General features: G+C 36.7%; 1 protein-coding gene across 6 annotated transcripts; it reads left to right on the forward strand.

The window, feature by feature from the left end:
• The first annotated feature begins 45343 nt into the window (after positions 1–45343).
• NOX4 (NADPH oxidase 4) lies at positions 45344–212305 on the forward strand. Of its 6 annotated transcripts, none has more exons than XM_058687522.1 (18): positions 45344–45429; positions 46630–46725; positions 68595–68705; positions 70547–70631; positions 73988–74085; positions 77941–77968; positions 84946–85018; positions 89379–89459; positions 108265–108481; positions 110820–110984; positions 111117–111179; positions 135947–136007; positions 160481–160562; positions 186893–187012; positions 189237–189345; positions 197522–197590; positions 199021–199121; positions 211376–212305. In XM_058687522.1, the coding sequence occupies exons 2-18, from the start codon at positions 46717–46719 to the stop codon at positions 211494–211496; spliced, it is 1593 nt and encodes a 530-aa protein (XP_058543505.1). In that variant the 5' UTR covers positions 45344–45429; positions 46630–46716; the 3' UTR covers positions 211497–212305. The 6 variants fall into 6 exon arrangements, with proteins under 6 accessions (XP_058543505.1, XP_058543506.1, XP_058543503.1 ...); XM_058687523.1 differs by having other exon boundaries at positions 68599–68705; XM_058687520.1 differs by lacking the exon at positions 45344–45429 and adding an exon at positions 45809–45973.
• The last annotated feature ends 31524 nt before the right edge of the window (positions 212306–243829 follow it).

Genomic DNA, 243829 nt, shown 5'->3' on the forward strand with positions numbered 1-243829 from the left:
GAATTGTTTTACTTCTGGAATGTGTGTGTGTGTTTGTATTTGCTGAGGGGCAAGGGATATATGTTTTGGAATAAAATTCCTAAATATTTTGTTTTGGTGTAGTCGCGTACTGAAATGTTATTGAATACCGGACACTTAGGGAAACCATTAGTGTGTTTCTTTTAAAACCAGTAAATATTTATCAAGCAGTGACATGACAGTATGTACTTTCACATGTAGCAAGGGGGAAAATAAGGGTTTTTACCCATTTTTTTTTCTCAGCTCCTCAAAGCAGTAACAGTAGTGGATAACCTTTTCGTTTCCCAGAATCACTAACCCATATGAGAACTACTTTTCCTCACTCCTTCCCAGTTTTAAAGGGACCATCAGGCTAGATGGGTGATGGGTACTAAGGAGGAAACTTGTAGTGATGAGCACTGGGTGTTGTATGTAAGTGATGAATCACTGAATTCTACTCCTGAAACCAATATTGCACTGTATGCTAACTAAAATTTAAATTAAAAAAATAAATACACAAAGGGACCATCAGTCACAGCACACTGTCTGCTCTCTGGCCACAAGGTTACAGACATGCCTGGCCAAGCATTGTAACCCATTTTATACTTCATGTTGATTAGTTTACGTAATGAACAAAGAAATGGTAGAAGCCTTCAGTATATTTTATATATGAATGGTAAAAGACAAAGAGAAATGATTTTGTAGCCGCATTGCTAAGGCTTAAAGATGTTAGCTTAGGGGTGCTTATAGGAAAAAAAAGAATCAGGTCACCATGCATAGAAGATCAGAGAAAATGAGAGTCAAGAGAAGAGAGTGAGAAAGCCTTTGGTGATACCATTTATCTCTGAATATAAATGTTATTTAAAAGATACACTTGAACCCCCATATTTGTAAGCTTTGGTAATCCTATTTCCTACTTCCATAGGATTTGATAAGTGACATTGTTGGCCACTCCTTGGTTCTGGAAATTTGGCTTAATAAATCTCTTCTTTCTGGAATGCTTCCTCTTGTCTTTTTAATACCAGTAGACATGTCACAATTTTCTTGAAGATGTCCTTGACTTCTTTAATTGGAGGAAATTTCTGCTTCTTTTATTTAAAAAAAAAATAATTTTATTTATTTATTTTGACAGATACAGAGACAGGAAGAGAGAATCCCAAGCATGCTCTGCACTGTCAGCACAGAACCTGAGGTGGGGCTTGAACTCACAAAACCGCAAGATGGTGACCTGAACCAAAACCGAGAGTCAGATGCTTAACCGACTGAGTCACTCAGACGCCCCTCTGCTTCTTTTAAAATGATGAAAATTTGTATAGGTAACTTTTTTGTTGCTTTATACTTTTTATCCAATACCTTATTTACCTTCATTTTACTTTCTGTTCAAAACTGCAATCACTTTGAAACTAGGGGTTGTTCAGTGGCATCTATAAATCTATGTATTACATAGCACAATTTCATATAGAAAATATCATCTACCTTGAAATGCTTTCCCTAACTTCCTGAAAACCAGGTGAAGTAATTTTGGTGTGCTTTCAGAATACTTTGCATCTATTCAAATCATAGCACTTCTCACATGGTTCAGAATTTTTCTGTTGTCCTGTCTCCCTTATTTCTTTATAACTTACTTGAGGCCTTGAAGTGTGTTGGTTACCATTTTATATCCATAACCTAACATAGCAGCTAGGAACATAACAAACACTTACTAAGTATTTATCGAATTAATGAATAAATGCAATGCAATGAAATCATCCTACATAAGGACTGCAAGCTACTATTTACCATCTGATAATTTGTAAAATTAATCCCAATACTTATCTTTTCAGTAAAGCCTTACATCCTGACCACAGAGCGATCTTGAAGTGGAAAATTATTTGAACGACAAATTATTAAATTATTTTTTTTTTAAGTAGAATATATCTTAGACGCCCTCTTGTTGAGTCTCCTTGCTCAGCTAATGAGAGCACTGATGTCTTACAGTTTAGTGAAACAGTCCAGGTCACACAGTTCATTAAGGACAGATCTTCTCATTTCCTTTCATATTGCCCCCTCTATTATACTGTACAGCTTTTCATTTAGTATCAGATTATCCAATGTGGCAAAAGCGCAGAGAAGTGATTTCTGATTTTTTCTTTTATTCAGTGAAGGGAGAGTTGACAGACATATCTCTCTCCATTATCAGAGTATCAAAAGGATAGAGTTAACCCAGACCAAAATGCCTTGACCTATTCTTTTTTTTTTTTTTTAATATGAAATTTATTGTCAAATCGGTTTCCATACAACACCCAGTGCTCATCCCAACAGGTGCCCTCCTCAATGCCCATCACCCACTTTCCCCTCCCTCCCACCCCCCCCCCCCCCATCAACCCTCAGTTTATTCTCAGTTCTTAAGAGTCTCTTATGGTTTGGCTCCTTCCCTAACTTTTTTTTTCCCCTTCCCCTCCCCCATGGTCTTCTGTTAAGTTTCTCAGGATCCACATAAGAGTGAAAACATATGGTATCTGTCTTTCTCTGTATGACTTATTTCACTTAGCATAACACTCCATCCACATTGCTACGAAAGGCCATATTTCATTCTTTCTCATTGCCATGGAGTATTCCATTATGTATATAAACCACAGTTTCTTTATCCATTTATCAGTTGATGGACATTTAGGCTCTTTCCATAATTTGACTATTGTTGAGAGTGCTGCTACAAACGTTGGGGTACAAGTGCCCCTATGCATCAGTACTCCTGTATCCCTTGGGTAGATTCCTAGCAGTTCTATTGCTGGGTCATAGGGTAGATCTATTTTTAATTTTTTGAGGAACCTCCACACTGTTTTCCAGAGTGGCTGCACCAGTTTGCATTCCCACCAACAGTGCAAGAGGGTTCCCGTTTCTCCACATTCTCGCCAACATCTGTAGTCTCCTGATTTGTTCATTTTAGCCACTCTGACTGGCATGAGGTGGTATTTCAGTGTGGTTTTGATTTGTATTTCCCTGATGAGGAGTGATGTTGAGCATCTTTTCATGTGCTTGTTGGCCATCTGGATGTCTTCTTTAGAGAAGTGTCTATTCATGTTTTCTGCCCACTTCTTCACTGGATTATTTGTTTCTTTTGGGTGTGGAGTTTGGTGAGTTCTTTATAGATTTTAGATACTAGCCCTTTGTCCTATATGTCATTTGCAAATATCTTTTCCCATTCTGTCAGTTGCCTTTTAGTTTTGTTGATTGTTTCCTCTGCAGTGCAGAAGCTTTTTATCTTGATGAGGTCCCAATTAAATAGTTTTGCTTTTAATTCCCTTGCCTTTGGGGATGTGTCAAGTAAGAAATTGCTGCGGCTGAGGTCAGAGAGGTTTTGCCTGCTTTCTCCTCTAGGGTTTTGATGGTTTCCTGTCTCACATTCAGGTCCTTTATCCATTTTGAGTTTATTTTTGTGAATGGTGTAAGAAAGTAGTCTAGTTTCATTCTTCTGCATGTTGCTGTCCAGTTCTTCCAGCACCATTTGTTAGACTGTCTTTTTTCCATTGGACATTCTTTCCTGCTTTGTTAAAGATTAGTTGGCTATACTTTTGTGGGTCCAATTCTGGAGTCTATTCTATTCCATTGGTCTATGTGTCTGTTTTTGTGCCAATACCATGCTGTCTTGATGATTACAGCTTTGTAGTAGAGGCTAAAGTCTGGGATTGTGATGCCTCCTGCTTTGGGCCTTGACTTATTCTTGTAAGGAACACCAAGATTGCTGCTGCATATAAATTATATCTGTATATGCATATGTATATGTATATGTATATGTATACGTATATCTATATCTATATCTATATCTATATCTAAAGATAGAATCACAGAATCATCATATAATTTTAGTTTGTGTAGCTACTAGTTCTGATTATGTTTTCCTCTGGTTTTATTGTTTTAATCATAAGCAAGTAGCACTTTTGCCCTCCACACTTACCCCACCATTATAAGAACATTGATAACTGAATTCTTGTGATCATTTTCCATAGCTGTCCAGAAAACATTTCCAAATTTTACTGGTATGAATGTGACCTGTTTTTGTTAAAGCACAAGAAGTATGTTCTTATTAAATGTTTGTCCTCCCACAAACATTTTATTTTATCTTCTTATTTCCATCCTTTACTTATTCCTAAGTGCAAATTCCTAAGTATGTCTCAACTTCTGTGGGTTTTTTTTTTTTCAAAGTTAAAAAAGAAAAAATCCTGACTGTATTTAGCCAGTTCATTTAGTCTTTATTCTTGTGGGATTTTGTTTGTGTGTTTAATTTCCAGTGCGACTTAAGGTCAGAAGTTTTTATACCATTGATGTTTGTTGGAATTGCTTCATTGGGACTAGAGATCATTTTAGTTTTGAGTTTTATAAATAGTTCACCAGAGATTTTATTTTTTTCACTCAGTCAATGTGCATTAAACACCCATTATGTTCTAAGCACTGTGCTGTGTGCTGGCCATACAGTGTTACATGAGACACACTTAATGCTTATTCTTTGGTGCTTATATCCTCATGAAAACAATATATGTTGAAGTAGCTATAAGGGAGATACGCTTAAAAAGGGGGTACAGATTTTTTGAAGCACATAAAAGAAGCATGGAAAGATTACTTGGTCAAGTAATGTTTAACCAGACACCAGTATATTGGTAATGGTCAACCAGATAACATGAAAACTCGATGACTACCTGGAGTTATACTTAATAACTTATATGAACCTATATGAAGTTTACAAACTGGACAAATATAAAAATAATTACTTAAATTCCCAGAAGACATTGCAAAAATGGAAGCCACTGGAATTTACTTTAAAAAAAACTGTAGCCAAAAAGTTAAGAGTTACACTTTTTTGACAGAGGGTACTCCCAAACACCCAAGGGCAACAGGAAATTGCAGCTTACTAGCTCAAGGCTTCAGGGAATAGTACTTATACCTAGAATAACAGGTGTTGATAACCTGACAGTCACAGATTTCACCAGTAACCCCCCCAAATTTTGGCTCTAAGTTGCCCAAATACCAGGTTGATAGCTAGACTTCACATGCAAGGGAGATCCTAGGGGGACTGGAAAAAATGCAGCCAGAGATCAGAGAAGAATCTACACCTAAAAGATTTGGCTAAAGTTCGGGTAAAACCTATGTTTGCTATTTTTTAAACTGAGTCCATTCTCAACCCTTTGTAGATCAGAAAGATGGAGTGTTGTTTTCTGAGGTATGAGACGGAAAGCCTAAAAGGTTGGCAGAGCAGCTGAAAATTAAAGCGAGGAAAATTAGAAGCAAGAAAACTACAATTTGACTATGGTATAGCCAGGAGAGTTTTCTTTGCGTTCACCATGTTTAGAGTTTGTTGAGCATCTTGCATTTGCAGTTCCTAATAATCTGTCTTCAATTTCGCTGATTCTTTCCTCTTAATTTCTTTAAAAGTCTATGGTTATTTAAAGCCAAAATTATAACATTATATTCTGGGGTTTATAATATATATAGATATAATACATATAACAACAGGTACTAGGGATGAGGGAGTGAGTGGAAATGGACTCTTAAAGGTCCTGCTATTTTTTTTTTCATGCTCAAGAGAAAAGATAACATGTGGCACCTCAGATTTAAAGAAATTAATAAAGAGCAGCAGATATGTAAATATAAAATATATAGTAAACAGAAAGCAAATATCAATAGAAGAATGAAAACAAAACAAAGAGACAATGTAAACTCTTGATAAAACTATAAGTTTACTATGTGAGCTCAACAGTAAAATAGAGATAGCAGAAGATATAATTGGTGTAAGAAATGTTTTTCGAGATATTTGGGATATATTCAGCTAATTTTTCTGCAACAGAATAGTAAATCTAAGAAATTACACTTGTATACATGGTCAATTGATTTTCAACAAATAATGTGTTTTAAGCAAGGGATGCTAGAACAGCAGATTCCATATGTAAGAAAACAAACGTGTACCATCATCTCCTGCCATACCTAGATGGCATACCAAAATTATAGACCTAGATGTAAACGCTAGATAATAGATGTAATAGATGTAATGCATAGATAATAGACCTAGATGTTAATGCCAACATTATAAAATTTCTAGAACAAAACATAGAATAAAAATTTGGAGACATAGAATAGGCAAAAGTTTCTTAAGCAGAATGTAAAAATCATAAAGTTTAAATATATTAATTAATTGAACTCTATAATAATTAAAGCATTTGATTTATGAAGACATTAGCAAAATGAATCTGCATCAGGGGCAGAATGGGAAAAATATTTATTGTACATATATGTGAAAAATGACTTGAATCCAAAGAAAAAAATAAAAAAAGAGGAAATACGACTTGAACACTTTGGAAAAGAAGATATGTGAGTGACATGGGTAATAAACACATGGAAAGGTTTTCAACATTGTATACATCCATTAAGAATGCTAAAAAAAAGACTGATAATAAAAAGTGTTGGCAACGTTGTAGAACAACTGAACTTTCATATACTGCTGGTGAAGATTTAAAATGGTATTGACAACATTGGAATAAAATTTATCAGTTTCTTGTTGAGGTAAACTTCCATATACCATATGACCAGAAATTGCACTCCTAAGTATTTATCCAAGGTAATTGAAGATGAATATTTACACAGAGACTTGTACACAAATATTTATAGCAGTTTCATTAATTCTAGCCAAAACTTAAAGGCAAACCAAATAGCCATTAACAGGTAATGGGTGAAAAATATCATGTTCTACCCATATCACAGAACACTATTAGCAATAAAAACAAATGAACTACTGTTATATGAAAGAGCATTGATGAATCTCAAGAATATTATGCTGGTCTGAAGAACAGGAACTTATTAAATGATTAAATGTATATGACACTGGCAAACCAACACATAGATTTATCCAAGAAATGCAAGTTTGGTTGATTATACAAAAATCAATCAAATGTAATACATCATATTAATAGGATAAAAATCAAAATCTACATGACGCATCACAATAGACACAAAAAGCATTTGACAAAATCTAGCACTTTGTCATTATGAAATACAGCACAAAGCAAAAAATGAAAAACAATCCATCGACTGTTTAGCAATAAAGGGAACAGTCGTAACCTAATTAAAGGCATCTACAACAAACCCACAACTAAAATCATATGAAAGACAAAATGTTCTCTTCCTAAGATCAGAACCATGACAAAGTTGTCCTGTCCTACTTTTAATAAACATTATGCCAGAGGTTCTAGTCAGAGAAAATAAGAAAGAAAATGAAATAAAAGGCATACAAATTTTCAAGGAAGAAGAAAATTATCTCTTTTTTCAGATACATGATCAGGTACATAAAAAATCCAAGGAATCCACATAAAAAACTATTAGGGCTAATAAATGAGTTCAGGAAATTTGTAGGATAAAATATCACTTTACAAATATCAACTAAAATTCCATACACTAACAATGAACAATCTGAAAATTAAATGAAGAAAAAATTTCATTTACAACAATAGCATTATAAAAACAAAGTACTTAGAAATAAATTTCACAAGGAAGTGTAACACTCATATGCATTGGAAATCATAAAATGTTATGGAAAGAAATTAAAGAAAATCTAAATAAATGGGAAGACATCCCATGCTCATGCATCAAAAGACAATATTGTCAAGATGACAATACTCTCCAAATTGATTTACAAACTTAATGTGATATCTACAAAATCTTAACTGGTTTTTTTTGTGTTGTTTATTTTTTTTTTTTTGCAAAAGATTGACAAGCTGAGTATAAAATTCATATAGCAACTCAAGGGTCATAGGATAGATAGACCAGACAATTTTGTAAAATAACAAAATTGGGGTACTCACATTTCCTGAATTCAAATCAAAATAGTGTGGGCTGTCATACGGATAGACATAAATAGACAAGAACCAATAGTCCCGAAAAAAATTTATGAGCAACTGATTTTCAACAAGAGTGTCAAGAACATTTAATAAAAAGAGAGTATTCTTTTTGACAAATGGCGTGAATAAAACTGAATAGTCATATGCAAAAGAATCAAGTTGGTTCTCTTGCTTACACCACACTCAAAATTTAACTTGAATGGACCACAGACATAATTCTAATAGTCAAGGTTATAAACCTGTTAGAAAACAGGAGTAAATCTCTTTTACCTTAAATGAGACAACGGTTTCATTGGCATGACACCAAAAGCATAACTTGAAAAAATACACAAGCACATATATACATAAACATACATATGTACATAAATTGGACGACATCAAAATGTTTTAAATGTGCCAAAAATAATCCCATCAAGAACATGTAAAGACAGCCCACAGAAAATGTTAGTTAAGTCGTATCTCTGATATCATACATCTGATAAGGGACTGTTATCCAGAAAATAGAAAAATAGTTTACAACTTAATAAGAAGACAACTAACCCAGTTAAAAATGGGCAAAGGATTTGAATAGATAGATACTTTTCCAAAGAAGATCTATAAATGACCAAGAATCACATGCAAAGACACCCTACATTATTATGCATTAAAGAAAGCATATGAGAAATCACTTCACATTCACTGTGAGTTGGTCTTTCAGTGAGCTTGTGCTCCCTGCTATGACTTTCACAAGTGCTTCTCAGTCCCCCTCACCTTTATTTGAGACTAGAAGGCTATAAAGGACTAGAGCTGGGCATTTGCCTTCCTCATAGGAAGGCTGTAACAGGTTGCAATTGGGTATTTCCCTTCCATATTCCTCCCAGGATTGTTTGGTTCTGGTATAATCCCAGTTGGTTAGGCTCTGGTAAAGTTTCTTTTAAGAACGGTTCTTGTTAAGACAGAATTCTCTGGAGTATTTATTTAGAAAAGGCTGCTTTGCTCCTCCCCTTGCTGGAAGTCTGAGAGTAGTTTTCCATGGTCTTCATTATGAGAACCAGGCAGGATTCTGAAGGTCAAGTTTACAAAAGTGTGAGGACCTTCAAGACTAGCCCCTCCTGGGGGCACCTGGGTGGCTCAGTTGGTTAAGCAGCTGACTTAGGCTCATGTCATGATCTTACGGTTTGCAAGTTCAAGCCCTGCATCCGGCTCTGCACTGGCAGCTCAGAGCCTGGAGCCTGCTTCAGATTCTGTTTCCTTTCTTTCTGCCTCTCCCCCACTCACCCTCTCTGTCTCTCAAAACTGAATAAACGTTAAAAAACAACAACAACAACAACAACAAAAAGACTAGGTTCTCTTGGCGTTTTTAACTTTCAAACTTGCCCACACTGAGACTCTAGCAATTCATCAATTACAGTTTGGGTTTACCCACTCTGGTACCAGTTCCCAGAGACTTCAGTTCATGCGTGTCTGCTTCACTAATTGTGATTCTCTGTTATCTGCCTGTCTGTCTCTCCAATTTTGGAGGCAGTGGTCTGCCCTGTGACCTCCATTCTACAATGCATCCAAGAAGAGTTGTTGATTTTTGTTTTGTTCAGTTTTTTCCTGTTGTGTGGATGGAAGTGATGACTTCCAAACTCCTTACCTGATGGACAGGAAACTGGAAGTCCTATTCCAAGTACATACCTAAGAGAAACAAAAACATTTCTACACAAAAATATATAGCAGCATTATTCATAATAGTTTATGAATAATAGTTTATAGCAGCATTATTCATAATAGTCAAAAAGTGGAAACAACTCCAATGTCCAAGAAATAATGAATGGATGAATAAGGTGTGGTACATCTACACAGTGGAATATTTGGTAATCAAAAGAAGTGGAATACTGATACATGCTGCAACATGGATGAATTTTCACTTATGTTAAGTGAAAGAAGCCTATCTCCCCCCAAAACATATATGGTATGATTCCACTTATGTGAAATGTGCAGACAAGGCAAAAAGTAAACTAGTGTTTATTGAGGGCTTGGGATGGGAACGCTAGGGAGAAAAGGTGGAGTTGGCAGTAACTGCTAATGGGTAAGGGGTTTCTTTTTGAAATGATGAAAATGTCCTAAAATTAAAATATGGTAATAGTGGCACAACTCTTTGAACATGCTAAAGACATTGAATCGAACTCTTTTAACAGCTGAATTTTATACTGTGTGACTTATAGTCAATAAAGATGTAAAAGTGTAAAAGATGTAAAAAATGTAAAAAGTGAAAATAAAAATGTAATGATTTCCTGGAGTAGAGACAGGACTGAGTACAAAGACAGGGAGGAAACTTATGAGGATGCTATAAATATCCTAGAACTACGACCTGGGAAATATCTCAATTGTGGTGGCTGTTCCACGGGTGTATACATTTATCAAAAACTCACTTAATCATACCATTAGAATGGATGCATTTTATTGAACATTATATTAGGATATATATATATATATATATATATATATATATATATATATCCCAATAAATTTAATCTTTATTTGTTATTTTTTTAATGTTTATTTTTGAGAGAGAGAGACAAAAGAAACAGACAGAGCATGAGTGAGGGAGGAGCAGAGAGACAGGGAGACACAGAATCCAAAGCAGGCTCCAGGCTCTGAACTGTCAGCTCAGAGCCCCACGTGGGGCTCGAACCCATGAATTGAGAGATCATGACCTGAGCTGAAGTTGGACACTTAACTGACTGAGCCACCCAGGCGCTCCTAAATTCAATCTTTAAAGAGTCATGAGTAGCAGGAAGAAAGCTGAATAGTTGACAGGAACATGGATTTATAACATGGTATAGTTATTCAGTGTTCTTAGGCAAATTACTTACCCACACTAGACTTGTTTTCTTCCCTGTAAAATGGGGATAAGAGTATATACATCACAGATTTGTTTTGATGATTAAATAAATAGAATTTCAAAAGTGCCTTATTTACCTTATGTCAAATTGGAGGGACTTATAAATTGTATTTTCCACCCTAAGAATGTCAATTTTTATTTCGGGACAATTTTACTGATTGATTGATTGATTGATTGATTATTTGGTTTTTTGTTTTCATTTTTATTTAAATTCCAGTTATTTAACATGCAGTGTAATATTAGATTCAGGTGTACAATTTAGTGATTCAACACTTACATACAACACCCAGTGTTCATCATAAGTGCCCTCCTTAATCTCTATCACTTATTGACACATTCCCCCACCCACCTTCCCTGTGGTGAACAGGACAATTCATTTTAAACCAGTGTCCGAGTAATTGCAAAAATTAAGATCTTTAATCAGAGGTTCTATGTACAGTGATAGACATTAACTAGATTTATTGCAGTGATCATTTCACAATATACACAAATGTTGAATCATTACCTTATACATCTGAAACTAATAAAATATGTCAACTCTATCTCAATAAAAAAAATCAGAGGTTCTAACTTGTAATGAACTGCTTTAATGACTGAATATAGGGGATTTCCCTCACTACCATCATAAACCCCATACTCTTCAAAAAATACATAACTGGTGGGGCACCTGGGTGGTTCAGTAGGTTATGTGTCTGACTTCAGCCCATGTCATGATCTCATGATCTGTGGGTTCGAGCCCCACATCTGGCTCTGGGCTGACAGCTCAGATGCTGGAGCTTGCTTTGGATTCTGTGTCTTTCTCTGTGTCACTCCTCCATTCACAGTCTGTCTCTTTCCCAAAATAAATAAATTTTAAAAAACATTTAAAATTTTTGAATAAAATGAAATAAAAATACAGAATTGAATTACTGAAGTCTTAAACATGATTTCACAGTGATATTCTTACCAAGAAGTTTTTCTATTTCCCTATGTGCAATGACTAATGAATTTCTTTGTGAAAACAATTGTACTGACACTTTACAGCCTAGTTTGAATAGCGCTAATAAGAATCATCATACTGAGGGATTTATGAAGCTTTCAGCTTCTTGGATAATGAGAAATGCCCTGTCTGGTGTCTTTACAGGTGATAAATACGTGGTGCTGCCAGTACCTTATGTATCACCGAAATGCCAGCCTATAGTTGCAGCCAGTCATTTGTGTGCACTGCAGGGAATACTGGAAGGTCCTAGCGTCTCTCAAACTAACCCTCTGAAGATTGTAGTTTCTGAGATCCACATGACCTGTGACTAACCAATATCACCTAAGTAATATTACTTGCCATGAGGATTCTTAGACTTTACTGAACTTAACTGAAAAGTTCTTACCTTGTTTTAGTTAGAAGCTGAGATAGGGAAACTATGGGTTCTCTCTCTAGGCAAAGTACTTAGACATACTTGAAATATTTTCTCATAATTTCAGGAGGTTTATGGACTTTATGAAGCTAATCTATGCCCCGCCAAGTTAAAAAATTCTCAGGATACAGGTGTGCTGTTTTGAAGGACACATGCACCCCCATGTTTATAGCAGCACTATCAACAATAGCCCAAGTATGGAAAGAGCCCAAATGTCCATCGGTGGATGAATGGATAAAGAAGATGTGGCATATATATACAATGGAGTATTACTCGGCAATCAAAAAGAATGAAATCTTGCCATTTACAACTACGTGGATGGAACTGGAGGGTATTATGCTAAATGAAACTAGTCAGTCAGAGAAAGACAAAAATCATATGACTTCACTCATATGGGGACTTTAAGAGACAAAACAGATGAACATGAGGGAAGGGAAACAAAAATAATATAAAAACAGGGAGGGGGACAAAACAGAAGAGACTCATAAATATGGAGAACAAACTGAGGGTTATGGGAGTGGTTGTGGGAGGGGGAATGGGCTAAATGGGTAAGGGGCACTAAGGAATCTACCCCTGAAATCATTGTTGCACTATATGCTAACTAATTTGTATGTAAATTTTAAAAAATAAAAAATTAAATTAAAAAAAATCCTCTTATAAAACAATTTGAAGATCATTTCCTCTAAAGATAGCCCTTACTTGGGCAAAATTTCTAATCTGCATTCTTAAATCAAATGGTACATTAATATGTAATAATCCAGAAAATAAACATTTTTCCCCCATTCTCCTTGAATTTTAAGCACTTAAAAACAATTTTTTAATAATTTTTTAAAAATATTTATTTATTTTTGAGAGAGACAGAGACAGAGTGTGAGTGAGGGAGGGGCAGAAAGAGGAGACACAGAATCTGAAGCAGACTCCAGGCTTTGAGCTGTCAGCACAGAGCCAGACATGGGGCTAGAACTCATGGACAGCGAGATCATGACCTGAGCTGAAGTCGGACATTTAACCAACTGAGCCACCCAGGTGCTCCTTAAAAACTATTATTTAATAATATCCCCTAGAATTTTTTCTGGGATCTCTACTCAATGCATAGATTAATAATTCACAGAATACATCCTTTATGTATATGAAGATCATATTTTTCCCAACTCTAAACTTTTGCCATGTCTCTTATTCCCCAAAATTCCTTAAGGACAATTGACACTTATTTAACAAATTCCTCTGCTGGTTGTCTCTACTTTCCCCAATAAAATTTATCCAGTTTGGGGGACTTCAATTTATTTAAAGCAGGTACTCTCTTAAATTCTTCTCATTTATGCTTAAACCTGTAGGGAAGTAAGTTTACAGACCATCTGGAGGATATTTTCCCTAAACAGGGATTTTTAATGACTAAAAAAAAAAAACAAAAAAAAAACACCTGCATTTCTTTTGCAGGTGAACTTATTTTTTTGAATAGAGCTGACTGCATCGCAAAAATAGTTTTGCTAATGTTTGAAAAATTGTATTATAAACAGATCCCTTAATGTGTGTGGCCTGTGGTCACATGATTTATAAAGTCTCACTGGCTAGCGAGTTTCCCATTGTTTTGAATTTCTGTTTTGTGTTTGCTTTTCAATGAGATTTAAAGTCAAGGTTTTCATGGGGCCCAGTGAGTTAAGACACAGCTTGGTTGGAATTCTTTCTATAAGTGTAGTAATATTATAACAAAGAGTTTAAAGAGTCTCACAAATATTCCTCCAAAGATTTCAATTAAATAATTCATTTATTCGACATATTTTCAGTGTTGAGTATGTTCTCAGCACTCTGCTAGAGTGGTCTTTAAGGACATGCAGTGGTATTTAAGGACAGAACCGTACTCCGATGTGACTTGCATAGCATCAAGTGTGGTGGTATATGCAGACCAGTAACTATAAGTGTGATGAAGGGGATAATTTGAAACATATGGCAGATTCGGGCTGATCAAGGGGTGTTTAACCTGAGATTAAGATGAATATATTGATTTAAACAAGAGGAAAAAATGCAATATCTAAGGCAACTCTTATAATGAATCAATTAAAACATTTTTTTAAAGTGCTCTATTGAACTCAGCGTCAAGCTTAGCAGTACAAGTACCTACAAATTACATTTATAATATTCAGACAGAGAAGATTGGTGATCTTGGCGAGAAGATGTTCCCTTAGTATGTTTGTGAATTCAGTAAATTGTGATGATTTTAAGAGGAGTAGGGTCTGTTTGAAAACAAGTCTGGGGTGTTACAGAGGCCAAGGAAAATCTAGACAGTGGTTCTTCTCTTTAGAAATCTTTACTTTGCCCAGATAAATGCAAGCCTTGAAGAACATGAATCTTGGAAAATGGTGGTTCTAAATCCTTAAATGTGCTCCAATGAATCAATTTTAGGGAGCCAGCTTTAAAAATTGATCCAATTCGGTATTATTTGAAAGAAGACTTAGGCTGTCTTCTGATACATAGTATTTGTGAACAGGATCTTACCTTTGTCATCAGGATATCTGTTTGCAATTAGATAACCCAAAAAGGGCTAACCTTAAACAATAACCCTACTTAGGAAAATTATATCAGAAAAATCTTCCCTAATAGTCTATATCAAAAAGGTATAGGAACTTCAGGCATGCCTGGGTGGCTCAGTCAGTTAAGTAGGGAACCGGTTAAGTAGTCTTATTCTGTTAAACTCAGTGAGGCAAAATGTGACCTCAGAAATATGGAAAAACCTTTTGACTTCATATTTTTGCCTAGAGTGAGTTTACCCTCCTTCAGCTTAGGCAAATAGAAGCTATGCCCTGGAACAGTTTTTATCTCTAAATAGCAAACATAGGCTTCTTTGTTCTGCATGGTTTATGACGAACTTGCTTTCTTCCTAACAAGTAGTTCAAATGGTAACTCTGTGTAAAATCTGAAGGAGGATACCTCCTAGAATAAGCCTGAGGGTGTGATCGCTTTGGCAAGCCTGGCCATCCCTGTCCTGGCTAGAGGCCCCAAAGGTACAATGCACGTGCCTTTTCCACACCTTCTGATTAAACCAGGATCTAATCTCTTTATAAGTACCCACAGGTTCCTAGGAGGAAAGCAGGAATCTATTTACTGTCCTGTGGGTTCTAATTATCTTCATTACAGGAGGTTGTGCCTATTTCTACTACCAACTGCCCCCAGGTCATCTCATTGACTTGTGGAACTTAGCGGTTGCCTGGCTTCAAGGAGGTAGAGAAGTGTGTTGATGGGATACATCTTTACACAAAGTGACCATGGGTTTTAGGTGGTTAAAATCCGGAGACACAGACACACTTGTGGCTTAGTTCTGCCTCCAACCTTCAATGACCATGTGCCCTTGGGCAGGTTACTGAACTTGGCTAAATCCAACATGGTTCACTTCCTGTGGTTCCTTTCTCTATGCCTTGAAGGCTGACTCTGGCTGATATGTTGTTTCTTCAGATACCTTGTGAAGTTTAGTTTAAGCTCAGTAACAAAATTCTGGAGGTCATGATGGCTCCTTCAGGTAGGTGGTTTTGCACAGTTCCTTCCTGAATGATTATGCATTTGTTTTACAATTGCTACTCATGTCCCTAGGGTGTACTTCTCTATGCCCCGCCCCCAACTTCTATCTCCATCTAATGCAAGTTGGGTCTCCTAGATGGACAGAGCCAGCACTAGACAGGATTCATCTGCTTTGTAATTCCAGACAATTGCTGCCCTTACAAGTACCATGACAAATGGCAGTTGGGGGCGGGGCAAGACAGGAAGCCTGGAATGGCCCCTGACAGCATATGATATTGCCCTTTTGTTTCTGTGAAGTTCATTTTTATTCCAGATTGAAACTATTTTCAATTAATTGTGCTAGTTAATGTCTAAGAGACACTATCTGTTATATTAGTAATCAAGATATATTGTGTCTTTTGTACTTCCATTATCTTTTGGCCATGTAATTCCGCTGGAAGAAAGAAAGTAATTAGGTTTGCTCAGAGTGATTTATTCCTTACGAATATATCCTACTTATTGTTTCTGATTCTATTATTTCTTTTTTTTTTTTTGAGGAAAAGAATCACGGCATTCATAACTAAAAAAAAAATAAAAGCAGTATAAGACATATTTTCTTAAAGTCCTCCATGACATGATCTGAATTTGGATCTGAATTATGCTTCCTGAATGATATGAAAACACTTAGTTTTTCCCTGTGCTGGATCTTTCTGCCTGGGAGGCTATGTAGTGCAGTGGAAATCCTATATAGTCCTTCAACCCTGAGTTTAAATAACAACTGTTACTTTGTTGCTTTGTGAATTTGGCTTAACATTTCATAGCCTCAGTTTTTCAGTCTGTAAAATGGGCTTCATAATAGCTACCTTACAGAATATTGTGAGGATTATATAATACAATATGTATAACATGCCTGGGGTAGTGCCTGGTAGATTGTTGATATTAGTTTCCTGAACTATCTCTGTAACTTCACCCTCATAAATCTTCCCAAAGAAATGTCTCCCCATGAGCAATCCCTGGTCAATTCTGAGAGTAAGGGAATAAATGTCATTTGTCAAGTGATTAGTTCTTATTTCAGTGGTTAGAAACTGACACTTCCTGGATATATTACAAACATGATAAAATAGGGTTTGTTTTTTTTCAGAATACAACTGCTTCTAATGTCCCAACATGAGTAATCTTAACCAAAGAAAAAACGGTTTTGAGATAATCGTGATTATCTGGCAAGCTCTAAACAAAGAGTGGACCTGGGCTGTCTGTCCCCGGGCCAGCCAGAGAACTGCACTTTTTAGAGGGTCAGCACTCATTTATAGGACATATCACATCTATAGAACAGACATACTAACTCTGAGACTTTAGGTGAAGTCGTTTTTGAGCCTCAGTTTTTTCCACATAATGGTTTGGATCGGTGGCCCATATAACTGTGTGGTATTAAGATTTTTATGTCTGAAGAATCCTGGGGATTAGAGGAATGTTAATTAGTACACCAATAGTTACTGCATTATGCCTTTTAAAAAAGTATGTTTGATATTCCTAGTGTTATGTATTCTAAACCAATGGGTGCTTAGTATAAAAATAAATTTTGTTCTGTATAAACTATGAAGGCAGATACAAGGTTTCCATTGGTTGAAGTGAAAGAGAATGCTTAACTGTTTGGGTTTTATTTCCAAATTTTTTAGGTTCTTTGACTTTTGAATTAAACTGATTTTTATAAGAGATCTTTTTTTTGGGGGGGGGCACCTGGGTGGCTCAGTCAGGTGAGTGTCTGATTTGGGCTGAGGTTATGATTTCAGGGTTCATGAGTTCAAGCCCCACACTGGGCTCACTACTGTCGGTGCAGAGCCCTCTTGGGGTCCTCTGTCCTCCTCTCTCTCTGCTCCTCCCCCACTTGCACTCTCTCTCTCTCAAAAAATAATAAAACAAAACATTAAAAAAAAGCAAATCATTTTTTTTCAAATTTTTATTTAAATTCTAGTCAGACTGTGTAATATTGGTTTGTGTAATATTGGTTTCCGGAGTAGAATTCAGCGATTCATCATTTACATACAACACCTTGTGCTCAACACAAGTGCCCATCGCCCATTTAGCCCATCCCCAACCCTCGGTCATTTTTGTTTGTAAAGTCCCATCACTGATAACCTTGGAGGGAAAATAATTCCATCTAGAAGATTACTTCTACTAAAGTCACCCATGACCTAGCTATAGTTTGCCATCTGGAAAGTACTAAGCTGGGCACTGCAGAAAACAAGAGAAGAGTAGAGGAAAATAAGTACAATAAAGCAGAATATTACAAGAGACATCTAAAGTGAGGTAATCCCATACATTTAAGATACTGAATTGCAGCAAGGGATAGATTTAAGAATGGCTTTCAACAGAAAGTTACTTATATGTCTACACACCAGTCACTTAATCTTCTTGCAATATATATTTAATACATGTATATATACATCCTTGTATCATTTATTATATGTTATTATATATTATACATAATATTATTGTGTATTATTACATATTTCATATGTATTATATACAGGTCTTCCTTGTTACCCAAAAGTAGAACGTTTCTATGAAAACTTCTGTAAGCCAAAATGGTGTAGAGCAAACAAATACACAATGGTGTGCAATTTTATATGGCAAAATTTTTGAGCATTCCTACACTCAAAAAATAACCTCTCTTAGGCTTTTCTGATACCTTAGGATACATCTTGCTAATGAAGGCACAGAATAAATGGAGATAAAGCACAGTTCAAAGCCATGGCAGCTCAATGCTGAGACACTGAGATGCTGAGCATAGCTCCCTGGGCAGGAGCTTGGCGGGTCCCCTCTCCTTCCTCCTGTTGGGCGCTGCCTCTATGTCTCCCTGCAAAACAAGTGCTGAATGCTATTTTTGCTGTTCCCCTTTTTTCATAAAAGTGAAAGTCCTTTTCAGATTACTTCCATTTAACAGAAACAGGTACTAGTGTGGGTCTTCTGTAACATGACATTTTGCAAAATGGGGGATACCTGTATATACATACACATGCACGGATGCATATATCTTTATTGAGGTATCACTGATATAAATTAAGCCACACAAAATGCAGTAATTTAAAGGGTACAATTTTATAAATTTTGACATATGAATACATCCATAATACCATTACAACTAGGATAATGAATATATCCATCGCTGTCAGAAGATCCCTCAATGTCCTCCCTCCTAGATACAATCCCTTGTTGTAATTACTCTTAGGCACCCCTCCCTAGTCCATCCTACTCCATCCACAGGATATCACTGACCTGCTTTCTATCAATATAGAGTAGTTTGTATTTCCTAGATGTTTGTAAAAATCAAATCATGCAGTGAAAACCCTTTTATGTCTGGCTTCCACTCAGAATAATTATTTTGAGATTCATATACATAGTATATATGAAGAGTTCATTCCTTTTTATTGGTGAATAGTACTGCATTGTATGGGTATTTCAAAGTTTCCCCTAAATTATTTATTGCTTAGTATCATTGATAGTTTTTTTTTTATTCTTAGATATTCTGATAGGTATGCAGTGATATCTCATTATAGTTTTAATTTACTTTTCCTTTTATAAAAAATGTCTATTTATGATTTTGAGAGAGGGAGAGCAGGGGAGGGTGTAGAAGAGAGAGGGAGAGAGAGAATCCCAAGTAGGCTCTGCATTGTCAGCGCACAGCACAGCCTGATGCCAGGCTCAAACTCAAGAACCCCAACACAGGGCTTGAACTCACGAACTATGACATCATGACCTGATCTGAAAACAAGAGTTGGACACCTAATTGACTGAGTTACCTAGGCATCCCTTAATTTTACTTTTTCTTACTGATTAATGGTGTTTCACATCTTTTCCTATGCTTATTTGCTAACCATATAACTTTAGTTAAGTATCTCTATATTTTTCATTGAACTATTTTTTTTTCTTTATCATTAAGTTTTGAAAGTCTTTTATATATTCCAGATACATGTGCTTTTCAGATATATAGGTTGCACATATTTTCTCCAAGTCTATAGCTTATGATTTCATTCTCTTAACACTATCTTTTGATGAGCAGAAGCTTTTTTTATTTTGATGGAGTCTAATTTATCACTTTTTCTTATAAATCTTTCTTTTAGTGTTGTATTTAAGAAATTTTTGCCTAACCCAAGGTTACACCATCTATTTTCCTATATTTACTTCTAGAAGTTTGGTTATTGTTGGTTTTAAATTTAGGTCTATAATATATTTTACATTAATATCTGCATAATAATGGAAAATAGAAATAGAACTCTCTCTTCCTCATCTTGCCTTTCTCTTTCTCTTTTCTTGCTTCTTTCCTTTCTTTCCCTTCCTTCCTTCTTTCTTTCCTTCCTTTCTCACTTTTCCTTCCTTTTTTTTCTTCCTTCCTTCCTTTATTCCTTCCTTCCTTCCTTCCTTCCTTCCTTCCTTCCTTCCTTCCTTCCTCTTCTTCTTTCCTTTTCATATAGAAGTATCCCAGTATTTCAACACCATTTTTAAAAAGAATACATTTTCTCTACTGAATAGTCATTGAAATTTGGTCATGAATCAGTTTTCTGTACATGTGTAGATCTATTTTTGTGTTGTCTATTCAGTCCCATTGCTCTGTCTACATTTATTCTAATACCATACTGCCTTGACAACTATCATTTTATAAGTCTTAAAATCAGGGTAGTGCTAGTTCTCAACTTTTTTCTTTATTTGAAAAGTTGTTCTGGCTATTCTTGGTCATTTTTATTTCCATGAAAGTTTTAGAATCAACCAATTTCTACCAAAAATTTTTCATTGAGATTGCATTGAATCTACATATAAATTTGGAAAGAATTTACATTCTAACAATATTGAGTCTTCCAATCCATGAACATGGTATATTGGTCCATATGATTAGATATTCTTTAAAATCTCTCAGAAATTTTATTTTAGTTTTTTTTATTATTAAGATTTTATATTTTAAGATATATATAAGATTTTATATTTTATATTTTAAGATTTTAAGATATTTTATATTTAAAACTTTTAAATAGAAGGGGAGGTACAGAAATTTCCCATATACCTCCTGCCCTCACACATGCACAACCTCTTCCATTATCAACACCTCCCACAAGAGTGGTATATTTGTTACAATTGATGAACCCAAACTGACACATCATAAACACCCAAACTCCATAGTTTACATTATGATTTACATTACATTACATTACAACGTTACATTTAGTGTTGTATATTCTATGGATTTGAATAAATATATAATCATATATATCCATCATTATGGCATTATAGAGTATTTTCACTGCTCTAAAAATTCTCTATGCTCTGCGAATTTATCCATCCCCACCCCCAACCACTGGCAACCATGATCCTTTTATTCTCTCCATAGTTTTTCTTTTTCAGAATGTCATATTGTCAGAATCATATACTATATAGCCTTTTCAGATTTGATCTTTCATTTAGTAATATGTATTTAAAGTTCATGTCTTTTCATGGCTAATTAGTACATTTATTTTTAGTGCTGAATAATATTCCATTATTTGGATGTACCATTTTATCCATTTACCTTCTGAAGGACATCTTGGTTGCTTCCAAGTTTTGATAACCATGAGTAAAGCTAATGTAAACATCAACATTTAGGTTCTTGTGTGGAAATAAATTTTCAACTCCTTTGGGTTAAATACCAAGGAGTACATTTGATGGACTGCATGGTAAGAGTATGTTTAGTTTCATAAGAAATTGCCTAACTGTCTTCCAAAGTGGCTGCACCATTTTGCATTCTTACCAGCAATGAATGAGAGTTCCTGTTGTTCCACATCCTCACCAGCCTTTGATGTCAGTGTTCTGGATTTGACCATTCTAATAGGTGTGTAGTGATATCTCATTTTAATTTGCTTTTTCTTGATGACTTAAGTTGTGGAACATTTGTTCACGTGCTTATTTATCATCTGTATGTCTTCTTTGGTGAAGTGTCAGTTAAAGGTTTTTGGCTCTTGTTTTATTTATTTATTCTTTCTTATTGTTGAGTTTTGAGAGTTCTTTGTGTATTTCATATAATGATCCTTTATTTCAGATGTGTCTTTTACAGATATTTTCTCTCTGTGAGAGATTTGTCTTCTCATTCTCTTATTATTGTCTCTTACAGGTCAGTCGTTTTAAATTTTAATGAACTTCAACTGTCAGTTATTTCTTTCATTGATTATACCTTTGGTGTTGAATTTAAAATATCCAAGATCATCTAGGTTTTCTCCTAAGATGTTTATAGTTTGAGTCATTTTTAAGTCTTGTGATCCATTTTGAATTAATTTTTGTGAAGGGTGTAGGGCCTGTGTCTAGATTCACTTTTTTGCATGTGGATGACTGTTGTTCCAGAACTATTTGTTGCAAAGACTATCTTTGTTCCATTGTATTGTCTTACCCCCTTGCCAAATATCAGTTGACTATATTATATAGATCTATTTCTGGATTCTCCATTTTGTTTCATTGATCTAGATGTCTGTACTATCACAAATACTATACTTTCTGATTACTATAGCTTTATTGCTAGTCTTGAAATCAGGTAGTGATAGCCTTCTAAGTTTGATATTGTCCTTCAATATTGTGTCACCTACAATATCCAATATTGGATCTTCTACCTCTCCATATAAACTTTAGAAGAAGTTTGTAGATATCCACAAAATAATTTGCTGGGATTTTGATTGAGATTGCATTGAATCTATAGATCAATTTGGGAAGAACAGTCTTTTAAGCAATATTGAGTCTTCTTATCCATGAACTTGCAATATCTCTCCATTTATTTAGCTATTGGATTTCTTTAATCAGGTTCATAATTTTCCTAATGGATGTTTTGTAGTTTTTCACTAACACATTTGGATAGATTTAGCAGGTTTTTTTTTTTAATTTTATTGATGTTATTGTAGAAGGTATTACATTCTAATACCAATTTATCTTTTTTTCAAGTTTATTTATTTATTTTGAGAAAGAGAGTGAATGAGAGAGCAGAGAGAGAGGGAGAGAGGGAACTCCAAGCAGGCTCCATGCTGTCAGTGCAGAGCCCAACACAGGGCCCATTCCCATGAAACAAACTGCCACAAGATCATGACCTGAGCGGAAACCAAGAGTCAAACCTTTAATCCACTGAGCCACCCAGGTGCCCCACTCATGTCAATTTCTGATTCTTCACTGCTAGCACATAATACAATTGATTTTTTCCCCTTGATCTTTCCTCCTGCAAATTTGACTAACTTCCTTATGAATTGTACAAGTTTTTTCCCTGCGCACCTGGGCATCAGTTGGTTAAGCATCTGACTTCTGCTTAGGTCCTGATCTTAGAGTTTGCAAGTCTGAGTCCCCCATCAGGTGAGCTCAAGCCCGTCTTTGGGTGACCATGAGCCCTGCTTCAGGTGAGCATGAGCCCCGCTTTGGGTGAGCCCTGCTTCTCTCTCTCTCTGCCCCTCGTTCACTTGTGCCCCCCAAAAAAGAAAAAGTTCTTTTCCCCCTTAGATTCCAATTGAATATTCAGCTTAGATGAACATGTCACTTGTGAGTTAATATTATTTTATTTCTCTCTTTCCCATCTGGTCACATTTTTTCCTCCTTATTATATTGGCTAGAACCTCTTGAACGATGTAATGTTGAGTTGAAATGGTAAGAGGGGATGCCAACTTCTTGTTCCTGATCTTGGGATAAAAGTAGGCTTTCATCATCAAATATGAGGTTTGTTGTAAGCTTTTTGTAGATGCTCTTTACCCAGTTGAGGAAGTTACTTTCAGTTCCTAGTTTTTATAGAGTTTTTATCAGATATGTAATTATGATTTTATTAAATGCATTTTCTGCATTTGATATTGAGATTATCAATATTGATTGATACTTGTTATTGAGATTATATTTTCCCTGTTCTAGTTTTTTATGGTCAGTGTATTTATATTTATTTGTTTATTTTTATTTTTATTTTTTTGAGAGAGAGAGAGCGAGTGAGATCAGGGGAGGGGCAGAGAAAGAGGGAGAGAAAGAAACTCAAGCAGTCTCCACACCCAACACCCACACCCAACACAGGGCTTGATCTCCCAATTATGAGATCGTGACCTGAACTGAAATCAAGAGTTGGACCCTTAACCAACTAAGCCACCCAGGTGCCCCTATATTTATTTTTAAATATTAACAAACTTTGCATTACAAGGATAAAAGGGACCATTTAATAACGATTAAGAGGTTACTTCATCAAGAAAACATAAAAATCCTAAACATTTTACTCCTAATAACAGAGCTTTAAAATACATGAAGAAAAACTGACACAACAAAAGAACAAAAAGATAAATCCTCACTTACAGTCAGAGATTTAAATACCTCTCTCTCAATAACTGGTAGAACATGTAGACAAAAAAATGAAATTTGAAGATGTGGAATATTTAACCAACATTATCAGCCAATTTGACCTGACATGTGCTGAAGACTCCACCAAAAAAAAGAATATATATTCTTTTCAATTTAATAAAATGTATCAGATTTTTGGCCAGAAAACAATTAATAATATGTTTAAAAGGATTCAAGTCATACAGTTTTTTTCTCTAACCACAAAGGAATTAAATTGGAAACTGAAAACAAAAAGCCTCTGAGCAAATCCCCAAATATTAGAAACCAAGTGATAAACTTCAAAATAACCCTGGCAATATGTTTTACTATGAAATCTATTTTGTCCCATCTGAAATAGCCACCCATCTTTCTATTTTTAGAAGCTAGAATAATATATCTTTGTATATATTTTTTTAAAGATCTTATTTTCAACTTACTTATGTCTTTGTACTTAAAGTGTGTGTTTTCAAGTGGTTTGTATAGTTGCTTCTTGCTTTTTGGGGGACAGTTGTTTTATGCAGTTGGACAATTCCAGATTATTAATTGGTATAGTTAGATCATCTTAATTTAATGTGATTAATTTTGTTTTGTATTTGTCACATCTCTGCTTTGTCCAATTTTTACCCCTTTTGTGCATTATTTTGGATACATTGAACACTTTTAATGATTTAATTTTATCTCCTTTGTTAGTCTGTTAGTTAACAACCTTTTGTTTTGTTATTTTAGTGATTACTCAGGGTTAACAATATACATCTCTCACTTTTCACAATTTATATTCAAGAGATTTTATACCACTAAACATTTTGTGTAAGAATCCTACAGTGGAGAGTTCTTTTTCTCCCCATCTCCAAACTTCAGCTACTGTTGTCATATATTTTACTTTTACATATGTGTTAAAGTCCATATTGCATTTTTGATAGTTTTGTTCTATTGATTTTTTAACATTTAAATACTATGAAAGGGGCGCCTGTGTGGCTCAGTCAGTTAAACGTCCGACTTTGGCTCAGGTCATGATCCTGCGGTTCTTGAGCTCGAGCCCCACGTCAGGCTCTGTGCTGACAATTCAGAGCCTGGAGCCTGCTTCAGATTCTGTGTCTCCCTTTTCCTCTGCCCCTCCCCCACTTACACTCTGTCTCTCTCAAAAAGAAACATTAAAAAAATTTTTTTAAATCATATGAAAAAATCTTATACACTTACCATTTTAGTCTTCCTTTGCAATGATTGTTATTCTTTTGTATAGATTTATATTTCCATATGGTACCGTTTTTCTTTTGCCTGAAGGATTTCATTAACATTTATTATAGTGTGTGTCTGCTAGTGATAAATCCTTTTAGCTTTTGTGTATATGAGAAAATATTTATTTCATCTTTATTTGTGAAAGATGTATTTACTAGGTATAGGTTTGCAAGCCTGGGTATTTTATATTAGATAGTAGACATTGAATTTTACTTTATTTGGTGTTGGATAGTTTTGTATTTCTGTAGATATTCTTGAGGATTTTTTCTGGGTCTCAGTTAAGTTACATAAAAACAGTGATTCTGTTGCATATTGATTTTAAGTTTTGTTTTGTGGATCAAGACAACATTTAATCTAAGGCAAATTTTTCTCCACAACTGACATAAGAGCCTCCTGAGTGCACTTCCTGATATCCTGTGAATTGCATCATTTCCAGGCTGAATGATGTGAAGGGGCACTCTTCCTGGCCCTGTTTGGCCACTTTGTGTTGTTCCCTCTTAACTTTTGGATAGTCTTTCTCCATTTTCAGGTAGTTTCTTCACATGCATTTACTGACAAATACTCAAGGGAGACCTCTGAAGATCTCTGTAATTCTCTTGCTGTGCATTTTCTCTTCTATGCGAAACCCCTTGGTCTTCCAGACTCTCAGCAGCATCCTGCCAATTCAGGAAGGCCATTGGGTTCCACCTTGTCCCCATTCCCCACACCTCAACCTAAAAACTCGTAATACAGTACCTGCAGCAATTGTAGGACTCACCTTCTATTGTTTCCCATTTCTAGAGTTCATTATGCTTCATCATCTCATGTCCGATGTCTTGAAAGCCATTGTTTCATATATTTTGTCTGGTGGTTTAGTTGATTCAGAAGGAAGACTAACTCCTACTCCCTGTTTTACCATTCTGGTTGGAAGCAGACATCCAAATAATTGTATTGGAATGTTTTTATGCTGATAAATAGTATCACAATTTATAGTTAATTTTAGAGTTTCAAGATCTCTGTGTTTCCTTAACATTACACTTCCATCGAATAACACAGCATGCTTACTCTTTGGTAAATTCTTCCCCCAGTTATCTCCTTACTAGGTCGAGTCTGCCTGTATTAGCACGCTAAGCCTCATGGACTTCTACACTGATATTCTTCCTGGAATATCCTGAACCCAAATTTTCACCTAACTGAATTCGACTCCTCTGAGTTTCACCTTAAATATCAGCTTCTCAGAAAGGCCTTTCCTGACCCTCACTTTTCCGTTATTCCCATTTATTCTCCATCCAGTGCTTTTTTTTTTTTTTAAGATTTATGCCACTTCTGAATTTATATTGTTTACTCATTTAACAATTATCTGTCTCATTCAAATTTAATCTCTCTATACTTATTTTGTCTTTCCCCCTTGTGGACCGAATTCACTTAATGTACTTTGTGTCTAGCAGTTGAGACAGACAATAACAATGTCTAACTTAAAAAGTGCCATGAAGAAAAAAAAAAAAAAAACTAAGGTGATACAGGAGTTTATAATGAGGAGAACTAATCGTCCGGTGTCAGGCTTTTCTGAGACCAAAGTGGTCATTAATCTGAGACCTGCCAAATAGATGAGTAACAGCTAACAAAGAGCGATGGGTAAAGAAGAAATTCCTGTACTTAGCCTGGGGAAAAGAGGGTTGCTGTGGAAGCTAGACAGAGGTAGAAGGAAAGGTGATAAGTGGCATAGCTACCTTGGCATGTTTGAACTGTGCCTTGTCAAAGAGGAATTAATCATAACCTCTATCACTTTGGTGTTCAGAGGTGAGATAAGAGAATTAAGGTGGTAATTAAAGTCAGGACATTTTGACACAGTATCAGGAAGATCTCTCTCACATCTGGAACTGTCCAAAAACCAATTATCTTTAAAATGCAGTAAATTCTCTGAAATTGGAGGTGCTCAAAGATTGTCTGATCACAGCTTAAAGGAATAAATGTGTACATTTCCACATTCATTCAAAATGTAATATTCTATTCACAAGGACTCTGAAATATAATTTACACTGGGACTTAGACTAGCAATTAAATTTATCCATTCATTTATTCAACAATTACGCAGTGGATACCTACTATATATCAAATTATTATTATAGGTACTAAGTGAATAGAGGTCTTTAAGATGGCCCCAGTTCCTGTCCTTGAGCTTGAAATCTAGCAAGTATCAGTCCAGATACAGCAGTGAGACTTTACATGCAATACTCCTCCTTTGAGAACTTTTTTGAAACATCTTTGTGTCCTCAACGTGGCTAGTGCAGACCTTTCCTTGAATGAAAGCAACAATTTAAGAATGAATTGATTTACATATCTCTACATGCTTGTTTTTTGTTGTTTTTTTTGTTTGTTTGTTTTTTGTCTAGAACTTTTCCTAACACCTCTTCTTTTGTCTTGCTAACTAGTACTTACACATAAGACTCAGCTCAGCAGTCACGTCCTTCAGAAAGTCTTCCCTGAACAACTATCAGTACTTAAGAGTACTTAGTGAGTACTTTGCAGCACTTACTCTTCCCTCCTAGCAGCTGGTTTGCTGTTCCCTCCTCCTCAGTTCGTGCTGACCCTCGACAAATGGTCATTCTGGGCAGGATGTTTTGGCATCGCTTCGAAATAAATTCTTCAAATGTTGTTAAGTGTTTTTTTAATGATTAGAGAAACTGAGGCGAGGGTAGAGACAGAAGACTCTTGTCATGTCCAGCGACATGCTTCTCTCCTTCATTGCCGCCAGCGCTTACTTTGGACGCATACTGGGCATTTACACTACTCAGACTTGCTCCAGTTAAAAAAAAAGCTCTCATTTTGAAATCCTCAGACCAAACCTCCTTTGTTTTGGAGATCCGCTTCCAAATTATTTACATGAGACCTCTTCTACCATTCAGAATTATGGCATCCAGTTCGTTGTCCCTTCTATTTTCTCTCTATTCATCAGCCTCCTCTCCCTCAAGTCCTGTACGTCTAGCATATATTTTTTAGTCTGCTGCCACAAGCATTTTTGTCATCTTTCCATTTCCTTGCCCCTTTGTCCAGCCAAGCATCACAGGTGACTAAATACAAGGTTCTCTCTGGATTTCTGACTCCGTGCTCATGAAATTCACTTAAAGACAATGGCCCAGTGAAGCCGGGAAGTTGTTCTCTGACTCATGATTGCCTCTTTTAACTGTCTCAACCAGGTCTGGCAGTATTCCTGTGTTTTGCAGGTTAGCTATTTTTCCTACTTTCTAAAACTACTATTTTAAACTTTCTCCATTCTCTTCAAACTTCTGATCTCTTACCCCACTTCCACCAATTTCAGCAGGTAAAACTTCTTCTATTTTTCAGAGAAAAATGGAAGTCATCATGAGGAGAGCACTTCAACTTCCTGTTTCCAAATTTATAAATCTTCCTGTATCTTTACTATCTTTTTTCTCCTTCCTTCCTGTTAAAGGATAAAGTCTACCTGTGATATGGATCTCATTCTCTTCTACCTATTTAGGAACATTTCCTAACAGCTAGTCCCCTTCTTCTTCTTCTTCTTCTTCTTCTTCTTCTTCTTCTTCTTCTTCTTCTTCCTCTTATTCTTATCCCTATTATTATTCTTTCTTCTCCTCCTCCTCCTTTTTCTCCTTCTCCTCCCTCCTCCTCCCCATCCTTCCCTCATTCTCCCTCCACCTTCTACCTTCCTCCTCCTGTCCTTCCTCTTTCTTCTTTCGCCATTATCTACTTCTTTATTGGATCCTTTACATCAATATTTAAACACATTCTCCCATCATTAAAAAAAAAAATCCCTGGATTTTTTCACCCTGAACTTTCAGCTAGTGTCCAATTTTTCTTCACCCGTTCATGGCCAAACGGTTGCAAAAGTACCCATCTCCATTACTTATCTCCTATTAATTTCTTAGTCCACTTACCATTCGTCAGTCAAAACCACTTCTGCTAAGCTCTCTAATGACTCCTGTCCCAATTATATTAGTAGCTTCTTTAAGTCCTCACTTTATTTGACTTTTAAGCAGCTTTCTGTATAGTCAGTCATACTCTATTTCTAGGAGTACCATCTTATTTTGACTTCTTAACACTAAGTGTTCTGGCAGCCTCCACTGCTGCCAACCTCTGCTACTTTTCTGATCACTTATCAGTTTTCTTGGGTTTTCTTCCTCTTTGATGTGAGTGTTAGATGTTGAATATCCTCAATGCTCTGTCCTGGGCCTTTTCCCATTTCCTTTTCTGCTCTCTTTTTCTGTGCTTCTCTCCTTTTCTGCTCTTTTCTTTCTATACTTTTCTACCTTGACAGCTCAATCCACTCTCATTATTTTATTTTATTATTTTTTTAACGTTTAATTACATTTGAAGGAGAGAGAGACAGAGCGTGAGTGGGGAAGGGGCAGAGACAGAGGGAGACACAGAATCCGAAACGTGCTCCAGGCTCCGAGCTGTCAGCACAGAGCCCAACACGGGGCTCGAACCCATGAACCACATGATCATGACCTGAGCTGAAGTCAGTCGCTTAACCAACTGAGCCACCCAAGTGCCCCCACTCTCATCATTTTAAATACCATATACATGGTAACAGCTCCTGTCCTCATTATATATTATATATATCAATATATATAATGTATATAATTAATATATATAATATATATTAAATATATACATTATATATACACATATATATAATGTATATATAATATACATTATAGATCCCAAACATCTATGAAAATTTAGACCTGTATATCCAAATGCTACTCAATGTTTTCCTTGGGTGTCACATAGGCAGCACAATTCATTATTTCAGGTTGCAATCTTTATTCTCTCTTCTTCACAAGGGGATGTAATACAGGTTGGTATATGTCATCTGCATCTACTAGCTGCTGAAGCCTGAGAATATGGAATGACCTTTGAAATCTCACCCTTCTTCAACACTAATATCCAAATTAATCACAATTTTGGTAGTCCTAGCTTCTAATATATCAAAAATCTATCCATTTATTTCCATTTTAACTATAAGAACCCTGTTAAAATCACTGTCATCTCTCATCTATCTGCTACATTAACCTCTGATCTGGTTTCCTCATATCTGCAATTGCTACCTACAGTACTCCTCAGGAAGAGATAATGTTTTAAAGGCAAAACCACATTGCATCCTTACTTAAAACCCTCCTATCTCTTCCCGTATACCTTTGTACAGAGTCCAAAATACATACATTTGTGTTTAAAGCTCCAAAAGAACTGACCTTGCTTGCTTGTCCTGTTTCACTTTGCACCACTTTCTCCCTCATTCTGTGTTCTCCAGCAAGACTAGCTTGATTTCAGCAACTTAATTGGGCTAAGAACTCTCTTCCATCACAGGGAATTTGCTCAGCCTTTTCCTTTACACGGATTTCCCCTATGCTTTAGGTGTCAGCTTAAACATTGTTTTTTTAATTTATTTTTTATTTTTAAGTTTATTTATTTACTTTGAGAGAGAGAGAGCAAGAGATAGCAGGGGAGGGGGAGAGAGAGAGGGAGCGAGAATCCCAAGCAGGCTCTGCGCTGTCAGCACAGAGCCCAAAGCAGGGCTCTTTCTCAAAAACTGTGAGATCATGACCTGAGCCAAAATCAAGAGCCGGATGCTTAACTGACTGAGCCACCCAAGAACTCCTCAGCTTAAACATTTCTTAATCAGAGAAGATTCCCTAGCACTCTAGACTAAAACAGCTTTGTTTGCTTTATATATTATATCATTGTCTACCTTCCTTGGTAGAATTTCTCCAAAATGCTGTTAATTATTTAGTGTTATAATTATTATTATGTTCCTTGTGTTTCCACTTGACTGTAAATTCCAGAGGGGCAGAGATCATGTCCATCTTGGTCATTTACCTTCAACTTTGATCTAACATCGTGCCTAACACAAAGTGCATTGTTCAACTAACATAAGTTAGATGAGTTTTTAATGTTACAGGATGGATTGGGAAATGTGTAGAATCATAAAACTCTACAACCAGAAAACACCTTAGTAATCATCTGGCCCATCCTACTCATCTCATAAGTTAAGACTTCAAAGTTTAGAAAGGTTAAATTACTTTTCCAAAGTAAAAGAAAACAATTCAGTGGCAGAGCCAGGATTCAGTGCACTCAGGTCTTTGAACTCCAAATTCATTTCTCTGTCCGATAGATCCGAATGCCTCCCTAACACAGCATTTGCAATTTCATAACTGACATTTCACTTATGAGGAAAACAATACCATATCCAGTATTAATGAGCTTAAAGGAGGAAATGAAATTTGATAATCAACAGGAAAATGAGTGGTAGTTTTTCCTTCCATTGTGTTAAATACTGTGGCCCAGTTATATTATTCCTGTGCTCTCCACACATATTCTTTATTTATTCTGTTAGCGACCATATTAATGAGTATTGCCACCCAAGTAATTATCACAATGAGAACTGGATGCTTTTCCTATTTAAATTGGGTTTGCGTGGAAGAGGTTATTTGAGGACTTATTTCTGTGTGACCTCATAATATTTTGGAATACTGTAGTATGGAATTTGCCACTGAAAATTTGGCTGTGAGACTATAAAAAATATGAAAAGGAAGTTTTAAATCTTCTGCTAACAAGCACATCTCCACACTTACTTACTAAATACTTTGTCTTCTGCTGTTCTGTTGCTGTAAAAGTAAATGATTAGAATTTTTTAGGACAAATAAGTCAGGATAAAGGACATTTTTCATTCAGATAGGACAGATATGATGAGTAGTAAGTAATTCAATTCAAAACTTGATGAGAAGGCACAAGGCTAGACATTAGGGCAACAACTATAATTAATAGATAAAGGAGGCAGATTAATGTTCATTTAAAAAGGTATTTGAATCACACAGCCATTCTTATACTTTGCTATTGTCATTATGTGAATTACTTGATTAATTAATGAGAGAAATATGCATTGATTACCATGTCAGACAATAGAATAAATGCTAGGAATATGAAGATAAAGATACAGTCCCTTACTTATCAATAACTTAAGATGTACTGAAAACATTTAGAATGTTAATATTGTTGTGTTTCTAAATATCAAAAATAGTTCTTCATGATCAATCTATATTTTTATAATCTAATTATAATACATAGGGTTTAGACTAAGCTACTGTAAGATTAAAAGCACCAAAGACACAGTGAATTCATCAAGGTGGTACATTTTTCTCTCTCTAATATAGGAGTTTGTTCAATCTTGACTAGCAGGGATTTTGCTCCAAGGGGATCATTCAGGGAAACAATTTCTCCTACTGTGTTGTGCAACTTTCCTCCAGAGTGTGGTCCTCTTGATAAAAAAACAGTTCGCTGACCCATCTTTGTTCCAGTGCTATAAAAGGGGAAACAGAGAGGAAGTGAAATGTAAGCGATTCCTATGTAATGGATGTGACTAGAAGGTTTAACACATTACTTCTGCTAACATCCAGTTGTCCAGAACTTAGTCACCTCTCTCTTACCTTAAAGGTAGGTCAGGAAATGCAGTTTCTTACTGGAGGTTCTATGCTTAGAGAAACTCTGGGGGTTCTATTATTAGTAGACTAGGGCAGAATGAATATACATGGACACTTAGCAATTTCTGTCATACTTTTCCCTTTTAGCTACCTATGTATGTATCCTCATCTTTCCTCAAAAATACAGTCAAACTTTCTACAAGGGAGCTGCCTAAAATCCTTTCTAGTAATCCTATCTAATGCAGTTGAAAATCCAGGATCATAGCATAATAGTCTTCACTATTCAGTCTGAAAGTAGTCTTATGGTCTGGTAACCCATCAACTAAACACAAGTTGTAAGTCTTTCCCAATTCCAATATACAATGGTAGAGTAGGAAAAGGGCTTCCCCCCAGTTGTGTTATCCTGAGAAGGACACATTGCCTATGGAAAGTTCGAGTCACGAATATATACAATGGAATATTAATCAACCATAAAAAGGAACAAAATTCTGACATTATGCAATAACATGGATGAATATTGAAGACATTATGCTGAGTGAAATAAGCCAGACACAAAAAAGGGGACAAATACTGTAATATTCTACTTATATGAAGCACCTAGAAGAGTCAAATTCACAGAGAAAGAAAGAAAGCAGAATAGTGGTTATGAGGGGACAGGGTGGGATGGGAAGTTGTTGTTTCATTGGTACAGAATTTCAGTTTGGGAAGGTGAAAAAATTCTGGAGATGGATGGTTGGTGATGGTAGCACAATAATGTGAATGTCATGAATGCCTCTGAACCGCATACTTAAAAAATGGTTAAAATGGTAAATTTTATGTTATCTATATTTACCACAATTGTTTTTTTAATTCAAGAAAGAAATTTAAAAAAACACCCTTTGAGAAATGTAAGGAATGTAAATCTCAGTACTTTTCAGCTAAATTCAAATGTGAAATTCTTCCAGGCAGGAACTGTGAAAGCTTACTGCTGGTGGAGGAAGTTTCTTGGTCACCCTGCCCTAAAGTATCTCCCTTGTTCATTATTCTCTTAGGCTTTTGTTATGAGTGTTTGGGAGGTTTCTCCTGTCCACCATCCATATCAGTGAAGGCAAGAAAGAGTGCTCTCCTTGAGGCAGCTTCAGGAAACTACGCATTGGGTTAGAGATTTAATAATCATAGGCTCTTGAACACTAGACTTGTGATTTCTTGGGTAACAAATTTCCTCAATACCTTAGTAGTATTCTTGTCTTTTTGCTTCTAGTCAGTTCCACGTGCAATAGCCACATTCAAAGACCTCTTTTGGATAAATTTCCACAGAGCCTTTAGTCACTCATCTTTAATTTATTCTCTCCACTGCTCATCTCTCTTCCCCTTAACTTACTATTGGCTACCTTACTGCCATCTGAAACTGAAGTCTTGGGAAGCTGGCTGGGAAGCCGGTAATCTTTAACTGATCTTTGCCCCTCAGCTGGCTCTGACCATAATGTTGTATCATGCTCTTTGGGGAATGGAAGCACTTGACTTTCCCAACCTTCTAGGGCTTCAAGTCAATGGCATTTTAATCCATTAAATTGCATTCACAGACAGATAGGCTCCACATTCGCAGAGCTATATTCCTTTCCATCTCTATATGCGAATGGGTCATTTTTGTCTAACTTTACCTCATGCCTCTTCTAGCACTTGGCTAAAAATTCCAAGTAGAGCCAGTTCTCAAAGTTGTTTTTTTTACCTGATTCTCCAAAGCTACAGGCTTGGTAGCAATGTGGTCTGTTTCCAAGTTAGCATATATTTTCAAGCAGCAAACACCTTTCTAGCCTGACTATGGTCCTCTCTACCTGCAACACAACTTGCTAAATGAATGTCACATATTTTGATTTTTATGATGACGGTATTTCATTTCCAGGAGCCAGTTTCTATAATAATAGAGTACAAGCTCAACAGATATAACCTAAAATATAGCCCCTGAAATAAAGCAGAATTTTTATTTCTTTCCCTTACAACAATCAAGAAGTGAGCTTTTTAGAGGGGAAGTTATAACTCACCTGCAAAGTTACCTAGGTTCTTAGTATCTTATTTCTTCATTACCATTCATTGTCCTTACCTTCATGTTCGAAGCATATTTCCAGGCTGCATGACAGGCAAAAAAGAAAGTGGAATGCAAACAAATTCCTTTGTAGTAGGGATGTACACATCCCTTCTGCTCACTTGGCATTTGTAGAAACATAGTCAGTGCCTACTCCTGACTGCCAGAGAGGCTAGGGCATGTAACAGCCAGCTGGACAGCTATGATTCAGCTGAACCTCTGGGTGATTTATTACTAAAATGAAGAAGAGGTATATAATAGGGCAAGATTTGCAAACTCTGCCGCTCCAATGAAATCCCACTGATATGGAAACAAATATGGGTAGCAAATAATTACATCACAGTGTAACGTCTGAGCTTATCTAAGTTTGAACTAAAGAATTTGAAAGATTAGAGGAGGCACAGTGCTTCCTTTGGTAGGAATCTGATTCAAAAGGGGCTCCAACTAAAGAATTGAGGAAACTTTGAAGAAAAGGGGAAGAGGAATCAAGAATGCAAAGCTTTTCTCCAAAAGTTTCAATTGTAGAATATGAAGCTGGAACTCTAAGTTGTAAGATCATTCCAGTTTCTTTTAAACCTTTGATCCCATACAGTATATTTTTTCAAGATCAGTTAGGCTACCCATACATTTAAGTTGCTCTGTTGGTCTAAGTGAGTCAATATGAGAGCATGAGAATAAAAACAATACTTCGAAATCTCCAGTCTCAACTTTTTGGAGAGTGGAAAAAAAAAAAAAAAAAGTTTTACCTGAAGGTTAAATTCCATGAAAATGGAGGAGGAGATAGATAAGGAAAAGTGAATTTCTTTTCTTTTATGTTCTTGAACTTATTTCCCATCAATTCTAATGTTAAACCTTTGGCACATTCTGGGAAATTAGAATAAGATTGGTGAGTGCTGATTTCTTATTTTGAAAATATCCTTAACTGTTCTTGTGTGCTAGGCTTTCATTCGTTCACTCATTCATGCAATATTTTGTGAGTAACTAGTATGTGCCAGGTTTTAAATAATGAAGAAGATTTTTCTGTTCTCAAAGTGCTCACATCTAGTTGAAAAAACGACAACCTAGGAAATGCATCAGTAAATGCATCTTGATAACTGCTTGGAGAGAGGGCTGCACACAGGGTGAGCCTGTGTTTCTGATCCAGCTGGGAAGAATCCATGTGGGCCCTAAGAGGGAAGCATACTTGTTGTGAGTTTGGAGACTAACTGAGTACCACTAGGTAGGGTGTGCCAGGAAGCAAAAATAACATGCACACATGGATGCAGATGGGGGAAAACAGGATAATATATTTGGGGAAGCTAAATAATTAAAGAAGTTCAGAATACCATGTCCGTGTAGAAAAGGAAAAGTCAGTGTGTAAATATTATGGTAAGAGAAGCTGGGAAATCTATTCTCCTCCTGGCATTCATCTCTTTAACCCAAAATAATCACTGGGCACTTAGTCATGTTCTAGGCCCTGGGAAATGAGAATGAACAAAAACATTACCTTTGGGGAGTTCACATTTCATAACAGAGATGGACATGAATCAAGTAAACTCATGAATGAATATATAAATGCAAGCTTTCAGGTTGTGCAAAGGCTCAGTGGTATTGAGGGATGTTGGTGAATTTTAAGAGCAGAGAGAAGGGTTTCAGCTTCCTCTCTATAAGTGGAAGTTATGATGTTCTCTAAAGCTTTTTCTTATTCAGATGTTTTTGTGACTCTAACATGCATATCATTTAACATAGATTCTAACAGCTATGACTTCAGATTTTTATGATATGTTCAGAAAGTGATGCGATTCTGGGAAAGAAGTCCAATCTTACTTCCTTAATAGTTCAAAGCTATTTGAGGATGTGAGCAGAAATATGGAAGCAGGTGTTAAGAATATCTTTTGGCACCCTGGGACACTTCTATTTAAAACTTTAAAAACAATAAAATAACACAAACATCCAGGAATTATTCTGTTAATGGCTATGTTTAGGGAATGCCATGCAATAAAAAGGCCAAATAATATCATAAACAATAGATGAGACAGTCTTTTGAGAATGTGCACCATCTGGGGAGTATAAAAGCCCACTGGTAAATCCCTGTACACCTCAGATGACTGGGTGACTTGCCAATCATAGCTCCACTTGGAGTCTGAAATATTAGCTCAGAACTCATGGAAACCCTAGTCCATGGTGTCCAGGAAGGAACAGGGTATCGGCTTCTGGAATCTACTCCTTAATGTCTTGGTGATTGTGATATTGTGATTTATGATATGAAATGTATATTTGGTCTTTGTTCCCATTTCTGGCACAGAGCTTCTAAAACCTTTGGAATGTCCAAAGAGAGGGATAAAAGATATAAAAGTATCTTTTGTTATATTAAGGAGGTGAATTTTGGAAAGTACCTAAGGATGAGGGCTGGTTGCCTAAGGAGCCAACCATGTGATTAGAAGGTGGGAATTTTCAGTCCCAACCTCCTTCCATCCCCCTACCCCAACCCTGAAAGGTAGGGGAGAGGAAGTGGAAGTTGAATGGGTCACCAATGGCCAATCGTGGTGATTGGGTTAATCAGTCATGTGTATGTGACGAGGCCTTCAAAAAACTCAAAAGGACAAAGTGTAGAGTTTCTGGCTTGGTAAACATGGGGTGCTAGGAAAGTGGCACCCCTGGAGAGAGCATGGAGGCTCTACACTCTTCCACATTCCTTTCCTTATGGATCTCTTCCATCTGGCTGTTCCTGAGTTATATCATTTTATGATAAACCAGTGATCCAGTTAGTAAAATGTTTCTCTGAGTTCTGTGAGCTGCTCTAGCTAAATAATTGAACCTGAGAAGGGGGTGGTGGGAACCTCTGGTCAGAAGTACAGGTAACAACCTGGGCATGAGACTGCCATCTGAAGTAGGGTACAGAGTAGGGACAGTCTTTTAAGACTGTGTCCTTAACCTGTGTAATCTGATGCTATGTCTACATACATAGTGTCAGAATTGCGTTGAATTGCAGGACACGCAGCTGGTGTCTGGAGAATTGCTTGTTGGTATGAGGAAACTCCCCTCCTTCTCACTCTCCACACATTGGAACTGGGTCCAGAAACAAAAGAGTGACCTTGGGCAAGCTAGTTACTGTTCATGTGCCTCAGTTCCCTCATGTATAAAATGAGGGTGAAGATAAGAATGTCTCTACCCATCTTATAGAAAAGATTTGAGGCTCAAGTAATGAAAAATAATCCGAGGAGAGAGGAGGAGAAGGAAAGAGAGAGAAAGGGAGGGAGAGAGAGAGAGAGAGAGAGAGAGAGACAGAGAGAATATAATGAGTTTCTGTGGAAGCTAAAGGTATTCAAAATTTCTTACAATTTTTATTTATTTTTGGTAGAAATGAATTTTCTTTAATAAATATGGAAGTGCATGATATTCTTTTTTTAAAAAAATTTTTTTTAATGTTTACTTATTTTGGAGACAGAGAGAGATAGCGCATGAGTGGGGGAGGGACAGAGAGAGAGAGGGAGACACAGAATCAGAAGCAGGCTCTACGCTGAGCTGTCAGCACAGAGCCCGATGTGGGGCTCGAACTCACAAACTGTGAGGTCATGACCTGAGCCCAAGTCAGTCACTCAACCGACTGAGCCACCCAGGCACCCCAGGAAGTGCATGATGTTCTTGTTTATTTTTCATTTTAGAAGTTATCCTTTGCAGCAAAATTTGGATGGTCTGTGTTGGTTTCATTTTTTTTTTTTTTTTTTTTTTTTTTTTTTTTTTTTTTTCTGTTGGAAATTTTGTCGGTCTATGAAATCTGGAAGTTTAGAAAACTGTTCTATATAGGGCAATTCCAAACAAAAATTTATTATTATTCAGTTGTATTCAATGAAACTATGTCTCTGAGACCCTTGGCAAGAAAGAGCCCCTCAGGAAACCAGTGAGAAATTCACAAGTCTGGGGACAAGTTCCAGACAGTGACTCATTGTCATTTCTATACAAAAACAAGTGTAAACCATCATCTGATTCAGTTATTTTGGAATGTCTACCGTGCACTCACACAGCTAGGTCAGTTCTTTGAGAAATACTGAAGAAGCTAAAGAGGTTCTTACTCCCTCAAAGATACTTTGTTGGAAAATAAGGCTTACAAAGTAGTTTGCTTTCTCTTTAATGTCAGTTACTCCCACCTCTGGGATTCTCTGTCCACTCTGTCAGTAACGCTGGCATCCTAAGACAGATTTCCTATTTTCCTCTTTCTGTTCATAAGAAAAGCACACAGGCTCTTTTCATCTTGAGTTTAATGCTTATCACTCCTGATAATCAGATATGGGTTAACAAAAATAGTAAATCCAATCAAGTCAGGAAGGGGCATGGTTCCTGACTTCTTGATTTCTTGCTAACTAGTAGGAGTCTCAAATTTTACTTCTTTCTTAAAACTTTTTTTTCATGTTTATTTAGAGACACAGAGCATGAGCAGGAGAGGAGCAGAGAGAGAGGGAGACAGAATCCAAAGCAGGCTCCAGCCTCTGAGCTGTCAGCACGAGCCCGATGCAGGGCTAGAACACACAAACCATGAAATCATGACCTGAGCTGAAATTGGGTTCTTAACCTACCGCCACCTAGGCACCCCTCAACTTTTATTTCTTAAGGTGAATTTCCTACTACAAGCCTGACATATCTACTAGGGAAATAAAATTAACACATGTTAATTTTGGTGTTATAGCAGGGTGAAAAATGACCACCAAAATATATCAGATTCTAATCCCAGAAACCTGTAAACCTGTAAATGGTACTTTAGAAGGAAAAGGGGAAAAATGGTTTTACAGATGTGATTAAGTTAAGGATCTTGAAATGGGGAGATTACTTCAGAGGGGGGCCAGACCCTAAATCCCTAAATATAATCAGGCATCCCTAGAAGAGAGAGGCAGGAGTGATTTGACACATACACAGAAGGCCAGTGCCCGTGGAGGTGGAGAGTGGAGTGGTACGGCCAGAAGGCAAGGTATGCCAGCTGTCACCAGACTGGGGAAGAGGCAAGGAACACATTCTCCCTTAGACTCTCAGGAAGGAGTGTGGCCCTGTCAACACCTTGATTTTGAACTAATAGTCTGATTTCAGACTTCTGGCTCCCAGACTTGTGGGAGAATACATTCCTGTTGTTTTAAACCATTGATTTTTTTTTTTTTAATAAAGCTTATTTATTTATTTTGAGAGATACAGAAACAGCACCAGCAGGGTAGGGGCAGAGAAAGGGAGAGAGAGAATCCCGAGCAGGCTCTACACTGTCAGTGCAGAGCCCAATAGGGGGATCACACTCATGAACCGTGAGATCGTGACCTGAGCCAAAACCAAGACTTGGGAGATTAACAGACTGAGCCACCCAGGCACCCCTAAGCCACTGAACTTTGATAATTTGTTACTGCAGCCCCAAGAAACAAATCAAGTGCCAGCTTGTCTCGATTGCATATCTTATGGTTTGTGGTTTAGGTGACACCTATATTAAGGGGCTCTTGATCTATTGTTTGTCCTTACTGGTAATTAACTACCAAGCAGAGCAGAGACTTTTCTTCCATTACCAGAAAGTGACACTGGAGACACTGGAGTTTGAGACAGGCACAGAAAGAAGGAGAATATACTTAACTACTATTCACTCTGTAAGGTCCTGCTGTGTTTTTTGTTTTTGTTTTTTTAATGTTTATTTATTTTTGAGAGAGAGAGAGCAAGCCAGTGAATCAGCAGGGGGAGGGCACAGATCAAGGGAGACAAGAACCTGAAATAGACTCCAGGCTCTGAGCTGTCAGCACAGACCCTGATGTAGGGGCTCAAACCTGGGAACAGCAAGATCATGACCTGAGCCAAAGTTGGACACTTAACTGAATGAGCCACCCAGGCACCGCTAGAATTAAATGAATATGTGGAAAATGCAGTAGTGATTATGGGAACGGAGTATATGAGTGCACAGGAGTGGGGGGCAGTGGCTAGGAAAAGTTTCCTGGCAAAGACATGCTTCTGAGCTGACACATAAAGGAGTGAACAAAGAAAGCAGGCCAGAGGGGTAAACTCTGATCAATTTTTTTCCCCATGGATTTCATACTCTGAAGGACACTGTCTACCTTAGCCAGTATTTATTAAGTAATAAATAATAGATCAAAAACATCTCTAACTGCCAAACAGAGATTATAATCAGCATAGGATGGTCACTACTTTTTTACTATTATTTAAGCCAAAAATAAAGGTATTTGTCATTTGATTTTTTTCCTGTGAAGTCTTTTCCTGGCAAAAATGTGATTTGTTTTTTCTTCCTTCCTTCCTTCCTTCCTTCCTTCCTTCCTTCCTTCCTTCCTTCCCTCCCTCCCTCCCTCTTTCCTTCCTTCCTTCCTTCCTTCCTTCCTTCCTTCCTTCCTTCCTTCCTTCCTCCCTCCCTCCCTCCCTCTCTCTCTTTCCCTTTCTTTCTTTCTTTCTTTCTTTCTTTCTTTCTTTCTTTCACTATGATTTTTGGAATGCTGATATAGCAACAGAATTCCTCATTACTTTCAAGGACAGGCTTTCCTATCTTGGTAAAGACAGTAACTACTTCACTAAACAATCTGGCCTAGGGAAAATGATATTGAAAAGAATTGCATTAATGAGAGTTCCTGCATGACAGAGTAATAGCTCTGTCCCCTGAGGATAGCTTGCAGTATTGTTTCCCTGTAAGGCGACACACCCAGTCAGAACCTGGGCCCCTTCTACAGAGCTCATGCGAGATAATAGTGATCAATGTAATAATCAACACTTGTATGGCATTCTGTCGTTTTACAGAAGGATTTCACAAACGGGTCTGGTTATGGGTTGTTAGAACTGGAAACAAATCCTGTTTTCCCATCTCAAATCCTGTTTTGCTATTCTGCTTTTTGATTTTTCTATCTTTATTTTAATGTTCTTATTCTTTCGGTTAACATAATATTTTTCCAGATTTATTGAGATATAATTGACATAGAACATTATATAAGCTTAAAGTGTTCATTATGTTCGTTTGGTATTAAAATGTTGATTTGATACTTATGGGTTGTGAAATGATTACCATTGTAGCTTAGCTAACACCTCCATCACCTCATATAGTTCTTTCTCTCTCTCTTTTTCTTTCTTTCTCTTTCTTTCTTTCTTTCTTTCTTTCTTTCTTTCTTTCTTTCTTTCTTTCTTTCTTTCTTTCTTTCTTTCTTTCTTTCTTTCTTTCTAGAGAAAGAGAAAGGCAGAAGGAGAGAGAGAATCTTAAGCAGGCTCCACGCTCAACACAGAGCTGAACACAAGGCTCAATCTCACTATTGTGAGATCATGATCTGAACTGAAATCAAGACCTGGACATTTGGGGCGCCTGGGTGGCGCAGTCGGTTAAGCGTCCGACTTCAGCCAGGTCACGATCTCCCGGTCCGTGAGTTCGAGCCCCGCGTCAGGCTCTGGGCTGATGGCTCGGAGCCTGGAGCCTGTTTCCGATTCTGTGTCTCCCTCTCTCTCTGCCCCTCCCCCGTTCATGCTCTGTCTCTCTCTGTCCCAAAAATAATAAATAAAAAAACGTTGAAAAGACCTGGACATTTAACTGACTGAGCCACCCAGGCACCCCTCTCATATCTTTTTTGTGGTGAGAACATTTAAGATCTACTCTCTTAGACACTTTCAAGTATATATTACAATATTGTTACCTATAATCATTGTGCTATATATTACACCTCCAGAACTTATTCATTATATAAGTGGAAGTTTATACTCTTTAACTAACATCTGCCTATTTCTCCCACCCTCTCAGGCAAGGGTAATCTCTTTAAGTTTCAGCTTCTTTATCTTTAAAGTAGGGGCACTGACATCCACTTGGAGAACTATGGAGTGAATTAAGTGAGATTTTGAATATGAAGTACCAAGGACAGTGGCTGACAAGTAGTAGGTACATAGCAAGACCTGGGTCCATTATTTTTGTTTGTTTTTTCCCCCCTAGAAGTAGCTGATCTGTAAAAAAAAAAAAAAAAAAAAAAAAAAAAAAAATGGTCTTTGACCATCAACAAGGTGAAAAGACAACCTATGGAATCAGAACAAATGTTTGCAAAACATATATCCGATAAGTGGTTAATATCCAATATATATAAAGAACCATACAACTCGATAGCAAAACCAAAAGCAAAAACAAAGCAAACAGAAAACCTAAACAATTAAAAAATAGGCAAAGGTCCTGAAAAGACCTTTCTCCAAAGAAGATATATGAAAGATCACAGGTATATGCAAAGATGCTCAACATCACTAGTTTTTGGGGAAATGCAAATTAAAATCACAATGACATATCATCCCCTACTTATTAGAATGGCCATCATCAAAAAGACAAGGCATAGATGTGGAGAAAAGGGAACCCTTGTGCGCTGTTGGTGGATGATAAATTGGTATAGCAACTATGGAAAGGGTACAGAGGATCTTCCAAAAAATTAAAGATAGGACTGCTATACGATCCAGCAATGCCACCTTTGGAAATATATCCAGAGAAAATGAAAACACTAACTGGAAAAGGTATCTGCACCCTGGTGTCATGGCAACATTATTTACAGTAGCCAACACATGGAAATGACCTAAGTGTGAATGGATGGATGAATGGACAAAGAAGTTGTCTTTATTTTAATGTTCTTATTCTTTCAGTTAACATAATAATATGTACAACAATATAGTTGTACATCTATATACAATGGAATATTATTCAGATATTAAAAAAGAGGAAACCCTGCCATTTGTGACAACATGGATGGACCTTGAGGACACTATGCTACATGAAATAAGGCAGAGAAAGACAAATACTATATGATCTCACTTATCTTTTTAAAAAAATTTTTAATGTTTATTTATTTTCTGAAAAAGAGAGAGAGGGACAGAGCACAAGTAGGGGAGCACCAGAGAGAGAGACATGCACAGAATCCGAAGCAGGCTCCAGGCTCTGAGCTGTTAGCTTAGAGCCTGACACGGGGCTCAAATTCACAGACCTCGAGATCATGACCTGAGCCGAAGTCGGACACTCAACCGATTGAGCCACCCAGATGCCCCATATGATCTCACTTATAAGGGGAATTAGAGAAAAAACAACAACAACAACAACTCAGAAAACTAGATCAGACTTGTGGTTACCAGAAGCAGAGGGTCAGAGGAGAGGGGATTAGAGGAAGGTGGTCAAAAGTACAAACTTCCAGTGATGAGATAAATAAATATTAGAGACATAACATACAACATGATGACCATAGCTGACACTGTTATAGGATATATAGGAGTTAAGAGAGTAAATCCTAGGAGTTCTCATCACAAGAAAAATCCCCCCCCCCTTCCTTTTTCTTTCTTTTCATTTTATTTTATTCGTATTATTCTTTATTTTCATTTTATTTTATTCATATATTTCTATATGACATGATGGATGTTAGCTGATCCTATTATTGTAATCATTTCACAATATGTAAATCAAACCATCTTATTGTATGCCTTAAACTTCTACAGTGATGTGTGTCAATTTCTCAATAAAATGGGGGAAAAAAAGAACTAGATCAATTAAGTCAAGAAAAATTGCCTTTTATTTTACTATTCTTCAATTGCTTCATTCTTCTCCACTCATGGCAAGAACCAAAACGGTTTTCTGGACCTTCTATACCTCGCATCCATTGAACTTATGGCTCTGGGATGGTTACTTAGGGTGTAATTTGAGGAGTACCAGTGTGTCCCAGAATTTGACTTTCTCCAGTGGTGACTCTCCTTGGGTTCTTTGTGTGGTATTTTTTGGGTCCTTTAGATATTACATGGTCAATATGAGTTTATAAACATGGGTTTATTCAATAATAAATTCAATAAGTAATAAATAATAAATTCAATATGAAATTATAAATAACATGCTTCTTATCCCCAGAAAGATTTAAAGCAGTTTTCAGGATTTGATATTGCATGAAACAGGAAAGTCCTTTACCAATGGAAAATGACAGACTATTAGAAAGTTCTTTGCAAGAAATGTAACCCACACTTGATAGGGATTAATTCAAATTCTGAACTGAGGGTTGCAGTCATTAATCAGTTCATGAAATTAGTGAGGGAAGTACATTGCTGTAGTAAGAGAAGAAATTTCAGTTTCAATTACATATTAAGGCATGTGTTTTAAAATGAATTTTGTTTTTTAAAAAAAGCTTAAAAGACATGAAATTAGGCTACTAGTGGTTTACCTTTTCTACCACTTGTTAGTTGTTAAAGTTTGGAAAGTCCTGATTTCATAAACTTTTGTTGAACACTTACTGTGTATCCGACATTCTTCTATGTGAATGATTTTTTTTTTTCTTTCCTAATATTGATAATTTGCGGTGTGCGAAAGGTAGGTAGCCTGTGTCAATGTCATACTCTCCCTACCCTTCACCAGGCCTCTGGCACAACTTTGAGAGGATTCCTATTACTAAACAGACTCTGATACTAGGTAATAAGACGCACATTTCTAAACAGAGTGAATCGGAGCTTCCCTAAAGCCCCTGAGAATGACGTCATCTTTAACCATTAAACCGCCGGGCTCTTTTTTATTCAAAATTTTCTTAAAAGCTTCCCAAGAATGTGGGTTGGGGTAGGGGTGAGGGACTGCGAAGAGGGAGGCAGAGGGAAGCTTTAGGTGAAGGTTGTGAAGGGGCCTTCGTTGGGGTTGGGATGCGTTCCTGAGGTTGGGCGGGAGAAGGGGGATGTTAGTACACAAAAGGCTATTTCCGGCTCAAATTTCGTTCCCGAGCGTCTTTGAGTGGAACTTTTTTGGGGAAAACGACCCGTGCCTATGAGCTAGGTGCGTGCGAGCGTACGAAGGGGCGGCGGGGTGCCCAGGGTACGGCTATCACTCCCCACACCGTGGTCGGTCTCCGCGAGCCTGCGGGGGGCGCCTCCCAGTCCCCAGCCGGGACATCCTGAACAGCGGCAGCCACAACAACAGGCTCGCCCGCAGACAAAGGGACCGGCGCGGCGGTGCAGACTCGCGCAGCCGGGCGGTGGGGCCGGGGAGCGCGCGCTCCGAGAGCGGGGCCGGGGCCGCCGAGTGCGCAGCGCAGACCCCGCGCGGGCCGCAGCCGCGGCGCCCGGAAGACCCGGCCCCGGGGCGCAGACCCCGCCCGGGCTGGCTCGGCGCCGGCCTCCGCTTCCACTCAGTCTTTGACCCTCCGTCCCCACCCGGCTCCCCCCCCCCCCCCGCAGGCCGCACAACTGTAACCGCTGTCCCGGCCGCCGCCGCTCCTTCGCGGGCCGGCGGCCGGAGAGCGCAGCGCAGCGGGGCCGGCGGCATGGCTGTGTCCTGGAGGAGCTGGCTGGCCAACGAAGGGGTTAAACACCTCTGCCTGGTAGGATGGCGGGCAAGGCTCTCTCCCTGCGTTTTGTCTGTCGTGCAGCAACTTTGATTCATTCTCTGAGCGTGCGCGGGTGGGAAGTTGGAAGTTTTGCCTCTAATTCCAACATTCTGAGCTAACAAAACTTTTCGCTGTTAATACCTGGAGATAATAACGACACCCTCCCCTCACCCCTACTCCAAGTGCATGGGAACTTTCCTGCACACTGTTGGGAGAGCAGATGTGGAGGAAGAGAGATCACTTTTAGTGAACACAAGTTTTTCTTAACCCTTTAAACTTCTTTCCCCCTTTGCTCTTTTCCCGGATTGTTTCTGTTTGGTGTTGCATTTTAACAACATGCCATGCTCGGGACTGGGTGATGTCACTAATTTTAGTCTCGTTTTGTGCTGCAGGGGATATTTGCAGATGGTTTAGGAGACCTGCTTGCAACCCAGAATACTTAATCTCAGGTGCAGGGACTGAGTGAGGTCAGATTTGTTTTCCTCTGAGTGGTCTTCAGCTTGCTGGTTAATTAAGAATGCTTTCTGCAATTACTAATCCAGCTTCCACTGAAAGTATTGTGTCCAACGAATGCACGTGAGGTTTACACTTATCAGGTAACGTTTATTTTTAATTTTTTTTTTTTCTCTCTCTTTCTTTGTGTGATCTAGTTTGTCTGGCTCTCCCTGAATGTTTTGCTTTTCTGGAAAACCTTCCTGCTGTATAACCAAGGGCAAGAGTATCACTACCTCCACCAGATGTTAGGGGTAAGTGGGACTTGGGTGACCTGGTAGAATGTGTTTAAGGCGGGAAGACATTGCTACAAGGCTTGGTCAATTTTTCCATCTATTAAAGAAACATTGGTTGTTCACTTCAGAAAGGTTTGTCATTCTCTAAAGCGGTCAGGTTTTCCTGATGCATTATTTACACTCGTCTATGTTAAAATGATCAACTCTTTTAAGAACCAAAAGATAACTATCTGCTGAAGTCAAAGGAATGAACCTGCAATACCAGGCTAGTAGTACCTGAGAGAAGTTGCTACATCTTGCCAGCTGCCAAGTGCCTTGAAGGATCTGCTTCACCATCAGGACCAGCCAATGACGGGCTTGTAGTTTTTACCAGTCAAGCCTTCAACCTGCCCATAAGCTTATCCGGAGGATTTCTGCACTGTTTCCTTTTACTGCCAGTTCTCACAAAGTCTGTGTCCAATGCAGTTATTCATTTCTGGGCATTTCTCAACGTCTTACCCTAGGTTTCTGGTTGATTATGGTTGCAGGGTTCTGGTCTAATATGAGAATGATTTTGTGCAGAACTTCACTCTGATTTATCTCATGTTGATATTCTTTTCTCTATTCCATGACATTTCTGATCTCATTATTTCCACTCCCTTTCTCCTTGACTCCTTAACAAAAGACAGAGGCACTGAGGACTTCTTACTTTGTATTAGGAGATAGCATTTTCTAAGCAACAAACAAAAAGTATAAAATGTATTGAAAAATTTTGGGATGTCTGAAAAGGTAGATTTTGTCTTTCCTTTTCATTGGGCAAGAGAACCCATTGTGAGTAATAGATCCATGGTTTTCTTTTCCATAGTTTAATGATTATTTAAAATTGCTATCAGCTCACATGAATTTGGTGGAAGCAGCTTTCCAACTCCTGCTTTACATTTACAGATCTTATTTATCTTTAAGCCACAGCTCTGAGAGTAGTGTGCTTGGTACGTGCTAAGACTGCAATAAATTGCGGCTGAATTAGCGGGTATTTTTATATAACAGAATACTATTTTTCATTATCTATTGATCACACAATGGATATTTTTAAGTTTAACACCTATTTTTTTAAGAGGTTTTTTTTTTGTTTTTTGTTTTTTTTTTTTTTTTTTTTTTAGAGCTGTTTAAGGTTCACAGTAAAACTGAGAGTAAGGTACAGAGATTTCCCATATGCTCCCTTACCCCCACGCATGCATAGCCTCCCCCATTATCAGCATCCCCAACCAGGGCGATAACATGTTATAATTGATGAACCTAACCGACATGTCATAATCATTGCTCAACTCTGATTTTAACTAATGGGTTAAGAATAATAGTCTCAAAGATTAAACTCATTGGTAACTCTTAAATCTGAAATTTTCTTTCATTTTTCATCCAACCAACCTTCCATTTAACCAGCAAACTGTTGTGAAACCTGCACTTTTCAAATGGGTACATACAGAGTAAGACCTTGCCCCTGGCCTCAAGTTGCTTAACCTAATGGAAAATCAAACAAGTAAATACTTATATTTGAAGAAACAGCTTAAGAAAAATTTTCTCTAATAGACATGAAGGTCTGCTGACTTATCTTTTTAATTTTTTTTTTCCCCCTAGAAAGTCCCCCTTAGGTGTGAATTAGTGAACACGAGATTTTTCAGTAGGAGATAGCTGGCCTATTATGTAACTATATGAATAACTTGGAGAAAACTCTAAAGAGTTATGATGGTAAATTTTGCTATCAAAAGTGGTACATTTTCACCAGGAGATATTTGTATTAAAATAAAATCTAAGAATAGACAAGTTGGAAGCCACAACTGAGTATTGGATCTCACTCTATGACATTTGTATAAGCTAAAATAATAACTTACTTACAAATTATGTTGGAAACCGAGTTAATTTTTCTGAGCTTGATGCGGTGTGATAACCTCAAATTTATTTTTGTTGACAAGTCAGATATGGTGAAGAATATACACATACACACACATATAACCCAACTAATAAAAAAAAAACCAAAAACAATGCTATGTGTGTTTTGCCTCTCTCTACTTCCATCTTACATTAGTGCTTTTGTTTGAATAATATGACAGGCTAATGAGGTACAATGGTGAGGCCTGCAGACCAGCTGGCACACAGGAAAGGCTCAATAAATATTCATCGGATGAATAAAGAAAAAAATGATAAAAGGACTAAATGGAAAACTATGAGTGAAAAATACAAGAAACAGATTAAAGAAGAGAGAGGTCGTTGTAAATTAGTTTTTTTTTTAATTTTTAATTTTTTAAAATATTTTTTAAAATGTTTACTTATTTTTGAGAGAGAGACAGAGCATGATCAGGGGAGGGGCAGAAAGAGAGGGAGACACAGAATCTGAAGCAGGCTCCAGGCTCTGAGCTGTCAGCACAGAACCCAATGCTGGGCTTGAACCCTTGAACCCTAGAACCAAGAGGTCATGACCTGAGCCAAAGTAGGACGCTTAACCGACTGAGCTACTCAGGTGCCCTGTAAACTAGGTTTTATGAAAACATAAGAATGATTGTATCATAGTGAGCTGACCCTTAAGCCATCTTGTCAGGAGTCAACATTGTATGAAAAGTCACCATGGGGAAGGATGGTTTTTCTTCTTGGCATCCTGCTGAAATCTGAAAGATGACTTCCAAACTTCTCACTTTTCAGTAATCACCTATTGAGTTTTCCAGGCATTAATTTATCTAAATCATTTTGGAATATTTTCAGTCTATATTACTCTACTTTTTAGTGAAAAGGGAACTCTATAATTTAACTATTTGCTTTATGAAGGAGGATTTAATTTTATTTGTCCTAAGCTTATCTTTCCTAATCTTTTGATTATTATGGTATTACTTCATAGTATAAGAATTTGCAGGCATTTTTCAAATCGCAAAGAAAATAGAGTATAACAATAAGATATAATTAATTTTTAAATAAATATTTCTGGCTCCCATATTTTACATGTTTAATAACTATGCTTCATTATTATTAACTTAAGGTCACAGATAGAGTGTCTTTGGGCCTACTAAACACTCATAAGAACAAGGTCCCACTGTGATGAATTTTAGAAAGCCTGAAAAGAACATAATAAGTATTCCGATATTATTAAGTGTCTTTAAGGTGAATCCTAGGTTCATAGAAATCATGATGGTATTCCTGGAAATGAATTTGCTTCCACTAGAAGACACAAATGGAAAAAGTACCTCCAGTTGTTGAATATTTTGATAATAACATTGAGTATAAAGGTTGCTGTTACTCATCTTTAAAAGTAAGGTAATAATAAAGTTGCGCTAGTATTAGGGGAAGGAAGGGTCCACAGAATATAGCCCATTTGCAAGAAGGCATAGATATTGAGAAGTAGTTAATTCTTAGTAGGTTGAGATCTCTGCTTTCTACTGAAAAAGAACTATTCAACTGTTTCTTTATTACTATGATATAGCAGGCACTTTACAAATGTTTTTGTTTATGCGAGGAAACTATTCTTCCCATTTTACACATAGGAAAATGTAGGCTGAGGAAGCTGGCGACTTGTTCAGTGTCAGAGCTAGGATGTGAATACAGTCCTGCCTGGCCTTTTTTGCTTTTTGCTCATGCTACGCAGATTTTCTAAATCACTTCACTGGCTCATCTCTGATACTTATGCCACTGGTTACTGTTAATCACCATCATTGCTGCCCAGTAGAAATGTAGTATGAGTCATATGCAATTAAAAATTTTCTATAGCCCACTAGAAAAGTAAAAAGCAGTGGCATTAAATTTAATAATTTATTTTATTTTAAATAATAATAATATCCAAAGTATTGTAATAGATTGAAGTATTCAACATGTAGTAAGTATTTTTTTTTTTAATTTTTTTTTTCAACTTTTTAAAAATTTATTTTTGGGACAGAGAGAGACAGAGCATGAACGGGGGAGGGGCAGAGAGAGAGGGAGACACAGAATCGGAAACAGGCTCCAGGCTCCGAGCCATCAGCCCAGAGCCTGACACGGGGCTCGAACTCACGGACCGCGAGATCGTGACCTGGCTGAAGTCGGACGCTTAACCGACTGCGCCACCCAGGTGCCCCTGTAGTCAGTATTTTTAAAAATATTCATGAGAGGGGCGTCCGACTTCGGCTCAGGTCATGATCTCACGGTCCGTGAGTTCGAGCCCCGCGTCGGGCTCTGTGCTGACGGCTCAGAGCCTGGAGCCTGTTTCAGATTCTGTGTCTCCCTCTCTCTCTGCTCCTCCCCTGTTCATGCTCTGTCTCTCTCTGTCTCAAAAATAAATAAACGTTAAAAAAAATTAAAAAAAAATTTTCATGAGATATTCTATATGCTGTTGCCTACTCTTTGAAATATAGTATGTATTTTACACTTGTGCACATGAAAATTCAGTCACCAAATTTTCCTCAGAAATACTTGACCTGTGTTTAGATTTTGTAAAATTCTACAATCAAAAAGTGAATGAATCCACATACCCACGTTGTTCCAAACTTATTTAAACATTTTCTGATAACACAAAGGAGTGTCAGCTATTAATTAATTAATTAATTAATGTGTACAGTTTATTTATTTTGAAAGAGAGAGAGAGAGAGAGAGAAAGAGAGCCTACCGTGGGTGGGGGAGGAACAGAGAGAGAGAATCCTAACCTGGCTCCACGCTGTCAGCCCAGAGGTGAGGCCGACGCGGGGCTGGAACTCATGGACCATGAGATCATGACCTGAGCCAAAGTCAAGAGTTGGATGCTTAACGAACTGAGCCACCCAGGCTCCCCTCAGCTTTAAGTTTAAATTAAAAAAAAAATTAATAAACCTAAAAACTGTTTCTTGGTAGGTGGGCCTACATACACTTCAAATGCTCAGTAACTCCCTGCAGTGAGTGGCTCCATCTTGGACAGTGTGAGTGTAGACTGTGGGGGAAAATATTCCTACTTTCATGGTCATATGCATGTATCATTTTGTTTTACAGCAAACAGCTGGCCACTAACCAGCCCAATAAAAAGACATTGGGATGTGGGTAGTTTTCTTGCTCTCTGTCTCCAAAACAGGAGTTGATATTGGATGGGAAGTTGTGGGCCCTAGTTATTGGTGTGTAACTATAAACAGATCTCTTACTTCTCTCTAAATATCAGAACTTTTTGGTGGTGGGAACCTTTGAGAATGAAGGTAAAATCATTTAATTCTCAGAACCAGTGTACCTATTTTTTTATTTTTTTATTTTTAAAAAGTTGGGTGATTGTTCAGACCAGAATTAACGATTAAAACAATTGCATAAGAATTGATAGAAAAAAGAAGATCTAAACTGATGGAAGATAAAATAACATTGAGGTTAATGTATCTTAAGGAGTTTTCATCATGACTGTTCTTTCCCAGGCTGGTCTGACCCAGACCTGGAGGCAGCATGGTCACGGCTGGTTTATGCCTGAGTTAATGTGCTAATCAGACTGTGTACTTCTTAGGAGATGTTTAATTATGACATGCTGTGAGTTTTGGAATCTTAAAATTAAGCTATGAAGAAATGAAAGTCTTTTGAGGGAAGCAAAACAAACAACACACACACATACATACGCACAAACTCACACACAACCAAACAATAACCCCCTCCTACTTCCCATAACAACCTTTTGAATAAAGGAGTACTTTGATTTTTTAAGATGACATCTATTTTTGATTTATTTATTTTCAAGGAATGGAAAATGTGATTGCTTGTACTTTACTAGAAAGTCCTAATGTGTTGTGACTGACTCAGAACTTTAGTTTCCTAGATTTTTTGAAATGTTGGAGTTCAACTCAAAATATTACCCATAGAAGCCTTCATACTCAAGTTCACCTGTTTCTGAGTTATATTTCTGACATTTAATAATTAACAGATATAATTTAAATGATAAGAACATGTTAATTTGAAAAGAGAATGTGTTTTATGGTACCAGATTCAATGTGTCTTCATTTTATATCTTTTTCCTCCTAAACTAACATTTGTTTAATGACTGTTTAATTTCATCTCAGTTATTCTCATGGTGCCATAATGAGAAATTTAATTTTGTTGCTTTGTCACACAGTTATTATTTTATTTTTTTAAAGTATTTTATTTTTAAGTAATCTCTACACACAGCATGGAGCTTGAACTTACAACCCTGAGATCAAGAGTTGGAGCCAACCAGGTGCCCCTCACAATTATTATTTTAGATCTGCTGCATGGTCATGAAGATCTTCTCTTTTTTTTTTAAACTCCCCCCCCCCCCCCCAAATGTTTATGTATTTAATTTGAAAGAGAGAGAGAGAGGGGCAGAGCACAAGCCGGGGAGGGGCAGAGACAGAGGGAGGCAGAGAATCCCAAGCAAGCTCTAGGCTATCAGCACAGAGCCCAAAGTGGGGCTCGATCTCACAAACAGTGAGGTCATGACCTGAGCCAAAATCAAGAGTTGGACGCTTAAGTGACTGAGCCAGGTGCCCCTCATTTTTTAAACTTTGATTGAGATATGTATGTTAATTGGAAGAGAGCTGTGAGCACTGAGATTTTTTTCTAGTCTTGGTGATGATCTTTCTTTGGTCAATCATTATCGTCTCAAAAGTCCTAGAAGTTCTATCATAATTAACTATTTTCTGAGACAGAAATCTGATGCCATGTGAATTTGTTAAGGTCAAAGATTAGAGTCTCTGTACAAATGGACCCAGGATTTTAAGTTGGTATTGGTTTCATAGCTGGCCCAGGTGGCTTTAGTTCTGTTGAGAAGGAGTATATACCATCTATTATTTTCTAGAAAAGGCTTGATCATTAATTCTTTCTATTTATTGCACAAAATATAAAAGTTACTACCTAGATTTGCCCAGGTATGCATTGTGGTTTCAATCCAGGAGATATTTTTAACTGAATGGTTGTTTGTGTTTTTTGTTTGTTTCTAGCACTCTATTATTTGAAAATGATTTACTTCCTCTTTATAAACAGGTGAAGTGACTTACATTTCATTGATGCGATCATATTCTTAAACTGTTTATGGTAGATAGAGACTTGTAGAATTTTAGAATTGGAAGTAAGGTTTGGTATCTTAGATTTCTTCCTCATTTTCTCAATCAGAAAAAAGCAGTTAAAGTGATTTGCTCATCATCACCCACTGAATGAGTGGCTTGGTCACTTTTCTGGTCCATTAATCCTCTCGGTCCAATATTCAGTCCGTTAAGTTGACAATACATATGGACAAGTTAAACACCACACTGTATAGACCACTAGCTTCCATCTTAAGTGAACTGATATTTAGATGTTTAGCAATTTAAGAAGTCAAGGAAAATTACTGATTTACCCTCAAGATAACATTATTTTCAGCATTATAGTTGTTTTAGATTTGTCTCAGACAAATAATTAAGGTATTATGAAACTTATTTTTATTTCAATTATTTCTGTTTTTGTAATATTCATAAGACTTTTAGCAATGTTTAACTTCCTTATTATATACATCTGAATGCCCTGTGTATAATTTTCTTTTATCAATACTATACAAAACAGTATAGAATTGGGAGGTGGAATTAATTTCAGAGATTTTCAAATCTTTCTTCATTTTGTTATTAATAATATTAGTAACATTAATAGCAGATTACATTCATTGAAGACTGTCTTGATAGCAGGTTTTAGTCTAATAGCTTTGTATGGACTAATTTGTTTAATCTTTCTATACATCCTGTGGATATACTTTTTTTAAATGTTTATTTATTTTGAGAGAGAGAACAAGAGAGCATGAGCAGGGGTGGGGAAGAGAGAGAGGGAGAGAGAAACCCAAGTAGGCCCCACACTGCCACTGCAGAATCCAGCATGAGGCTCAAACTCATGAACAAACCATGAGATCATGACTTGAGCTGAAATCAGGAGTCGGACACTTAACTGACTGAGCCACCCAGGCACCCTAAAGAGTAGATATTTTTAATTTTTCAGCTGAGAAACTGAATTAGGGAAATTCTGTAACTTGTTACTGAGTGACAGAGGTGGGACTTCAACCCAAACATCCTGGTTCCAGAACTTATATTACTATTTTTTTTTAACGTTCACTTATTTATTTTTGAGAGAGAGAGAAAGAGAAAGAGCAAGCGAGGAAGGAGCAGAAAGAAAGGGAGAGAGAGAATCCCAAGTGGGCTCTGCACTGCCAGCCCAGAGCGCGTTGTGGGGCTTGATCTCATGAACCCTAAGACCATGACCTGAGCTGAAATCAGGAGTCGGAAGCTTAACTGACTGAGCCACGCAGGCGCCCCAGTATCCACAATTTAATGGAACTGTGTGATGTGACTGTAATCGAGCAATGTGGTAAAAGACCTTGTGAGAAGTAGTTTCTTTAGTGTTTTGGCAGAGTGGGACTAGAGAAAAAGTAGATTAAGGAGGAGATGGACTTTGCATGAGCAGTAGAATGTTTACGATTTTAAAAATTGGAAACTTGAATTTGACATTGATGCCTATCTATGGATAAATGAATCAAACACAAGTTCTATGGGGAACTTGCTTTAAATAACATGCTTTAATGGTTTTCATGAATTAGGAAATTGTTAAAGGTCTCCAGACGCATACCAAGGATATCAGAGTTAAAGGCAAGAAGAGATGAGTGATGTACACAAAGTGAAAGTATTTTATAACCTGAAATTAAAAAAAAAACAAGTAGACACTTCAGCGCTAAGATAAATCTAAGAAATGATTTGTGGTGAATGCCTTTCTGACTATATTCCTTTTTCCTATGAAAGGATTATCAAATAGCTGATTTCAAAGTGCAAGTAATTTCATTTCATGTGATCTTCAAAAGTTCAGGTGCATAGGAAGGGTATGAAATGGTAGTGATCCAAACAAGTTTCTTTTTTCTCCATGCTACACTTTTGATTCTCTTTGCTAACTTCCTCCCCCACGCCCCAAATGCTCTGCCTTGTGCCTTCTAATTAGCATCTTACCTGAGTAACTGGCTGTCACCTTACCTTGAATGAGGACATTGGTTTCCAGGCTGGTGAGGGTGCCCCAAGAGAGTTGTGGAACAAGAAAAGAAGAACCACCTCTTGAGAATATGTTGAAACAGGGTGATAAGAGTACTTTTACCTCTCACTGATTTCCCTTGGCCAAGTTGCTTTTGAGAAGTTACTTTGGGCCTTTAAGCTTTGTTAATTCTCTTAGTCTGAAAAGCATGGACCCAAAAACACATTTGTAAAGTGCTTTGAGTCACACAAACAAAGGTGAAGAATACTTTTTTCTTTCTCTCTCTCCCCCCCGCCCCACCCGCCCTTATAGCTCAGACTATCGAAAGGCAAAACTAACAAAGTTTCATCAGTGGTCTATATTAATGGATTCCAGTTGGAAAAAGAAATGACTCATATTAAGCCACAAGAATGCAGAGCTTCAATATGAATGTTCTTCTTCACTTGAGAACTAGCCTTTGCTGTTGGGCATTGTCTGTATCCCATTTGTTACCTCCCATGGAATTTTTCTGTAGGGCTGGGGCTTGGCTTGGACTGTGTAGAACCCATCACTGAATTATTCATTTTGATCTTGCACATTTTATAAAATGTAAGAGAGGAGGAATGAGTCAAATGAACATCTTAGAAGAGCTTATACTTACAATGGGTCTATAAGTTTACTTAATTTTGCTTTGCCTGAAGAAAACTAGTCTTGTACTTGTTTTAAAGCTTGAACATGTCATTCTTTTTTTTTTTTTTTTTTTTTTTAATGTTTAGTTTTGAGAGAGAGAGCAAATAAGCAGGGGAGGGGAAGAGAGAGAAGGAGACACAGAATCCGAAGCAGCCTCCAGGCTCTGAGCTGTCAACACAGAGCCCAATGTGGGGCTTGAACTCATGAACTATGAGATCATGACCTGAGTCGAAGTCAGATGCTCAACCAACTGAGCCACCCAGATGCCCCTTGAACATGTTCTTAAAGAAGACAATATATCTTGTTAAACCCACAGATTTTAGATATATGAAATTTAATTTGTTAAAGTCTTATATGACATGTGTTCTAATTCTTGTTAAAACCAAGTGTCTGTGATCACCTTTTCCTCAGCATGGACTATTAGTTTAAATTTCAAATATAGTAATACCTGTGAAGATTCCAAAATACCAATGGAAACAATATAATGTAATGAAAAGAACATGGATTTTGTAGACAAACTGACCAAGTTTGTCATGACTTTGCCTTTTAAGAAATGTGTTTTTAAGTAATATATTGAAATAGTTTCAAACATAAGAAAAGCTTATGTTTCCTCAATTTTAAATTGAGAATTATAATATTAAGTTGAACTACATAAAAATTCCAGTATTAAAATGTTCTGTCTTACAAAAATGGCAGTTTAACATAGTTTAACCTAATACCTCTTGTAGGGTTTTGTTTTGTGTTTTGTGGAGAGGATTGAGTAGGATGAGGAAGAAATGAGTATGAGGCCTTCAAAAAGCATGACTCCCCGGAGCTCCTGAGTGGCTTAGTCAGTTAAGTGTCCACCTTTGGATCAGGTCATGATGTCACAGTTTGTGGGTTCGAGCCCCCATCAGGCTGTCTGCTGTCAGTATGGAGCCTGCTTGAGATCTCTGTCCCCATCTCTCTTTGCTCCTCCCCCACTGGTTCTTTCTCTCTCTCTCTCTGTCTCTCAAAAATAAATAAATAAACTTAGAAAAAGGAGTATGACTTCCCTTTCTGGGAAGTTGTAGTAGACAATGCTGGAATCATTTCTTTCAGGCTACATTTTGAAGTTAAAAATGTTTTGATGTTGAAATCTGTTTATAAATGGTTGCTAATGACTAAAAATTTCCAGCACTGAAGAGAAATTAACTCATTTCATACAATGTATACCTTCTGAATTATTTAAAGAGATTTTGCAGGTGGCAGTATGTTTTTCTTTCTGTTTATTTATTTTGAGAGGTGGGGGATCATGGGCAGGGGAGGGTCAGAGAGGGAGAGAGAGAATCCCAAGGAGGCTCCGCAGTGAAGAGTCCCATAAGGGGCTTGAACTGATGAACCATGAGATCATGACCTGAGCCAAAATCAAGAGTTATATGCTTAACTGACTGAGCCACCCAGGTGCCCTGTTTATCTTTTCTATAATTCATTCCACTCAATCCACCTATCTTTTACATGTTCTCTCCTAGATTAATTCATTTCCTATTCTTCTAAGTCTGATGTTGTATGTGTTATCATTGTTTCTTTTCCCGTAACTGTTTTTTTAATACAACTGTTTTTTATTTTAATTTTTTTTAATGTTTACTTATTTTTGAGAGAGACAGAGACAGAATGTGAGTGGGTTGGGGGCAGAGAGAGAGGGAGACACAGAATCTGAAGCAGGCTCCAGGCTCTGAGCTATCAGCACAGAGCCCGACATGGGGCTCGAACTCACGAGCTGTGAGATCACGACCTGAGCCGAAGTCGGTCACTCAACCGACTGAGCCACCCAGGAGCCCCTTACCATAACTGTTTATATGACTTTTTGTTTGTTTGTTTGTTTGTTTAAATGGTTAATATTATGGGCAACACAGAAGAAAAAAGCCATGGGAATACAGAAATTAAATAATACTTAAAATATTTGCTGCTTTCATCCCTTTAGTCATCCAGTAACCTTTAGATTTCTCACTGCAAACCAGTAAATACAACTGAGTGTCCATTTTTAGAAGTGCTCCATGTTTGACATCACCTCTACCTTCATCTTAATCTCACTAAAAACCATATTAACAAGTATATAGAAAGACCCTACGGTGTGTTACAATTTGAACAGGTTAGTTGTCCTTCAGTTTTGTGATATTTAATGTTGAGACCCATTTAAGTTGTAGTAGTGGTAAAGAATCAGTAACTGTTCTCACGCCCTCCCATGATCCCAGTAGTTCTTCTGTTCATTAACTGGAACCCCCCATCCCTTGCCAGCTGTAATGTCACTCATAACTTGCCCTCTTTCCTGTTCCTGCCTGGTTCTGTCCCATCCTGTTCTGTCCTATCTCATCCTGTCCTGTTCTGTCTTGTCCTGTCCCGCCCTGTCCTGCTGCATCCTATTTTGTCTTCTACTGTCCTTTCCTATCCTATATCGTCCTGTTGATCCTGAACTTTACATAAATATTTTCTCATTTATCAAAAGTCTGGAAAAAGAGGCCAGTAGCTTAATGTTCTTCTGAAAGCTATCACCTTAAGCCATGGAAATATTTGCAACATAATTTATAAAGGTTTGTCATGTATTTTATGAAAATAATGCATATGATTAAGGGGAAAAATGGAAAAATGAACAAAAGTTGAAACAAAAGGAAAGCGGCCTTTCATATTTTCATTATTTAAAGATAATATTACTCCTCAAACATTACTTTTAAGACTTTTCCCATTCCATTTTCTTTGGAAAACAATCTTTCTGGTGACTTTCAAATTTATTAAATCTTTTTCATATTTACTATAGAAAATGAGAGAAAACGCGAAATAAGTCATTTATATCTCAGCACCCACACATAACCACTGTGAACATTTTGGTGTATTTCCTAAATACAAGTTTTTGTTTTTGTTTTTTTTAATAATATGATCGTTCATGGAGCACCTGGCTGACACAGTCAGTAGAGCATGTGACTCTTTTTTTTAATATTAAAAAAAATTTTTAATCTTTATTTATTTTTGAGAGACAAAGAAAGAGAGCACGAAGTGGGGAGGGGCAGAGAGAGAGGGAGACAAAAAATCCGAAGCAGGCTCCATGCTGTCAGCACTAGCCTGATGCCTGATGCGGGGCTGGAACTCAGGAACCACAAGATCATGACCTGAGCCAAAGTCGAATGCTTAACCCACTGAGCCATCCAGGTGCCCCAAGCATGTGACTCTTGATCTCAGGGTCCTGAGTTCCATTTTGGGCATGGAGCCTACTTAAAAAACAAACAAAAACAAAAACACACAATACTATGATCATTTAGAATAAACAATTTTGTATTTTCCTTTTAACATTTAGTGTTAAATATTACATTAGATTTAGTTCTATTGTTATAGATTATGAAGCTTACATTATTAAACATACATTTTTTATTTTTAATATTTCACTGAATAAATACAAATACACCTATCTTAAACATTCCCAAATTTGTGCCTGGGTGGCTCAGTCGGTTAAGCGTCCGACTTCGGCTCAGGTCATGATCTCACGGTCCGTGGGTTTGAGCCCCGCGTCGGGCTCTGTGCTGACAGCTCAGCCTGGAGTCTGCTTTGGATTCTGTGTCTCCCTCTCTCTCTGTTCCTCCCCTTCTCATACTCTGTCTCTCTCTGTCTCAAAAATAAATAAAAACATGAAAGAAAAAATTAAAAAAAAATTCCCAAATTTTTAGACATCGAGTTGGCTTCTGTTCACTATTCCAGAAAATGCTGTGAAAAACATTGTGGGGAGCCCAGGTGGGTCAGTTGGTTAAGTGTCTGACTCTTGATTTTGACTCAGCTCATGATCTCATGGTTTGGGAGTTTGAGTCCCATGTCGGGCTTCGTGCTGACAGTATGGAGCCTGCCTGGGATTCTCTCTCTCTCCCTCTCTCTCTCTGCTCCTCCCCTGTTCATGCTGCATGCTCTCTCAAAATAAATAAATAAACTTGAAAAAAAAATCATTGTACAGAATACCCCCCTCTGTTTTTATAATTATTTCCTTTGGCTATGTTATTAGAATTTCAAAGTATAATAACTCATTTAATTATACTTACTGTGAATTTCTTATTGTAATCTATCTGTTTAGTTCTTGGTACTTAATTGTTAAAATTAAAGTACATTTCAAAAGAAATACATACTTCTGTACCTTGAATACTGGTGTCACAATAGAAAAAAAATTAGAAACTCCCCTTTACATCTAACAGGTAACTAATGACTTCTGTATAATCTATAAACATAGAATCTATATAATCTATGTTAATCTAGTCTGCATCTATCTCTCTCTATATATGCCTATATATACAAATACACATATATGCACCTGCATATTAATTTAGCAATATATTATGGATATTGTTATTTAATTTCCATTATACAAGTTTGACTTATTTCCAATGGCTAAATACTATCCCATAATGTGTAGTTAATTTGTTGTATATTTCTCCACTGTTAGTCATTTTAGTTGTATTTGTTTTGTTTTTATATCACACACCATACTGCAGTGAGAATCCTTGTAGAAGTTTACATGCACACTTGGACAAGTATGTCTGTGTGCTGCTTTTTTTTTTTTTTTTTTAAGAAATTCCAACATGAGTTATTTTGGACCTATTAAGTGTTAGCTTTTTAGGGAAAAAATATTATTTTTGATTTATACTTCCTCTCCTATACCGATTTATCATCTTACATTTGATGGAATGTGTTGTTCTACACTGTAATTTGACCAGTTAAACTCTGAAGAATTTGTTGGAAGAGTCTAATGTGTAAATATGTATGCATCAGGAAGTTTAGACAGATAGTCTGTACCAAACAATCCATTCATTCAGTCCATTTTACTGAGCACCTACTCTCTCAGGCATTTTGGCCGTTTTGATGCATCCAGAATTCTTTTTCTTAGAATTGACAGCTTCTTCTTGGAGACAGTTTTTCATTTTGTTTTGTTTTGATTTTCCTCTAAAGAAAGACTAGAAGAAATTCACCTGGATTCAAAGTTGAAAGCTAGGGTTAAAAGACAAGCTGAGTTAGCTAACTAGATTGCTAGTGTTTTGAGGGCAAAGATAGCACTTAAAGATAGCTTTATAGATTCAATGAAGAAGAGTTATTAACAAATAGGATTGAGTTCAGGAGGAGTAAAATAGAAATGCTTAATTGACACTCGTGTGAGAAAAATCTTAATATTGAAATCCTATATTCAGTCCATGAGTTTTAATATATGTCATTATGGATAGTCTGATTGCAGTCTTAACCAAGTGAGAGCGTACCATTGCTATGACTGTTGTTTCCTTTCAAAAATTATTCCATGCATTCAAGCCACTAGTATATCTGTTTTGGCTTCTAAATCTTAGGAGGAATGTTGAGAAATTAAAAATGGTTTAAAGATGAGGAAGAATGATGCAAGGGTTTGGAATGATTGTTTCTGATGAAGAGTAGCTGAGGGTGACTAAATAAATATTCAGTAATTGTGATCAGATGTGCTGGATCTGTGATGGAGGAGAAACAGGGCCTGTCTCAGCTTTCCAGCCACCCATGCTCTACAAAATACATGCCATTCCTTGGTGCGTTTCCCTGTGCATGAATAATTCCTGCAGGAGGAAGAAATGTAGCAATGACATGAAAGCAAATGCACTGTAATTCTTGAGATCCTTGTTCGTGTGCTGCAGATAGGAGCAGAAGATAAGAGAGAGATAAGCAGTGAACATCCACAGGAATGTAAAGGGTGAATTAAAAAAAAATCCATTTTGTCAGCTAAAAAGGTCAAACCATTTTTATTTGATATATTTTTACCTTTTAGAATAGGTCTATGAGAGAAAGTGGAGGAGGTTTTTATTATTGTTTTGTTAAGTTCTGCAATTCTACATTTTAGAGACAATGCCCTTGGTAGAGGTCACAGGTATTAGCTGTGATAAAAATGCCATACCTCTTAATCTGGTGACCTGTTCAGTAGACAGCATTGCCTGTAGAAAACCAGGAATGTGTTCAATGCAATTCTGGATCCCATTTATGTTGAACTTTAACTTTTGTAGACAGACACATGGTCTAGAAGTGAATCTCTTCTGTTCTCTGGGCTTTTGGCACAGGAAAAACAAGGTGGACAAAATCCGGACAGAAATACCATGTTACAATCCTTTCTTCTCTCTATGTAAGAGCTACATTTCTTTCTGAGTTATAATAGACTTCTAAGGAAAGACTACATTCCTACTGTAGTCCTACTGAAAATGAAATAAAGTTTATTTCTAGAAAGGGTAGAATGGAGGGTGATGACATATAAAAGAAAGATTTGAGTTAAGCATAAGGAAATATGGATGTAAAGTCAGGATGACTTCTATTCTTTTAGTGGTCCCTTTAATTATATGGAAATAATTTTTTTTCCTCCAGCTTCTTTCTTTAGAGACAGTGTTAAAAAAAAAAAAAAGGATTATAGATTGGAAGAGAGGTCAACTTGAGTCAAAAATTACATCATAGTTAAAAGTTTCCAGGGCAGTTAGTTGACAGAAACCAGCTAGGATCATTTGGCATGAATTATAGCTTATAATGGAATAAGGGACATTCATGAGCTTTTGGATATACCCCAAGACCACTGAATTGGTAGTTTATTGTAGAAATTTTTTAAAGAAATAATTACTCCAATTATTATTAACTGCTTTCTGATAGCTCATGGCATTTTATCCATTATTTTCATATGAAACTGTGTCAAAATAGGTAGTCAACTTTTGAAGTAACCTTTCATTGAAATATCATTTTTTTAATCCTTAAGTACAATCTTGTCTGCATGAAATAGCTATCATATTCTAAATTTATATCTCTTTTATAATATATTAATGGTACAAAGTGAAATTTAAACTAGGACCAAAAGTTTGATTTAGAGGTATAGGAAAACTAAATTGTTCTGGTTGTCTGTCATGGTTACTATAAAGACAATAAAAAATACCATTCCTTTGGAAAATTCTGTAGACTACTTTATGGGGTTTTCTCTCTTCATGTAACTGTCTCATGGTTACTTTTCTTTGGCTTTCATTGCTAAAAGCATATTTTCCTCAAGGAGTACTTTTTCAAGACAATTTTCACTATTAACAAGCATGAGTTTTTGAGGTCCCCAACAACAAGAGGCAGTTTGGGCATTGCCATTTTGCAGTGCTGCCACTCTCTAACTTTGGGGGGGTGGCACAAGGAGATAAACAGGTAAAATATTACAATATAATGTGTAAAGTTCTGTAGAGGAAATGTGGAGGTTGGAAGAGGTGGAATGCTATCACAAACAGAAGGAATGGCAATGCATGAGCCATGGATGGGAATGGAGATACGGGGTGAAACTTGGAATGACTAGTCTGGGTAATGCATCCAGGAGCAGCATTAAATATAAAAGTATAGCAGTTGGCCCTATGAGGAGAGAGAGAGGGAGTGAGAGAGGGAGAGAGAGAGAGAATCCCAAGCAGGCTCTGTGCTGTCAGCACATAGCCCAAAGTGGGACTCGATCCCATGAATCATGAAATCATGACCTGAGCTGAAACTTCCCATTTGAGAGCAAAATGTTCATTTGAAAGTTAATTTACCAGAAAAGTTTTTTTCTTTTGTTTTGTTTTGTTTTTTTTGCAAGTCAACTATTTCCACGGGATTTTGTTACACTTTAATAGGTCTGTCAAACACTTGGATGGAGAGGTGGAAAACATGAATGTAAAGTTTTCATGTTTAGTTTACATGAATGTAAAGTTTCATGTTTGCTTCTAAAGCAAAATTGAGAAGAAAAAATATCAGAATATTGTATCTATACCCAATATGATAGAATAGTCTAAAACCATATCATTCTTGCATATATATATGCTCTCTCTCACCTTAATTTTTTTTTTTTTCCACTGTAGGATAGGGGTCATTGCTTTGTAGTAACTCATGGGAGAAATCTCTTATGTTGTAAACTCAAGATGAGCCATTATGTAACATAGTTGCCCTATGATATAGCACAGTCTTAGAATTAGCAGAGATCAATCATGTGCTTTGTGAGGGAGATGAGGCTCTTCAGTACTGCCTGCTACTATTAGTCTATGTTGAGGATGTACTGAATTCTGGTGAACTGTGAAAAGTCACTGAGGTGAGAGGGAGTCCTAAAATTTTTTCAAGAATTTCAGAGACAACTAATTGTGTTTAGCATGAAGAAAACAAGATTGGACTAAGAAATCATTCTTTTATCTTCAGGTTAGGAATATTATTATCTAGAGGTGCCTGGTGGGTGGAAGTTACAGAGGCATGGACTTCATGTAAATGTAAGAAAGCAAAAGAGGTTTTTGACAGTGGAATGGCTGCTGTCTCTGGAACAATTCAACAGAAGCGTAGATTACCTTTGGTCAGGGCAATCATAGAAGGAGTGAGACTCTGGGGGACAATGGGGTGTGGGGTTGGCTCTTTTAGTACTCCAGTTTTAGAGGTACATGTTTCAGTAAAGTATTTAGCCAAATAAATTCACTTATGCGTACCATATTTAGTCAAAACTGGATCCTTTCTATATGCAAGACTGGGTCATGTAATTCTTGTCTCAAAATTTTTGTGATGATTAGCCGCACAAAGAAATGTGATGGCCCAAATTACTTTCTTCCAATTTGCTCTGCATACTTCCTTCAGACTAATCATTAGCACATTCTCACCTCTTTATACCGCCGTCCTACTTAAAACACATTCACTCTGCACTGATATTGGGATAAAGACACACATTCTTAATGTGACCTACACAAGCCAGCCAGGTCTATTCCTTCTCCAGTTTTATGTTGTGGCACCCTCAATTTCCAATCCTTGGATTGAAATCCTGACCTGCTATTAAATTCTCATATATACACCATATTCCCATTTGCTGTGCATTGGTTTTCACGCTGGTTTTCTCTGCGTGGATGTCTTTCTCCTTTTTTTTTTTTTATTTTTTTTTTTTATTTTTATTTTTATTTATTTTTGGGACAGAGAGAGAGACAGAGCATGAACGGGGGAGGGGCAGAGAGAGAGGGAGACACAGAATCGGAAACAGGCTCCAGGCTCCGAGCCATCAGCCCAGAGCCTGACGCGGGGCTCGAACTCACGGACCGCGAGATCGTGACCTGGCTGAAGTCGGACGCTTAACCGACTGCGCCACCCAGGCGCCCCTGTCTTTCTCCTTTTTGAATGACTTGTACTATCACCCTCAAGATCTCAGTTCACTTTTCAAGTAATTGGGGAAGCCTTCCTGACCTTCTTATTTAGCTTTCATTTCCTGTTATACGTGCTCATACTCTGTATTTCTCATTCACAGAATTGATCATTGTTAGAATTTACATTTGATTATATAGCTATTTGATTAGTGTCTGTTTCCCCTACTAAAATGCAAACATCTTAAGGAATAGGCATTCTCTGTTTTAGAACTCCTGGTGCCTTGGGATATGTACATATCACACAAAATATGTATTGAATGAATGATATAAATGGAACAGATAACATTTACAGTAGAAGCATAGAAGAGAAAATTTAGAGAAAAGATGCGATATAGTGACACTAAGGCAATAAATTAATTTTATATAGTGCTTGCATATTTTAGACTGATTTTTTTAGTTTTCACAAAAGTTCTAAGAGCTAGGATTATTGTATCATAGCATATTACATTCATTTTACAGATAAGAAAAATTATCCCTCTTAATTTTGCAGAAAAGGACAGTTAACTAGCTCAAGATGAATATTAAATAGCAGATTTAAGATAAGAAACCATGTGTTTGAGATTTTTAGAAAAATAACCATATACTTGTTATATCCAGATGTTATATTCTTTTATAACTTGCTTCAAATGGCATATTTTCTTATGATTTTTCTATAGGATTACATTTGGTCAGTCTGCTATAACAAAATACTATAGATTAGGTGGCTTAACGAATGTTTACTTCAGTTCTGGAGGCTGGGAAGTCTAAGATCAAGGTGCCAGCAGAATTGGTCTGGTGAGATCCCTTTCCTGGTTTGCAGAGAGCCACCTTGCTCTGTCCTCACAGAGAGTCTACAGAGAGCTGTGGCCTTTTCTTCTTCTTATAAAAGCACTAATTGCATAATGGGGGCCCTACCCTCAAAAACTTAATCTAAACCTAGTAAACTCTCCCAAGCTCCACCTCCAAATACTATGACATTAGATTTCATCATATGAACTTGGGGGGAACAGACATCCAGTCCATAACAAGGAGGAAGCTATGTTTTGTTTGTATTTGCTCATCTAAAATATATTCATAGTTTTAAAATTACATATGGATTTCTCAGTTAGTTATGTTTTAGAGACCTTGACAGGTAGAATTTGAAACATGAAAGTAACACTGCCACCTAGTGACAACTAACTTGAATGAAGTTGGAAAAGCAAAGCAGCAATTAAGTTCTCTCAGAATGGTGACACAAGTCGTTCAGGTAGAGTGGGCAGGGCACCAGACTTGGGCGGTCATTTCTTTTTAGTGAATATTTGAGATAGTTGATTCTTTCAATGATCATGCATTAATAATGACAAAACAAAACAAATTCCCTTAGCTGTAGAATATTACCCATGTAGTAAATGGATAAAATGAATTCCTGGGAAATCATTGACTGGGATCTGTCTCCATTTTCCTCACTCTTTCCATTGCTTCAGAATGAGGGAGGTTTGTACTCTGATAACCTAATAAAAAGAAGTTTTCATCTTAGTTTAGAGAACTAAGGATATTCAGGAACAAACATGTAGGTAGAAATGAGTCCTTGATAAAATTTCCGGTTAGATTTTACAGCATTGTAAGGAAGAGGTGGAATGCCAAAGATAAACTCCCATCTATCTTAAGGGGACACTTAAAGCCACTTTGAATTAAATTACTATGTGATTTAATGTAAGCACAACAATAAAACAGTTCCAGACATGCAGTAAATGGTTAGAAAATGAGGAATATAAGAATTTTCTTTAAATCATTGAACCACAAAGGAAAATTGAATAATTTATTTGTATCTTTTAAGTCCTACACTTATATGATAGATTTCAGCTGAAAAAATTTAAGTGAATTATTGTCCTGGTACATTAAGATTGCAGATAAAATTATCATCTAAAATCCCTTGAGCTAAAATTTTCTTATCGTGTGCAGATGCCAGATCAAAAGAGATAACAATTATTCTATTTCTCTGGAGGCCTAAATAACAAAAACCCATCACTCTGAAATGGTAATAATTTTGCTGATTGAGAAAAGAATGTTAGATTTAACTTTTTTTTTTTTTTTTTTTTTAGATAGTCTGGAGGGGATTATTTCTATTTGTCTACTTAATGGTATATTCATTGCAATATATCTCTAAGGTGTTCTAACTCATGGTGTAAAAATAGCCTAACTGGAAATATTAATTACTTTTTATATAAGTCAGTGAAAATTATTGTTTTCCTGACATGACTTATTACCCTCTCTCCCCTTCCGGAACAATATTTCATGTGCTAACAATAAACATTTTGTAACGGAGATGCTATTTGCCAAGAGTTAAGTTGGAAATCTCACGAGCATGAAGAATTTTAAGATAAGAAAAGCATCTGACTTACACACATTTCTCAGTCAATATCCTTAAAACAAATACTTTTATGTTTATTTTAGGAGGAGAGTACAGATTTGACCCCATCTCTTGCTTTCATGTGCTACATTATTTATATGAAGAATGTAGATAAGTACCAGACAAGAGCAGATGACAATCTAGCAAGATAGTTGCCATGAAGTATTGCCTGGATACCAAGGGTTCCGATTCTTTGAAAAAAAAAAAAAAAAAAGATTGCACAATGTGGTTTTGATAATCTTCGTATGGGACACAGCTGATCTGGATCCCTCCTAGCTTTGGGTCACTGAAGAACTCTAGAGGTGTAGTTCTTAAGGTGAAACCAGAAAGATGGGTAGAGTCAGTAAGGTTAAGAGCTGAAAGGCAGTGATTTGGAAGGGGGTTGTGTAGTCAGAGCTTTGAATTTTTTGGTACCTTATCCATAAAAAAAGGATTCAACTACACCAGTGTGGAGGTGCATAAAATACTGGGGCTCTCTAGGGTTCTTAATACCCAGAACAGTATAGTGGGGGCGGAATAAGAAATTGACTTCACACCAGAAAAATGTACTTGGGTGATTCTAACACTAGTAGAAAGAGGGGAGACTAAGTTTCATGGCAGTATAGAGGAGAAAGAGACCAGTTTCTTTTAGGGGTTTCTGGTGAGAGGTGAGTTGTTCAAGATTCTTGAAGGAGTTGGTGTTTTTGCCATGATCCTCGAAGGAGGAACAGGGTGAGGCCTGTAGTAAGTTTGTAGTCTGTTTTTGTCTTGGCCGTGTTTTGACCCTTGCCTTATTTGTTCAGCTAGGATTGTGTCTAAGCAGAGCCTCCGCATCTGTTCTTAACCTCAACTGCAGCCTTATCCTTCTACCCATGTGCCGGACACTCCTGGCCTACCTTCGAGGATCCCAGAAGGTAAGCATGAATAATCCTAGTCACAGATTCCAGCACAGAAATCAAGTGTAACAGTGGCATGTTAGTAGCACTTAGTTTTCATGGTCTGATTTTCTACTAGATTGATTTCTCTTACTGGTTGTCATTTACTAGATGAGAGTAAAGACCTCATCATCTGTCAGGATGATCCGTGAGCTACTCTGCAACGCTAGATAAAGGCAGTGGATGGGTAGAAATGGTTATTAATAGGGGCGCCTGGGTGGCTCAGTCAGTTAAGCGTCCGATTTTGGCCTAGGTCACGATCTCACCATTCCTGAGTTCTAGCCCTGCGTCAGGCTCTGTACTGACAGCTCAGAGCCTGAAACCTATTTCAGATTCTGCGGCTTCCTCTCTGTCTCTGCCCCTTCCCTGCTCATGCTCTGTCTCTCCCTCTCAAAAATAAATAAATGTTAAAAAAATTAAAAAAAAAAGAAATGGTTATTAACAGTGGTATCAGGCACTGTGCGAAGCATTCCACACATGTAGCTAGGAATCCTCACAGTGATTCTGCAGGGATTGCTGATGAAGAACCTGAGGCATAGAGACATTAAGTAACTGGACCAACATCATGAGACTAGTGAAATGGCAGAGCTAAGATCAGTCCCAGTTCTGAGCTTTTTCCAGAATACAATGCCTCATTGAGACCTTGTGTTTTCATTTAGTTAAGTGCAGGTGAGCAAGCAAGAGCCCTGTGGACTTTGGGCAATATATAGAGTGACTGCTGGTGTTGGTGATGATTTACCTCCTTTTCAAACACAGACATGTTTTAAACTATGTAGTAGGATTGGAGAAGATGTCTTGATTAAGATGTGATGTCGTGTGTGATATTTAGTGTTGTAAAATGAAGGTTGTAAGAAAACAGAAAAACGTTTTGGAAATTGAAACTCAATTGAAATTATTTTTTGTCTTCGGTTATCCTGGTGTGTGGTGTATGTGTGTGTGTGTGTGTGTGTGGTTTCTTCATTGAGATAGTAAGGCATTGCTGGATCAATACTGATACTTTAAAAGAAGTTGTTAATATGAGGTCACTTTGATGTTCTGTGAAGTTTATATAAGCGGATTTACTGCAGTAAAACTTCTCAACCTTTTCATGTAATTATATTTAGAAACTCTTTACTTTTAATACAGTAATTTGTGGAAATAACTCTTTCTGTAGGTTGCCTGCCATTGTAAAATGCTAGGTTTTGATGCCTATGGATGGCTATTGGCTTGGTGAGAAGAAAGAGAAGATAAACAGCAGGAAATGAAACGTGCCCACCTAAGTCTCTCAGTATTTAATAAGTCTTAAAGAACTGTCCCCTGATGTGAAACTAGGTACTCAAAGATGCTTGACATTTTATTTTTTATAAGATTATGAAGACATTTAAAACCATAGATGAAAATGCTTCATTTAAAAATAATCTTATTTTCTTGACTACAAAAGGAAGTAATATATATTGTACAACTCAAACATTACAGAAATCATGATCAGGGAAGGTTTCTCCTAATATTACTGATTACAGTTTGGGGTAAATGCCTTCAGATTGGCATATACTGCCATTGACTTTAAACAATATGGGATCATAGTATAGTTTACATGTTATAATTGCTTTACCTAGCTGTTGTCTCACACATCTTTCCACATCAGTAATAAGCCTTCTTACATTCTCTGTAATGTTTGGGTGTTCCACTGATTAGATATATCATAATTCACCTCACCAGCTTTTACTTCCTAGGTTTCTGCTGTATTTCCAAAACTTTGACATCATAAACAATGCTTTAATGAAAAACTCTACAGGTATCTTATTTGCTGCATGATTTTCACCATGCCAAATTTTATTTAGGTTCCAAGCAGGAGAACCAGAAGACTGTTGGATAAAAGCAGAACATTCCATATAACCTGTGGTGTTACTATCTGCATTTTTTCAGGTGAGAAAACCAAAAGATATTAACATATTGTGTTAGAAGAACACATTTTATGAATGGTATTTTTATTGTTCCATAAATTATTTGCTGTCCAACTTGTGGTTTTCTTACTACATACCTTAATTTTTCTTTACTGTGTATTTAAAGAGAGTTGCCTAATGGTGTTACAGAAAATGAACATATCTTATACATTAAATATATATATATATATATATATATATATATATATATATATATATATGTGTGTGTGTGTGTGTGTGTGTGTTTCACATTATAATGTATGAAAGTTGGCCCTCAAGCTGCTAATAATTGTTTCCCAAAAGTAAATAATTTCATTCAGAAAGATGAAAAGAAATAGAATAAAAGTTTTTAAGGTTTAAAAGTGAGGATATGATAGGACTTTAAATGCATACAAATTAGAATGTGAACTGTACCTTCATACAACGTGAGTCTATTCAAAATTATATTTGATAAATGTTTCTTTGATATTAATACTTGGGTTGAAGAGTAAATGTCAAAAAGCTTGTGGAAATGTATCCTGTTCAATTCCAAGTTAAAGTATCAAGTGAGAATCTTTTGGTTTTTAAAAGAGTCCTTTTAAAATAAATTTTTATCTTGAGAATTTATATGATACTTTTCAAATTTTTGGAACAGAAAATAATAAACATATTTATTAACTACATGGACTCTGGAGATGAATTGTGTACGCTCTATCCCCAACGCCCTCCTGCCTTACTGTGTGTCATAAGTTCTCTGATCTTTGATTTGTTGTTGTTTTAATCATAAAATGGATTCACAATAGCACCTGCCTCATGGTTTTAAGACTAAAATGAGATCACCCATATGAAGTTTTTAGGATAGAATTAGTTATGGTTTGTAATCTCAGGGGTTAATTATCTCAGTGGCGTAGCAACTGACATTTCTGTCTGGCCATTATTTGATAGGACATAGCTGTTTTGATACCAGGGACATTGGTCTGGATATGTATGTATGGCTATTTTGAATCAGACGTGTTTTGATGCAGCTATTATCAAGAGATCATTAAGCTTTCAGCTTTTAAAAAGTTGCCAAGTATTGTCGAAATAGGCATCTGCACCGTTTTATCCCTGGACATCCTCGTATTGGTGGTTTCCACCTCTGGAGGCGAGAGACAGGGAGAGGCTCAGGGGTGGGATCAGGAATCCATCCAGCCCAAAAGTCTGGGTATGGAGTAAGAATCCAGGATGAGATGAGGACCAAGGGTGTGGTAAGGGTTAGGGCTGGATTAGGACACAGAGAGTGAAAGGTCAGAAAAGGAGGAGCATCAGGGAATGTTGACATATTTGTAACTTGATTTGTTCTAAACTGTAGCTGTGTCCAAATATTCTGGTTCAGCTGGCGAACAACCAGACTGCGACCCGGTAGAGTCTTGCCATGAATAAACATTCCAGAGGGTTTGCTTTCTGCCACTCACTAGTTGTCTGACCTTAGCTACGTTGCCTCTTTTAACCTTAGTTTTTTTTTCCTTCTTCTTTTTTTAATGTTTACTTATTTATTTTGAGAGAGGGAGAGAGAGAATGCACACGTGTGTGCAGGTGGGGGAGGGGCAGAGGGAGAAGGAGACAGAGAATCCCAAGATGACAGTATGGAGCCCCGCGCTGTGATCCCACAAACTGTGAGATCATGATTAGAGTGGAAATCAGGAGTTGGACACTTAACTTAACCGACTGTGCACTCATGTGCCCCAAACCTTAGTTTTCTTATCTGTAGGATAGGGATGCTTCTACCCACCTAATTGTTTTGCTGTGAGAATTAAATGGGAAAATCTATTCAAAATGTCTGGCCTGGCTTTCTCCCTGCTCCCTAAAATTAGAAGCCCTGAATGCTTTTGACGTAAAAGATCTTTAAAGAAGGTGAATGTATCCCTTAAGGGTATATCTCATACAGCTGTTACCTAGGGCTTTTTTTCAGGAGAATTCAGAAAGAATGACCCATAATCTATGTATGTAGTTAAGATATAAACCTTTAATTTAAAATGAAGGGATTTTTTTAAAGCTTATATATTTCAGACATGATAAAGCTATAGGACACACAATTTTGCTTAAATTACGCTTTATGCCTATGCCATAGTTGAGTCTCACCTGGGCACCCTTTTAAAAATTTCCTTAACTCTGTACTTGCTTGTTAGTTAACCCACTTCTAACTTCCTGTCTGCTTTTTATGGGACCTTTTCCCTTTTTGATTCTGGCAGGAGCTTATCAATCAGTTAGCTAACTTTTTATTTAGCATTCTAGTCTTTCTCTTACTTCTGTGTGCTTTCTGAGTACTTTAGAACTTTTGGCATATCTACATCTCGTATGCCAGGTTGGAGGGGACCACAGAGTTTTCCAGTTTCCATACCATGTTTTCTGTCGAATAACTACACTCCGTATATTTGTATAGACTAATGGTTCACAAACCAGTTTCAGGTTACTTATCTCATTAAATCTCCTATTTCCTTGTCATTTTACAGAGAACTAATCTGAGGCATTGGTAGGTAAACAGTGTGGCCAAGAAAACTGGATTTCCAACTATTATCTGTTGTTCTTTCACCTCCCTTATTTCACCTACAAGAAAAGATTGGGAAGGGGGGGATGTGGTATCATTCAATGCACAAGTTTGTTTTCTGCTTCCTTTCCAGCCTCTTCAAGATAATTTTCCTTTTCCCTGGCCATGCCAAAATGAATTTGTCTTCAACTCTGTAGTAACTTCCTAACACGTGCATCTTTTGCAAGAGCTCTGAGTCAGTTGAGCTCTCTGTCTACTGTGCCACTGTAGATTGTTAAATGGTAATTATTACTTTCCCGAGTTTTTAATACCAACGAAGTGATTGCCAACACTTTTGCTGTTGGGTTTAGGATGCTATGATTTGAATTTATGGGTTTTGAGAAATTTTGACTAGTTAAAAGCCTTCCAGGGGGTCTATATTTTAGGTTGAGTGGCAGTGGAAAATCACAAGATATATGCAACAGATTTAGAGGTAGAGGAGAGATGAAAAATGTAGAACAACTCAAATATCCAGGAGCTGTTAAATAAGTAAATGCACACTCATATCCTCATACATTTACGTGTGTAAGTGTGTATGTATTTCCTAACCCTCACTTGCTAGGGTTATTTTATTCTAGCTTTTGAAAATTCAGTTTCTTTACATGATTTCTAATACTAAACTGTCAGTAATCAAGATTTTTGTGTCTTTAAAATTTGCCCTTTCAATTTAATATTTTATTGCTCAGATCAGCTGTCAAAGTTTGACCCTGTGTTTACTGAGGGAGAGGAAATGAGCCCTCTTTGTGGAGCGTATAGAAAAGCCCCACTGATTTGGGCCTCATGTGATTCCGTAGGTGTGCACGTGGCTGCCCATCTGGTGAACGCCCTCAATTTCTCAGTGAACTACAGTGAAGATTTCGTGGAACTGAATGCTGCAAGATACCGAGATGAGGTGGGTGGTCTCCCTCTTCTCATTTTCCTTTCACTTGTGGTGAGGTGACTGATGAAGGTCTGTGATTTTCACGGAAAATTTGTACCTTGCTGCTCCCTTTGAGTGCTTTTAAAATGCAGTTGTCAAGTTGAGTTTTGTTCCTTTTCAGTAGAAAATATAGGTAATTACTATTTCACAGTCTCTCCTGCTGCAAATGGGAGGTGGAGAGTGTCTACTTTTTATATTTCGCCGTGTTCCGACGGCTGCCACTCAGGCCTGCCTTCTGCCTCCCAACAGCGTTGTCTGGTTCCTATCCAGCAGAGACGGCCAGTGGTGTCTTTACAGGGCAAAAGTTCTTTTTTTTTTTTTTTAAGAACTTGGGCAAGAAAGGGCAGAGACCCAGGTTGACTATTTGAGGATCCTGAGTAATCAGTTTATTTGACTTAAAAAAATATTATTGAGTTCTAGTGGTTACTCGGTTTTGTTTTAATCCTTGAAATAGGTGACCTGGAGCTGAATTCTGGTGCGGGCATTATTATTTAGGGCTGCTTTTCTCCATGTGAAGCCACGCATGAGGTGAAATTGTATGTGCCGGGTGGCGGGCCAGAGCCTGATGAACACATGTATAACCCTGGTTAGCTCTCTATTGCTCAGTACTTTCATCCTGACTTTTCCTCAGTCTTCCTTTGCTTCATGGCAAGACTGCATCAAAATCAAACTACTGGGCATCGAATTTGATCACACCCCCACCCTGTTCTGCTAAGTCTGGTAGTGACTTTGTAGGATTGTTCCCTCTCTTCCCCAGCTCCATTTTCTCTTCCACGTATCACCTGAGTTATCTAGACGAATACTGCTATGGTTATGTGCTTGATCTCTTTTTCAAAACAAAGGGAACACCAACAACAAACACAGAAACAAGTCACAAAACCAAAATAGCAAGCAGCCTTTGCTAAGTTCTTTGACCAGACACTAGTATTCTTAAAGCCAAAATGGTTTAACTGGTGTGCATTGGGGTCAAGCATTGATAATTGCACTGAGCACCCAGCATTAAGAACCACTGACAAATCCAGCTTCGTTGCATGCCAGTGGAAGCTCTTCACGTGTAATGATTTCAGAATGGAGCCACCACTTTTTCCATCTCCTGCTACCTACTCCTATTCCTGTATCCTCCTCTGCCCATAGCACACGGATTTCCTGGTTTCCTGCCTCTGCCACACAGAGACGTCCTGCCATGCCAAGGACGTTGCCAGGACCGAAGCAACTCCAGTCTTTATCTTTCCTTCTTTGCTTCTCTCTTTTGTTTTGGTAATCTTAAGTCTTTAATAACTATAATGGTTCTATCATTTTTTTAAAAAAATGTTTATTTATTTTTGAGATGGACACAGAGAGAGAGAGAGAGAGAGAGAGAGCAGGGGAGGGGCAGAGAATGAGGGAGAGAGAGAAGCTGAAGCAGGCTCTGTACGCTGTCAGTGCGGAGTCCCATGTGGGGCTTGATCTCACGAAACCGTGAGATCATGATCTGAGCTGAGATCAAGAGTCAGGCGCTTAGCCAACTGAGCCACCCAAGTGCCCCTAAAGGTTCTATCATTTAAATGTCATATGCTTTTGCTTAATATTTTAATATTTTTAGTCATATTGGGGTCTGTAGTTATTAACTTTATTTAACTTTATGCAGCTTACATGCTCAAAAGAAAATATTTTAAAACTCTCAAGAAAATGAAGTTTAAAAAATGAAACCCTTTTCTCCAAAAGTAGCCACAGTTAATAACTTTCTGTTCTCTTATAAGATACTTTGAGTGGTATTTTATGAAACATACTCATCAACAATTTTCTTATTTCCATAATTACATGTGCGGTAGCTTGCTGTATCAAAGAGTATAGATCTATCATTCTCTTTGTACTAATGTGTGATAGTTTATTTTAGACTTTTCCGTATTCACAGATGTTTAGGTTGTTTTTGAGTCTTTGTTATGAACCACTCTCCAATAAATTGATTTTTTTATATGCTTCCACTAGACAGATCCCTAGAAGTAGAATTTTGTTTCAAGGGTGTTCACATTTTTAGTTTTTTTTTTTTTTTTAATTTTTTTAAAGTTTATTTTTATTTTGAGAGAGAGAGAGAGCAAGAGAGAGCAGGGGAGGGGCAGAATCCCAAGCAGGCTCTGTGCTGTCAGCGAGGAGCTGGATGCAGGGCTTAAAGTTGCAAACAGCAAGATCATGACCTAAGCAGAGATCAAGCGTTGGCTGCTTAACCGACTGAGCCACCCACATATTTAATTTTTGCGCCCTGCACATTTTTAATTTTGATGGACATTGCCAAATTGCCTTCCAAAAAGGCTTCACCAGTGGACATACTTCTACCAAGTTTGTCAGAATGCTTATAGCTACACCTGCCTTGTTTTTTGTTTTTCTTTAATTTCTGCCAGTCTGATGGATGAAAATGGTAACTCATTGTTTTAATTTATATTTCTTTGTTTCCTTCCTTACTTCTTTCTCTTTTTTCTCCTTTCTTCTTTATTTTTGAGCAACTTGGAGGTATCAGACAATGTGCTAGATGAAGGTGAAAACACAAGCACACACACACACGCCCACACACACGCACATGCACACACACACGCGCACACACACACTGCACGCATAAACAGAGTCTTCTGTGAGTTGTCTTTGAGAAAGAAGGATTTGTGACAAGCAACCTTTGTCCATGCTTTGTGGACTCTGTCTGTCTTCTCCAGATTTCTAGTGACCCACCCTCGGGCTACTGGGTGGCACACTCTTGATGGCCTACCCGAATCTGCCTCATCCTGTCATGTGTGAAACTGTCTCCTGCTCTCTCACATTCCATCCTCATTCCCTGGCAGTAGTAATTGTTCCATCCTCTGAGTTCCCACAGCTATTGGTTCAGATTTTTGGTGTTACCTCTTTGTTCAGCTGGTCTTGTATTTTCACTAGCTGTTTATATATTAGGTTGCTCTAGGTTACCCTTTAGCTATGTTCCTAATGTCAGAGATAGAAGTCATCTGGCCCCGGCAGGATGAAGTTATGCTCTTGCTGGGCAAGTGACCCTTATTCAGGGCTTCTGCAATTATTTCATATAAATGGCTTCCCATTTTGTATATAGGTTGGGCTGACTCCAGCTTCAATGGAGGCATAGGAAAGAATTTCAAAAGTTGTGCAATATTAAGCACCATAAGGATGAAAAACAAATCCACAAATCTACTGGGGATTGATCTCAGAAGATACAAAGGGAGTTGCCTAAGGTCCATTACACCACAAGAGATGTAGTTTAAAGGAAAGATTACACTAACAAGATTAATTTTTATATTTCTGAGTAACAGGAACCCATCCTCTTTATTTGAATATCGTCACTACTTTTCACAGTATTTGAAATAAATATTGTAAGTATCCCATTAGTATTCTTTGCACTGAATTTACAGTGTACAGCCCTCCCTATATATTTTATTACTTTTGTCACTGTCTTGACATCTTAAAGGTGCAATTTGACAATTATGGTGGACAAAGTATGTATGAATGTTTCCACATTATAGCCAAAGATATTGAGTCTCTAAATGGTCATAGTGTGGGCTTCAGGTCACTGCTACTAATTTGTAATTAGCCATGAAGTTGAAAGTCTACACTTTCTGACTCTTCATCCCGTGCTCTTTCTTTCTCAGAAGGATAGTCTTCTCTGTGTGATTTTGTACTTGTTATGATCTCCTCTAGTGTCATGAAAACATCATGAAACTTAATTGAATTTCTCATTTCCATTGGGAGAATGCATCTGAAATGCCTAATGGATCTGATACCCAGCAGATTCCTTGTAGAATTTTACATTATCAACGTTCTATTTTTCAGTCATTTTTTTTCCCTTTTTCTCAGGATCCTAGAAAACTTCTCTTCACAACTGGTAAGTTGTTATTCATTGCTCTTTCTGCAGATTCAGGGAAATCTTTGAAAATAAGCATCATCAAACTACATAGCAATTAAATATATGTTAAGATATAACATGGAAAATTTGCAATCAGAACCAATGTTAGGAGTTTAAGCGTAAGTTGCAACGAAAGCAGGGGACAAGGCAAACAGTGGGGTTCAGATGAACTAAGAGTAAAAATAAGTAAATGCATTTGCCTTCCATATGTTCTTCCAATAACAACAACGTGATGCCATAGGCTTTGTGCCCACGGCTGTGATAGTCCTGTTGGAGATGATACATATAGAATAGTCCCTTGCCCTCAAGGTACTGGAAAGAAACACCAAGCATTCTGAATATCAATGTGGCTCTTATAACTCAGTAATTTAGTAGGATATTTTGTCATCTTTATAACCTATGTAAAAAGGGGAGAAACAGTCATTAAAATCCATTAGTTTTCTTGCAATGGGACTCCTTTTTCATTTGTCATTTACTTTTCCTTTCCGAGCATGTTGTCCATGAAATCTCAGTCTAGACTATTAATTTGTTAAAGCGCATTTAAGCATCTCAAAATTTGTCCTGTTGTTAGTATAATTCTTACTAAAATTCTTCTCTTTCTCAACCTTACACGATGAAAGGAGAAAACTGCATTTGGGGGATTTTTAGCACATATTTCAGTTGTAAGGACAATTAGGTAGTTGAGACGGTCTATCATAAAGGCTTGGCTATCACAAACACCCTATTAAGGATCAAAATTGCATCGGAGACTGAGGTGCATGGCTCTGTCAAACGCATTGTTTTTCTTTTCAATCAATAGTATGATGAAAATAATAATAATTCTGATGTTTTTTCCCCTTCAATGTCACAAGTGAGGATGCAATGATATATTTTGATTTATAAAATATATATTTTTTTCTGTCTGTGTATGCAAAGTATTCCACAGTTTTCTCTGTAGGAACACAATTTAGTTTTGTTTACAACTTTGCTCATTGAAAATATGTTTTTCATTTAAGCCTTAAGAATTGGATGAGAAATAAGAGGCAGAAAAAGCAGAAAAACAGAACCTTATGTGTGAATCAATGTATTTTTTGGTTCATATGAATTAATTTTACAGAAATATCCAAGAACTTTGTTTTAATATTATTTTGTACAGCACAAAGTATGGGTGAAACATGGAGACATTTAAAATGTTTGGGAAAGTTTAGTTCACAGACATATAAAAAGATTGGTCTTATATGACCAAGATACTACATTCAGAGTCTTAGTGTAATGAATACTTATATATAAGCAGGTGATCTCTCCATCTAGCATGAAACCCCACCATCCCATGTTTTTTCCCAGAAGTTTCCATGAGTGATGTTGGACTAAGTAGAGATGATACTTAAAAATACGAATTTCCAGATTCCATTCTAGAGAACCTCTCTCTGTAGTGTGACCTGACCATGAATGTTATTAACCTTCCCAGGTATCTCAGGAGCTTCTGTTTCACCCTTACTGAACATCTCATCATACTGTTGTAATTCCCTTCTCACAACACCTAACTTTTGTCTACTCTCTTACCCTATTCTCTCTCTCTCTCTTTTGTTTAACCTGCTCAGCTTCTGCTCAGCCTCCAGCCTCAGCTGACACACCCCATCATGCACAAATTCCTCCTTGGAGGCAGAGCTGCTCTCTTCTTTGGCATGGGTTCCTAAAGACACATAGTAAAATACTATGCTGGAGAATACTTTATTTCCCGTACATGCATGGTCTTTTCCACCTGAATGTGAGCTTTTCCAGTGTAAGGCAGGGCTTCCCCTAGGGCATGCAGAGCCTCAGGTACATTTTTTTGTGTTGTTTTGTTTTGTGGAGTTTCTGTCACTACAAACAATTTGAAAAACAAACCAGTATATCACTATCCTTTTAGTGTTCCAGTCTACACCATTTCATGAAAGAAATTCAGTGCTGGCCAGAAGGTGCCAGGTTCTCAGGTTGTCAGCTTGGAACACAGCCCAGAAGCCCTATGTATGAGTCTGGAGCTTCTAGAGCATCTGATTGACCCTACTGAGTAGTAGGTGAGAGAACAAAGCAGAATCAAAGGATGGCAATGGGAGAAGGGATGGTTTTCTACAAATAGACTTAGTCTAGCTTTGTATTACTAGTAAGTCTATGATTAAAATACTGTTTCATAGCTATGAATGTTGTTAGGTACAGTGCCGAGGAAAAATCAAGTTTCTTTTTTTTTTTTTAATTTTTTAATGTTTATTTATTTCTGAGAGAGACAGAGTGTAAGCAGGGGAGGAACAGAGAGAGAGGGAGACACAGAATCCGAAGCAGACTCCAGGCTCTGAGCTGTCAGCACAGAGCCTGATGAGGGGCTCGAACTCACAGACTGCAAGATCATGACCTGAGCTAAAGTTGGACACCCAACTGACTGAGCCACCCTAGTGCCCCAAAAATCAAGTTTCTGATGGAGGAATGCATGCATGTTTTTAGATGTTCTAGTGATAAAGTCTACCTTTTATTGGTTAATATATTTCTTAGATTTTAGGTTGTTTAATGTTACATAGAGTCTTCTCTCTGTCTTTAAATATTTTTCGATGTAATCTACAACTGAGAAATTAAGATGGTTTTATAGAAAATAAAGTCTGTGGCAGTTCAAGTGACATGAAATATGGTAGTTAGATCACTCAGTAAGAAATGTTAAAAACATTAAGAATTTATAAAATAAAACAAGTTTAAAAGATTGTATTACTCAAACATGGATTTCAAAATATTTAGTATGTCATTTCCAAATTTGGTAGTACCTTGTATGATGAGAATAAAATGCATACTGTCCAGTTTCAATTAGAAGAGCCTTCAAAAACAAATAGAATTGTGTTTCCAGTTATGTTGGAAAAAAACAGGATAATGAGTGCAAGATGGTATATTTCTGACCACATCTGGATGTGGATGAAAACGTTCTGTCAGTTTCTTCTAGACTTGGGAGTATACTGCAGTCCTTTTAAAGGCAACTAATTAATGAAATCTAATATGCATAGATAAAAAGTAATAAGAATAAACATACAAGCATGTCATTTCCTAAGGAAACAAGTGTAGGTTTTGCTTTATAATTTGAAGGATTCAGAGAGTTCATAATGTACTTTCTGGCAGGTATGATGACCCAGTAGGCTTTGACTAGCTCCATAATTTCCAACCTGTGCTTCCTGACTTTTGGAATGTGTGTAGTAATAGAAACTAATGTATTGGGTCTTAGATGAGCTGTCATCGAAAGCTAGGTTAGGGCACCCCTTGATGTACCCTGAAAACATTCAATGCTTAGCTCTCTTTCAGCACTTAATGCCCTTTGTTGCATTTGTCTGCTTATCTTGTCTCCCATACTGGACTAGAATTTCTTTTAGAGCAGGATTCATTTTTGCTATCACCTAATAGTACATTACAGATACCTAGAAAAAATACACTGAAGATAAAAGCCATTTGTGTAACTCTACTACTTGTTACATAGATCTTTACAACATCTAGATAATCAGTTAGCTAACCTTTGTTTAATTCCAGTGTCAGAAATTGTAACTTCTTAAGGTACTCCCCTTTTTTTGACCATTGTAATTATAATAATTTTTCCTTTTCATTGTTAATTATAAGTAACTTTTTCTTCTTCACTGAGCTGGCCTATTACTTTATAAATTACAGGGGCGCCTGGGTGGCGCAGTCGGTTAAGCGTCCGACTTCAGCCAGGTCACGATCTCGCGGTCCGTGAGTTCGAGCCCCGCATCAGGCTCTGGGCTGACGGCTCGGAGCCTGGAGCTTGCTTCCGATTCTGTGTCTCCCTCTCTCTCTGCCCCTCCCCCGTTCATGCTCTGTCTCTCTCTGTCCCAAAAATAAATAAAAAAAAAAAAAAAAAAAAAAAAAAAAAAAAAAAAAAAAAAAAAAAAAAAAAAAAAAAACTTTATAAATTACAAAGTCTGATCTTTTTATATTTCTGGGAGACAGAAAGGAAACATGAATCCTTTAGATAAAAAAGATAACTTCATAAATCTGAAAGAACATTAAAAAGTGTTGAATTGATTCTCCTCCAGTGAGATTGGAGTTTGGCCTAAGGGACAGTAATAGGAGCATTAATCCCAGGATGTGCATCCCATCGGCCAAGGTGTCTACTTCATCTTCAAGTGACTGATGTCAACTATTTCACCTCCTCTGAATCTTTCCAGTATGTTTTCCGTGTTCTGTTCTAAAAGGTGTTCACTGGTTATATGTTTGAGGAAAGATCTGTTTCTGGTTTCTTAGTGCTAGTACTTCCCAGAGACTTTAATATACTAATGTGTTCTGTGACTCTGTAAGGAATTATTATTATACTTTTGAGAAATAGAAATTAATATCTCAAAGAATTACTGTTCAAATAGTATACTTTGGAAATTATGCCTCTACACTAAACATACTTAGTTTTTTCAGGTGTCCTGATGAAGTGATTTGTAGACATTCCATAGCTAATCCTGGCATATTTAGAACCACATGGGAAGCTTTGTATGCAGACACAGTAGACCTTAATAAAGTCCCAAGAAAATTATTGGAAAGGCCTCTGCAACCACAAATTTTACATCATGGAGCCATCTGGGATTCTATCATTTATTTATTCATTTGGTCAAATAAGTTTTTTTTTTTTTTAATTACTTGAAGCCAGAGAGAAAGACCGCCTCTTTTTTTTTTCTTTTTCAAATTTATTGACTTATAATTGGAGCCCAGTAGATAATGCATATGTAAATTATGCTATTTGATTGATTTTTGACATATATATACACTTGTGAAGCCAAGACCAAAATCAAGATAACAAATATATTTATCATTCCACAAAGCTTTTTGTGCTTTTATAATGCATCCTGAGACTGATCTGCTTTCTATCACTGGAGAATGGTTTGGGTTTTATATAATATTATGTAAAAAGAATCACAGAGTTTGTACTCTTGGGATTTTTTAAGTGGAAGAATGTCTGGCTGTTTTCACTCAGTCTAATAATTTTGTGATTCATGTATGTTGTTACATATAGCACTTGGTGGTTTTTTTAAATTGCTGATTAGTGTTTCAGGTAGAGATAATACCACAATTATTTACCCATTCATCTGTTGATGGAGATTTCAATTGTTCATAGGCCTTAACTGTTAAAAAAATAAAGTGGCTATGAATATTTTTGAACAAGTCTTTGTGTAGATGTGTATTTGAGATTCTTTGGGGGAAATACTTGGGGGTGGAAAGGCTGGGCCATTTTGTAGGCATGCTGTTTTTTGTAAATACCATTTTTCTGTACTGTTAGTCCTTAAGTGTGAACTAGTTATATATAGTTGTCTTGTTCTTCTCTTACCCCTAGGAAGTTAGTATTCACCTGGGGCAATGGCAAAGAGGAAGGGGAGGGAGGGCCCTGGAAAAGAAGTGTAGAGAAGAGATGATTTGGATTAGGCATATCAGGAAAGGCAAGTCTTGTTAGGCTTCCAAATCTGTATATTGGGAAGACCAAGGAGGAGAGAGTGTTCAAGTGTTAAGCATACAAAAACTAGCTCCTTAATTTCTCATGTGGCCCTTTATAAGTAGAAACTTGTTTCTACTGTACTGAGATTTCTAGCGTTTTCCAGTGGTTCCAAACTGTTGGAATCCTAATGATGCACACCTGTATTGCTCCTATATTGTTCCCAGCTTGTCTGCTTCTGCTAGAGGCTTACAGTTCATGATGGCCCTTCTATGTTCTGGGTGGTTCCCTGGCAAGGAGAGAAGTTGGGGAATGCCTATACTTTTGGAGACACAATTGTTTCAATAGCTTTCCATAAAGATTTAAGATGGAATCTCTCAGGTTATTTAGGGCTTACTGTTGCTTGCATGATTGTAAGAGCAAATAACAGTAGCTTATAGACAGGATATTTTATTTGGTATTAATAAGATAAATTCAAATGCAACTATTGTGATTTTAGTTGTTTTTGATCCAGCATATCAACTATTCATTTTGGATATGCTGTACCGACTAACATTGGATTTAGCCATCTATCACATCAGTATTAAGTTTGCAAAGCATTGCACATTTTTTTCTTTGTTAAAAAATGATTATTATATCAGAAACGCTGATTAACAGCCTGTTTTTCCATACTAAGGTGATAGGCCTGCAAGTGTTCTTAAAACAGCAGCACTGTAATTCTTTTTTCTTGAACTCTACCATTTTTTGTTCTACAGTTGAAGTTGTGGTTTTTAGAAAGCTTTAGGTTTTGTTTATTTTTTCTTTAAAATTACTCCGGATAGTGAAGCCCAAAAGAAATTATTTGAATTGAGACTAGAGGAGCTATTAGTTCCATAAAAGGAGGGCTGAGGGAGTCAAGGAGTTTTCATACTGTGGTGGAAAAACCAAAATGGTAAAAGGTGTTGGGTATCAACTCAGTCCCAATGCGTATTTTTTCCTCCCTTAAAACAGCTTTATTCATGTAGAATTAGGATACAATTAATTGCATCTTTTTAATACACACTCATGTTTTATAAGTTTTAACACTTGGTATGTTTACAAAACCATCATCACTATCAATATAAGGAATAGATCTTAACACTCACCCTTTAAAATTTTTTTGTGCCTTTAGAAGTCTTTCCCTCCTGCTCCTCTTTGCCTCCCCATTAAACATGTTTACTTTTTCTCTGTTGTTTTCATTATTGACATTTGATATCTTGTGTGCATTTGGGATAGCATGTCCCCGCAGAAGTGTACACATCCAGCATTCTGAGTGGGATACGTGAAAATACTAAGGTGGACCCTTCTTTTAAAGGTAGAAAAGATTGCTTTGTTTTAAGTACCTTGAATCTGTGCTAATTTTAAAAGGGCTTTTTTTGAGAAGGAACATACAAAGAGATATGTGATTTGAATTGGGCTTCCCACAGAGCACCGTAGCCCTTTGGATTTTAAGGTAATAATTTTTTGTACTTTTTTTCTCAGTATGGTTTAAGTTAAATGTACTTATATACCTTTTTTATAGTTCCTGGCCTGACAGGGGTCTGCATGGTGCTGGTGCTCTTCCTGATGATTACAGCTTCTACATACGCAATACGGTGAGTGTCAGACCCATTATATCAATGTTTACTGGCCCGAGTATTTAAGTTTTCCTCAGATTATCTTTGTTTTCATATGCAGAAAAAGTGTTGATTAACTGGAATGCTTAGCAAGTGCAGCCAGTATTTTGGTTAATGGACTATTCTGGAAAACTAAGAGTGAAGTAGAGACATTTTCATATATCATTTCCTGCTTTTGAAAAATCTTTTTGTTTAGTCAAATGTTCTGTGTTGATAAGGAAACATGTGGAGACTTTTTGATGACTGAGGAAATTTGAGTTCTTCAGGGTCATCCTTCTGAAGGATAGTGTATCTCTACAAGACATGAGATTGAAATCAACATGTATGCAAAGGAATATAACATAATTATTTTATAACTCATTTCCTGTTGCAGTTTATTATAGTATTTTAAATGAAGCTTTGGGAACATGGTTAGTTGACATCTGCTAAAATAATCAAAAATATCTGTATGCATATTTATTCTTCTGGTTACGAGATTTTGAGCAATTGCAGGCATACATTTTCATGAACACTTTCACATGTCCTTTCTGATAGATACATTCTGTATGTCATAATATTTTACAGCATCTTGTGTTTCTAGGTCCAGCTTTTTGGTTCAGAAAGCAGAAAGAAGAAATAATACATAGTATACAAAATCCCCAATTATTGTACTTGAGATGGGAAATTTAATGGAAAAACATGCATACACATTTTGAAAATAATTACCTAATAGAATATTAAAATGATTCTATCTTTGCACTTCTGAGAACATCTCTGCACACATTCACACACCCCAAAATGTCGCAAGTAAACTCACCAGAGTTTAGCACCATAAACTTTCTGGTTTGACGTTTATAAGCTTAATCTTTCTTGCCTTTACTCACTCAGTCCTCACCTCCTACCTCCACCATCACTCTCTTTTTCCCCCTTTCACACTACTGATCTCTCTCTTCATATGTCTATGTATGTCACTAATACAAAATCATGTTATAGATGTTATTTTAAATCTGCTTTTTATTTAAATATGTTAGGAACATTTTTGTACATTAATAAATATCTCTCTGTCATCCTCTTTACTGTTAGAACAGCATATCATCCTATATACATAACTTTCCCAATTCCCCTATTGTTGGATATTTTAGGTTGATTCCATTTTTTATAGTATTTCAGTTCTGAAGCAAACACCCCCATCCATATGTCTTTGCATACTTTTGCACTTACGTCCTGAGGAAAACTATCTGGATGTAGAATGGCTTGGCAAAACAGTAAGCACACTTTTAAGACTTCTCATAAGAATTAAAACTCACCTTACAGAAAGGCAAATCAAATCTCTAACATTAGTGTTTAAGAGTGCCAATTTTGTGGGGAGAAATTTTATTTTAGTTAGGTAAGGCATATTAAAGAACATACATTTTTCAGTTTTCAGTGCTCTTAAAGGAAAATGAGGGCATCGGACATATTTATTTGCAAGATCGAAGATCTATGAATGTTCTACATCGATTAAAAATCCTTAAATGAGAGATAGTTTTATAAAATGGAGTATAAAGATCAGCTTCTATTTTCAACCGAGCCATTATATTTGTACTCATAATAATTCAGTGAATGTTCATCAATCTTCAGTTTTTCATGTCTTTAAAAGAGACTAAAACCAACTCTGCTTTTCTCCAAGCTTTATTGTGAGAATCATGGAATTCTTAAATGGATCACGGAGATAATCTTCTTCCTCTTCTCTTTACCAGTGAGGAAATAAAGCATTAGAGAAATTAAGAGAATAAATGGCTCCAATGTTCGATTTCTTTTTTTCTTCTAATGTTTGATCTCTTTTTAAAAAAAAAAATTTTTTTTAAACATTTATTCATTTTTGAGAGTGAGAGAGACAGAGCATGAGCAGGGGAGGGGCAGAGAGAGAGGGAGACACAGAATCAGAAGCAGGCTCCAGGCTCCGAGCTGTCAGCACAGGGCCTGACGCGGGGCTCGAACTCACGGACTGCAAGATCAAGACCTGAGCCGAAGTCGGACGCTCAACCGACTGAGCCACCCAGGCGCTCGTAATGTTTGATTTCTAACAGTTGAATGTAGTCTAGTAATCCACCAATGGTTCAGTATGGGTCAATCTATTAAAATAAGTAAATATTTTAATAGCAGGTGACAGGAATACAAACATATTTTTATCTCAATAGATTTTTAAATGGTGGTTATTAAATCTTAGCCCTAGTTATGAATTAAAATAAGTAAACTAGGAATTAATTTCCTTTATAGAATTAAAAAAATAGAAAAGCCAGAACTAAACTCATAAAAGAAACATGAGATACATTCCTAAGAAAATTATGCCAAAAGTGATATTTTTAATTCTACCATTATTATATATGATAAGAAATGAAACATTTAGAATTAGTAGAAAGAATGCAACAATAAATCATCATTATTTCCAGAAAGGTATATGTAATTGTTCTGCCAGACAATCCAAGAGAATTATGGAAAAAAAAAAACATTAGTGTTATACCAAAGAAAAGAATTGTAATAGGTAAATGAATACAAAACAAATATTAAAAATAGCTTTTATATAATTGCTATTATCAGTGTGAAATTGAATAAAACTGAATAATAAAAACATGGAATATCTAGAAATAAACTTAATAAGAAACTAGTTAAAATCTATATAGAAAAACACAGAACTGCATTGAGGGAAATAAGTAGATATTTTAATAAAGATTGCATACTGCAAAAATGGAGTTCTTCCTGAGTCATTTTGTAGACTTGTTGCAATTCCCATCAAAATCAAAGATAGATTATTTTGTTTTTTGAATTCAGCAAAAACAGTTCTAAAGTTCACCTGAGGGAATATCCAAGTACATGTTCCAAAGAGAAGTAAAAGGGAATGTGGCTTACCAAACATTACCACAATTAAGCTTCAGTAACTTCAAACAGAATAGCACTTAATTGCAAAAATTACCAAGGAATTGAACCTAATGATAGAGTTGATAGAAAGCCCTGTAGGAGGCTTTGATATATATAAAAAGCTGCTAAATAATAAAGATGCCATTACAAACTTATGAAGAAAGCAAGGCTTAAGTGAATGAAATTTGAGATAAATTAGAGGTAACTGTAAAAAAATTATGCCATTAAAATTTAAAAGAAACTTTGCCCAATAATAAATTCTTACAATCTTATGGAACATGCTTAAATTATATGGAACATGCTTAAAATTTAAACAGTTTACACACAACGATTAAGAAAAATATACTGTAGAAATGGATAATTATCATGAATAGATAAATCACAGAAGAATTTAAGGTGAGTAACACAGAAAGGAAATCATATCTAATTCCACTTACATAAAATAATGAAAATGTATAAAGTGGAGTTGGGGTTTGTGGAAACAGGCTCTCCTACTGTACAGTTGGGTTTATAATTGATAAACATTTTCAGAGAGCAATTGCCAGTGTGTATGAAAAACAAAATGAGTGTCCTTCAATGTAGTAATTCCACTTCTAGGAATTTAGGTTCAAAAAGAATCAGCTATGTGCAAAAAGGCATATGATCCAAGGATATGAATGATCTTGCTTATAATAACAAAAGCTGTAGATGAAGTAAATGTCAAACCAGTTGGATATTGCTTATCTCAGGGGTTCTGAAAGTTCTAGGGGTTGTATCAGAATCCTCTAAGAAGCTTTTACTAATATCTGCCTTCCACCTCCAAGATTCTAATATTTGAATATCTACCCAGACATATGAAATAAAATATGTTAGTCTTTTTACTTTTCTCAAAAGTTCCATAAATTGTGCTCACCATACCACTTCTTTTGAGGCTCTTTGTTTCCCCCAGGGCAGTAACACCAAGGTTGTTTTTTTTTTTTTTTTTTTTTTTTTTTTTTTTTTTTTTTTTTTTTTTTTTTTTTTTTTTTTTTTTAACATGTAGGCTGTTCAGGAAAAGAATATAAAACTTTAATGAGCATCTATTTAGTTTCTCTCAATTTTACTTTCCTTTGGACTACTCTCACACTATGTATTAGGATAGGAGGATTATTTGTTTTAGGTATCATCTGAAAATTGAGAATATTGATCAAAAGGACAGTGAAAGTACATATTATCAGCCTATTACCTACTCCTCAAACTCATAATTACTTTAAACATTTCATTTTAATTCTTTCCATGTACCTTTATTTGAAATACAAAGAATCTTCAAAATTGTGAAGTGTTAGTTATAATTTTGTCAGTTCTCTCTGCATGATATGTTAATACTTTTGTCTTAATAGATAAATCTCAGATGAACTCCTATTTTAACTTTCTTCAATTTTGACATATGTTTGAAATGATGGAATGTAAAGTGGCATTGAAATTAAGTTATTTGTTTTTTCAGAGTTTCTAATTATGACATCTTCTGGTATACTCATAATCTCTTCTTTGTCTTCTACATGCTGCTGATGTTGCATGTTTCAGGGTAAGTTTAAAAAATATTTAAAATATTTTTAAAATCATGTATACCTAAAAATAGGGTAATGATAGATAAATCTAGAGAATTTTTTATAGAAAGTGGTAAAATTATTTGGTTATATGGAATTGAGGGTAGTGTCAAGAATGAAGAAATAGTTATGTTTTTATCATAGCATATATATTTTTTAAAGTTTTATTTATTTGAGAGGGAGAGAGAGAGAACGTACACACATAAGTCATGAGCAGGAGGGACTGGGCAGAGAGAGAGGGAGAGAGAATCCCAAGCAGGCTCCGTGGTGTCAGCCCAGAGTCCGGCACAGGCTCGATCTCACAAAATGTGAAATTCTGACAGGAGCTGAAACCAAGAGTTGGACACTTAACTGACTGAGCAACCCAGGCATCCCTATCATAGGATATTTTAATGAATCTAGTATAAAAGTATATTAAAATTGAAAGACAGTTACTTCTTTTACAATGTTGCAGTTTTTAAAGTCCATGTAGTTACATCGTGATAACCTCTAAGAGAAAGTTAGTAAGAAATAAAGAACTTCAAGAAGGTATTTTAATGTTTCCTAAAAGTTTAGGAATTCCTAATGTCTTGCTGCTGTGGAATTTGTAACAATAGAGTTACCAGGTTTTAGTTTAAAAAAGCCTAGCAGCCTGTAGCAATATTTTTCTAGATATGTCTTCTGAGGCAAGGAAATAAAAGCAAAAAATAAATTATTAGGACTACATCAAAATAAAAAGCTTCTGCACAGCAAAAGAAAAAACAAAATTAAAAGACAACGTACTGAATGGGAAATGATATTTGCAAATGACATATCTGATAAAGGGTTAGTATACAAAATATATAAAGAACTTAACACAACTCAGCACCAAAAAAACAAATAATCCTATTGAAAAACAGACTCTTTTCCAAAGAAGATATCCAGATAGCCAGCAGACACATGGAAACATGCTCAGCATCACTAATCATCAGGGAAATGCAAATCAAAACCACACTGAGATATCACCTCACACCTGTCAGAATGGCTAAAATCAAATACACAAGCAACAACAAGTGTTGGCAAGAATGTAGAGAAATAGAACTCTCCCCTTGTATTGTTGGTGGGAATGCAAAGTGGTGTAGCCACTGTGGGAACATTATGGGGGTTACTCTAAAGTTAAAAATAGAACTGTAGGGCACCTGGGTGTCTCAGTAGGTTAAGCATCTGACATTGGCTCGGTCACTCTTTCATGGTTCATGGGTTCAAGCCCCATGTTAGCCTTTGTGCTAACAGCTCAGAGCCTGGAGCATGCTTCAGGTTCTTTGTCTCCCTATCTTTCTCCCCCTCCCCAGCTCATGCTCTGTCTCTGTCTCAAAAATAAATAAACATTAAAAAAATTAAAAAAAAATAGGACTATAGAACTACCCTATGATCTAGTGATGACACTATTGGGTATTTACCCAAAGAATACAAAAACGCTAATTCAAAGGGATACACATATCACTAGCAGCATTATTTACAATAGCTAAATGATGGAAACAGCCCATGTCCATAAATTGATGAATGGATAAAGAAGATGTAGTATATACACACAATGAAATATTATTCAGCCATAAAAAGAATGAAATCTTGCCATTGGCAACAATATGGATGCGCTTAGAGAGTATAATGCTAAGTGAAATCAGTCGGTCAGAGAAGGACAAATACCATATGATTTCACTCATGTGGAATTTAAGAAACAATACAAACGAGTAAAGGGACAAAAAAGGAGAGAAGCACAAACCAAGCAACAACTCTTAACTCTAGGGAACAAACTGATGGTTACCAGAGGGAGGTGAGTGGGGGGATGGCTGAGGTAGGTGAAAGGGCTTAAAGAGTATACTTATTATGATGAGCAATGACTAATGTATAGAGTTGTTGAATCACTATATTGTACACAAGAAACTAATATAACACTGTATGTTAACTATACTGGAATTAAGGTACAAAACTTAATATAAATAAATAAAATTAAAAATTAAGAATTAAAAAAAACAAAAAAAAAACCAGGGACGCCTGGATGGCTCAGTCGGTTAAGCATCCGACTTAGACTCAGGTCATGATCTTGCTGTCTGTGAGTTCAAGTCACGCATCGGGCTCTGTGCTGACAGCTCAGAGCCTGGAGCCTGTTTCAGATTCTGTGTCTCCCTCTCTCTCTCTGACCCTCCCCCGTTCATGCTATGTCTGTCTCTGTCTCAAAAATAAATAAATGTTAAAACAAAAACAAAAACAAAAACAAAAACCAAAATAACAAAGTGAAAAGGCCTACCCACAGTAGTAGTTGCAGAGAAAGCCTACATTGGTTTATAATGATCTGAGAGAAGGATCTGTCAACATCAGATCACAAAGGGAAAAAGAAAGTATCCTAAGCTTGTTACAAAGAATATACACCAATTATTCTGAAAACATGTGTCAACCCAAGCAGTGTACTCAAAGGTATAGTGCTTAAAATAATCTATTTGGTTAGAGGGAGGAAATAATACATTTTTGTGTATGCATGTGTCTGCATGATCACTAGAGTGGACTATGGTTTTGTCTTGAGACTCATACTAATATGACACAATAGGCCATTGTTTGGCGTCAGGTTCACTTGATTGAGTAAATGATACAGGATAGAAATATAGAAAGTCAATAGGATAATGTCAGGTCGTTCTTCTGTGATGGTCTCTCTTGTTCTCCCACCTCCTCTCCCTTACCTCCCATGTAGTAGCTCAGTTTTGAGATTAATAAATAATAATTAATAAATAATTCCAAGGCATAGACTACCTTGCTTTGGGTAAGACTCATGCTCCATAGGAACCAGTTTCTTGGTAGCGGCCCAGGTCTCTTCAAGGGATACCCTCAGTTACAAGAATACACTGCACACAGGAAACTGAGGTCTGTGAGTCCTACATAGTTCATTCATAGTCTTCCTGGTGCAAATGCATTCCACCATTAATAAACAATGTTGCCTGGAAACACAGCTGGCATTCCCTGTTTATCGTAGCCCAAAATGTTTCCAGGGAGACAGTGTTTGGAGAAAGCTTCAGATTTGCTGTTAATCTTTTTCTCAGAATGTTTTATAATGTACTTTGTCAGTACAGTAGGTCATATACATACATTATGTATTTATTTCAGGGTGCATGTTCAAAATGTTTTTTTTTTTTTTCTCTGATTTTGGAGGCCACTGGTTTAAATAGCAGTTTTATATGAGTCTCTCTTCCATGTCTTGGCTCAATTTGTTCTATACTGGGTTCTAGAACATACAGTTGTAGAGCATCAGAAGCATGGCCACATATTATAATCATGGCTTCCAGTTAGTCATTCCTGCCACACAGGGAAGAGGGCCATGGTCTGTGGAAGCTCTGGATTCTATTCTTTTCCCTTTTTTTTTTTTTTTTGGATAATATGTTCTATGGACTATTAGGACACCAAGAAATCTCTCTGTACAGAAAATTTGTTTGCCTGTCAGAGCTATTATCATAAAATGGACTATGAGTAAGCAGATGTTACTGATGATAACAGTAATTGAAAACAATTACATAATGCTTACTATATGCCAAGGATAAATTCAAAATAATTGAGATACTTTATGTCTCCAAGGATCACAGTTTTATGAAGATAAACAATACTGTCACAACCCCTTAACAGGTCAGAAAACTGAAGTATAGAGAGAGTAAGTAACTTCTGAAAGTTTACCTAACTGATGGATCCTGGATACAAATTCAGGCATTCTTACTCAAAACCTCCTTTTTTTTTTTTTTTTTTTTTTTTACTGCTAAGTTCTGTATTTTTAGAGAGTTCTGTACTTAGAATTTAGTGTTAAGATTTTTTTTTAAAGGTTAATATCTTGATTTACCTGGGATTGTGATCTCTTTCATACATCTATCTGTAACAGAGAGAAAAATGCAATCATTTCTTAGTATAATTAATTATGCATTCTTTTGCCTTTATGTTGTATTAAGTTAAAACTGAAAATGTCTGTTTCTTTGTAATTCAAAATAGAGTCAATTTTTTTTTTTTTTTTTTTTTTTTTTTTTTTTTTAAGATGTTCAACATCATCAGTCTTTTTTTTTTTTAATGTTTATTTATTTTTGAGACAGAGAGAGGCAGAGCATGAACGGGGGAGGGTCAGAGAGAGGGAGACACAGAATCTGAAACAGGCTCCAGGCTCTGAGCTGTCAGCACAGAGCCCGACGCGGGGCTCGAACTCACAGAGCGTGAGATCTTGACCTGAGCCGAAGTCGGCCGCTTAACCGACTGAGCCACCCAGGCGCCCCTAGAGTCAATTTTTTTAAAGGTTCAGGAGTTCAAACAGATTTCTTAAGCTTAAAGAGGATTGTATTGAGAGTTCTTCATTTTTTGGACATAAAAGAAGGCCTTCTTAAATTTTGATTTTACTTTTGTAGAACAAGGGTCACAAACAGAAAGTGACTTTCATTTTTGCAAAGAAATAACAAAGGCATCTGCGGGATGAATTACATATAATCAATTTCTTATACCAATTTAATAGTTATATATTATTAGTAAAAAACAATTATTCTAATATTGAAATCAGTGTCATACAACAAATACATAATCCTATAAGCATTGTATAGTGCACAATTTTATGAAATTAAATTTTTATTTAAGTATAATTGACAAAATAATATATTTATACTATATTGCAAATTATATATCATTTAAGTTTTTTTTTTTTTACAATGTGATGATAAACATGTATGTTGTGAAATGATTACAACCAACCAAGTGAATTAACACATTCATATCACTTCAGTTACCTTTTTTTATTTTCTGCTGGTAAGAACGCTTAAGATCTACTGTCTTAGGAAATCTCAAGTATACAATACTGTATTATTAACTGTAGACATCATGCTGTACATTAGATCCTCAAAACTTATTCTTCTTATAGCTAAAAGTTTTTAACCCAATGACGTTAAATTTTGAATACAGTCACACAGATTATGCTTCTGGTGTGGGAAAACTTACTAGTGGTAAATCTTGTTTTTTTTTTTTAATTTTTTTTAATGTTTATTTATTTTTGAGACAGAGAGAGACAGAGCATGAACGGGGGAGGGCCAGAGAGAGAGGGAGACACAGAATGTGAAGCAGGCTCCAGGCTCTGAGCTGTCAGCACAGAGCCCGACATGGGGCTCGAACTCACGGACCGTGAGATCATGACCTGAGCGGAAGTCGGACGCTTAACCGACTGAGCCACCCAGGCACCCCTACTAGTGGTAAATCTTACAGCTTTTTCAAAATGAAACATTTCTCAAAAAAGTCTTTTTATTCCTAAAGGATCTGTCTATAAGTAAATCTGTTGAAATTATTATCATTTGTGCCAATATTGAGAACTTAGACGTATCTTTGCTTATGAAATATCTTGATAATTTCATTCTATAACTTTTGGTTATATGAGTAAGGTGCAGTTATTCAAAGTAAGTTTCTTGGATATATACTGAGATTTCTGTTAAAGAGCATACTTTAGATTGGAACAGGAAATCAGTATTTTCTGGGCATCTCTCCATCAGTGTGCTAACTACTCTAATGAAGTATAGAAGAACAATATATGATCTTTAGTCTTCCAGCGTTGGTAATTAGTTTGCAATTAAAAACGTCAGTTGAAAGAGCTGGAGAGGGGTGCCTGGGTGGCATAGTTGGTTAAGTGTCTGAGTCTTGATTTTGGCTCAGTCTCAGGGCATGACCTCATGGTTCATGAGATCAAGCCCTGTGTCAGGCCCTGGGCTGATAGCATGGAGCCTGCTTGGGATTCTTTACCTCCTTTGCTCCATGCCCCTCCCCCATGTGCACGTGCTCTCTCACTCTCTTAAAATAAATACATAAACTTAAAAAAGAACTAGAGAGAATTTTAGACTGCATATTTTCCAGCCATAAACATATTTTATTTTCAAGAATTCTAGTAGTTCAAAGAACAGAAGAATCAATGTAGGCTAGAAACTTTAGAAAATTTTAGGCTTCAAGGATGAAGCCATGAGAAATTGTTGACTAGTTTCTCTATCTAAGCAGACTTTTGCAAAGGAAGACCAGTTGCTTCTGATGGTTTTCAAAGGTCCATTTTACTTTTGTAGAATCTCCAGTTTTGAAGGAAGCTTAAACGATATCTTGAGAAAGATGATTTTTGTCTCCCATGCAATCTAAGTAAATATCTAGTATTGAAAAGCCCATTCTGTCTTTGGGAAGCTCCAGTTTTCACAAAGTTCTTTTTCTTTTGAGCCAGAGTTTATTTTACTTTAATTTAATCCAATGACTTCAATGTCTATGACTCTGTAGGCCATCAAAATTCAGTCCCTCTCTTTTAAATTATGTTCATGTGTTCCTTGCTTTATGATATTTCAAGTCTCATCATTATTCAAAATTAAAAAAAAACATATTCATAGTTAATATTCATTGAGTACTTATCTTGTACCTTACTAATGTTTGATCTCATTTAATCCTCCCAACAACCCTGGTAAAATATGCTGTTGTTATCATTATTATTATTATTTTATATTATTATCATTATTGCTATTATATCTTGTCCAGGTGATAGAACAGGGACAGCAAGAGGTGAATGAACTTGTTAAAAGTCGTACATAATAAGTAGAAGAGTTTGGGTTTGAACCCAGGGATCATCAGATTCCTGAGGCCACATTCCTAATCACTAAATTAGGCTGGCTGCAGTTTGGTATGGCTTCCTTTGTATCCCCCCCCTTTTTTTCTAAAGTTTTTTTTTGAAGTTTTATTTATTTTTGAGAGAGAGCACGGGCATGCAGGTGCACAGGCACCTGAGTTGGGGAAGGGCGGAGAGAGAGGGAGACACAGAATCTGAAGCAGGCTCCAGGGCTCTGAGCCCTATGTGGGGCTCCAACTCCCCAGCCATGAGATCATGACCTGAGCCGAAGTCGGATACTTAGCCAACTGAGCCACCAGGTTCCCCCACCCCCCTTTTTTAAAAGTTTTTTTACTGATTTATTTATTTTTGAGAGAGAGAACTTTGTATCCCTTTTAAAGCTGGAAACCAAACTAAATGTAGTGCTCTGGTGTATGTAATATGACATTGGCAACATAGAAAGTTTATCTTTCTTGCTGCAAATATTACGGTCATTATTTAGGACCTGATTGTGTTGTTCCATGATTATCCATGCACTTAGCTTAACTTAATTTTTATACTTGTTACCTATGTTTTGGAATTTTTAAATTCTTTCTCAGCAAATCTATTTATTGCATGACATCCTTAAAAGAACACATTTCATAGAAACCAAATCAGATGTTTCTTTTCGGTGGTCAAATGTATCTAAAATATGCTAATTTTCCTTTTCAAGAGATCAGTAGAGCATGGCAATTAAGAGCTATACCATTAATAGCTCTATGACCTTGCCAGATAATTTGTCCTCTTTCTTAACTATTAGATGGGATTAATAAAGTCACCTACATTATAAGGTTGTCTCAGGTTTAAACAAGTGAATGTAGCAATATAGACATAATAGAGACATACTCAAGTATTAGAAAAAAAATATACTTATACCAATACTAATAGCTGTATTAGGATGAAACTCTACATTTAACTGTTTGAAGAATCTTTTTTGTATAAATACACAGCACTTTTGAAGAGCCCATATTTTCCTATCTGTAATCTGATAAATGTATAATGAAAACAGCTTAGCAGATCAAAAGAATATTCCTTGAAAGGGCAACATTTTTTATGACATTGTTAGGTCTCAAAAATTCAATTGGTGTTAACAATAAAGGTTTATTTTGGGATTTGCAAGACAAGCATCCTCCTGGGGAATTTTTTTCTTTTAATTTTTAATACACTTTTCTAGGAGGTTTGCTATTTGTGTGCTATATTATGGATATTTCAATTTGGAAGACATTTGGGGAAAAAAAAAAGCCAAAAATGTTTCCTCTTTTCAGACATGAATGTAACCGGACGCTTCTTTATTTTCATTTCAAAAACTCATCAGGAGGAGATATATACTGCCGTTCTCACTTACTGATAAAAGGGATATTGGAGTGAAAAGCAATTATGAGTGTCACAGAGCCTCAGCGGAGAGACTAACCCTACTCCTTTGACAGGCATGTGGAGAGAACATATTGTAAATGAGATCTGGCACCCTTGCCTCTCAGTCTTACCACAGTCACCACCCACTGGCTTTAGCTTGTATGTTGGGTGGATAATAATTGTATTTTGTTTTTTTATTTACATGAGAGAGGAATTATAATGTGACAATTCTTAAAAAGAGAGGGGGAAGGGCCTTCTCAAAAGCACATGTGGCAATGAGAGCCAGTTAATTGTATAAATAATTTTTTTGTGCTAGCTCTGCTGGGCCTCTCAGACCTCATTTTATTATATAAATTAATACATATTATTTATATATTACGTAATACTTATTCTTTTAGACAGAGCTCTTTGCCATTTGGGACTATTTGCTGGCAAGAGTTCATTGTAGAGTGTGATTTATATTCTGTTTGAATCATGTTTTCTAGGGGGATTTAAAAGAATGGATTTCCATGTGCATGTTTCTAAAATCATCTGTTCTTTAAACCAGGGGGACACAGTGGGCAGCCTTTGTCAACAATGACATTAATGAACGAGAGGCACTGTTGGCTTCATAGGAGTTTAGGCTCAAGAAGTTAACCAGGGTTAGACAAATATTTATGAGGTTAGGCTTATTGCACTGGCTTATCCTCCTTCTACTATGCCCTTAGGAGAAGGAAATTAAGAACATTCTGTTGGGGGATGGAGGTATTTATGCAGTATAGACAAGTGCTGAAAGTTGCTGATTCCAAATATCTTCTCTTCTAGAAGCCACTTGCACTGAGTGCTCTTTTCACCCACACTGGCTTGTATGATCTTCCTACTAGAGAGAGGCATTTGCACTTAAAATGTCAATGGGAATTTGGTGAAGCCCAGGGAAAGGAAGGCCCAGAGGTTTTATGTTAAGCCAATTCTATTCTAGCACTGGGAGAGAAAAATTTATTTCCCTACACTTTCTTTTCAATTTTCCTTTCATTGCCTCTAGATTTGAATTGGCTATATAATTTATTGTTCAAACTAGACACAGAGAATGAAATGGGATACTGTGGATAATTAAGCAGTGACTTGTGGCTGAACCAGGACATATGGTTATTCTACCTATTCCCAGGCATAGGGGAAAGTTCTAGAGAGACTGAATCACAAAAGGAAACCTTACCTCAAATAGGGGCTCTACATGGGTATGTGGGAGCCTAGAACCTTCAAATAATAAACACAGTAGATTTGCCTAGCTTTGTCCCACTTTAGAGATCATAACTGGATGTGCTCTACCATGTTAGGTAGAAGGTTGAGGAGTTGCACGTTCATGGGAATTGCTCAATCTTTTGTATACTACGTGTCACCCTTACAAGTGACCTGTTCTGAATAGTTTCTAGATGCTTAATTTCTACTAGGTGTGCATAATTATTTTAACGTTGATGCCCTTTATTTCTACTTCAAAATCCTACTTCTTTTTTAATAGAGTAGGAGTTCTCTACTTGGATTCACAATCTCTAGGAATCACTGAATGGGTGCCGGGGATCCATGAATTCCTGGAATACACCCACCCACCACCCCCACAGTAGCTTGCATTAGATTCCCAAAGCTATTTGTGTCCCAAAGGAAGTTAAAAATAATTGAATGGGGGCGCCTGGGTGGCGCAGTCGGTTGAGCGTCCGACTTCAGCCAGGTCACGATCTCGCGGTCCGTGAGTTCGAGCCCCGCGTCAGGCTCTGGGCTGATGGCTCGGAGCCTGGAGCCTGTTTCCGATTCTGTGTCTCCCTCTCTCTCTGCCCCTCCCCCGTTCATGCTCTGTCTCTCTCTGTCCCAAAAATAAAAAATAAAAAAAAAAAAAACGTTGAAAAAAAAAAAGAAAAGAAAAAAAAAATAATTGAATGAAGCCTAAGCTAGGTTTTTACTAGAGAGCTATAATATTACACTGATACATCTTATATCTTCACTTGTTTTATCCAAAGTTAGAAACAATAGATTGTGGGGAAAATTAGAAACACTGGGACAATTTTCTTCTCACATGAAGGTTGCTGTAAGGAGAACTTACTGATAAATATGGTTATGCATCATCATTTTATTTTATTTTAAATGTTTGTTTATTTTGAGAGAGAGAGATAAAGAGAGAGAGAGAGAGAGAGAGAGAGAGAGTATGTGTGTGTGCATGTGTGCAAGCAGGGGAAGGGCAGAGAGGGAAAGAATCCCAAGCAGGGTCTGTGCGTCAGCTCAGAGCCTGATGGTGGGGATCGATCTCACAAACCATGAGGTGATGACCTGAGCCGAAATCGAGTTGGACGCTTAACAGAGTGAACCACCCAGGTGCCCCTACATTATCATTTTAGAGGATAATAATGATACTATTGCTAATAATTTCCAAGCTTTATGTAATAGTCAATATGTTACAGGTACTGTTCTTAGCATTTTATGCCACATACATATATACATATATAACCTCTCACATGCACACATTATGGAGTTTTTTGTTTTTGTTTTGTTTTTTTAATCTCATAGCACTATGAGGTCATTTTACAGATGGGAAAATGAGGCACAGAAGGTTAAATTAAATGATTATTTAAAGGCACCTGGCTAGTGCCTGATAGGGCTGGGGATTGACCCACATTCTGACCCCAAAATTTATACATTTAATTTCTAAACTTTTCTTGAATTAATGAATTATTTATTCATGGTTTGGAGGGTACTTTGCTTTTGAATGAAATATATTCATGTCACATGAAAATCTGGGATAATTTTCTAATTTATCTATAAAAGTTGGTGAGTGTGTATGTGTGTGTTCTGTGTATTTTGAGTAAGAAGTTCAGTTTTCTTACAAGCTACATAGATTTCAAGGTTTTGAAATATAGTCCTCCCAGAAAACTGTAAGAAAATGGAACTTTTTTTGTGTTGCTTTATAAATGTTTCTTAAAATGTACAACTTTGTTAAGGCATATAGTAAGTATAACTCTACAATAATTATAATAATAAAATTATATCTATATAGTATTTTAACCTCCAAAATTATTCCACATAACTTGAAAATAGCAATGATTAAAGCTAGGATCTATACTAGAGCTAATAAAAATACAGTAGAAGAGATACTCTCACCAGTATTCTTGTTACACACCGTGGGTTTGTGGCTCTTCATCCAGTGAACAGGTGGTCCACATCTTTTTTTTTAATATTTATTTATTTTTGAGAGAGAGAGACAGAGTGTGAGCAGGGGAGGGCAGAGAGAGAGGGAGACACAGAATCTGAAATAGGCTCCAGGCACAGGGCTCGAACTCACAAACCAAGAGATCATGACCTGAGCCAAAGTCAGACACTTAACCAGCTGAGCCACCCAGGTGCCCTACATCTTTTAAAGTCTGTTACCAAGCCTCAGAATGGTGCCTGTCATTGCTACAATATAGATTAAGGAGAATGGGAATTGCACAGAGGAAAAAAAAAAAAAAAAGAACCTACAGATACACTCCTTGAAAATATCCAGGGGAGAGAGGAATTTCACATAACCACCAAAAATCCTAAAGTACAGAAAAGTATACACTGTGTAAATCCTTATGTAAAAGGGAGAATGTTGGGCTATAGCTGAAGTCAAAGTTGAATAGTAGAAAATTCCAGAGTTGTTTTCTGCCTACCCCATTATGTGTCTGTGAGTTCCAATATAAAAGAGAAAAGGCAACACAGCAGTGATATATCGTAGGTAAACTATGGTGTTTTTGAGGGTCAGAAGGTTTCTTACCCATTTTTATCAAGGGAATCCCTTTCACAAACCATTACTCAGTTTGTGTTGGATTAAGGGGAATTATATTAATTGGCTTTTTGCTAGGAATTTGTTGTCCTTCTAAGCTCTTCCAAATTTCCTCAATTATCAAAGCACTCTCGGTAACAATAAAAAATAATCTGTGTATTTGTTTAAACGTAACTTGGATTCCCATTTTGGGACTCTCGTTTATATTTGTTGTTGTCTGGGTAATAAGTTCTTACACTGACTAGAATATCAATTCCTATGCCAGAGGAATTAACTTTTAGGTCTTAACTGTTTTGGTTGTTTTGTAGATTGGCAAATTTTTGTTGGGGATTTTTATGTAATTCTGTGGCTAAAAATTCTTTGGATCACAGAAGAAAAAAAATTCATCTCTTTGTTTTCTTTTACTTTTTGGCCTTTGAATTTTTCATCCAAGTATATAGGGTGAATAAAATTCCTGGAGAATGAAGTCTTTCTTATATGAGATTCAAATCTCCCTCATATAATATTTACATATTTCCCATATGTTAATAATATCATGTTCTATACAAATATGGTCTTTAAGAAGTGTCTTTTTCCCCCCACTTCTAAGTTCCTATTCGTAGGACTGTTTTTCATTTTTGTGTAAAAATGATTCCTCTATATTATCCAATCTGGACTAAGGTCTTATGATTTATTTACTTTTGCTGATATTTTATACTGGAAAAAAGTAGGGGTAAGTATTGAGGTCATGTGGTATTTTCTCCCATAAGGATGCCATATGTATAGGTAGATATAGTATATACAGAGAATTTTCATGTACATAAATTTATTTGTGCTATAAGCTACTTTTGTTCATGAATTTTTAGTCTAAACTGAGTGTACTTCTCCCCCACTTAGAGGATAGAAATAGTGAGTTTCAGACCAAATACTTTCTCACGTAATTTTAATCTCAGTTTTCCTCCTGGGACCTTATGCATAATAACAAGTGGTCCTGGCTGGAGGTACAGGGTAAGAAAGTTGAGGGAAGGAGAAGGAACAAGGGCTACATCTAAGAAACATTTTAGTACATTCATGTTTTTCTGAAATGTGAAGTAATCCTTTTATTCCCACTGCCAGTTTTTTAAAGCCTGAAGGCAGAGGATATACTAAGATATGTTGGATACTTACATATTTTTTTCTTCCCAAGAGATCAAAGTCCTTTCCTTTATATTGTGATTTAGACAGTAGCATGTACTATCTCACTTTTCAGCCAAGGGAAATGAGAAAAAAAAAAAAAAAAGAGTAAAATGGCCTATTTCACTTCACACACTTAGGAAACATTCTGGTCTTGATCCTGTGTTCTTAGGCTCTAATGGTTAGTTTTGCCAGCTGCATAGTGTCTGTGGCTGGCAACTTCATTTGCAGGGCCCACTGCAAAATTAAACTGTGAGGCTCTTTGATAAAACATTACTAAGTATTTCAAGATGGTGACAACAGAACATTGAACCAGCCACGGGACCTTTCTAAGAGAAGGTTCCTTGAGACTGCAAAAGTCACACACCTGTGATGCTGGCCCTGTGTTGCGTAGTCTCATGTCTTGGACAACGCCATCAGCAAGAACAAGACAAAGTATGTGCTATAGTCAAGTTGCAGGATGCGAATACACTCAGGCGTCAGTTGCAAGTGCCCAGGAGAGAATGCAGAGGCAAGAACCTGGCTAGACCAGACCAAGTAGGGATGGGAATAAAAGCTCTGGTTTGATACATACTCAGGTGCTTGGGCTTTCCCTGATGTGTGCTGGAAGTGGAGGCAAGCACTCTACTTCTACATGCTGCTACTAAGTAGGTTGATAACTTGACTCTCTTGATAATTTGTCTGCTTAGATAAGACTTGGCTTAGGGTAAGGACAGGGCTGAAATCTTGGGTCAAACTTAGCAGTACTCAAGGGTAAAGAGGGATGATGTAAGTTGCAGACTGATTTCATGCTATTTCTTGTATACATGGTTTACTTTATTTACTAAATATCATTTCCTAACATCTAGGCATCTTTTTCGAAGTTGGATTATGAGTTCAAATTCCCTTCTGTGTTTGTTAGAACCAGATGATGACTCAATCATGTGTTTCAACAACAACCAAAACAAAAAGTTGTTTGTACACTTCTGGTCATTCAGTAATTCATTCCATGAATAGATATTGAATGCTTGCTATAGATTGTATACACTGTTCTAGTCACCAGCAATGCAGCTGAGGTACAGGACACATCCTTGACCTTAAGTAGTGTGCATTCTAGTGGATTCCACACAATCCAGTGAATTCCAGTGGGTTTTGAAATGATGAATTTGGGTGTATTTTCTTAAGCTCTTTTTTTTTTTTTTTGTACTTGAAGCAGAGTAAAAAGAACAGTCTGAAACAGGTTGTTCTATTTTTTCTGTAAAGACAAGAAACATTTTGTGTTATAGAATACTAGGAAAAAAGTAGGTTCCTCATGGGACAAGGATTTTTTTTTCTCTACAGTAAAAAAGGTTTAAAATCACAAACATAAAGGTTACGTAAGTGACACTGCATTTGTTAGACATTTTTAACTTGCAGTTAAAGTAGGAATGATTTTGTGTTTCTCCTTTCTGCAGTGTGGCATTTTGTAATATTTAATTTTTGCCATAAAATATTTTTATGATTTCTATGTTGTAACCTAGTGGGATTTATTCTGTGTATTGTATTATTTTCTGTGACTTTGTCATGTAAAAAATGGTAGTATGTCTATAATGCCTCTTAAGGAAAAAAGGACAAAAAGAAAGAAACCTATTTTTTGAAACTCTGTTGAGTTTTGAAAGCACATCTTGAAATCCTTATGAGTACAAAAATAATAGCATCCACAACCACGTATTTGATACACCGTAAAATCCATGATTTCTCATGATAGAAGAACACTAGACATTCCAAAGATATTTCAAAATCTCTCCTTTGGAACATAATAAAACTAAAAAAAAATGAGTAATAAGTATTCCTGTTCCTACATGGTCTGTGTGCTTCCTCCCCTTACCGCCTGCTCTGTCACTGCCTTAAGTTGGCAAGACTCTTTGTTTACCATTCATGGACATCTTTTTCCCTTCCCGGTTTTTCCCTTCAAATTATTTATCATTTAATATGAAAGATACAATAAAACATACAAGAATATTTTCTTTTTATTTTAACTTCTATGCACTTGTTATATTCAAACAAATTATGGGATTATTTGCTCTTAAAATCAATTCACTAGAAATTCATTGAACATTTACTGTCTGCCAGAAACTTGCTAGAGAGAGGACAGGGTTTGGCAGTGAGTATGGACATATGGGTGGATATGTAAATGCATAAGACATGATCCCCTCTACTAATCTGGGAGCAAACCATGTGCATTTGTTCATACTATCCCTCTTACTGGAATGCCATTCTCCTGTTGTTAAACCATTAACATCTTCACATTTTTCAGTTGCTTCCTTCATGAATCCCTTTCCAAATTTCATAATCAAAGTTCACCATCCCTATATACTCTCAAGGGTCACCCTACTAATCTCCAATATGTGCTCACTTTGCTTTTTTGTTGTTACTGCTTTCATGTCTGATCATAGCTACTCAATTTAAGTTAATTAAAATGAAATAATGTGACAAATTCAGGTCTTTGCCTGCACCAGTAAATTTTTGTTCAATATATACATTGGTCTTTAATTTCATAGGTCTTTGTTCATAGGAAGAATGGAAGGGTGAGAGGGTTGGCCTTGTACAGGGGAGGGAGCATGGCCTTTGTTTGGACTTGGCCCCTGGCTGACAGTGTGGTCTTAGGCAGATAACAGCTCAAAATGTTTTCACTTATTCTAAGATGGGGCAACTGATCTTTACCACATAAATTTGTTATAAAAAAATAGGCAGTGAGGCATGAAGCACCTGTCTGGTATGCCTGGCACTTACCCTGTAAATACGGAGTTCGGAATGTGCCAGTATCCTTCCATATGAACCCATCAGTATCTTTTACTACCTTATTTAGCCAAATCTAACCTGAGATTCTGTGCTTGTGAGTTTTTTTTAAATGAATGATGTTTTTTGTTATCGTTGTCTCTCTATAGATCTTTTCTCTCTTATCCATGACTATTTGTTAGCAACAATTACAAACCGAGACAAAGAAAACAATTTAATGGGGTTTTAAGACAGAGGTAACCTATGCCATTTAGCTTGAGTGTAGCTTAAAAGTAACATACAGCTTTCAAAGTAAAAAGGGATTTTAGCATATTACATAGCCCTTGAAATACCAGGAATGGCAGTGTTTTGTTTGACTGAGCTGGCCCAAAGATTTGTACTGCATAGTAATGTTTGTCATTCTAAGGACCTCAGCACATGGGTCTTGCCCACCTGAACACTGTTAAGACTTAGGAGGAGTAAATAATGTTCCTTTTCCTGGTGTGTTAAACAGCCCATCCAATACACACACACACACACACACACACACACACACACACACACACACGATCCAACTTTATTTCCAGGCGTTTGTTCATTTTGAACCTTCTTCCTTGATGTCTACTTATTTAATCAACTGATTTGCTTTATATGATATAGGTTTGTAGAAGGAAGGAGATGATGTTTCTGAGTCCCATGCTTAGACTGCCATTTGGTTAATTTCTTACCCAAACAAAGCCTTAAGTTTCTCATCTGTGTAATGGGAAATCAAAACACTTATGCTGGGGGCGCCTGGGTGGCGCAGTCGTTTAAGCGTCCGACTTCAGCCAGCTCACGATCTCGCGGTCCGTGAGTTCGAGCCCCGCGTCGGGCTCTGGGCTGATGGCTGGCTCGGAGCCTGGAGCCTGTTTCCGATTCTGTGTCTCCCCCTCTCTGCCCCTCCCCCGTTCATGCTCTGTCTCTCTCTGTCCCAAAAATAAATTAAAAAACGTTGAAAAAAAATTTTTTTAAACACTTATGCTGTATGATTATTTTGTTTTCAAGTTTAAGTGAGAAATAGATGTTTAAAAAATTCTTGACATACTTTCTTAATAAATATTAATCTTCCTCTTCCTTACCTTTTTCACAGGTATGTTATAAGGATCCAATGAATTAACATTCTGTATAGTGACAGGTGGAGAGTTTAGAATTTCAGTCAGAAATGGGTTCAGATATTGGCACTGCCCCTTACCAGCTATGGGACCCTGGGGTGTATTTAATATATATGAAAATAGTTTCTTAATTTGTAAATGGGAATAATAATTACTTGCAGTTGTTGCGTATATATGTGAAATGTATATGAATTGCTATGTTTGGGGCCTGATGTCTACCAAACATTACTAAGGTGTATTAAAATACTTTATTCCAGTTATTCGTGGTCTCAATTCCATTCAGCTTCTCCCAAGATGTCTTCTAACTAGATTTTATTTGTTTAGAGGTTCAGGGGCCAGATTTGACTCCTTACTGAACTTTGTAGAACCACCTAGAATAGTACCAAGTGCATTATGCCAATGTTTGTTCAATTTGAGGCTAGTAGAATAAATGTCTGAGATTTTTGACCTACCTACCTGATAACCACCACCCTTGGGATGGTCAGTAGGAGCAACAGGTTTGGGTAATGGCCGCTGAATCAAATTCATAGGTTTTCTAACTATAATGCCACAATGATTATTTTATATGACTAGAATTCTATGAAGGGTTCTGTATTTGGTTCACATTTCTGTAATAATAATTAATTCTTCTGTACCTAGGCCATATCTACTGCATTACTTTAAAAGATGGGTGTGTGGCCTGCCATTGATGTTACATAATACATCTTGCTCCTTAATGATATACTATAACATATACTATATGCTCTTTAATGACTTCATTATGATTAGTTATAAGGAATAAAGTATTATAAAAAGAAGGGATGAAAGGAATGAACATGAGCAAAAGGAAAACGATCAGGTTGAGTAGATGTTGAATTCCATAAAAGACTGCCTTGGCCCTTTCTAACTTTCATATATTGGATCTATTTAGTCTTATTATTCGTGTTATAGTTTTTGTTGTTCCAAAATATTATCTTTGTAAAATCACTTATAAAATCACTATAGCTGTGATGTTTTTAAAATATACATTTTTTAAAAAATGTATTAATTATTTGGTAACTTAAAGAGTAATTTAAAAATATATTCTTGGCTAACCAGGAAAAATAATTTTGGACACCAAAATTTTAATGGCCTTAAAATAGAGATAAAACACACTGACAAATTTCCAGTGCTTTTCAAAATCTTAATTTTTTCCTTCAAGATTTGCTTATGCAGTAGTGATCTTTTTTGATGTTTTATATAATCTATCCATTGATGCACTATTCCCATGAAGTAGGTCTTGACTTTTTATTAAAATTTATTAAAAAATTATTTAAAAAATTTTTATTATGTTTTTATACAAACATAGAAAGTTGAATGGTTTGTCTTAGAATGTCAGAAAATATACAACAATCAGAATTGATTTTAGGGGTTAGGCCCTCCTTCCTGATTAATTATTTTGAGTCTTTTATATGGTCTTCTTTATGGAGAAATTTTGAAAAGTAAACATGGGTAGGGTCTAATTGCTGTATATTAATTTGCAGACCAAATGAGATGCCAACTTCTAGTTCTTGTTACTGTGTTTGTTTAATATTTCTCTGTAAATCACCAAGGCCTGATTTATCCAGTCTCAGCCAAATCAAATATGATCCCTACACTTTCCCATTTGTGTTTGAAGATATAGCAAAAGTACTCATTATTATAGTATTTATTGAAGTGAAAACTTGTATATGGTTGTACGAATGCCTAATAGAGTTGAAATAAAGGCTGTGAAATTCAAGAGTAGTTGGAAATATTGATGTATTCTTCCCAACCATGTATTTGTGGCCTTTGTTTAAGGCTAAAAATCTTGGTTTAGTCCCATAGTAAAGAATTAATTAAAAGTTTTAGGATTTCTCAATTGCTCCTAAGTAAGATATATGAAAAGCACTTTCCAGATAAATGCTATGGAAAGTTAACAAGAAAAAGAGGCTATTTTCTCATACTATGTCCCCTGATTTCCATTTCATTTTCACCTTCTTTTTTTTTTAATTTAATTTCAGAGGACTGCTGAAGTATCAAACTAATTTAGATACCCACCCTCCTGGCTGCATCAATCTTAATGGAACCCACTACCAGAATATTCATTTACAAGATTATCTCTCAGAACATTTTCGTGAATCTTTTCCTGAAGGATTTGCAAAGCCAGATGAACTTACCCAAAACAGATTTGTGAAGATTTGTATGGAAGAGCCCAGGTTCCAAGCTAATTTTCCACAGGTCAGATTGATTTTGTATCTTTGATGGTCTCTGCAAAGTCCATATTTCCATAATTATTGACCAACAGTACATTTAAACATGTTTTTGGAGGTATATAAAACAATCGTTCTTGTAGAAAAGAAAATTCTAGGATGTTTCAACAGCAAGAGAGCACCTGTTTTTCCATTATAGGTAGCTGGTGTTCAAGGAGAAAGCCCTATGATATTACAGACTATGGAAAATTCCTGCTTAACTGACCATGTAATCTTTGCATATTGTGGCACTGGTGCTTGCCCTATCCGTTGAGAAAAATAGGTTGAATAATAAAAACAATAGTGAAAGAAGTAACACTAATAGTAATTATTATTATGGTATAGAATAATGTTACAGTACGATATTATGTATAATACTATAAATAATAAATTGTAAAGCCAATTTGTTGAATGCTTAGTCTCATCTGTTATGTATTGTGCTAAAATGTACTGTATGCATAATTTCTTTTAATGTTCACAATAGCTCTTTGAAGCCATTACTATCATCCTTAATTTTCTGATGATAAAATTGTGGCTTAAATACATAAAATACCTTCAGCAAACTCTGCAACCTACTACATGACAGAAGTAGAGTAGAAAACCAGGTCTTTGACTAAAATGTTTACTCTTAGAAAATATTCTTACCCAAATACCCAGTGAGTAGTTCAGCAAGGGCCTTGATCTTCCCATGTGGCTATGGGAGCTGTCCACATGGGGATTAACACCCTGTACTCTTTGCCTATAGCAGGTGGAAGTATGGCACAGTATGTCAAATGTCTGTTTTCAGAAGAGAAAAAGGAGTCGAAAAGTAGAGTGAATTTGTAGATGACTTTGGAATAAGTATATTAATCTTGTGTTTATTGTCAGTAACAATCCTCTAGATTTCTAATAGACTTTGGAGTTTTCAGAATTTTCCGGGCTTCACACAGTGCTATATGTTAGGCAGGGCAGGTATTGTGACTCCCATTTTACTTACATGACACTTGATGCTCAAAGGGTAAGTGACCATCTCAGAGTTGCCAGCCTGCTGCATTGCAGAGCTTGTCTTGTGATGTCTGCTACTCACACAGTAGCAAACAAAATATTAGGAAGAGGCATGATCTGTCTGCAAGGAAGGAGGAAGGTCTGAAATAGCTATGTAAGTAAGGTTTAAAAAAGTAACCATTAAAATAAGTTTGGATCAGAGGTCTCCAAGTGATGAGGGGAATAAAGTGTGCAGTTCTAGAGGAAGGGTTGACCACACAGGCTTCCGTACTTCTGAGAGCATGCAGCTAGTTATCCTGGGATCTGGGATATCTATACAGCACACATGTGAAATTGTCACACTGCCCAAATTCTATATGTTATCTTCTGCTCCTATTACTTTTATTATGTAAAAGTTGTAAGCAGTGTGCGTAGTATGTCCTATATTTTAAAATCTGTGCATAAACATATTTTGCATTGTATAAACGTGGAACAGATAGTAGCTGTACTTATCGTGAACATAGTATAATGTGTAAACTTGCCATATCACTAAGTTGTATACCTGAAACTAATGTAACATTGTGTGTCAACTACACTCAAATAAAAAATAAATAGATAAAAGTATTTAAAAAATACTCTAAATAAACTTACCTGACATTCTGAAGAATTCCAATTACTCCTGCAAACTAAAACATTTTAGTACCTTAAAAATAGAAAGAAAAATACATATATATCCAGGATTTTCTTTTTTTTAACAGATATTGGAGTGGTACAATTTTTTCTGAAATCATCTTCAAATTGATTTGAGCACTTAATTTCCCTTCTCTCTTTAGATAAAATACTGTATATGCATGCATTATGTGTTTATGGTATACATAGAGGGACATATGAAACAATGTATGCATACCTGTTAATATGGCACATCGGTTCCCCTTTTATTTTTCATTATTTATTTATTTTTAAAGTTTATTTATTTTTGAGAGAGAGAGAGGGAGAGAGTGGATGAGGGGAAGAGAAAGGGAGAGAGAGAGGATACCAAGTAGGCTTCGCACTGTCAGCATGGAGCCCACTGTGGCACTTGAATTCACGAACTGTGAGATCATGACTTGAGCTGAAATCAAGAGTCAGATGTGTAATTGACCGAGTCACCCAGGTGCTCCTCCCTTTTGATTTCATACTTTAGTCTTGTGTGAATAAGTTGCAGTGAGCATCTTATTTTTCATTCATTTTTCTTTACATTTTATTATTCAAAATATAGATTAAAATTTCATTACTGTAATGTATGACATAAACAATTGAGCAGGAGATAAGGATTCCTACAATACAAGTATTTCTTAAAGTATATTTCAAAAATTCTCCACTAGACTTGGCTTTGGATTTCTGGACCTTTGTGCCTGTATTGTGCTGAAAGACTTTACAGGTGTATCCGGAGCAATAAGCCAGTCACCATCATCTCAGTCATACGTCATCCCTCAGATGTCATGGAAATCCGAATGGTCAAAGAAAATTTTAAAGCGAGACCTGGCCAGGTGAGTCAGTGTTTAGTAACTTTTAAATTCCCTTTATCTTTATATAAGTTTTGAAAATCAGCATTCATGCCATCATTGGAATGCTTGAACTTCTCTTTTGGTCACTTAGAAACTATGTTTGTTGTTTTTTAGTATATTATTCTACATTGTCCCAGTGTGTCTGCGTTAGAAAACCATCCATTTACCCTCACAATGGTAAGAAACTTGTTTTTGATTTTAAGAATTTTTTTAGAGTGAAATGTGTGTTTCTTTTGTGCGTGTATATTCCACGTCATTCTAAAAATCATGCAAGGCTATCACAATATCCTACATGTCTAAGTAAGCCTTTTTTTTTATCCAAAAAATATTATCTGTTCAGAAACTTTGTAGCTATTTATTATTTTCTGAGAGTTTACAATCCAGGAAGCAATACATTTAAATGTATTAAAGCTTATTGATTCAAAATACAGAAAATTTCCTGGCTATTTACATTTTTCCCATTATGAACTGTGTATCCAAATATAATATGTATGGTTTTCTTTAGAGAGGTTGAATTTAATGATAAAGAGGGTACTCCGAGTTGAGTGGAAGCCTAAGAAAATCCAAGCAGTGTTTAGAAAAGAAAAAGTCCAGTGTAATTGGAGCCCAGGCTGTGTGCTGGGAGGGAAAGGAAAATCAAGTTAGAGAAATAAAATGGAATAAATAATGGGTAGGGGGAAGATCTGGCTAAGTAATGACTTCATCAGATATTTTTAGCCTGTCAGCACATTGTTTAACATTCTTTTCTGCATTATAAATATAACATGAGTCTATTATCAAAAAGTAAACAATTCACAAATAGATGAGATAAAATGGGAACTTTTCCTCATTCCCCCCACTTTTCAATCCTTTCTTCCAGAATTTGGCATATATTCTTACAGACATTTTCCTGTAGAGTTAGGCATATATAGATGTTTGATATCTGTTTGCTAGATCATTTGTTTTATAATTTGCTCTTTTCACTCAGCAATATAACATGGCTGGAGAGCCTGGGTGGCTCAGTTTGTTAAGTGTCCAAGTATTGATTTCAGATCAGGTTATGATCTTACAGTTTATGGGATCTAGCCCCCCCACTGGGCTCTGTGCTGACAGTGCAGAGCCTGCTTGGGATTCTCTCTCTCTCTCTCTCTCTCTCTGCCCCTCTCTCTCTTTTTCTCAAAATAAATAAACACAACAAAAGAAAACACAATATATCATAGACAGCTTTCCATGTTACTATATTTGTGTATGTCGCATTGTTTTTAATGACTGCATAATATTTCACAGTAGGAAAGTACTGTAATTAATTTAATATTTCCAATTGATGATGGAAATTGAGATTTTTTTTTCAATTTCTAGCAAAAGTAACTAAGAGCAGGACCCACATGTTTAAATATATGCTTAACATATGCAAATAAAATTGAACAGATGTGGGGGGGTGGGCAGCAAATCACTGGTGCCTAAGTGCTGGGACGCAGGGGTAGGGTTGTACTGGGAATGGCAACCACTTTCAAATTTGATGTGTTATTTAAAAAAAATTTTTTTTTTAATTTTTTAATGTTCATTTATTTTGGAGAAAGAGACAGAGCCCGACAGAGCAGGGGAGGGTCAGAGAGAGAGGGAGATACAGAATCGGAAGCAGGCTCCAGGCTCCAAGCTGACAGCACAGAACCCAACGTGGGGCTCGAACTCATGAACTGTGAGATCATGACCTGAGCCAAAGTCAGATGCCCAACCGACTGAGCCACCCAGGGGCCCCTAAAATTTTTTTTTAACGTATATTTGTTTATTTTGAGAGAGAGAGAGAGAAAGAGAGAGAGCAGAGGAGGGGCAGAGGGAAAGGGAGAGAAAGAGAGAATCCCAAGCAGGCTTCCTACTGTCAGCGCAGAGCCCCATACGGGATTCAGACTCACTAGCCATGAGATCATGATCTAAGCTGAAATCAAGAGTCTGACGCTTAACTGACTGAACCACCTAGGCACCCCTCAAATTTGATGTGTTATGTTGAAAACTTGAAACCTTGGCCAAGTTATTCATTTTTCTGTGCATTTATTCCACCAGAGTAATATTGCCATATAAACACATTGTCTATTCCTAGGTATGTTGTGTGTTTAAATGATCTCCTACAAGTAAAGTATGTAGAACAAAGCCTGGAACATGGAAAGTGTCAGGTACATGTAAACGTATGCTAGCAATTATTATGATTTGTATTTTCATTGTGAGTTTGTCCCTTGAGAACATATCCTTGTAAAGACAGCTAGGCCAGAAAAATCTATATTTAAAGGATAAAGGAAGCAGAAAGGAAGTGTCAAATGGTTAGAGAAAACACAGACATTTGCTCAATAGTATTTAATTGCTTCAAATTTCTCATTCTGTTTGTACATAGCAAACTTATTTATTAATGATTAAGGAAAGGTAGCTTGGGATCTAGTCCAGTGATTGACAATATCCCGTTTTATCAAGAAAGATGGGAATGCTGGCCTACTTTGTGGCAGACATTAATTTACAGTTGTTTATTCAGTCTGATGACACCCTTTCATCTGGTGCCATGTGGGCAGCTGGATAGAGTGAGAAGGGAAATATGTTGTTATGAAGACCAGTGCAAACTTAGTTGTCCTCATGGGATTCAAAACCAGGACCACAGAGTCTAGGACCCAGCTGTTACCAGGAGCCACGGAGCCATGTCATGGTCTTCGCTCCTTTAGGATATGTATACCCTACAATGGGGTTAAATATTGCCCTTGTTCCATGAGGCAGTAGGATACTTGGCTAGTAAACGTGATGAAAAGACCTTCCTGTATGATGGTTTGGCTGAATCATGAAGCCATTTTCACACAATTGCATCCACCACACCGTGTTTAGTTCTGATAGTTGTACGATGCATTTCCATGTCTCTGATTTCATACATCCCATAAACATGAAATTGGTAACAGTAATGAGAAAGGGAAGAATGGAAAAGGGAGAAAGTGCACACGTATGTTTGTCTCTATGTAAGTAGTTTAAAAAGTTTGGTCTACTCTTGGGGTCATACAAAATTTACTTCCGAAGTTAATCTTGTGTTTGACTCTTTTTTTTCCCAGCTTTATTGATGTGTAATTGAAAAATGAGAAATTGTGTATATTTAAGGTATACAACATGAGGCTTTATTTTGAAAATAGTTTCTTCACCATAGCATTAAATAGAGAATATGGAATGAGAAAGGAAGATGGTTGCTGAATGTTAAATACAGAGAAGAGGGGTTTTTTACTTTTTTTTTTTTTTTTTTTTTTTTCAACGCTTTTTATTTATTTTTGGGACAGAGAGAGACAGAGCATGAACGGGGGAGGGGCAGAGAGAGAGGGAGACACAGAATCGGAAACAGGCTCCAGGCTCCGAGCCATCAGCCCAGAGCCTGACGCGGGGCTCGAACTCACGGACCGTGAGATCGTGACCTGGCTGAAGTCGGACGCTTAACCGACTGCGCCACCCAGGCGCCCCGGTTTTTTACTTTTTTACAAAAATATTTCCCAACATACATAAAAGTAGAGAGAATGGTATAATAGACCTCCATGTTCTCATCATCCAGCTTCAATTAAAAACAGAAAAGATAGTTTACATTGTATCACTGAAAATGTTTATGCTCTCTCAAAACCGAAAAGCCAAGAATTTTTCTCCTATGCTACATGCCTAGTAGAAGCTTCCAGATCTACTCTCTTTTGGTTGTCCTAGGACCATTTCACAGGGCAAAAGGAGAAATTCAAGAGTGGCATGTAGGACATAAGGGCTTTTGGCAAGTGCCTCCAGTGGCCTAATCTGTTTCCCAAACAAGTAATGGGGGAAAAACTGTGATAGCCGTGGAGCTGGCTGCAGGCACGGGTAGTGATAGGAAAAATCTGTTATAAGATGGCCGACAGAACTGATAGAGAAATTCCAGTCCCGCCCGAAGACTCCCCTCCAGGTTCTTCTGCCTACCCCGCTTGCGCTTGCCACGTGTGCCAAGTTACTACTAATGTGGAATGCGGAAGTAACAGACGGTAAATGGTTCCCTCTGCTTACGCTCTGGGCTCAGACCTCTGGAGAGTGATCTCTGAGCCTGCAGGTGTGAAATAAACCTCCCGCCTTCCAAGATCTCCGAGTGCCAGAGTGCCACTTGGTTCTTCCTCCGGGTAATCCAGACCAGGTTCTGTAACAGTAGGAGGGAAGGAAGAGGGGCCAGGCGAAAGACAGAAGAACTGAAAGTAGGAGAGAGAGTTGAGAAAGGGATTATATGTGATGTGAAAGGGTAGTGGGTATTCACACAAAGAACATGAAGTTGATGATTCAACCCCAGCTCTGTTGCTTATGAGTTCTGTGCCGGGAGTGTATCTCTGATGGGGGTCAGTACTTGGTAACTATACTACTATTTTTTTTCATAATCTCAAAATGTTTCCTTTTAATTTGGATTATTGCCTTCACTTTTGCAATTATGGTATATTGTTTTTTCTTTTTGTTGTTTTTGAGGAGCAGGGATAGGACATCAACATGTGGTTTTTCAATCTGAAAATGAGAAATTTGGGGGATATGACAGTAGTCTCAGCATTTGAAAATCTGTCATGTAGATGAAGAATTAGATGTTTTTCCTCTGGGATCCTAAGGTGTACAAATAGCTAAAAAGTTTTAGAGAAATAAATTTTGATTCAATATGATAAAAACATTTCTAACAGTGAGACACCAGTCCAGAACCTTAGAAAGCTGTCTCCCCAGGATGTTTAGAAGGATGTTTGTGATAGATCAGGACTTTTCAACCTCAGCATTATTGACATTTTGGGTTAGATAATTCTTTGATGTGGCATGTTGTCCTGCACATTATAAGATGTTTACCAACATCCTTAGCCTCTGCCAACTAGAATGTACTTATGGCAAAGGTGCTTGGAGGAGATACACTAAAGGCAAAGGGAAACAACCCATGGAAAACATCTGGTCAGAAACAATAAGTCCTTTTTCACCTCGCATCCCCCACTCCCTGGGCTCACAGTGGAAAAATTCCTTGTTCCTAATTTCTGTGCTTATCTGACAAATCCTATCAGTATTTCTCAGGTTTGACTAGCAACCCATACATTGAAATAGGTCTTTGTTTTGCAAGTTTAGGTTTTGTATTCAAATCTGTTCTTATTTTAAGTATATATATATATATATATATATATATATATATATATATCTCATAGTTTAAATTGTAACAATGGTTGGCTTCCAAAAAAAATTAAGGCAAAGGAAATTCTTTTCATCGGACCATCTGTGTATCGTGTACTTGTGTAAACTTAGGAAATGGTTTGTAGCCTTCCCAGATTTCGGGGGGTTACTGGCGGACTCAACTCCTACTATCCCCCAAGGGAGTTTCTATTTTCATAAGAGGGAAAAGAGGCAAATCTTGCTTTTGCCTAGAAATGAATTTGAGTAAAACAAACATTTCTAAGCTAAATTTTATGTCATGCCATTATGTTAATTTATTGTCTTTTCCTGCCATTTCTTTGTTTTTGTCCAATTACTTCTACTTGGCACTACATGTAAAATGCATGCTTCTCAAACATTTTCACTGGGTGTTTCCCTTAAGGGTTCCTTTAAAATAAAGCAAAACAAAGCAATTTCCCACTTGCTGATTCCCACTAAAAAGTATGTAAATTAAGGTTAATACTCCCTACTAATTAAGTGCCTCAAAGTTCTTTCATAAGCTTTGGAAATATTATATTTTATTTATTTTTAAAATTTTTTTGATGTTTATTTTTTTTGTGGGGGGGAGTGTGAGTGAGTGGGGGAGGGACAGAGTGGGAGACACAGAATCTGAAGCAGGCTCCAGGCTCTGAGCTGTCAGCCCAGAGCCCGATGTAGGGGCTCGAACCCATGAACTGCGAGTTCATGATCTGAGCTGAAGTCGAACACTTAACCGACTGAGCCACCAGGCTCCCTGAAAATAGTATATTTTTAATTTTTATTATATTCCTATGAAACATGTATTGTTCATCTTGTATGTGCCTCGGATTAAATAACATATCCAAAGTCATACAGCTCTTTTGTGGCACAGATGAGATTCAAACACAGACCTGCCTGGCAGAAAATCATGTTGCCAGCTAAGCTATTCTATACTCTCTCCTGACTCATCATCCATCGATGTTCAGGGCATTCATAGTTCTGAAACTCCTATTGCTTGTGGAAATCCTTGTTGCTGGAGAAAAGAGAACTGCCATTAAGAGAAAAATTTACTGAGACTATAAAAATGTTAGATAAATATGCAATTGAAAGTTTTGGATTGTGCATACTACTAAGTTCTTCTGTGTAGTGCAGAGTTGAAGTTCAGATTCCTCTACTAGAAAAGAATCTAATGCCTATTTTCCTATACTGTGCCAATGCACAGAAAAATAAAAACTATAAAATATACAACTATAAATTCAATAGTTTGACTTTTATCTCATTTTTTAAAAATGAAGACAAAACTTTTAAAACTGAAAATACAAAAACTGAGTACAAAAGATAATGTACAGAAGCACTATGTTACGTTTCACAATTTCAAAGTAAAACTAAATTTTGAGTACTGATTTAATTAGGCATGCAAAGGTTGGAGTTTTAATTCTTTAAAGTGCTTCAGCATTTCTTACACTTGACATTGACTTTCTTACACAAGGAACATGTGTTAATCTGGTGGTTGTTCCCAGGAAGTCGTGATTATTTTCTTCTAATGCACCTGCATTCTCTCCAGCAGAACCACCAGGCATGTGTTTGCTGACAAGATTGATGGCAATCAGAGGCCATCCTGTAGTGTTAGACCGTGGAGTTTGGAATCCTACAGCTTGGATTAGAGGCCTAGATTCCCCCACTTGGTCCTATGACTACTGACATAGTTTGGTTCACTTCTTTATTAAATGTGGCTAGGTTTCGAAGGCTCTCGAGGGAAGATGGCGGCGTAGGAGGACACTGGGCTCACCTACTCCTACTGATCACTTAGATTCCACCCACATCTGCCTAAATAACCCAGAAAACTGCCAGAAGAATAGCAGAATGGACTCTCTGGAACCAAGTGTAGACAAGAGTTCCACGGAAGAGGGTAGGAAGGGTGGAGAGGTGGTGCCTGCTACATGGACTGGCGGGAGGGACCTGGGGTGGTGGAGGGGCAGCCTGCCGGGCAAGGTAGAGCCCCCAAAGTCTGGCTTGCAAAAGCGGAGGGGCCGGACTCTGTGAGTTCTGACAGCCAGTGGGACCTAACATCTGAAATTTTAAAAGTCAACAGCTCTGCTCTCAGAGAACGGGGAGGGCGAGAGGACACCAGGAAGGAGAGTTGCTGAGCCCCGGAAGACAGGGCTCAGTTTGGTGGGGAACAAAGGCACTGGGAAGCGCCATCTCCCTCTCCCATCCGCAGCCGAAATTCCAAAGGGAACCAGCTCCTGTCACCGAACTTGCTTGCACCTTGCAAACACCCAATGCTGTGCTTCTGTGGATCCATCCCTCTGAAGGGTCTGCCTCCCTCCTGGTGCTGCAGGGCCCCTCCCGCAGGGGACCACCGACAGCAAAGCAAGCTAAGCCTGCCCCTCCTGCCCCTGTGCACCTTGTGGATCCGTCCCGGCTAATATGCCAGATCCCATCAGAGCAGCACCACAAGCCCGGCAGTGTGCAAGTAGCCCAGACAGGACCACACCACTCCACAGTGAGTCCTGCCTTTGGGAGAGGGGAATATAAGATACATACCAGTCTGATTGTGGCCCCAGAGGTGGGCTGGGGGCAGACATTGGGTCTGACTGCAGCCTTGCCCATGAACACAGGTTTCTCCGGACAGCACAGGGGAAGTGCCCTGCAGTTTGGAGCTACCGCAGGGTCTACCCAAAATGACAAAACAGGAGAATTCTCCTCAAAAGAAACTCCAGGATAGCGACAGCTAATGAATTGACAAAAAACGTTTTAAGCAATAATGGATCAAGAATTTAGGATAATAGTCACAAAATTAATCGCTTGAAAAAAGCATAGAGGACAGCAGAGAATCTATTGCTACAGAGATCAAGGGACTAAGAAATAGTCATGAGGAGTTAAAAAATGCTATAAATGAGGTGCAAAATAAAATGGAGGTGGCCACAGCTCGGATTGAAGAGGCAGAGGAGAGAATAGGTGAATTAGAAGACAAAATTATGGAAAAAGAGGAAGGTAAGAAAAAGAGAGTTAAAAAAATCCAGGGGTATGAAGGGAGAATTAGAGAACTAAGTGATGCAATCAAATGGAACAATATCTATACCATAGGAATTCCAGAAGAGGAAGAGAGAGAGAAAGGGGCTGAAGGTGTACTTGAACAAATCATAGCTGAGAACTTCCCTGATCTGGGGAAGGAAAAAGGCATTGAAATCCAAGAGGCATAGAGAACTTCCTTCAGACATAACTTGAATTGATCTTCTGCACGACATATCATAGTGAAACTGGCAAAATACAACGGTAAAGAGAAAATTCTGAAAGCAGCTGGGGATAAACAGGCTCTAACTTAGAAAGGGAGACCAATAAGACTAGTGATGGATTCATCTACTGAAACTTGGCAGTCCAGAAAGGAATGGCAGGAAATCTTCAGTGTGATGAACAGAAAAAAAGTATGCAGCCAAGAATCCTTTATCCAGCAAGTCTGTCATTCAGAATAGAAGGACAGATAAAGGTCTTCCCAAAAAAACAAAAACTGAAGGAATTCATCACCACTAAACCAGCCCTACAAGAGATCCTAAGGGGGATTCTGTGAGTGAAATGTTGCAACGACCACAAAGTACCAGAGACATCACTACAAGCATGAAACCTTGCTTGTAGTCATCACAATGACTCTAACCCCATATCTTGCTTGTAGTCATCACAATGACTCTAAACCCATATCTTTCTATAATAACACTGAAGGTAAATGCACTAAATGTTACAACCAAAAGACCTAGGATATCAGAATGGATAAAAAAGCAAGACTCATCTATTTGCTGTCTACAAGAGACTCATTTTAGACCTGAGGACACGTTAAGTTGGAAAGTGAGGGGATAGAGAACTATCTATCATGCTACTGGAAGTCAAAAGAAAGCTGGAGTAGCCATACTTATATCAGACAAACTAGACTTTAAACTAAAGGCTATAACAAGAGATAAAGAAAGGCATTATATAATAATTACAGGGTCTATCCATCAGGAAGAGCTAACAATTATAAATGTCTATGCACCGAATACAGAAGCCCTGAAATACATAAAACAATGAATCACAAACATAAGCAACCTTATTGATAAGAATGTGGTAATTGCAGGGGACTTTAATATCCCACTTACAACAATGGATAGATCATCTAGACACAGAATCAGTAAAGAAACAAGGGCCCTGAATGATATATTGGATTAGATGGACTTGACAGATGTATTTAGAACTCTGCATACCAAAGCAACAGAATATACTTTGTTCTTGAGTGCACATGAAACATTCTCCAAGATAAATCACATACTGGGTCACAAAACAGCCCTTCATAAGTATAAAGAATTGAGATCATACCATGTACAGTTTCAGACCACAATGCTATGAAATTTGAAATCAACCACAGGAAAAAGTCTGGAAAACCTCCAAAAGCATGGAGGTTAAAGAACACCCTACTAAAAAATGAATGGGTCAACCAGGCAGTTAGAGAAGAAATTAAACAATATATGGAAACAAATGAAAATGAAAACACAACAATCCAAATGCTTTGGGATGCAGTGAAGGCAGTCCTGAGAGGAAAATACATTGTAATCCAGGCCTGTCTCAAGAAACAAGAAAAATCCCAAATAAAAAATCTAACAGCACACCTAAAGGAACTAGAAGCATAACAGCAAAGACACCTCAATCCCAGCAGAAGAGAAATAATAAAGATCAGAGCAGAAATAAACAATATAGAATCTAAAAAAAACCTGTAGAACAGATCAATGAAACCAAGAATTTGTTTTTTGAAAAAATAAACAAAATTGATAAACCGGTAGCCAGGCTTCTCAAAAAGAAAAGGGAGATGACCCAAATAGATAAAATTGTGAATGAAAATAGAATTATTACAACCAATCCCTCAGAAATACAAGCAATTATCAGGGAATACTATGAAAAATTATATGCCAACAAACTGAACAACCTGGAAGAAATGGACAAATTCCTAAGTACCCACATACTTCCAAAACTCAAACAGGAAGAAATAGAAAACTTGAACAGACCCATAACCAGCGAAGAAATTGAATCAGTTATCAAAAATCTCCCAACAAATAAGAGTCCAGGACCAGATGGCTTCCCTGGGGAATTCTACCAGACATTTAAAGCAGAGATAATACCTATCCTTCTCAAGCTGTTCCAAAATATTGAAAGGGAAGGAAAACTTCCAGACTCATTCTATGAAGTCAGCATTACTTTGATTTCTAAACCAGACAGAGACCCAGCAAAAAAAGAGAACTACAGGCCAATATCTCTGATGAATATGGATGCAAAAATTCTCAATAAGATACTAGCAAGTCAAATTCAACAACATATAAAAAGAATTATTCACCATGATCAAGTGGGATTCATTCCTGGGATGCAGGGCTGGTTCAACATTTGCAAATCAATCAGTGTGATACATCACATTAATAAAACAAAAGTAAAGAACCATATGATCCTGTCAATTGATGCAGACAAAGCATTTGACAAAATTCAGCACCCTTTCTTAATAAAAACCCTTGAGAAAGTCGGGATAGAAGGAACATACTTAAACATCATAAAAGCCATTTATGAAAAGCCCACAGCTAATATCATCCTCAATGGGGAAAAACTGAGAACTTTCCCCCTGAGATCAGGAATACGACAGGGATGTCCACTCTCACCGCTGTTGTTTAACATAGTGTTGGAAGTTCTAGAGTCAGCAAACAGACAACAAAAGGAAATGAAAGACATCAAAACTGGCAAAGATGAAGTCAAGCTTTCACTTTTTGCAGATGACATGATATTGTACATGGGAAACCCTATAGACTCCACCAGAAGTCTGCTAGAACTGATACATGAATTCGGCAGTCACAGAATACAAAATCAATGTACAGAAATCAGTTGCATTCTTATACACTAATAATGAAGCAACAGGAAGACAAAGAAACTGATCCCATTCACAATTGCACCAAGAAGCATAAAATACCTAGGAATAAATCTAACCAAAGATGTAAAAGATCTGTGTGCTGAAAACTATAGAAAGCTTATGAAGGAGATTGAAGAAAATATAAAGAAATTCAAAAACATTCCATGCTCATGGATTGGAAGAATAAATATTGTTAAAATGTCACTACTACCCAAAGCTATCTACACATTCAATGCAATCCCAATCAAAATTGCACCAGCATTCTTCTCGAAGCGAGAACAAGCAATCCTAAAATTTGTATGGAACCACAAAAGACCCCGAATAGCCAAAGTAATTTTGAAGAAGAAGACCAAAGTGGGAGGCATCACAATCCCAGACTTTAGCCTCTACTACAAAGCTGTAATCATGAAGACAGCATGGTATTGGCACAAAAACAGACACATAGACCAATGGAGTAGAATAGAGACTCCAGAATTGGATCCACAAAAGTATGGCCAACTAATCTTTGACAAAGCAGGAAAGAATATCCAATGGAAAAAAGACAGTCTCTTTAGCAGATGGTGCTGGGAGAACTGGACAGCAACGTGCAGAAGAATGAAACTAGACCACTGTCTTATACCATTCACAAAAATAAACTCAAAATGGATAAAGAACCTGAATGTGAGACAGGAAACCATCAAAACCCTAGAGGAGAAAGCAGGCAAAAACCTCTCTGACCTCAGCCGCAGCAATTTCTTACTTGACACCTTTTCAAAGGCAAGGGAAAATGAACTAAAAATCCAAAAATAAAAGCACAAATGAACTATTGGGACCTCATGAAGATAAAAAGCTTCTGCACTGCAAAGGAAACGATTAAACAAAACTAAAAGGCAACCAACAGAATGGGAAAAGATATTTGCAAATGACATATAGGACAAAGGGCTAGTATCCAAAATCTATAAAGAACTCACCAAACTCCACACCCGAAAAACAAATAATCTAGTGAAGAAATGGGCAGAAAACATGAATAGACACTTCTCTAAAGAAGACATCCAGATGGCCAACAGGCACATGAAAAGATGCTCAACATCACTTCTCATCAGGGAAATATAAATCAAAACCACACTCAGATACCATCTCATGACAGTCAGAGTGGCTAAAATGAACAAATCAGGAGACTATAGATGCTGGCGAGGATGTGAAGAAATGGGAACCCTCTTGCACTCTTGGTGGGAATGCAAACTGGTACAGTCGCTCTGGAAAACAGTGTGGAGGTTCCTCAAAAAATTAAAAATAGATCTACCCTATGACTCAGCAATAGCACTGCTAGGAATTACCCAAGGGATACAGGAGTGCTGATGCATAGGGTCACTTGTACCCCAATGTTTATAGCAGCACGTTCAACAATAGCCAAATTATGGAAAGAGCCTAAATGTCCATCAACTGATGAATGGATAAAGAAATTGTGGTTATAGACACAATGGAATATTACGTGGCAATGAGAAAGAATGAAATATGGCCTTTCGTAGCAACGTGGATGGAACTGGAGATTGTTATGCTAAGTGATGTAAGCCATACAGAGAAAGACAGGTACCATATGTTTTCACTTTTATGTGGATCCCGAGAAACTTAATAGAAGACCATGGGGTAGGGGAAGGGGAAAAAAAAAAGTTAGAGAGGGAGGGAGCCAAACCATAAGAGACTCTTAAGAACTGAGAATAAACTGAGGGTTGATGGGGGGTGGGAGGGAGGGTGATGGGTATTGAGTAGGGCAGCTTTTGGGATGAGCACTGGGTGTTGTATGGAAACCAATTTGACAATAAATTTCGTATTAAAAAAATAAATGTGGCTAATACTAGTAAGTTCTCTAATGCAGTTACTCTGAATCTTAATTACAAAGATATCATCAAGTGCTAAGCCTGGTACTTGGTATACAGTAAGTTCTCAGTAAGTTAGAAGCTGTTATGGTTGTAATTTCAGAGAATGACTGGAGAGCCACGATGCGATTAAATGGAATGGAATTGTTTGTTTCATTTTGTTTGCCTCATTCTGCAGCATGCAGTGACTAAGTTCTGGCCCCAGATTGGTTTAGAAACAGTCATTTGGAGCAATGGAAATTTTGCCTCCTGTGGTTTACTAGCCTGTAGGATAAATGTTTTAAGTTGAGTTTCCTGGGAAACAGACTGAGAGGTAGAGATTTTCCTGAAGGAAGTTTGTGGAGAGCGCACTCAAGACAGCACCTGAGAACACAAGACAGGAGTTGAAATGCTGGGTAAAGGCTCAACAGAGGCCTCAGCAGCTCTGACAGCCACTACACATAAATGGTAGTTCAGGTTGTCCTGTATTGAGGTCAGGAAGCTACATCTTTGTGCTCTGTAATTGGCCAGTCACTAGAGGTGAGATATCTCCAGGAAAAGACACTTAGAGATGGGCATGCAAGCTTCCTTCTGTGGCTAGCAGTTTCTGGGGAGGGGCCTCAGGAATGAGCTCTACAGGAAACAGTGGGGAGGTTGAGGAATTTTCAGCAGTGGGGGAGGTTGAGGAATTCGTGTTTTGAACCTGAAAATTGGGAAGTGGGGGGAGGAAGAAGATGTGAGCAGTGCACCACCATTTCCACTACAAATGACATTTAAATGTATGTATTTAAATTATATATTTACATTCACTTATGTATTTATAAATACATTAAAAAGTATATGAAATATATATTTTGTGAAAAAATCTTACTTTTTTAAAACTTGAAATTATATATGAGACACATAAAAAATTTTAGTTTATCTAAATTCATTGAACTTAAAAATATTGTAGTCCAAGGAGGATTAAGAGGCACAAACTTCCAACTATAAAATGAATCAGGGGTGCCTGCGTGGTTCAGTTGGTTAAGCGTCTGACTCGACTTTGGTTCAGGTCATGATCTCATGGTTCGTGGGTTCAAGCCCCACATCAGGCCGTCTGTTGGCAGCGTGGAGCCTGCTTGGGAGTCTTTCTCTGCCCTTCCCCCACTTGTGCTTGCTCTGTGCCCTTTCTCAAAATAAATAAATAAACTTTAAAATAAAATAAAAGTCACAGGAATAAAAACAGCATAAGGAGTATTGTCAATAAGATTATAATAACTTTGTATGGTGATGGGTGGTGGCTACTCTTGCTATGGTGAGCATTTTATAAAGTACATAATTGTTGAATTAGTGTTGTATACCTGAAACTAATATATCATATGTCAACTATACATCAATTAAAAAACAGTTTGTAGTCCAAGCACCAGATTTATTTGTTTGCTTATTGTTGGGGAGAGGGGATATCTAAAGCATAGATTCTTTAAGTGATCAAAGCAAGTAACACCATTGATGACAAAGTTAGATCCAGAATTAATGTTTTCAGGTTCTTCTCCCTCTTTGGGCCTTCATTGGCTTAAAGTCCAGGTAGAGTTTTACATGTTGTTCTTCAACTGTGTAATGGATCTTTAACAGTGTTTTCCTGTCATGCTCTATAATTGCCAAAGTTTGGATTTTCTACCCAAATGAATCTATTCTATTCTGGTTTTTTCTTTATTCTGTTCTTTAATCTATTCTTTTAAAGTATGCTTTCACATAATTTATATATGTGAATCGGAGATGATTTTAAGAAGCCCAGGCTGGGGTGCTTGGGTGGCTCAGTTGGTTGGGCATAAGGCACTCAGTTCAGGTCTTGATCTTAGGGTTGTGAGTTCAAGCCCTGCATTGAGCTCCATGTTGGGCATGGAGCCTACTTAGAAAATGAATGAATGAATGAATACCAAAACTTAAAGTATGAAAACTACTGCTTACAATGAAATATAGCATCTGTTAATATTTAACTGAGATAGACATTAATTATGTTCAATAATATTTTTCATGGATTCTCAACTAAAGAAATAATGCAGAATCTGCTTTTTTATGGAATTGAAGTTTGCATGAATACCTCTATATCCTTCCGTTATTATTTTTAATCAGAAGTACACATGTGCTTTCCTGACATCTGTATTCTAAGTTGTGTGATTCATTATTTTTAAGCTGGGATAACCTGATTTCACATATTTTTCCATGAGTCAGAGGCAAGTCTAGCTGTTGGTTTGTTATTGTCTGTGCTTTTACATAGCAAGCCTGTACTTGCCATCATTTTTCTGCTTTGTAGTTTTAATCTCTTAACCAGTCATTTTGGGAATAGTCTTTCCAGTTTTCAATGAAAACCAGACAAGAATGGTCATGGATCCCTTAAAGATTGGCAAATTTTTTGTTATTATTATTTATTTAATGTCTTGGGTTTAAATACAACCAGGAAGTCTGCATCAGCTGTTTTGCTCTTGGGTCTTGCTTTCATTTGTGTAATTCTTAAAAAAAAATTGTTTTTCTCTAGCGTTTCACAAATCTTTTGCTTGGGCAGCTAGAAACTCAGCTGGGATAGATGATAGATTAGCAAAGCAACAAGGTACCTTAACCATAGACCAGACATGGTTGAAATTGCCCCAAAAAGGTCACTAATGTTCATGAAACATAACAGGACATCTGAATTCCCTGAAAATTAAACATCTTCTAACTGCTGTAGTTTCATTTTTTTTTCCAGGGGTAAAGAAAATATTCCTTCAGTGCCTAATGAGAACCTGCATGATAAATGTGAACCTAAATAGGTCAATGTATTCAGAGAAAACCAGCTGTTTAATATTAAATTTGATTTACCCTATTGGTATTTTTAGATGCCTCCTTTTACCTAGGTACAAAAGAGAAAATTGTGAATAAAAGCTCCTTTCTTGACTCACATCTCCTTCCAGGTACATTTCCACTCATTTTCTCTTAAATCCACCAACTTTTTGCCCACAGCACCCTACAAAAACATTTTCAAGGTCAGCAGTGACCATGTTACTGCTGCGTCCAGTGGTCATTTCTGAGTCCTTGATGGAATTCACCTTTTAGCAGCATTTAGCACAGCTGATCACTTGCTTTATTGAAACACTTTTTTCATTTTGCTTCCAGGACATCCAATTCACCTGGTTTTTCTTCTCATTTTCTGGCCACTTTTACTCAGTGTCTTTTTGCTGTTTCTTGCCAATCCTACAAATTCTAAATATCAGAACAGTTCAGTGCCCATTCCTTGAACCCCCTGTCTTCTCTAGCTAAACTCATTTCTCTCGTGATCTCATGCAGTCTTACTGATGCATCTGTGTGCTGTCATCTCCCAAAGGTATATTTCCAGCCCCACCTCCCAACTCTAAAATTCAAGCTCATGTATCCAGCTATTTTCCAGAAACTTCCATCTGGATGTCTAAAGGATATCTTAACATGTCTAAAACTGAACTCATAATCTTCAACCTCCTAAATCTGTTTCACCCACAATCTTTCCCACCTCAGTTAATTCCAGCTCCATTGTTCAGGTTGCCCATGCTGAAAACCTGGGTATTGCTCTTTATATATATATATATATATATATATATATATATATATATATAGTTAGTAATCTGTCCACTCATGTTCTTAGTTCTGTCTTCAAAACATGTCCACCATTTCTGCCATGGCCCCCTGGTCCAGTCTACTACCGTCTGGATAGCCTGCTAACTGATCTCCCTCTGCCTGCCCTTGCTCACCTGCCATTTAATCTAAAGCAGCCGGAGTGACTATTTTAAAATGCAGATCAGATCATGTCATTTCTCTGCTCAAAATCAGCCAGTTTTCACCATGAGTTATACTTAATGCCTGTTGACTTGTAAGTGTATATATGTGTGTGCCCAAGTGTGTGCATGGAAGAGGGGAGGTCAGTGTGGCTAGGACACACTAAGAAAAAGGAAGGATGGTAGGAGATAATATCAGAGAAGTCACGAGGAGTCAGTTTATGTAGGGTTTATAGGACATTGTAAAGATTCTGGACTTAGAGTGAGGAAGGGCCATTGGAGGCTTCTGAGTAGTGGAAGAGCATGATGAGACTTTTTCATAGGATTACTCTTGCTGCTGTGCTAAGAGTAGATGAAGGGAAATGAACAGAAGTGGGAAGACCAGTTAAGAGGCTGTTGTGGACATCTGGTTGAGGTATGATGATTGTTTGGATGAGGGTGGTGACAGTGGAAGTAGTGAGAAGTGGTCATATTCTGAGTATATTTCAAGTTAGAGCTAACTGGATTTCTTTTTTTTTTTTTTTATGTTTGTTTATTTTTGAGAGTCAGAGACAGAGTACGAGTCAGGGAGGGACAGGGAGAGAAAGGGAGACATAGAATCTGAAGCAGGCTCCAGTTTCTGAGCTGTTATTAGCACAGAGCCCAACTCAGGGCTTGAACCCACAAACTGTGAGATCATGACCTGGGCCGAAGTCGGATGCTTAACTGATCCACCCAGGCACCCCTATCTAACAGGATTTCCTGATAGATTGGGTATGGAATGTGCAATAGAAGAGTCAAGGTTGTCTTCACAGTGTTTGGTCTGAGCCGCTGGGGCTGCATTGAGATAGGGAAGACCATGGAGAGAGCAAATCCTGATGAGCATTTGTAGAGCTTAGTTTTGGAATGTAAATTTGAGATGGCATTTAGTGTGCATTCATTAAATATTTGCTGAGCTATATAAGTAAATATAAATATAAATATTCATTAAATATTTGCTTTTGCTATAAAAGTAGCAAATACCAGCCCTACTTTCCACTGTGTGGGTTATTCCTGCATCTAGAGCCCCTTTTGTCCCACCTCCGATTGTCTTCGGGTTTGTGGAGGGGTAAGATAATTGTAGGGGTCAGATTATTTCACATACAGATAAGAACAGTTTCTCTTTCTCTTGTTTTTAATCATAAGCTGAGGTCTTCCGTGAGCAAAAGGTGGGCTGCTTCTTTTGCTCTGAGGTCTATTGCTCTGAGGTCTTCTGTGAGCAAAAGGTGGGCTTACTTCTCAAGGTGACCCCACTTATGAAGGTAGTGGGGTTTCAGTTTCATCTGTTTCTTTCAGTCTGTTCCCCAGCCACCATGTCATCCACATTTCTCCATTACAGATTTTGTTGATACCTCTCCATTGTTGTTATCACACCCCATCTTATCTTTGCTGTTTTAGTTTGTGTTTTTATATCCCTCAACCGTCATGTTAGTGTTTTGTTTTTATGAAAGAGTTGAGATAAATACACACATTCCATCACAGTTCATAAACATTTCATGTACATACTTTTCCAGGATCTGTCTGTTTTAAGATTGAGTATATTTTTTCATGCAAGTATGCAAGTAAACACTAATTTTTTTCTTCAAGTTAACAAAGAGACATTAGGACGTTGTATTTGTCAAAATGTTTGGAGTCACATGTTGCATTAATTGTAATGAGTTCTGTGCTCCTGGCTCGTTATCTCTTCTCTCACTTTTAGACAATCCTTATTTGTGAAATTGCGTGAGCTCCTAGTATAGTCTCTGGAACACTTTGGACTCATTTGTTGAATGTATGAATAAATTATAGAAGAATTGCCCATTATTGAAGTCCTTATTCATTCTCAGGTTAATTCTCCAATATTTCACTGAATTGATATTTGAATGTATACCCACTATGGATAATATGCTATGGATATACAGTAATGACTTAGAAATAGGCCTTGATTTCACGACATTGCAAATGTATACTCATACAGAGAAAAAAATTACATACAGTTAAAGAGATGGACCATAATAAAGGGCACAGAAGTCAAATAATTTAGCGGGGGTCAGGGAAGTGAGGAATTTTCATGGCAGGGAAAATTAGGATTTCTTCATGAAAGTGGTAGCGTTTCAGATGGGTCTTAACGAATTGCTAGTGTTCAATATGAGAAGTGGGAATGGAGGCTAGTAAGTGGGAAAGTGACGGGCAGGGAAATATATTAGCTGATCCATGTTGTCTTTGCTGGATTAGAGTGGTCAAAGAGGAACTTGCAATATAAAGTTGGAAAGAATTTGGAGCAGATGTGGTTGGCTATAGACTCTAGGAAAGAAAGAATGTGGGTGTTTTTCCTTAGGAGGACACAAAAGGTTAATCAATAGGAGATTGCTATAATTGTATAATTGTATAATTATCATACATTTTCCTTGCTAAGATTATTGTAAAGGACTTAAAAATTGATTGAATGTTGGCAGGAAGAGATACGCATGATATTCCTCTGATATTTGAGCCCCTATTCTGATAAGGGCATGGGTTGTATGTTTGGACATAAAGGAATCAGAAAAGAGGGCAATATGGGAAGATACTGGGGTTTTTACATGTATTACATTTAGAGTGAATTTCAGGTGGGAATGTCTAACGGGGTAGAAACTAGAGCTTTGGAAGAAGGGACTAAAAATAAGATCTGACACATTCTGTTCTGTGATCGTTTTTCTGTGGTTTAACAAATTTGTTACATTGAAAATTTAGTTCTTAATATAGTAACATCCACTTTAGAATCATTTTTATTTTTTATTGCAAGGCTCTTGATTTAAAAACAAACACATTGTGGCTTTTAAATTTCTTTTCCATGTTGAATAAATCATTGTGCAGTGACATCATTTTTACATTTAGTTCTTAAAAGTAAGATGATTACATAATATCTGTTTATATTTTTGTGGGGCTGTTATAAAATTATTAGTCATTTGAGTACTTTTAAAACTCAATGCCATAATGTACAAATAATTTGAAGGAAAACATTTTTACTCAAGGATATCAAAATAGAAACTCCTCCAGATCTGTTCTTACAAATTCTGTCACTTTATTTTCTTACCCTTAAAGTACGTGTTGTGTATTCTGGTGTATATATTATAGTCAACATAAGCCATACTCTTTGTTTTCATCTAGGAAACTTAAATGAGACTAAGTTGAGGGGCACCTGGGTGGCTCAGTCAGTTAAGCGTCTGACTTCAGCTCAGGTCATAATCTCACAGCTTGTGGGTTTGAGCCCCACATCAGGCTCTGCACTGACAGCACGGAGCCTGCTTTGGATTCTCTCTCTCCCTCTCTCTCTGCTGCTCCCCCACTCCTACATGTGTGCTCTCTCTCTTAAAATAAGGAAACTTAAAAAAAAAAAAGATGATTTAAGTCTGAACTTTGAAGACAATGCCCCTTTTATCATCAAGCTTGGAATGGGTGGTAGTAGCCAAATGTGATACCAATCTGAATTCTTTTTATTTCTTCGGAAGCAACTTGTTTATGTTTTGCATTCTGAAAGCTTACATAATTTCCCTTCACATTCAGAAATTTTTCCAAAATATTTCTAGGTTTATATCTTTTTATCCCATTATATTTGATGGTTAGCAAATGCTTTAATATAAAAAAATGGCTTAAGATTATTGAAATTTATAGTCCTGGAGATGTTTATCACATTCACTCTATCCACCTCTTAGGTTTGATTACTTATATAGAATTAATATAACTGGATGGGGTGCCTGGGTGGCTTAGTCAGTTAAGCGTCCAACTTTGGCTCAGGTCATGATCTCATGGTTCATGAGTTCGAGCCCTGCATCGGGCTCTATGCTGACAGCACAGAGCCTGGGGCCTGCTTCGGATTCTGTGTCTCCCTCTCTCTCTGCCCCTCCCAGCTCACACTCTGTCTCTCTCTCTCAAAAAATAAATAAATATTAAAAAAAATTAAATGAGACTAAGTTGAGACTCAGTAATGTATTATTGCTTACATTTTAAACTTTTAAAATATTTAAAATTATAAACATTATAAAGGCTAATAATCTTAAAAGGAAGATATGTATGAAATGAATTCTCTTTTCTGTCTTCAGTTTTACTTCCCAGAAGTTAGTATTCCTAATGCCATGTTATGTATTCTCTTCAACTTATTTCTATATATATAAAAAAATTCATATCTTTTTTTATATTAATAATGTGAACTTAAGTATGTATATTATCCTGTAACTTTTTAAACCGAAAACTTGTCATAAGTATATTTCCTTATTAAGCTTCTAGGAAAGTCAGAGAGCCATGGATATCTGTACTTTACTATTTCATCCTGTTGAGAAGTTTTCTAAACGCTATTAAAAAGATAGTGAAGAGGCTTATCTAGGAAGAAGTTGCCATGGCCGTTGTCAAAGAGGTTACCCTCTGTGTTCTTCTCTACAATTTTTATGCTTTCAGGTCTTACATTCAGATCTTTAATCCATTCTGAATTTATTTTTGTTTAAGGTGTAAGAACGTGGTCCAGTTTCATTCTTTTGCATGTTGCTCTCCAGTTTGTTATATATGCACAATGGAATATTACTCAGCCATAAAAAATTACGAAATCTTGCCATTTGCAATGACATGGATGGAGCTAAAGAGTATAATGCTAAATGAAATGAGTCAGAAAAAGACAAATAACATACTTCACACATATGTGGAATTTAAGAAACAAAACAAACAAACAAAGGGGGAAAAAAAAGAGAGAGACAAACCAAGAAATAGACTCTTAACTATAGAGAACAAACATTGTGGGATGGGTTAAATAGGTGATGGGGATTAAGAAGTGCACCTGTTGTGATGAGCACTGGGTGTTGTATGGAAGTGTTCAATCAGTGCATTGTACACCTGAAGCTAATATTATTCTAACTGGAATTTGAATAAAAACATAAAAAAATAAAAAAGATAGTGAGAAGACATTAAAGAATCACTACACTATGTTTTTAGCTATATTAGTGAATCTGAACATTATTTGTGCAAAGCTGCTAGAATGTGATTCTAAGATCTCCAGTCATTGTTTCAAACCACACATGCTGAAGTCATTCTGTGTGTTAATCTGTGCAGGCCTCCTTCAAATGTGAGGCGATATGATTGGACAAAGACAATGTTAAATCCTGTATTCTTATACCTAGCTAGTTTGAGAAAGTATCAGTAACATAAAGGCATCTTTCCCAGACTTTGAAAGAAACCATACTATGTTTTATCTGTTTGAAATCAGATCAACCTTAAAACCTATACTGATGCATTTGGCTGGCATCACATGAGGGAGGTTAATAGGCTCCTACAGGACCTGAGGGGGTGTTAAACACCACATGCAATTATCTTTTGCAATGTTTACACTGAAAAATGGAATAGAGATATGAATATTTGGCAAGTTATATGTTTTCCTTTAGAGAATGAGATTAAATCAAATGCACACTCAGACTTACCAAAACTAACCTTTTTTGCTCTCTATTCTGATGCCTCCTTGACTTAGATCTTTTTTTAACCTAAGATGTAGTTCACAATGAGGGAATCATCAAGTGACATGTGGACAGATTGGTAGCTTGGGTTTTTGCTTTCTGGGAGCTACAACTTTTACTGCATTGAGGCTCTGGCCAGCCTTAAGTAGCAGGAAGTGAAAACAATGGCGGTGCCTGGGTGGCTCAGTTGGTTGACTTCAGCTCAGGTCATGATCTCCTGGTTTGTAAGTTTGAGCCCCATATCAGGCTCACTGCTGTCAGTGCAGAGCCTGCTCTGGATCCTTTGTCCTCTGCTCTCTTTGCTCCTCCCCCACTCATGCTCTCTCTCTCTCTCAAAAATGAATAAACATTACAAAAATTATGGGCAGTTTTTACAGATCACATCATCTTACTAAAGGTATGATCATTAAGATTTACTAGTTATAAAACTGATCTCAGAATTATTAAAAATAATTTTAATTTATAATAATTTTAATAGTATAATTTTAATAGTATAAATAAATATTATAATTTTAATAGTATAAATTTTATTTTATACTATATAAATTTATAATTATAAATTTTAATAGTATAAATAAATTTTTATAATTTTATTTATAATTTTATAATTTTAATTATAATTTTAATAGTATAAATAGTACAATTTTATAATTTTATAATTTTAATTATAATTTTAATAGTATAAATAGTACAATTTTATAATTTTATAATTTTAATTATAATTTTAATAGTATAAATAGTACAATTTTATAATTTTATAATTTTAATTATAATTTTATAGTATAAATAATTTTAATAATTATAATTTTAATAGTATATATTATAATTTTAATAGTATAAATAAATATTTTATAAGTGTTTCTTTTTTAATTTTTATAGTGCTAACAATAATGATTCCATTAAAAACACTGATTGCAGATTCAGTGTCTCCCTCTCTCTCTGCCCCTCTTCCGTTAGCACTCTGTATCTCTCTGTCTCTCGAAAATGAATAAAAACATTAAGAAAAATTTAAAAAAAAACCACTGATTGCAGAGCAGTAATTTGGAAATTCCATGTCACATTATTTCCCAATCCTGAACTTGATCACATACTTTTTATTAGTTTATGATTTGCTATGACCAAATGAATAATACCTACCTTTTTATTTTAGTATTTTCACTGGTTTTCAAGCTACCTTTTTTGACTGTGAGTTCTTTATGTATCTCCGTGGTGTGTTTATCTTCCCTTATTTCCTGTCCTTCTAGCACCCCAGTGTGACCTACATTAGTTGATTGACAAAGTGAATTTGAGTGTATTGGACTTGCTCTATTGCAACCCCTTGTCTATCTCAGGGCCCACCGAACCACATTTGTGCTTTGATTTCAGCCCATATTTCTACTTCATTCTTATTGTTGTACATTATTCTTGTAATCTTCAACAAATACTTTTCTCCCTCCTACTCCATTTGATCTCTCGTGCTTACCTTAGTGGAGAGAGCAACTTGCCATAGTTAAGAACTATGTAGTCAGACAGACATGGGTCCAAATTCTGTCTTGTCTTCTTACTAGTTGTATGACTGGGCAAGTTAATATTTTTAAGTCTCAGTTAATTCAGTTTCCTTCAATATAAAGGACAGCTCACAGGGTTATTGTGAGATTTTGGAAATAAAGCACTTAGCCCTGCCCTTGGTACGTGGTATTCAAGGGAAGCTTGGTAGTCACAGGTTTGAGAAGTTAGTGTTGGAAAGGGGAACTAATTTCTGTAAAAATCAGGAAAGGACAGGTATTGTGTGGTAATAAAGGGATGTTTTAGGAGGTAGGACAGTTGAAAGAGCATATATCATACAGTTAAAAATAATAATGTATATAAAGTTCTTATCCATAACTCTCAGGTTAGATGTGTTTTCAGAATTCAGAATTTTGTAGATTTTAAAAGGTATGTATATTTCATATATTACATAAGATCTCTAGCAGGATATGGGGTAACATTCTTAAACAAATGGATATTTATGTAGGAAACACTTATGTATGAATTTTTATACAGAAGTATTAGCCTCCCATCATTATCTCCCATAAATTCAAGTTAGATAGTGTCACCCAGTGAATTATGAAAAAACGTACTGTTACAATTTTTGAATCTTGGGGTTATGGATAAGTGTTTGGGGTTCTGAAAAATAAAAGGAGATTCTGCATTTTCTTATTGTGAGCCAAAAAGTACCATGTGGGTGTTTTCTGTATTTCCTGAACATGAGGCCATGGGTACTTTTCTTACTTCCAGTACCCATGGCTCATTCTCCTTCCCAGATACCCTTGCCAGTTCACTCCAGATTTATTTCTTCTGAGAGTTAAGGGAGGGAGTGAAATACAACTCTCTCAGTAGGAGTTTCCTTGTTGGACATGGAAAATTTAGGTCACATTGAGAAATATTTCTTTTCTTTATTCCTGAAATTTGTTAAGATGTAAAGTGTATAATAATATCTGGGGAGAAAATGACGTTACAATCAGTCTCCATTTCTTCCTTTGTGGTTAAAAGCCATGTCCTCTGAAATATTTTAATTCAAAAAGTATTTGGCAATATTTGTCTTTAGATGTGATATCCTAACAGTTTTAGACTATGCATATTTTACCTTTTTTGTCTAAATACTTAGGAGCTTTTAGAGAAAGATATATTGTCTTATTAACTGGTTGACATTGCTCTTTTTTTCACTAATGAGGATCTATATGGATTTTCAGTTCATTCCTTCCTATTTTCTATTGACTTGGGGAATTTGCTATGAGAATGAAAGTTGTAATTAAATCATAGTTTGGTCATACATAACTGTTAATCAGAATTGATTCTATTTTATTTTATTTTTTTTTAGTGTCCTACTAAAACCAAAGCAACATTTGGTGTCCACCTCAAAATAGTAGGAGACTGGACAGGTATGTAGAATATAGAGTTTTAAGATACATGCTTTGAAAATAATGGGTCATATAATAGTTTGCATGTGTTTAAGTAATAGAACTACCAACATATTTAGATGTGTATATGTTCTCAGGCTGTGGTTTTGTTTTCTTTCTTTGCTTATTCAGTTTTGACATTCACATTTTCTTTTTGTAGGATGAATTTTTGCAATTCAAATACCTTGGATATCAATAATTGTTAATAATGTATTGTTTTCTCTGCAAATCATTGGTTTCTGCCTACTTGTCAGATGCACTGGCAATAGAAGGAACAATGAAATACATGTTTTAGAAAACATGATTTTAAAATTAATGGTTGGTTTTACTCTCAAAATAATCAACACCTGCGATTGAGATCACATAAATTATGTTTCAGTTCTTACATGATCTTTTTGTGGTATTACCTATGTGTACATAGCAATTACACAGCATCTTTGGAATAATGGTCATTTTTAATAGCAAGTTTATTGATGGATGATATGTTATTTATTCAATAAAAACTTTTGTGTTATCTGAGAGATGCATTGTATTAAGAGTTCTGAGTAAATAAAAAGAAACATTATTCATTCGTCTATTCCCTTGGTTCAACAGAGTAACTGACAAGTGAGTGCTCAGTATATATTAGCTTATTGGCTAGTTGTTTGGTTGCTCAGGGAAAGGATGTAGGTATAAACATGAATGCAAGTATAAATAAAAATATTTTCGAATAGAATGCTAAACTAGGAGTTGGTTTGTGAAAACTACAGGGAATCAGCAAAAGGTAGATTCAGTGTAGTCAAGGGTTATAGGAGCTTTACAGAGAAGATAGTATTTGAGCCAAACCTTGAAAATCACACAAGTGAAGTAGGTCATTTAAGTAAAATTCACAGCATTGTCAAAAATCAGAGAAGGTAATGAGTAAACCATATTTGAGAAAGGTGTGTCAATCAGCTTAGCAGAAGCAAAGGTTTTGTTCTGGGGAATACTATGGAATATCCATTTAGAGTCAGCTTGGTAAAGATTTTGAATGCCTTAACAAGATATTAAAATAACTTAGAGGTGCTAGAGAACGTTTGAAAGATTTGGAGCATCATAAAAAAATAGTATTTAATAATTTGCCAGTTGGATAGGTTAGAATCAAGGAAAGACTAAGGCTGGAAAACAGAGAAGAGTCAGTGGGGAGGGGTGGGAATGGGTACAGGACTCGAAGGAGTGGTTTTAAAAGCACAGGTTTGGGAAATTAGCATTGGAAAGGGGGGGCTAATTTCTGGAAAATCAGTAAAGAACAAGATATTGTGTAATAAGAAAGGGATATTTTAGGAAGGACAGTTGAAAGAGCTTATACAGTTAAAAAAATAATAATGTGCATAAATTCTTTGTCTATAGAACAGGTAGCCAGCTTGGAATTGGAGACTTAATGAAAATGGAGAAAATATGCAACATAGTATTTAATGGGAAAACAATGAAATTAATCAAAAGAGCTTTGAGCAGTAATGACCTATGGAACTGTGAAACATCAGGCTTAAGTATAGTTTAATACAGTCTAGCTCCATCCATGTATTATACCAAGTGAAATAAGTCAATCAGAGAAAGACAAATACCATGTGATTTCACTCATATGTGGAATATAAGAAATAAAACAGATGAACACAGGGGAAGGGAAGGATAAAAAGAAAGAGAGAGAGAAAGGGAGAGAGAGAGGGGGGAGGGAGAAACCATAAGAGACTCTTAAAGATAGAAAACAAATTGAGGTTTGATGGAGGAAGGTGGGTGGAGGATGGGTGATGGGCACTAAGGAAGGTACTAGTGATGAACACTGGGTGGTGTATGTAAGTGATGAATCACTAAATTCTATTTCTGTTTTGTTACTTTTTACATGAGATGTCATTACTATTGAATGATGTCTGAGATCATGTTAAACTATTGGGTATTTTAATAGCCTAGATAGCAACTTACTCTAGAGAGGTTTAAGTTTTACTACAAAACCTTTTTATACATAATATCTGCATTCCAATTAATCTGAAAATTTTGCCATTTTTCCATTCAGTAATTAATGGATTGACAAGTGGATAAATATGCAACAGAGGGCTTATTGTATGTATCACAGAACAGCTTTTCCTTGAATCTTGGGTATTCATTTCCATATTGTCTATTGAAAAATCTTGCTACAGTCAGAAGATATGGTTGACTTTGAAGACTAAAAGTAGGAAAACAAGGCCATGTGACATCATCAATTTGCCTTGATTACATAATACATTGATACTCACGGAACAAGTAACCTTACAGTTTTAGTTAAAGATTAGGCCAGAGCAAGAGGTGATAATTCTCTCTAGACATGTTTTATACTTCATCTAGCTGATTGTTTATGAAAAGATTAAAACAATATGTGTGATGTATTAAAAGTATTTTTTTTTCATTTGGGGAGTTCTTTATAAGTCAGATTATGACTGTATGAATTATAATAATGTTTTTATTTTATTAAAAGAATGGATTTTGAACAACTGTGGTATCCACCTTACACTATATGTATCTGTGAATGGCTTTTAATTGCTGTAAGAAAAGCAAAAAATTAAAAATACTCCTATTGAATACCAATACTATTTTAGAGAACATGCACCCAAAAAACTAGATTCCAAATAAGTTTGAGTAAACTGACCTTTTTGAACAGCACAGATCATACTTGCACATATGAAATATCATGGATCTTACATAGTGCATATTCACACAGTGTAAACTTTAGTTCAAGCCCAAAATAAGTACGAATTATCAATTCATTCAAGCCCAAAATAAGTATGAATTATCAATTGCTGTACAAAGGAGTGACTAGAAATACTCTTTTTGTTGTTGATATGACTAGCAAATTACAGTGGTTAGTCATTTGTGGAAAATAACGTTTAGACTATTTGTTACTTTGGCTAATACTGAAATATAAACACCTACTGGATACCAGACACTGCACTGTGTCCGGAGATACAGAATTGACCAACACAGATAAGGTATCTGCACCTATAAGGACTATATTCTAGTCAGTAGAGATCTCCAGTAAACAAAAAACCAAATCAATGTATAATATGTTAGATAGTGATAATGCTATGAAGAAAAATAAAGGTAAGAGAGTAAGAATGATGAGGGTAGGAGTGCTGTTTTAGATGGGGTGTTTAGTTACATGCAAGGAGATGAGGGAATAAGTCAAGTGGATTTCAGGAAGAAGTGTATTTAGAGTACGCAAAGAGAAAGTACAAAGTCCCTGAGGCGGTAATAAGTTTGGATATTCAAGGAACAGCAAGGAAGCCAGTAGGTCTGGAATAGAGACAGTGAAGGGGTGCTTAATAGAAAATAGATCAGAGAAGTGAGCAGGGGATTGGACACTATAGACTGTAGGAAACCTTGTAGTTTTTAAAATTTATTTATTTAAATTCAAGTTAGTTAACATACAGTGTAGTATTGGTTTCAGGAGTAGAACCCAGTGATTCATCACTTACCTATAACATCCAGTGCATTTTTATGTGATTGAGAAAAAAGGTATGGTTTTGAAATCTAAATCTGAATCATCATCCATTTTGTTTTAATACATACTACCTAGTGGTTGTCAGGCTAAGGTTATTTATTTATTTATTTTAAATGATTGAGTTTAGGGAGAAGGAAGAAAAAGTGGAGCTTCAGAGCATTGCAGAAAACAGGTCAAACTTTTTATTGGGGTGGGGAATGTATCATCATTTTAGAGATGATTCAGTAGTGTTTTTATCTTCTGCCATATGGTGCTGGTTTACAGGTTCTGGTAGCTTAGGGTCCCATTAGCGTAGCTTCTTTCTACTTTCTGGATTTCTCCATTGTTTTTGATTTAGCTTCAGTACTTCCTTCACCTAAGTCATTAGTTCCCTGTATTAAATTCCTTTCACTTAAATCGTGAAGAGTTCACTTAAATCATTCTTGGTTTTGGTTGGATTTGGAGGTCAGCAAAGCCTTTTTGAACAGAACTCTGAATCTGGAGAAGTAATAATGGGGAAGATAAGAGGACATGTAAAACCCTGAGGCAGTCCAATGTTTGTGTTCAAGGACCAGTTAAAAGTGGAATGTTGTAGGAAATAAAATCAGAGAATACCCATGGACTGGATATGGTAGGCTCTTATAAACTTCAATTTTATTATAAATGTTATAGAAAATCATTGAAGGATTTTGACTTGGGTCTGACTCACATTTTAAAATGGTAACTGTGGCTGCTGTATAGAGAATATGATGGGGTAGACAAGAGTGGGAATTAGAAGATGAGTTAAGAGAGAACCTCTTGCCGCTGTCTAGACAAGAGAAGGTGCTGGTATGTGTAGGGTGATGGTGACTGGGTCATGAAGAGTGGGTGGATTCTGAGGGTATCTCACAGCTGTTGTTGAGGGACTGGAGGTGGGATGTAACAAGAGTTAGGAATCAAAGACAATTTAAGGTATTTAGTATCAATAGGTAAGTGGACAGTGCTTCTGTGTATTGAGATAAAGAACATTGCAGCATATCAGAGGCACAAGAGTGGACATTCAAATTCAGTTTTGTACATTTTAAATTTGAGATGCCTCTTAGACTTTCAAAAAGTAATGTTGAATAGGTCTTTACACGTGTGAGTCTGGAGGTCAGAGTAGAGATCCAAACTGGAGAATTATTATTATGTTCATGGATCTAAAGATACGAAGTTGGGTAGTAATTCTCATCTATGTAAGATTTATATACATTTTAATGTACATTTTTATATATTTTACATTGTATATATTATATATCGACATTATATGTATTTGCACTGTATACCATTACACTAATATATCTTTTATAGAATTTATGTACATTTTATATGCCTGCTTTACATTCTTAAAATGCAATTACAGATATTATGTACACAAATAACTTACAAAAACCAATATAATGTCCTAACCTTAATATAAAAGAGCTATTAAGATAAAGTAATTTATAGTAAATTATTTACATTTCATATTTAAATTTTCAAGCATGACTATATTAGAAGTCATAATGAAATAGGTGACTTAAACCACATATAAGATGATCATGAATAAGACACTTCTAAATATAGAATCCCAATACAACTGAAATACTATGAGCACTGTTTATGGTGTGATTTTACAAAATAGTGAACTTCTTTTGGTTAAATTCTAGTCACAATAATTTACAATATTACTTCAGTGTACAGGGTGGTTGCAATCTTGGGAGTTTTGGCACATATTTAGGTCATACAAAACCTTTGCATTTTTTATCATTATAAATGAGTTTTTCATTTATGTGAATGTCTAGCAAGCCATATGAAAAGCATGCAGGAAGTGAGACAATTCCTGATGTCTAATGTCTCTGATCCCTACCCTCTAAATTTTAGTAACCACTGATCATCATTGTGAGATCCAAATTACCTCCCCAAATTCTCAAAACTACTCCTACGAAGTGGCACTGTCCTGTCAAGAGTAACTACTTTAAGAAATATGTGTAGAGGGGAGCCTGGGTGGCTCAGTTGGTTAACCATCCAACACTTGATTTCAGCTCAGGTCTTGACTTTATGGTTTGTGAGATCAAACCTTGCATCAGGCTCTGTACCAACAGCATGGAGCCTACTTGGGATTCTCTCTCCCTCTCTCACTGCCCCTCCCCTGCTTGCGTGCTCTCTCTCACTCTCTCTCAAAATAAATAACTTAAAAACAAGGAAACGTGTATAAATAGAGAAGAACTATAACAGAGCCCTGAGACTTTTAACATGTAGAGTCCAGCAAAAGTGACAAAGAAGGAATGGCCTCTGAGGAAAGAGGGAGAGTTTGAATCCTGGACAGAATAGGGCAATATTTAAAAAAAAAAAAAAAAAAAAAAAAAGAAAAGAAAAAGAAAAAGAAAAAGAAAAGAAAGAAAGAAAAAAGCATTGATCAATTGAAACAAATGCTACTGAGAAGTGGAGTAGAGTGAGGGCTGAATAAAGACACTGGGAGCTGTGTTTTTAATGAAGTATTGGGAACAGAAGTCTGTCTGAAGTAGGCTCAAGAGATAGCAAGAGAAGTAGAGATGGTCCATAGAGACAAATCCAGAGATATGTTGGGGGCAGCTGCTATGAGTTCATTGGGTCATTGAATGCTTCTCTTCCAACTTTGTTAAGTGAGGTCATGTTTGACAGCTTTAAAATCATCCACAGTGTATTTATTCCACAGAAATTGACAGACATCATAAAATAAGGATTTAAGAAATGTTTTTAAAGACTTGCCTGTTAAGTATTTGGCAAAACACTACTGGACAAATTCTAAGGAGTTTTGACATAAATGAAATAAAGAAATAAGTCACTAGCTGAAGGAAGGAGGATATAGAGACAAGGCAGATGTGAGAGCACATACAACATAAATACAGGTACACACACACACACACACACACACATATTTAATGTGAACTATTGTAATATGTTTACATACTTTGGGGAACAATGAGTAATGAGAATGAAGTAGAGGGAAAGAGCAAAGTCCACAAGGGCCTTTTAATGCATTTCACAGAAATTGGATTTCAATGTGCAAGTGGAGGAATTGACCGTAGATAAGGCATTAGGCAGTTCATGCTTCATAACAGATTGGAAGACAGAGAAGATGGTTCCAGAGCATGGCTACCAATGGATTGGTAGGCTTGGATTGGGAAGTGTGGAATTTCTCTTCTGGTTTCTTCTGTTTCCTTGGTGAAAAAATAGTAAGCTTATCACTGAGACTGAGGATGTGGGAAGATATGTTGAATTTTGAGGAGGAGGAAGTAAATTGATGAATGAAGCATGGTAGCCCTTCTGAGATATGCCAATAGGCCTACTAAGATATGTGGTCCAAAATTTAAGTGAGACAACTTAGAATAATTGTGAGTTTTTTCCCCAGGATAGCTGGTCTTCAGATTAGCTACTGAGCAGGTAGGGAGATGGTGGTGTTGGATTTTACCAGCGTTGGTCCACTTCTGATTGAATTCACTACAACTGTCACCTCCAATTCATTCTCTGCAGTGCAGCCAAAGACACTTCAAAGCCTGAATCACATTAAATCACTTCTCTTCAATCACTTTAATAGCTTCCCATTGTTCCTAGGATAAAGATAAAAAAATCCTCATAGTGGCCTAGAAGGGCTCCCTGCTCTGGCCCTGACCTACCTCTCATCTTGATTCAATTTGTTTCTTCTTCTTTACACTATAGCAGCACTGGCCTTTTGGTTCCTTTTATTTTGCTTGTTTCCTCCCACCCCATGTCTGTCCTGATCCATATGTTTACAGTACTCTTCAGCATCCTGCTCACCCCTACCCATACATGTACCTGGGATCTTTAGACCACAGCTCAAGAGTCTTCTTCTGAGAAGCATTCTAGACACCTCAATTTTAGGTGTTTGTTATAGGCTGCTATTTTTCTTTCCTTCTTAAATTTTTTTTTAACATTTATTTATTTTTGAGAGACAGTGAGACACAGCATGAGTGGGGCAGGGGCAGAGACAGAATCCAAAGCAGGCTCCAATCTCTGAGCTGTCAGCCCAGAGCCCGACGTGGGGCTTGAACTAAGGTACCGCGAGATCATGACCTGAGTGGAAGTCAGATGCTTAACTGACTGAGCCACCCAGGCGCCCCATGCTATATTTCTTTCTTTAAGAGCAGTTATCTCTGTTGATAACTATATATTCAAAGTGTTATCATTGGTGTAGTGAGTTTCCTCCAGTAGACTAAACCTTTTTAGGGTAGGGGGCTGTATTTTTTTTATGTTTACCATTATATTCAAAGGCCTCTTAAAATGCTTGTTCATGGTACATGTAATTATTTGTTAAGAAAAGGAATGAAGAGAGGGAGGAAGGAGAAAAGCAAGCAAGGAGGCAGGCAGGCATATCCCCTGCTTTACAAACACCCCCAACCTATTAGGGACAGGAGTCAAATACATAAACAAAGTGTAATGCTGTACTCCCCCAAAATGGAGGGTACAGATGCTTCTGGGAGGGGAATTTAGGAGGCTTTCTGGGCCAAGCAGTGTCAGGGTAAACAGGATTTGTCCAGGGTAGGAGATTATTCCAGGGAAGGAGATAGCTTGAATAATGGCTCAGAGGTGTGAACTATCATGAAATGTGAGGAAAATGTCATGGATTTGCGAGGCCAAGCTGGGATGGTATGCAAAAGCCATGTCATGGAGGAGCTTGTAGGAACTGCTGAGAAGTTTGGTCTTTTTTTCCCTAAAGATGTTGGTGAAATTTTGAAGGGCTTTAAATAGGAACTAAAGTAAAATTTGCACTTTATATGGATCACCTTGCTGGTATTATACAGATTGAAAAGAAGAAAGATCAGGTTAGAAGCAAAGACACCAAATTGAAGATTTGTAATATTGTCTAGGAAGCTGAGGAGATAAAAAGTTCTATTGAGGGAATGATCTATGGTGTCCAATTTAATAGGGCCAAACAATAACTATGGGAGAACAACAACTATGGGATTACTGCCAACTTTATAAAACTTATTGGGAAAATGCAGGGGAGAAGTTTGGGGATGGTATAGATTGCGGTGAATTACTGAGTATATTAGAGACCAGTAAATTGAGAAAATTAGTGTGCAAAAAGAAGCATATAGCAAATAGGCTTATTTCTAAATTCTTCCTATTTCTAAATTCTCCCAGATCTCTGAGAGTGACTGAATTTATAGTGTGGTCTGGCCTGTGATTCGTAGGAGGAGATAAGTAGCAAATACATATGCAATTCCTTGTGTATTTATCTAGGTGAGTCTGGGTCAGGATGAGGATTAACATATTATGTCTTAATGTATATATTACATGTATAAGGGAACACTAATTCTGGTCTGATGTGAGTCTATGTGGAAATCATTGAGGACAATTAGTTAATTTGATGGCATTTGATATAATGCATTTGCTATCATAATATAATAAATAATTCAATAAATATAAACTGGGGTTAAATTTCACATTCCATAGCCTTAGAAATCAAGGAAAATTTTCTATCAGGGAAATGAGTAATTTATATTATAATTTAAATGCCCATCTGCTCTCAGAAGAGAGTATAAATTATTTTCCCTTTGGTTTCTCAGTTTATGAACATGAAATCTGTGCTGTCATTCTTTAGTAGATGACAGCTCACTTATAATGCCACAGAATATGTTGAGACCGCTCAGTAAATGACTGGAGTTCACTACTCATTAAGTTTTATTCTACTGCAGTCATTTTACAACCTCAAAGACAGAGTAAAATGCAAAATTTTTGTTTTCTAGCCAATAAAAATTGTGACTTTTAATTCCTGAATATAAGCAAATTCTATAATTTCTGGACCTGGAAATAGAGTTGTTATAGCAAAGTGGTTTGTTTGCATGAATTATTTTGTTTTTAGTATGAACTGTTTTGTCTCTAAGAGAAGTTTGGACTTTCTGTTATCTACTATTTTCTGCTTGATTTTATACTATAATATGAAAGAAAATAAGAATAGTGAGGAGTTTACTTGATATAATTTCTTAAGAATGTTAAAAATATGACAGTAATGTACTGGGCAGCCAAGAACATGTATGTCATTTTGCCAAGTTAGTCTAGTGTTACTGGATTAGCTAATTTACAAGAAGCCAAAAAGTCAAGAGTTTTGTGCCATTATCATTATCATGAGGAACATTTTTAAGTATTCGTTTGTTTGATGCACTTGCAAAGCACTTTGTAAAGGATTCTAGATGGATGTAGTTCTTGTTCTCTACACATACTATAATTTTTAAGGCAAAATTGTAACTTGATGGATTGTAACAATCCAGATAAGGTTCTTAAATGTCTTCCAAATGAACACACCAAAGACTTTAAGTATGTTAATACCAAAGGAAGGTGCTTATCTTCTGTGCATTCAAAGGAAACTGAGTTAGGGAATATGGGGAATAGTGTCTAGTGAAAATGCTACTGCTCTTATGATTTTTCAAGTCTAACAAAGGAGGAGGGTGAGATATCATTAACAAATGTAAATAGAATGGTAAAATTACATCCTTGCGTGAAGTAAGATTTTTAGAAAATTTGGAGGCGACAAATAATGGACATGAAATGCTAGAGAACCCCCCCAAATGTGCCAAACTAAATAGACAGTAGAGTTAAAACTGTCTGCTGTATGTAGTATGATGAAGAGCTTAAAAATAGGAGGTGATCTTATTTTTTGTTGGCATTGTACTGAGAAACTAGTAAAATGTCTTGGGGTGCAGCTGTCAACATAATTAGGGAAGAAGGGAAAGAAGAGAAGATCTATGTAAAAAACTTTGCATATTCCAGCATTTTTAGTGACAATACCTCGTAGAAAGCTATGCCTCTAATTAGAACAAATAAAATGTGTTTTAAGAGTGAGACTGTCCTTTAAGGAATAGTCACGTGATTTGTCATCCTTTTGTCTCCCAACTCCTTCTCATTTATGACATAGTTCTCTGACTTTCTACTTTCACAGTAATAGTGAAAAATCTTTTGTTGATGCTGGAATGGTGGACTGTTCAATGGCAGTTTGAATATTGTGTCTGATCTGGTTGAGATAGTGTACTCAACCATGCAGACTTTCAAGGCTGGCAGTGAGCATAGGAGAAAAGAAAATCAGAGCCAAGATCCAAACCAATAGCATGGGGATTTTTTCTTTTTTCTTTTCTTTTCTTTGCTTTGCTTTGCTTTTCTCTTTTCTTCTCTTTTTCTTTATTTACATGAAGAAGTCTTCTTATTCTTGCTTTTTCTACAGAGTGGGAACAAAAGGCAACATTTTCCACATTAACTTTCAAAAAGAGGTTAAATTTTTTTAAATGTTTATTTATTTATTTTGAGAGAGAGAGAGAGAGAGACAGAGAGAGAGAGAGACAGAGAGAGAGAGAATGAACAGGGGAGAAGCAGAGAGAGAGGGGGAGAGAGAGAATCCCAAGGAGGCTCCACTCTGTCAGCACAGAGCCCAACATGGGGCTCAAACTTATAAACTGTGGGATCATGACCTGAGCCAAAATCAAGAGTTGGACACATAACCTACTGAGCCACCCACACACCCCTCCAAAAGAGGTTTTTAGTTGTATTGATTACATATTATATTTGTTTGCTTATGTATTTAGCTGGAGAAGTTAGCCTTTGTAAGCAGTCCTCTAACAAAAAAAATTCCCTAAGCCTATCAAAGACATTAATTTTGTATTTATTATTTTTACCATACTAAAAAGAATGCACAGAGGAAAAAAACACTGATATAACTTCAATGAGAATTGAGAAACAAGCAATATCAAGAAAATGAAGGATTTTTTTTTTAAGGATAGAATAGTTCAGAGGGACATGCTGTTTCTAGCTATAAAGTCTGAATATTTAAAACTGTTAATTCTCCCCAAGGTAAATTACAGGATTAATATAATTTCAGTTAAAATAAAAATTCAGGGGCACCTGGGTGGCTCAGTCCATTGTGCATTCCACTCTTGATTTTGGCACAGGTCACCTTCCCATGATTGAGCTCCCAAGTCTGGCTCCACGTCAGATTCATTCATTCATTCTCTCTCTCTCTCTCTCTCTCTCTCCCTCTCTCCCTCCTTCTCCCTCCCTCCCCCGCACACACTCTCTCTCTTTCTAAAATAAAAATGAGTAAATAAATCAAAATTCAAAGTCAAAAACAGTATTAATGCTTATTTGAAAAATCAGAAGAAAATAATTAAAAATAAATTTAAAAATCTATAGAACATTTCGAGTAACAAAGTAACACTGGCCCTATTAAAAAATGCTATAAAGTGAAATAAACTTTACAAACAAGCTAAGAATTTATAAGGCTAAAAAGATGTACTTAGAAACATGAAGCTATTAAGTGGATCAGTTGAGATTTGAACTCAGGCTCATTGTATGCTAAAGCTTGTGCTAATTTACCACACTTCCTCCTATAATGTTGACCTAGTTTAATCTCTATGTTACTAGAACAAAAATGACAAGAAGTCTTTTAACAAAAGAGAAGAGATATCCTAGAAACAGGCCCTTAACTATGTGAAAGTATGTATCATAGATAAAGGAAGGTCCATAAATCAATATAAAGTATCAGTTTGTAAATAGCTAAAAAAATTATCACTTAACTATTTAAAAAAAATTAAATCTTTACTTTAGATGACCCAAAATTAATTCCAAATATATTAAATATTGTAACGTAAAAAAGTTAATCTGTAAAGGAATCAGAAGAAAATAGAAATTAATAATCAGCAAACTTTGGATATGAAAGGACTTTCTATCTAGAAGAATACACAGAGCAAACTAAGTAGGTTACACTATGTAAAAATATAAAAATTCCATCAAAACAGAAAATAGAATTGAACAGAAATTTTATCTATCTATAAATATATAAAGAGCCTCAATACATATATATGGTATAAACATATATCATATGTATGTATTGATCAATATATAAAGATTCCCTGGGGCACCTGGGTGGCTCAGTAGGTTGAGCGTCCAACTTCGGCTCAGGTCATGATCTCACAGCTCGTGAATTTGAGCCCCACATCAGGCTCTGTGCTGACAGCTGAGAGCCTGGACCTGCTCACACTCTGTCTCTCTCTCTCTTTCAAAAACAAATAAACATTAAAAATAAGAAGAGCTCTGGATTGCCTGGGTGGCTCAGTCAGTTAGGCTTCCGACTTTAGCCCAGGTCATGATCTCATGGTTTGTGCGCTTGAGCCCCACATTGAGCTCTGTGCTGACAGCTCTGAGCCTGGAGCCTGCTCCCGATTCTGTGTCTCCCTTTCTCTCTGCCCTCCTCTGCTTGCATTCTCTCTCTTTCTCAAAAGTAAATAAACGTTAAAAAAAATAAAAGAGCCCCTTCAATTTAATAAAAATCTCAAAAAGGGATAAATTATGTGAACATAGAAGATAGTAATAGTATTCAAATGAATGTTCATTAGGTAAAATACAGTATTATAGTTATTCTATCAGTTAACAGTTTTTTTATTGATAATATTTATTGCTGTTAAGGATGCAAAATACTGACATTGGGAATGCATATGTAAAAAGAAAACCAGAAGTTTGTCCAATGAAACAACCTAACAAAAGAAGCAGATTCGTGTATTTGCTTGTTGCTCTTCCCTAATCCATTTTATAGGCTTGTTCTTTGGCCAGGAGCTCCTGTATTTAAGAAAAGAGAAGACCCTCACTGTGTAGTTGGTTTTTATAAGCTTGAAAAGACCATATATTGCATGCCATTAATTTTGTTAGCCCAGGGTTTTAGGTTAGAACTTCATAAAAACATAAAAGAAAACCTCCAGTTTCTTTGGATCTTGGATAAAATTGCCTGTTCCTTATAGAATATGTACCCAGTGGGTATTCAGAGTTTGTGCGGAAAGCAGGAACTGAATTAGTATCAAGCTGAGTCTTGATCACTTTGAGGTGTTTCTTTTGTTGAATGCCAACATTGTTACAAAAGTGCATTTGCTGTGACAAATGAAAATATAACATTTTCCTTAAGAAGTGGATTGTGGAAAGCTTAGTAGCAATAATGTGTTTATCCAAAAATGCCTCTCTTATTTGTTTTCCCCTGAACCTCTGTTCTTTTATTTTTCCCTTGTCAATTTTTATTGTAGTTTAGCCTCTGTGGCAACGGAAGGGAATTTATGTTTTTTAAGAAGGCTAGTTATAGACATTGATTCACTGATGTATTAAGAGGCCAAGAAGTCTGTTTGCAGTTCTTTCAAAAGCTGCTTTTGAATTTTTTTTTAACAAGTATGTTTAACAAGTAGGACCCAGAATAATGAGTTTTAAAGAAACATACTTTTATCACTATGTTTCCTCTGGAAATAAAAGAATCCACTAAATAAATTACCTTCATATAATAGTGCACTGACTACCTTCAGACCTTATGATGTTAAAAGTACCACTTGTCTACGTATATACAGACTGTATATGACACTGCTGCCTTTTTCCTTCATTTTGTAACTCTTAAGAAGAAAGCAAGAAAGGGAGGAGGAGAGAAAAGGGAATACACCAGCATTTTCTCTCCCAAGAACGAGGGAAAGGAACAGTAAGGCAGCGGAAGGAACACTGGACTGAATTTTGAGGAGTTTGCTTTGTTCTTTAATCTCTTTGCCTCTCACTAGCCATGTGACCTTGGGTTGGTCAGTCTGCCTGTCTGGTTTTTAGCTTCCTCGTCTACAACAAGCTGCATTGAGGGAGCTGTCTCATTTCTCAGCTCATTGCTTGTATAAAGCTGTATAATTCTTTTCAGAGAAATAAGCTCTAGAATGTGGATAATTTAATTCCACATAAAGTAAGAATAATAAAAAAAAGATTAATGTTGGTATAGTTGAGAAAAGCCCAAGGGACTCTTGTGGAAGGATATATGTCAAGTACAGGATTTTTATGCTTCTCTTTTTTCTGCCATTTATTAAGGTTCTTGTTCACTTATTTGCTCTAGTTGTATATGCATTGTGCTATATGTCTTCATCTTCTGACTTACTAATGTGAGCTTGTTTTTTTGTTTTAATTTTTGTTCCTTGTACAAGACAAGCATGATTTTTTTTTAATGTTTAAAAGAAGGTGGGGAGGGGGAGAGAGAGAAAGAGAAAGAGAACTTCAAGCAGGTTCCTCTCTGCCAGCACAGAGCCCAATGTGGGCCTCGAACTCACGAACTGTGAGATCATGACCTGAGCCAAAAGCAAGAGTCAGACGCTTAACTGACTGAGCCATCAAGGCACCCCAAGATTTTGTTTTTTTATATTCCTTTGACATTGGCCTTCATATTTGTGGAGAAGGTAGTTAAAATAATCAGAGGGTTTAGCTGATTGCTTTTTTCTTCTAGAATTGCAGTCCATTTCCATTTTAATTCTACCAACAGATTTTTCTGTATCTCTAATATCAAAATACTTTTGCTCTGCAACTAGATTTCCTGATTTACCTAAAATAGTATTAATTTGAATGCCTTTGATGTTGCTTTGAAAGCAGTATTTTAAATAGCAACTATTTTTATTCAATACTGTTACCATGGTAATAAAGAACATTCACTTGATTTAAACTTTTCAGAAAAGGAAAACTTAGACTCTATATGTTTCTAGTTGGTTTGAATGTACCACTCTAAGTGTGCCCTTTTGTTCCTATTTTTGAAGTAATTTGTTTTTCTAAGATTACTGTGCATATTTCTTTTTTTTTGAGAAAAATAAAACATCAAATTTTTACAAACCATTAATTTCTTTAAATCCCTAGGAGAACAGCTCTTCTTTCCCTTTTTAAGTAATTTTGTAATTACATTTTAAATCCTTTTTCAAGTAGCTCTAATGGAATTGCAATTCTTTTGTTGTCCTGGCATTTCCCTGTGATAAACAGAGCTGCCCTTGAGAATAAGAATCTTTTGTATTCATCATGTGTGACCAATAATAGGTACTTAATAAAAGTTTGTTGAGTGGGTGAATAAATGAATAACATATGATTTAATTGATAAAAGTTCCTCCTGCTCAAAATATTAGTTTCACTCCCAATTTTAAGTTTTCTTCCATTTCAAATTATGGATATAGAGTAGACCACAAAAATATCAGCAGAATTATTTACTTCATCTAGCACCATGGGTCAGAAGAACTTCTTCTTTGGTCTTTGTTTCACTTTTTAAATAAAACCTTCCTGATTCTTTTGCTTCATATTACCAGCAGATCCAGGCAATGTTGGTTGATCTGTTTTTATGGACCCTTGGAGTATACATTTAGTACTTATTTATTTGCAGGGTACATGTCTTTTGGTGACATATGTGCTCATTACTAGACCTTAAGTTTATTGAGGACCTAACTTGGTGCCTGACCAATAAATATTTCCTGAAAAAGTAATTTTTAAATATTCATATTTTGTTTATATATTTAAACAGTACTTCCTAAATGTTATGGAAAAATAAATTTGTACCTTCTCTTTTAAGCAGCCGGTGTGTGTGTGTGTGTGTGTGTGTGTGTGTGTGTGCATGCACATTGTGTTTCTTCATTGGTTTTATGACTTCCTTAGAAGGTAGAGGAGTGGACAGTGTTAAAACAACTAAAATGTAGGAAATGTGAATGACAAGTACTCTTGAAGACATGTTCATGTGTATGTACAATCATGGTATACACATCTATCTTTTAAAAAATACTACTCTTAGGTATGTACTATGGAGAATACAAACAGGGTATAGGTAAAATAAAAGTTAATGCCTTTTTTTCTTTCATTTCATATCCTTAAATATATTCATTCTTGGTGTATATGTTTACAGACTTCTTACATATATTGTAGATGAAGTTATCCAGCACCTTGGGGAAATTGCACTGCTGGAGAAGATTTATTATGTATGATGGCTTATCAACTCCTTAAGTCCCGTAAAGGATATTTTTCACTGTGGCTTTGGGAAATTCATTGGTGATAGGCACTCTAGAACCCTGAAAAACTCCCATGATGACTCTTTGTTAGGCTAAGAGTGATAAGTGAGAGAGGCCATTATTGAAGTGGGGAGATGATGTGGTCCTGAGAGGCGGGGGCTAAAAGACCACACTTAACTTATAAACTCAAGACGGCTGAAACAATGTTCTGATTCGATTGATTTGTAAGATATTTGGTGTTGACTAACTGACAATGGCATCCTTAGAACTCAAATAGATGGGCAACCTATGGCAAAAAAAGGCATAACATGAATCATCTCTCTACAAAGTACAGTCCTTCCACTTTCCAGACTTGAGCCAGTTCATAGATTTTGAACCCCTTTAATAAAGGGATAGTCAGGTCCCTTTGAGAAAAAACCCTTTTATTTGTCAAAATTAAACTGTACAATGATCTTATGATTTGGCAGGGTGAGTGCCTGGGTGAAAGGGGAACATTCAACCTTTGAGGAACTAAACATTGACTCTACGGTGACACTATATCCTGAGGAACCAAAACATTACTGTAGCAGACCACTAACAGGGCTGTTGGGAACTTAATGGAATTTTGACTCCAGTGTGTATCGCCATAGGCCCAGTGGTCCCTGACTCCACCCCAATTTCAGAATGCATGATTGCAATAAACATACTGAGCCACTGTTAGACACCCTTGTCTATATAATCTCCTTCCCTCCCTCTTTTATATTATATTTTTCTTACTCATGATGTTTTGTGCTTTTAGGTGGAAAGGAACATTTCCCATGTTTTATTGTTTGTCTCTCTTAAGTTTACTTCATCATCCATGCCATTGTTTTCTTCTTGAAGTCCAATAGTTAGACCCAATTCTTTTGTGTTTGTATAAATATTGTTAAAGATATGTGTTTAAAGACCTCGTTAACCATAACATGGTCTTTGCCAGCTTATTTTCTTACCTGCAATTCCCTTTCTAAAGAGAAGAATGTCCTTTGGAACTATTATTGCATTTTTATGATACAGTTAAAGGGGGTGGGTAGAAAATAGAGAAGTGAGAAACAGGAATTTTCATTGAAATGACTTGTTTTCATTAAAAAAAGAGAAAGAACAGAAAATTGAATACGAGAGAGGAAAAATAGGAAAGAAAAAGTGAATTGAAATAAATACCTATTTTTCCCTATGAGCATATGAGCTAGAGACCCCTGGGATATAAAAGCTGCCTTGTAATAGAGAATGTTAAGTTACACAAGCCATGGAAGGAGTGTAAAGGAAGGTGTAAGAGGTTTGTGGACATTTAGAAAATATTCTTTCCTCACTCCTCCCCACCTTCCCATGTATGAATGATTTGTTTTTGAGCAATAATATGAAATTAGAATTGCTTTACTAGTATCTTTTGATGAATTGTCAATCTATATTCACCATTATGCACAGAGACCAGGCCACCTGAATAGATCCCAATTACTGTAAAGCTATTTTTTTCCCCATAACATTGATCACCTACTAGACCTTCTACATATTTATGTGTTAAATTATCATCCTTGTGCATAGTTTTCATAAAATAATGAGTAACTTGTAAAGTAGGTGCTGATTCACTGTCAACAGATTTGATTGTTTTCATGTGTTCAATGAAATCGTTATGGCCTCCTGGGTGGGTGGCAGATATTGACAAACACTTTGCTCAAGTTGCACGTTCAACTCTTCTGAAAAAGTACAGTAAATTTAGTGTTTACTTTTTTATTAATCATTATGTTTTTTAGCTTAGTACTGTTGAAATGATTTCCTATACTTCATAATAAAGGACAAAATAAGAGCTTTCAGGCTGCTCTGTACAATTTAGGGTGGAGTATTTAACTCTAGTTCCTGTATAATTTTCATATCAGCCTAAATTATAGCTTTCTGCATTTCCCACCGACACCATCACCTGAAACCTTGACGTCTGTGTGTATCTCACGGACTACAGCACAGGGTCTGGTGCAACAGGCTAGTATACCACATGGCCTGCAGGGTACTTACTTACTTCTTCCACTATCAGCTCAACTGAATGGTGTTATTTGTCCCAAGGAATGTGTGTCTGAGAGCACTTCATTTTCACAATGGGCATCTGTACTTGTAATGAAGGTGTTAATTAGGTTACTTCTAGAAAGGGCTGGAAAGAAATTGATTTATTCTGACCTAACTGCATGCATGTGCATCTTACCCAGTGGTAGCCGAAAACATAGCAGAAGCTCTACGCACAAAGTGGAGGTCTAACAAGGCCATCTGCTGCAGGTTGGGCTCACCAGAAACTGAGTCTGAGAAGTAATTTATGAATGTAAAATGTTTATTAGGGATCAGCGTCCCTGAAGGGAAAAGGAAGGATGTGGGATTGGGTTGAGGAAGAACTTGAACCACCATGCAGACTCTACGAAACCTTAGCCTAACTGGTGGGAAGCCCCGGAGCAAATACCAGATGACAGATACTTCACTGAAGCAGAATGTGGGGGAGGGGGTTGCTTCTCTGTATCAACCACAGCATCCCTAGCATATTTTATTAGTAACACTTAATTAAAAAATAAGATTCTGAGATGAATACTAAATTGAGCAGAATGCTAGCAAGTATAACCAGAACCGTCCTAGGTAAATCAAGACAGCTCCCTGTAAGATTCCTTTCATATCTCCCTGTAAGATTCCCTTCCAGAAGCATATGTTCTTTAAGGGACCTGAAGTTGAAAAGTGGTTTGAAAATCACTGAACTCATCTCACTCATTTGTGTATTGAGAGAAGGGATTAAGAATAGAGGCAGAAATAGATAGAGGACTCAGACTTTCTGACAACCAGTCTGGTATCTTTTCTAATATAACTTGTTGCTTCTAAGTACTGCAAACTATAAAGGAAGATTTGTTCTTTGGTCTACCCTGTATAATGCATATTCATTGATAATACTGCCTGTATTATGAGATAATCTTCAGTTTTCCTTGTAAAATAATAGTGATATTATGGTGTAATCATTTATGGATTTTGCTTGAATACTAAGAGCATGGGGATGATGTCTGTTTCCTTGTAACATTTATCTTATGGTTTCTGATACTACATTACATTATACTAGTTATTTTTATGTTTATTTTCTTAATACGAAATTTATTGTCAAATTGGTTTCCATACAACACCCAGTGCTCATCCCAAAAGGTTATACTAGTTATTTTTAAAACTAAGATTAAGTCTTTAACAAGTCTCTTTAATATCCCTTAAGGATTTTATTTTAATTCTTCTTGAAGAAAAAAAAAATTAAAACTGGAAAATTAAGTGTAATATGAGCATTAAAAGAAAGAGGAGAGGGGCATCTGGGTAGTTTGGTAGGTTAAGCATCTGACTCTTGATTTTGGCCCAGGTCATGATCTCAAGGTTTGTGAGATCAGGCCAGGAGTTGGCTCCATGCTAAATGTGGAGCCTGCTTAATAATCTTTCTTTCTCTCTCTCTCTCAAAAGAAAAAGAAGAGGGAGAAAATTTATATCTATTAATAAAAATATCAGTAAATTCTTACCAGGTTTTTTAAAGCAACATTATCACTCTTTAGAGATGTTTTATTTGAGTTTCTTTCCTTGCCCATGATAACATAATACTTGAAGTAGTTAAAATACTCATTTCCATAGTGGAGACTATGGAGAAACAAAGGTAAGGACAATGGATTACCTGGAAAGAAACCATGATTTGGAAATGGTAAAACTTTGACAGTGTTCCTCCAGCAAACAACAACTATTTCTTAGGTTCTTATTGAAGATACCAATTAGGTGGCTATGATAACATCTTTAGATGCAAAGGACTTTTGCGTTACAGAAGGATGGCATCATGTTTTCGTTTTCTTTTGTGCCTTTAATTTCTTTCTTTCTTTTTTCTTTTTCTTTTTCTTTTTGTTTTCTTTTCTTTTTTTATTGTGACAGGGAGATTTTATTTTCTTATCTCAGGAGTTTGCATTTTGGTCTTTTGTTGTTATGGGAATTCTTTTTTTTTTTCAATTTTTTTAATGTATTTATTTTTATTTTTGAGACAGAGAGAGACAGAGCATGAGCAGGGGAGGGGCAGAGAGAGAGGGAGACACAGAATCCGAAGCAGGCTCCAGGCTCTGAGCTGTCAGCACAGAGCCTGATGCGGGGCTCCAACCCACGGACTGTGAGATCATGACCTGAGCTGAAGTCGGATGCTCAACCAACTGAACCACCCAGGCACCCCTGTTGTTATGGGAATTCTTATTGTATTTGTTACATCTTATGTTTGGGGAGGATTACAAAGTGGCTGTTGTTCACAAAAGGGAAAATAAAGAATTGAGTCACAATAAATGTACAAAATTTTGAGTTAGGATTGGAAAGATTATTTTATTTTTCTCATCTTTGATTTTAAATAATTAAGTGTATTGTCTCACAATTGATTGTCTAGAGAGCCCAAATCAGTGTAATCATGTGTAGTATGCCCTCCAGATCTGATAGCCTCAGGATCATTCTGTTGATAGGGAGAAGGGAAGAGTGGGTGAAAGTCTACAAAAGCTTATGTTAATTAAAGTATATCTCCGACTGGTAGAAAATCATGTTCAGACATCATTTCATCATTAGTCAACTCATCAAAATACCATTTTTCAGAAAATCCTCTGGTTCTTTTCATTGGCTTTAGTGAAATTATTCTAAGAGCTTCATAGAAGGACTGAGATCCAGTGTTTGCATAACTGTCATTTTCTTAAGAAATAGACTTTGGGCCTCCTGAGAAAGCAGCTCATCTGGTGTGACATTTGCTGCAAGAGAATGAAGTATTATTTTAAAAATTTTGCTTCTTAACAAAGGAAATATCCATCTGTTTTGGTCTTTTTCCCAGCGTCTGATAAACAATGGGTTGCTAATTAATTAGTTGATAGGCAGAAATCTAGGAGAGTAAAGAAGGACTAATGTAAGAATTCTAAATGATTTTTCACATACTTGGATTTTTCTAAGGATAATTTCTTTTTAATGTTTATTCATTTTTGAGAGACAGAGAGAGACAGAGCATAAGCGGAGAAGGGGCAGAGAGAGGGAGACACAGAATCTGAAACAGGCTCCAGGCTCTGAGCTGTCAGCACAGTCCCCAATGCGGGGCTCAAACTCACCAACTATGATTTCCTGACCTGAGCCAAAGTCAGACACTCAACCGACTGAGCCACCCAGGTGCCCCTCTAAGGATAATTTTTATTGTGTACTTTTATTCTCATAAAGAAAAAGTGAACAATCATACATTTATGGGATAAAGTTGGTCATATTTTGGAATTTATGAATATAATGATAAAAAACATTTTAAAAGGATGTAGTTTTAGGCTGCTATTTTCTATTTGTGTATATGTGAACTTTTTTTGACATTCATGATAGCTACTTGAAGGATCTTCATGTTTGCTTGGTATTGTTTGCATTTATGATATTCAGATTAAAGGATGCTTTGAATGTAGGAATATTCATTATAGATTTCATAGTTCAGGTGGCTTTGTAAATAATCTCTTACATGCTACTTTTGCTGTGTGTGTGTGTGTGTGTTTTAAATCCTATCAATATGTTATCTCTAGAGATTGTCTTCAGATTTACAATCAAATTTTGTGTGTGTGTGTGTGTATGTGTGTGTGTGTGTGTGTGTGTGTGTGTGTGTGAAAACCTCCAGCTATTTTATGTTATGGTTGTTTACATTAGGAATTCTGATTTTTCTTTGCATTTAAATCAGTTTGAGAATCATTCAGTAAAACTTTTATTTATATTTTTAGCACCCAAGGATATATCGTATTCAATGTAGCTGTTTGATTGAACAGTTCTTTACTTGAGGTATAAAGTTCATGTTTGCTGTTGGGTTTTGGCTTTATTTTTCAAGATCTGTTTTGGGAAAGGGATAAATGGAGGGGGGAAAGGGAAAAGGAGAAACACTACAAATCATTCATTTAATGAAATGCTACAATAAATTGCAAAGTGCACTGAAAGACAATGGTCATATCAGAAGAATTTACTAGTCATATCATTGAAATAAACATTAATTCTGTTCATTAAAAATATCAGTAGATAAGTCAATAATATAATTTGATTTTTGAAAATATGAACTCAAAGAGGAAGTGTACTTGAAGAAGAAAAATAAATTGTGCTTTTTTGTTTCTGTGGACTCTTTTCTCAGTCCCTCCCCAGGTGCACTGTACGAATGTCAGAGTGGTGAACACAAGCAGGAGAATAGAGGCCAATTAAATATCTGGTTCAGTGTGTTTCAATAAATATGAAGAAAAATCCACATCCTGCTTCTCAGCCTACTTTGTAAACACTGTGTTCACAAATGTTTAACATCTGGCTCTTCAGTAACTGGGAAGTGGGGATTGTCATCAACTGCAGATTTTCAGTATTTTGTGGAAATTGCACACCTTCAGTTAGAGATGGATTTACTGCAGACTGGAGTTTCAGCTTTGCACTCTGTCTCAGCCTGATGGTGTGACCCTCTCAAGGCTGGAGGTCTGGTACCCTTGCTTTTCATGATTGATAGATGACCAGTTTTGCTTTTCTAAAAGGCATTATGATTAACTGGGGAAGTTTTCTTTATGCAATAAAAATGGAAATATCATTTCAACTAATATTTACCTAACATTTTAATCTGTATCAGATACTGTTCTGTATCCTGGTGGCACTATACTTCTAGAGGGAGAAGGAGAGGTGTGTAGACAATTACACGTAACATTAGAAATGTAGGATGAAACATTCTGTAAGTGTAAGCACAGAGTATACTCAGAGTACACACAGTAGGGCCATCTATTCCAGATTTTGTAGGAGGAGAGAAAAAAAAGAGGAGGCATCAAGGAAGCCTTCCCATAGGAGAGACTAGAGGTAATGAGTATCTAGTTCTGGAAGTACGGGATTAGTATCAGAGTGATAGACTACTTTATGCAAGGCAGATCACTGTGCAGTACAACTGTTTCTAAAGTAGAACTGAAGATCCTTCCTTACATTCCTCTTTTCTCTCTTTTTTTTTTTTGCTCCCATTTCCTTACTCTCTCTCCTCTCTCTTACCTTCTTCTCTCCCTCTTTTCTCCTTTCTTTTCCCTTCCCTCCTTCCTTCATTATGAACTTCATAAGCACAGAATTTTATTAATCAAATTTTTGGTTCATGGGCCAGTGTCATCATTGGATTATCCCTGGTCTGCATTGATTTATTTATTCATTTATGATGCAGTAGTTCATAGATATGAAATATTAACAATTATGACCTACCTTTTGCTTTTCTATTTCATCTTCTTACCCCTTCTAAAAGATAACCATTATCCTGGTTTATGTATATTATTCTTTACTGGGCTGCTTTTTTTTCATATATAACATGTAAACAATACATTGGTTGTTTTTTTAACTCAATATATGATATTCTTCTGTATGTAATCTACTAGTATTTTTTCCACTCACTATTTTACTATGCTTTTATTTGTAACTGAATTCATTCTGTTTCACTTCAATTAATATTCCATTGTGTGTCTGTGCTACAGATTGTCAGTTCTTCTGTTGATGGGCAATTGAGTGGTTTGTCTTTATGTTGTAATGAATAGTACTGCTATGAATGTTCTTTTACTTGCTGCCTAAGACATTATGTGAACGTTTCTGCAAGTATATACATCAGAATGGCAATATAGGCATTTAGGTTGTGCAGAGGTTAAATTTAAAAGATAATCCCACATTGTTTTCCAAAGCTATTGTACCAGTTTGCATTCCCACCAGAAATATATGAGCTTATGTTGATCCACATCCTCTCTAACACTTCATCTTGTGAGATTAATTTCTGTCAATCTAATGCCACATGATGTGAATGCTATCTATCCGTATGTAGTTTTGATTGCCACTTCCCAGGTTACTAATGGGATTGTGTATTTTCTAGGTATATTTATTGGTCATAAATATCTCTTCTAATCTTTCAATTACAAGATTTTGCTAGTCTACACTAATGAGTACTTTTTATATTTGTATTTGTAGTTGTTGCAATATCTTAATCATAAAAAGAGAGTCATTAAAGTAAAATAGACATATTTTAGTACTACATAAAATGGTGGGTACATTTCTAATAAAAGATGTGCAGTCAAAATAATTGACAAATTAAAAGAATAGGTAATAATTTAATTTTGACATTATTTCCATGAATGATTTTTTTCACAACTTGATGTTTATTTTTCTTTTGACAGAACGATTTCGAGACTTACTACTTCCTCCATCTAGTCAAGACTCTGAGATTCTACCCTTCATTCAATCTAGAAATTATCCCAAGTAAGCACTAGGAGTTCAGTGGATCTTGGGAAGGGGAGGGGTGTGGTGACGGGAGAGATTTGGGAGGTAAAAAACAATGTTTTCTTTCTAAGGATTTCTGAAAAAGCTAGAATACCCTAACCTAATTAAGTAGGGCATCTCCTGTACTGTAATGTCTTAACCCACAGCTGGGTCAGAGAAAAAAGACTTGCTTGTGGTACAGCCCAGCTGTGACTGGGAGCATGTGCAGAGTGCAGACTGTAAGTTACCTGCTCTTATAGGTGCCTGGCCGTGCTCCTTTTTGCTTGAATCTGTATCAGTAGCAACAGATATTTTGTGGGTGTTCCCTCATCTGGTTTCCTGTTTTCTAACCTTTAAATGCAAGGATTCATTCATGTTGTAATAAGTGGTTTTCAAATAACCCACATGTTAGCTATGGTTTTAGTAATTTCTGTATATTCCTCTTTACTATCTTGATAATTATGGGAAGTAGAATCTCTTTCTTCTCTTAGATGCCAGAGGTTACTTATTGGTTGAAGGAATATGCCTTCATCTTTCCAGAAAATAAGGAAGTAGCAGGTTTTTTGTTTTTTTTTTTTTTATTAGGCATCCTTTTCCCTAAAAGCTGATGGATGCTAGTATCTTGATCCCTCCTGTAGAAGTTTGGTGCACCTTCTACTTCATGAATGTCTTATTGTATTTACTAGCTACCATACAACAAGCTGGAGAGTGAATAATCTGGTATCTGATATAGAAAAGGAAGCTCACCAAGTTAAAGAATTAGAGCTTGATTTATATATACTTCATCAAAGCTAATCAATATGATAAATGACTCATTCTTTTGTTTGGCAGTGTTTTCAAGTATCCACTGAATTTCACTTTCTAGAATAATTTTTTCCTCTAATACTTAGCTTTGATAGTATTTCTTTAACTCTGATAACAAAATTAAATACAGAATCCAAATTACCTGTTCTTTGTCTTTGATATTAATCCAGATTTAATCTTAAGTAATAATCTTCTAGTCCCCTGATGGGGTTCCTCCTCAGGGACAGACAAAAAGCCTGGACAGCCTTCCATGCATACATGGTGTTTCATATACGTATTGACAGGGAGCACAGAGGAACCCGAAGGAATTGACACATGTCTGTCAGTGTTTTTGTCTCCAGCTGCTGTTTAGAGGCCACTGATGCCTGTTCTTCTGCCTCTTAGGCTTACTGTCCGCCTGATACTTTTGCTTGAAGAGGGGAATCACAGTCATTTCTCTGTTGGTAATCTGTTTGCAGCTATTTCCCTAAGTTTCCTTAGCTGTATGTTCTTACATGTATCTTTTTTGCTCTTAGATTACTTTTCTGATAGTGATGTGATTCATGCTAATATTTAACAGAGATGCCATGTGGTGATCCTTTGTCAGTGTCTAATCCTTAGGGTAAACTTGTTTTGTTTTGTTTCATTTTGTTTTGTTTGCATCTGTGGACTGGAAGAATAAAAGTCATCCACTGATGCCACATACCCCATGTCGTGGTGATTAAGAGTACAGACTCTGAAGCAGACTGTCTTACCAGCTGACTTTGTGACTTGGGTCACCTAACCCTCTGTGCCTCAGATCCACCTGTGTGGAAGGTGTGAGATAATAATACTTACCACTTAGGGGTGTTATGAAGATTGAATAAATTAATAAATGAAAAAATACTTAGAACTCAACTTGACACATACTTCATTCTAGCTGCAAGTGTTATTCGTTTAAAATTACATATAGAATTAACTAGAATTGCATGTTTCCAAACACCTTAGGGAAATAGATCGTTCATTGATCTTATAACAGGATACTTCTGTTAACCTGCCCTTACTAATATTTAGGGAAGTACTATTTATTTAATATTTCTAAACTATTGCTGATGTGAGGCACTGCTTTGGTGATCACTTAACAGCTTTATGAGTTTCAGTTTTCTGAACTATCAAATGAAAGCATGCTAATTAAAGGTTTCTGGGTCTGAATAACATTTATGAAAAAATTCTGGATTAAATACAGTTAGTTTATTCAAGTGATAGAATATTAAGGATCTGCATCCTCCCATTGCCCATATAATGTCTAGTTTGGCAGTGGAATTTTAGGAGGTGCTGAGAACAGAGAAAGGATAATAGAATTCTATTTGTGCTGTGCCTGAGGAGTGTTAAATTGGTCCAGAATAGAGCATAGGAACAAAAACTCTGGGCATGTAGTAATGCCCATGTAAAGAATGCTGGGGTAGAAGAGACCATTGTGCTAAGGGCCATTCAGTAAATATAAGTGGGCAGGGATTTGTGTATGTCTAGACCTAATTTAAACTATTTTTGAATTATTCATGGTTTTAAATATCCTCATTTAGTCTCTCATTTGTATTCACTTGCAAATATAATATCATTTATTTGTTATTGAAGATAACAAATAAGTTAAGGAATTTGTAATTTTGTGACATGCAAAAATTTCCAGAAAGCTGAAAATGTAATCAGACCATTAGTATTTGTTGCTTTCATTCATAATGCAGTATACCTGTTTACGCTAAGATTTTTTTCCCCTCACTTTTCTGCTTGTTTTAGTGACTCACTAAATACAGACTCTATTAGTGAGACATGTTTTAAAAGCTGAAATATTGTTTAAGAAGTAACTTGTTGCCCTATATCGTGTAGTGTTACAGGGTGATTTTGGCAGAGCATAGTGTAGCTGACCTTCTAGTGATCCACACTCTACCCTGGTTAATAAAAGCTGATAAGTGGACGGTGGTAATTGAATTGAGGGTAGGATCTCCAGTCAGCATATCGTACCTATAATCTTAAGCATCTTGTTATCAAGAGATGACCTAACAGATAATGAAATAGGGAAAAGAGTACATTTTATTCAGTGAAAAAATATTTGTGAAGAAGAGAACTGACCAGTTCTTGAAGTGTGTGTGTGTGTGTGTGTGTGTGTGTGTGTGTGTGTGTGTGTGTGTGTTTTAATGGAAAGCCATTAGGGGAAAAAAATGTTCCCTGCTGAAACATTATTCCAAAATATAATACTGTTCATTCATCACATTTTTACATTTGTGATCTTCCATTTGACCCATTGCCAAAGCCCAGCACATCCATTCTCATCAGGATGTATTTGGAGATGTTGCATCATGAAAACTCTTGGAGCATGAATAGGTGTGACCATTGTTAGAGACAGATGTGGGGTGCCTGAGTGGCTTAGTCAGTTAAGCGTCCAACTTCAGTTCATGTCATGATCTCACAGTTCGTGGGTTCGAGCCCCGCATCTGGCTCTGTGCTGACAGCTCAGAGTCCGAAGCCTGCTTGGGATTCTGTGTCTCCCTCTCTCTCTGCTCCTCTCCTGCTTGCACTCTGTGTCCCTCTTTCTCAAAAATAAACATTAATTTTTTTTTTAAAAAGAAACATAAGAATGAAAAGAAGAAAATGAATGTATACCCAGTACAAAACAAATGTTGATTCATAGGTTAGAGGAAAGAAATGGAGATAATGAAACATAAGGTTTGTTGCTCATTTCTTTGGTGTCACTGTCATTAACTTTGAAGGATTTAGGTTTATAATGTATTTAAACAAGAGAGTAGCTATAAATACTCATATCCTTATGGATGCAGCTTGGAGACGTAAAGCGATTGGAAGACATTTGGAATAATTTTACTCACAAATGACTTGCAACCATTTTAGCAATTAGGCCAGCAAAACATGATCCAATGACTCTGGAAGTTTAACCAGAATGTGCATAAAAATACTGTGAAAATGTAGGAATAAAATGTTACATATCTTTATTTGGTTCTCATGAAGATCAAGTTCTCTGGATTTCATAATTATTAAGAGAAAGGAATACTATTTACGATAAAATTCAGAACTATTCCCCTTTGATGTGGTTTACTACCACAGGATAACCTTCATTATTTAGACAATAAAAGCAATGCCTTACCATTTCTAATGGACTGCTTAAAAATGGCTTCAAATGGTGATATCATGTGATACACTTAAACTGAGAAGCCTCAGAAGACTTTTCCAGATTTCATCTGTTTATTTAAATGAGGGTGAAGTGACTTATCCAAAGTCATATGAAAGAGCTGGATCCCAAACTCAAGGTCTGCCTGGTCCCTAAATTATACCTAATTGTGCCATACTGTCTCTCATTCATTCTTCTCTCCACTTTTCCATTAATCCATCCTTCAAATATTTATTGAACAATTACTGTGCACTAGAGACAGTCACAATTACTGAGAATACAAAAATAATAAGGACATAGCATGTGGCTTTGAGGGACCTAGGGTCTAGTGAGGAAAAGGCAGAATCAGACTTTAATGGAAAGGCCCATAGTTATAGATCAATGCACTAAATTCAGTGGAAGAAAAGAGCAAGTGTCTTCCTATCTAGGTAATTCATGTGTGTGTTTAATTTTCCCTTTGAGTAAAGTCTTGACAAATGGTATGGAGCCAGATGAAGAGGTGCATAACAGCATATAGAGCCATGGAAGTGGGTTGTTCATTGATCACCTTCAGGTATTCTTGCTGAAAAGCCTTTGTGTGTGTGTGTGTGTGTGTGTGTGTGTGTGTGTGTGTGTGTACATGTGTGTATGTGCACATGTATACAATATGTGTGCACATGTATACATTGTGTGTATGTGCACACGTATACAGTTTGTGTAAACACACACTGAAGGGCTAGGGTGTAAGGAGAAATGAGGGCAGGGACCACTCCATGAAGGAGCTGGATGGTCATTTACAGGAGCTTGGACTTTGTTGTGAAGACAATGGAACATCATAAAAGATCTTTAAGCAAAGGAGCAAAATCCTTAGATTCACATTTTCATAGTTTACCATGGAGCCAGAGAGGGACATGAGGTACATGAGGACATGAGGGCTAGCACACTAGCTAGTTGATAATTTTATATTCAGGAAATCAATGAGAAAGGATCAATTTTGTGGTGATAGTAACAGGGAAAAGCAGGTAGATATCTCAGGATTTTAGGAGGCACATGACAAGAATGTCATGACTACTGGACAAAGGGCAGGAGGATGAAAACTGAAGGGGAGGGGCAGGGAGAAGAAGGAGTTCAAAGAAGGGTTTCAAGCATTTTCACTTGGATCACATCCTGGATTCATGGTCCCATGACTGGGGACAAGTGGCAGGTCTCTCTGAGCATTTTTTTTTTTTTTTGGTTTCTGTTTCAAATGGAGGTAATAATGGTATCATAGGAAAAACTCCCTATTTCTTTTACTCTCACATACAATTCTTCAGACACCAGATGTAGGGTGTGGTTTTTCCCACACCAACCAATTCTTCAATACCAGCTGGGTGTCCTACATTCAATTCAGTTCAGACACTAACCACAGTTAGTGTAGACCCCATTCCCATATGACTGTCCACCCTCATTTCTAATGCCAACAGCAGGTAGTAGGTCCCCAGTGTACCCACAATCTCTATCCAAATTGGCTACAAATCAGAAATTCCCATGACCTTCTCCTCAGATTTAATCATTTGCCAGAACAGCTTACAGAACCCAGAAATACTTTATGGATTTACTATGTAGTAAAGAATATGATAAAGCACACAGATGAACATGAACAGCCAGATGAAGAGATACATAGGGCAATGTCTAGAAGGGTCTTGAGTCCAGGAGCTTCTGTCACCATAGAGTTGAGCTGCACCACCCTCCCTAGACTGTAGATGTGTTCACCAACCTGGAAGCTCTCTGAACCCCACAGCATTGGAGTTTATGGAGGTTTCATCACAGAGGCATGATTGATTATTAACTTCATTTCCTGCTTGGCTTCTCTCTCCAGAAAATATAGAGCTGAACATTCGAAGCTTTTAATCATGGCCTGGTGCTTGTGGTGACTAGTAGCCCCCTTCCACGAGCCTACCAAGAGGCACCTCATTAGAAAAAAATAGGTTCCCATCACCCAGGAAATTCCAAGAGATTTAGGAGCTCTGTGTTGGGAGCCAGGGGCAGAGACCAAAATCAATATTTCTTATTATTTCACAAGTAGCTTCTCTCTAATATTGCTTTGAGGAATGCACAGTGCCTGGCATAATTCTACTCTGTAAGACTTTGTGACAGTTCAATAAAACAATACAAAGTACCTTGCAAATGCAGATTCTCTCCACCAGTCCTCATTCTCAGCTCTCTTCTGCCTTTTCTCGAAGCTATGCCTTAACTCAGGGTGGGGGAAAGTTCCTACCATATGGCCTGCCTTAGTGTCTTCAGTCTGGATCCTGCCAGAAGGCACCCATTGTTCTGACAAAGGCAACTGTGTACAGCTTCCACAAGTACAGCTATGCCTAACATTTTAGTCTTGCCTTTCCCTAAAGGATTATTGTTTCTCATCTTCTCATCCCTACACTTAGGTTTTCTTTTGTGTAGTGGGTGATATGCCAATACCCATCTGGCAAGAGATCTAACAAGTTGATATTCTGACTAGAGTATGGAATGCAGTAATGAGGATTCTCAGTTCATTTGATACTTGCAAAGGTAGGCAAGCAAGATGTCAGAATTAAGCTGGAAGTAGGTCCCAGCCCCTGGGCTGACAGTCACGCATAGAAACCCTGCTGTCAGGATTGCAGAAGCAAAGTGGACCACCAAACCCTACAAACAACCCTACAAAAACTGAGGCAGTGCTGAAATTGGGAAGACTGGTCCAGACATGTGATAAATCAAGAAATTATGTTAGTGCAAGGCTAGTGGGAAGGCAGCAAGGATACCTCAGTGCTGAGTGAGAGATGAGCTTATCCGGACTCAAGTAAGGAGGGGATCAAGGATAGGGCCAAGAGGAACCTGCAGCTGGGAGGCCAGACAGCCAAAATCCCAAAATGAGCTGAGAAAGTAAACAGTTTCTAGGGGATAAAGTACGCATGTGTGCTTTTCTATCTAGCGCCTTTGCAAGCCGTCTACTTACGTTGTTCTGCCCCACCCTGCACTCTCTGCTATCATATATCTTCTCAGACACTAGGTATTTTTAGTTTCTGAGATTACTGTTCGTTGGTTTGTTTGTTTTGACTCAGAGATTGTCTGTCAGGTGAGAGAGAAAGTGGCCTGAAGTTCTTCTTTTGTTACAAATCTTAAATTCCCACCTTAACTTCCTTGGACTGGAACTGCCTCCTTTTTTCATAAAGTGATTTCTAGCTCATTAACAATATTCTCAGCTCTACAAGAGGGTGGTGTCATCAGAGTTAAACCATGATTTCAGATGCTGTTTATGAATTCTATAGATTAGGTGAATTTTATCTTATTCATTCATTTTTTAAGTGTTTATTTTTAAGAGAGAATGGGGGAGGGGCAGAGAGAGAGGGACACAGAGAATCCCAAGCAGATTCTGTGCTGACAGCAGAGAACCCTATCTGGAGCTTGAACCCACAAACTGTGAGGTCATGACCTGAGCCAATATCAAGAGTTGGACACTTAACAGACCGAGCTACCCAGGAGCCCCTAGATTAGGTGAATTTTAAAGCAGCCTTATATTAGTGCTGTTAGCGCAGCGCCTGGTTGGGATTATGTCTCTTCACCCGCCCCCCTCAAAAAATAAATAAACTTAAAAAAAAGCCTTATATTAAACTTATCAAGTCATAATGGTTTATGGTGGTATAATTTTAATAATATATCTGTTTGTTAGAATTCCTTGTCAGAATTTTTCTCTTTGCAAACCCTAAATTAATTAATGGCTTCTATTCGTAAGACGTGATTGAATATTTCAGACTTCCAAGAAACAAACATCAGTCAAAGTGGTTTTTTAAACAGTGTTGCTTTTATTTATACATGATTGAATTAGGTAAAAAATCACACATGAAGTAGAGATTTCTTAACCCGCTGCTGGTGAAGTGTCTTTCCTTAAGTTGTTCCTAAAGTCCAAACCATGTGGGCCATCACCTATCAATCCCACCAAGTCTTAACTGACATAGATGTTAAGGGCCTACCCTGATCAACATATTTAAAATCACCACCTGCCCCAGCTCACTCCCTATCCTCTTTATCTGCTCTACCAGCAACATCAATGTCACATGGGATAATGTTAGAAATAAAAATCTCAGATGTTAGCCCTGATTTACTGACTCTGAAAATCTGGGGGTGGAACCCAGTCCTGTGTTTTTAATAAACCTTCTAGGAAATTCTGATGCACACTAATGTTCGAGAACCATTAGAGCAAGATAGATTTTAAATACTGTTTCAGCCTTTTTAACACCCTCTCACTTCTAGTTGTTTTTACTGATATGATTATCTCCTGGGAGTAGAATGGTCTAAAATTCCAAAACCATCCTCTCCAGAGAAACAGAGACATTCATCTTTTTCCCAGATAAAGAAAGAATTGTTATATGAAGGATGGCCCCAAACCCTTCCAGCCTGCAAAGCAGGATTTTCCAGAAGTTCCTTGGCACAGTGTGCCCTTTTCAGACTTTATTCGCCTTTTTGTTTTATCCCTAACCAAAATAATTTATTACTGTAATAAATTAATATGTGATCATTAAGGAAATGAGCTTTGGAATCAGACTCAAAAGGAACTGAATAAGTCTTTCCTGCCTCGGGAAAATTACTTAACATTTTTGAGCTTTAGTTCCTGGTCCAGCAAAAGGGGAGGTTATACCTCCTGAGAAAGCTATCATGTGGATTAGGAGGGGAGTTGTATATAGAACAAGTGTAGGCCCTGGATTAAATTAAATGTTCAATGAAGAGTATCTGTTGTTAGTACACCTCATTTTAGGATTTGGAGCTAAGAGTCTGGGATAGTTTTTGATTTTTTTTTCATTAGAAGAACTTTTTATTTAAAGTGAAAGCTAATCAGATAAAGATAAGACAGGAAAATAATTTTCCAAAAATGTACATTTAAATTAGCATTAAATGGATGCGAATTACAACCCTTTATTATTTTTAATAATAATATCTAATGTTTGTCAAATGCTTACCGTGTCCAAGAACAGTGTTAAAAGCTGATCAGGTGTATTCCCATCCAGCTACATAAAATAGAAATGTAGCTTAAAATGATGAGGGCTTATTTTTCTCATGTAACAGGAAGTACCAAGATAATTGGTGGCTGGAATGTGTTCATTGTCAGCAACTCACATCTGAGGTGTCTGTACCTCTCCTCCCGTTTGCTCTCATGGTTGCAAGAGGACTTCTCAGCTTCAGCCACCATATCCTCATTCCAGGCGGAAGGAAGAAGAGCAAAGTGCATGCAAGGTGCATGAGGGCTGAGTTGGCCTCCCTTTCAAGGAATTTCTCAGAACCCAACTGAGAACTTCTCATACCTAGTTATCCTAAACTCTTTCTTAAGTGGGCACATTACTATAACACCACCCAAGAGTTAGGAATGAAGAAGGAAAAAGAGATAAAGCGTAGACAGCCAGTGTCCTTTGCCTTGCCTGAATTAATTCATTTAATCCTCACAATAACCAGTGAGACATGTATTATTTAGATCCCTGTCTATTTACAAAGGATGTAACTGAGGCACAGAGTGATAGGTAACTTGAAAGGTCAAGGTCAAGGTCAAGGTCATGTAGCCACCATCTGGTAAAGCCATGATTTAAACTAGATCTGAGAACCTACATTCTAATTTTCTATGTTACTATATATTAAAAACATAGTTTTATTATCTTCCTTAAATTTTCCATAATAACTCTTTTAAGTTGTATTTTTCCTTCTACTAGGATTTTGAAAGGCAGATTTTTACTGTTAAAATTTCTGTACTGAAAAAAATTGCTGTGGAAGTTTTGAGAATAGAATATTTCACCCTACTAAGAGCATTCTCCCCAACAGTGAATGAGGACTTGACTATAGTGGTCTTGAAGTTAAAGGCAAATGAACATGTTGAACAGATTTTTTTTTTCAGTACTTCTTTCAACAAATATTTGTTTGGTGCCTACTAATTACCAGCAACTGGAGATAACTAATGGGCTACACTATTTTAACACAGCATCCTGGTTTTCTTGGGTTTCTGAGGTAGTGATAAAACCAAAGGAAGAAATCTGGCAATGTCTAGACAGTAGGGCTGGCTGTACTTAGAAAATTATGTTTTATTCTTATGGGGTTTCATTGTTTTCCAAACACTTCCATGTGTGGTATTTTGCCTGTTACACCTGTTTCTTCTGTCAGTTTTACTTATTAATTATATAATTTCCCTCTTGTTTACTAAGAATCTCTGATCAATTGTTTAATAAGCATAGAAGCTAGAATGACTTAAACTTCTTGCAATAGAGTGATTATTCATTCTGTCTGGGAAATGTTGCAGTTGGTAAATGTCTCAACATTGAAATCAACATTTTGGAGTTCACCTAGGAAAGGAAAAAAGGATGGCAGGGGAAGCTGAGGCAGGACATTAAAATCCATACACTCGTGAAATCTACTAATATTACAGTTAATTACCAAAGCCCATGCAACTTAATAGGGTGAGATTTTATTGATGGTATTCCTGAATTTTTAGTTTCTTGGACTTTATTTTTTTAGTTCTGTGCGATTGTAGTGGTTTGGTTTGGTTTTTGGAGACTACGGTTGTATGTAATTTGGACATTAGTTGCCTATCTTCCATTTCAACCACTTTTTTTTTCTGTTAGTGCTTAGTGATTATTTTTCTATAACAGATATTCCCTGTCTCCTAGTAATGTTGAAGTCATGGGTTATGTGTGATTTTATTAGCATTCCTTGTTGATCATACAATGTTGGGAAATATTCATATTCAGATAGTAGACATTATCCTCCAGATCTTGAAATCACTAGCTCATCACTTTCAGAAACTCTCAGAGAAGACAATGTTCACAGAATACACGAGAAAAGTAAAGGGGAAATCCCACTTCACTATTGACATTATGGAGTTCCCTGGAAGATGCACAGGAGCAGTGCTTTTCAGACTTTAATATACATGTGAATCACCCTGAAATCTTAGTAAAACACAGATTCTGATTTAATAAATCTGAAGTTGGGACTTAAGTTCTCTTTCTAACAAGTTATCTGGTAAAATTGATGCTGTTGATCTGAGAACCACACTTTGAAGAGAAACGAGCCACATCATCTTAGTCACAGCCTAATGAAGGGCTTTTCATTCCCTTCAGTCACATTTTACTACATCTGTTGCCAGGGAAGAGATACATGCTCAGCAGGCAAAGCAGGAGAGAAGAGAGTAGAAACGAGTCTTCCTCCTCATAGTCATCTGTCTTTGATGACAAAGGAAACATCTGAAAGCATAGATAGCTGGATTATTAGTAATTAGCAACAGTATATCTATAGTAATGTTTTTCCTTAAAGTCTATTTTATCTGAAATCAATGTAACTACAACTATTTTGCTTTTGCTAGAATTTCCCTCCTATACTTTACCCTTTAACTTTCAACTTCTTTGTATAAAGTATACAAAGTATAAGTTTGATATAAGACACCTAATCTTTTGAATCTCTTGAAAAGACCTGTTGCTCTGTTTTGTTTTTTGTTTTTTTTTTTTTTTTTTTATTGCAGCTTGACAATCTTTTCATTTGAACGAAAGACTTTGGTTCATTTATACTGAATTATATTCTGCAACATTATTTTGCTTATTTGTCCCACCTTTTCTGCCCCACCCACCCCCACTCTCTCTCTCTCCTCTGTCTCTCTCTCTCTCCTTTTTTTTTTTTTTTCCTTTTTGGCTTTGAAGACAGCAAGATGCATAATACAGTAGAAGCCATGGTCTATTTCCTAATTAAATTGAGCTCTCTCTAAACTAATGGAAAGGAAATAACCAAAACAAAATATAATCTCAGGTATGAAAGCTTAAAGAAACTAAAGTTAGCCAGCAATTAAGAGAAGAGCTTTCTCTACACCTAGCTTTCAGCAGGAAGATCAGTAGCCATGTAGGAAAAGGAGAGACAGGAAAATGATGGAATGACTTGTCTGAGAAAAAAAAATTGTAAAATATTTGAGCCTGAAGCCATAGAAGTTGACAAGAAATAAAGAATTCATTATTATCTAAATAAAAAACAGTTCAAATTAAATAAAATTTATAAAATAGGACTCTTGGTTGGAAAAGCTGATTGTAGTACAAAAGTCTAAAATCTAAACTCAATCTTAAAGGGTGTTTATTTTAACTGACTATATTCCCTCTAAAAGCTTTCAGAGGAAATTTTATTTTAGTGAGGGTTACAGCTGTGTTTAAATATATGTTAGAGTGGGGTGTGAAATTTGCCTAGATGTTACACTTGAAAATTTAGTAGGGATTGGTCAGCTTGTAATTCATGTTTCCAGTTAAGTACTAGTGTTTGAACAGTTGAACAGTTTGCTGGCTTTTCTTTAATGTTATTTTAACTGTTTTTTGCATATGAATAGAAGTTTCAAGTTGCATGCCAGCAGATCAAGCCTACATTAGCCAATACATAAAACAAAATAAAAAGAGAAAAAACATTTCTCCTTAATTTTCTATAGGGACTAAGTTTAATAGTAAGGATTCATCTACATGTGTGTGTATGTGTGTGTGTGTGTGCTTAAGAGTGAAAAATAAATATAGCATACTAGATAATACAGCATGCAAAAAATCTAAAAATGTTTCCACACACACACACACACACACACACACACTCAAATAGTTTTTAATACATGTTTGAGATGGTAGAACATGAATGAATGACATTGCTCTGGGTCATAAGCCATAAGAAGTTGCTATCTAGACTAGTAAGTGAAGTGAGTACTTGAGCTCATATTTGCTCTTACCAGTGTGTCTATCTATCCCCAAATGTTAGAGCTGGTTTCAATGGGCTTATGTTGATGGACAAGAGATGAGGTCTGGACCCTGAGGAGGGTAGGAGAGTGAATCAGAGACCCCTGAAAATGGCCTAGAATCCATTCACAGTGTATTAAGTAGAGATTAAATAGCCTGATATACAGAAGGGGATAGTGGGGATGATTGACTCACTTTGTCCTTGGCTCTGAGAAGAATTAAAAAAAAATTCTTCCCCAATACTTAGTGACCATATGTTCCATCTCGCTTGGATTGGAACAGTGAAATCATAATATGTATGTAGCCCAATAAACCCAGAGACAAAAATTTGGAGTGATTGTAAATTCATGGCATCCTCCTGTTATCTGGTAGAGAAAAATGAAAATCCTCTTTGGGGGACACATTTTAATCTCCAAAGGATTCCTCTATACAAGACACCAAGGAATATGAGCTCATAGTTCTAAAAATGAGGGGAAAAATACCATGAGTATATTTTAATAGAAATTTTATATTCAAAAAGTATAAAACAAATGCTTAGTATATCTAAAAGAATAAACCAGAGCATTAGAATAATGATTAAGAGACAAAAGACAAACTTCTCAAGGCAGCCTGGAAAGGGGGTCAATAGAGCCTCTACAAATGAAAGATACAATATCATAAACTTAGCAGATTAACACAACCATAGATTGTCAAATAGAACTGAAATAATTATCAAGAATGTGGCATAAAGAGACACAAATATGGACAGTAGGAAAGAAAGGCTTAAGAAATAGTGGATAGAGGGAGAAGTTCCTGCATTTCTTTATATTAGCCTTCCATTAGGAAGGGGAAAAAGAAAGAATATAGACTATATATTTGAAGAAAAAATAGCGCAAATTCAGAGGTACCAGTAAATCCCAAGCAACATCATAAAAATAAATTCACCATGTGAAACATTACAATTTACTTACAGAAAACTGAAAGCAGAGACTAACAATATAAAAGTAGTCAAGGAAGGAAGAGAGGGGAAGAAATAAATAGTCAAAGAGAGACAGATAAACAGGACAAGATGACACTGTTGTAAGTGGCTCGCCTTAACTGAACTCAGTTCTACAGTTCAAAGAAAAGGCTGTAAGACTGGAATAATAGAGCAGTAGGCAGTTTTCAAGAGATTTGCTCAAAACAGAAAGATAAAGAAAGGCTGAAAGTAAAGCAGGTGAGGAATATGGTAGAGAAATTCTAATCAAAGCAAAATTATTTCAGATAAAATAGACTTTAAGGTAAAAATATTTCTGTGTGTAAAGGGAGTTACTAATCGTTTATAAAACATTCAATTATTATTTCTCTGATTAGAAAACTCCTGTTTTGGAAAGTTTTGGGTTGTTTGTTTTCTAAACAGAAATGGAGTTCTTTCAGGTGGTAGACATAAGCCCCTTATTAGATGTTTGGCCTTGAGCAAATATTTAAACTTCCAGAACCTCAGTCTCCTAATCAATGAAGTCAAATAATAACATTTAGCTCTCATTTAATAATGATAAATAATTCATCTAGAGCATTTAGCACTGTGCCAACCACACATAGCTCCATTGTTGTCAGGATAGGCAAGGAAAAGGGTGATGGTTTTGCATTGTAGTATCTTTCCATAAACAAAAAGAGTAGGCCGATAAATTTATTATGGTCAGAAAAATAATCCTTTGACTGTATAGTTAATTAAAGATAGCAATTCCCTGTAGAAACCTCACTGCTCCTGAGGCTTGTTATCCCTTGAAACATCATTGAAAGCAATACTTCCTTTGACATCAACCCAGAGAGAATATATGGAGGAATGTACATTTTTGCCATATTTTGCTGACACACAGTTGGTCTGAGATCAAATCAGAAATTCATACAAATGTGTTTTTTAATCTTTAAAACATCATGGAATTGTTGAGTGTTGTTATCCACCTAGTGACTATTAAGAAAAAATATTTATTTCATCTTATCTTCGTATACTGCCTTTTCACACCCTCCATTTCGAGTGGATCCAGCTAATAATTCCAAGATCTTTTATGTCTTAGGCTAGCACATCGCATCCTTTGTTTATTCTTTTAAAATATATTTATTGAGTATAGTCTATTCTTCTATCATGTGATATTTTTAATTCCTAAGAAACTTGTGTTTATCAAAATGTAATTAAACAGTAGTTTTATGGTGACAGAGAAATCAAGGATGGAGAATTTCAGAATGGTAACCACAGAGCTATTCAACCTCCCCACACCCCCATGTCGGTCCTTGGTGGAACCTCCACAACGGAAGTGTTTTTTAACAGTGCGAGTGCATGGGTGTAACACCTAAACACCACTGAACAGTTCCAACATTTAAACCCATTTAGCTTTCGCTGAGGGCAGTGGTTCCTCTTCCTCTCACTGCAAAGACTATCATTGGCAAAGTGTCTATATGCATTCTTTTTCACTTTTATCACCTGTAGGATGGAACCCACGGCTGCTCAGACAAAGCAGCTGTATGGCAATGGTGCTCTTCCTTTCCTGCAGGCAGTTAGTTCCAGGTAATTCTCACATTTGACCAATGGCTATCATGAAAGCACATCTTATTTCTGAGCAGGAAGATGTATTTAGATCTGTGACAGATGCACAAACTAGAAGGTTCTCTTTACAGACTAGACCCTGACCCTGATCTGTCTCTCCTCACCTTTACTCTTCCTCATCCTCCATCTGAACATGTGGAATTTCAGACTGGTCATGGCACCTCTCCTGGTCTCAGGGTCCTCATTTGCTACATGGGGATAATAGTACTATAACTACCTCATAAGGTGTTAAGATTATGACAGATAATATGTGAAAAGTACAAAGCGTTGTGTATATATGGAACATGGATATATAACACACGTTAAGTAACTTCTCAGATGGTGCTTCGTTTTATACTAAGTGCAGTGTCCCTGCCACTTCCCACTTTGCATCCCTCTTGTGGACAGACATTACAATTAATCGTCTTTCTGTTTTTGTTTGTTTGTTTTGCTGCAGCAGGTAGTAGTGGGCTTTACTTATGGTAACTTTCCATTATTACATGTTAAATAAATAAATGCACTTTAATTCCCACCCACTTAATCTTTAAAATAATTTTTGCAATGTCTATTGTAGCAAAAGGTATTCTTTCTGAAACCTAGCAAGGACAGTAGTCTGTTAAAGAGTAATATTTTGTCTTGATTCTCCATTTCTAACTTGTTCCCTATTCTCTAAAATCTTGGCAGATATTTTATGGAGAAACAATTTATGATGAAATAATGTTTACAAAGTATTGTTTACCCCTGCCTGGAGATTTATAAGGCATTCTTGGCATGTGAAAGGTCTAGAGGAGTTTTGAATTAAATAAATTTTTAAATAAACAAATAAAAACTTCCTTAACACATTTCCCAAATTTATTTGACTACAAAATACTTTTTTCTCCCTTACAGTATTGTTCTTTGAAACTCCTTTTGGGAAATATTGGTATAATTAGTATCTATTTTCTTTTTTTTTATTTTCATAAATGTTTTTATTTATTTTTGAGAGAGAAAGAGCAAGCAGGAGAGGGGCAGAGAGAGAGAGAGAGAGAGAGAAACAGACAGACAGAATCTGAAGCAGCCTCTAGGCTCTGAGCTGTCGGCACAGAGCCCGACACAGGGCTCGAACTCCCAAACCATGAGATCATGACCTGAGCCGAAGTCAGATGCTTAACCGACTGAGACACCCAGCTGCCCCAATTTTCTTAAATTAATAAACATCTTTCTTACAATAATTTTATAAATTCTCAGATTGTCTAAGTTCTATTTTCATTTATTATTATATCAATTTGTTTTGAGGGAAGTAATAGGAACTATTGAGGAACAAGATTTCAAGAAGTGTTGGTTGTAATTTTATTTGTTAATATAGTTGGATCAATTTGCAGATGATGGATTTTTCCATTGAGAAAAAAGAGATCTGATATACTTGGTCTATCAGCTGATTAACATTACACATGAAAACAAGTAAATCAATTTTAAATATGTTAAGTGGATTCTACTTTCAAGGAAAAACTTACTGAGTTTTTGAAAAAATGTTTATATATGTTCGAATGGTCCAGGAAAGAGGACCTCTCCTCTTCTTAGAATTCTTTTCTTTCCTGAAAAAAAAAAAATTAAAAAAAGAATTCTTTTCTTTCCAGAGTCCTTCACAATGGAACTTTTTATTAGTCATCAGCTGAAGTTTAAAAATATGTCCGGTTGATCTCACCTCTATTATGTTGTTACAAGACTTTGGAGAGTTGCCTTTAGTTTCTGTAATTTTGTCACATATATAACAATAATAGGAATATAGCATTCCTTTAAAGAGCAGGTACTAACATGGGAGAAAAATCACTGCTCATAAATTAAAGGCAATGGATTTTACACATTAATCACATTAAATATACGAAAAATGACTTCAGTAGTTTGTCTTTCTGCCTCTCTCAAAAACCCAGCTGTTGCCAAATTACCAGTAATTTCATTCTTCATCTTTCCTCCCAAACAAGCAAAATGTTGTTTCTCCTTGTGTGAAAACACATTTCTAGCAAACAAACAAAACAAAATTTAAAAAAGACAGAGAAGATACAGGCTGGAAAGATGGCCGAGTATGAGGACTCTGAGCTCGCCTCGTCGCATGAATACAACTAGGTAACACTCATTGACGTCGGTGTTGATAACACAGGAAACAATCTGAAGATTGGCAGAACAACCTCCACAACTAAAGATAGAGAAGGGGACATACTGCAGAAGGTAGGAAGGGCGAAGGTGTGATTTGGGAGTAAAATGGCCCTGATGCTACTGACCGATGCCAGTGGTGAAACAGACAGAATAGTCTGCAGATGACCCCAGGAGATCACTCTGTGTTTCCTGGACAATAAACCAACTATAACCAATAGTCTCCTTTCCCTGTTTCTTCCAAACTCAGCTTCCCACAGCATGGGTGGCTTTTTCCCTCCCAGCAGGAGGGGCCACAACTTCCCACCCACACCCAAGGATTCTAGATACAGGCCCCCTAACTGTCCACAGTGGGGAGAGAGCCAGGGATGTGGAGAAGGGTGAGAAACAGACTTGCACACTGGCTAGCTCCTGAACAGGGAGGACAAATCACCATAACATTTGGATGTGAAAGCAAGAGGGGCTCAATCTCATGAGTTCTTACAACCAGTGGGACTTAAAGCCTGGAATTTTAAAAGCCAGTGTGCTCAGCTCTGGGAGAACCTGGATGGCTTTAGGAAGCTGATTCCCCACCCTTAAAGAGAAGGCACTATATGCTAACTAATTTGGATGTAACTTTTAAATTAATGAATTAAAAATTTAAAAAAGAGAGATAAAGGACCACAATCAGCAGAGACACAACGTGGAAGCAGCAGTTTGAAAAACGGTGGGATGAGAAGAGGGAGAGTGATTTCTTCATCTCAGAGTGTGACCCAGAGATCAGGGATCACAGGGAGACTCCAGGAACAAAGGAGCTGGTCTGTGCGGTTTCATTCCCCTACCCCCCAGCATAAACAACAGCCACCTGTGGGAACCAATAAGGCTCTGCAACCTAACTTGGCTTGCACCACACTTCACCCCCTGTTCTTTAGCAGATCTTCCCTTCCCAGTAACATTTGCCTCAGTCCTGGTACTATGGGCCCCTGCCCCGGAAGACCTGCATAAGCCGCACCATATCTCCCAACCTGCATGTTTTTCAGGGCCACATCACACAGTGGTGGCAGGTGTCATTTTGCAGGCATACCACTGTGTACCCATTAAAATGTGTCCCACCCAGCTAGGGAGCAAACACTGCCCAAAACAAGAAAAGGGAGCCTCTGCAGGCAACTGGAATGAAGGAAAAAGACCAAGACTCAACAGCAGAGCACACCATCACACCTAGTAGATATTCCCTTTGCCAGGCCCTGGGGATACTGCACTGCAGGGCACTAGAGGACCTCTTCTTCATAATATCATTACCATCAAGAGCAAGAGGCATAACTGAGCTGACTTACCTAAAAAACCGAAACAGACATGAAGAGTTAGACAAAATGAGGACACAAAGAAATATGTCCCAACTGAAAAACTACCAAGCCACAGCACAAATGGCATAACCTACCAAAACTAAAGCAGGAAGAAACAGAAAATTTGAGCAGACCAGCAAAGAAATTGAATCAGTAATCAAAAAAACACAACAAACAAAAGTCCAGAACCAGATGGCTTCATAAGCAAATTCTACAAAATATTTAGAGAACAGTTAATACCTATTTTCAAACTATTCCAAAAATAGAAAAGGAGGGAAAACTTCAAACTAATTTTATGAGACCAGCATTACCCTGATACCAAAACCAGATAAAGACACTGCAAAAAAAGAACTACAGGCCAGTATCTCTGATGAGCATAGATACAAAAATCCTCAACAAAATACTAGCAAACCAAATCCAACAATACATTAAAAAAATCACTCGCCGCGATCAAGTGTGATTTATCCCTCGGATGCAAGGGTGGTTCAATATTTGCAAATCAATCAACGTAATACATCACATCAGTAAGAGGAAGGATAAAAACCATATGATCATTTGAATAGATGCAGAAAAAGCATTTGACAAGTACAACATCCATTCATGATAGACACCCTCAACAACGTAGGTCTAGAGGAAGCATACCTTAACCTACCAAAGACCTTATGTGAAAAACCCACAGTGAGCATCATACTATATGGGGGAAACAGAGCTTTTCCTCTAAAGTCAGGAATAAAATAAAAACGTTTACTCTCACCACTTTTATTCAGCATAGTACTGGAAGTCCTAGCCACAGCAATCAGACAACAAAAAGAAATAAAAGGCATTCAAATTGTTAAGGAAGAAGTAAACCTTTCACTATTTGCAGATGCCATGATAGTATAAATAGAAAAATCCTAAAGATCCCAACAAAAATATACTAGAACTGATAAATGAATTCAGTAAAGTCACAAGATACAAAATCAATGTAAAGAAGTCTGTTGTGTTCCCATACACTAATAATGAAGTGGCGCAAAGTGATACCATTTACAATTACACCAAAAACAATAAGATACCTAGGAATATACATAACCAAGAGATAAAAGACCTATACTCTGAAAAGTGTAAAACACAGACCTATACTCTGAAAAGTGTAAAACACTGATGAAAGAAATTCAAAATGACACAAAGAAATGGAAAGACAATCCATTCTCATGGATTGGAAGACCAAATATTGTTAAAATGTCTATACTACCCAAAGTAATCTACACATTCAATGCAATCCCTATCAAAATAACACCAGCATTCTTCACAGAGCCAGAACAAACAATCCTAAAATTTTTTATGGAACCACAAAAGACCCTGAATAGCCAGAGCAATGTTGAAAAAGCTAAATAAAATTGGAGGTATCACAATTGTAAACTTTAAGTTCTATTACAGACTGTAGTAATCAAAACAGTATGGTGCTGGCATAAAACAAACACATAGATCAATGGAACAGAGTAGAAAATCTAGAAATAAACCCATGATTATATGCTCAATTAATCTTTGACTAAGTATAAAAGAATATACAATGGGAAAAGATGGTCTCTTCAACAAATGGTGTTGGGAAAACTGGACAGCAACATGCAGAGGCATGAAACTGGGCCACTTTCTTAACGCTATATACAAAAATAAATAGGAAATGGATTAAAGACCTAAATATGAGACCATAAAAATCCTAGAAGAGAGCATAGGCAGTAATTTCTCTGAAATTGGCTGTAGCAGCATTTTTTTAGATATGTCTCCTGAGGCAAAGGAAACTAAAGCAAAATAAAATATTGAGACTACACTGAAATAAAAAGCTTCTGCACAGTGAAGAAAACAATCAACCAAACTAAAAGGCAACCTATTGAATAGAGGATATTTGCAAATGACATATCCGATAAAGGGTTAGTATCCAAAATATTTAAAGAACTGATACAACTCAACATCTGAAAAGTCAAATAATCCAATTAAAAAATGGGCAGAGGACCTGAATAGACATTTTTCCAAAGAAGATATACAGAAAGCCAACAGACACATGAAAAGATGCTCAACATCACTCATCATCAGGGAAATGTAAATTAAGAGTATAATGAGATACCAACTCACACCTGTCAGAATGGCTAAAGTCAAAAACACAAGAAACAAGTGTTGATGGTGATGTAGAGATAAAGGAACACTAATGCAACAACAACTGTTGTTGAGAATGCAAACTGCTGCAGCCACTCTAGAAAACAGTAATGCGGTTCCTCAAGAAGTTAGAAATAGAACTACCCTACCATTCAGTAATCACACTACTGGTATTTATCCAAAGAATACAGGAACACTAATTCAAAGGGATACATGCATCCCTATGTTTATTGCAGCATTATTTACAATAGCCAAATTATGGAAGCAGCCCAAGTGTCTGTCGATAGATGAATGGAAAAGAAGTGGTATATACATACAATGAAATATTATTCAGCTGTAAAAAGGAATGAAATCTTGGGTCCTGGGTAGCTCAGTTGGTTGAGCATTTGACTTAGGCTCAGGTCATGAACTCACAGTCCATGAGTTTGAGCCCCACGTCGGGCTCTGTGCTGACAGCTCAGAGCCTGGAGCCTGCTTCAGATTCTGTGTCTCCCCCTCTTTCTGCCCCTCCCCTGCTCTCTCTCTCTCTTTCAAAAATAAATAAACATTAAAAAAATTTTAATAAGAATGAAATCTTGCCATTTGCAACGACATGGATAGAGTTAGAGTTTATAATGCTAAGAGAAGTAAGTCAGAGAAAGACAAATACCATGCAGAGACAAAACAAAGCAACAAAGGAAAAAAAGAGAAAGAGACAAACCAAAAACAGACTCTTATAGAGAACAAACTGATAGTTACCAGAGGGGATGTGGGTGGGAGGATGGGTGAAATAGGTGATGAGGATTAAGAGTACACATACCATAATGAGCACTGAATAATGTATAGAATCGTTGAATCACTATATTGTGCACCTGAAACAAATTTAACACTGTGTATCATCTATACTGGAATTAAAAAAAAAACCTTAATAAAAATAAGGAAAAAAATAAATGGAAAGGTACGAAAAAACCCCAGCTGATTATCTAAGGTCCTTCACACCACGTTCCCATCAACATTTCTCATGTCACACTGGACCTCTCAGTTGGCCTGACAGGGCACTGCAGGTGCTCATTGATGCCATTAACAAAGAGCATTTCTGATATTGGTGGCCCTGTACAACTCTGAAGCAGACTTTTTTTCTGTGTCACCACATTTCAGTGGTCCTTTTTGAAGCAAGGAAATCAGATTTTGAGAGGACAACTATGTGGCCCATGATCCCAACCCTAGTAAATGTCTAGAACCCTGAATTCTTGTCTTCTTTCTAAAACTTATTCTGGAACATCAGACGTGGGGAGGGTGTATGTGGGGGGCGGGGTGGGTGGGTTGTAAACCAGACAAGTAGGAGAGAGGTGTTTTTCATGATTTTGCTCTTATCCTTAGCTGGTCACATAACATGTCTGTCCTTGTGTCTGTTTTTTCTTATAAGAAGCAGACACAAGTAAAGAAGTGGGCAGCACCATAATTGAGGAGACATACTTGTCTATCTCTAGGACTTTGTACAAAAAAGATTCTTAAGTATATGCAAATGAAAGATGGGTTAGATAATCACACCAGAGAGAAGCCCTCTCCAAGGACAGGGATATTTGTCTCTTGTTCACTGCCATAATTTCCAGAGCCTAAAAAGTTCTTTTTATTGGATAGGAGCTAAAAATTTTGTTAATGAACAAAGGATGGGGATTGATCCAAACAGAGTATCAGTCCTGATAAAGAAAAATTCATTAATAAAGTTAGCAGGAGATTGAATGAAGAAACTGAGCTGAAACTTCCCAAGAAGAGTTTAGCTGGTGTGAACATATCATTCAGCCAAAATGCTTTGTTTATTTATACTTCCTGTTATTCCTGCTGGAAAGATTCTTTTTCCAGATGTTTTTGCATCTTGCCCTTTCACTTCATTCAGGTCTCTGTTCAATTGCCATATGCACAGAGACTCATTCTCTGACTATCCCTTTAAACTGCCTATGCAAAATTTCAAGCATATATAAAAGTAAACAGAACGGTATAATGCATTTTTATGTAACAGTCACATAACTTCAGTAATTATTACATTTTACCTGTTTTTAAAAGCACTTAGCACTCTATGACATTATATATATTTTTGTGTCTTTATTTATGGGCTAGATCCTCTTCCACTAGAATCAAAGAACCAAGGGGCCAAGGACTTTTTCTTCCTTGTTCATTTCTGTTTCCCTGACACGTCAAACACTGTCACATTACAGGTGCATAAGAGCATTTGTTCAATGAATGAATGACTAAGAGAAGATTGTACTAGGTGTAATGGATTCTAAAGTAGAATCCTCCATTGCTGTAGACATTTGCAATGATCTGTTTTTGCAGTTGAAGTATTTATTTTTAAGCCCAATTTTCTTAGTTAATGTTTATATTCTAGATTTGCTTACATGGTGAGAAATGGTAGAATCAATTCACATATGTTGTTTCTGAGCCACGGATAATGTTGAGATTTCTATCAATAATCTAATGTAGTAATCTTTAGTTTTCAAATATCTTCTAGTAGCTTTGTTTTAAGGTTGTTCTTTTTCTGTTTAGTGAAAATACCTTTATAAAATGAAAATACGCATTGCACTTGAGCTAAATACATTTAGATAAATATAAAGAATCCTATCCTAAATTCTGCTTTTTAAATACATATTAAAACCATCTGCCAATTTTATCACTGATGTTTTTAAAGATATTATCTTTAAAATTTTTTTTGAAAAAAAATTATTCATTTTTAATGTTTATTCATTTTAACATTTATTCATTTTAACGTTTATTCAGAGAGAGACAGCGTGAGTGGGGGAGGGGCAGAGAGAGGGGGAGACAAAGAATCTGAAGCAGGTTCCAGGCTCCAAGCTGTCAGGACAGAACCTGATGTGGGGCTTGAACTCACAAACTCTGATATCATGACCCAACTAAAGTTGAATGCTTAACTGACTGAGCCACCCAGGTGCCCCAAGATCTTATCTTCAAAAAGATCAAAGCATTGTAGTAATTTTTTCATCCTCCAATCCATTTAATGTGATTTTCATATGAAGATGCAAAAGCTCTGGTAAGGTCATTCTTTAAAATGTTTTAAAAAATGTTTGTTTATTTTTTGAGAGAGACAGAGCATGAGTGGAGGAGGGACAGAGAGAGAGGGAGACAGAGAATCTGAAGCAGGCTCCAGGCTCTGAGCTGTCAGCACAGGGCCTGATGAGGGGCTCGAACTCACGGACCATGAGATCATGGCCTGGGCCAGAGTCAGATGCTCAATTGTCTGAGCCACCCATGCACCCCTCTAGTAAAGTCATTTTTGATGTCGTGGTGTCAGTTTTATCTTTGAGTCCAAAATAGTATCACGGAGCTAGTTGGCACATAGTGCATGTTTATTGAGTGAATAATTTATAAAGTATGAATAAGATGGATGTAGTAAGAATTGGTATATTGTGGTATCTGATCTGTCAATATTTTCTGAATTTCTGCTGTGTTTAGAACACTACCTTAAGCATTCAAACTTTGGTTATTGTTCCTTGAGGTACAATAAGTAGCTTTTTTAATTAGATACAGTATTTTTTAAAGCAGTACTTTTGCAAAGTCCTCTGAGGATTTAAATATAAACCCTATACGTGGTGGTCATGATGGTCTAAGCTCTGCTATAGTAACTAGTCAACCTTGAAATATCCTGAAAATGTGATAAGACACAAAACAGACTTATTTCTTACTCATGAAGTGACTTTTGTGAATCAGTGGATCCAAAACAACTCTTTCAAGTGATAAGTCAGGGATTCAGTTGCCTTTTATCTTCCAGTTCAACTCATGGCTTTCAGTTATTCTGATAGAGGGGACAACGCTTTTCTCTGCCTTATTCTGGAAGTAGCAAGTATTGCCTCTACTCACAGCCCAGTGGTCAGAATTAGATATATGGCTCAATATAACCACAAAAACTTCCGAGAAGTATAGTCTATAAGTACCCAGGAGGACAGGAAACCAAATCCTGACATGGGTAGTGGTATACAACTTAGACTACATGCATAGAGCTCAGAGGTCCAAAGACTGTCCATTCATTAATTCATTCAGCATTTAACCAGTAAGTTCACAAATGCTTGATATTAAATGATCTATCATTGCAGTCGTTCCTTACAATAAAAGGTACGTGTATCATAACACTGACAACATAAATATACTTCGGGGGACAGTTGCTATGTTTTAGCAAAGTTTATATATATATATATAAATATATATATAAATATATATAAATATATATAAATATATATATAAATATATATAAATATATATAAATATATATATAAATATATATATAAATATATAAATATATATAAAAATATATACGTGTATCATAACACTGACAACATAAATATACTTCGGGGGACAGTTGCTATGTTTTAGCAAAGTTTATATATATATATATATTTATATAAATACATATATAAATATATATATAAATATATATATATAAATATATATATAAATATATATATAAATATATATAAATATATATATATAAATATATATATAAATATATATAAAATATATAAAAAAGAGCATTAAAATGGCAGTGCCTTTAACATATCTTTAACATTAAGATACCTAGAACAAGGTAGTTTTTTAGAGGCTATATTAATTTTACAGCCATCAAAGACAAGTATTAAGGCCATCAAGTCAACATTTTAGGTACTAAGAAGAAAGAAAAAAAGGAAAGGGAGGAATAAAGAGATGCACCTTTCAACTGAGACAGCTTCCTTCAGGAAGCCTTCCAATTTTTCCGGTTGTACTTCCATTTACGTTACATCAACAAGTTCATAGTCACACAGTCAAAATAAACGCAATAGATTTTAGGCAGTGTAGTGTTTCAGCTGGTCACTTTGCTTCCCTGAATAAATTAATGTTTTGTTATTAAGAAAGTATGGAGGAAAAATATTAAGTGAACAATTAGCAAGTTTTGTTGAAGTTAAGGATTTCACACACACACACACACACACACACACACACACACACACACTTGCTTGAATATACAATCCCAAGTAAGTGGAGATTCCTTTGAGATTATTCTCCAGCTGTTTCTATACTAATAAACCTCAATAGGGAGAGAGGAGGAACAGTTTCTTTATTTTTTTTCTTCTATTACTTTTCTGTTCACATAGTAAATGTTTCTGTAAATATTGCTACTACTGACTTTGCTATTGAAGAGAACCCTTACTTACTGAATTTAGACACGGTAAACCAATTGATATTTTAATTTAATCAAATATACTAATATGATCAGAGCTTTAACTTGTCCTTAGCTATCTGTCATGGTCCTATAAATGCTTCTCTATACTTTTAATTAATGTTAAAATATTTTTTATTTTATTTTCCCTCAAAAGGGAAGGCTTAGAAACAGATGTACTTGTTTTAGTATTGAGAGTTTATACATAACATTTCTTATTCCTTTAGGTTTGTCAGTATGAGAAGTGATGAAATAAGGCCTGAGCCATACAGAGCCTAGAAATTGGATTCAGCATGTTTGCTACATACTACAGAGAATTAATTTAACTTCTTTTCATTTTTCCCACCTTTGTCTGCCTTCTCCACAGGCTGTACATTGATGGTCCATTTGGAAGTCCATTTGAGGAATCCTTGAACTACGAGGTTAGCCTTTGTGTGGCCGGAGGCATTGGAGTAACTCCATTTGCATCAATACTCAACACCCTGCTGTATGTCATTTTGAACCATTTTATTAGTTCAAATAGGGAACTATCAATATTTTAAACATCTCCCATTTAGTATGAGGTAATTCCTCACAGAATTTGTCTACAGTAGTCCTCCCTCTTGCACACAGGGAATACATTCCAAGATCCCCTGTGTATGCCTGAAACTGCAGATGGTGCTAAACCCTACATATACTCTGCTTTTTTTGTAAGCTTAACTTATCAATTATGCACAATAAGAGATAATAACAAATATTAAAATAGGAAAATTATAATATACTGTGATGAAAGTTTTGTGAGTGTGGTATCTCTCAAAATATTTTATCGTAATGTAGTCACCCTTCTTGTGATGAGGTGAGATCATAAAATGCCTAGGTGATGAGATGAAGTGGAGCGAATGATGTAAGCATTGTGTGCTGTTGACCTTCCGACAATATGTCAGGTGGAGCAGTGATTATCTGCTTCCCTGCCGCGGATGACCTTGAGGGTAACTGAAACCACAGAAAGTGAAACCACAGATAAGGAGGCACTACTTTACTTGTTGTTCATGGAACTCCATTTACTGATTGATGAGGGGAGTAATTCAGTGTTTCTCGATATGTGGTCTGTGGCTTTCAGCGTGCTCTCTTGTAAAATATCACAATTTGGCATTCATCTGTCATTTTTTAAAATTATTTTTTAAAAAGTTTATTTCTTCATTTCTGTGAGAGAGTGAGCGAACAGGGGAGGGTCAGAGAGAGAGGGAGAGAGAGACAGAATCCCAGACAGGTTCCGCACTGTCAGCATGTAGAGCGCGATGTGGGGCTCCATCTCACGAACCTTGAGATCATGACCTGAGCCCAGACCAAGAGTCAGAAGCTCAGCTGATGGAGCGACCCAGGCTCCCCGTTCCTGTGTCCTTTGAAAATTATTCCACCAACCTTCATTTCTCTACTTCCTCATAAATAGTAAGTGGTACTCTTCATCCATTCTGTCAACAAATACTTTGGAGCACCTACATGCCAAATCATCTTATAGGGACTGGTAATAAAGTCATGAATGAAACATAGTCCCTGCCCTTAAAAAGCTTCCATTCAGATGGAGCAGGTGAAAAATAAACCAGTGAGAAATTCATAGTAACATTATTTCAGAAAATATTAGAACTATGATAAAAAGAAGAGAGGATAATGGGATAAAAAAAATAAAGGGTTGGGGTCATTGTAGAATTTTGGTTAGGAAAAGTTTTTCTCAGGAGTTAACAAATGAGCACATGATGCCTTGGCCTATTACTCAGCAAAGTTATAACAGACTGAAGAATAAAAATTTCAAATATGAGACTGCTTACTGAGTAAATACTTTTTCAGTTATTTTAGTTCTAAGATTATAAGCAAAAATTAATTGATTGTTAATTTTCATGAAAAAATAAACATAATAGTAAAAAATTATTCTCAAATGTATTCCATTCACTTTTCAAGAAGGCACAATTTGCATTAAAACTCTTTTATGGAGTACTAAAACAAAGAATAATAAAGTTGAAATGATATGTTTGAATGATATTCAATTTTAAATACTTGTTACAAATTTGGGACTTTTTGGAGGTTCTTAGAAAAATAACCATATTCCAAGCCAGGAATCATTTGCTTCTGAAAACATACTGCAAGTTATTTGGGCACTCCAAGTTAAGAAAAAGAGAAAATATTTTCTTAACCTCAAGTCGACTTCATAATTATAAATAGGAATCCAGACTTGGAATTATGAGTTACTGGAATGCATTACATAGTAGGTGGCTGTTACATCTCTTTCTTTAAGGATTATTGAGAAGGGGATAAACAACCAGCTTTCTGGAATGGTTTTGGCTCATTTTGCCTGGAGGCCAGGGCACGACTGATGACCAGTGGAGCCCTGCTGAGTGATAGAATTCACAGAAAATAGAGAACTTTTTTCTGAGATGCAGGGTTCATATTATTCTGGTCCAGGAGTTTATTGCCTTCACACTGGAAATGGGTGATCTGCATATAATATTCACAAATAATAAACACTTTAATTCATGGAGTGTATCGTTCCTCTGAGTGGGTATATTGCATTTTAAATTCGTTTGAGAGCTGTAGTAAGTCCTATGACAAATGATAAAATGTAAATGACTGGTTTTTCTGTGGGTTGCTTGCTTACTAATGAAAAGCAAAGTTTCAGATACAGGGATTCTTAATTTTTTTTTCATCCTAATCCCTGCTGCGTTCTTTTAATTTTACAGGGATGACTGGGAACCGTACAAGCTCAGAAGACTATACTTTATTTGGGTGTGCAGAGACATCCAGTCCTTCCGTTGGTTTGCAGACTTACTCTGTGTGTTACATAACAAGGTAAAATTCGGTTGGTTATTTTTTTCATTAAAAATACTATTTTTTTCAAATGACAAAAATAATAAATACTTATTATAGAATAAACCAGGAAATATGCAGATAAGTTGAAAGAACGAGAAAAAATTCTTAAGAGAACAGGAATAGCATGTTAATAATTTAGTACGCACATTTTCAGATGTTGCTATCTGAGAATATGTGTATATATCTATGGTATTTTTTAACATAGAAATGCTCATATTTGTGTTTTAATGTAGAATATTTTAACCTGGAAATGTAGGCTTATGATCGGTGAGGTATGGATATGGGGTGATGAGGGAAGGCACGTAGAGGGCCACATCAGCAGGTGGTTGCTACTACACTTTCCATCCTTCGTTCTGTTAGCTCTAATCTCTTATTTCCACCTTTAATATTCCAAATGGACCATCACCAAACTTTTGGCACACTAGGCAGAATGTCGAAAATCCCAAATTCTAAGTTTTATTTCTTAAATAAAAAGCAGGCCTCCTTCATCTATCCTACATGTAGCTTTTTATTTATCTATTGATACATATATCTTAATTTTTGCAAATTATACAATACAAATATGCATTTTTGCTATAAATTTTTTCTTTTTAGTTGTAGGATAATCGACATACAGTGTTTTATTAGTTTCAGATGTATAGCATAGTGATTTGACAATTACACATTACAAACTGCTTACCACAATACATGTAGTCATAATCTTTCACCATAAAAAGTTATTATAAATTATTGGCTAGCTCTCCTATGCTATAATTTTCATCTTTATAACTGGAAGTCTGTACCTCTCAACCCTTTTCACCTGTTTCATCTATACCACAACCTCCCTTTCCTTTGGCTACCCCCCACTTTGTTCTCTGTATTTATGAGCCTATTTCTGTATGTTTGTTTTGTGTTTAAAAAAATTTTTAATGTTTATATTTTTGAGAGAGAGATAGAGTATGAGTGGGGGAGGAGAAGAGAGAGAGAGGGAGACACAGAAACCAAAGCAGGCTCCAGGCTCTGAGCTGTCAGCACAGAACCTGATGCAGGACCTGAATTCGTGAGTCGTGAGATCATGACCTGAGCCAAAGTTGGACACTTAACTGACTGAGCTACCTGGGTGCCTTATTTGTTTTGTTTTTTAGATTCTACATAGAAGTGAAATCATATGGTATTTGTCTTTCTCTGATTTCATTCACTTAGCATAATACCCTCTAGGTCAATCCATATTGTTGCAAATGACAAGATTTATTTCTCATTATATATATTATATACATACATATATATATATATATATATATATATGTTTCTCATTTATCTCTCTCTCTATTTATATACATATGTATATATGATCATTCCATTCATGTATCGGAAAACATTTAAGTTGCTTCAAAAATTTGGCTATTGCAAATAATGCTGCAATAAGCATAGGGGTGCATGTGTCTTTTGAGATTAGTGTTTGAACTTTCTTTGGGTAAATTACCCAGTAGTGGAATTACTGGATCATATGATATTTCCATTTTTAATATTCTGAGGTACTTCTCATTGTTTTCCACAGTGGTTGCATTGCCACCAGCAGTACATGAGGGTTATCTTTCCTCCATGTCCTCATGAACACTTAGTATTTCTTTTTTAATACTAGCCATTTTGACAGATGTGTGGTGATATCTCATTGTGATTTTGATTTGCATTTTCACAATGATTAGTGATGTTGAGCATTTTTTTTTCATGTGTCTCTTGGTAATCCATATGCCTTCTTTGGAAAAGTGTCAAATCATTCAGATAAACCAAATCCTCCCTTAATATTTTCCTCACCCAATCTGTGTAACCAGAGGTAACTCAAGAGTGTTGTATAAATTCTACCGTACTATTTGTATTGTTCTATGAATTGCTTATTTTAAGCTTATCACTATGTCTTGAACATTTTTAATAATAACACATGATAGAGTTACCTCATTCTTTTTACTGCTATAGAGTATTTTGTAATATAGATGTACTTAGTACTTTATTTAACCATCCCTTAATGATGGATCTTTTTTATAACAAAGAACACTGCAGTGAGTATCATACATGTCTTTGTATACAGATTTTCATTTATTCAGTCTGTCATTCTGTCACTCATCAATAATCACTCATTGCCTGCCATGAATCACAGACTGTTCTGGGACCTGGAGCTACATTGGAGAGCAAAACAAAAACAAGTTTTTGAGCTCATCCTAAGTGGGGAAGATAGACAACAAACTACTAAGTACATAGGATGCCTGATTCTGATTAGGACAAAGAAGAAAAAGAAAGTGGGATAAAGCAACAGAGTAAACCATAAAGGACACACTAGTTATATATTGTGTAATTGGGAATTCAACTCCCAGAAAGGTATTTTAGCAGAGCCCTTAGTGAAATGAATGAGCAGACTAGGCAGAAATCTTGTGGAAAAGGGGATCTAACTCCACAGGCTAGGGTTCTGATGCAGTGGTATGCTTTGTAGTTTGGGAAGAAGATGAAAGAAATCTTTGTGGGCAAAGCAAAGTAAGAAAGGGGGAAAATAGTAAGAGAATCAATCAGAGAGAGACCTGGTGTGTATGCTGTTTTAGGGGAAAAGTGGATGACATAAAGTCTTTGGATTTTATGCAAAAAATAAATTGTTTCTGGAGATAGAAGAACTGAAAGCAAGGATTTGAACAGATATTTGTACACCGGTGTTCATAGCAGCATTATTCACAATAGCCACATAACCCAAACGCCTGCTGATGGATAAAGAAAATGTGGCATATACATAGAAGGGAATAATATTTCTTAAAAAAGAATGAAGTTCTGAGAAATGCAGTGTGGATGAATCTCGAAAATGTTATACTAAGTGAATTAAATCAGGCGTAAAAGGACAAATATTGTACAACTCTGTTTATATGAGGTACATAGATGTCTAGTTCATAGACACAGAAAGTAGAACAGTGGTTGCCAGGGACTCAGGAAACATGAACAGAGGGTTATTGTTTGATGGGCATGGAGTTTCAGTTTAGAAAGATGACACGGTTCTGGAGGTGGATGGTGGTGATGGCTGCACAGAAGTGTGGACGTATTTAATGTCACGAACTGTACACTTAAGGACAGTTATGTATATTTTACCACAATTGGAAAAAAAAAGTACAGATTCCTGGGACCTACCAGGGACCTGCTGAATCAGGAGGGGCCAAACGGGAGGGATGAGAAGCCATTGAAAGGATTTGAGCAAGACTGATATAAATGTAGATCTTGGAAGTGTGTGTGAAAACATCAAGCTCTGGGATATTGCAGTTTCTGGAGGCACAGAAGATGAATTACAGCCAACAAAGGAGGCTGGTCAGACTGGCCAGTGAGTTAGCAGGAAAACCATGAGAGAGTTCTGTCTTTGAGGCTAAAGGAGGAAAAACTTTTAAGAGCAAAATCACCACTCTTCGATTTGTGAGTATTTTTTCCTGGGTTGATCCCCAAGACTGACTTTCTGAGTTGGAGGTTATGAGGAGGTTGTGAATGAATTTAAATTTTTATATATACTGACAAAACACTCTCCAAAGAGAAATTTTCATTTCTACCGAAGAGTATGAGAGACATTTATTTTAAAACATTATATTACCAATCTTGTTAAACTCTACCAATCTCTTAAACAGTGAGATCTCATTCTATTTTCTCCTGAATGCTAATAAGATTGAACCTCTCTTCATATGATTATTAACCAGTTGTATTACTTATGGGATTTCCTAATTCTACCTTTGTTTTTCTAATTTTTTAATCTTTCTTGAACTGATATCTAAAACCTGTACTTTTTTTTTTTAAATAAGAGGCCATAAGTGGATCCAAGATGAGAAAAGGCACATTTGAATAATAGATGTTGTATAAGGCAAGTAGTAGGGAAGGAAAGGATTAAAGGAAAGACAAGAATGTTAAGTGGCTGGACCTTCAAAGGAGTTGAATCTTAAGATTTATGTTTTCATTTCAAGTTTTTTGATGGATGTGCTTTATCCTTAAGATTCTGTGGAGTAAATAATATACAAGCTTTAAACTAGTGTAAACAATACAGTGATGACTATCTTCTATACACACTTCTGCACCCAGGTTTTGATTTTTCACATCAGCGGGATGAACATTGGTCCTTCAGTTATGCTTCTAAGGATGATGTGTTTGCAACTGTGTTACCAAGTTCAGCGTGTGTGTGTGTGTGTGTGTGTGTGTGTGTGAGAGAGAGAGAGAGAGAGAGAGACAGAGAGACAGAGACAGAGACATAGAGAGACAGAGAGACAGAGAGATCAACTGCAATACAGCATAGTGGCTTTACATACAGTTTATGTGAGAGTAGGTGAAAATGTTTTTGAAAACCAATGAAAATATAGAGTCTTTCAATCTTGTTCCAACTGTGTTTCACATTATTCTAGAATGCCTAAGACAAAGTTACCTTAGTTGCCCTAGTGACTGTCTTGGTGTCAGACTATCTGCCGTGATGACAAATGTGGATCTTAAGTGGATCTTGCTTGGGCAGATTGTCCAACCTGGTGAATGAAGGAGACCACGGGGCCAGATGTCAGGTGATCTGGTACCAGCTCTGCTAATATCTAACCACATGACTTGCTCCAAGTCACTTCACCTCTGTGGGTCATATTGGCAAAATCAAAATGAGGGATCAAGGCTACATCAGGCATTTGGATTCTGTCATTTACAATGGAACAGTGGTTCTACCTCATACGAACTGCAAGTCCTTGAGTAAATCACTTAATCTCTATAAACCTGATTTATGCTTTCAATTTGTAAAGGAGGCTACCAGCACTTGAAACCTGATGTGAGACTTAGCTTTAATATATCTAAAGTATCTATCATTTTGAAGGCATTTAAGAAATGATTACCATGATTCCTCTTAGTGATCTGTAAAGTTCCTTCCAGGACTCACATCCTGTTATTTTTTATTTGTGAGAAAAATAAGGAAGGGTGATAGGCAGGAGAAGTAAAAATGAAGAACATAATATTTGTGCATGATCCTACAGTCCTAATCTATTTGCAAGATTGTGTTGATCCATATATTTATTTTTCCCTTATTTTTTTTCCCTTTTCCTTTTATTTGTAGAAAATTGTTCCTTTAGTAGATATTATTATCTTCAGTGAGGGGTAGGTTAAAGTGGAGACATTGACATCATTAAAAACATCATTCAAATTTCCATAGTTCTTACTAGGGGCTGTGGGTACCAAATACCAGTTATCGATGCAGGAGTCATTGGACTGATCTCAGAACAGCATCCTGGTAAACATTTAAGACAAGAATCAACAAAAGCCATGTGTTTTTTGAGGTGCTATTCATCACTGGCATCTAGAAACTTCTGTTTTTTTGGAACTAAAAGTCATAAATCCTGATTCAGTTCCAAAAGGGCCTAAAAATGAATTTAGTATTTGGCTGTAACTTGAGGCAGCTATTTGATGGCATATAATTAACAATTATATTTTAAGAGTATGATGGGAGCTGAGAATGATCATTTATCACTTTTAAAGTAAATATGTTTTTATTGGGGCTTTATAACTCAGAGTTTCCACGTGTCAGAAAATGTATAGTTTTACATCTGAAAAGAGATGATGACATTCAGCCCTACCATTGTCCTGATGAAAAACCTGAGGGCTAGATCAGTGAGTAAATCCTTAGAAGTCTCAGGGCCAATATGGGAAGAGAGACAAGTCACCTGCCACGTGTTCCTCCCACGGTAAATGGGGCCAGAGGGGTGATGAAACCCTACTTAATCCCCCCACCATTTGCAATGTGCCTTTTTTTTTTTGCATTCTTAAAACTTCTACTTTGAGTCCCAATGTATCATTTTTTATATTAAATTAAATTAAATACTTATTTTTAAATTTTTATTTAAATTCCAGTTATAACAGACACTGTAATATTAGTTTCAGGTGTACAATATAGTGATTCAGCACTTCCATACATCACCTGGTGCTCTTTGCAAGTTCACTCCTTAATCCCCATAACCTGTTTAACCTATCCCCACCCCACCTCCTCTCTGATAACCATTCAGTATAGTTAAGAGTGTATTAAAAAAAAAAAAAAGTCTGTTTCTTGGTTTGCCCCCTCTCTTTTTTTCCCTATGCGTGTTTGTTTTATTTCTTAAATTACACATATGAGTGAAATCATATGGCATTTGTCCTTCTCTGACTTATTTCACTTAGCATTATACTCTCTGGCTCCACCCATGTCATTGCAAATGGCAAGTTTTCATTTGCTTTTATAGCTGAGTAATATTCCATTGTATATATACCACATCTTCTTTATCCATTCATCAGTCGGTGGACACTTGGGCTGTTTCCATAACTTGGCCATTGTAGATAATGTTGCTATAAACTTGGCCATTGTAGGTAATGTAGATAATGTATCATAGTATAATATAGAAATAATACTTTGAATCAGTGGATCCTCTTGCTGCAGTAAAGTCCAACAAAACATTACCATCTAAAGCAAACCCACTATGCTGATCTCTGTTCAAGAAATGGTTTGTCTTTTGAAGAAGTGCTGTTCCTATTGATGCCTTTCCTGGGATCCACACCTCAAACACTCCTCTCTGTTCTCCAAGGAGCCCACCAGGTGGAGGTGCTCCTCTCCTTCTCTTCCACTTTTGATGCCTTGTCCTTATCGGGGTGATGAAAGGAGGCCCTAAGAAGAAGAATACTTTTAAAAATAAAAAAAAATTATAAAAATTATTTTTAAACTTGTATTTGTATAACATTTAAAAATATTTTAGGGGCGCCTGGGTGGCACAGTCGGTTAAGCATCCGACTTCAGCCAGGTCACGATCTCGCGGTCCGTGAGTTCGAGCCCCGCGTCAGGCTCTGGGCTGATGGCTCGGAGCCTGGAGCCTGGAGCCTGTTTCCGATTCTGTGTCTCCTTCTCTCTCTGCCCCTCCCCCATTCATGCTCTGTCTCTCTCTGTCCCAAAAATAAATAAAAAACGTTGAAAAAAAAATTTTAAAAAAAAAAATTAAAAAAAATAAAAATATTTTAAAATTTTTGTTTAAATTCCAGTTTAAGTTATTTAAATTCCAATTAGCTAACATGCAGTGTAATATTAATTTCAAGTGCAAAAATATTTTTAAAATAACAGATTTCAGAAGTCAGGGTTCATTCAGAGGAAGGCCAATTATTAGTAGGTTCATTTTTGTCTTCTAGAAAAAGGCAGCATACAGAGACAAGAACAACCCTTTTACCCTCTTTGCTGAGTTTATTTTCCTGTAGGTGATATTTTTCTTATTTTATTTTTCAAGGCATTGAAATGTTTGAGATTTTTTTTGAGACTATTTTATTTTGGCAGGTATGTTTACAGCCTCATACATTTTTGTACAAGGAAAACTAGTGCTGACTAAGAGGAAGGCAAGAATAAGAACTCTGCCTTTTGTTTTTGTTTTTGTTTTTGTTTTTTTTTTTGTGATTCCTAGCATGCATATTTTATATCATTATTTGTGTTTTGTTTTTTTTTTTTAAAGAAAATCATGTTCTTTAGGAGTGAACTCTTGGTTCTAATTTAGGGACTCTTAAGGAATAAAATAAGAGATATAGGGAAAGGATTTAGGGGGATATCAGTGTAATATTTCACATGCTTGGTTTTGTATGTATAAAGATAACATAGGGATTCCTGGGTGGCTCAGTCAGTTGAGCATCCTACCTCTTGATTTCGGTTCAGGTCATGATCCCAGGATAGTGGATTGAGTCCCATGTGTAGCTCCATGCTGAGTGTGGAGCCTGCTTAGGATTCTCTCTCTCTCTTCTGTCTCTCTTTCTCTCTGTCTCTCTGTCTCTCTGTCTCTCTCCCCCTCTCCCTCTGTGTCCCTCTCTCGCCCACTCACTCTCTTCATCTCTCTCTCTAAAAAAATTAAAAAGTGAAATAAGATGACAGGATTATGGTCTTGCACTGCTACCATCTACTATTCCCTTATCACTACTACTACTGCTTGCACTAATTGTGCCAATAGGAGCAGGTTATTAATGTCAGAATCTGGCATGTATATGACATACATATATGTACCTATGTATATATACACATTTGCTAGTAAAGGTTGACTGTGATTAGACACCATACATCTTAAATTGTAGAATCACATATGTTAGAATAGGAGAAAGTCCGAGTACACAGAAGGAATTCTCATGTCTATTTACTTTTATGTCCTCTCAGTTTTGGCAAGAGAACAGACCTGACTATGTCAACATCCAGCTGTACCTCAGTCAAACAGATGGGATACAGGTATGTGGTTGGATGTTTTCATAAATTAAACAAGCCTCTTGATAATAGAAGATCTCCTCTAAGGGCCATACTGGAAGAACATTTCTGCAGGTGGTTTGAATAGAAGTTTCCCAGAGGAAGGCCTCTTTTGGAATGTGTCCAGAAAACCCATGGCTTGTCCTTGAAGCTAACGGTATTAGGTCTTTCATCTGTCCTCCTCACAGGGAGCGGGAACAGACCTTTGAGTTCATCTCTCTCCTTTTCACTGTTATCTCAAACTCTTCACCTCCAGAAATCAGACCATGAGCGAACAGTCTCATGATTGTGTTCATCAAGGGGAGTTTTTATGTGGAGAGACAAGATAAGATCATATGTAGTTAAGCTTATTTCTCTTCAAGGGAAACTAAACAACATAGTAATAGCCATTACGCATCATGTACTTACTATACTAGGGACCCTGTGCTCAGCATCTCATATTCATTATCTTGTGTAATTGCAACAGATCCAAGAGGTAGATGATATTGCCATCCTCACATTATAGATGAGGAAACTGAGGTTTACAGATGGCATGGAAGTGCTGCACAGGTGTATAAATCTGGGCATGAATGCTTTTACAAGTTTTATTTTAGTATTTTCCATTATATATTTTCTATAATACTTTGAATACAAACTATGAATGCTTGTCAGTTACTTCAAAACTAACCTAACCCTATTTTTTCTAGTCAGATTTCTACCCCATTTGGTATGTAAAAAAATATTTCATTTTCCTATTCTCATGAAGCAAGTCAGTATCGTTATTCCTCATGGTATGGCTGTAATTAAGGTATGGAGCATAAATTGCATTGGTTCTCCGTTTGTCTGCCTGGGACTCAGACACTCTCCCCCTCTCTTCTCACTTCCCTCTGACCCTTCATTGCCGATCCAGATCTAATATTCTGTTAATTGCAAACACCAACCCGTTAGAAGTTATTTTGTTGATCGACTCAAGATGTGGAGCTCTTCTGTCTTAGGCTGTCTTGTCTAGGATCATTTCCCCAAATTTATGATGACAATTTGTAGTATTTTACTCCTACAATGAGCCAAATATGACAACTGTATTTGCAGTGCAAAAACACTTCAATAAAGTTTATGTGCTACACCCTTTTTGAGAGTAGGCAATTAAAATGCCTTCTTTAACATTGTGGTTGTTAAAAATGAAGCAACTAACTGAAGTCTAGGAAAATCAGCCATTTGTAATAATGGAATTCAAGAAGATAATGGATTTTAAAGGAAAAGAGGAAGGAAATGATGTTTCTAAATGACTATACTTAATAGCTTGCCATTTGATACTTATATTCTTTAAATCACAGCAATTTGGTAGGAAGCCACAGCACCAGTAGAAATGATGTTAGAGAAATAAGTTATTCGTCCAACTCTGTGTCATATAAAATATAGTGCTTTCTTTTTGGCAGAAGATAATTGGAGAAAAATACCAAGCACTGAATTCAAGACTTTTTATTGGACGTCCTCGGTGGAAACTTCTGTTTGATGAAATAGCAAAATGTAACAGAGGGTAAGTACTAATTCTCAGGAAATTTACCATGTGGCTAATGATCAAATTAAAATATTCTCAAGTCATAACATGTAGTTTTTAAAGATGAATTAGGTAATGGGTTTACAAATGGCAAAGTCACTTAAACACTCAATTATCACTCTCAAAGAAGGAAGCAAGTCAGGGACCACCTCACACATATCTGTAACATCAAATAATTAAAATTTGGCTTGGAAATAGTCTATAAAGAATTTATGAAGAAACTATCCTACGTACTTTCAAATTTGCATAGACCCATATTAAAATGGGTATTCATTCCAACATCATGTATCAGGTGATCACTGGAAAAACTTTTCAAAATCATGTTGGCAAACAAGGGAACTCTACCAGCATTTCTAACAATGAATGAATGCACTTAAGAATCAGGCATTTGCATTTTTTTTTATCAGAATGAATAAACTTTTAAAATCCTTAGTGGTAATATGGAGTCTCTAATACAGGAGTATTTCCAAACATAATTTTTTTTCTTGGAAGCTATAATTCTATGAAGAATCTTAGTATTATGAAATACGTGTGTATGGTCTAAAGAGATTACCGTTTAAGGAAAGCATTCACTGTAAGGCACAGACTAGCCACAACCCCCCTTTTTTTGTAAACTTATTGTTCAAGGCAGTAGTCTATAAGAATTCTAAGGGTAGGGGCGCCTGGGTGGCGCAGTCGGTTAAGCATCCGACTTCACCCAGGTCACGATCTCGCGGTCCGTGTGTTCGAGCCCCGCGTCAGGCTCTGGGCTGATGGCTCGGAGCCTGGAGCCTGTTTCCGATTCTGTGTCTCCCTCTCTCTCTGCCCCTCCCCCGTTCATGCTCTGTCTCTCTCTGTCCCAAAAATAAATAAAAAACGTTGGAAAAAAAAAAAGAATTCTAAGGGTATTTTGAAAACAATATACCCACTCACACATTTTAAATTTGGTATTGAAATAGTTTCATCATAAGTTAAATAGTTGCAAAGGCTCTAATTTCTAACAGATTGCACATGCTGACATTTTAAAATTAATGTAACTCTTTTAAACCTGTCTACTGGAATTGAAATACCAGTTTTTTGATACCAACCTCATATATTTGTAAAGATATACAAAAAGCTTTCGCTAGCAATTGGAAATTTTACATTATTTTTTCTTTAAAAAATTTTTTTATTAATACTTATTTTTGAGAGAGAGAGAGAAACAGAGCATGAGTGGGGGAGGGGCAGAGAGAGAGAGAGAGAGAGAGAGAGGGAGACACGGAATCTAATGCAGGGTCCAGGCTCTGAGCTGTCAGCACAGAGTCCGACATGGTGCTCTAACTCACGAACCATGAGCTCATGACCTGAGCCAAAGTCAGACGCTTAACCAACTGAGCCACCCAGGCGCCCATACATTATTTTTTCTACTTGAACTTGTATTTCCATTGTATTTAACCTATAGAATTTATCAAAATTCAATATGTTTTTACATTTGAACTAACTGTATTTTTGTTACTTAAGTAAACATACTTCTGTAATAAGAATGTACATAAATTGAAGTTTTAATTTTTAAAATTTCCTTTGTTGCTCTCCTAGATTGATTTACTATTACAATTACTAGTATATAGTTAATCAATTCACAATTTAAAAAAATACATTTTTATAAATATAAAAAGGATATTTGTGAATGAATGAGACAGCTTATCAGATGAAGAGTTTTAAAAATGCTTCAGTTCATGAACTCCTAGATAAATACAATTTATTGAAAGAATCACTGATGTATCATGGCTCCTGGCTCCATCTTCAGAGATTTTGTTTTAGGAATTGTAATGGCTCCTGGAGCCTCAGGAACAAAATTTTAAAAAAATATATGGTTGACTCCTGACAAGCATCCTTTTATTAATTTTCTTGGTATAGTGATGAAAACCTTGCAATTTTGTTATTGTTGCTATTGTTTTTCCTCAAACCAAACTCTATTACAGGAAAGGATCATTTATAAGAAATTAGATTGGGATTCTTGATTTCTTTGGTTCCTTCTTAAGAATTCTCATCAGTTAAACTGTTCATGATTTAGATTGATTTTGTATGTTTATTTGCTTGGTTGTTCATTTCCTTCAAACAGCAAAGCTGGTTTAAGAAGAACAAGTGTATACCATCTGCTGTTGACATTTTGTATAACACTTTCACTTTCTGTATTTGCTCTGGCCAAGCACCTAAAAACGCATTATTTTTAAAGAATTTTTACATGGCATATTTAGGAAAAGAATGGATGAACATCTTAAGGTTCATTAACTAGAAAAAAGGTGATACTTAAAGAGAAGTCCTCATTTGAGATATAAAATTTTGGTTAACCTCATGTACATGAATTACTGAAAGAATATATAAAGTCACATACATACATACTTATACATGTACATGTATATGTATGCATATATATTTAAAATCTATATACTGAAAATATGAACCTTAAATTTTAATGCAAATTGAATGAATCTATTACATAGAATTCTTTAATGTAGTCTTTTTCAGATACACTCATATATTGTTCATGGATGATTTCCATGTAATTCTACCTCCCAGTATTCTACAGTATGGATATATAGGTTACCTCCAGTTCTCTACCATTACTAACAGTGCTATAGTAATTATCTTTGCACATACTTTCTCAGGCTCTTTGGGAGTTGCAGTTCAAGGTTAGAATCCTTGAAATGGAATTGCTGGCTCAAAGAGTATACACATTTAAATACTGTCCTATCAAAACCAAAAGGCTGAATCAGTTTATGCTCAGTTTACTTTGCACACATGTATGAGGTGGTTCCTTCCTTGTGTGGCTTTTTTAAATTCAGGAAATGAATTATGTAATGGTATTACATGATCAAGGAAAGTGAAGGAGCTTTTGAAGTCACCCTATTTTCATCATTATTTGACAAAAGGAGGAACTAGGGCCCAAAAGGTAATGATTTATCTCAAGCCATGGTTAATAAGTCAGAATTTATACATGAACCCTATCTTCTGACTGTAAAGTTCAATGTGCTTCATTTACAGCAAAACATTGTCCCAAATAGAAAGAATAGCAATTTTATTTTACCATGTCCCTCTTAGGGACAGTGAGATGTTGCAAGTGAGATGTGTCCATTGTGTGTATTACAGTAGAATATTAACTATAATACACTAAAAGTCAACAACTAATTTTTCAAAAGTATAAAAAGATTCTAGATATTACTTTGTAAGCCATTCAGTATTAAAAGCATGTCAGGAAATTTTTTGTTATGCCTAACCAAAGTCCAGTTTCCTCTTACTTGTAATAAAAATGCGTATCATATCATAAATTAGTCAAATTTATGCATTTTACAAAAGGAGAAATAAAGGATTAACTTTATGTGGCCTTTGGAGTAGAGAACTAATACTCTGGGATTGAGTAAAATGTTTGAGACCGTATCTGTATATCTTCCTCCTGGTGTTTTAAAAAATACAAATCGCTGTATCCATTCTAGCAATTTTGGGTAGTCGTTCAGGTTTTCTACATAGAGTATCATGTCGTCTGCAAATGAGAAAGTTTGACTTCTTCTTTGTTCATTTGGATGCCTTTTATTTATATTTGTTGTCTGATTGCTGAGGCTAGGATCTCTAGTCCCAGTAGTATACTGAATAGCAATGGTGAGAGTGGACATCCCTGTCTTGTTCCTGACCTTAGAGGAAAAGCTCTCAGCTTTTCCCCATTGAGGATGATACTCGCTCTGGGTCTTTTGTATATTTATGATGTTGAGGTGTGTTCCCTTTATCCCTACTTTGTTGAGGGTTTTTATCAAGAAGAGATGCTGTATTTTTTAAATATACCTGGGTCTGATCTCTCACATTCGATCTTATGTCCCTGGGTCAAGTCACTCAAACCTTCTGAATCTATATTCACAAGGAGTGAATAAACTGTCATTATTATGAGATCCCACACTTGCAAATCTGCACGGAAAAACAAAGATTGGTATAATATGCACAAATATACAATATGTACAAATATGTTGAACATTAATTATGGAACTAGTTCCCAACATCTGGCCCCAAACAACATTCTCTGCTTAACATCTATTTCTACCCATCTCAGCAAAGTTTTTGTAGATGAATCTCCAGATGGTTGTTGGACTGCAGAAACCAAATACAAATTTAGTGCAAATGGATTGCAGAGATTAAGTGTAGATCTTGAAAAAGTTACAGGATCTCATTGTTAGTGAAACTCACACTGGGGAACTCCTCAAATTACACAAAGATCTACTAGAGTTAACCTAGTTAACAACTGAAATACAAAAATGTAAAAAATATGATATATGGGTGCCTTAAAAATGATGATTTTAGGGGCACTGGGATGGCTTAGTGGGTTAAGCATCCAACTCTTGAGTTCAGCTCAGATCGTGATCTCACAGTTGTGAGATAGAGCTCTGCATGGGGTTCTGCACTAGGCATGGAGCCTGCTTGGGATTCTCTCTCTCTCTCTCTCTCTCTCTCTCTCTCTCTCTCTCTGTCTCTCACTCTCTGCCTCTCTCTCTCTCCTTCTCTCCCCCTCCCTCCCAACCCTCCCCCCCGCTCATGCTCTCTCCCTCTCAAAAAAAAATAATTTAAGAGAAGCCATCAGGAAATCTGTAAAAATTGAAAAATGAACTTTATAATTGCCCTGTGAAGAAAGTAATGTTATCTTACTGTAACGCAGCATGACAGAGAATGTACACAAACAAACAATGACTCACTGCCTACTCATTTTCATGAAAGCCACACTAGGTTTTTTGTTTGTTTTTGTTTTTTGGTGGTGTAAATTGAATTGTTCAATTTTATTCAATCTAAGTAACCTAGTGTGTTACTAGGTTTCAGATCTAGTGTGTCTAGATCTGGTTTTAATAATAATCTAAATTTTATTATGTATAAGGCAATTTATTTTCATGTTTCTTTTTAATTTTCTTCTCATTTGGGGTTTACTTAGGTTTTCTTTTGCTAGTTTCTTAAAGTAGAACCTTATATCATTGATTTCAGACCCTTTTTATTTTCTAATAAAAGTGTTCAATACTATAAATTTCCTTCCCTCTCCACACTTCAGCTACATCACACAAATGTGGATATGTTTTGTTTGTGTTTTTATACACTTCAAAATATTTTTAAGTTTTCTATGTGATTTCTTCTTTGACCCATTGGTTATTTTAGGAGTATGTTGTTTAATTTCCAGACATGTAGGGATTTTACATATATCTTTTTGGTTTTGATTCCTAGTTCAATTGGGTTCTGTTGAGAAAATATACTCTTTGTGATTTCTATCCTTTAAAATGTATTGAGACGTGTTTTATTGCCCAAAATATGGTCTGTGTTGATGAACATTCCGCATGCACTTGAAAAGAATTTATATTCCATTGTCTGGGGATAGAGCTCACTGTAAATATTAGTTACAATTGGTTGTTAATGGTATTTAGGTCTTCAGTACGCTTACTGATTTTCTATTTTTTCTATCAATTACAGAGAGGAGTGTTGAAATCATCAACTGTAACTCTAGCTTTATTTGTCTTTATAGTCCTATTAGTTTTTGTTTCATGTATATCAGACTTTTTTAGTTGGAGGTTTTAATTGTAGTGTTTAAACTATTTCATTACATATTATTATTATTATTACTATTATTCTATGTATAATATTATATGTATTCATTACAAAATATATTACACTTTATTATTTCATGGAATAAAAAATATTGTTTGATTTTTTCCAGCTTTCTTGAGATATCATTAACATATAATATTATATAAATTGAATATGTACCATGTAATATTTGATATATATAATGATTTGATATATGTATATATATTGCAAAATGACTACCATAAGAAGGTTAGTTAGTCAACACAGCCAGCCATCACCTCATGTAATTACAATTTGTGTGTGTGTGTAAAGAAAACTTTAACAATCTACTCTCTTAGCACCTTTCAAATATACAACACCAGGGGCGCCTGGGTGGCGCAGTCGGTTAAGCGTCCGACTTCAGCCAGGTCACGATCTCGCGGTCCGTGAGTTCGAGCCCCGCGTCGGGCTCTGGGCTGATGGCTCGGAGCCTGGAGCCTGTTTCCGATTCTGTGTCTCCCTCTCTCTCTGCCCTTCCCCCGTTCATGCTCTGTCTCTCTCTGTCCCAAAAATAAATAAAACGTTGAAAAAGTTGTAATTTAAAAAAAAAAAAAAAAACAAATATACAACACCATATTGTTAACTATAGTCACCATGCTGTACATTACATTCCCAGAACTTATTCTTACAATTGGAAGTTTATAATTCTCTGTCAGCCTTCACCCATTCCCTACCTCTTTTGCCTGGCCCTGACAACCACCAATATGTTCTCTGTTTCTACACAGTATTTGTCTTTCTTTGTCTGATTTATATCACTTAGTACAATACCCTCCAGTTGCAATCATGTTGTTGCAAATGGCAGGATTTCCTTCTTTTTTATGGCTGAATAATATTGTTCTGTGTGTATGTGTGTATGTATGTGTGATATTAATAGTTAATATATAAATTATATGTATATCACATGATTTCTTTATTCATTTATCCATTGATGAACACTGAGGTTGTTTCCATGTCTTGACTATTTTAATAAAGCTGCAATGAACATGGAGGGGCAGGTATCTTTCTGAGATAATAATTTTATTTCCTTCAGATGTATACATAGAAGAGGAATTGATGGATCATATAGTACTTCTATTTACAATTTTTTTTTTTTTTTACATTTTGTTTTTATTTTTGAGAGACAGAGAGAGACAGAGTACAAGCAGGGGAGGGGCAGAGAGAGAGGGAGACACAGAACCCGAAGCAGGCCCCAGGCTCTGAGCTGTCAGCACAGAGCCCAATGCAGGGCTCGAACTCATGAACCGGGAGATCATGACCTGAGCCAAAGTCAGACACTTAACCAACTGAGCCACCCAGGCGCCCTAGTCTATTTAAAACTTTTTGAGAAACCTCCATACTGTTATCCATAGTGGCTGTACCAATTTACATTCCCAACAGTAGTGTACAAGAGTTTCCCTTTCTCCATATCCTTGCCAACATTTGTCTCTTTATCTTTTTTGATGATAGCCTTTCTAACAAGTGTGAGGTGATATCCTAGTGTGGTTTTGATTTGCATTTCCTTGATAATTAGTGATGCTGAGCACTTTGTCATGTGCCGTTTGGCTATTTGAACATCTTTTTCAGAAAACGTCTATTCAGGTTCTTTGCCTATTTTTACTTCAATTATTATTCTATTATTTCTTTTTTTTGCTATTGTGTTGTATGTATTTCTTATATATTTTGGATATTAACCCCTTATTCGATATGTATTTTTACAAATATTTTCTCCCATCCCATATGCTATCTTTTCATTTTGTTGAACATTTCTTGTGTTGTGTAGAAGCTTTTTAATTCGGTGTAATACCATATATTTATTTTTGCATTTATTGCTTGTACTGCTGGTGTCCTATCCATGAAATCAATGCCAAGACTATTATCAAGGAGCTTTTTCCCTGTTTTCTTCTAGGAATTTGATGATTTCAGATCTTACCTCTAAGTCTTTAATTCTTTCCGACTTAATTTTTGTGAGTGGTGTAAGATAGGGGTCTGGTTTCATTCTTTTGCATGTAAATATCTAGCAGTTTACTGTTGTTTTCTATTTATCGCATTTGTTCTTTTTCTTTCTTCATCTACTTTCTTTTGGATTGAGTACATTTATGATTCCATTTGTTACTCCTATATTGGCATATTAGCCATACTTCTCTGTTTGCTTTTAGTGTTTTATTTGAGGTATTGGTTCCCAAACTTCATTCCTTGGACCAACATCTCCTAGAACTTGTTAGATTCTTGAACCCTATCCAAAGTCTCCTGTATCAGAAGCTCTAGGGGTGGTCCATGGACCAGGTGGTTTGTGGTCTGGGAAGTCCCTCAGGTACTTTTGATGAGGCTGAAATCAGAGAAACATTCTAGGTTTAGAGTGTATATCATTAGCTTCACAGTGCACCCTGAATAATATTATACTGCTTTATGTACTACCATTCCCCCTGCATCTTTTTGGCTGTTGTTTGTTTGTTTGTTTGTTTGTTTCTTTCTTTCTTTCTTTCTTTCTTTCTTTTTTCTTTCTTTTTCTTTCTTTCTTTTCTTTCTTTGGAGAAAGAGAGAGAGCATGAGCAGGGAGGGGTGAGGAGAGAGACAGAGGGAGAAAAAGAATCTTTTTTTAAATTTTATTTAATTAATTTTTTAAAAATACTTATTTATTTTTGAGAGCGAGAGAGCATGAGTTAGGGGAGGGGCAGAGAGAGAAGGGGACAGAGGATCTGAAGTGGGCTCTGCACTGACAGCCCAATGCAGGGCTCAAACTCATAAACCGTGAGATCATGACCTGAGCCAAAGTTGGACGCTTAACAACTGAGTCACCCAGGTGCCCTGAGAGAGAAAGAATTTTAAGCAGGCTCCACTCTCAGTGCAGAGTCTAATGCACTGAGATCTAAGGACCCTGAGATCATGACCTGAGCCAAAATCAAGAGTCAGATGCTCAACCAACTGAGCTACCCAGGCGCCCCACTTTGGTTATTGTTCTTATTCATCTTTCTTCTTCATATACTGTAAACTCCATAATGCATAGTTATTACTTTTGTTTTAACTATCAATTATATTTTAAAGAGATTAAAAATTAAGTAAAATACACATTGTGTTTATTCACCAATTTGCCATCTTGGTGCTCTTCATTCCTCTATGTAGATTCAAATTTCCCTCTGATATCACTCTCCGTCCTGAAGAATTTCCTTTAATATACTTTATAGTGCTGGTTTGCTGGTGCTGATTTCTCTCACCTTTTGTTTAAGAAGTTCGTATTCCTTCCTCAGTTTTGAAAAGTATTTTTGTTTAGAATTTGATATAGTACAGTTGACATTTTCTCTTGTCTTTCAGCACTTTGAAGAGGTCACTTCATTGCCTTCTGACATGCATAGTTTTTGACAAGAACTCCATCTTTCATCTGCTGTTTATTATTTGTAAAGTGTCCTTTTACCCCTCTGGCTGTTTTTGTTTTTCTCTTTGAAAACTGTCATTTTCGGTTTTACTTTAAATTGACTTACCGTGGTTTTCTTTGTGTATGTTCTCTTTGGGGTTCATTAGATCCTTGGATCTATGTATTTGTTTTCTTCAAATTTGGACAAAGGGCAACTATTTCTTAAGTGTTTTTTTTCTCTTTCCCTCTGCCTTGTCTCATGTTGGGGCTATAATTCTATCCATGTTAGACTAGTTGATATTGTACCACAGGTCACTGAGCCTCTATTCATTTTTTTTTTTTTTTCTCCCAATTTTTGTTCTTGGTGTGGTCCATTGGGATAGATTGTAGTGCTAGGTCTTTAAGTTTAATTATCTTTTCTTCTGCAGTGCCTATTTTTCTGTTAACCCATCAGTATATTTATCATTTTAAATATTGCATTTAATAACTAGAATTTCCATTTAGGCCTTTAAAAAATCTTCTGTTTCTCTTCCCATCATGTTGATGTTTACCTTTGAATATAATGAAGGGTGTTTCTCATCACTGTTTCAATGATGTCTGATAGATAATTGCATCAAATTTGTTGTTCTGGGTCTGTTTGTATTGACTGATCTTTCTCCTGTATTAGTTTGATAGGGCTTGCTTCCATAACAAAATCCCTCAGACTTGAGTGGATTAAACAACAGAAATTTATTTTCTCAAATTTCTCGAGGCAGGACATCTAAGATCAAGGTGGTGGCAGGGTTGATTTCCTCTGAGACCTCCCTCCTCTGCTTACAGGTGACTACCCTCTTATTGTCTCTTCACATGGTCTTTTGCTTTGTGCATGTGTCTCCTCTCATGTCTCTTCATGTGTACACATTTTCTCTTCTTATAAACATTCTTGAAGACTGGAATAGGATACACTCTGACAGCTTTATTTGAACTTAATAACATCTTTAAATGTTTTATCTCCAAATACCGCTATATCTGAGGTATTGGGGGTTTGGTTTTTCAACATACAAATTTTGAGGGGACATTATTCAGCCCATAACACTCCTAGTTAAGGTTCATAATTTCTTGCTCTATAAAGCTGTTACTAATTTTCTATTGGATACTGTACATTTTTAAGTTTGGATGTTAAATGCCATGGGGTGCCTGGGTGCCTCAGTCGGTTAAGCATCCAGCTCTTGATTTCAGCTGAGGTCATGATCTCACAGTCGTGAGATCAAGCCCTGCGTCAGGCTCTGGGCTGACAGCACAGAACCTGCTTGGGATTCTCTCTCTCCCTCTCTCTGTGCCGCTCCCCCTGCCACTGTCTCTCAAAATAAATAAATAAACATTAGATGTTAAATGCCAAATTTTGATCTTTCTTTTCAATACTGTTGGACTTGTTTCAGGCATGCAGTCTTGTGACTTGGATTCAGTCTGATCTTCCTAAGTCTTGCTTTTAAGCTTTGTTAGTGTAGATCCAGGGCACCTTCCATCTATGGCAAAGTTTTCCAACATCCACCCTGCCTCTTGCCTCAAGCAAGGTGATAACTTTCTAGAATACTATCCATTGCCCACATATGAAATACAGATCTTTTCATTCTGGTTTGTGGGAATATGAATTATTCACAACCTTGTGTAAACTCGGAATGGTTTTGCCTTACTGCTTTCTGCTACTTCCTTACCCAGATTCATGTAGTTTCCTCTCACACCTGAGCAAATCAGTATTCAGCCAAAGACTTGAGGGTTCACCTCTACAGATCCCCAAAGCTTCCTTCTGTGGATCACTCTTTCTTTCTTTCTTTCTTTCTTTCTTTCTTTCTTTCTTTCTTTCTTTCTTTCTTTATGTTTATTTTTGAGAAAGAGTGCATGCAAACTGGAGAGGGACGGAGAGAGAGGGAAACAGAGGATATGATGCAGGCTCTGTGCTATCAGCACAGAGCCCAACATGGAGCACGAACCCACAAACCATGAGATCATGACCTGAGCCAAAGTTGGGCACTCAAGTGACTGAGTCACCCAGGTGCCCCAATCTCTCTTCCTTTCCACATTCTTCACAGATTCTAGCTGTTTTGTCCTCCATGAATTCCATTCTTTGTCTCTTCAGCTCAGAGCCCCAATCTCAGCATGAATTTCTCTGTTTTGCAGCCTGTAGATTGCCTCCAGGCAATAAGCAGAGACAATTGCTGGACTCATCTTGGTTTCTTGTTTTTTGTTTTTTTTCTCTTTTTCTAGTGAATCGCTGTTCTGTTCTACCTACTGTCAAGTATCTGAAAATATGTTACTTCATATATTGGGTTTTTTCCCCCAGTTTTTCAATGCATGAGGATAAATCTAGTCTCCACTACTCCATCATGGCTGCAAGTGCAAGTTCTATTTTTGTAGTTCTTTGTTTCATTTTTCAAGGTGAAATGTTTTAGTAAAACCATTGTTTAAGTATTTATTATAAAATCTTGATACCCGTTTAAGTGGATTTACCAGGTTTTTTTTTTTTTTCCAGCACCAATTATTCTCAGCCAAGCTAATGAGGACACACTATATTTGCCTAAGATATGATATGAATTGTTAGTAATTTTGATATCCCAGGAAGAATTCAATGCAAATAATAAATTTTGGAAGAAGATCAATGTGAAATACTAGTTATTTCCTGGGATTTATTTAGTCTATTTGTTAGGGATATGTGTAATTTATCTACTAAAATTTTATGTTAGCAAATAATAAAATCTGTTTGGCATTTATTACAGTTCTTAGAGTGTATAAATAAAAATGAATTGTATACAGATTAATATGCTTTTGTTTCAACTTGGATATAAATTAGTTACTTAAAATTATCCTTTCAAATTGGTAGTAGCTTTTCTTTGTCTTAATCATCACTGCCCATGCAAATTCATGGGCTCTTTAGAGAAATGCATATAAAGCATCTAGTAAGAGAAGACTGACATGATCCAGTGTGGACGGACATCTATCACTTGCTGTTCTTGATTTTGTTTCTGCATGTAACGGAAAGGCTAAAGGCAGACTTCTCACTTTCTGTCTGATAATAAGCAAATATGTGCTCGTAGTTGCATTCTTTGAACTATCCTGATTTCTAGTGGGAATAGCATGAAGTAAATAATGTATCTTCATGGTGATCACTTACATTTGGAAATAATTGAGAAATTAATTAACTCAGTATGCAAAGCAGCAATAAATGAATTTTGTTAATACCTTAAACATGTTTGTAGCACATACTTCTTGTTATGTTCTGCCTAATTTTTCACCTGATTTTCCATTTTCTCCTCTGTCTTACCAGGAAAACAGTTGGTGTTTTCTGCTGTGGACCCAGTTCAATTTCTAAGACCCTTCATAAACTGAGTAACCGAAACAATTCATATGGGACAAGATTTGAATACAATAAAGAATCTTTCAGCTGAAAACCTTTGAGATGAACCAGGACTCTGAACAAGGAATGAGTGCAATTTCTAAGACTGAAACTCAGCTGAATCGACCAGCTGTGTCATACCAAAGAGTAGCAAGGTTTTCTTATTTATGATTATTTAAAATGGAAATACAGAGAATGTGGCAAGATGACAGGTCACATTACATGTTTAATCTGGAAACCAAAGAGGCCCTGAAGAATAGTTGATGTGATGATTCACTTTTCAATGCTCAGATTAAAAGAAAACTATTAGATGCACACTGTTGATTTTTATGGCAGATTCAAGAACTCCCTAGTGAGGAGCTGTGCTTGCTCACTGTGACGCTGATAGCCTTGGTCCTCTTTAAATTGTTTTTGGTTGAACAAATGCAACATTGAACAAAATTACAAATTCATTGAAACTCAGATTACATTTTCTACGTGAGTATAAACAAGAGTAGCTTTGATTTTGAAAAGCTTCAGGCAAATATATTAGATGTTTGAAGATATAGCACAGGACTCTATTAATACGGGTACTTTGTATCTAATCTTCCTCACTACTGATGCTAATACCTCTGTTTGATGTCTGTAGACTTTATGCTAAATGAACTTTTATAAATGTTGATATGGTATCTATTTTTACATTTTCTTTCTTCTTTTTTCCTGTCTATAAGGAAATCTTCCCTCCTTTGCATGCATTAGAGACAGTGATTTAATAGGCCCTTTCCATCCACAATTTACTTAATCTATTACTGTTGCATAGTAATGAGGAAACTATCATTACTCTAAATTATAAAGAAATATATAGACTTTCCTTTTTCAGCATTTTGGCCTCTATTATTTTTATTTACTCCCCCCCACCCCCGCCCCAGAATAGATTGTCTTATTTTTAGCCTGTTAATTTGCACTTTGAGACCAAAGAGCATTGTGTCTCTCAGTGGTCACCAAGATAGAAGACATCTCTCTTTTGCCACACATTGGTTTATACTGGAGACAATGAAAGTACAGTGCCATTCCTGAACAAAAGAACATGTACTTTACTTTCTACACAAGAAGAAATACTTCATTAGTATTTAGGTTCAGAATCAAGAATATTATTTGTTGCACCATCTGGTATTCTGAGTCTTGATAGAATCTAATTATTGAATTTCAAGTCACTGTTGGGACTACACTGCATGATCCTATCAATTTAGGCTTGCTGGCCATTTCATTCTTGGCTCAGAGGAAAAGTCCTCTTCCCTACTTTAAGAATTAAGGCATTTTTGCAGTTTAGTGATTTTGTTGTGTAGACATCTATCAATTGCTATTGAATATAGCTGAAATAAGCAGAATGACTTGTCTGTTAAAATATTGCATGGTATAATAGAACATGATAAATGCTACTGTTACTTTTTGCTCTGATTCACTGATAGCAATCAAGCATGTTAAAACATCTAGCATTGAATGCCCATAAACATATTATTTATAGATATTTCTTCCTTCCCTTGGAATTTTTTCTTCTTCCTTCTGTGGAAGGAAAATCAGAAAAGGATATGGGAAATGTGCAATATCCCTGCAGATTTAGCTCTGAAGGCATATTTGATAACCAATACATCTTGGCAACACCTGCTAAACTAAAAAGAATTTTCATAAACACACATAACAGAAGTAGGAAAAAGAACTGTGAGTTAGTACAGGCTTGATGTGCAATGCTGACTCTTTACTGATCATAGTGATTGTATTAATACACCTAATTTCAGTAAAACAGGTAGAAGATTTTTCAAAAAAAGAAACATCTTTCTTGGTAGGTCTACTATTCTAAATGAACATCCTGTCTCTTTTAAATTCTAGCTGATGTTCAAACATGAAGTGTTAAACACAGCTAATCTTTGCTTCTGTAGGTAGTAATAAATTAGGTTTTCATCACACATGTAGAAGAGAGTTTTGTTTTTTGAGGGATTTTTTGCTCTGGGGCTACTTCTTGTCATACAGATCTTTGTCATGCGGTCATTTTGGTGGCAATAAATGTTAAAATTGAAATGGAATCTTTGAGATGTCTATAACCTCACCCTTTGCAACAAGCAGACAGTTTTTTCGCAAGATGATGCAAGTTGAAGAAACAGTCTATTTGCATGCATGTTAGCATGCATGAGCAACCTTAAGGGTTTGAGTTTTTGTTTTTGATTTTTTTTTAAGTTTATTTATTTTATTTTATTTTATTTTTTTGAGAGAGAGAGAGAGAAAGAGAGAGAGAGAAAGAGAGCGTGAGCAGGAGAAGGGGCAGAGAGGGATAAAGAGAATCCCAAGCAGGATATGCACTGTTAGTGTGGAGCCTGATGTGGGACTCAAACCCACAAACCACGAGATCGTGACCTGAGCTGAAACCAAGAGCCAGTTAACCGACTGCGCCACCCAGGCCTTCCCGAGGGGTTTTGAGTTCTATGGCCTTGGATGTCATTGGCTAGTGGTGTGAATATAACAAGTTGCTCCCACTCTGGGATTAAAATTTTTCATTTAAACTAGATTAGTAGTTATCAATCATACCTGGGTAATATATCTCTTTGGAAACCTGATTAAAAGTAAATATTATGGGGGGAGGGGCGCCTGGATGGCTCAGTTGGTTGAATGACAGACTCTTGGTTTCAGCTCAAGTCATGATCTCATAGTTGGTGAATTCTGGACTCACCTTGGGCTCTGCACTGATTCTCTGTCTTGGGATTCTCTCTCTCTCTGCCCCTCCCCTGCTCGTGCTCTCTCACCTTCTCAAAATAAATAAACTTTTTTTAAAAAGTGAATATTATGACATTAATACACAATATTACATACAGTGTAATTACAAATAACCTCCAACAGCAAGGACCCCAGTTTAAGAACCTCTGAACAAAATAATCCATCACTCTAGGTCTTTCTACCTATGCTTTTCTGTGATATTTTTTGCAAGAAACCATCCATTTTTATAAGATTATATTAGGAAATTAACTCTGTGGACAAAGGAAAGGAAATTCTCTTCATATGCTCTCAAACAGAATCTAAGTTCTCCTGCTTTATGCAAGAGAAGGCTGTGATTTTATATAACAATAATAATGAAAGACTCAGATTCATACAGATACATACATACATTCATACATATATATATACATAAATACATATATACCACACATAAATTCAGGGCTTCCTTTTTTTTCTTTTAAGTCAGGTTAAAAATGAAAAGATTGATAGTTTTTTTTTATTTAGCGACTTAAAATGCCAGTTGGAGGATTGTAATGATAGAGTCACTTAAAGCAAAGAAATAAAAACATGACAAAGCATAGGCTGAATTGATTTAGTCTCCATCTCCAAGTTACTTACAACTCCCCAAATCAGTGTTTACTTGGAGCATTCAGAGAGGTAATAGACTTAAATCATAAGGCATTGTTAAAGAGGATGACCAGAAGCAAATGAGCCACAGTCATCAACAGATAATGCTAGTGCTAAAGAGTGTTCATTATATTAAAGAGGAAAAAAATTTACTTAAGGTTAACTCAGCTGAACGTTGTTGTTGTTGTTGTTTTAAAACAATGAGACACATTTTTAAGTGCTACTTACGGTAAACATTTCCTTTTTGTGTGCTCTCCAGGACATTTTCATATCCACCCATGTTATCCAAACATAACTGAAGTTAGGAGTACTCTTATTTTGTGGTCAAGAAAACTGAGGCATAAAGGGAAGTGGTAACTTGCTTGTCATCCACTGAGTGAGAAGTATGGCATAGGGAATACATAGTAACATTGCAGTAACTTATGGTTACAGGTGGCGGCTGCACTTTTTGTGGTGGGGAAAAATCATCCATTGAGTTTGTCACAGAGCTGAAACTGGGGTTCAGCTTTCCCCATCTCTGTGTTTTCCCTCCCCATGACATACATACACATCTAGTAAGACGTATCTTACTCCCTGTGAAGCCTATTTAGTGGTAGGTGGAAAATAAGGTGCTATGTGTTAATTCCAGATTCAGGTGCAGAGAATCACTCTTATTCCCTATGTATCTTCCGATTCTAAATGTGGTAGTCCTTTATGTTTTGCAATTAGAACCTATTTCCAGAAGTCAGTTTTGAAGTATGGCAATGGTGCTAAAGGGATTATGTTCTCTAGAACTTTGTTGTGGAGAAATGTGTAATAGTGTAATTTTTAGGAAAAACTAATATTTAACTTTAAATTTGGATTCGTAAACAGAAGTCATAACTTCCCTGCTTTCTAACCTCCCAGGGAAATGTTGATATTAAAACAGATGATTATTGTTCTCTACTCATATGACCATAATGTTGAGGAGAAAAGAATCAGCTTTTTGTTAACTAGTAAGACAGGAAATAAATGAAATCAAGCATAATGAGCATTTACTTCAACCAGCACAGAACAATGAGAATTCTCTGTCTCCTTCTGTCTAAATCTCCACTCCATTACCCCTGCTTCTTTATTCCACACTGTGGTATTCTCAAAGGACAGAGTTGCAAAAGCTAGCTAGATGAAGTTTTCTAAAGAAAAGAAGCAGAAGACTTCCAATGCTTATCAAAGAAGGGTCCATTAAGAGAAAAAGCAAAAAAAGGCCATACCAGTAATTTAAAATTAGTAAAGAGTTAAGCAATGTTGCTTTAGAACAGAGACCAGAATTTTTTTTGAAGTGAATATACAGAATTTTTACTTTCTCCTATACGAAATTTCATATTCCTCTTGGTAATATCTAAAAGTGGATTTCTTATTTTACACTGGCAAATATTACCAGTAATCTTAATGCAGTATTAGGCTACAATGTAAGCTTGGTAAGGGCAAGAAATGCCTCCTAAAAGCAAAACTAGGAGGAAGAAAAAAAGGAGTCAAAGAAAAATTATTTAACACATCAGGACATGATAATGATTTTCTTTTCATAACTCTATAGATGTTCAAGTGTGTGGCAGAACTATTACTGTGTTTTGGGAAGATGTAATGTTTGATCATTTCACATTTTGATTGCCACTAGAATTTTAGCAGAAACTTTACCTTTGATCAGAATTACATCTGGCTTCTATAAGAATTAGAGCTCTGACAAGCTGCTGGTTGACCTAGAGACAACCCCATTTAGATGAGAGCCAGCCCTGTGTAAATGCTGTAATATATGTAGCAATAAAGAAGGGGAGTCTGCCATGGATTTTGCCAGCTGCATACACTGCATATTAAAATTCTGTCAGTGCAAGGCCATATTTCTCAGTTCTTATCCTTCTACCCAGAGAATGAAACCTTCTTAACAAATGGGGATCCTGAGATACAGAAATTCCCTCTTGTATCTTTTTTTTTTTTTTTTTTTTTTTTTTTTTTTTTTTTCAACGTTTTTTATTTATTTTTGGGACAGAGAGAGACAAAGCATGAACAGGGGAGGGGCAGAGAGAGAGGGAGACACAGAATCGGAAACAGGCTCCAGGCTCCGAGCATCAGCCCAGAGCCTGACGCGGGGCTCGAACTCACGGACCGCGAGATCGTGACCTGGCTGAAGTCGGAGGCTTAACCGACTGCGCCACCCAGGCGCCCCTCCCTCTTGTATCTTAACAGTGTGTCTGTTCACCTATATCGGCACATTCATTTGAAACTAATTATCAATTAGGATGACTATAATCCATTTTAGTGGTGAGAAATCTCCACAATAAAATGGGGGCCTTGCTTGTCTGCTAAAAAATATATGGTAGAAAACACATTGGCTAGGGAGAAGTACTTCAATCTTCTAGGTTTTCCTCTCCACTGATTCTTAAAGGATTATAAAATTCCTTAGCACACATATGTTGGAATATGACCTGAGTTGTACTTCCGTGCTCTGTGATTAGATGGTTTACTCTTGATTTTGTCCAGTTCAGGAAAATTCTAGCTCTTAAGTCAGCTTAGCATCTTTCATCACACAGTTGGGTGCCCACCAGGTGCAATTATATCCTTATTTAAAGATGGCCGTTATTTGCTTACCAAATGGCATTAACAGGGAAATTTTTTTCTCGTCTCATTAAAATGTGATTCAGATTCAAAGTTGGGAAAAGTAGAAATTACTTTGAAAAGTGGGAGTGATTGACTGAAGTTCTGTTTACCCGGAGAATGCCAGTGTCATCATTTTATCCAGCCACCTCCAGTGTATAAACAGAACCCTAGGTTAGAAATCAGAGAATTTGCAGCCTTTATCCCTGAAGAGTATTCAGTTATGTACCTAAAAATGTGTGTAATTTCTACCTCTACCTACATCCCTTGTACTGGGATGTAGTCGGGCAAGCATATGGGGGAGAAGAGGAAAAGAATGGTCAGGAAAGAGAAATGTCCTAGGTAAATGTTCCTTAGTGGGTTTTTTTGATAATATAGTAAAAATAAAATGCCACTCTGAGAAAGTAAAAACCCAGGCTTTTATGACTCACAGTCCACTTTAACTGAAAGGGTCAGTATTTAATTATGTTTTCTGGGCAAGTAGAAAACATAAACACCACTCTCTATCTTTGTTTTCTGGAGATTCCCCTACACAAAGTTGTTGTATCCAATATAGCTGCCTTCTGGATTCCTCTTAAGATTTTGGTCAGGCCCAATATGGCTAGAGATAGCTGTATTGATATGACAATCAAGCTAGGAATTGCTGGAGGGTGATATACATTATCCTGCTTACTTAAGGTTTGGTGTAGGAAAAAGCGGGTGTATATGAGACATCTTACTGAATTAAAACCAAGGCCTCTATCTTAGAACTTTAAGTAATTCTATAGTAGGGGGAAAAAAGCACTACACAGTAGTTACTTTTTTCCTAGGTGGAATAAAATTAATTTATCTTTTTTTAACTCTCACCAAAGATACTTCACACTGTATCTTCATCAAAACTTTGTTATATTGTAGATATTTGTATTTAAATTGTGTGTGTGTGTGTGTGTGTGTGTGAGAGAGAGAGAGAGAGAGAGAGTAAATTGCCTGAATGAAAATGACATTCTGCAGTAGTGTAGAATGACACTTTCCAACTTTCATAACTAAGCATCTGATGGCGGCAGGTATGCAAAGGGAGGAGGCATATTTCTCCCATCAAAATGTGCTATGCTCAGCAATCCAGGTGTGGCATTTGATTCTTGTCTGGCTAAACTGAGGTGTGTGTTTATACACTGCTAGAGAGGAAGCACTAACCCAGATTCAAAACTTGGAAAGAATTAGAAAAATATATACAATTATTTTTTAAAAATAATTTTATTATTGTAAAGACATGGTATGTTTTAGAAAATATTGTTTCAGAAAATGGCATAGTGCTTAAAAGCTAAGCAAATAAAAGTTGGACAAATATACTTAAAGTCCCTCTCATTAAAAACTAATTGTGTACCGTTGGCGCTAATAATCAAGAATTTTTCCAGGGTTTTTAGAACAAGTTAGTGTTATTTTCATCCTAATGAAGGACCCAATTATCACACTAATCTTACTTATGAAGATACTAAACAAGTAGTGTTTAAGACATGTTACTTTGAAACCTTGAAAGTATTCTAATCTCAAGTTTCTCAACACTCTTGTAACTTTCATTTCATCAGATGTATAATTGGGAGTTATAGATTTCTAATCTCTAAGTTTAATATCCTGGGTTTGGGATATTGGCTTTAGCCTTTCCAAGGCTTTACCTTGGTTTCTTTTTGTGGTATTATTCCTAAATGACATAATAATGTCCGTTAAAACATTGAAATATTTATACAGTTTTAAGATGTCAACATTATATTTTTATGCATAGAAAACTAATAAAATGTAATGTTCATTATGAAGTCTAAATGGTGAGATTTTATACTTTATCACTGATGGTTTCAGTTTTACCTAAACATTGAGTATGTTGTAAAGATTTACACCCATATATTAACTCTTGCTCAAAGGATTTTGTTTCCAGTATTCCCCTTTATCTGCGATTTTGCATTCCGTGGTTTTGGCTTCAGTTATGTGCAGTCAACGGTGTTCTGGAAGCCGATGATCCTCCTTCTGACATATAGTCAGAAGGTTAATCATTGTAGCAGCAAAACACTATGTCCAGCTGCCAGTGTTGTTCACCGGACTTCATCTCTTTTTTTTATTTTTCTAATATAATTTATTGTCAAATTGGCTAACATACAGTGTGTAAAGTATGCTATTGGTTTTGGGGGTAGACGCCCATGGTTCATCACTTACATACAACACCCAGAGCTAATCCCAACAAGTGCTCTCCTCAATGCCCATCGCTCAATTTCCCCTCTCCATCAGCCCCCCATCCACCTTCAGTTTGTTCTCTGTATTCAAGAGTCTTGTATGGTGTGCCTCCCTCCCTCTTTCTGTAACTATTTTTTCTCCTTCCCTCCACCATGGTCTTCTGTTAAGTTTCTTAAGATCCACATATGAGAGAAAACATATGATATCTGTCCTTCTCTGACTGACTTATTTCACTCAGCATAATACCTTCCAGTTCCACCCACGTTGCTGCAAATGGCATGATTTCATTCTTTCTCATTGCCAAGTAGTATTCCATTGTATATATAAGCCACATCTTCTTTATCCATTAATCAGTTGATGGACATTTAGGCTCTTTCCATAATTTGGCTATTGTTGAAAATGCTGCTATAAACATTGGGGTACATGTGCCCCTATGAATCAGCACTCCTGTATCCCTTGGATAAATTCCTTGTAGTGCTATTGCTGGGTCATAGGGTAGTTCTATTTTTAATTTTTTGAGGAACCTTCACACTGTTTTCCAGAATGGCTGCACCAGTTTGCATTCCCACTAACAGTGCAAGAGGGTTCCCATTTCTCCATATCCTCACCAGCATCTGTTATTTCCTGAGGTGTTCATTTTAGCTACTCTGACCAGCATGAGGTAGCATCTCAGTGTGGTTTTGATTTGTATTTCCCTGATGATGAGTGACATGGAGCATCTTTTCATGTGTCTGTTGGCCATTTGGATGTCTTCTTTGGAAAAGTGTCTATTCATGTCTTCTGCACATTTCTTCACTGGATTATTTATTTTTTGGGTTTTAAGTTTGGTAAGTTCTATATAGATTTTGGATACTAACCCTTTATCCAATATGTCATTTGAAAATATCTTTTCCCATGTCATAGGTTGCCTTTCAGTTTTGTTGATTGTTTCCTTTGCAGTGCAGAAGATTTTTGTCTTGATGAGGTCCCAATAGTTCATGTTTGCTTTTAATTTCCTTGCCTTTGGAGATGTGTTGAGCAAGGAATTGCTGCGGCTGAGGTCAAAGAGGTGTTGCCTGCTCTCTCCTCTAGGGTTTGGATGGTTTCCTGTCTCACATTTAGGTCTCTCATTCATTTTGAGTTTATTTTTGTGTATGGTGTAAGAAAGTGGTCTAGTTTCATTCTTTTGCATGTTGCTGTCCAGTTCTCCCAGCACCATCTGCTAAAGAGACTGTCTTTTTTCCATTGGATATTCTTTCCTGCTTTGTCAAAGATTAGTAGGCCATACTTTTGTGCGTCCAATTCTGGAGTCTCTATTCTATACCGTTGGTCTATGTGTCTGTTTTTGTGCCAATACCATAATGTCTTGATGGTTACAGCTTTGTAGTAGAGGCTAAAGTTGGATTGTGATGCCTCCCGCTTTGGTTTTCTTCTTCAATGTTACTTTGGCTATTCGGGGTCTTTTGTGGTTCCATACAAATTTTAGGATTGCTTGTTCTAGCTTCGAGAAGAATGCTGGTGCAATTTTGATTGGGATTGCATTGAATGTGTACATTGCTTTGGGTAGTATTGAAATTTTAACAGTATTTATTCTTCCAATCCATGAGCATGGAATGTTTTTCCATTTCTTTGTGTCTTCTTCAATTTCCTTCATAAGTTTTCCATAGTTTTCAGCATACATTTCTTTTGCATCTTTGGTTAGGTTTATTCCTAGGTATTTTATGTTTCTTGGTGCAATTTAAATGGGATCCATTTCTTTATTTCTTTATTTGTTTCTTCATTATTGGCATATAAAAATGCAACTGATTTCTGTACATTGATTTTATACCCTGCAACTTTGCTGAATTCATGTATCAGTACTAGCAGCCTTTTGGTGGAGTCTTTTAGGTAGAGTATCATGTCTGTGAAAAGTGAAAGTTTGACATCTTTGCCAATTTTTATGCCTTTTATTTTTTTGTCTGATTGTTGATGCTAAGACTTCCAACACTATATTAAATGACAGTGGTGAGAGTGGACATCCCTGTTGTGTTCCTGATCTCAGGAGGAAAGCTCTCAGTTTTTCCCTATTGAGGATGATATTAGCTGTGGGCTTTTCATGTATGGCTTTTATGATGTTTAAGTATGTTCCTTCTATCCCGACTTTCTTGAAGGTTTTTTTTTTTTTTCAAGAAAGCATGCTGTGTTTTGTCAAATGCTTTTTTCTGCATCTATTGACAGGATTGTAAAGTTCTTATATTTTCTTCTATTAATGTGATGTATCACATTGTTTGATTTGCAAATATTGAACCAGCCCTGCAGCCCAGGAATGAATCCCACTTGATCATGGTGAATAATTCTTTTTATATGCTGTTGAATTTGATTTGCTAGTATCTTGTTGAGGATTTTGGCATCCATGTTCATTAGGGATATTGGCCTGTAATTCTCCTTTATTGCTGGGTCTCTGTCTGGTTTGGCAATCAAGGTAAAGTTGGCTTCATAGAATGATTATGGAAGTTTTCCTTCCCTTTGTATTTTTTTGGAACAGCTTGAGAAGTATAGGTATTAACTCTGCTTTAAATGTCTGCTAGAATTCCCCAGGGAAGCCATCTCGTCCAGGACTCTTATTTGTTGGGAGATTTTTGATAACTGATTCAATTTCTTCACTAGTTATGGGTTTTGTTCAGATTTTGTATTTCTTCCCGTTTGAGTTTTGGTAGGTGTGGGTGTCTAGGGATTTGTCCATTTCTTCCAGGTTGTCCAATTTGTTGGCATATAATTTTTCATAGAATTCTCTGATAATTGCTTGTATTTCTGAGGGATTGGTTGTGATAAATCCATTTTCATTTGTGATTTTATCTATTTGGTTCCTCTCTCTTTTCTTTTTGAGAAGTCTGGCTAGGGGGTTATCAATTTTGTTTATTTTTTCAAAACGAAAATAACAATTTCATTGGTCTGTTCTTTTTTGTTTTGGATTCTATATTGTTATTTCTGCTCTGATCGTTATTATTTCTCTTCTTCTGCTGGGTTTGGGATTTTTTTGTTGTTCTGCTTCTGGTTCCTTTAGGTGTGCTGTTAGATTTTGTATTTGGGATTTTTCTTGTTTCTTGAGATAGGCTTGGATTGCAATGTATTTTCCTCTTAAGACTGCCTTTGCTGCATCCCAAAGGGTTTTGATTATTGTGTTTTCATTTTCACTTGTGTCTGTATTTTTTTTAATGTTTATTTATTTTTGAGACAGAGAAAGTGTGAGTGGGTGGGGGGGAGCAGAGAGAGAGGGAGACACAGAATCTGAAGCAAGCTCCAGGCTCTGAGCTGTCAGCACAGAGCCCTATGTGGGGTTCAAACTCATGAACCGTGAGATCATGACCTGAACTGAAGTTGGACGCTAATCGACTGAACCACCCAGGCGCCCCAGCTTGTTTCCGTATTTTTAAAAATTTCTTCTTTAATTGCCTGGTTGACCCATTCATTTTTTAGTAGGATGTTCTTTAGCCTCCATGCATTTCCTGTGGTTGATTTGAAGTTTGATAGTATTGTGATCTGAAAGCATGCATGGTATGATCTCAATTCTTTTATATTTATTTACGGCTGTTATGTGGCCAAGTATGTGATCTATCTGGAGAAGGTTCCATGTGTACTCGAGAAGAATGTATATTCTGCTATTAGGATGAAAAGTCCTGAATGTATCTGTCAAGTCCATCTGGTTCAATATATCATTCAGGGCAATTGTTTCTTTACTGATTTTCTGTCTAGATGATCTGTCCATGTTGTAAGTGGAGTATTAAAGTCCCCTACAATTACCACATTCTTACCTATAAAATTGCTTATGTTTATGATTAATTGTTTTCTATATTTGGGTGCTTCCAAATGGTTGCATAAATATTTATAATTGTTATCTCTTCTTGATGGATAGACCCCATAATTATGATATAATGTCCTTGTTCATCTCTTGTCACAGCGTTTAGTTTAAAATCTAGTTTCTCTGATATAAGTATGGCTACTCCAACTTTCTTTAGACTTCCAGTAGCATGATAGATGGTTTTCCATCCCCTTACTTTCAATCTGAAGGTGTCTTCAGGTCTAAAATTAGTCTCTTATAGACAGCAAATACATGGGTCTTGTTTTTTGTTTTTTGTTTTTTGTTTTTCTTATCCATTCTGATACCCTATGTCTTTTGACTGGAGCATTTATTCCATTTACATTCAGTGTTATTATTGAAAGATATGGGTTTAGAGTCATTGTGTTATCTGTACGTTTCATGCTTGTAAGGATGTCTCTTGTCTTTTGTGGTCTTTGCAACATTCCACTCATAGCTTCACATCTCTTGTAAGGCTGGCTTAGTGGTGATGAATTCCTTCAGTTTTTGTTTATCTGGGAAGACCTTTAACTCTCCTTCTACTCTGAATGACAGGGTTTCTGGACAAAGGATTCTTGGCTGCATATATTTCCTATTCAACACATTGAAAATTTCCTGCCACTCCTTTCTGGCCTGCCAAGTTTCAGTAGATAGGTCTGCTAGTACCCTTATGTGTCTATCCTTGTAGGTTAAGTCCTGTTTATCCCTAGATGCTTTCAGAATTCTCTCTTTATCCTTGTATTTTGCCAATTTCACTATGATATGTCATGCAGAAGATTGATTCAAGTTACATCTGAAGGAAGTTCTCTGTGCCTCTTGGATTTCAATGCCTGTTTCCTTTCCCAGATCAGGGAAGTTCTCAGCTATGATTTGTTCAAGTACACCTTCAGCCCCTTTCTCTCTCTCCTCTTCTTCTGGAACTCCTATGATATGGATATTGTTCCATTTCATTGAATCACTTAGTTCTCTAATTCTCCCCTCATGGACCAGAATTTTTTTATCTTTTTCTCAGCTTCATATTTTTCCAAAATTTCTATTTCATTTAATCTTCTATTTCACTTAATCTCCCCTCTGCCTCTCCAATCCTTGCTTTTACCACCTCTCGTTTATTTTGCACCTCATTTACAGCATTTTTAAATTCATCACGACTATTTTTCAGTTCCTTGATCTCTGCAGCAATAGATTCTCTGTCTGTCTTCAATACTTTTTCCAAGCCCAGCAGTTAATCTTATGACTATTATTCTAAATTCTTGTTCAGTTATATTCTTTATATCTGTTTTGTGCAATTCTTTTTTTTTTTTTAACGTTTATTTATTTTTGAGACAGAGAGAGACAGAGCATGAACGGGGTAGAGTCAGAGAGGGGGAGACACAGAATCTGAAACAGGCTCCAGGCTCTGAGCTGTCAGCACAGAGCCCAACGTGGGGCTTGAACTCATGGACAGCGAAATCATGACCTGAGCCGAAGTCGGCCACTTAACCGACTGAGCCACCCAGGCGCCCCGTGTTTTGAGCAATTCTTTAGCTGTCATTTCTTTCTGGAATTTCTTTTAAGGAGTATTCTTCCATTTCATCATTTTGGCTAGTTTTCTGTCCCTAATGTGTTTTAAAAGCTTGTTATGTGCCCTGAACCTGTGAGCACTAACATCAAAGAGGGGTCATACGCTATCCAGGACCTAGCCCTTCAGGAGGTTTTTTGTTGTTTTGAGAGGGTTACTTGCTCTCTGTTGTGTGACTTCAGTCACTTTATCTCCCTACTCATAGTGATGTTTTAGACCTTCCACTAGATGTGCTTTGATTTGTTCCTTGATGTAGCCCTGGAAAGGAAAACAAACAAGCAAAATCAACCAGAAAAGAAAAAACAAGCAAACCCACAAACAGAAAACCCAAAAAACTAGAAACCCCAGCTACAATTAAACAACAGAGTGGAGGCAGTGCTGATGGAAGAGGCCTTTTTCCTTACAAAGAGAGAAATGCCAGGGAGGGAAAAATAAAATAAAAATGGACCAGACAGATAAACTATATGGCTTAATCCAGAGATGGAGAAAGGAAAATAAAGAAGGAGGAAGGGAAAAAGAAAAGAAAATTGACCAGAGAAACTATACAGCTTAATCCAGAGAGAAAGGAAAATAAAGGAGGTGTAGAACATGTATCAAGAGAATAGATTAAATATGTCTGCTTAAACAAACCAACAACCAAAGTAACCAGACTACAGGGGGGAAGAGATAAGAAGGAGAAAAGGAAGGAAGAATATATCTATATAATAAGAATCTTCCAAGAATTAATCCAGGCAGTGCAGCAGCGCTGGTCCGGAGTAGGGCCTGTCTGGTTCATCAGCGTCTATCCTCAGTTATCAGGCACTGAGGGGCGTGGTTTGGTGTAGGCGGGTCCCGCCTCCGCTGTGGGCTCCACCAAACCGATCCCTGAGGCCCTGCCTTGGTGGTGGTGGGGAGAAAAATGCGACACCCCAGTCCCTCCTCTACAACCCGGTGTCCCAAACCACTCTGTTCAAGCCATCCTTACTGTGCCATGGGCACAAACGAGGCCATTTGTCCCACTCTGCTGACTCCCATGCTTCCCTGGCACTAGGCTGGGGCTTAAACCCCAGGGTATTTAAGATTCCCCCTCTGTGTGCCCTGACTTCAGGGAAGTGCTGGTCTGTTGAGCGGATATATACCTTCTTCCCACAGCACTCTGGGGAGGAAATTGCTTTCTTCCACTGAGGGCTGCGCCTCTGAGCTACTTATCGAGCCGGGGGCTGGCTCCACTCCTCCCCAGCTGCGGGAACAGGGCGAACGGCCCCAGTCCAGAGAAAGCCCCGCAGTTAGAGATTGGACCTTTCTCCGTCAGCTCCGTGGTTTTTTTGTTGTCCAGATACAATCCTGTACTTCCACAGCCTCTCTTTCTCTTCCCTTAGTCTCTCTGCAGAAGGGGATCCCTCCTCTCTGTTTGTTTTATCTCTCTCAGTTCTCAATCACACACCTATGGCCTATCTTGTCTCACTGGGTCCCTGGAAGCATCTCTGTTGCTTTGCCGCCCGGACTCTTGGAGTTCAAAGTCCTTTGGCCTCAACACTGCTTTGTATGAGAGACGAGGGAACTTTGGATCCCCCTACTTCTCCATCATGTTGGCCCCTCTCCTGACTTCATCTCCTAACGTCAGTATTTTATCATCACATCATCACGAGAAGGGTGAGTACAGTACAATAAGATATTTTGAGAGAGAAAAAGACTGCATTCACATAACTTTTATTACAGTATATTGTTATCATTGTTCATTTTATTTTTTTAATCTTTCACTGTGCCTAACTTATAAATTAATTTTATCATAGATATGTATACATAGAAAAAATATGGTATTCACAGGGTTCACTACTGTCGTTTCAGGCATCCACTGAGGGTCTTGAAATGGACAGGAGGCATATTTTTTCCAACATATCCCCATCTCCCTTGTTTAAAAGCCTGTGAATTACACAAAATAAGGATACCAGTAGAGTAACTCAGGTTTTCCTGACATTTACTTAGGTGGGAAATGAGCAGGCTGCCATAAGCTCTGTCTTAGAGACACCTGTGTTCCAGCACCATCTGAAAACTAGCTGTGTGATTTTCCCATCAGAATAACGCAGATGAGAAATTTTTCTAAGACTCATTCCATGTGGTCTTCTTGTGTTGGCTGTGAACCTTTAATTTGATGGTGGACAGGATGAGTGAAAATGCTTCAGTATGTATGATTGTGGTCCACCTTTAGGTCCTAAGATATGCCTCTCAAGGTATACAAAGTTGAAAAGCCCTTTTGCACTAGGAGAATGAAAAGCTATTTGCTTCAGAGTGAAGGATGTTATACTTTCCGTGGTTATAAATGTATGTTCTTTACATTAAAGTATTATTCATTGTTTTCTCTAATCTGAACATCATTCATGGGTCAAGTAAGATGCTACAGGGCTCTAATTTTGGAGCTCTTATAAGTGGTGACTTGTTTGTAGGATTTAAGCAGGTTATTTCACTGTGTGGTAGTGTGCATTGTTCCCAATCAGTTCCTACCACGTTGCAGTCCTCCAAGTGATTTATGTTCAAAGAGTCTGCTTTCCTCAGATGGTGTCTTAGTCCTGTATTTTGCCAGGATGTCATGCATTCTGTAATGGGCATTTCAATAGGTCAGGTTCAAATGCATTTAAAGGCAAGATTAGCAGTTATGTGCTCGCATTCCCTACGTGCATTATTTGCTTTGTGTCACAAAGGGGTCATGAGTGCATGCTTTAATAGCATTAGTGTTGTAAAATTACTCAGCGGCAGCAGCCAGCAAGGGAAAACTGCAAAAGATAATGGGAAAAAATGTTTTGGGGGTGTGCAAATCAAGGAGACTTTGATGTAAATCTCAATTCTGAAGATTAAAAGTTCCTCTAAAATGCCTTCCTTTATTCATATTGATTACCCTGCTGTCAGGAATGTGTTTGCCAGAGCTCAGAAATATGAAAATGTGTGACAGTAAAAGTTCCTCATCAGACTTTTTATTAGGCACTGAAATCTATAAGAAATCTTTTTAAGTGGCTTGTGTTGCAGGGACTCTGTTTGCAGCTTGCTAATAAATGTGTCATCAACTGGGAAATGTAAGCAAACATCTAAAACTTGATTTTGCATTTCAGATATAGACCCAAGGTATTGTGTAAAAAACACTTCTGTGACTTAGAGTGACTGTTAATTGTGACAGATTTCAAAGTCACCTTGCACGCATTTTGACAAGGTGAGTTATGAAATGAAATTTCCAGTTTGTTCCAACAAAAGACTTTAGTGGGAGGTTTTGATTATTAAACAAATCCAGACTTCAAGTTTTTAAAATAGCTGTCTGTTCGCCTCAGGTTTCTTTTATGATGGTGGTAAGAAGTGGTTAATTATTGGTTTTTAAATCCCTGATGGGATACTTGGGGGGAAAACACATTTTGATCTTCCAGAGCAGATGGAAACAATATGCCTAGTGATGTGTTACAACTGTGTAGGTTTTGTGAGGCTTGCCTTTCAGAGCTGTTGGCCTCCCCTTTCACCGCAATCTGTCAGTTACAGGAAGGGTGCTCCTAAGTAGATCAACTGGCAGACCCCTGGGAGCCACAGCCATGACCCGAAACCTTGCTATGACCACAGTTTCTCTTTTCCATGGCCTATATAAACTCCATTCTTTATCTATTTCATTGAAACCAGCTTTAACCTGGAACCTTTGTGAGGATATAATTTTTTTCTGTTGTTTCCTAACCCAGCTGTAGATCTTAGAACCCCTGGGTCCTATAGCCTATTTGTTTAGGTCCTTGGATTAACCTAGGCTCTGCTTCTGTTTTCCATTCAACCCCTGAATTAACCTACTGTCCTTGGTTATGACTTTCCTTTGTTTCAGGGCTTACAGGAGTCATCCAGGCACTGGCCCTGACCAGCCATGGCTTCTCTGTGCCCATGGTCACTTTGACTGCCATTCACACACAGTATACTATAGAACCATGTATCATTATGGTAAACTTTATACTTAGAGTTTATTCACATGTGAAGTGATGTTCCAGCTACAGATAGGTCTTGTTTTTTTCTGGTAGTTTTTTCTTCTATAAAGATGCCACACACATACAGAATTAGTGAACACTAAACCATTACTCCCATTTCAGTTCTTGTGAGCCTCTGATCACAATACTTTTTCAACCAATCGGTACATAACCATATGTGTGTTTCTCATTTAGTAGAACTCATGGCCAACAGCACTTGTAACTCATGCCCAAATGAAGCTTATCTAATGCAGTATGTTTTCCATAAGGCACATCACTGCCATCTTGCACTTAGGAACACTAGATGGGACTTCATTATTTTTAGGAACCATTTTAAGCAGTAACATCACCAAGAAAAAGCACAAACATGCAAAAAAATGTGGCACTAAATAAACCATGAACAGAACACTTGACTGCAGTATGGGAGCTGAAGCAAGAAGGCAGAGAGATGCCATATTTTACATCAGCTGGGGACACGGGCCTCAAGTGACTCAAATATTTCATTGCTCTGTGCAGGTCTGCAAATGACCAAGAAAGTGCAGCAAATATTGATTTTAGGGTTACAAAAAATTTATCAAGTAGGTCACTGGCACATAAGGAATCCATGAATAACAAGGTTCGACTATGTCTACTTTTCCTAGATATTGTGACTGGGAAGGAAGATTCTGTGCCCTTTGGTAGCATTTATCTTTATTCTTCACTTATTGCTGATTTTGAACTAACCTGTAGCATCTTCTCTATAGATGAGAAAGGTACTTCTCCATCTTGGTCTTCTTCTCTTCTAACCCTTTTCCTTCCTCCACCTCAAAAATATAAAATGTTGATTCGATTGGACAGAGTATGAAATTTTTATTTGCTCGTATTTATTAATAGGTAGGGTTATTGTGTGTAAAAGATTGTGCATATACTTGTGTTCAGGAAAAAGTTAACATCCAGCCCTGTGACTGATGTCCTTGTTAGCAAGGCCTGCTTGCAAGGTTGGCCATTCGCTTGCAAGGTTGGCTATTCGCTGGCATTTGGGAACTTATATTTCAGGTGTGTTCCCACCACCCTAACTGATAAGACTGGCTTGATGTGACTTAACTTTAAAACAGTAAGGTTTAGGGGCGCCTGGGTGGCTCAGTCGGTTAAGCATCTGCCTTCGGCTCAGGTCATGATCTCATCGTTTGTGAGTTCGAGCCCCGCATCGGGCTCTGTGCTGACAGCTTGGAGCCTGGAGCCTGCTTTGGATTCTGTGTCTCCCCCTCTCTCTACTCCTCCCTTGCTCATGCTCTGTGTCTCTCTGTGTCTCAATAATAAATAAACGTTAAAAAAAAATTTTTTAATAAAAAAAACAGTAAGGTTTATACTGAACACTTGCTTTTCTTCTGGGAGTCAGAGATTTTGATAAGTGCTAGGCAGAGGGTACCTGTGTGGTCAATCCCCAGCAAAAATTTTGAGTCCCTACTGAGCTTTCCTTATAGATATTTCACAAAGATTTTCACAACTTGTTGCTGGAGGAATCATGTGTATGTTGTATGACTCCGCTAGGAGGGCCTCTCGGAAGCCTGTGCCCTGTTTCCTCTGTACTTCACCCCACACACCTTTCCCGTTTACTGATTTTCCTTTGTATCCTTCATTGTAATAAATCTTAGCTGTGAGTACAACTATACACAGAGTCCTGTGAGTCTTCCTAGAGAGTCACCAAACCTATGTTGTATTGGGCACCCCGATGCAACCTTCATGCCTCTTGGTATGTTGTGTCTCACTATTCCCCTATGTGCCTGGGAGGCAGTGGACACAGGCCCTTATCCTATACTCTCAGTTGTCTCCCCCATTTCTAAGGGCGTATAGCTGATCCTTAAAGCAGCCTGTCTGAAAGTTGCTATCTTCTTTGTTGTGTCTTTTCTCTTTTCACTTTCTTTTCTCTGACAGCCTAAGGGCAGCAAATACCCTCGATTTGGAGTCATCCTTTACAAACAATTGAAGGCTCCATTTGAGACTATCGCTTAAGTCCTATGCATCAACTTACCTCTTCCAGAGAACCCCAAATTGGGGTTAGACACTGGCCCGGTTACTAACACCACTTTCTCTCCCCTTTACATATTGGTTACCTCTTATATAATACCTGACACACACAAAATAAGAGTACCTGACGCAAAACAGAAGTAATTGGCAGAGCAGGATTCAAACATTCTTTGATCCCTTTTGCTAAATGTCATTAAAATACCACACACAACCCTGATACTCCTTATCAGTTTCTTTTTATTTTCTACCCATCCTCTTCTCCAACCTGTCTGTCCCCAGCTTTTTTTTTAGTGCGTTGTGGTGAATGTGGGCTGTGCTGTGAGGATTAGCTGTTCTAAGATAGCATTTTTTTTTCTTTTTTCTCTCGCTTGCATTGTCCAACCTATCTCTCCTTATCAAATCTCATAATTCTAACTGTAACTTACTTAACTTACAGAACAGCTTATATTCCCAGGAAAAAACAAACTTTACTCCATCAGCCATTTTTATTACACACTTCAAAAGTACCAGAGACCAGTTTTCCCACCATTACTTGGTTTATTTCATACAGAAGAATCACCCCACCTGAAACAGCACTCATACAGTCAACACATGACACGATGATGCCAATTTGATTGTGTATCAAGTGCCACATTTTTAGGGTTATGCTTTGTCAAGCAGCCTTTAGGTTTCTGTCAAGATGGAGGCTAATGACTTGCTTTAATTCACTTCATTTATCAGTGTCTTTCTGGATCCATGGAATTCAAGAGTTGACCACATAACACAATGGTTACACTCCCTTTTGAGACAAAGTCCCTGAATTTTAGAGTCATACTGCTTTAGTTAAAATCCTGCCTAATGTTGGCTTTGTTATCTTGGGCAATTTTTTTAATTAACTTTTTTAGCTTTAGATTTCTTATCTATTGAACGAAAATTAAATGAATGAATAGATGTGAAGTTTTTAGGGACACAAAGTAAGTACTCAATGCTGTGAATAACAATGATAATTTTATTAAATAGAGAAGATGGGTATGAAAGTCTAAAAACAGTATGGAGGAGCAGACAGGTGTGAATTGAAAGTCCAGTTTTGTGACTTTTGGACAGGCCTCTGTTCTTTGAGTTTCTACCTTATTAAAATTAAGATAACACATCCACTTGAAGGATTTGTACAAGAAGTAGCAATTATGTAATAATTGTGCTTAGAATTATGTCTGATGTATAATACATAAAAAGGTAACTATCTTAAGTATTATGGAAGAAGTTAGGCCAGCCTGAAGAAATCCGGTAGTGGACTAAGGATAATTAGTTACTTTTTCTGTATAATGATCTTATTTATGAAAATGTGTTTTAAGATATTGCTCTGAGGTGATAATATTTCCATTACAATTTCATAGTTACTTGTCTGCGTGCCTAACACCTCCAGTAATTGTTCATTTCTTTAATGAAGTGTACAATCTTAGGACCTTAATCATCTTTATATTCTGGTTCCTAGCAAAATATCTGATTCTCAATATGTTCTCAGTAACTTCTTGCTAAATTAAATCTAGTTCTGCGGGGCGCCTGGGTGGCGCAGTCGGTTAAGCGTCCGACTTCAGCCAGGTCACGATCTCGCGGTCCGTGAGTTCGAGCCCCGCATCAGGCTCTGGGCTGATGGCTCGGAGCCTGGAGCCTGTTTCCGATTCTGTGTCTCCCTCTCTCTCTGCCCCTCCCCCGTTCATGCTCTGTCTCTGTCTGTCCCAAAAATAAATAAAAAACATTAAAAAAAATAAATAAATAAATAAATTAATTAATTAAATCTAGTTCTTATTGTTACTATAAGTAAGGAGCATACTAAAAGGAAATACTGGGTATTGCTAGAGGTACTTCTAAGCATAGAAAGAATCTTCAAATAGTCCTCAAGAAAGAGAAAAATATTATAAAGAAAAACCGAAAAGGATCTGTTAATAATTTTTATGATCTAAGATTATTTTTTAGACTTACACATTAATTATTTGACTAGTTAGGGAAAAGGTATAATCAGACTTCAAAACTTAAATATTAATTTTGAATTTTCCTCTCTGTTACTTATGAAACCAAGTCCTCTTAATTTTTCCTTTTTGAAATTTCTTGCATCTATCCTTTTCTCTTCCCATGGCTAATATCCTACTTGTAGATACAACTTCAATACCAGTGCATTAATCATTGGCCAAAATATAGAGTAGAATTGGAGACTTCTCACATTACCTAATAGAAATGATTATTTCCATGTATTCATAAAGAATATTTGGTATCCATAGCTCTGGCCTTCTTTTTTACTTAATAGATGGCTACAGTCAAAATTCTTTTAGGCATTGACTAAGGATGCATCACAGCAAGAAGTTTCAGAGAGTGCTCACCCCAGTGACCTGTAGCCAGGAGGAGGAGGAGGACAGGGTTTTGTTTTGCTTTGCTAGAAAAGCTCCATTATTATCAAAGGAAATAAACTCAAATTTCTCACATACTCTTTTCTGTCTTACATTCAAACCTTGATTCAAGACATACCAGTCATCTGCATAAGCAGAAAGATTAGCTCAAATGTCATTACTTCCTTGAACTTTCTTAATGCTATCAGCAGATGCACACATAAACACACAGAACACACAATCACATATATGTGGCAAGTAGCTATACCAATGTACATTAGAAAATCCATGAACTTTGTAATCAGATATAGGTTTGAATCCCAACTCCACATTAGCAGTATGGGCATGCTGATTAGCCTTTTGATATTCTAGCTTCCTTTTCTTTCAAGCAAGGAGAATACTAAACTCACAGAATTTTAGTGACAATGGAATGAGACCAAATGCATAATATGCCCAGATCTTGACATGGCATATGAAACAATCTGCTGCTGGGGCTCCTGGGTGGCTCAGTCGGTTAAGCGTCCGACTTCCGCTCAGGTCATGATCTCACCATCCGTGAGTTCAAGCCCCACATCAGGCTCTGTGCTGACAGCTCAGAGCCTGTAGCCTGCCTTGGATTCTGTGTCTCCCTCTCTCTCTCTGGCCCTCCCCTGTTCATGCTCTGTCTCTCTCTGTCTCAAAAATAAATAAACATTAAAAAAAATTGAAAAAAAAAAAAGAAAAAATCTGCTGTAAACATTAAGTTCACCAAGTCTTTAAACTCCTATAATTCTTCTCCACTGACCCCAGCCCACATCTGCTTTATCTTTATAGTTTGTGCATGTAAGTATCTCTTCTATTTCTTCCTGGACTTGAAACATCATAAGAGCAGAACCTGTGTCTATTCACTTCTGTATGCCCACAAATACAAGCCTCAGGATGCCTAATTCCAGCCCATGATTTTATCGATTGCTTTCTACAAAGAAATGTTCTGATCTAAACTATTTTTATAAATTATTCCAGTATTGTATATCATTAATGGCCTTTTCATCATGATTTATCATGCTATGAAAGCTCTAATGGGGATGTTCACCATCTGATCCAAGAACACTGTCGTCTGGAACCATTAGGAGATTTATCATATCATTGTGCTTTCAATTCCTGTGAGCACTTCTCTCTTCTCGGGCTCACTATTTTCACCAGCTTTTCCATTTTCTTTTATTAGGAGTATTACCTAGTTTATTTATTTTTTAATGTTTACCCATTTTGAGAGAGAGAGAGCACATGAGAGAGCAACAGAGAGAGGATGAGAGAGACAATCCCAACCAGGCTCCGTGCTGTCAGAGCAGAGCCTGATGTGGGGCTAGAAACTCATGAACCATGAGATCATGAGCTGAGTCAAAAGCAAGAGTCGGATTCCCAACTGAATGTTTGGAAGTCCCATGCTGAAGTGGGGGCTAACATTATTTTCTATGTACAAAGCGTGTTTATTCTGTTTTTAGTTTTCTCTATTTGCCGAGATGTAAGTTTTGTTGATTTCACTTTCATTCTTCCATTTACTATCTATTACATACTTACTGGAGTCCAGGCATTGGGAATATGTCTGAAAATCAATGCAGGCCTTGTCTTCACTGAGCTATATAGTGGAAGGAAATAAATTAAACTACATGTACACAAATAGTTTTGTAATGAAAAGCTGTGGTAAATGCCTTGAAATATGTGATGAGAGGTTATGAGAAGAAAGATCTGAGTCAGACTGGGAAGGCTGTTTTGTGAAAATGGCATTTGAGATCTAAAGCATGAGTAGGAATTTGGGGCAAGAGTGGAGTGAAATCACAGGTGCTCTGATGGCAGAAAAAAATGACACTTTTAATGAGCTAAAAAAAAAAAAAAAAGACAAAGAAAAACAAACCACGGTGTGGCACTGCAGGTAAAAAGGAGAATGGAATGAAGTAGGTCTGAAAAGACAGGCAGGCCCCAAATAAGGAAACCTTGTTGAGGACCTGGAATTTAACCGGAGAGGAATGTTAACCTTCCGAAGTGTTACAAGCATGCTTAAAAATAGCCACTTCAATTGCTGTGGGGATTAGAAAAAGGCAAGTGAAGAAGGTAGAATCCAGCCAGAGGTTGTTGCAGTAGTTGAGCGATAGATGCTGATGGCTTAGACCAGACCTGAAGCACAGAGCTTACTCTCATGAAGAGGGCAGGTGAGAAATAAGTGGAGACTTTACACTGTACTCAAGGTAGAACTGGGGTGCCTGGGTGGCTCAGTTGGTTAAGAGTTCAGCTCTTGATTTAGGCTCAGGTCATGATTTCATGGTGAGCGCCTCATTGGGCTTCATGCTGACAGCCTGGAGCCTGCTTGGGATTCTCTCTCTCTCTTCCACTGCCCCATCTCTCTCTCTCTCTCTCTCTCTCTCTCTCTCTCTCTCTCACACACACACACACACATACATACATACACACTAAATAAACTTTTTTAAAAAAGAAAGTAGAACCAAGAGTACTACTTACAGATGGAGGGAAAAGGGGGATGAGATATTAGAAGGGACTTCAATAGCTAGGGCATAGGTGTCATTTACTAATGTGTGCCAGTTTGGAGAAGGAAGTAATTTTTAGAAGGATATTAAGAGTTCATTTAGAAGTCGCTGTGTTGCTTAGCCAGTTAAGCTTCCGACTTTGGCTCCGGTCATGATCTCACAGTCTGTGGGTTTGAGCCCCATATCAGGCTCTGTGCTGACAGCTCAGAGCCTAGAGCCTGCTTCAGATTCTGTGTCTCCCTCTCTCTCTGCCCCTCCTCTGCTCATGCTGTGTCTCTCTCCGTCTCTGAAAAATGAATAAATGTTAAAAAGTTCAAAAAAGAGTTCATTAAAAAATTATTTTTAATGTTTATTTTGGGGAGAGAAAGATAGAGCATGAGCAGAGAAGGGGCAGAGAAAGGAAGACACAGAATCTGAAGCAGGCTCCAGGCTCTGAGCTGTCAGCACAGAGCTGTTCATACGGGGCTTGACTTAATAAACCACGAGATCATGACCTGAGCCAAAGTCAGATGCTCAACCGACTGAGGCACCCAGGTGCCCCAAGAGTTCATTTTTAAATGTAAGTTTTAATTCCTGCAGGATATTTATATAAATTAAAAAGTAAGCAGTTGGGGAACCCCTGTGTGGCTCTGTTGGTTGAATGTCCGATGCTTGATTTTGGTTCAGGTCATGATCCCAGGATTGTGAGATCGAGCCCCGCATTGGGCTCCATGTTGAGCATGGAGTCTGCTTGGGATTCTCTCTCTCTCCCTCTGTCTGTCTCCCCAACTCATGCTCTCTCTCTCTCTGTCTCTCTCAACTAAAAAAAAATGAAAAAAAAAAAAAAAGCTGTTGGAGGTGTCTGTCAGGAAATCTGAAAAGAAACTGGGACTAGAGATAGAAGCTTGAAAATTGTCAATAATTGTGGAAATTTTAGAAGAGAAAAGTCATAAGGAAAGAATGGAAAGATAAGCGTATCTTAGGGATGCTGTGTTGTGCTGAACAGATTGCTCCTTCAGGACTGAGACACTCATTTCCCGAGCTACTGGCAGTGTGGGCTGGAGATTGTGCATAGCTGAATCCCTTGCCAGGAACTGGAAGGGAATCTCTTGCCCAAATTTATACTTCCTCCCCTGGGACAGCTCATACACAATGAGTAGACAAGGTGGATAAATTGAAGTTAAAGATCCTTGGTTTGATGTGGGACAGTTTGAAAGAACTATGTCAGCTTCAAATAGCTGTAGGATCAGCTGAGACCTCTGCAGAAACCACATGAAGACATCTGGTGTCAGAAGTGGTCTTAGGAAGCAGGCTCTGAAATAGGAACTTGCTGTTGGAAAACCTACCAGTTAATTGGCAATTAAGATTCTATCACTCTATTCCTAGTCATCCTTGGAGAGTGGATAACTCTAGCTTGTTGTAGTGAGTAGTTACTACAAACTTCACCTGGAATAGGCTAATGGCATGAAATGCACCTGTAACTAAAGCATAATTTAGGGAGTTTGAGAAGTTTAAGGCAAATGACTCTTGTTAAACACTATTGATGCATTGAAAAAAAAAAGACAATGAAAGGCTGGTAGTAGTTATTTTAAGCTGAATTTTGAAAGCCAGTGAACCTATAATTCAAGCTGATATGTGAAAGCTAGAGAGCCTCCTTGGCAGAATCTAAAGAAGATTTCATCCCCTGCCACCAGAGGATGGAACCACAAGATGATCAGTCTAGGACTTACTAATAATGGGAAACTGAAATAAAGCTTGAATTTTCAACCTTGTCAATTCTGATACCTAAAGATCAGAGCTCTGGTTGGAACTAAGTGGAATCCTGAGTCAAGATGGAGACATTTCGGTTGATGCACTCAGAAATCTTGAACCCTCGGCTTCCCCTCAACTCTCTGTGCTGCAAAAGTGGTCTACTCATCCCTCTTAAAGGCTAGTCCTCCCCTCTTGTTTGAAAATGATGCCAACTTTGCTATGCAAGACAACACATACCTCTTTGAGTCCCTACCTCTAATTCTCTTCATGAACATCAGACCAGTAATTGACCAATAATAGGGTCAAGTGACAACATAAACTTCTTGGGGACATACTGGGTGAGTTAAAAGAGGAAAAAGTATACACACCAATGAGTTACAGATTTAGCTCATATATACCCAGGAAGATCTAGGAGAATATATAGGAGTCTGGATCCTGAGGAAGCTGATCAAGATGGGAAAGAAAAATTTACCAAAATGGGAACATCTCCCCCAATATAGAATTTAACATTCTTGAAAAAGATCCCAGAAGACAGTGCTAACATGCTGCAAGGATCACTCTTGTATATTTGAGGAAAAGATGGCCCACATTAATGAAAATGAAATGTCAGAACTCCATGTTGATAGTGGAGGAAAGATCAAAGGGCAGGCCAGCATGGATATGGTAGGTAATACTGGAAAAACCACTTGCTGACTGTCTCATGGTAAGGCTTCAAGAAATCTCCATTTACCAATGGGATTAAGAATTTCTTAGAAGGGCACCAGTATTTCTGAGAAGCTCACTAGTGTATGTGCTCTGTAAGTCAGAACCAATAGTAGATGTAGTTCTAAAACTGATTCCAGTGGGGATCATAGGATTCTAACACTGTAAAACAAAGAAGATGTGGCAATGAGCACATGACCATAAGACCCAGTGGGTCTGTCACATACCACACCCCCAAAAGCTGCCAGCTTGTCCATTTGAAGTTGTGGCCTGAGAATGGCACAGAGTAAGGAGGATCTGGTTTACTCACCATGTGTGTCAAGGTGGCTATACTGAACTACATGTATGTTTCTAGTTCTTTTCTAGTATGTTTCTAGAATGAACCACGAGGAAAATTCTCTCACAAAGTTGGGAGAAGCATTTAGTAGCATACACACATCTTCAGTTATTTGGTCAGGCACTAATCCAAGCGCTGTCATGAAGGGAGTTTGTAGGTATGATTAAAGGCCCTAGTCAGTTGATTTTAAGTTAATCAAAAGGGAGATCACTCTGAGCAGGCCTGACTCAGTCAATTGGAAGGCCTTTCAACAGGGTTTGGCCTTTCCTGATGAAAGAGACTCATACTGTGTAGACATTTCAGCTTATGTTCTTAGGATTCCAGTTTCTTGTTATTTTCCCTTCTGAATTAATTACCCTAAGGGCTTTAGAGTTATTTCATCATTACCCATTGTTATATAAGATATATAATATATAAAATATAAGATATATAAGATAACTCCTTATAATAATTCCTTATAATTTTTAGATATTTATAAATCTATTATAATACTATTATTTTTATATAATAATATTAATGTATATGCATATATACTATTCATATCTGTTCTAACTGCATATATACAAACTATAACTGTATCTATATCTATGATTCTCTCTGTACCAAAGAACTTTATATCTTAATAAACTGGCAAAACAATAGAATAACAAGAAAATGAATGATTGTACCAGTATTAGGGTGGAATTTCCTCTCATGATTTTACACCCACATTTATTTCTCCTCCATCACTCTGAATTTCTTGATTTGATTTAGGCCAGGAGTCAAGTAAACATTTTCAGTAATGGGCCAGATAGTGAATATCATATAGGCTTGTGCGGTGGGCACATGGTTTTTGTTGCAACCTTTCAACTCTATCACTGTAGCATGAAAACAACCATTGACAGAATGTAATATAAATGAATGAATGGGGCTGTGTTCCAATAAAACTACATTTACAAAAACAGGTGGCAGGCAGGATTTTGGCGATGGCCATAGTTTGTCAACACTTGTCTTTATCACGCCAAGATTTTGTTGAGACTCTCTAGCACCTCATCTAATGGGTGAACTTCAAGAGTTCAGTTTATTTATCCATTTCTTTTTGAAATCAATCAAAGATATGGCTACCAAAGAATTATGAGAGTGGTATCGCAAATCTGGCTTTGAAGATGAAGATGGAGGGAGGAGTGGAATATTAGATGGTGTTGAGAATCTGTGAAACATACGGAAATGACATCGTCCTCAGAGCCTCCACAAAGAACACAGTCTTGCTGCCACCTTGGTTTTAGCTCAGTGAGACCCATGTTGGATTTATAATCTACTGAATTACAAAATCACAGTTTTGTATTGTTGATACCACTGTGTTTGTGGTAATTTATGACAGTGACAATAACAATGAAATCAACAATATTCTCTCTAATATTGGAGAGAGGTGAAAAATTTTAGTCTTTATTTTCTCTGTTTCACTCTTATTTTCTCTACACACACACACACACACACACACACACACACACACATCTATGCTTTGCAATTATTCTTGCAAATATTTGCAATTATCTATCCCAATAGCTGACCCTGCCTCTGTGTTGATTCAGACTGTTTTGATGCCTTGTGCTTATTCTTCCAAGGATGGATTTCTAGTGTTGCTGGGGCTTGTTGTTGTTGTTGTTGTTGTGTTTCCCTGCATGATAGCTTGAGGCACACACGCCTCTACCTAGCTAAGATGAACACATTTCTGAAAACATCTCATTTTGAGAGCAATTTACACTCATGTTATGCTCTATCTCTCTAAAATTGCTTCAGTCTGAATTTTCTTTTAATTTTAGTGAGAGAAAATGCCCAATGAATTGACATTATAATTCTACAAAGATTTATGAAAAGAAGCAATACTCCCAAGTGACAATTAGGGTCTTCAGTTCCTCTCAAAGAGAATTGCAACTCTTCCTTCTTTTAAATTCTTCACCTCTTCATTTTCTTCTTCATTCCTTTTGATCTCTTATTTTTACATTTGTCTCTGCATTTTTAAATCTGTGCAACCCTTTTCAAAAGCAGTGTGGCAATTCATTAGAAAAGCCATAAAATTGTTCATTTGCTTTGATCCAGAGATTGAACTCCTGGAAAATAATTTAAGAGAAATTAGATGCCAAATACACCCAAATATTCCATGTGGCACTAAACATAATTTAAAAACTAGATAAAACATAGAATGGCTGAATCACCATATTGTACACCTGAAACTAATTCAGCACTGTACATTAATTATACTGGAATTTAAAAAAAATAATTAAAAAATAAAAATAAAAACTAGATAAAACCTAAATGTCCAGTAGTGAGGAATTGGCAAGTGACAGCACATCAACATAATTAAATAAAAAAACGATGAAATTTGTCATTATGATGGAGGAATTGGATTGAAATCCCAGCTAAATTACGTAAACTACTGAACAGACATATAAGCCTAGGTAAAGTGTGTCTCCTATTTAAGTGTTCATTTCCTCATTTGAAAGCACAAATAATACTTATTCCCATATTGATGACATGAAGAATAAATGAGTTTACATATATGAAGTGCTCAGTGAAGTTCTTGGAGCATCATAACTACTCACTAGATTGCAACACCTTTGCTACTTATCTTTAAATAAGGAATTAGAGAGGCGCCAGGGTGGCTCAGTCAATTAAGCTTCAGATTTTGGATCAGGTCATGATCTCAAGGTTTATGAGTTCGAGCCCCATGTCGAGCTCTGTGCTGACAGCTCAGAGCCTGGAGCCTGCTTCGGATTCTGTGTCTCCCTCTCTCTCTCTGCCTCTCCTGTACTTGTGCGTGCACTCGCTCTCAAAAATAAATAAATAAGAAATTAGAAATTACTACGATCATGATTATAAAACACACAGGCATTGGTATATTAACATGAAGTTATAAGTGATGAGGTTTTTGGGGGTGATAGTGGTGTCTGGAGCCAACAACCAAGAAAGAATTCTTGAAGACATCTTTTGGTGGAGATAGGTGGTTTGATTAAAGCACTGGGACAGGACCCATGGCGGGAAGAGTTGTCCCAAGACCATGAGGAGAGACTGGTTATATGCTATGGAGTTGGGGGAGGTAACGTCCAGGGGAAGCTTCCAGTGCAATTTTCATATACTAAAGAAGACTCCCAGGATAGTGGAGGCCTAGCTATTGTCAAGCTAAGGTTGTTTGCCCTCTAGCAAATCATTAGCATTAAGACAGTAGGGAGTTCCTGGAGAAATGCTTTACTCTGAGCCTCAAGTATTTGTCAGTGGGCTGCAGATTATAAAGAAATCTAGTTCTGTCTGCCATTTCCTTCTGCCTTGTTTCCCACATCACTACAGAGGGGTGATGTTGAGGCTCCAAGAAACAGTGTTTATGTTTCGCGAGATTAGGCTGTTGATAAGATTGCCTTTTTCTTGTGATTTACTAAGATACTTGTAAATAGATGAAGAGTCAGGTCCTGCAGGACTATGATCTCTATCAGTTAACCATTTGTTTTTCCTCTTTCTTTTATTCTTGGGCAGCCAGGAGTGCCTGAGGAATATCATACCTGGGGGTGGGATGGGGTGTTTGCGGCCTGTCAGCTTGCCTTATGGTCCCTCATCAGTAAGAATGACTTCTTACATTTTGTTTAAGAAAAGAATTTATGGGGACACCTGGGTGACTCAGTCGGTTAAGTCTAGGAATCTTGATTTTGACTGAGGTCATGACCTCAAGGTTTGGTTAGTGGCATCTAGCCTGAGCCCCATGTTGGTCTGTGTGCTAACAGCAGGGAGACTGCTTGAGATTCTCTCTCTGCCCCTCCCCTTCTCGTGCAAGCTCTCACACACACTCTCTCTCTCTCAAATAAATAAATATTAAAAACAAAAAAGAACTTATGAAACAGATAAACACAGGCTGTACAGAGTATTAATAAGGATTCTGTTTCAAAGAAATGCATTCTTCCTATATAGTTTTAAAAAGCTGAATGATTTGAAAGCCATGAAGACCTCCCATGTTTGCCATAGGCAATTTTATATTCATGATTGTACAAACTAGCCAATGCTTTTGAAAATAAGCAACATAAAGTTAAAACAAAAAACAAAAAACGTCTTCTACTTACATTTCAGCAGCTTTCAGAAGGAGTCTAATCAGAAGGAGCATGGAACTTTGTTCTCCTGATGTGCCCTCCAAAATAGCACAGGCTAACAATAGGAGGCCCCAAAGAGGCCCTTTTTATGATGACAAAGAAAACTGCTCCTACAAATCAAAGCCCATATAAACAAGGAAAAGGCTATTTAAAACATTCACAATGAATGCCAGTTGTCAGCCTGCTAGAGACACTGCTTGAAATGACTTGTACCCATCACATATTTATTTCTACAGGTGGAGAATTATATATTTGACTTGTTGGAAAGGTTGGTTACTAAAAATACTCTTTTTTTTTTAAATAAAACACAGAAAGAGGAACAAAAAGAGTGGCAGCTGCTTATTTCTTTGTAACAAAATGTGACTTGTAATGTGGCAATGGTGAAAGAGCAGAGCCAGAAACGAAGCAATTTACAAAAGCTACACTCTTAAACAATGCCACAGAATGTAATGTTGGTTAGAATTTAATGAACCTGCCAGGTATCTTCAAGTGTCAGTCAGGTAATTTTGGAACCTTATTGAGAAAACCAGACTGAGAATCACTGTGTGATATGGTGCTGCTGACACACAAGTAAATATGTGGCTCCTGTAGAGAAACAGAATGATGTTCTATGTTAAAATGCAGTGGTAGAGGAGGGAATTGTCTTGTGATACAGAAAAGAATGATTTTCTACAGATCGCTCTGTCAGTAACAATGAAAATTTCCAGGGTGGACTTTCATTCAAGGTACTTTGTAAAAATGATTAAAAATACCACCTGGACCAAAATTTTTGCCTTCAACTGAAACCTACCTAAGTAATTTCTTTGTGTTCTGGGATTAGACAAAAGGCAAACAAAATTCCCTGTCACTGCCTCCTCACAATCTTCTGCAGACCATTATCCAAATTTCTTTTCCCGCTTTTTGTTCTTAGTTTTACTGGTTCCAGTTCCCAACCAAATTGAATCTGGTCCTCAGATGCCATTGTTAATTTATTTTAAATGTTTTTTTTTTTTTTTGTTTTTTTTGTTTTTTTTTGTTTTTTTCTGGTAATGTACCAAGTTCAGGATAAAATCCCTTGTATTTACCCACTAGTCCCACAGACCCTCAGTGTCTAGGTAATAAGTAT

This window comes from Neofelis nebulosa, chromosome 10 (genome assembly GCF_028018385.1).
Source record: "Neofelis nebulosa isolate mNeoNeb1 chromosome 10, mNeoNeb1.pri, whole genome shotgun sequence".
Classification (NCBI taxonomy): domain Eukaryota; kingdom Metazoa; phylum Chordata; class Mammalia; order Carnivora; family Felidae; genus Neofelis; species Neofelis nebulosa.

Bases quoted from the DNA above. Each gene is read 5' to 3' on its own strand.
- NOX4 (XM_058687520.1), top strand. From the start codon at position 45,917: ATGGCTGTGTCCTGGAGGAGCTGGCTGGCCAACGAAGGGGTTAAACAC. The intron at 108,482-110,819 runs GTCAGATTGATT...ATTCTCCACTAG, and splicing joins TCCAAGCTAATTTTCCACAG to ACTTGGCTTTGGATTTCTGG. The intron at 197,591-199,020 runs GTATGTGGTTGG...TCTTTTTGGCAG, and splicing joins GTCAAACAGATGGGATACAG to AAGATAATTGGAGAAAAATA.